At 42.1% G+C, this 288,358-nt stretch overlaps 2 protein-coding genes and 1 long non-coding RNA gene across 7 annotated transcripts; 1 reads left to right on the forward strand and 2 right to left on the reverse strand.

Moving 5' to 3' along the window:
- Nucleotides 266-126,137, reverse strand: MTR (5-methyltetrahydrofolate-homocysteine methyltransferase). 5 transcript variants are annotated; one of them, XM_018042443.1, is made up of 34 exons: nt 125,668-125,777; nt 115,188-115,364; nt 113,302-113,513; nt 102,673-102,762; nt 99,987-100,056; nt 97,901-97,993; nt 96,429-96,535; nt 94,321-94,380; nt 93,483-93,577; nt 90,041-90,141; nt 88,959-89,020; nt 87,847-87,914; nt 85,726-85,805; nt 83,003-83,115; nt 79,622-79,762; nt 78,298-78,483; nt 59,448-59,627; nt 56,861-56,977; nt 56,414-56,554; nt 44,653-44,742; nt 43,472-43,624; nt 40,296-40,403; nt 39,132-39,232; nt 31,126-31,193; nt 30,416-30,536; nt 21,646-21,727; nt 16,900-16,998; nt 15,797-15,872; nt 12,459-12,614; nt 10,657-10,853; nt 7,924-8,124; nt 7,072-7,264; nt 5,546-5,658; nt 4,960-5,094 (listed from the first exon to the last, which is right to left on the reverse strand). In XM_018042443.1, exons 3-34 carry the CDS (start codon nt 113,509-113,511, stop codon nt 5,008-5,010), a joined length of 3,759 nt encoding a protein of 1,252 aa, XP_017897932.1. In that variant the 5' UTR covers nt 113,512-113,513; nt 115,188-115,364; nt 125,668-125,777; the 3' UTR covers nt 4,960-5,007. The 5 variants fall into 5 exon arrangements, with proteins under 5 accessions (XP_017897930.1, XP_017897932.1, XP_017897933.1 ...); XM_018042441.1 differs by lacking the exon at nt 115,188-115,364 and having other exon boundaries at nt 266-5,094; nt 113,302-113,516; nt 125,668-126,137; XM_018042444.1 differs by lacking the exons at nt 115,188-115,364; nt 125,668-125,777 and adding an exon at nt 125,959-126,137.
- On the reverse strand, nt 140,084-217,650 carry ACTN2 (actinin alpha 2). The gene is made up of 21 exons (XM_018042499.1): nt 217,319-217,650; nt 188,454-188,568; nt 187,468-187,587; nt 184,194-184,280; nt 178,407-178,494; nt 176,769-176,847; nt 173,318-173,399; nt 169,173-169,258; nt 167,469-167,561; nt 165,396-165,626; nt 162,926-163,073; nt 160,889-161,039; nt 157,003-157,111; nt 154,605-154,745; nt 152,752-152,934; nt 150,114-150,248; nt 149,007-149,186; nt 147,981-148,127; nt 146,171-146,236; nt 143,636-143,794; nt 140,084-142,174 (listed from the first exon to the last, which is right to left on the reverse strand). The coding sequence occupies exons 1-21, from the start codon at nt 217,442-217,444 to the stop codon at nt 142,016-142,018; spliced, it is 2,685 nt and encodes an 894-aa protein (XP_017897988.1). The 5' UTR covers nt 217,445-217,650; the 3' UTR covers nt 140,084-142,015.
- LOC106503688 lies at nt 254,933-257,526 on the forward strand. Its single transcript, XR_001917389.1, has 3 exons — nt 254,933-255,070; nt 256,466-256,660; nt 256,955-257,526. It is a non-coding gene; the product is annotated as an uncharacterized LOC106503688 (long non-coding RNA).

Below are 288,358 nucleotides of genomic sequence, written 5' to 3' on the forward strand. Positions count from 1 at the left end.
ACACATAAAAAACATCGACAAAGTCAGCACCCCACATTTTGGCTTATTATTCCACTTTTTCCTTTATTATTTTTATAGTAACATGTAATACATACAGAACTCTGTAACATAAAGCTAGCTGTGAAGCATAACGTAATAAATAACCACAAACCCACAACCCAAAAACCTGAACATTACTAATAACCAGGTCCACCCATGTGTCCGTGCTATCTGCTCCCTTTGTTTCCCTCTCAGAGGTGATTATTAGGCTGAATTTTGGCTTATCTTTTTTTTTTTTCTCACACTTTTAGTTTTACATTTATACATGCATTGAGAAGATGCTCTTTGGTTTTGCGCTCAATAAAAATAGTCTCAATCATATCCTGGGACTTTTTTTCTCTTTAATATTTTCAGAGATTCATTCTTCTTGTCAGGTATAGCTGTGGTTCACTTATATTTTTACTACTGAATAATATTCCTTACTGTTAATACACCTAATTTACTTAAATGCTGTCCTGTAGACAGGAAGGCATTTCAGTTTTTCCAGTTGTAACTATCATGAAGACGTTACTATAAACAACTTTGTACATACCTCCTGGTACACAAATGCAGGCATTTACTGGATTCATAGCTGGAAGGTGGAGTCATAAGCTAGAGCCCAAAGTGTGCAAATGTTCAGCTTGGCGAGGTGTGGCTGTTTTCTAAAGCAGGGGCGCCTGTTTACACATCATGAAATGAGCTCACACGGATCTTCTTTAGCACCTGGTGCTGTTAGACTTCAACTTTATAAATCTTATGCATGTGACTTACAAGCTCATTGTGATAGTAATTTGTATCTCACAAGGTTTCTAGTGATTTATAAGCCCCATGTATTTTCTCTTCTGTGAAATGCCTCAAGTCTCTTTTTTTCCTTCTTTTTGATTTTTTAAAATTACTCAAAAAAGCTTCATTTTTAAAATTTAGCTTTCTGACTCTGTGCTTGATTTTCTGCTCCTCGACAAGGAAAATGCACTTGATCCTGTAACAGACATATACACCACACAGAAAACCAGGCCTGGCGGACATGTCTTTTTGTTTTAGACCACCTCATAAAGAACCTTAGGTCTCACAGCACAAACTCCTTGAAGCTGGCCTGGGCACACACCACATGTGGATTTTAGTGCTATCCCAACCTTCTTGGTATAAAGGTAAACAATTCTATCACCAGGGGTTAAGGACAGCCTAGTCTTGTTAAGGTTGTATTGTAGGGAAGCTTACAGCAGTCTATCAAATGCTGGACCATCCTGAATGCCTCTAGATACCGTCCTGGCAAGAGGAAGTCTGTTTTCCTATTATTTAAAAAATAGGAATTCTCTCTATATTCTTACTACTTCCTTCTCAGTTAACAGTATTGTAAATATCAAGTCTTGGTTTGTCTTTTTACTACACTAAATTGTTTATTAGCTTAACCTAACTGCTAGTTTGAATATATTTGACTTAATCATCTTTCATGGTTAGCGTATGTCTCAAGAGATTTGCTCCTACCCAAAGATTTTTTTTTCATGTGAACATTTAAATATTTGCTTTTTGCAATTCAGACCTTAATGTATTTGGGATTGATTGCTAGGTGAGGTGTGAGGCATGAACCGAACTTCATCTTTTCTGTAAGGATAACCGTTGTTCTAAAACTACTTATGGAGTCACCCTTCATCCCCCACTGATCTGTCATGCCATCTCATCATATCTCAAAGGTCAGTATATATGCACGGGCTACTTTCCAGGCTCCTCATTTCACTGTACTGCTCAGAATGCCTACCTCTGCACCACATACAACACAGACTCTACAATAAAACTTACTATCTTGTAAGTCTCCTCAACCTCTTCATCATAGTTAGAAGCACCCAGCTATCTTAGGCCTTTGCCATTCCACAAACATTTAAATATCTGCTCGTCACGTTCAGCAAAACCTCTGTTGGAATTCCTGCTTGAAATGGCATTGCGTCTACAGATAATTTAGGGGGAGATCTGACACCCTTACAACCTTCAGTATTCATGAAAAAGGCAGGTCTTCATTTGTTTCTACCTTGCTTCTTCACCTTTATACTTCAAGTCCCAAATCAGGCCTTAACCTAAAACACTGCCTGCCTTAACCATCTGGTTAAGGTATTGGGAAAGGTATTTCACCTTCCCAACTAAAAGTGTGTCTTTTATGGGCAAATTGGGGTGAGTCTGAGGTTTCTGTTGGAGTGGTGGTAATTCTTCATTATTGAATATATCAAGAATTTGAGAAGAGTACGATGATACTGGTTGGAGGCGCACTGGGCTTGAGGTGTCTCTTGTATATTGGATGCTCGCTATGCTATGTTCTTCAAGACAGAGGAGTCTGGATAAAGATACTGGTTTGATGAGATTGCCCACGGAAACTACATGACTAAGAAGGTAACTAGTGATGGGATCGTGAGGACCAGGATTTAAATGGGTAGAGGAAAAGAAAATTATGAAAGAAGCTAAGAAATAAGAAACATGTAAAGTTAACCAGAAGGGTGAAGTCGGGAGGAAACAGGGAAAGACGATTTCTGAAGTGGTTAACACTGCCCAAATCCAGAGAAGAAAAATCACTAGAATAGCCAATGTTAGACCTTAATGGATCTAACAATTAAGAGGTCATTTATGACAGAAGAGATGGGTTAAAAAAAAAGACACTTAACTTCAGTGAGTTAAGGAGAGAATGGGAAAAAGTGGTTGGCACAAAACAGACACTCAGATACTGTTGAAGATAAGCCTGAGAGAAACGGAGAGAAGACAGGCTATTCTCTAAATGAGCCCAGCTATGAAAAGAAGGAACAGCAGAATGTCTCAGAGGAGAAAAAGGACATTATGAGACCTGACCTCTACCATCATCCCATACACTGGCCTCAACCCCAAACACAGGTAAGCAAGCAAGCTTCCAAACAAGTGCTGCTTTAGAGGGAAAAATAGACATGGGATCCCTAATGGGAAGGATGAGAGCGAGCGAGTGGATGTGAGAGCCGTGGATGCTGACAACAAGGTGACTTTCTAGATGTGTGGGCAGAGACACAGAAAAGACTCCAGGTGCAGCATGGTCCCTTCCTGCCTTTGAGGTCACCTGACATAAATTAAAGAAGGGGTTTTCCTCAAGCTAGCTTCTATATTCTTTAATGCAAATATAGGGGCTCAAACTTTAACAAATTGGTTTTATCTTTAGATAAAAGGAATCCATCACAGGATCAGATCAACAATACAATGAAGGAAGCCGTTTTGTCACATAATGAGTTGAGAAAAGATATGGTAAACATTTAATGAAACTGGGAGACTCTTAACAACTGTGATTCAGATAAAATAAATTAAAATATTAGGAAAAGATTATTCTTTCTTATACAGAAGGATGTGCCAACACCTAGAGTAACAGCCGCTACGGAAGGGAAATAAATCCTCCAACTGAGCATCTAGGACAGATTAAATGGACCCTAAAGAAAGCATATAGTTCTCTTTTTAAAATAAAGCATATAGTTCTCTTTTTAAAATAAAGCATATAATTCTCTCTTTAAGGGCCAGTGATGCCTGAAAAGGCATGTTATTCTTCAGGAACACATGTATATGCTACGTTATGTAGGATTATCAATTGCTAAGCTTTTTCCCCCTTTTACCTCCAACATACCTGAGCGTATATTTGATGTAACTGCTTTGGGATGAGGCCAGCTTATACCACGAGGGGAGGGGGGACTGTCTTACAGAAAATGAGATCTGATGATGCCAATAACACAGAAAGTAGCTTCTCACTCTGGTCACTGTGTTCAACTGTGTTCCAGAAAGGGTACCTAGTGTACTGAACCAGTCATTCCCACGTGCACTTGCTGAATGTCTTTTCACCTCCATCAATCTCTTATTCCCTTTCCTTGAGCACCTACCCTGTGCTGAGCTCTAGACACCTCCACAGAAGCTGCTGTCTATCAAGCTCTCACTATGTGCCAGACCCATGTTACCTGCCTTACATGCGTTCTCTCATTTAACCCACATCTCATGCCCACAAGAGAGGAACTAGTATCACTATCCCCATTTTACAGATGGGAAAATTGTGTTAAGAGAACTGACGTAATTTGCCTCTGTCGTACAGCAAGCACGTGGCAAAGCTGAAACTTGAATCCAGGTGTGTCTGACTTAAATCCCACGCTCTTAACCATCTCCCTGGAATAACCATGAACAAGTCCACGGGCTGTTCCCATACCGTACACGTTTGGAGTTGGGGCAGTGCAGAAAAGGGAGAACTGAGAACAGTGAGGCTGCCCATCCATCCACTCTGCATAGGACACGCAGCTGAGCCTGCTCAATTCTGGAAAACGACCCAAGGATGTTAACTACCCTTAGCAGCCACTCCCTCTGCCTACCTCCTTCCCCCTCAGGATAAGGGAACAGGAAATTGTGAGAGAACAAAATGCTTGGAGAATGCAACTGTATTTGACTCACCAGGGCAAGCATCTCTAATAAGCCTCAGGGAGAGTGTGCCTTCGGCTAAAGGGAAGCCTTCAAGCATCTCCTTGAGGTTTCAGTAAAGGAAGTCTCCAGAGAGAGAGCAGAGTGATGCTTCTTCCCTGTCAGAGTAACTGCTCTAACCACTCAGATTTAAATGTCCCATTGCTCACAGCATCACTCTGTCAAAGGGTCACATTTTCTATTCAACTGAAGTGATCTCCTACGTCTGGGATAAAAATGAAACAAGTCTGACTTGCTTTGAAACGCAAAAGACCTCCATCTCCAGCTTGTTCTAGTCCCCAAGGGACCAGGGACACCCCTGGAGTCTGACTCGCTGCTCTTTATTCAAAGTCCCCTGGAAAACAGATGCTTGTTTTAAAAGAACTGCAGGAAGACCCTGGCCTTCTATAAGGTCCCCCCAAAGGTCCACACCCTGGAGTGGTGCAAAGGGCAACCAGATGCAGGTGGGCTCCTGGCCACTGCGCTGTTATGATTAAGGCGCTTTGGACCGTGTTTCCCTGAGGATCACCAAGTACAGACAGGTTAAAAAAAAAAGAGTTAGTCTGTATCATATCCCAAAATGGGTCCAAGCCATTTCTCAACCTCGGACACAGACATATTCTTCCTCGAAGCATAATCCTCAATCTGCAAAAGATTAAAGGCAGTTTGTTAAAACAAAATGATATGACTTTGAGAAATAAAGTTCCCCTAGCATTCACTAAGATACTCTAAGTACCTTCCATGTCTTATCTTAATATTAATAGTGATCCACTGAGTTAAACAGAGACAGATATTTATTCTCTGGGCAGAAAAACAATATGTAGTAACTATCTGGTGCTTAGAGGCCTGGCTGGGGTGTGGCCGCGGGGTGGGGGTGGGTGGGGAAGGGAGGGGAGGGTGGTCTATTTATACATGGGAGGACTAGAATTGGAGTAATGAGTTGAAACCAAAGCAAGACATCAGTGGGGGTAAATTTCTTCATCTTTTGCCTCTCATTTTATTCTCATTCACATGTAAAACAAAACAGGTTTAACAGTTCCATTTAAAACAAGATAGGCACCAAGGGATGCCGCCTACAATGAAACAGCTAACTTACCTGATCCTTGGAAATTTTCCCCACGGCAAAATACTTGGACTTCAAGTTGGAGAAGTAAAGGCCAGATACTGCTGAAGCAGGTGCCATGGCCAGCGATTCTGTTAACCTAATGCCTGAGGAGAGCAGCATGGGGAAAAATGCGCATTTATTCAGTGCTGAGACAGGCTTGCCAGTTGGTAGGCACCCAATAAAGTCTTATTTACAAGTGAGTGAGAGTGAACTTGTGCCTTTTAGGTGGACACATGACGTGGCACGAAAGCGGTGAGCAGAGTAGTGTAGCAGACTCCCACCAAGGGGATGAACAAATTTAGGACATGCAGATCTCTTGTGACCAGGGCAGGGGTGGGGAGGAGGCCTGGAAGACCAGCTCTCCCCAGCTCTCCAAGATCAGTCACAGAGGCTACACCCGGGCCTTCTAGACAAGGACCCCAACCCTGGAGTTGAGGGCACCACCTGGGCCTGCAGAGGCTCCTGTGGGGCCAAGGTCACTAAGGGATGACTGACGGCTGGGCCCCACTAAGCAAGAGCCCACGTCACGGCTACCTAGTCTACGTCACTCGTCACTCACTTTCTGGACGAGGCAACAGAGCAGTGTGAAGGTGAAGTGCCTACCCAGCTGGCTTATGGGTCCTAAATCCCACCTCCTGGCTCCTGAGCCCGTGCTTTTCCTGCCAGCCCAGACTCAACAAGCCTCACAGCTCCCCACATGCACCTACATTCTTTTATTCTCCAGCGTGGATGGGATGCATTAACAGTAGTACAGATATAAAGAGGAAGGGAGTGGAAGGGAAGAATGGGAGTTCTGTGAGACAAAAGTCCAGGGATGCTCCTGGAAGGAATGGAAGGACAGAGCGATGTGAAGTGTGTTACTAGAGGTTACAGAGGTCACTCACTAGTGGAGAGGCTGAAAACAGTAATACACGTGTATTAGGGAATGGGGTAGAAGATGTGTGAGATGGTATGAATCAGCTAAGCTCCCATCTGTTGTAGTGAAGAGAAAAAAATAAACTGATAAACTTAAATGCGGAGATGTTAACACCACCACTCAATAATATGGAGGGAAGAGGTCCCATTTCTGCAGGACCTCCATGTGCAGAAATTGAAATGTGTTTCTTTTCCTCTTATTGGAAAACATAATGCTATGGAGGTGAAGTGCTAGAACAGACTCTGAGCAGTGAGGAAAGGGCTTCCTCGGTGGCTTAGTGGTAAAGAATCTGCCTGCAATGCAGGAGCCGCAGGAGGTGCGGGTTCCATCCCTGGGCTGGGAAGATGCCCTGGAGAAGGACAGGGCAACCCATGCCAGCATTCTTGCTTGCAGAATCCCATGGACAGAGAAGCCTAGCAGGTCACAGTCCATGGGGTCACAAAGAGTTGGACACGACTTAAGCATGCGCACACTGAGGAAAGACGGGACTGGGGATTTTGCCGTAAGCCCCTCTCCATGTTTCCCCACCACCCCTTCATGCCTCTCCTTCGCTACTGTGCGTGTCACCCGAGGAAGACTCACGCCCCTCTCCAGCCCTGACCTGTGCACTGCTCCACGTCCGCCAGCCTCCACATGGTCAGTTTCTCAGTGTGGTCAGGCTGGCTGGGATAGCCTGGCGCCGGCCGGATGCCCTCGTAGCGCAGTCTCCGCAGGTCAGCCACAGCCAGCTGCTCACCACTGCAGTAACCCCACAGCTCCCTGCGTACCCGCTCGTGAAGCTCCTCAGCGAAGGCCTGGGACCAGGACATGGAACACACAGCTCAGGCAGAGGTGGGAGCCCCTCTCCTGCCTCCATCTTGCCTGCTATCCGGCTCGCCCTGCAGGCAGGGAAGATCCGCAGAGGGACAAGGGACAGCCGACAGTCCCCACTCATCTGCAGTGTCCCCAGCGGCTCTGGGGCTCAGTTTTGGTCTCTGTCTGGGCTCTGAAGGATCACAGTCCACGATCTGAGATCTGAGGCCCTTCAAACTTTCTCCTGACTCAGGTTCTGGTTTATGGTGGCCAGAAGGTGGGTGGGGGATCGTGACAGTGGCCTCGGGAAAAGGGAAGTGGCCCCCACAGACACATAGGCTGCCCCACCCCACAGAGGAAGATGAGGGATCTACGGAGGAGTTCAGCATCAGAACCAGAAATCTGTTTGGCCCCCCGCTCCCCTTCTCCCACCGCTCTTCTGGGAAACATGTATCAAGGCTCTGGGGGCCGTTCCAACTACTGTGTTGCTAAAGGCTGCTCTGTGCCCAAAGATGAGGCTTGAGAGCAACTCAAGAATTCAAGATTTGAGTGCACGTGTCGTCAGAGCCAGGAGTACACACGCACACACATGCATACACACACACACGCCCGTCCCTGGCTCGTAGCCCTGGACCCTGGCCTCCAGGCACCAAGGTTCTACCTCGGCCAGCCGGTCCCCCAGCGCCTTGACCATGATGCTGCTGTAGTCATCACACTCCTCCTCGTAGGCCTTGCTCAGCTCCTCCACCCCGAAGCAGGCAACGGCGAACAGGCCCAGGTAGTCGGGGATGCCTGAGTGCAGAGGGGCGACGAAGTCCGAGAGGCAGAGGTAGGGGTCCGAGCTGGCAGAGTCCTTCTCGGCCTTGAAATGCAAGGAGTGGGTGCAGCAGCCATTAGCATGGATGTGGCGCTAACACCCAGCAAACAGCAATCTAGCATCTTCCCATGAACACAAGCTTCAAACGGGGCTGTCTGCTGTGTTCACCCCAGTATTTAGAAGAGTGCATGATATATAGAGTGTTCAATAAACACATGTTGAATAAACAAATGGAACGAGGCTTATATGATATGACATACACACATAGTTGAGAAACCAGTTAACCTCACACACTCACAAATATCTGCTGAATGCCTACTGGAACTGGAACCTTAAATAGTCACATAAGATTTTTTTTTTCCTCCAAAAGTGTTGTCAATTAGAGATCAACATTAAATCCTGAAGTTATGTTCAAAAGAGGTCCACTTGGTGTATAAGCCTCTACTTCGCATTGACAGAAGCAGTTCAACAAACGGGCAAGGTCAGCAACTCAGGGCCACATGCTGCCAGCCATGGGTGGTGGTGGGGCAGCTGACAGCTAAGGACACTGATGGGCTAGCCTGAAATTAAACAAAGCAGGATCTGCTGCTGGGGTTCTCTCCTCAGGCCAGGCAGCCATCCTCCCTGTTTTCCATCTCCAGCTAATGACTGACTCTTCCTGCTGCTAAGCTGACAAGCAAAGTCTTACACGTTTCACAATCAACACATTTTTGCTGAGAAGGTAAATAGGGAATGGCTAATATGTACTGAGTGCTTACTAAATATCAGGCATTAGCTGGTGCTTTATATGAACTAATTAATTAAACCATCTTGATAACCCTGTGACGTAAGTGATACCATCAGTTCCATTTTACAGACAAGAAACTGAGGCAGCGAGGGCTTGAAGAACTAGTTCAAGGCCAGAGAGTCGCAGGTCAGATCCACAGCCAATGCTCCTGACCACTAGGCAGCATTGCTTAGGACAGAACGAATATTCAGTAAGCAGCCAGCCAGAATCTTCGTAGTTATTTGCTTGCCAGCTCTAGAAACAAGTACAGTTCAATCAGCACTGGGCAGAAAATGGTTGAGTGGCTACAGGCAAGAAGGCAGTTGGCAAAGGCACACGGGAACGTCACAGACTCAGGGCCAGCCCCGCAGGGAGAAGCTGCCTTCCCGCTGTACTCTGCCCGTCAACTGCTCTTTGCTGATAAAAGCCGGAGGGAGAGGCAAAGCTTCCTGGCACCATAAGGAGAGACAGGTCATAGAGCCCACAGCACTTTCAAAGACACAGCGATCAGAGCCACTCAGAAGAGAAGACCCCCCAGTGCAGTGAGTCGCCAAAGTCAGAATTTCCCAGTGTGCTGGAAAAAAAGGACCTCCTTAGAAATATCTATCCAGGTAAGTATATACGTACTGAGGTCATTACATTAAAAGCCCTAATACCGTCCATCATAGACTGTCTGGACAGGAATGGTGCTGGGTGTAAAAAGAGATCAGAGGACACAGGACTGAAGGAGGGAACTTCAGGCCAGGGAGGAGGTTTCTGAACTGAGTTACTCTGGTAAAAGGAAAGGCACTAATTCCCTAGTGAGGCGGGGCGAGAACTTAACATCAGAATCCTCTTGTGTCTTGTGGTATCTGAGCCTGAGTGCACAGTGAGGATGTGCCGGGCCTGAGTGCACACAGCAAGGCTGTACTACTTCCATTTAACTTGTTAAGGTACCTTTTAATGGATTCCCTCCGATGTTGTTACAGCTAAAATATCCGTCATTATGAATTATATGGTGGTTATGATGAAAAGCAATACTATCATTTTGAAGGACTGAGAATGGTAGTTAAGATCTTGCAAAAATAACTTTCTACCACCCTGTGTTAATGACTGGTGAATTCTGGTTCCAGTTGATTAGGACACCTTGGTTTTTTAATAGCAGTTGAAGGGACATGCTTAAAAGCTTGCATGTTTAAAGGCAGGGGCATAGACAGGGAGCCATGTGCAGAAGAGCCTGTTCTCTGACCCAGGAGGAGCCAGTGGTGTGGGGGGTGTGGACAGGCTGGGCTCCCTCCAAGCTGTGGGGCTTAGTGTACTCTCCACAGGCCTTCGTGTTCTCCTCTGGACACAGACACTGCCTTCCAACAAGCTGAGTGGAAATTAAACAAAGATGGTTCATCAAGTGCCCTACAAAGCAGCTGGCCCCCAGCAGACATGCAGTGGAAGTCTGCTCCCACCTGTTTTCTCCTTGAGAAATGGGGCCACCAGCCTTGTTCAACAACAGGCCTGAACCCAAACCCACATTCTTCAGCAAGTGAATATCCACCTGTGTGTGATCCCGAGGCAACAGCAGCATTTCTCCTCACCCATCCAAACTGACAGGAAACACCTCCCTCCTGCTGGTGCCTGAGGCCCAGCTTCCAAACCATGTTGCCCCATTCTCTCCATCACAAAGCCTCGGGCTCAGGACTGCAATGGGTCATCTGGGGTGAGGTGGGGCAGAGCCATGCTACCACAAAGCTCAGACTTAGGCCAATCTTGTTTATGATCGTTCAGTGCTTAAACCAAAAAGGAGGGCTCCGTGTCCGCCAGCAGCACGGGCTCCATACCTGCTGCCTGAGCCCGTAGAAGGTGGCTATGGGCTCCGAGGCCTGTGGCACTGCGCCTTCCGCGTACAGGTGGATATCATCCTGAAGGCTCTGTGCCGGCCAGAACCCAACCACACCCCTGGCCTGGAGCTTCTTCTGACTGATCAGTGCCTGCAGCATACTTTGGGCATCATCGTAGACCTTTTTGGCCTCTTCACCTATTAGGAAAATATAAGAATTCACTTAGAGATTCAGTAACACTCACTAAAGAAAGCTTTTTAAAACCACTACTTCTCTCCAGTTTCCCTCCTTACTCCTCTCTTTTCCTCTCAAATACTTTAAGTCAGTGTTTGCAGTCAGCACCGCCTCAGGTGCAGCAGCTGAGGGTTCAGCGGTTCTGCTAAGTACAGCTCCCAGACACAGTCAGCGCAACCAGCTAACACCACTCATATTTTTCCATTTAACAAAAGGCAGGGCGCCAGCTCTCACTCCCTGCAGTAACGTGTCAGACAGAGTGACACAAAGCAGGCCAGATCCTCCCATCACCACGTTCCCTGTGCACAGACAGCGCCCCTGACCTCACCGTGACCCCCGGGGTACAGAACAGCCTGCAGAGTGAAGTGGGGTTCGGGTGCTGCTCCCTGGCGGCACCTGGCAGGGATCCCGCAGGCCTCGCCTGGCTACGGCGGTGCCAGCAGGGCCTCAGTGCCTCACCAGGGCCTGGCCGGCCAGCTCTAACTTGGCCTCTCTATTGCTCCCTGTGATCACTCCGGAGCACTGCAGAACGAGAGCCCCTTTCTCACCATTGCACCCTGGGGAGCCTGAGAGCTGCTGTATCCCAGCATCCTAATATGCACCTCAGGGATCCCTCCAGGAAGAAGGCAAGGGGCGGTCTCTCAGGCTCCCCTCAGCCCTAAACCCACATGTCCAGCAGTCCACTCCTCATCTCGCTCTGAGCTGGCTGTTACTGAATCCTTTGAAGGGCTTAGCCTTCATGGGCTTAGATCCCATGTCTCTGAGGCAGGGCTGGAAGAGAGAAGCAGATTATCTATCGACTGGCTTGTTGCCCCCAACCCTTGCTTCCACTGGGCACAATGGACTCCTTGCCATTCAAATCAGCCCAAACGCCCGTGCCTTCCTACTCGGTCTCCTTGGCCTGGAGGGTCCTTACTTCATCACCATCTCACATTCCCAGTCCCAGTCTCAGTAACTGCCACTTAATCTTCAAAGAGCAGTTCAAACCACCTCCTCCAGGAAGCCTTTCCTGATCTTCCAGTTTGAGCTTGAGCTCATCTCCCAGTGTGGTATCCACAGAGGTCCAGGCTTCGCCCTGAAGCAGAAGCTCGGTCTGTCATACGGGAATCACCCTCCACTGCTGCCCCAGCCAGCAGGTACCAGATGGCAGCCATGATATGTCTTCTCTTGGATCCCAAATGCCCAGCAAGTAATTGATGTCAACAAAGATTCAGTACAGAATGGGTAAGAGAAGTGCCAAGTTTAGTCAATGAATAACAATCAACCCAGCAGTTTAAAAGCCATCAAAGGACTGAGCAGGTAAACAATATCCTATATCATACTGTAACAGTGAACTCTAGGAATCTGCTGGAAGTCCAGGGGTTAGGACTCCATACTATAAGGGCCCAGGTACGATGCCTGGTCAGGACCCCACAAGCTTTGAGGTGCAGCCAAAAGAAAAAACAAAAAAACAAAACACTCCATCTGGCATAATCCAAACCCACTGCTCCACTAGCTATTTTCATCTTCAAGGGCCCAAGATGATGTTTTGAATATCAGAGCAGGATGGAAGCACTTACGGAACTAACCTACAGTTTTGTCGTCAAATATCTTGGGAAAGCCTCGGTTTGGGTATTTGCCCCGGAGCTGCCAGACGTCGAAGAAAGGCTTCCAATCAATGTAGTCCACCAGCTTCTGCAGGTCGTAGTCTTCAAAGACTCGAGTCCCGAGGAACGTGGGCTTCACTGCGGGAAAGGAGTGATCCATCAACCCCAATGATGCCAGGGCAGGCCTGTGGCTCAGCACCCTTTGTGCCCAGAGCCACCTATGAGAAGCCTTCCTGGCCTCCTCCTTCCTGCTCTGTTAGCTCCCATGCCCTGTCTCCCTCCTGTCACCCAGAGGAGTTGTTTTACAAAGAGGGGAACTCGAAATTACTGTGGAAAAGGCCTAATTCTGCAGCATATCTTAGATAAAAGTCTTCCCCTGCAGCTGATTGACTACATCACCCCTGGAAACTTCCCTCAACCCCTCCCCTCACCCTCGCCCAAGAATAAAGGCAGACGGGTTCACCTTCATCTGTAGAGAGAGCTAACGCTAAAAGAGACGCACAGCAGAAGGCACACAGAAGCAGGCGCGCCCGTCAAGCTTGAAGCATGACCGATCACCTGCACTGCCTACTGACACACATGGGCTTCCCTCATGCTCAGCTGGTAAAGAATCCGCCTGCAATGCGAGAGACCCTGGTTTGATTCCTGGGTCGGGAAGAAACACTAGAGGAGGGATAGGCCACACCCTCCAATATTCTTGGTCCTCCCTTGTAGCTCAGCTGGTAAAGAATCCACCTGCAATGCAGGAGACCTGGGTTCGATCCCTGCATTGGGAAGATCCCCTGGAGAAGGGTTAGGCTACTAACTCCAGTATTCTGGCCTGGAGAATTCCATGGACTGCATAGTCCATGGGATTGCAAAGAGTTGGACACGAGTGAGCAACTTTTACTTTCACTGATACATATACACATGATCAAAGTCTAAGGGAATGCATGGAAACCAGGCATCAGGTTCAGGGTCCTGCCAGAGAGGCAGGGGCTCACAGGGATTTCCACTATGTATTGCTCTGTCTTTTAAAAATGGGCAGTAGGTTACTTCTTAAGTGACTGGTAGGGGTACATGGATATTCAATACATTCTTCTTTACACTGCCTTGTGAGTCATAAGTGAAATACTTGTGAAGACTTCAGAGACAGACGGTGCCCCTGGGCTTCCTGGACATCACTGCTGCCCCCCGTGCCGCCAAGCCTGGGGTGGGTCAGCCCAGTGTCCAAGGTGATCACTCTGCTGCCCGCTTCCCAGTCCTCACATCCTCAGTTTCCTGATCTGCAAACAGGGATCAGAGAACTTAAACTAAACCACCATGCTTTGGTGCTCAGTGACAACACAGGAAGTCTCAAGAGTGTTTTCCTCTCACTAGGTAGCATAAGTGAGAGGTCAAAGTACAGGCAAAGTATGCGCAGCTTCTTAATTTTGCCTGGAAATCTCTACCTTTTTATACCACTCATGGGAGTTTTTTCCCATGTGTTCCTGGTCATTTTTTTACTATACAGGACAATCCCTTCCTTGTAAGTATTTTATTCTGCTGATTTGTTTGGCAATTAAAAAGAAACTACAGCTGTTCTCCTGACTCAAGTGTCCTCTTGCTTGGAAAGACAGGGAAACACTCTGCTTCCGGGTGACTGAAGGGTGTTATTCTTGAATGAGCTTGTTGGTCAGAGCTGGAGGTTTGTTTGAGGTTCCTAGGTTTACCACCAAAGACCTAGAAAAGAAGAACCCTTCCTTTTCCTTTTATTGACTTCCTGAAAATATGCCAGGACTGGGCTGTCCTTGAGGGGCCCTGCAAGGGGGTTTGGAGAAGGCAATGGCGCCCTACTCCAATACTCTTGCCTGGAAAATCCCATGGATGGAGGAGCCTGGAAGGCTGCAGTCCACGGGGTCACTGAGGGTTGGACATGACTTAGCGACTTCACTTTTACTTTTCACTTTCACGCATTGGAGAAGGAAATGGCAACCCACTCCAGTGTTCTTGCCTGGAGAATCCCAGGGATGGAGCAGCCTGGTGGGCTGCCGTCTATGGGATCGCACAGAGTCAGACATGACTGAAGTGACTTAGCAGCAGTAGCAGCAGCAAGGGGGTTAAACAGCTCTTGAAAACTGCCACCACTGCCGCCTGGAACTGCGGACCTTGAGGGAACTATTTCTACTGAGATGTATTTTGGACATTTGACTTGACTAAAATAGATTTTCCCTTGTGATATTTTCCCAATTTCATAGTGAAAGCTGAAGACAAAATCATTAATTGGGCTGGTATAGTAATGCATATTTTCCAAAGGTTTATACATATTATCTTATTTTATTCTCACAACATTTCCATAAAGTAACTCCTTTCTCACATATTAGAAACTGTCACACATGGAGGTAAGATGTTCAAGGTCACTCAGGGATTTAGAGCCAGGAGCCAAGCTGGAATTAGAACCCAAGCCTCCCGATTCCCCATGTGCCTTCTTCACACTAAACGCAGCTGGACTAAACCTAGAACCCAGCTCATCTACATTTCCGGTGTAATACCCATCACTCTGCTGAGCATGTGTGGAACATGGATGAGATAAGCCATGGAAGCAGATTAGAGGTATTACCTTGGAAGTATGGATTCGATTAATATAACCCCTGTTCACCCTGTCTTGGTTTTACATTCATATCTCATGCCTCTCTGAACCTATCAAAATATCTTACACCTTATCGTGAACACCTATGCAAGGCAAGAAAGGTTAGAAACCAGAAGGGAAAGAAACCAAATTAAAGAAATCAAAAGAGGGAAGCGTCTGAGTGAGAATAAGAGTGAACAGAAACAGAAGCGCCTGCTTTGCTGCGATGTTTTAGTCTCTTCAACACGCAGGAATTTGCAGTTTCAGACATTCCGTGTCTGTACTCGGGCCGGCTGGGACCCAGGCCAAAGCGGTGACACTGCCATCCAGGCAGGTCTCTAGAATGGCTTCAAGATGAAGAAGGCCCACTCACGCACAGCACAGAGGCAAGAGTACGGTTTAGAAGACACAGCAGAGACTGAATGTTAGTAACCTTTCAAGTTATCACTCGAAATTCCATTTCTTCAAATTAAAGTGGAGATAATAACACATTCATTTTCGGGTTGTGTCAAGGACTCAGAGCAGCTGCAGTTCAATCTCAGGACAGTGTTTGGTTCTCCATAAATGGCACCTACTGACTTTCACTTTCAATCATCACTGTCGTTCATCATCACTACTGAACATAATTAAGAGTTTCCAGCTGCCTGTTTGATTCTGCTGACCTGGAAATGCAAACCTCTCTTCAGCTCAGAGCTATCACATGCGCTTTTCTCTAACCCATAGCCCAACAGACCTGGGGGAGGCTCTGACAGCCAGTCAATATGGAAACCATTTTCTCTAGCTTGCCTTAAGGTTAAGTATCTTCTCTCCTGTGAAAAAAGAAAAGTTATTCAGTCAGAGACTTAGATTTTCAGCTGCTATTATGAAAGTATGTCCAAGGAAGCTAGTAAGTATATTTTACGAGAAAACAAAAATCCATCTTCTAGAAAACTCTTCCTGTTGCATCTAAAATGGCTTCACATCAGCACCAGAACAATAGAGAGTGAAGATGCAATACACGTCCAGTGCACGTGGGTGCACGAGTGCAAGGCAGGCCTGCAGCCGCAGCGGTGAGGTGAGTAAGCGTGCGATGGGCAGACTCCTGCCCGGACTTTACCTGAGGCTGGGGCTCACTGGGGCTACCGACTGCCCTGAGGCCCAGGAGGCAGAACCAAGAAACAGCCCACTGTGGGCAGATTAAGGAGTGGGCAAGCCAACCAGTGTCTTGGTCCAGCCAACACCTCAGGAATGTATTCCTTTCTCACTGTTGGTCATCACATTTCACTTACCAGGCCATCCCCAAAATGCATCCCCTATCCACAACACAAAGCCCAGTAAGCAGGTAACCAGGAAGAAATATCCTGACAACCTCTAAAGAGTAATCATGCCCGATCTCCACAGATCCCCTGAAGCTCCTCTAGAGAAGGACAGTTCTCGAATTCTGCACAGAGAGTGTTGGATGATCAGGGAGAGAAGCTTACAATGTTCCTAATGTCTTCATTCTCTTCCATTATTTCCTTAAGAATAGGGATCTGTGGGAGTCATTTAGGCACACTGTCTCAGTTCCTGTCTTGCTGCTGCCTCTGAGCTCATGTTTTATTCATTCTCATAACTCGGGTGGCAAACAGCACCCAACACCTACTGCTTACTCAATATATGTTTGGTGGAATAAATAAAATTAATTTCAAGATAGCCAAAAATTATTGGGAACAGTAAAGAATGCTGATGTGAAGCAGAAAGTAGGACTTTTATAAAATGATCCTAAACCTTCCTCTCTTCCAACAGCAAAATAAAGATAATAACTGTAGGATTGTTCTATTACCCAACCAAGAGGGGGGACCTGTTTTTGTTACTTACCTTGAGAGACTCATAATGGTCCTGTCTAATATCTTCATATTCTTCCAGGATCTCCTCAAAGTACTCATCTTTTAGATTCTCATCTAACAGTTGCGAACACTGGAAATGCAAGATCAAAATTCAGTAACCACAGAGCAGCAAAGAAGATAAAACAGGCATAACAATGGTCAGTCCTGAGGTCCAACCTTCAGGAAGCCTTCCCACGTTAATGTCATTTCCTCTCCGTTTACCAATCATGCCAGTTTCTGCCTGGCGGTGCAGTAAAGGGTCAACTCAGTAGGCTGGGGACGTTTCAGTGCTGCGCATTCTAAAGAGAGGACAGTTCCTGTGAGATAAATACTAAGCCTTCAGTGATAAAGAGTGTCTTTGTCTACCTGGGGCCTTGGGCTATCCCAGATTGTTTCTGCTAACAATGCGATTTATGGTGGGGGACTTGGCTTGTGCTCTGTCTGACCTCTGGAGCGTTTCAAGACTGAGTAACCAAGGTCAGTCAAGTGAGCATGCCACACCCACATGACTGACTTCCAGTAAAAGCCCAAGGCACCCAGGCTCTGGTTAGCACCCCTAGTTGGCAATGTTCCATCCATGCTATCGCACATCATTAGTTGAAGTATCAAGCCCTGTCCATATGACTCCATATGAGAGACACCTGGAAGCTGGTGCCTGGCCTTTTCTCGATCTCACTCAATTTAAAACTGTATCCATTCATGGTAATAAACTGTGATTGTGAGTTTAACAGCATTTCTGAGTTCTGTGAGTCACTGAAACTGAGGGGGTTCTGGGGATCCACAACACACTGGGTAGGCACCCTCTCTTCAGGGTTTCAAAGATACTCTGTTCATCTCTCCATCACTGCACTTTTCACAGGTTTCCAGCATCTGTCTATGTGTCTACTTCCCTTACTAAGACAGGCCCTTTGAAGGTAAGACTGCACACAGAAGGTGAATCCTCACTGAATGTTTGCTGACAGAATGAGGCTGATCTTCACAGTCAACCATGAACTTCTGCTAAAACAAGAAAGGAAACTGATTGGGAAATGTGAGGCTACTCAGTAAACTATAAAACAGAATCAGCCAGGTATATTTATGACTATGATTACCAAGTTGGTAGAAGAATCGCTACCACCAAAGCTCAAAATATAATTACCAAGAAGAAAGACATGGTTGCCGCTAATCACGTCAGTTCCAAAATCACAGCTCTGCCCTATCCCTGCATCCTCCACAGGATTTTCTAACACACAAACAGGCAGGGAAGTTCAACATCGTTATTGGAAAGGGAGAGGGAGTTACGCTGGGTGACAGCTACCGTGCCCATCAGGTTTAAATGTCTAGAATTCTATGTGAATTGCCCAAGTATCTCTAATAACAATCCAATGACCTGTGAGTGAGTATAAGACCAAACTGCTTTATTAAGGAACAAAATCAGAAAAGGCCATTGTGACAAGCCTCAAACTAGGCCCCCAAATAGTATTCACATCAGTCTTACATGACCCTCGCCTCAGTGGAGTCCTCCTTTAGGAAACTCAGCAGAGCTCACGAAAACAAGGAATGCCAATCCCGAGTCTCCAAAGTACATGCAGCCAACGCTTTGAAGATTTTAAAACATTGTTACATTCTGCTAGATTTTAAACTCTGGGAAAGTAAGCCCCCCTATTTCCAGAACTTGACAGCACCCAACAGGAACTACTGGGGAGATGGAAGGTGTTGCTTCTGTTGGCTGGCCCCTTCCACACCCCCCGTGGAACCCCTGCTCCCAGAGGTATGGTGACAAGCCCCTTCCTGCCCAGGCTGACTTGCTCAATGAGAACAAGTTCATGGCCAATTATACGGGCTGTTCCATATGATCAATCACAAAATCAGAGTCAACCTGGGTTTTCACGCCTACCATCAGACACAGTACAGCTTTTCTTTTCCTCTTTTTCTTTCTCACAGCAAATTATAGCATAATAAGAGGGAATACACTGAAAATCAATTTTGGCATCTTGTTTTTTATTTAAAAAAAAAAAAAGGAAAAAAGCAAGGGGGCATCCCCCAACCTAAATCTCCAACTATTAAGCAGTTACCATACTTTGGAATCTTTCAAATAAATACATGAGACAGTAGCCAGAGCATAAGCCTGTGTTGTACTCACTGCAGTGAGATCAAAAGACTCTAAACCAACTGTCAATCTAAACAAATCAGCCTAAACAAACTCTACCAATGACTCCCCAAATGTGTCACCCGCAGTTACCCAACTGATTTATCATCAGACTTATATCTGAGTGATTTCAAAGGGTGGCTGTTCCTTTGTATATGAGAAGAACCAGCCACAGTCGGCTGGACCACACAGTGAAGAACACAGATGCCCCTGCCTCCTCCTCTGCTGGCCTCCAGCTGGGCCAATGTGCTTAAGCTCTTGAAGACAATGGAAGAGTGTCCTAGAAATGGAATCTAGAGGCCAAGTGCTTCCCAGCTAAAGTGCACCCTGACCTGTAGGGGCTGCATCAGTCCTGTGTACTCAAATGGGTTCAACAGCCTGGTCTTCAAATGGGAAATGTTCAGTCGCTTATTAGCATTTGAAAATAGCCACTAGCCTTAAAGAGAGTTGCGCTGGTTACTCAAATCATGGACCTGAAGTAAGCCCCTTAGGAAATACAATCCAAATATAAGATATAGATAGTGTTTCAAAATAAGAGTTGTAGAAATGTACTTTATTTGCACATTAGTCTATGTCAATTTCAAATTTAAAAACTGCAATTTTATGATTTCAGCCCAATTTAATTTTATCTTAATGCTGCTGCTGCTGCTGCTGCTGCTAAGTCACTTCAGTCGTGTCCGACTCTGTGCGACCCCATAGACGGCAGCCCACTAGGCTCCTCTGTCTCTGGGATTCTCTAGGCAAGAATACTGGAGTGGGATGCCATTGCCTTCTCCGTTATCCTTAATAAAGGAGACTTATTAAACATTAACAGAACAAGTTTAACTAATGCAGCACAGAATAAGGCCACCTGCGTTCCGATCCACACCTGCTACTTGAGGGATCTGTGGCCTCAAGAGTTACTAACCTCTTTGTTCCCATTTCGTCGCCTCTAAAATGGGGATAATGAAAACATCTACTTCATGAGAATTAAACAAAAAGCCCATGTAAAGCACTTAGCTCAGTGCTGGGCACACTATAAATGTTTAATAATGTTAGCAGTTACTGTACAGCTTTAATTCACAGATCTGAAAGAAACTCCTTTGGAAAATGTTTCAGGAAGTGTGGTGGCCCTCATCCAGGCTGCGGGATAGCGCCTGGGAATGTCACAAATCACCAGGCCCCTCAGCGACCTTCCTCGCCTGCAAATGTGAAGGCTGGACTAGACTGTGCTGCGTGCGCTCAGCTGCTTCAGTCATGTCCAACTGTGTGCGACTGTGAGGACTATAGCCCACCAGGCTCCTCTGTCTATGGGAGTCTCCAGGCCAGAATACTGGAGTGGGTAGCCATGCCCTTCTCCAGGGACTGAACCTAGGTTTCCTGCATTGCAGGCAGATTCTTTACCCACTGAGCTACCCGGGAATCCCTGGAATGGATTAGTGATGTTTAAATTGTGTGTGCTCGTTTGAGGAGAAACAGGAGTGGGATGAGGGAGGGGAAGGAAGGGGTCACTCTTATTTGCCCACTGAGTTTCCAGAAAAGACATTACTTGTAAACTTTTCTGTGGCAAAAACATACTTGGAAACCACTGGATCACATGGTCACTTAGATTCCCAACAGCTATTATGTCCCATTATTCAATGAATATAATGAAATACATAACAAGAGGAAATGATGGAGAAAGGCAGGAAAAACCACTAAGGTAAGTTGTTTATTATATTCACTAAATTCTGCGTTTTCAACATACATCTGTGGATGTTTTTCTGTCTTCAGGTAGGGTCAATTGGCCCATTTCAGTTTAAACGTTTTTCTATCTGGAAATGGGTTATTTAAAAAAATTTTACATTCCTATTACTCAACCATAATAAAGAACGAAATTTTCAGCCACATGGATGGACCTAGAGATTATCATACCAAGTGAAGTCAGAAAAAGACAAATATCATCTGATACCACTCACATGCAGAATCTAAAACAGGACCCAAATGAATATATTTCCAAAACAAAAACAGAATCATGAGCATAGAGGACAGACTGGCGGTTGCCAAGGGGGAGGGAATGGGGGAAGAGATGGATTGGGAGGTTGGATTACCAGATGTAAGCTTTGTATGTAGGATGGATAAACAACAAGGTCCCGCTGTATAGCACAGGGAACTATATTCCATAATGGGAAAGAATATTAAAAAAAAAAAAAAGAATGTATAAACATGTGTGACTTGATCACTTTGCTGTATGGCAGAAATTAACATAACATTGTAAATCAACTATACTTCAATTAAAAAAGAAACTGATAAATTCTACATTCCTTTAGGGAGAGTTAAGAAAGTGCCCATTCGCATTTGTCAATATCTGTAAATGACTGAAATCCCCCTCCGGGCTGGTGTCCTGGCATCACAGCACTGCCGATGCTGGCTCAGGAAGAGGTCCCTGAAAGCACAGGACACACTGACCCACCATCCTCCGGCAATGCAGATACCTGCAGTGACCCCACCACATGCCCTAGGATAGTCTGACAATTTTTTTAGGAGAATAGGACAAAAACAAACAGAAGATCTCGAGCAATACCCTTAACTCTTAGTGCTCTCTGCTTTCTCATTGCAACAGACCCACAATAGCATGAGGCCCACACTCACCACCACCACACTCTTGGATGCATCCAGGACGTGGATCACAGGCGCACTGTATCTTGGGGCGATTTTAACTGCTGTGTGGGTTCTGAAAAGAGAGGTCAGGGAGAAAAACACATCCATCAGGGCTGACAGTTGCTACACAACGCCTGTTCAGAACCATTAGAGATAATGTGTTTCTACAGTGCTTTCCAGAGAAATATTTCACAGTACTTATAAATAAATATCGAATATCCCTTGAAAAGCGAGAATGACCTTCTCCCCACCCTAACATGGGGAAGCCAAGGGGAAAAAGACCTGGATTTTTGGCCCAGGCAACAAAGAAGTCTAGGATCAAAAGAGGACAATGTCCTCAGCTCTCTGCCAATGGGATCAGACCTGTGACCTCACACTCAATAGCAGCCTGTCTGAACTAAGGGAGCAGACTGGCCTGGTGACTGCACTTTGCTGTCATAAAGGTCAAAGTGGAGTTTTTTCCTGCAGATGAACTGGGCCACCAGCCAGAGTCCCTGGAGAAGCAGACAGTGGCAAGGGACATGGGACACCACTCCCCAGCTGCTGCTCCCCGCCTCCCACCAGGAGACACCAACACTCCTCCAAGCCAAGCCCACCTTCTACTTGTCAGAAGGAAACTCGGACCTAAATAAACTCAACACACAGTAATAGAGAGAGGTCAAAGCAGCAAGATCTTATCCTGCTGCTCAACCCCCAGTTTCTTTCGCCAAACCTGAAAATGTCAGTTCTGAGGAAGAAACACTCTTTAATGCTTAAAATTACCTGATTTTACCAACAAACTGCCCTCTGATTGCTGAATGTTTGTATCAATAGCACAGGCTACTTATCTGCTATTTTAGTATAGAGCATAACGTGTTAAAATGAGAATTGAAGATATATACATCCTTCCTTACTACATGCCCTGAGGCTGGGACAGAAGTGCAGACTTAGCCACAATTCCACGCACAAGGGTGATAACCATAGTTCCCACTCCCACTAAACAGACCGTGTTTCCAGTCGTCTCTCCTCCTTCTTTCCCCCTTAAAGCAGCAGCAGCTTTCCCCAAGTCACATACTTTCACATTTTTTCCCCTCAACTAAAATATTTTCCCATTTGGAAAGATGTCCAGAATGTGCTATTTTATGGGGAAAAACCAAACTAGCAAAAACAGTGTGTTTAATAGAATTTTATTTAAAAAATAAACAAAACAAAATACTACCACCCTCACCGTGCCCCAACCAACCAACCTTCAAGTGTCTGTATAATAGAAAAAGCAAAGACAGATAGCAAAATGTCAGCACTGGTTACATGGAGATTAGAACTGGGGCTGAATCTGGGAAGGAAGAGACAAAAGTTTACTTTCTGAATTGTTTGACATGTTCTGAATTGTTTGACATTCAATAAGTGTGAATTACTGAGGCAATTTTTGAAAATCAAAAAAATAAAAATAAAAAAATTAAAGGTGTAATATCTGAGTGTGTTTTTAATAGGCTTGTAAGGAAAGACTCTAAAAACTCATTCACAATGAGACAGACAAAACCTCTAACATTTCACCTGTCCCCTTTCTCAGCATATTTCTCTACAGAAATAGAAAGCAAAGGATGAAAGCCATAAGCCACCAGAACTGGGCTGTGAGATGGAAGTTCAGGCCTAGACCAGCTAGCACAGAAGGTGCCCTCTGAACTGGGAGGCTGGCATGGCCACCAGCAGGGGGGCACCGCACCACAGCCCTGGAGCAGCCTAACGAACCCCACCGACTCCTCATGACCATCTGTGCCTACTATGTGCTTGGAGACCAAAGATTCTGAAGTTACCCTGGGTAGTCTATGAGGCGGGGAAGATTTTCAAACAGGAGGAAAAGTTATAAAGAAGGATTTGCTTCCAGCTTCAAAACAGAACACAAGTCAAGACTGTATGCTTCCTTCCTCCTCCCCAGCAACTTGAAACACACAAATATACCTATGTCCTTTTCCTCCATGAAGCTCCCCCAGGAAACAATATTTTAGGCCTGATGTGATTTCAGTGACATTTCTTTTAAAGCTAGTTGGTAAAAATTGAAATGTTTAAATCAACGTAATTGATATTTAGTAAGTATCCAAGGTTTCTCAGTGCAATTCTGGTCATTGTCTATTTAATGGTCTAGAAAAGGGCGCTGAGAAGAAATGGATGGATTTCATGATTTAAAAAAACAAAACAAATCAAAGTGCTCCTTTCCAACATAAAAATTGCCCAAGATGGATGAGCACAGGCATGAAGTTTGAGTTTGTCCAGCTATCAACAATAAATGCTGGAGAGGGTGTGGAGATAAGGGAACCCTCTTATACTGTTGGTGGGAATGCAAACTATGGAGAACAGTGTGGAGATTCCTTGAAAAACTGGAAATAAAATTGCCATACAACCCAGCAATCCCACTGCTGGGCATACACACAGAGGAAACCAGAATTGAAAGAGATAGGTGTACCCCAATGTTCACTGCAGCACTGTTTACAAGAGATAGGACATGGAAGCAACCTAGATGTCCATCAGCAGACGAATGCATAAGAAAGCTGTGGTACATATGCACAATGGAGTATTACTCAGCTATTAAAAAGAACACATTTGAATCAGTTCTAATGAGGTAGATGAAACTGGAGCTGATTATACAAAGTGAAGTAAGCCAGAAAGAAAAACACTAATACAGTATATAAACACATATATATGGAATTTAGAAAGATGGTAATGATGACCCTATGTAAGAGACAGCAAAAGAGACACAGATGTAAAGAACAGACTTTTGGACTCTGTGGGAGAAGGTGAGGGTGGGATGCTTTGAGAAAATAGCACTGAAACATGTATATTACCATATGTGAAACAGATCCCAGTCCAAGTTCAAGGCATGAAACAGGGCACTCAAAGCCGGTGCACTGGGACAACCCTGAGGGATGGGGTGGGGAGGAAGGTGGGAGGGGGGTTCAGGATGGGGGACACGTGTACACCCATGGCTGATCCAGGTCAATGTATGGCAAAAACCACCACAATATTGTAAAGTAATTAGCCTCCAATTAAAATAAATCAACTAATTTTAAAAAAAAGAGTGCTTCTGGTTTGACATTGATTCCACTTTTTCCCTAAGCTTCCATTTATGCAAACTTCTCCAGGCGGAAGAATACTTCTTTCTGAAGTCTGAAAAAATACAAAACACTGGAATCTCTCCTCTCCTTCCTACATACCCAGAGCAAAGGGGTAGAGGCTGAGGCTGAATCTCAAATGCATCTCTGCTAAATCCCTAGTCAACATCTAGGATTTAATCAGTTACCTCATAGTGACCGACTAACTATGGCAGTGTCAGCCCTAGCCCAAGGTCTCCCACCTTGCTACCAGTGTGGATTAGGCCTCATCTGTGCTAAGTGGTTAGGTGTCTAACACGGAGGTCTTCCCTGAGCCTGTGGGACTGCTGGCACAAAGTCACCACCAGCTGCAGGCTGGAGCTGATCTAAGAGGGCATAAGAAACTCTTTCACATTCTGAAAAAGAACACATACTCCAAAAATCTATTTCATGTCCTATCCTATCCCAGAATTAGTGTTTTACATAAATGCAGCATGACCAAAACTTAAAATGTGATGAGAAAAATGAAAGAAAATGGAAAATAAATTTCAGGAAAATTAAGATAGAATCAGGAGTGAGATTAGCATATAAAATTCATTCCATGAAATCCTATACAGAGGAAAATCTTATCAGTTATGTGATTCAGTACCATACTTTGGAGCAATTTTAAAAAACAAAACAAAACTCAGAAAATTACCTCCCGCTTTGAGCAATGTGACTTCCTGTTGAATTCTCCAAGTTAAATTACACAAAAGATAATTGAAAAAGACATTTTGCAGCTATTGGCTTTAAACCAGTTAAAAAATTGAGAGCTAACTGCCAGACTTTTGCCCTTGAGAAGTTCTGTAGCTAAAAGGGCCAGATTTCTATTAAAGTCATTTCTAGTTTGTGATACAAAATCATCTGTATTACAGACAGGAAACTGTTCAGTTTTCTATTCTCTTATTGCTGCAGGTTTAAAAGGGCCACTCCAAGCACATTTCTACCCACAAATGATCCCAAATCTGTATAACCCTTTCAGCTTCTCCAAGGATCCATCCTCAAGCCTCATTTCGAGTGTCTGGGGGAACAGTTCTAATTCTCTCATGCTACCTACTGCAGGCCCCTGAAGTCTGGAAAAGCCATGCTGCTATTCCCTTCAGAAATCTGCTTTCACGAGAACTTGGAAGTCCTGAGCCTCCATCTGCTCAAAAAGGAGTTAGTAAAGAACTGGGCCACTGCTAAGCCCTCCCTCGACAGGTCTGTAGGAGGTGATGATAAGGGTTCTCAGATGGCTTCTGAGACATTCAAACTCCTGAATGCGTTCTAGCAAAGCTGACTCTCCTGGAGTAGATGCCTTCTTACACAGATGCAAAAAGCACTAACCATAAAGGAAGAGATCCATAAATCAGACTTCATGAACATGAAGAACTTCTGTTACCCAAAATACCGCTAAGAAAATAAAATGTAAGCCATATTGGAAGAATCTGTTGCCATATATATATATCTTGGGTGGGGCTTCCCTGGTGGCTCAGACAGTAAAGAATCTGCCTGCAATGCAGGAGACTAGGATTTGATCCCTGGGTCAGGAAGAACCCTTAGAAAAGGGAATGGCTACCCACTCCAACATTCTTGCCTGGAGAATTCCGTGGACAGAGGAGCCTGGTGGGCTACAGTCCATGGGGTTGCAGAGAGTCAGACATCACTGAGAGACTAACACTTTCTGAGAAAGAGCTGCATCCAATGTGAATAAAGAATGCATACAAATTAGTAAGAAAAATGGTGAAATAACTCGTTTAAAAAGAAAAAATTCAAAAAGTATATCCAAACTGTCAATATCCATATGAAAATGTACTGAACATCATTAGTCAGCAGGGAAATATAAATGAAGATCTTATTAAGATACTACTGCACACATAGTAAATGGCAAACACGAAAAAGGTGTAGAATAACTAGAAACCTCATAATTGCTGGTGGGAGTATAAATTAGTACAGTCACTTTGGAAGAAGACCCTGCAATAAACATCTGACGCAGATGTTGTTGCCATATAGTCACTAAGCTGTGTCTGACTTTTGTGACCCTGTGAACTGTAGTACACTAGGCTCCTCTGTCCATGGAATGCAGACGACCATACGTGTCTTCTGTGACCCAGCAAGTCTGCTTCAGGGAAGATACACATTTATAGCAGCACTCCACGTTAACAGCCCCAAACTGGAAAAACCCCAAATGCCCACAACAGTAACAGGGATAAATAAACCAGAGGGCATTATACAATTCAATATTTTACCACAAAGTGGAAAACAAAACAAAACAAAAAAAACCCTGACTACTGTAACAATGAGTTGGGGCTTAAAGACATAATGTTGAGCGGGACACAGAAGAATATACACCGTAGATTAAGTATAAATAGTATTGATGGAATCCACTTATACAAAGCTGAAATGCAGGCAAAACTGGAGAAAGACATGGTTACCTGGAAGCACGACTACTGGCTTTTATTTTCTAAATAATTTTTCAGAAACTGTAACAGGCAAGGAAGAGAAGAGAACCAGAAAAACTCATCGAAAAACAGAATATTGGAGTTAAAGAGACCTGGGAGATCATGGGAACCTGATGTCTGTCTCCTGGGAGGAACCTTCAGTTTTCCAGATGAAGAGAACAGATATTCTATAAGAGCATGAGGACTGTTGGTCATTACTGATCTAATTGATTACTTGGTATACCAGGTTATAACTGTTAAGAGTCATTTATGGCTAATGTTGCCAATGATACATCTTGAGAGGCTCATCATGTTACTTCCGATCATTATTTAATCTGTGGCTCTTACTTGGTGAGAGATATAATACAATTAACTATTGGTAATGTTCCAACTTGGGCTTTTCTGGTGGCTCAGTGGCAAAGAACCTGCCTGCCAATGCAGGAGATACAGGAGACGCGAGTTCGATCCCTGGGTCAGGAAAAACACCTGGAGAAGAAAACGGCAGCCCACTGCAGTATTCTTGCCTGGGAAATCCCACAGACAGAGAGGCCTGGCAGGCTACAGTCCATGGGGTGACGAAAGAGCTGCACACAACTCAGAGACTAAGCAACAGCGATGCTCCAGCTTGAACAAGCAGCAGGATGTGGTTTCCTGATACTGAACTTCCAAGTGTAGTCCCCATAAAATCTTTCTTATTTGGAAACTAGCATCACATTCACACAACTCATAATGCATCTTATTACATCTGCTCATTTAAATATTTCTTTATTCCTATTTTACAACTCTGATTTTAAAAGGTCTTCATGTTGACAATAATGGGTAGATTCTCTTACCATTCTCTTTACTAAGCTAATGAATATTCCCACTATAATCATTCAATTACCCAAACTATGCTCACTGAAATCCCAGATATTGACAGATAGTCATATTCCTGGAGAACAATCTGTCACATAATCCTAGCAGGTTAAGTTCTTCATGGAAAAACAAAGCCAGTTTTCTGACGTGAGCAATAACAGCCACACTACTGAGTTCTCCAAGTATGAGAAGCAATTAGAGGAGATAGAACACTGTAACCACTCATGAAAATGTGCTATTCAGATTAAAAGTGGGAGGATGGTCAATTTTATGTGCCAATTTGGCAAGGCCATGGTACCCAGTTTTTGAGCAAACAACAATCTAGATGTTTCTGTGAGGATATTTTTCAGATGTGATTAACACTTATATCAGTAGGCTCTGAGTAAAGCAGATTGCCCTCCAGAATATGGGTAGGCCTCATCTAATCAACTGAAGACCTTAAGAGAAGGCTGTATATTGTCACCCTCTTTATTTAACTTATATGCAGAGTACATCATGCAAAATGCTGGACTGGATGAAGTACAAGGTGGAATCAACATCGCCAGGAGAAATATCGAAAACCTCAGATATGTACCCTTATGGAAGAAAGCGAAGAGGAACTAAAGAGCCTCTTGATGAAGGTGAAAGAGGAGAGTGAAAAAGCTAGCTTAAAACTCAACATTCAAAAAAACTAAGATCAGGGCATCTGGTCCCATCACTTCATGGCAAATAGACGGGGAAACAATAGAAACAGTCAAAGACTTTATTTTCTTGGGCTCCCAAATCACTGCAGACAGTGACTGTGGCCATGAAATTAAAAGATGGTTGCTCCTCGGAAGAAAAATTATGACCAACTTAGACAGCATATTAAAAAGCAGAGACATTACTTTGCCGACAAAAGTGTGCACAGTCAAAGCTATGGTTTTTCCAATAGTGATGTATGGATGTGAGAGTTGGACCATAAAGGCTGAGCACCAAAGAATCGATGCTTTCCAACTGTGGTATTGAAGGCGGCTCTTTAGAGTCCCTTGGACTGCAAGGAGATCAAAAGAGTCAATCCCAAAGGAAATCAGTCCTGAATATTCATTGGAAGGACTGAAGCTCCAGTATGTTGGTCACCTGATGCGAAGAGCCAACTCATTGGTAACGAGCCTGATGCTGGGAAAGATTGAAGGCAGGAGGAGAAGGGGACGACAGAGAATGAGATGGTTGGATGGCATCACCGACTCAATAGACATGAGTTTGCGCAAGCTCCGGGAGATGGTAATGGACAGGGAAGCCTGGTGTGCTGCAGTCCATGGGGTCACAAAGAATCAGATATGACTGAGCAAGTGAGCAACAACAACAAAGAGAAAAGACTGGGGTTCCCAGAGGAAGAAGGCCTTCTTCCTCCAGACTGCCTCTGGACTCAAGATTCAACAGCAACTCTTGCCAGGCCTCCAGCATGCCCACCTTCTCTGCAGATTTCAGTCATTCTTGCTTCCAGAATCACATGAGACGGTTCCTTAAAATCAATTTCTCTCTGTCTCCCTCCCCCCGTGCCCCATGTACAGACATACATCCTGTTTGGAGATTCCTAACTACTACAAGTGGCTTAACATACAGTTGTTTCCAGTGTGAAAGGAACTCTGAATAGCTTTGGCCCGGCCATCTACTGTCTTTCGTATCAGAAACAAACCGCATGCTTGTGCGACCACCAGGACCAATGCTCCACCTGGGCACTGCTCCCTGCCAAAGTGAGCTATATGGGCATAAGGGATGCATCATAAGAAGTCTACTACCTCTGATTAACATGCCTCTCACCAGCTAGCATTATGATCATGACCCCAGGAGATAGCTGACAAAATAAATAATGATCCTGTGACCAAACCTGAACTTTCTTTTCTTTAAATTATTTGACCCAAAGGTTCCCAAAGCTCTCCTTTTCAGAAACAACTTCCCAAAGTGCTCCTCTGATTCATTTTCTCTCAGTCAGCTTTCTATATCGACTATCACAAGGTCAGAGTTTCTTCAACAGAGCTTGTAATTACTCAGACACCTGCTTCAAGACAGAGAGTGGGCTAAAATTCAAGCAATGCCTTTGTGCTAAAACACACATCTTCACTCAGGTGCTCATTAGAAGTCTCAGGAACTGAACAGGAGGTGAGAGGATTAAGGGGAAGATGATTACAGGCCAAAGGAATCCAAAAACAGGTGTGGGGGTGGCACTGATGGAGGAGTTTCCTGCAGCAGGCCCCCAAATTATTCTGGCTCTTGTGGCACAAAGACTGGAAAGTTAGTGTATTTATAAAATAAGGAGCCAAGGTGCTATGTGTAGGAAAAACCTCAGGTTTTATCACTGTTTTTAAACACTAGCATCTGTGAAAATTTCAGTGAGGCATGAAGCTCATTAGCATGACTCACCTGGAAGTGGTAGCTCCTCCGATCAACAATGGGATCTTTATAGCTAGTCTCTCCATTTCCTTAGCGACAAAAATCATTTCATCCAGGGAAGGAGTGATGAGTCCTGACAGGCCAATTATATCTATTATTTAAAAAAAGGAAAAAAAGAACAATGAAAAGGAGGATGCGAAAAAAGAGAAAAAGTATGAAGACCCATTTTAAAAACTCTGTAATAAACACCACAAGCCAGAAGATAAATTCCCAGTTTCTATGAATAATTTTGAGACTTCTTTTCTGCCTGGGGGTTTTCAATTTATTGCTTGCTTTTGGTAGTAAATATGATTTGCAACTTCAAGTTGCAATAATCTGCTTGCCACCTTTTAGGAAAAGCCACGGAACTGTTAGTTCATGATTTCCCAGATGGGATATGTCACAGTGTCAGAAGAAATATAAGAACAAACACACACAGAGAAAAACAAAATCTAATACAAGTTGTTCTAAGAAGCCTGTCCCCATACCCCTTCCTCAGAACTATAAAGGAGTTTCACGGTTACCTATTCACCTCTTTAGTCCCCTTCATAAATGGCAATGACAGAACCCTCTAGGCAGGAGCTGTCAGTTGAGTGTCTGCAGGTCCCAGTAACCTCCATGGGCGGGGGCATCACCCTTCGCCGACAGACACTGGGAGAACACAATTTACTGAAATGCCCAGGAACCCAGTTGCATAGTACCTGCTTTGTGGTCTAGAGCAGCCTTCAGAATCTTGTCACATGGAGTCATGACTCCTAAATCAATAACTCTGGGGGACAAAAACGAGACATGAGATAATGAACGAGATCCCATTAATTATCAAAAAAGCTAAAGGAACATTTTTATTTAACCATTGAACACTGCTCTCGAGTAAACTGGAATCACACTGAAAAGCTCACCGAACACTGACAACCGACTCAGTGATGTCTGCCATTGATTAGGAACTGACCGTGGGCAGGGGCTACACTAAGCTTTTTTAAGGACCTTCGCTGCCACAATCCACAGAGCGTCTAATTCACCTGTTTAAGGTAGCCTTTGGTAGAGGACATTCTTTTCTAAGCTCTGGTAAAACATATATAATACATAGCGTGCCATTTTAACCATTTTTAAGTGTGTAGTTGAGGGTCCCTAGTTAGTCGCAATGTTGTGTAACCATCACTACTATTTAATTTCAAAACTCTTTCATTGCCCCAAACAGAAACTTTATAATCCCTCAGCAACAAGTAACCTTTACTCTGCCTTCTATCTCTACGAATTTGCCTTGTCTGGATATTTCTACAAGTGGAATCATACATCATTTGTCCTTCTGGGTCTGGCTAATTTCACTTAGCCTAACATCTTTAGGGTTCCTCCCCCACTGGAGCCTAAGTCAGAACTTCATTCCTTTTTAAGGCTGAATAATATTTCATTGTATGAATGTGCCAGATGTTTATCCATTCATCTGTCAATGGACACCTGGGATATTTCCACTATGCTAAGCCTTCTATATAAACAATCTTGTTTAACCCTCACAGGAACTGTACGTGGAAGCACGATCATGGGGGCCTGTGTCTTTTTTTCGGGGCTGGGGGGATTGTTTTCATATATTTATTTCATGTATTTATCCAAATATATACATTAGATGGACTGTTATAAATGGGATTATTGCATTAAACAATATAAATATTTTTATGTTTGATTCCTATTTTAAATTTTATTTGGAGGTAGGTTTTACCAAAGAATACTCTTTTTTAAAATTTTTGAAAACATGATTTTTACATTTTTAATAAGGAAGGGTCCAGAAAATCATGTGCCCGGAAGTTAAGCATCTTGCCCAGCCAGACAACTATCTAGTAGTGGAGCTGGGATCTGAACCAGGGTCTGGCACGAAAACTCGTCTTCTCAGCCATGGAGGCCAAGAAAGACGTTAGAGAAGTTCAATCCGTAAGTATCTACTGTACAGTATACCCTACATGGGAGCCAACAAGCAGGATAAGGAGAAGAGATCAGTTCCTGGACATGAAAAGCTGGTGAGAAGGCAATCTCCCATTAGCCAAAGGAGAGGGGGAAGGAATGAAAGGACAGCTACCACGAGAGACGAGCAAGACGCAAAGGGAGAGCAGACCGCGGTGGGCACGCGAGGAGAGTGGGACTGGGCGGAGGAAGCCTGGAGCGCGCCCTCGGACAGAGCGACTCCACGGAGCTGCGACTCAGGAAGGAGACGGCTTCCTGGATCTCAGAGAAAACGGGATTCTAGCCTTGGAAAATGTTCTATAAACTACTCCTCTATCCTAGAGTTAGAGAGCACCAAGGAGGTCCATCATTTTGACAATGTAATTTCATCATGAGCACTGGTTGTAAAGATGTTTTAAAAATTACAGTGCACATTTTCTTTTGTTTCCTCATGTCAACAATTCCTAAATAACTAAACAGACAAAATGATTATAAGTTAAAAAAAAATGCTTAAGAACCACTACCTGACATCATAGCAGCTGTTAACAGTGGGTGTTGAACACCAAGGGCAGGAAGGAACGTTGCTTCTCATTATATACCTGTTTATATTTAAGTTGGATTTCTTAGCTTGTTATCATAGTACTTAAATTTCTTGAAAAAAAACAAAAAACTAGCACAAAGAGAATCCTCAGAAAGTGGACAATTTCAAATCAATGATGACTCTCTTCAGGTCTGTTAGCACTAATCCACTAGAAAACACGCCACAGAGGTTGATGATGGGGCACTGCATGTTATAACGGGGGTGAGGTGGCCCCTTTCTTTCTCTTTAGCATACTGCACACAGTTCGGTAACTGGATTTGTTGAACTATGACTAAATACAGCCTATAACACTAAGTGAAAGAGCATATTGCTTTTACATCAAGACAAAGATGTATGGATTTCAAAGCTGACGCTTTCAACATTGTATGTTGTATTTTAAGAATTACAACTCATCACTGTGATGGCAAGAATCATCTAGCTCTCAATCCTTTTTCTTGTTTCAGGCACTCTATCTTTCAGGAACATCATGTGCCTGCTTGCTTTGCTGGAGGAAAAGTAAGAAGACCTTGTGGTCAGATAGAAATGGAGGAAGGAGAAAGCTGTAGAGAGTGAGCTCAGAGAAGGAGAAGAGGGCATCTTAATGGTGATTATTTAAAATTTCAAAATATTAAGTTTTTTTTAAAGAAATCTAAATGGAGCTCTCAGGTAGTCATCTGGATCTGTAAGCCTGCAGCCCAGGTGAGCGATCCAAGCTGGAGATAAAACCTGGGACTTGTTGGCATATTACATGGCATTAAGAAGTCCTGAGACCATGTGTAAAATATTTAGAAAAATGAATTGCCAAAAGTGGGTAGGGGTTGGAGAGAAGGGGTTGAGGGAAGAGTGGGAAGAGGAGGGGAAGGGGAGAGGAGATGACAGGGGAGGGGAATAGAAAAAAAAATTCATGAGACTGAATGAGATGATCTAAGCCTGTCTGTCCAGACCTGTTTTCATCAGATCTGACTTATCAAGATCCCCAGGTGGTCAGAAGGTGCACTGAAGTCTGAGAAGCAGTGAGGGCAGAGAAGAGGTCCCAGGGTTAAGGCCTGAAGTAGTCCCCTTTAGGGAGGTCACACAGAGAAGGAGCAATCAGCAAGAGAGATGACCAGCCGTTAGGGAGGTTAAGAAGAGGTCTGGAAACAATGAACTAGGGGCCTAGAGTATGACGAGTTCAACTTCCAACTTATTAGGCTGCTTTAACAAGTTTTGCTGGGAAACAGTCAAAGATATCACTGCTTAGAGGAGCACTTTATAATGTCTTCCATGCAGAGAAAATAGTACTTATGGCCCTGGGATACAGGAAGGAGGCTACTTGCCACCAGGGTCAACCAATCTAGGACTGGGGCTGTCCTCAGTCACACCCTGGAGAAAGAAGGGGATGTGTTTCTGGGCACATGTGAGTTAAGAAACTGCTGGAAAGTTCTGAATTAGAATACAGTGTGGTAAGTGCCAGGCAGGAGGCCTTTACAGTGTGCTGTGAGAGGCCATCATAGCTGGACAACAGTTTTAGAAGGATTCCAGGAGTGTACTATCGCCTGAATCTTGAGCAAGTATTAGCCAGGTGAAGGAAAGAAGAGGGCCATCCAGTAGAGACCAGCACAGTGAAGGTCTAGAACCATGAACAACTGGCCCTGGGGAACACTGGCTGAAGGAAAGGATCCGAAGCCTGATCAACCCCACCCCTGCCCGCCCCATCCTTCCCACCACCCCTCCCCAGTTTCCCTCCCCTTTACTACAACTCCCTGCTTCTCCTGCATACCTCTGCTCCTCCCTTGGCTCTCTCTTGATTTCCCTTCTGCACTCTGAGCTATACCCCATGTCTGTAAGCCTCTTCTTATACACATTCTTTTATTTTGCCGCATGAGAGATTAAAGAAAATAAAAATGAATGCTATGGAAATTTTAAAATTTTACAATCATCATTCTAAAGTGATTATAACAGAGCTGTAAACACAAGCATTTAATTTGGGCTTCTAATTCAGACAGAATGTAAGCTGCACCAAATGCCTTAGCAAAGGCATCCAAAACTATTTAAGGATATATAAAATTTTGAAAATAAATCTTGTAATAGATAAAGCCCATTTTACTCTCCAGAAAGAATTAAAAAGTAAAATAAAACTAATTTTTCTTAGGGTGCCTCACATCAGTTTAGTGAAGTTGAAGGTGGCAGTGTCTTCTGATCCTGCAATTCACACATACCACCACTAGATGGGAATACTGTATCAGTTTGCAGTCCCAACCAAGATTTCCAACCTGTGGTTAAGCTGCATGTCAACAGATAAATGGATAAAGATGTGATATATGCATATAATGAAACCATTAAGAAGCCATAAGAAAGAAAGAAATCTTTCCACTGAAACAATGGATGGACCCTGAAGGCATTATGCTGAGATAAGACATACAGTGAAAGAAAAATACTGTATGACAGGCTTACATGGGGAGTCTAAAAAGCTGAATGCACAGAAACAGAGTAGAAGAGGTGTTTCTAGGGGCTGTAGGGTGGGGAAAATGGGGAGATGTTGGTCAAGGGTACAAAGTTCCAGCTGGAAGATGACTAAGTTCTAGGATCTAATACACAGCACTCTGAACAGAGTTAACAACACTGCATGCTACGAGAGGTTAAGAAAGTATATTTTAAATGTTCTCACCACAAATAAGAAATGGTAATTATGTGATGGGTTAGCTAACACTATGTGGTGATCATACTGCAAATCAAATCAACGTTTTACACCTTAAGCTTACACAATGTTGTATGTCAATTCTATTTCAATTAAGCTCCCAAAGCACACACAAACAACAGTTAAAAGCATCCAAATAATTATCAAGAGAACCTGTGAGGTGCTAGGAAAGATTAGATTAGTGTGCCCTTGACTTAAATACACTCCTTTTCCTCACTTAGCTGAAAACTCTAGCATTATACAGTTTTAAAGTGTTCCCTTCTTAACCATGTATTATTTACCCATCCTAGACATTTGGGATGGAGGAGCGTGGTAGGCTGCAGTCCACGGGGTTGCAAAGAGTCGGACATGACTGAGCGACTTCACTTTCAGTTTTCACTTTCATGCACTGGAGAAGGAAATGGCAACCGACTCCAGTGTTCTTGCCTGGAGAATCCCAGGGACTGCGGAGCCTGGTGGGCTGCTGTCTATGGGGTCGCAGAGTCGGACACGACTGAAGCGACTTAGCAGCAGACATTTATATTAAGAACCACTGATTAACACGAAAATACGTCTCATTATCTGTTTCACCAGATCCATATTTTTAAAAGTACTAGATGTATGATATTTAATTTAAAATTTTATTACATCCTATTTTTTCTTATCCAATTAAACAGGGTGCATTATGTTAAATGGGAAAAGTCTACATTTGTGTTTTTACATAATAATTATTAGAGTATTCTAAACTCAAGTTTAATGTAATCAAATATCTGATCAAAATATGTTTAAATACTCTAAATTATTTCTAAAGAGGAATTAAACTGAAATATTAATATTAGACATTACAGTTAAAGTTGCTTAAAACTGGAATAAATATTGAAAGCTAAACTGCCACAATACAGAATCCTGACTTTTGGACTCAGAAGCCCTGGGGATGGCCTGCCACTTGCTAGCTGTGTAAGATGAGAAGTACAATAACTGAGGCAGGCAAAGCAGGATCAAAACCATAAAAAGAAAAAAAGAATGAAGGACAAGAAAAAAAGAAAAAGAAAGAAAGAAATCAGGAAAAGAATACAAAGGGGAAAAAAAGGAAAAATCAGTTATATAAAAGCAGCACTATATAAATTGTGAAGTGGTAATAAATGTTAGGTATTAGTAAACTCTAATACTTAAGGTGGACATATCCCCAGATCTATTCAAATTCTCAAATCTGCAAATTCTACTGCATCATCCCAATAAAAAAATGTGCTTTTTCTGTCTAGACAGAACTATCACTTTGAGTCCTTTTTACTTCTTTTTTCCCCACAAAGAACTCTTAGCATTTCATGAGATTTACTGACCCGTGACAAAGAGCCGGGAATGAAAAAGCTGTATTAGCATCTGGTACTAGATGGTTTGCTAGACTCACTCAACTAGCTGGGTGATTCACCCAGGCATTAGCCTGCAGCACAGATACACAGTCAAAGTATACATTTCGCTGCACAAGGCCTATCTCAGGGGCATCTGTCTACTACCTGACATCATAACATTAAACCCATCAGTGTCGAGAGTCCATGTACTATGAGACACAAGACCCAAAGGGGTGTTTGAGCCCAAAGAAAAAAGGTATTGCACATTCACTTATTTTTTACAAAAAGAATAAAGTGCCATCAGAAGATGTTTCTCCAGCTGCCATTATGATGTGAGTGCTCAGTCATGTCTGACTCTTTGCAACCCCATGGGCGGTAGCCCACCAGGCTCCTCTGTTGATGGAATTCTGTAAGCAAGAATACTAGAGTGGGTTGCCATTTCCTACACCAGGAGATCTTCCTGACCCAGGGACTGAAGCCAGGTCTCTGTGTCTCCTGTACTGGCAGGCAGATTCTTTACCACTATGTCACCTGGGAAGCCAGCAAAAAATAAGCGATCTTCCAGTGTACAAGCCAGAGGAGATGGGTGTGCTGGAGGAAAGCATTAGGGTTTAATAAGTCACCTTCACTGATGACATCGGGCTCCAGTAGCACCCTGGAGAAATGCCACAGTTCTCCCTGGCCTCTTAAAATGCCTTTACTGGAGGAAGAAAAATTACTGGTATGATTCTCTCAGCTACTTATCCATTTTTCATAATACAAAAGGATAAACACAGACAATGATATCTCAAGAACTGCCTTAGGGAGCTTGCTTACAAATTGCCTTTTTTCAATAGTTTTTGTCCTATTATCACCGTTGAATATGTACCTGGCTTTTTAGCCTGACGAACAGTAAAGTTCCTGAATGGAGAAAAGTCAACTAAATCATCTGGGTGTCTCTGATACAATTCATGGTATATAGCAGATGACCTATAAACATTTATTAGCTGAAATGAATCTGAACTAATTGAGATGAATGCAAATGGAAATCAACAGCATAGGATTTGAAAAGCTGAGACAACAGTAGAAATGTCAAGAGATTTGAGGAAGCCAACACCTTATCAAATATTTATTCCTCATCCAAATACTTATTCTATAGGTAAAAATCTTACTGTAACAACCGCCATTGTCTTTCTGGTATATTTATCTTTAAAAAATAATAAATGTATTCCAAGAACAATATTCCTTATTTCCAGGACTAGGAGAAAATGCTCCGTCTTTTGATAGTGATAAGGCAGGCAGACAAAAGGGCCTGTGAAGACAGTCAGAGGAAGACGGTGCCACTCTGCCAACGCTCCTTCATCGCCAGCCTTCCTTAGCTGCATTTAACTGGCCTTGAACGCAGACATGGATGAAGAGTTTGAAAGCAGGGAGGGTGCTTAGAGGGCAATGGTTATCTGACAGTGGGAACTCTCTAATCCCAACCCCAAGGGGGCCCAGCTGCAGTTGCTTCTCCTCTCTACAGTGAAAACAGCACATGGAAAGAAGTTCACGCCTCAAAAGGGCCATTGGCTGGATATGGGCCAGAGAAGACATTAGTTTTATCAGGCTTTTCATTACAAAGAATATGTTGAAATCTGAGCAAAACATGCTCTTACTGTGGGTCATGAGCTCTCACACAGAAATAAACTGGTGCTAAATAATTATTCAACTATAATGAGAGATATAAGAAAGGGATTTTACTTGTATACAGCATTCAAAAAGTAGCTTCATCAATACTAAGAGGCATGCATGGTTCTCTTGTAAGCAAAGGAAAAAGAATTTAGCCAAGGTCTTAATAAGATCTTGGCTTTAAAATCTGGCAGCTTATTGAGAGTAAAAAGGAAATACGGCCATGGGGTGGGGTCCAGTGTTTGAGCCTCTGGCCTGAAGTCAGTTCCCCAGAAGCCTCTGGGTTGTTTGACCCTGCTTGAATACTGTTTTCTATTCTTTTTGTCCTTACTGAATATACACCATTAAATAATTACTAAATTACTTCATTTGAAAAGGTATGTTCAATGCAGAAAATTCAAAAACATGTGAAGAAAAAGAAAAACCACCTCTATCATCCACAGCTCTACCCTGCCCTCCCCACCCAAAGATGCATCACCTGTTAATGCTTTTACTTTAAACAAGAAAGGGGCTCAGTAAGAAAGGTGGGTCCAAATTTACCTGAAATTATTGCAGCCAAGAACCACTCCAACTATGTTCTTGCCTATGTCGTGTACATCACCTTTAACAGTAGCCAGCACGATGGTGCCTTGGTAAGGGTCCTGGAGAGGAAGTCAAACAGCTCAGCATTGCTAGGGTCACCTGGTTCTCTGGAGCCAGACAGGTGTTGGAACAGAAAGCAATTCAATGCAACCAAGGCAACCCTCAAAGATGGACCCAGAACCCAAGCCTTGTGCTCTGTGCGAAGAAGGCTGTAAGCCGCAGCAACCCCCCAGGTGGTTCACTGAGGGGGCTTCAACCCAGATCATGTGTTCCATCATCTCAAAAACAGTTTAAGTTCAAATATAAAACAGTCCCATCACTGAAGATCATATTTGTAACCCCCAAACCTATCTGATAAATGTCTAGTAAATGTCAGCAGTAAAGGGAGAGGGAGGCTCTGGTGAACTGCCTGTGTCCCATCAGAATGGGAAGGACCACAACAGCCCAGGGCAGGAGGGCTCAGACTATCTTCTTCAACACTGTTGTTCCACCACCATCTCCTCCCTCAAAAAAGGAAAGAAAAGAAAAAGACATGCAAGGCAAGTGGGATTTTTATGAACACTATATCAGAGCCATTCACAAACACAGATAGATTTAAGAATTCAGAATCTTAGGGGCCAAAGCTGACCAAGCACAGGGAGCTAAACAGGTCAAAAGCTTCATGATTTACTGCGGTGGCACAGCCAACAGGAAGGGAGCTAAATCCAGCAGTGGTGCCAAGAACATGGCCAGCACACAGACAATATTCAGGAAGGAGGTCTTCCAAAACCAAACAGTATCTCAAGGGCATGGACTGATCTTTTTTAGCTACAGAGTCGAGCGCACTACCTGGCAAGTGGTAAGAGCTCTGTAAATAGTTGGTAGATGAATGAGAGAACTGGTTTTGTCTTGAACTCATGGCTTTGTTTAGAAAATAATGTTTTTATTAAAAATTTAATAAAGCCACGTTCTATAGAAAATCCCAGGGTATTCTGATACTTTGTAAAACAGTTGTTTCACTTCTCTGCTTCATTGTCAATGACATAGTCAAGCCCAATGGCTTAGGTCCCTACCCTCCAGCCCAGTAAGAGTATCCAGAGCCAATTCCTCACAAGGTCCACAGGCCCCAACCAAATGACTTGCCTCATCTTCTATTTTGCCAGTAAGCACTTTGGTTTCTTCTCTCTCTTTTTCCATGAAGGGAATAAGGTGACCCACGGCCTTCTTCATGACCCGAGCTGACTTTATAACCTGGGTAAAATACACAGAGTCAGGCATCTTTACCAAAACACCTGGATGGTTACACATGGTTGCCTGTGAAATTTTAGCACAAATTATGCAAATTTTGACCTCAGGTCAGCCACCCTTGAGTCCATTTTTGACAGTGGGTGGGTGAGGAATGAGTTCACCATGAGGAAAATTAATCAGTCAGGTACAGAAGAAGAAAAACAAGGCTGGAAATCAACTGCTGCAGTCTCTGTCCTCTGAAAGTCTGCATGTTATTTTTTCTCCACCTAGAAGGCCCTCTATCATTTCCTAAAGTTCTGCACATCCTCCAAGTGTCAAGCTTCTCCTCCAAAAGCCCCTTCTCAGCCTTCTCTTCTCAATCCCCAGTGTCACAATTCACTTATAATTAAGGCTTATGCAAAAGGAAAAAGAGCCTTAAAGTCTATAGAATTAGAGAAAAATTTTGTAAACATAAGTTGGATAAGGGATTAATATCTAAAATATAAAGAACTAATGCAACTTTATAACAAAACCCCAAATAATCTGATTAAGAAAATGGGCAGGAGAACTAAAAAGGTATTTTTCCAAAAAGGATATCAAAATGGCCAACAGGCACATGAAAAGATGCTCAACAACACTAAGTGTCACGGAGATAACAAGTACAAATCACACTAAAATACCACTTCACACATGATAGCTCAGGGCTTCCCTGATAGTTCAGTTGGTAAAGAATCCACCTGCAATGCAGGAGACCCCAGTTCAATTCCTGGGCCGGGAAGATCTGCTGTAGAAGGGATAGGCTACCCACTCCAGTATGCTGGCCTGGAGAATTCCATGGACTGTATAGTCCATGGGGTCACAAAGAGTCAGACATAACTGAGTGACTTTCACTTTCATATGTCAGAATGGTCACCCTCAAGAAAACAAAAACCAACAGGCGCTGGTGAGGATGTGGTGAAAAGTAGTTACACACTGCTGGTGGGAATGGAAAACAATATGGAGGTTCTTAGAAAAATTAAAAATAGGTCGACCACATGATCAAGCAATTCCACTTCTCAGTACAAACCTACAGGAAATGAAAATAGGATTTCAATAGGGTATCACAGCATTATAACAGCCAAGACATGGAACAACCCAAAAGCCCATCAACAGATGAATGGATAAAAATGATGCGGTATATATACAGAATGGAGTACCGTTCAGCCACGGTAAGAGAGGGTGCCCGGCCATGTGCAAAAACACAGATGGGTCTTGAGGACATTATACTAAGCAAGATAAATCAGAAAGAGAAAGACAAGTATTGGATGGTCTCACTTATATGCAGAACCTAAAAGAAGTCAAACTGGAAAGAAAAAACAAAACAAAACAGAGTGAAACTGTGGTTGCCATGGGATACTGATGGGAGGGTAAGACTGATGATATTTAAGGGTACAAACTTGTAACAAGTAAATAAGCCACAGGGATCTAACATACAGTATAATGAACAGACAATAATGTACTATAATGATATAGTGTGATAAATATTATTTCAATGGCAATCATATTAAAATATGTATCACAGTACACCCTAAATTTACAAACATAACATGTCAAATTTGTTAAACAGACAAAAAAGAACAGGGACTTTCATAAAATTCACGAATGTATACTAAAATTCCTAAGAAGCAGGATGAGAAAACAGGGTGTTTGTACAGTCTCAATGTTCCTCGTCTCAATGTTTCTCCCTACAAAAAAATTTACAGTGGAGAAACATAGTAGACACTCTTAACAAAATGATCAAAGTTAACCTCACCAGAAATGAGACATAGCAACATGATGGGCTTCCTGATATGAGAAGGGCACAGCATTACTCTGTGTTATTCTTGCCAAAAATCAGAAAACATCAGGAAAATTCAAACTGAGAGAAAGCCTATCATTTGCCAAACTGTACAATACTCTTCAAAAGTCAAGGTCATAAGGAAAAACTCAGGAACTGTTCAAGATAAAAGCAAAGTGGGATTGTGGAACACAAAGAGAAGAGAAGAGTAGCAGAAACACTGGTGAAATGTGAATAAGGTCATTAGTTAACATGATTATATCAATATTAATTTCCTGGTTCTGATAACTACACTATGATCAAGTGAAAAGGTTAACATTAGGGGAAGAAGTTGAGGGGGATACATGATCACTTAAACTGCATCTGCAACTTGTAAGTCTAAAGTTTACTCAAACGTAAGAAGTTAAACCAATAAGTTGACGTCATGAAAAAAAAGGCTGTGAAACTGTCCCCGACTTGGGGAGACTAATGCAGTACAACTGAATGTTCCCTAGTGTGGTGATGGTTTCACAGACACAGGCATGTTAAAGCTTATCAAACTGTATCCTTTAAACATGCACATTTTATTGCATGTGAATTATAAAACAGTAAATCTATAAGAAAAGATAAATGCTATGAAGGAAAACGGGGAATGGACAATGAATAATTAAATATAGAATAAATTTTAAAAATCAATTATACTTCGATTTTAAAAAGTTAAAGAAAAAAAAAAAAGAACAGGGATTTTTTGTTTTTTGTATGCCTCACAGACCTGAACCCAGAAGTCTCAAAAAGTACCAATGTTAATCAATGTGGTCAGTAGCTGCTGTAAATCAAAATAAGAGTAAGACTACTGGTTTTACTTGAAACATATTATTTAATGTATATCGTTATTTAAAATGGTAATGATCTTTTCAAAATATTCATCCTTAAAGATGAACACTGGCTGGTCAAATCAAATCTTAACATGATTGACTTTACACTAATCTTGGGTTTTATTTTTATTTGGGGGGTTGGGGGAGAGACTTCTGCTGGGGTAAGAGATGGTACAGAAGCCCAGAACATGAAGACTAATGCTGGGAACGTCCAGATGACCTCTAATGTCCACACACCCTAGATGGACTTTTCAGACTATGCCTAAAAGTGAATTCAGACAGAGAATGAACAGAATCACACCTCAATGCCCCTGGGCTCTCATCAAAATTAAAACCAGAGAAACAGACTCAAGTTTACTATTTATTAAAAGATAAAGGCTCTTTCCTTCAATTGTGAAACTTTTCCCCCACCATTTGCCAACCTGAGGTAGAAACATTTTTCCAGCTCCAAAAAGGTCACCAACAATTTTCATGCCATTCATCAGCGGCCCTTCAATTATATTCAGAGGTCGGGGATACTGTTCCTGGTTTAACCTGGCTTCCTCAGTATCTTCAATAATATATTTTTCAATGCCCTACAGAAAACCAAAAAATTAGGGAAAATTCACAGGATAAATTGGCTTAAGTTCAAACATCAAACAACAAATAAATAGTTACAGAGTGTGGGTTTTGGAATCAGACTGCATATGTTTAAATCCTGGCTCTTATCACTAATTTAGACAACTTATTAAGCATCAGTTTCCTCATTTAATAATCATATAATACCAACCTCACATGGTTATTTTGAGGATTAAATGTGTAAAGTGTAAAGTGCCTAGATGGCTTTATTGACATAAAGCATTTTATTGATATAAAGTGAAAAATTAGTGACAGAAGGAGTACTAATAAGTTTAAATTCATAATAAAATACACTTTTCATCCTAGTGGTTTAACAGATTACATGTAAACAAATATCTCCTGTGAAATCACTGTTTTCCCACCGACAGGGCTGGGTGCAGGGAGGACCTAGCCGTCACTGATCAAGCCCTAATCCTCCAGTGTCCCCAGTTCAAGGATCCAAAGAGGTGGATGACTAGTTCTACAACCTGAAGTAAGTGAATCTCAAAAGTTCCAAGAAATTAAAAGTTAAATTCTAGAGACAAACAAAACAAAACAAAAAACCTGAAATTTCCAGACTCACAAATGAGGAAACCGAAGCCAAGAGATTACCTATCTCTTGGACTAAAAGTCTAACTACAGCAGAAGAGCCAGAGCTCATTTGTTGATCAAGAGACAGCCCCATGGTCTGGAACAGCACTTTCCGCCTCTGGCACTACTGACAGTTCGCACTGACTAACTCTTTGTGGCGCAGGCCTCTCCTGTGCACTGCAGCATGTTTACCAGCTTCCCTGGTCACTGGATGCCAGTAAACCCCCCCACTCCAGTCAGAACAACCAAACATATCTCCAGATACTGCCTGATGTACTAGACATAGGGTAGGATGGAGGGCAAAATCACTCAGGAGTAGCCCAGGGAATCTCCTTTGTCAGCTGCTGCCAGCACCTCTCCTCCAGCCGTGCCATCAGCCACCAGGACCAGCAACCAGCCTCCGGCCCACACTCACCTTCACAAGCGCGTACTCAAGGCGTTCTTCAACAGGGCCATTCCTCCACTCATCAGTCTGGATGACTTTCTTCCCTCCTTTGCCCTGAGTCTGGAATTAAATGTGAACAGAGAGATGATACAATAGGTCACTTACTCAGCTGGTTGGCAGAAAAAAACTAAAAAACTATGTCTTATTCTTCCCTTATGTTTCAAGGCCCTGGCACAGTGCCAGCATGAATTAAATCTTTGGAAAATGCTTGAGGTGAGGAGAGAGGGAAATAGCAACCCACTCCAGTACTCTTGCCTGGAAAATCCCATGGGCGGAGGAACCTGGTAGGCTACAGTCCATGGGGTTGCAAAGAGTCAGACAAGACTGAATGACTCCACTTCACTTCAAGGAGAGAGGAAAAGATAGAAATCTTATAGGTTTTGAACTTTTATTTAAAAATTTTCTTCCTTCCAGTTTTATTGAAGTATAATTGACATACAGTGCTACAAAAATTTCAGGTGTACAGCATAAAGTGTACAAGTGAAATGATTACTACAATAAATTTAACATATCTCTATCAGTATGAAAAAGCAAAAAGATAGGATACTGAAAGATGAACTCCCCAGGTCGGTAGGTGCCCATATGCCACTGGAGATCAGTGGAGAAATAACTCCAGAAAGTGTGAAGAGACGGAGCCAAAGCAAAAACAACATCCAGTTATGGGTGTGACTGATGATGGAAGCAAGGTCCGATGCTGTAAAGAGCAATACTGCATAGGAACCTGGAACGTTAGGTCCATGAATCAAGGGAAACTGAAGTTGTCAAACAGGAGATGGCAAGAGGGAACATCAACATTTTAGGAATCAGTGAACTAAAATGGACCGGAATGGGTGAATTTAACTCAGAATACCATTATATGTACAACTGTGGGCAAGAATCCCTTAGAAGAAATGCAGTAGCCCTCAGAGTTAACAAGAGACTGAAATGCAGTACTTTGGGTGCAATCTCAAAAAACAACAGAATGATCTCTGTTCATTTCCAAGGCAAACCATTCAACATCACGGTAATCCAAGTCTATGCCCCGACTGTAACGCTGAAGAAGCTGAGGTTGAACAGTTCTATGAAGACTTACAAGAACTTCTAGAATTAACACCCAAAAAAGATGTCCTCTTCATTATAGGGGACTGGAATGCAAAAGTAGGAAGCCAAGAGATACCTGGACTAATAGGCAAATCTGGCCTTGGAGTACAAAATGAAACAGGCAAAGGCTAACAGAGTTTTGCCAAGAGAACGCACTGGTCATAGCAAACACCCTCTTCTAACAACACAAGAGAAGACTCTAACACAAGGACATCACCAGACAGTCAATACCGAAATCAGATTGATTATATTCTTTGCAGCCAAAGATGGAGAAGCTCTATTAGTCAGCAATAATGAGACCGAGAGCTGACTGTGGCTCAGATCATGAACTCCTTATGGCCAAATTCAGACTTAAATTGAAGAAAGTAGGGAAAACCACTAGACCATTCAGCTATGACCTAAATCAAATCCCTTACGATTATACAGTGGAAGTGGTGAATAGATTCAAGGGATTAGATCTGATAGAGTGCCTGAAGAACTATGGATGGAGCTTCATGACACTGTACAGGAAGCAGTGATCAAGACGATCCCAAGAAAAAGAAATACAAAAGGGCAAAATGGTTGTCTGAGGAGGCCTTACAAATAGCTGAGAAAAGAAGAGATGCAAAAGGCAAGGGGGAAAAGGAAAGATATACCCATTTGGATGCAGAGTTCCAAAGAATAGCAAGGAGAGATTTAAAAAAGCCTTCCTCAGTGATCAAGGCAAATAAATAGAGGGAAAAAAAGGAATGTGAAAGACTAGAGATCTCTTCAAGAAAACTAGAGATACCAAGGGAACATTTCATGCAAAGATGGGCTCAATAAAGGACAGAAATGGTATGGACCTAACAGAAGCAGACGATATTAAGAAGAGGTGGCAAGAATACACAGAAGAACTGTACAAAAAAGATCTTCACGACCACGATAATCATGATGGTGTGATCATTCATCTAAAGCCAGACATCCTAGAACGCGAAGTCAAGTGGGCCTTAGGTAGCATCACTACAAACAAAGCTAGTGGAGGTGATGGAATTCTAGTTGAGCTATTTCAAATCCTGAAAGATGATGCTGTGAAAGTGCTGCACTCAATATGCCAGCAAATTTGGAAAAATCAGCAGTAGCCACAGGACTGGAAAAGGACAGCTTTCATTCCAATCACAAAGAAGGCAATGCCAAAGAATACTCAAACTACCGCACAACTGCACTCATCTCATACGCGAGCAAAGTAATGCTCAAAATTCTCCAAGCCAGGCTTCAACAGTACGTGAACTGTGAACTTCCAGATGTTCACGCTGGATTTAAAAAAGGCAGAGGAACCAGAGATCAAATTGCCAAAATATGCTGGATCACCAAAAAAGCAAGAGTTCCAGAAAAACATCTACTTCTGCTTTATTGACTATGCCAAAACCTGTAACCATGTGAATCACAACAAACTGGAAAATTCTGAAAGAGATGGGAATACCAAGCCGCCTTACCTGCCTCCTGAGATTAGAACTGGATATGGAACAACAGACTGGTTCCAAATCAGGAAAGGAGTATGTCAAGGCTGTATATTGTCACCCTGCTTATTTAACTTCTATGCAGAGTACATCATGAGAAACGCTGGACTGGAAGAAGCACAAGCTGGAATCAAGATTGCGGGAGAAAAATCAATAACCTCAGATATGCAGATGCCACCACCCTTATGGCAGAAAGCGAAGAAGAACAAAGAGCTTCTTGATGAAAGTGAAAGAAGAGAGTGAAAAAGTTGGCTTAAAGCTCAACATTCAGAAAACAAAGATCAGGGCATCTGGTCCCATCACTTTATGGCAAATAGATGGGGACACAGTGGAAACAGTAACAGACTTTATTTTTTTGGGCTCCAAAGTCACTGCAGATGGTGACTGCAGCCATGAAACTAAAAAACACTTGCTCCTTGGAGGAAAAGTTATGACCAACCTAGATAGCATATTAAAAAGCAGAGACATTACTTTGCGAACAAAGGTCCATTTAGTCAAAGCTGTGGTTTTTCCAGTAGTCATGTATGGCTGTGAGAGTTGGATTATAATGAAAGCTGAGCGCTGAAGAACTGATGTTTTTGAACTGTGGTGTTAGAGAAGAGTCTTGAGAGTCCCTTGGACTGCAAGGAGATCCAACCAGTCCATCTTGAAGGAGATCTGTCCTGAATATTCATTGGAAGGACTGATGCTGAAACTCCAACGCTTTGGCCACCTGGTGTGAAGAACTGACTCATTTGAAAAGACCCCGATACTGGGAAAGATTGAAGGTGGGAGGAGAAGGGGGCAAGAGAGGATGAGATGGTTGGATGGCATCACCGACTTGATGGACAAGAGTGTGAGTAAACTCCAGGAGCTGGTGATGGACAGGGAGGCCTGGCGTGCTGTAGTCATGGGGTCACAAAGAGTTGAACACAACTGAGTGAGTGAACTGATATCCATCATCTCATATAGGTATAAAATAAAAAAGAAAAAAATTTTTTTTCTTGTGATGAGAACTCCTGACTGGAAGAAGACAGATTTTCTAAAATCTGTCATACATATTATACACGTGTCAATGATATTTATCACATTGTATATTAAATCCCTAGTAATTATACATCTTAAGAGGAATTTCCTTCCTCCAATTTTCCCTCCTGTTAGCCCCTGCCACTGGTAACTTCAAATTTGATCCCTTTACCTATGAGTTTGGTTTTTTTTTAAGCATAATCAACCTATAATTTTAGTTCCTGGTACACAGTATAGTGATTCAATATTTCTATAATTATAAAATGATCCTCACTAGGATTTGAATGTTCAGTAGAGAGACAGAGTAAGACTTCATTTTTTTTTCCTTTTCTTCTTTCCTAAAAGATAACATCTTAGAACCAAAGATTTCCAGGACAGTAAGAAAAGCTAAACCTCATATCTGATGAGCTTTTAAAGTTCTCATGTAGCACCATCACTACCCAGATATGTGAAGAGTCTGTAACAAAGGCAAGTCAGAAATCGTCTTAGAGGTGGGCACACTGTGAGGTACAAGACATACACCGTGCTCCCAAGGACTTTGCCATATCATAAGGTAGATGGAAATACACAGAGAAAGGTCAGCTCCAAGAGAAAGCCTGTGCCAAGTGCTGAATGAGAAGATGACAGAGAAGGCAATGGCAACGCACTCCAGTACTCTTGCCTGGAAAATCTCACGGATGGAGGAGCCTGGTAGGCTGCAGCCCATGGGGTCGCTAAGAGTCGGGCACAACTGAGCGACTTCACTTTCACTTTTCACTTTCATGTACTGGAGAAGGAAATGGCAACCCACTCCAGTGTTCTTGCCTGGAGAATCCCAGGGATGGGGGAGCCTGGTGGGCTGCCGTCTATGGGGTCGCACAGAGTCGGACATGACTGAAGCGACTTAGCAGCAGCAGCAGCAAGGTAGATGGAGATACACAGAGAGAGGTCAGCTCCAAGAGAAAGCCTGTGCCAGTGCTGAATGAGACAATAACACAGACAAGGCTAGGAATTTTGAGGACAGAGTGATCATCACAAACTGGAGCGCTGAAGAGAGACTTTGAAGAAGCTGACAGATCCAGCAAAGGGACAACACTGTGATGATCCTGGGATGGAAGGTGAATTACATATCTGTTTCCTCCATCTCAACTTATGTCACTCATTGCCCAAATCTGAAATCTAAGTATCACTCTTGACTCTCCATCCAGTCTTCGCGTTCAATTAGTTACTTAGCCCTAATAATTACACTGCCTCACTATTTTGCTCTAGTCTGCTTCTACTTTCATAGTTCAAGCATCTAACTGGTCTCCACAGCCCAGGATCACCCTGGTCCCCAATGCATCTTCCACACAGTAGCCAGGGGGGCCTTTCCAAAACACAAACCTGATCAAACTGCCTCCATGGGAAGATTCACTGTAAGCTCCCTATTGCTCTCCAAATGTTGTACTGATTCCTGTTCATGCTGGACAATGTCCTGAACCAGTTGTCTCCCAGCTTCATCTTCTGCCAGTCCTGAAGAACTCAGCCCATCTTGAACATCTCAATTCGTTCTGTTCTCCATCATCTCGCTCATCCTTGGCCCTTTACATCCACTCATCTGACAATCTTTTCTTTAGCACCTACCAGAATACCAGGCCACAGCTAGATGCAGACACTCCTCCTCTGGTAGAGAATACCAGTACTGTACCCAACCCCAAACGTTAGCCTGGCTAACTCCTGTTGAGCTCTGAGGTCCCCCTAACCCGTCCCTTCTGGGAGGCTGTCCCTGGTCACCTCTACCTTTGGGTTCAGTGTCCCTCCTAAGCAGTCCACAGCATCCTGCTCGTGCCTTGTCGCAGCATCTCCCCCCACACTGGACGACAGCTGCCTCTACATGCTTGTGCACATCTCACTGCGCTGAGGCTCTACACGGGCACGCCTCTCTTATTAGCTAGATCCTCTAAGTCCAGAAAGTACAAAGCAGAGAACAAAACATGGGTAAATATTAGCTGAATGATTTAAAGCTGAATGAGAACCGATTTCCCAGAGCAATGTTTGTGCAAGATAGTAGAGGCCAAGCCACAGAGCGCTAGGAATCCACGCTATGGAGTTTGGATTTAACCTTCCAGGCAACTGTGGCAAGGGTGGAGGTGGGGGAATGACACGAATTCTGAAGCTTCAGAGTAACATTCCAAGTAGTATTTTTCTGCAGAGGAAGTGAGACACACGGCTTGCGGGATCTTAGTTCCCCAACCAGGGACTGAACCTGGGCCCTTTGCACCGAAAGTGCCAAGTCCTAACCACTGGACCACCAGGGAATTCCCACCAAAGTAGTATTTTTAAGAGAACCCTAGAAAGGGGAGAATGTTTTAGTAGTTCCTGAACTACAGTGGCAGGAACAGGAAAAGAAGGAAGGGACACACATATAAGTATTCATGGACAGCATGGAAGAAGGACTGGGAGGAGCTCCAGGACTGAGGGCTGGGGTGGCAAGCAATCACACAGGGCACTCTCACATGGCAAGAGACTAATGCTGCTCTCATATGATGAAAAGCCTTAAAGAAGATAGCAATTAAAAAATGGATTTTTTTCAGCATTATTTATAATAGAAAAAGACACAGAAACAATCTATGTGTTTAGTGAATGAATGGATTAAAAAAAGTGTGATATACTATATATATAATGGAATATTATTCTGCCACAAAAAGAGGAAATCCTGCCATTTGAAACAGCATGGGTGGACCTTAAGGGCAACATGCTAAGTGAAATAAGTCAAACAGAAGGCAAATACCATATGATCTCACTTACACTTGGAATCTAAAAACAGAAACAAATGTGGTGATGGATGTTAACCAGACTTACTGTGATGAGCATTCCACAATACATACTGATATCAAGTCATTATGCTATACATCTAACACTAATATATGTTGATCATATCTCAATTTTTAGATCTAAAAATTATAAAATGCATAGATTATATACTCTGACATTTATTTAAGAGAAAATACAAAACTAGAGCAGTGTGACACCCCCCCCCAATCCCCCGCAAAAAAGAGTCCTTCTAAAGCTCACATTCTCATCACTTGATATATGTAAACATCATTTGTCCTGTCAACCACACAAGCAGGCAATTCCTGCCTGTGGGATGGAGTCTGATAAGAAAAAACAGGGCAGAGTGTTCCAAACACTCTTGGGGAGAAGGCCAGGTGTGTTCACAGAAAACAGCAGTGTGCCTCATGGAAGGGGCAGGGAGGGGGCGACGCTGTGTGACTGTGAACAGTGGGAAGTGAGGATGCAGTGTGTGGCCCGTGAGGATTTCTCACCGTGTACAGAGTTTCATTATCACACCTGATAAATGATAAACATGCTTCAGAAAATCAATATTCTAAATGGTACCATTTAAGAGCAGCTATTTCAGAAGCATGACCTGGCATACTGGGTCCATCTGCTTTCTAACTAGTTATTTGGTAGGACGCTCTCCATGATCCAAACATAAGTTGTCATGGCCTCACACACTGAGCGGCCCAGACACCAGACGCATGGAGAAAGGTCATCAAAATAGAAAGCTTCCAAGCACCGTGGCTGCTCAAGTGCTCAATTGGCTACTCCTTCATCTGCTTGTACTGCTCAAGAGCAGCTCCCCATCAGCAAGGTGCCTCATGAGGACATGTGTTTTATTTCTGATATCAAACTGGACCAGCATCAAGGGAGGAAACTGCTCGAGCGAAAACCAAAGGGGAGTGTGAGCACCCACTGGCAATAAGAAAACCAAGGCCAGATAAGGAACAGAGAGGACCTTTTTTCTAGAAAAGCATCAAGAATACTTACATCTGATAAACCTATCATCTGCTGAAGATTCTAAGCTGAAAATGTACTTACTTATGTAACCCTCCAAACATCATAGCTTGGCCCCTCACCTACCTTGCATGTGCTCAGAACACTGACATTAGCCTATTATTTCAGCAAAATCATCTAAAACTAAGCTTTTTTCTAAAATAACAAAATGTTGAGTATCTCATGTAATTTATTGAATACTGTCCCAAGAGTGGAAAACAGAATGGCGGTGTGGGTCCAGAGTGGTTGTCAGTGGTTGTTTTCCCTCGTGATGGCAGGCTAAACAGAAGCTGCGATCCGCTGCCTTTGTCCAGCACCACAAGAAAGGATAGTACTGCATATTGCCTGCCCAGGGAAAGATCAAAATTCAAAGTACAGTTTCTACTGAATGCTTACTGCCTGCACATCATCATAAGTTGGGGACATGTGAATCCTCACAATCCAAGGCCATGCAAGAGCCATCACACTGAGACTGTCCCTATTAACACTCAAACAGTACTGTCCAATGAACAAACTCCACGTGAGTTACATGGTCTCATGTTACCTGGAACTTCTTACCCAAGATAATTTAGTCACCACAGGTCAACGTGTACCGTACCGAGGGTATTATTTTTCAATAACGCCCATTAGAGTTTAGGAAGGTCAGAGATGAGACTCTTCCCACCCTTTTCAACAATAATATTGAATAATCTATCAGATGAAACTTGAGTGCAGACCTTATTATTTGACAATGAAAAGAGAGAATCATTATCTCATAAAGAAAAAAATTGCTCAACCCTTATTTGCCTCACGATATTCCTGCTTTTCATGCTGTTTGCAATCGGTGTACCCTGAGGAATGGTTAAAGAGCTGGAGACTCCTGGCAATGATGAAAGCATACTTGGTTTGGTTATTAATTCCTTAACAGCAATAGAAGTCGCCTTGAATGTAGACAGTTAACCTACTTGACAGACAGGGTCAGTGGCTTGTAATAAGTCCTGTGGTTACATAAACAGGGAGGCAATTTTTTATATGATGGATTGATGAAGTCTTGAAATTGCTATTAAGATCCCCTCTTACTCTTCAGCTGTCCCTTAGGAGCAAAACCTCTTGGCAGTTTAGCAAGATATAAAGAAACAAAAACTTGTAAACAAATACTGGAAGTAAATGTAGACCGAAAAGAATGACTGCTATAAAATACAAAACCAACAAAATCTTAAATGAGAATAGTCTCACAAATAAGGAGCCCTATCTTTCCTAAGTGAGAGCTGTCTCATCTGGACAGTGGAGAAGAAGATGAGAAAGCACATCACTTTATGGGTTAACTAAGAATGCTTGAGTAGAAGCTAGGATGCCCCTCTGGTCTTCAGTAGAACTCTGTCTTACTTGGCAATTAATGAACAATCTCCTGCTAAGTGGAAGGCAGGCTAAGAAAAAAAGCTGGATATTGTTTCATACTTGTATCCTGGTGTCCAAAGAAATGCTTCAGCACTTTGCCTATCTGAGTAGACACAATCATGGAAATAGGGAAGGAAATCTAGCCATTGTTTCTTATGTAATGAACTGAGAAGAACTTGTTTACATTTGCAACAGTCAAGATCCAGGACATTCTGTTCTGCGTCCATCTAAGAAATTACAAATGTCCTAAGGAACTGAGAGGAGGGTCATGTGCTCAGTGGCACTGAGTCTGAACTCATCTTTGTTGAGTGAACCTAAGGCTAGCATAGGCAGTTTCAAAAGTCAAAATTTTGTCATCTGTGACATGGACAAATCAAGAATGCAATCAACCCTACGCTGTCCTATCCTTTTCCAGAACATTTTAGTACTCTTCACAGGAAGAGGAAAAGTCAGCAGTTCTGCCAAAGTTAAATTCACATATTAACCCAGAGAACATTAACCCGGGTGGCAACATACACAAAGGCATTCTGCCACTTTCCTGGCATGCTCTGTGAGAAAAATGTTTTCCTTTGCCATTGCTTTCTGAAATAAATTATAAAGCAAGTTTTCTTGAAAAAAGATTTCATCTTTCCTTAAACTGAATTCTAGAAAGCAACACCCATGATAGATATTTAATATACCTCAGTTCCGTTCAGTCGCTCAGTCGTGTCCGACTCTTTGTGACCCCATGTATCGCAGCACGCCAGGCCTCCCTGCCCGTCACTAACTCCCGAGGTTTACTCAAACTAATGTCCATCAAGTCGGTCATGCTATCAAGCCATCTCATCCTCTGTCGTCCCCTTCTCCTCCTGCCCCCAATCCCTCCTAGCATCAGGGTCTTTTCCAATAAGTCAACTCTTTCCATGAGGTGGCCAAAGTACTGGAGTTTCAGCTTCAGCATCAGTCCTTCCAATGAACACCCAGGACTGATCTCCTTTAGGGTGGACTGGTTGGATCTCCTTGCAGGCCAAGGGACTCTCAAGAGTCTTCTCCAACACCACAGTTCAAAAGCATCAATTCTTCAGCACTCAGCTTTCTTCACAGTCCAACTCTCACATCCATACACGACCACTGGAAAAACCATAGCCTTGACTAGACAGACTTTTGTTGGCAAAGTAATTTCTCTGCTTTTTAATATGTTATCTAGGTTGGTCATAACTTTTCTTCCAAGGAGTAAGCGCCTTTTAATTTCATGGCTGCAATCACCATCTGCCGTGATTTTGGAGCCCCAAAAAAATAAAGTCTGACACTGTTTCCCCTGTTTCCCCATCTATTTGCCATGAAGTGATGGGACCAGATGCCATGATCTTCGTTTTCTGAATACTGAGCTTTAAGCCAACTTTTTCACTCTCTTCTTTCACTTTCATCAAGAGGCTTTTTAGTACTTCTTCACTTTCTGCCATAAGGGTAGTGTCATCTGCATATCTGAAGTTATTGATATTTCTCCTGGAATCTTGATTCCAGCTTGTGCTTCTTCCAGCCCAGTGTTTCTCATGATGTACTCTGCATATAAGTTAAATAACCAGAGTGACAATATACAGCCTTGATGTACTCCTTTTCCTATTTGGAACCAGTCTGTTGTTCCATGTCCAGTTCTAGCTGTTGCTTCCTGACATGCATATAGGTTTCTCAAGAGGCAGGTCAGGTGGTCTGGTATTCCCATCTCTTTCAGAATTTTCCAGTTTGTTGTGATCCACACGGTCAAAGGCTTTGGCATAGTCAATAAAGCAGAAGTAGATGTTTTTCTGGAACTCTCTTGCTTTTTCCATGATCCAGCAGATGTTGGCAATTTGATCTCTGGTTCCTCTGCCTTTTCTAAAACCAGCTTGAACATCTGGAAGTTCACGGTTCACGTACTGCTGAAGCCTGGCTTGGAGAAGAACTTGTTTACATTTGCAACAGTCAAGATCCAGGACATTCTGTTCTGCGTCCATCTAAGAAATTACAAATGTCCTAAGGAACTGAGAGGAGGGTCATGTCTTTCTCATCTCTTCTTCTCACTAGCATGTGAGATGAGTGCAATTGTGCGGTAGTTTGAGCATTCTTTGGCATTGCCTTGGTCTGACAGAATGTGGTCCACTGGAGAAGGGAATGGCAAACCACTTTAGTATTCTTGCCTTGAAAACTCCATGAACAGTATAATATACCTAGGACTGCCCAATACATAATAAATGGAAACAAGGAACTGATTTTTGGATTAACTATAATTATCCTTACATCTATAGATCAAAAGTGTGCAGACCTCAAGCCTTGAACTGTAGACTTGGACTAGATCCTAACATAAACAAGTATATATAAAAATGTAAAGCTATAACAATGAGTACCAGGTAACCACATGGTCACACAAGAAAATCCAAAATGTGAAGTCATAGCATGAGATAGAAAAATATCTAATAAAATGAAAAGATGCTCCCAGTACACTGCTAAACAAGCAGGTTACCAAAAAAGCATCAAGAAAAGCTAGATTTTTATAAAAATGTACATGAGTGTGTGTGTGTGTGTGTGCATACGCATGAACGTACTAATTAGCACTTTTTGTTTCAGAAAAATAAAACCAAAACCATGAATAGAAGGCTATAATAAAACCTCAACAGTGGTTAATCATGGGTAGTAGGATTATGAATAATTTCTATTTCTTCTTTTGCTTACCCTTATTTTACCAATTTTAAAAAATTAATATGTGTTACTTTGGTCTGAGAAAAATAATAAATTTTACATTTCAAAATAAACTTGCAGAAATACAAATTAAGAGTACTGAAGCAGATATTTAAGGCTGGTTTCTCCTTCCTCGCCCTAATGAAAATACCTTGTCTGGAACTCTCTGTAGAAACCTTCAGTGATCCAAAGACGTGGTGCTATCCTTCCTTCCATTCTACAATGAAGGACTAGTAACTGTACATTTAAGACAGATTCAAAGGAATAAAGGAAAAGCCATCCGTCAGAAACTCTCTCCCTACCTGGGCGTAGCGTAAGAGCTTCTCGGTGGCCTCAGGGTCTCTGTTCCAGATGAGGTCCTCACAGAGCTGGAGAAGCTCCTTGTGGATGTCATCATATACAGGAAGGCTTCCAGCATTCACTATTCCCATGTCCATACCAAACTAAGGGCAATAAAAACAAAAATAAGGATTTCCAGTGATACTCTAAACCAGGGATCAGTGACTCTTTCTGTGAAGGACCAGATAAAGAAATACCGTAGGCCACAGCCTCTGTCACAAACACTCAACTCTGCTGATATAGCATAAAAGCAGTCCTAGACAGAATACAAGTGAGAGCGCGTGGCTTTGTTCTAATAAAGCTTTATTCATAGAAAATGGCAGCAGACCAGGTTAGTCTGTGGGCCAAAGTCTGCAAACACTTGCCCTAAGTAAAGGCTGGTGTCCAAGGCAACAGGTGTCCCACTATACCTTGATTGCATGGTACAGGAAAACCCCATGCATTGCCTCTCGAATGGCTTCCATTCCTCGGAAGGAGAAGGACAAGTTGGAAAGACCACCACTTACTTTGGCTCCAGGCAGGGTTTCCTGGAAAAAATTTTAACATATGAAAAGATTTCCCTAGTTTGCCAAAAGCAGCAATCGTGTTCCTTAAGCTTTTTAAAGTAAGAATGGGAAGTAAAAAAAATATATAAAGTCCAAAGTAATTCAGAGTTTCTTGTACCTAGACATAGACTACAACTTGGATATCAGGGAGACACGAAAGCACTGCTTCATTGTTCTTCCTACTATAATCTCCCTAAGGGGAAAGAAAAACTTCCGCTTTATCTCTGTGTACTTCTACAGTGACCATGATATGGCTACAATACATGGTGAGTGTGACATAAAGTATTTGCTGAATAGGGACTTCCCTGGCGGTCCAGTGGTTAAAACTCTGAGCTTCCACTGCAGGAAGCAGGGGTTCAATCCCTGGTTGGGGAACTAAGATCCCGCATGGTGCAGCTAAATGTGTGTGTGTGTGTGTGTGTGTGTGTGTGTACACATACATCTGTTGGAGAAAACAATGACAGATAACAGAAGGAAAACCAGAGAGGACAAACAGAGAAGTTGGTTGTTCACGAGCTACTAGAAGGCTTCTATAGCCTAAAGGAACAAACTCCGTAGTTCACTATAAACCTGACTAATTTTAAAAGGACAAAAGGGAACTGAGGTCCCCACCACACCTTATGACACATGAAGCATTAGTTCGCATGTAAAACAGGAACTCTTACTTCCTGTTAGATAGGGTACAGACTAGTGCAAGCATTTTGGGATAGAGAGCTGCCTTTATCTACCACTGGACCCAACCCTTCCACTTCTGGGTATATGCTATAGGGAAGCTCATGAAGAGATACATATACGAGATGTATACACACAGTTTTGCTCGTGACTTACCCAAACTGGAAACAAACCAAGCGTATGTCAACCATAGAACAGTTAATTATGGAAAGGTAAATGAGGGAATATTACACATTAGTAAAACTGAACAAAGCACAACTGCAGCACAGGTGGATCTTCAAAGTGCGACTGGGTTAGGAGAAGGGCCTAAGAATCTCAAGATTCTGTTTATATTAACATGGAGTTCAAAAGTATGCAAAACTAACGATACTATTTCTACAGTGAACTCTTGCTATTTGCGGTACTTACGTTCCCTGAAGTCACTGCAAACACTGAACTGGGGCATGCTGAAAAGCACTGCTCCCACAGGAAGTGCAGGGTTAGGTCTGTGAAACTCTGGTCACAAAACTGTCATCACTGATCAACATATAACCCTGTTTCCTATGTTTCCATTTAGATATCTTGTTTAATATATACTGCTGATTCCCTAATGTTGAGCTCACAGCCCACAGCATGACAATTCATGTCTAAACAAAGTCCGTCTAACAAACATTTTCTCCATGAAGTGCATCACAGCCTTTGTGCCCACAGGAACACAGGGCAGCACTTCAGCACAGCGCACGGGGCCACCCAACTAGAGAAATCAGTCAGCGAAAAAAAGCTCAAAACCCTGAAAAATGTGGCACTAAACAGGCCAGAAAAGGGTGCCTGTTTACAGAATGAGGGCCGAACCCAGGGATGCAGGGCGTGCCTCTGCTGACTCATCTGGATCACAGGGGTCAGGCACTCACAGTTTTCACCACTCTGCACGTGTGCGTGCCCGTGAATGACTACAGAAGAACCATCAGTATTGATTTTGGAGTCACAAATAATTTTCTTTTTTTTAAATAATTTATTAAATTTCTGGCTGTGCTGGGTATCTGTTGCTGCTCGGGCTTTCTCTAGCTGCCCCAAGTGGAGGCTACTCTTCATTGCAATGCATGAGCTTCTCACTGTGGTGGCTTGTCTTGTCGCTGAGCACGGGCTCTCGGGGGCACGGGCTTCAAGAGCTGCAGTACATGGGCTTAGGAGTTGCAGCTCCGGGGCTCCAGACCATAGGATCAATAGCTGTGGCACACAGGCTTTGCTGCTCACCAGCATGTGGGAACTTTCTGGATCAGTGATTGAACCTGTGTCTCCTGCATTGGCAGGCAGACTCTTTACCACTGAGCCATCAGGGAAGCCCACAAATTAATTTTAGTGAGTAAGTGAATTTGCAAATAAAAAACCCAGGATAATTCAGATTGACTGTGTATAGAGAATCATTAAAATCATATAGAAGAACAGCAAGTAGTACCATAAAACTCAGAACGAGCTGTAATCAGAAAGGAAGAGACACTGGGCACTTTTCATTTCCTGTTTCAGGTCCCAAGTGGAAGCTACTATATGCCTCATAATCATTTATCAAACTCTATATCTTTTATATATCCCTCAGTGTGTATGTGTTTTACATCACAACATAAAATAACATAGAAAAAAATTTTAAAAGCTCCTAAATTTCAGAAAACCAATTTGCTACAAGAATAAGAATGTCAACATTCCTTGCCAATAAATATATATTTGTGAGCTCAAGCTATTCACTAAAGCCACGTGATAAATCTAAGCAATGTCAGATTGAAAGGAGAAAAATGTTCATACTTACTTTAATGACTTTTGTTGCATTGATAAAATTAACAGCATACAAGTTATGTTCTTCCATCCCAGTACCAATGGTGAGGATATTAGGGTCAAAGATGATGTCATTTGGATTGAAGCCCAGTTTTTTCACAAGGAGATGGTAGGCCCGGGTGCACACTCTGATTTTGGTATCTGTTTCTGTTGCCTGGGGAAGGAGTAAAAGATGTAATTTGAAATGGAAAAATGAGGTGTTATCTATGAAAATAGAAGGACCATTCACTTGTTGAAAACGCTGAAGTACCAATGCTTAGATTTCACAGAAATACAAATGCCAAACAGCCTTTAAACATTTATCAGATTATCTCAGAGGAGGAATTGGTTTAAAGTCCCTTTATGTTTTCATCCACACAACAGCTATGCTTCTGTAAAAATCAAATCACACACACACACACACACACATACACACACACACACATAGTATAACACAAGTGATAAGAATTCAAATAAATTACAAAATTAGTGACCCTCCTCTCTGGACCTGCCTGCACTGTCAGCCAGGCTTTCTTGGACCTTCCTATAGTAAGGCTATGTAGATTCAAAGATGTGCATTTATTACCCACCTCCAACCCCACCCATCACAGCATTAGCTAATATAATATATTTCCAAACAGTGACCCTAGGAAGCCAAGCTACTGACTCCAGCAAAGACCAACCCACCGATGCTTCCCACCTCCCTCAGAATCAGGTCTCGCACCTCCGATTTTAAGATTTTATTTTTACAGAAGCAGTGTAGCTATTGTGCTGATGAAAGTATCTCCCCCTCATCTACTCCACTCTCCCCACACCACTCCTTTGATGTTCCTGAGACCCACCAAGCTTGTCTTCCCTCAGGGCCACTGTGGGAAGTGGCCACCATCTCTTTCTATCCATTTCTGCCACTGCCTGGAACACACTGTGACATGGCTCTGTGAGTCACAGCACTCAGGCCTCTGCACAAATGTCCCCTTTTCAGAGAAGCCTCCCTTAATCACGATCTCTAAACCAGTTCCAGCACCGCCTTCTGCCTCCTCCACCCCTCTTCATAGCATCTCTCCTCCCAGAAATTCTTTTCCATGTTATAGAAAAACCTGAATGAACTTTTTCGTCAACCCAGTATATTTATCCAGCATGTTGTTTATTGGTTTTTACTTGTTTCTTTAGATATGAGTAATTGGACTAGAATCAGTCTTGCTGTACCCCCAGAGCCTAGAGCAGTGCCTGCCAGAGGATGTGCTCAATATTTCTGTTGAATGAATGAATGTACCTCTGACTCAGAGCATTTCTGAACTTTGTCAGGGGGACTGTCTTCAGGTCAAATCTACAATCTCAATGCAAGTCTTATTCAATGAATTACATGCTCAATGATTTCTGGTTGCAGAAAAAACAAATTTGCTCTAAAGAAAAAACGAATACTTGCTATCACTACAGAATTCCGAAAAAATAAGTAATGTACAATTCTGAGTAAATATGCAAAATGTTTTTTGAAAAATGGCCAGCACCAATGAATGAAGTGTTGAGTCTTCCAAGCTAATTACTTGGAGGCAGGATACCCTTGACTGGATGTGAGTGCTAAGAGTGGTCGAGAAGCAGTTCCTGATCACACACATCTTCGCCTCTAAGGGGAGCTCTCCAGGGGCCCACAGGGAGGAGGGGTGAGGATACTCTATGCAGTTCAAGGACGTTTAGTGAGGCCCCATCCTCCAGAGAAAGGCACAGTGTTATTGCTGTTGTTCAGTCACTCATTCATGTCTGACTCTTTGCAACCCCATGGACTGCAGCATACCAGGCCTCCCTGTCCCTCACCATCTCCTGGGGTTTGCCCAAGTTCATGTTCATTGTATCGGTGATGCCGTCCGACCATCTTATCCTCTGACGCCCTCTTCTCCTTCTGCCCTCAATCTTTCCCAGCATCAAGGACTTTTCCAAAGAGTCGTCTGTTTGCATCGGATGACCAAAATACTGGAGCTTCAGCTTTAGCATCAGTCTTTCTGGTGAATATTCAGAGTTGATCTCCCTTAAGATTGACTGATCTGATCTCCTTGCTGTCCAAGGGACTTTTAGCAGTCTTCTCCAGCACCACAGTCCGAAGGCATCAATTCTCTGGTGTTCTGCCTTCTTTACAGTCTAGCACTCACAACCGTATGTGACCACTGGGAAGATCATAGCCTTAATTATACGGGCCTTTGTTGGCAGAGTAATGTCTCTGCTTTTCAAGACACTGTCTAGGTTTGTCCCTGTATAGAACAACTGATTGGTTAAAGATTGGGAAAGGAGTATGACAGGGCTGTCTACTGTCACCCTGTTTGTTTAACCTATAGGCTTAACTTATAAGCTGAGCACATCATGGGAAATGCTGGGCTGGACAAGTTACAAGCTGGAATCAAGATAGGCAGGAGAAACATCAACAACCTCAGACATGCAGATGATACCACTCTAATGGTAGAAAGAGAAGAGGAAATAAAGAGGCTTTTGATGAGGGTAAAGGAGGAGAGTGAAAGAGTCGGCTTAAGACTAAATACTAAAAAAAACTAAGATCATGGCAACCAGTCCCATTACTGCATGGCAAATAGAAGGGGAAAAGGTGGAAGTAGTGACAGATTTCCTCTTCTTGGGCTCCAAAAACACTGGGGACAGTGACTGCCACCATGAAATCACAAGACGGCTGCTTCTTGACAGGAAAAGCATGGTGAGGGTACATAAAAAAAAACTTACTCAGCTCTAAGCTTCTGACTGCTCGCCTACCTTGGTGTTCTTTCACAACTGGTCTCATTGGTCTCTAATCTCTCCCTGTTCCTGTGGCTGCTCAGGTTAGAATTCACCTCCTGCTGGGGATATGACTTAGCAGATCACAGGTTCTAGGGAAAGGATCACAGGAGGGGGCTCTGTAGCCCCACTGGTCCAGGCTTTAGGGAAGGTGGCAGACTCATCTTTCTTAACTGAATGTCTTCAACCACTTCTTACTCCTCCCTTCAGTTAGTGATAAAGTTAAGGTTAAAATCAACATGTGGGCCCAGAAGAAAGTGTTCAGGAGCAGGTCACCTAGGGCTGTCTTTTCATCTTTGACTTCAGTTATCCATTCACCAGAGGGCCAAACAGAGGTCTAGGTTCTAGGTTAATGGCCCAGCTGAGCTCATTACCGAATAGGAACAGGGGGTTGGGGCTACCAGTGCTGGTACTATTTCATAGTAACCTAGTTGCGTTGGTAAAGTGAAGTGAAAGTCGCTCAGTCGTGTCCAACTCTTTGCGACTCCACTGACTGTACAGTCCATGGAACTCTCCAGGCCAGAATACTGGAGTGGGTAGCCTTTCCCTTCTCCAGGGGATCTTCCCAACTCAGAGATCGAACCCAGGTCTCCTGCATTGCAGGTGAATTCTTTACCAGGGAAGTAGGGTTGGTAGGTCCTGCTCATTTCTTTCATCTGAGTCATGAATCCATCACTAGGCCAGAACTGAAGCAACAATCATCAGCTCCATAAGAATGAGGCCTTTTCAAATTGTTCTCCCAACACCTAGTATACTACTTGCCACATTAACAGAAAGCAACTACCATCTGTTGAATAAACAAGCAAATCTCAAGAATGCACAGTTTCAAAGGATAGGCCTTTGCCATAGCATATCAAGCTAGATTCTCCAAGATTCCTTCTGTCCTGTTCCTCAGCCAGGGTGGTTACACAAACATGCTAATAAGCCTCAAGGCTTGAGGACTTTACAGATCCAGAAGGCTCTCAACTCTGCTGGCACATTTGAGTAACCCAGAGGGATTTCTGTTTTCTAATACTAATACATGTTCCTGAACCTCACTCGAGACCAGTTAAATCAGAACCCTGAAATAGACCTAAGTAACAGTATTTAAAGAGCCTCTTAGTGATCCTAACGTACAGCCCAGGTGAGAATCACTGATAGGTGAGGAACACCTTCTTAGGCTGAGTTAGAAGAAACCCCGGTGACAGTAATGCAAACCTAAAGGCCAAGAGGGAGGAATAAATATCTTCTCCTGATTTTACAATTCACTAGGGTTATCCTTAAGCTGTAGGAAAGCTAGATAAGAATCAGTAGTCAGAGGCTTCATTAATAAATCCACTGCTCAGCCTCAGCATGATTATCAGACACTTAGGGAGAAATAAGATGAATGAAAAATAATTTTTTATTTATTTATCAAGGCTGATACTATGAGAAGGCAAGAAAAAGGATCAAAGACACCCAGATTCTGTGAAAATGCAGCCTAACAAGAAGCAGAGAAGGAATGGGACCAACTTCAGAGGCAGCTTAAAGGTTTCAAATGACTGAACCAGCTTAACATGGGACAGGGGATACAGCAGGGGCCATTCTGCTGCCAGAGTCCAAAACGGAAGTGGTGGAAGAGGTGCACATGCCACCATCAGACAGGCACCGACAAGCCAGAAAGAAACAGGCTGAGAAAGGGACACTTCCAAGGGGAAAACACATGACAAGAGACATCTGGGCTTTACAAAATCACTGAGGGCACAGACTTTGTTCAGAAATCCCTGGAGTGGCTTCTCTACTGTAGTTAATGTGTGAACATGAGCTGAAGGCAAGTGTGAGGACACCCAGAGCCCAGGGAGAAGCAGCAGGCCTGAAGGCAGAGGTGGAGTCAGGGGATGAAGCTCAGGGGACAGCACTGAGCTGGGAGACGCAAGGTCGCCTTGGAATGTCTCCCGGTTCACTCCTCACCTGAAAGAATGGAGGCTGTGCCCCTGGCAGAACTCACATTTGAGGCAGAATGTGGACGCTAAGAACTTGGGCTTAACGGGGAAATGGACAGGATTTCAGACATGAAGTCAACATTGAGAGGCAACCTGGTGAGGAAAAGAGGGCTGCATTTTCCCATCAGATTTTGTTGCTCAAGTTCATCTGATGGTCATAACTTGGCCAGGAACAGCATAGCTGCCCCTGGGTTGGGGGATGTGAAAATGAGTTTGGCTTGGAGTTCATGGCCAAGGGTGAGAGAAGGAGGTGGAATGGACACAGGTGCTCAGCGCCACGGACGGAAGGACAGCCAGGAGGGGCCCTGGGGAAGCACAAAGGAGAGAGAATAAATCTCCACAAGTGGGATTTGGGGGCAGGGTGTGTATTAGGGGAGGGGTTACAGTGGAGGCTGCCCAGAAAAAGGGAAGTTGAATAAAGGGAAGTTTCTCCATTAGTTGAGAATTTCTGATTGCTTAGATTTGACCTTGGAGCCAACCATGAAGAGGCAGTCTGCCACGCAAGGGATTGGTGTAGACAAAATTGCAGGGAGAAGGTCCATAAGTTGCTTTTTCTGAGAACTTCACAGCCAATGGATCAGGCCAGCCAGAGACAGGCTGGTGACCAGGCAGCAGCAGAGCCAACCTGACCGCCCAGTGACACGACACTCACACAATACCAATGCTGTTGCCCCTGTGTGTGTGTGCTCAGTTGTTTCCGACATTTTTGCGACCCCAGGGACTGTAGCCCACCAGGCTCCTCTGTCCACGGGATTTCCCAGGCAATAATACTGAAGTGGGTTGTCATTTCCTTCTCCAGAGAAGGAAATTCTTAGTACACATATCAGTCCCTGGAAAGAGCAGAGGATGGGTCTGCTTTAGTGCCTTCAAACGGAAAGCTAGGAAGCAGACACAGTAGAAAGAGACAGCTCCCAGGAAGAACAAAAAAAGACCGACCTACTAACTCGAGATGTATTTAAAACAAATATCCCTGAGTATTTAGGTAAGACCTATAACCTATCTAGTTTTGCCTTCCTTTTAACAGGGCTTCCCAGGTAGTGCTTCAAGCCCTAAAAATGAACTCTTTCCTTGCTTTTCAGATCTTTCTGGAATCCCACTGTCCTAGATTTTCCCTGCCTCATCAAGTCTTTCTTCCACTTTCACCAAAACCTGTGAAAGACACTGAATCTTGCAAGGAGCTGGGTCCTCTACTGGCCCTTATATATCCTCAGTGCCCAGAGCCAGCACTTGGCAGATAGAAGAGGATTAAATATGAAAACCTTATTTGTCCTTTCTCCAGCAAACAGAAAACATCAGAGAGAAAAATGAGTTACAGAAAAGAAGTTGCCCTGGATTAAGAATTGGGTAACTCACAATCAAAACTGGGCAAAAGATCTAAAGACATACCAATGGCCAAAAGGCACACGAAAAGATGCCCAACATTGCTAACTATGAGAAATGGAAATCAAAATTTGCAAATCAAAATACCTACGATGAGGTATTACCTCACATCAGTAAGAATCAGTTCAGTTCAGTCGCTTGGTCATGTCCGACTCTTTGTGACCCCACGAAGTGCAGCATGCCAGGCCTCCCTGTCCATCACCAACTCCCGGAGTTTACCCAAACCCATGTAAATTGAGTCGGTGATGCAATCCAATCATCTCATCCTCTGTTGTCCCCTTCTCCTCCTGCCCTTAATACTTCCCAGCATCAGTCTTTTCAAATGAGTCAGGTCTTCACATCAGGTGGCCGAAGTATTGGAGTTTCAGCTTTAGCATCAGTCCTTCCAATGAACACCAAGGACTGATCTCCTTTAGGATGGACCGGTTGGATCTCCTTGCAGTCCAAGGGATTCTCAAGAGTCTTCTCCAACAGCACAGTTCAAAGCATCAGCTCTTCAGCACTCAGCTTTCTTTATAGTCCAACTCTCACATGCATACATGACTACTGGAAAAACCATAGCCTTGACTGGACGGACCTTTGTTGGCAAAGTAATGTCTCTGCTTTTTAATACGCTGTCTAGGTTGGTCATACTTTACTTCAAAAGAGTAAGCGTCTTTTAATTTATGGCTGCAATCACCATCTGCCGTGATTTTGGAGCCTCCAAAAATAAAGTCAACCACTGACTGACATCATCAGAATGGTCATCACCAAAAAGTCTACAATGCTGCAAAGGTGTGGAGAAAGGGGAACACAAACTGGTGCAGTCACTGTGGAAACAGGTATGGAGGTTCCTCGAAAAATTAAAAATAGAGCTACCACATGATTCACAATCCTACTCTTGGGCATACATCCAGAGTAAACGACAATTCAAAAAGATACTATTGGCAATTTGGACCAGATAATTCTTTGCTGTGGGGGGCAGCCCTGTGCTTTGTAGGGTTTTTAGCAGCATCCTTGCCCTCTCCTACTAGATGTCAGAAGGACATCCCCTCCCAACAACCCAGTCATGATAATAAACAAAAATTTGTCTAGACATTGCCAAGTGTCTCCTGGGGTGGCCAAATCACCCCATTTGAGAACTACTGGTTTAGAAGAACCACCAGTGACATAGCAGGTGAGGAGATCAGAAAGCAGACTCATCTGAATGGTCTTTATCATGAGTCAATGTCTCTTCACAGCTTTTCTCTAGAAACAACAGAGAGAGGCTGTTAGCTAGAAAATCCTACTCTGCAAAGCCTAATACTATAGGCTGGATAAAGCAACACTATGTCTCAACAGGAGCAAATGAATCCACTCAAATCTCTCTCACATCAGATGCATTCCGGGCAACTGGGACCCTCGGCATTGGAGGTATGCCAACTGAATGTTATGCTATTATTTCTGAAGGACAGGATGAACACCCCAGGCATGGAGGTAAGACCAAACATGGGTTTGAGGCCTATGCTCCTCATATTCCTACAACAAACTCTCACCTCTGAAGGCACACTGGACAAGTCTCCTTCCTACAAAGAATTTAAAATACAATCCATCTTATAAAGAAAGACTAAAGGAGAGAAATACTCAACCATGCTATCTTAGCCAGAGAGGGTGACCTCTCTATAGCCACTAAAAAGGAGTCTCTTGAAATGTGAAAATATACATCAGATTTTAACAAAGCTCAAAGAGTCTCAGAGCAGAAAACTTGAGAATCAACTCCTTGGCTGGGGTCAACTACCTTCGGCAAAGTAAAAGTAAAGGTGATTTTGGTTTCCTAGAACTACTGGTACATATCCTACTGGAATATTCAACTCAAAACCAGTATCAACTTATCTGAATTTAATTAAAAAGCTGATGAAATAAAAATCTAAAAATTACTACCAAAGGAAAAATATTTACGAAAGGAAAAATAAACCAAAATCACAACAAGGAAACAACACAAATACATAGGAATGCTCTTGAGATTTCCTATTAAAGAAAAACTATAAAACTTGATTGAATAGTAACTGGAAAGACATATCATGTTCCTGAATGACTCCCAGATACAGATTCCTCATTATTTTCTAGATTGGGTGCTAAGTCACTTCAGTCGTGTCTGACTCTGCTTCCCCATGGACGGTAGCCTGCTAGGCTCCCCTGTCCATGGAATTCTCCAGGCACAAATACTGAAGTGGGCTGCCATACCCTTCTCCATTTTCAAGATTAGAATTAGTTAATTTTAATCAATATCCTGATAGAGTTTTATTTCTCTCTAAATTAGAAAATTATTTTCAAACCACTTTAACATAGGAAAATGTGTTGAATATAATGAATCTTTATAGGACAATACTGATTATCTTTTCATATAATCAGCATACACATGTATAAGCAAAATACAGTCTATTCTATTATGTGCTAACTGTACTTCTAAGAAACCTACATAATCAAAAATTGTCATATAAAAATAATTATTTCAATCAGAAAAGGAGAATTCAATCTAGAAAGTGAGTAGTGATGGTTAATTTTCCCCACAGAAGTTTCTTACTATAGTTTATATATTATCACATAAGGAGTTCCCTTAACCCTGGCAGTGGTTAAGAATCCACTTGCATACGGAGGAGACACTGGTTTGATCCCTGGTCCAGGAAGATCCTACATGTTGCAGGGCAACTGAGCCTTTGTGTTACAACTACCAAAGCCCAGAGACCCTAGAGCCTGTACTCTGCAACGAGTGAAGCCTCACCAATAAGAGGGCCTCCCACTGCAACTAGAGAGTAGCCCCCACTGGTCACAACTAGAAAGCTGGTGCATAGCAATGAAGACCCAGCACAGCCTAAAACAAATAAATAAAGTTATAAAAAAATTTTAAATAAGTTGATTTAAACTACTAACATCGACCAAAAAACACAGAAATGCCTCCTTATTTGCCTTCTAATCCAGAAGTCTCAAGGCCAGTTCTCTGTCATAGCTGGCCTTGACCTTGCTTTGACCTTGAGGTTGTCATCACAATATAGATCACAAGCATAAAGCAAAGATAGCCATCACGTATTGGAACAACAGTGTGTGTGAATTCCTCTGCTTTATTTGGTTGCAACAGTGGTTTTCCATTTAAGAGAGCTTTCTACTTATAACGTGTGGTATCAGTCAAGCAAAGCAAATCTTGGTTCTTAACTGATTGTTACACTCAATAGCATTGTAAACTCAATCGACAGAAGAAATGCCTTCGCACCAAAATACCTGCATTGTTGGTTCCTGAACTTTTTAACTATATGAATTTTTTTGCTTTGCTCTTCATAATTTTTAATACCACAGTTCTTCAATGAACATGTAAGTCTATACTCATATAGAACAAAATTTTAAATTAGGAAAAGCAGTTTTGAAAAAGGCACCTTTAATTTCACCATCTCACTCTATTATTCTCCTTTACAACATTTTCCTCCAAACTTTACCAAATGGAGTTTTTATGTAGCTGTATATATGCAGTGTCTATATAACTATTGTTTTATGGTTTTATTTATGCTGCTCCACAATATTCATAATTAATATTTAAATACTCTGAATAATATTTCAACAGACTGATGTAACATAAGTTATCAGTATCTACCCAACTGGGCATTAAGGTTATTATATCTTCAATAAAAAGCTAGCGAAAAATCTCCGCATATACAGTATTCTTATGCTGCTAATGCTTTTATTGGGATAACTTCCCAGAAATGAGATCATTATCTCAAAGGGTATGAACATTTTTATGTCTTTAGGTATTACAGGGTCATTCAAAAGGACTATCCCTGGAGAAGGAAAGGACAACCCACTCCAGCATTCTTGCCTGGAATTGACAAGTCCACTGACAGAGGAGCCTGGCAGGCTGCAGTCCGCAGAGTTACACGACTGAGCGCACAGGCACGAGGGTAGAGTGAGATGGGTTTGTAGTAAAAAACTTGGTAGAACTTAAAAAAAAAAAAGGACTATCTCAATTTATGCTATAGTCTACAATGAACAAGACTTTCTCTTTACCACTGTTATACCAGCACAGATCTTGATGATTTTTCAGTATACTTTTGCTAACTTAGTAAGGACAAACCATTACCTTAATATTGCCCTAATGTGTACTTTTCTCATAACTCGCAAGCCAAAAAATTTCTTCTACATTTGCTTTTTATTTGGGGACACATTCAAATCTAAATTGGGAACGCTTGTTCTTAGCCAAGATCAAGTACTCTGCAGTGGAGATAACACAGGATTTGGAAGCCTGTATCAGTTTTCAAACCAGGCAGGCCAGGGATCCAAATGTGGCTCCGTTATGTCCCAGCCATTTGACCTTGGCTCACTGTAAAATAGGACGACAGCTACCCCACGTGGTTGCTATGAGGACTAAATGAGATAAACTCTGCTGGTGGTTTTCAGGCAGAGTATTCAAGAGAATCACCACTAAGGCTGTAAAATTACTGAAGCCAGATCTTACCCCAGGCCAAACGAGTCAGAAACTCAAGGGGCAGAACCCAGGGCTATGTATGCTTCTTAAAAGCACAGGCAGTGATTATCCTTCCCTGTGGGAACATTTCTGCTTTATACTCCAAGGAAAGCGCCACATACACAAAGCACACAACACTCCACTCTCATTCTCAGAGTTCACCTTGCCTCCTGCTTCACTGAGAAAACAGAAGCACAGACTCCCCCCGCAGTCTCAGCTCTGCCTTCTCTCCTGCACTGTGAGCACGCTAACTCCCCCTCCCTGTGCAGACTGGCTGCCAGGCCTCTCAGCCCACGAGGTCATGGGCTCAGCAAGTGCCCCCTTCCTCTTGCACATCAATTCCTCCCCTTCTCTCTACCAGGTCATGCCCACCAGCTTACAAAACCATGTGGTCACATCATCTACCTTCAAAGAGACACACACACACATCCATTCTTATTCTCACATGCATCCCTGGTTTCCACTCTATTTCTGTTCCCCTTTATGGCAAAACTCCCCTCAAACGGTTTACATCTGCTGCCCCCCATTCTCTGCAAGATCATAAACTACTCCGTTTTCAAATCCAAGGGTAAATGCTTGTCTCTTCCTCCCTGATCTATGCACAGCTCACCATGCCCTTCGGAAAGCTTGCTCTTCACTTGACTTCCAAGGGAACTCTCTCCTCTGGTTCCTCTTCTACCAGGGAGGCGTGTCCTTCCTAAGTCCTTCTGAAAGCATCCTCTCTTCTTCCTGACCATTAAGCACTGTGGCTCCAAGAGTCACTTGTTCCTAGGACCTCTTATCTACCATCGTTCCTTTGGTGAAGTCAGTCTCACTGCTTTAATTTTCATCAATGCACAAATAATTCCCAAGGAAGGGAATCTTACCTTCAAGCCAGACTTTGCCCAGGAAAACCAGACTCATCTACACAAGCACACACTTAACACACAAACATGTGTCCAAACACACACTTCTAGTCAACCCCATCTGAACAGGCTGTTCACCGTCCTTCTATCTCACCTGCCCAGGCCAAATAAAACTAAAAATTTCCCAAACTCCTCTCCTTTCATGGCTCACAACCTCCATGAAGGCAAATCCTACTGGCTCTGTTTCAAAAATATATGAAGCAGATGAGTCCTCACATATTCTATTGCTCCCACCTTGGTCCCAGTCACAGTCAACTCTCATCTGAACTACAGCAACAACCTCCAATGGTTCTGCTTGGTCCCCGCAGACCCTTCTCCACAAAGAACCAGAGTGGTTTTGAAATACAACTAAGACCAGGTTCGCTCCTCTGCTCAGAACCCTTCAGTGGCTTCTCAGATCACTCAGGGGAAAAGTCCAAGTGTTAGCAGAGGTCTCTAAGACCCTACGTGATTTGACCTGAAGGCTTTCTAACCTCTTCTCCCCTCTGCTCTGGCTCTACCGGCCTCCCTGTGGTTTTCAAACATAACCAGCAGGAATCTATCTCAAGGCTCCCTCTTCCCTACATTTTTACATGTTTCCCTTGGTTCCCTTCAGCTTTCTGCTAAGATGTCACCTTATCCATGAGGCCATCTCCAACCACTCTGCATAAAAGAGCATCTCCCACCGTGGTATGCCTGTCACCCTCATTCTCTCCATATCCCTTCATTGTATTCAACACTACCCAATCCCAGGGACGGCGGGAGCCTGGTGGGCTGCCGTCTATGGGGTCGTACAGAGTTGGACACGACTGAAGCGACTTAGCAGCAGCAGCAGCAGTGGTGTGTGCATGTTGTTTTTATGTTGTTTTTTCCCTTATTCCTTTTGCCCCCTAAGAATACAAATTGTGCACGGGAAGGGACTAGGTTTTGTTCCTTGCTAACTCCTCACAGCCTGGCACATACTAGGTGTTCAAGATACACTTGAAGGAATTAGAGAAGACATCTGCCTCCTTTAAACAGGCTGCTATATAAATTTGAAAAAGAACATTTAGGTAACAAAAAAGAGCTCCTGGAAGAACATAAAATTCAAGAGAACATAAACATAAAACATAAAACTCAAGAGAAGATAAATGTAGATGTCAAAATCTCACAAATGTCAAAGTTGAAAAACTGGAGAGAAAAGGTAAAAAAAATTAGGCAATTTTTCCAAAACATCCAGTTTCTGAATAATACACAGGCCACGAGAGGATAAACCATTCAAGGAAACTTCTTGCAACTGTGGCCATTAAGTGTCCTGACTGAAGTGCCTACTGAGGGCTTAACATGATGAATGGCTCATGATCACGAGACTTCAGAAAACCATGGACACAGCAGATCCAAGAAACATCCAGAAAAAGGGTCAATAAACAAGCTTCATAAAAAGAATCAAGGGTTAGACAAGCACTAAGCTTCTCACCAGTACCAACTGAAACTACAAGACAACGGATCAATAAGTTAAAAACATAGAGAAAATAATTTCAGGCTTGTACTCATATAATTTTCAATTAAGTATAAAAGTAGAATAAAACCATTTTCAGACACATAAGGCTTCAAAAACGTTTACTTTCGTGTCTTCTTTCACCAGAGGATGCACTTCGCTAAATTAGAGATTAAACCAAGTACGAGGAAACTGAAATCTAAACAGCTATGAGAGAGGTGAAAAGAACTGTCAGGATGATGGGGAGGGACATATCACAGTGACGGCTATGCAGTCAGGCTCCTGAGCAACCACTCCTGATTATGTCAGAAGTCTTGGAGGGAGAATTAGTCAACAAATTAAAATGACAGTCTACTTAATGTGTCTGCATACACTGCATATTGGAAATTTACACAACTAGGGGATAGTTTGAAAATACATAAAAACAAAATAAACACAAAGGTAACTTCACAAAAAACAAACAGGATTCAGGAAAGGAAAAGGAATCATAGTATACTACACGGCTCCACTTTTCCACTCAGTTCAGTCGCACAATTGTGTCCAACTCTTTGCGACCCCATGGACTGCAGCATGCCAGGCCTCCCTGACCATCACCAACTCCCGGAGTTTACTCAAACCTATGTCCATTGATTGGTGATGCCATCCAACCATCTCATCCTCTGTCGTCCCTTTCTCCTCTTGCCTTCAATCTTTTGAAGGGTCTTTTCAAATGAGCTCTTCCCATGAGGTGGCCAAAGTATTCAAGTTTCAGCTTCAACATCAGTCCTTCCAATGAACACCCAGGACTGATCTTTACAATGTCCTAGTTGGATCTCCTTGCAGTCCAAGGGACTCTCAAGAGTATTCTCCAATATCACAGTTCAAAAACATCAGTTCTTTGGTGCTCACCTTTCTTTATAGTCCAACTCTCACATCCATACATCACTACTGGAAAAACCACTGCCTTGACTAGATGGACCTTTGTTGGCAAAGTAATGTCTCTGCTTTTTAAAATGCTCTCTAGGTTGGTCATAACTTTTCTTTTGAGGAGCAAGCGTCTGTTAATTTCATGGCTGCAGTCACCATCTGCAGTGATTTTGGAGCCCCACAAAATAAAGTCTGCCCCTGTTTCCCTATCTATTTGCCATGAAGTGATGGGACCAGATGCCATGATCTTCATTTTCCAAATGTTGAGCTTTAAGCCAACTTTTTCACTCTCCTCTTTCACTTTCATCAAGAGGCTTTTTAGTTCCTCTTCACTTTCTGCCAGGTGTCATCTGCATATCTGAAGTTATTGATATTTCTCCTGGCAATCTTGATTTCAGCTTGTGTTTCTTCCAGCCCAGCGTTTCTCATGATGTACTCTGCATAGAAGTTAAATAAGCAGGGTGACAATATACAGCCTTGACATATTCCTTTTCCTATTTGGAACCAGTCTCTTGTTCCATGTCCAGTTCTAGCTGTTGCTTCCTGACCTGCATACAGATTTCTCATAAGGCAAGTCAGGTGGTCTGCTATTCCCATCTCTTTCAGAGTTTTCCAAGTTTATTGTGATCCACACGGTCAAAGGCTATGGCATAGTCAATAAAGCAGAAGTAGATGTTTTTCTGGGACTCTCCTGCTTTTTCGATGATCCAGCGGATGTTGGCCATTTGATCTCTGGTTCCTCTGCCTTTTCTAAAACCAGCTTGAACATCTGCAAGTTTACAGTTCACGTATTGCTGAAGCCTGGCTTGGAGAATATTGAGCATTACTTTACTAGCGTGTGAGATGAGTGCAATTGTGCGGTAGTTTGAGCATTCTTTGGCATTGCCTTTCTTTGGGATTGGAATGAAAGCTGACCTTTTCCAGTCCTGTGGCCATTGCTGAGTTTTCCAAATGTGCTGGCATATTGAGTGCAGCACTTTCACAGTATCATCTTTTAGGATTTGAAATAGTTCAACTGGAATTCCATCACCTCCACTAGCTTTGTTCATAGTGATGTTTCCTAAGGCCCACTTGACTTCACATTCTATGATGTCTGGCGCTAGGTGAATGATCACACCACCGTGATTATCTGGGTTGTGAAGATCTTTTTTGTATACTTCTTCTGTGTGTTCTTGCCACCTCTTCTTAATATCCTCTGCTTCTGTTAGGTCCATACAATTTCTGTCCTTTATTGAGCCCATCTTTGCATGAAATGTTCCCTTGGTATTTCTAATTTTCTTGAAGAGATCTCTAGTCTTTCCCATTCTATTGTTTTCTTCTATTTCTTTGCTTTGATCGCTGAGGAAGTATTTCTTATCTCTCCTTGCCATTCTTTGGAACTCTGCATTCAAATGCTTATATCTTCTCTTTTCTCCTTTGCTTTTTGCTTCTCTTCTTTTCACAGCTATTTGTAAGGCCTCCTCAGACAGCCATTTTGCTTTTTTGCATTTCTTTTTCTTAGGGATGGCCTTGCTCCCTGTCTCCTATACAATGTCATGAATCTCCGTCCATAGTTCATTAGGTACTCTGTCTATCAGATCTAGTCCCTTAAATCTATTTCTCACTTCCACTGTATAATTGTAAGGGGATTTGATTTAGGTCATACCTGAATGGTCTAGTGGTTTTCCCTACTTTCTTCAATTTTTCTGAATCTGGCAATAAGGAATTTATAATCTGAGCCACAGTCAGCTTCTGGTCTTGTTTTTGCTGACTGTATAGAGCTTCTCCATCTTTGGCTGCAAAGAATATAACCAACCTGATTTTCGTGTTGACCATCTGGTAATGTCCATGTGTAAGTCTTCTCTTGTGTTGTTGGAAGAGTGTGTTTGCTATGACCAGTGCGTTCTCTTGGCAGAACTCTATTAGCCTTTGCTCCGCTTCTTTCTGTACCCCAAGACCAAATTTTCCCTTTACTCCAGGTGTTTCTTGACTTCCTACTTTTGCATTCCAGTCCCCTATACTGAAAAGGACATCTTTTTTGAGTGTTAATTCTAGAATGTCTTGTAGGTCTTCATAGAACCATTCAACTTCAGCTTCTTCAGCATTAACTGGTTGGGGCACAGACTTGTATTATTGTGATATTGAATGGTTTGCCTTGGAAATGAACAGAGATCATTCTCTTTTTTGGGACTGCATCCAAGTACTGCATTTCGGACTCTTGTGGACTATGACGGCTACTCCATTTCTTTTAAGGGATTCTTGCCCACAGTAGTAGACATAATGGTCATCTGACTTAAATTCACCCATCCCAGTCCATTTTAGTTCACTGATTCCTAAAATGTTGACGTTCACTCTTGCCATCTCCTGTTTGATCACTTCCAATTTGCCTTGATTCATGGACCTCACATTCCAAGTTCCTATGCAATATTGCTCTTTACAGCATTGGAGCTTGCTATCATCACCAGTCACATCCACAACTGGGTGCTGTTTTTGCTTTGGCTCCGTCTCTTCATTCTTTCTGGAATTATTTCTCCACTGATCTCCGGTAGTATATTGGGCACCTATCAACCTGGGGAGTTCATCTTTCAGTGTCATATCTTTTTGCCTTTTCATACTGTTCATGGGGTTCTCAAGGCAGGAATACTGAAGTGGTTTGCCATTCCCTTCTCCAGTTTTGTCAGAACTCTCCACCATGACCCATCCTTCTTGGGTGGCCCTACACAGCATGGCTCATGGTTTCACTGAGTTAGACAAGGCTGTGATCCATGTGATTAGATTGGTTAGTTTTCTGTGATTGTGGTTTTCAGTCTGTCTGCCCTCTGATGGAGAAGGATAAGAGGCTTATGAAAGCTTCCTGAGGGGATAGATTGACTGAGGGGGATACTGGGTCTTGTTCTGATGGGCAGTGCCATGCTCAGTAAATCTTTAATCTAATTTTCTGTTGATGGGTGGAGCTGTGTTCCCTCCCTGCTATTTATCTGGGGCCAAATTTACCTGCTATTTACTTGGGGTGGAGGTAATGAAGATAATGGTGACCTCCCTCAAAAGATCCCATGCATGTACTGCTATAGTCCATGCCCCCAACCCTGCAGCAGGCCACCAGTGACCCACGCCTTCACTGGAGACTCCCGGACCCACCCCAGACACCCACAGGCAAGTCCAGGACAGTCTCCTGTGGGGTCACTCTTCCTTTCTCCTGAGTCCTGGTGCACAAGCTTCTGTTGTGCCCTCCAAGAGTCTATTTCCCAGTCCTGTGTAAGTTCTGGCAGCTCTAAGTACTTTTACACTACTTAATATGAGTGCCCAAAATAGTTACAACTGAAATTAACTATATTGGAAGGATGGGGGGATAAAAGCAAAGATACATGGAGAGGAGGTAGAGGATGATGAAAAAGTCAAGTCTTAACCACTAGAACAGCAATAAATAATAACTAGAACTGGAATTTGAAGATGAGGAGGTAAATGATACAAGAATCAGTTAAGTTGTAAGCAGTTATCTGGGGATCTTGAGGCTTAGGGCTTTTGTTTTTCATAAAACAATATATGTTTTATGTTTTCATAAAAAAAAGTCTCTTTATATACATAGTCAAGCCTTTGGTAAAAAAATAAAAATTGTGTCAACTGGCCTTACCACACTTAACTAGCAGCAGCAGATGACTTTTCAGAAGGAAAATTTAACAATGTATATCAAAAATGTCACATGAACACACTCTTTCACCTAGCCATTCCACTTTTACGAACTACGAAAATCACTCTACAAGGGAAAATCGAATGCATGACTTAGGATATTCATTGGCTATTTTGTGTTTCTTTTTCTAAAAATTGCTGCTCATTTTCTTTGTTCATTCTTCCACTGACCTGATAAGGGTATTTTACTCTCTGATTTATAGAAACTCTGCATATTAGAGGTATTAACCCACTGTTGTAACTCATGCTGCAAATAAAGCCATACCTTTTGTCATACAAAGTTTTACATTTTTATATAAATAGGTCTATCAGTTTTATTTCTGGCTTCCAAAATTTAGATAAATATTTTCCCATATATTCTTTGGACTTTTTTTTTTTAATTTAGACCTTTAATTGATGTACATTTTATTTTGGTATATGGTGGGAAATTGGGCTCAAGTTTTATTTTCTTCTAAAATCATAGCCAGTTATTCAACAGCATTTATTGAGTAATTCCTTTTTCAACTGATGTAGAGACTACTATATAATCAAATTTTTGTATCTAGATAGATGTAAATAGGTGTATACACACACACACATATATATATACACAGACATATATACATATATACAGAGGCAGACCTTGTTTTATTGTTCTTCATAGACACTGCATTGTTTTACAAACTGAAGGTATGTGGCAACCAAGCATTAAGCAAATCTATTGATACCACTTTTCCAAAAGCATTTGCTCACTTCATGTCTATGTCACATTTCAGTAATTCTCGCAATGTTTCAAACTTCTTTTTCATTATTCTACTTGTTGTGGTGATCTTTGACACTACTACTATAACTCCCTGGAGGTTCAGATGATAGCAGTTTTTAGCAATAAAGTATTTTTAATTAAGGTATGTACTTTTTTCCTAGACAATCGATCTCTAGGTTGGGAAGATCCCCTGGAGAAGGGAATGGCAACCCACTCCAGTATTCTTGCCTGGGAAATCCATGGACAGATGAGCCTGGTGGGCTACAGTCCATGGGGTTGCAAAGAGTCAGACACGACTAAGCGACTAACACTTTCAATGCTATTGCACACTTAACAGACTATAGTACAGTGTAAACATAATTTTTCTATGTACTAGGAAACCAAAAATTCATGTGACTGGCTTTCCTACGATATTTGCTTTATTGCAGTGGCCTGGAATGGAACCCATGGTATCTCTAAGGTATGCCAATGTGTGTGTACACATATGTGTGGTACATACAGTATACACATCTGTTTTGGGCTCAGTTCTCTTCCACTGCTTTAAGCCACTGTGTAACACAGTGAAGCCAGATCAGAAGAAATTACTCACCTGTCCTTCTTCATCAAAAGCCATAACCACCACAGCAGCTCCAAACTTCTTAATCTTTCTGGCCTTCTCCAAGAAGTCATCCTCTCCCTCCTTCAGGCTGATGCTATTAACAATGCACTTCCCCTGGCAGCACTTTAACCCAGCTTCAATCACAGCAAAATTGGAAGAGTCGATGCACAAGGGCACCTGAGTACAGAAAGGCAAGACGATCACAGAAAGACAGCAAGTCACCACAAATCCCCTTCCAAGGATTCTCATATATTCCCTCTTTCTCCTTTAGGGAAACAATATACAAATAACCGAGATAGGGTTTTAATCTTATTCTTGTTCCTAAATACCAAAATATTTGGAGTAATTCCAGTCTAACAAGAGACCTCATGTGTGGGGCCAGAAACTGGTAACTCAAAAGATCATAGCTAAATATCAGAATGAGAGCACAGAAGTCGTTTCACTGGGGTCATTTCACCCCCTCTGATTCTGATTTTAAACAGGTCATTTAGCTTCTCTTCACCTTAAATTCTCAAAATATTTACTCCCAGAGAAGCCTTGAGGCTTTTAAGTGCAGAGTTTTAAGACACAAATGAAGGATGGGTTAATGTAATTCAGTGCTTACCACAGGACTTCTCACTTAAACATTTGCTGAAGCTTAACAAAAAAATAACAGCCCTAGCTCTTAAGGCTCTAGGAAGTGTCCTTAAAAGAATAACAAAAACAAAAAAAAGTCAAAACTCACTCCTCATCACAAATTCAACTGTAAAGAAATGAACATTTTTAATTTTTTAGAACCCATCTAAAATTTTTGAAAAGCTTGACACAAAAATTAACTTTCATCTTAAAGAACAAATGTAAAAGCTGACATTAATACCTCAATTTAATCTTGTTTTATAATTTTGTCTTACCCTGATATGCCTAAAAAGGTCCATTCTTCCTGCAATAAGGAAGGACTATCTGATATCTGAGTTCCCTAGTCTGCAGTAGAAACAGAACTAACAATTGGTAGGAACAGGTAAGAATATCCTTCAGAGACATGAAAAGTTAGTTCTTAGCCTATTCAGACATCAGAGGAAATTCAATAATCCTTGTGACCAATTCCAGAAGCCCTGCAAACAGTCGCACTACTATCACATCCTTCTCTCTGAAGTCTGGTTTATATTGAAAGGCTGCCATTATGTGAGGAAACGAACAATCAGAAACCACTGGGCTTTCAACGCAGTTCAACAGAACACCAGTGTAGGAGATGACAGACCAAGGGAAAAGTGACAAAGTCAATGAGCGACAGGGCAGCACGTGTAATTCCCCTTGATGAATCGAAGTTCCATACAACCTTGGCAATGTCAGGCTCGGAAGCAATGAAGTTGCAGAATCTGGTCATTGCACTTGGACCATCCAGCATGCCATCATCCATGTTAATATCCAACACCTGGGCTCCCATTTCCACCTGCATTTTGGCAACGCTCAGTGCTTCCTGAGGAAAGAATTCAAGAGGAAGCAGTGTCAGGAGAGGGTGACTCAAGAAAAGGCTGACAAAAGTAGTCCTTCACCATCCCGGGCAGTCCCTTCTAACTCCACTAGGCTAGCTAGCCAGCCCCTCACCCTCCCACCCCCGACCCTGAGCTGCTCTCAATCATCACAGATGAACCTTTCCTAAACATCTCTTCCATCACAATTCATCACTCCTCAGAACCCACAGAGGCTCTGATTCCTCCCGTAAAGAACCTCAGTCCCTCAGCATGGTGTTCCAGGTCCTGGGGACCTGCCCCATCATCTTATCCAACTCAACATCTCCCCCTGAACCCTGGCACCCTTCACCCAGCTAAATCTGCTTCCACCTCTGTGTCACACATACTGTTCCCTCTGCTTCAAATACAATCCCCTCCCTTTCTATACTATTTAAGACCCAGCTCAAGTCCCACCTCCTTCAAGAAAAGCCATTACAGAAACCATCCAAAACTTATCTAACTCTTCAATATTCACCAAATCATGCAAAGCATTCACTGCAGGCTACTGACAGCAGTTACATGAAATATAAGTTAAATTTTTTTATGCTAAAAGAATTTTCAAATCCATTAATACCTTATTATACACTGTAAATCTCCAAGTACAAAATACAATACACAGCATTTCCCACTTATGATCATTTAAGGAATATCCTGTAGGATCAGCATTCCAGAGAACATACTTTGGGAAACACTGCTTATTCCACAATGACTGGCTGCCTCTAAACATCTGCAACAATTATAAACATTATCACATGGTATATGACATTACCATTTCCTCACGGTTTCACAAATAGGGGCTTATTCTCTGAAACAGATTTTAAGCATTTGGAAAATTGAGGAAGGTCTTATGTATCTACCATTCTTGTTTGAACAATGATAGGCAAAACAGATGTGTTCAATAAGGTTTTCTAACTGATTGGTAGAGACTTTAAGTCTTTGTTGTATGTTTCATAGTATAATAAAATAAGCAGGGATAAAATCAACAGTAGATTCTAATATTGTCCTAATTTTTTCTTAGCCAAAGAAAATCAAACAGAAATTTTTAGCAATCATGAGAAGAGGCATGAGACCCTCTGGCACAGGCCACGAGGGAATTCCATTCACAATGATCCAACATTACACAGAGAAAAAGGGTTCCAATAAGATTCAGCAAATCAAAAAATGTTTTGGTATCAGCAATACATTAAATATCATAAAGAATAAAAAGAAGCATAAGTCATAGTCCTTGTTCCTGAAGGGCTTACATCTAGTTGAGGGCATATGACAGTCATATGAGAAGCTATGGATGCTGCCATACAACGTGAGAGTCAGATGTCTTGCCTAAACACCTGGCAGGGCGAGATCTCTGAGGACTGAAGAGAGAAAGCTACCTGAGAGGGAGTGGCTTCAGCTGCCCCTGGGAAACAAACTGGAGGAAGCAGAGGGGAGACAGCAAGCAGTGACCTGTTTAGACCAGAGGTCAAAAGACACAAAACAGAGACGCCAACGCCTGACCTTTCTACATCAGAAGAGCGACAGAATAATAGCTCAGGGGTCCAACTTCCCACATAGGCTCCAAGGGATGAATGAAGTGATTTGTTTAAACATGTACAAGTTGAGTGAACAGACTGGACTGGACCTTCTCTCAGGTCAGTGCTCATTCCGTAACCAGAGAACCTTGAGGGAGCACTGAATAGGGGAACTGGAATCCAGCGAGGAGTCATTCCTCGCCACGCACTTCCTACTTCCCCGCCCCATCCCTGCTGAGACAGCAGAGCGGTGAAGGGTATGGGCTTGGAGGACTTGGGGTCTAACATTCACTTGCTGTGAAACAACAGGCGAGTGGTTTAACCTCCGCCAAGCCTCCAGCTGGACATCTGTAAAATGGGGATGAGAACACCACCTCTCTCACAGGTCTGCGAAGATGAAGTAAATAATGCCACAAAGCGCTGAGCACAGTGACAGGCATGCCGTAAGACCTGACGAGATGACAGATACCACTCCCACTTGCCTGCTTCTTCCTAAAATGCTGTCTGCTCTCAGTAGCAAATCTATCAAATCTGAGACTGAAAAGGACACCACAGAATGGTTTTAATTATCAAAACATAAAGAGAACACCGCCACTGCAGAACTCTACACCACCATGAACGGTCATAGGGATTTCACAAGAGTAGACATGAATGAAGGCCTGGAGGCAGAAGAAAGCCTCCTGGAACATTCAGATCAGGACAGAAGGCAGGTTGGTGTCTAACTGGAGAGAACTGGATGATGGCCTAGGGAGTTTGGGTTGAATCCCATATGCAAAAAAAGCCACCCCATGAAAGCTTCTAAACTTGGGGAGACCATAGCAGCAGGACGTGCTGGCTGAGCAGTAGCAGGGATGAAGGGAAGAGGACAGATGGGACCATCAGGAACCATATAACCATATAACTGAAATACCCGCAGAGCAGACCTCCATGGGACACCACAGAGCACTCATTAACACGTTCATAAAGGATGATAAATGTACACTTCACTTTCTCTGTGACTAAAACTAAGTCTACTTTGATACTGGTTGCTGGAAGATCTAAAGGTTTTTAAAATCTTAAAATGAGAGAAGGTTAATGAAAAAAATAAAATCATTAAAGCCCAGATCAGATTCCTCCATGTTTCAACTTCATATTTGCATAAGAAAAAAGAAGTCTGTCCATGATGGGCTCTCTCTGGATTAAATTCTGCTCATTCATAGAGTGATCAAGTTTAAGAACACTAGGGCAAAATTTTTCAAGGCAGGGCCTATTCTTTGTGTTTGCTTGTTTATTGTAGTTTACAGTGAATAGAATCAATAATACCATGCTGGTCAGTATCTGATGTGGTCATGAGAATATAAATAGGAATTGTCTTGGCTTTCCGTTTCTTTAAAGGATTTGTGAGAAGCTGAAATGAACAGTATCTTCAAACTTCTAAAATTTCACAATTAATAGAAACAGCTAGAACCTGGGTCTCTCCCATCTCATCCCATTTCATACCTCGAGTGCATTTTTTTGACAAATATCAACAAGAGCACCTTTGATTTTTCGAAGCCTCATCCTCCCACCGGCCCGGCCGGCTGCAAACACCCTTTACCATTCTCACACCGTCTAGCAGCTCTGCTAACAACGCTATCAAAGGCAGAGCAGCTTTGTTTGGATGCTGTCTTAGCCAAAATACATGGCGGATGACTCAAGGGACTTATTAATGATGCTCACTTCATAATTTCCTGCCATGATGAGTTTAGCAAACCTCCTGGATCCTGCAACGTTACAGCGCTCTCCAATGTTAACAAAGTTGGTGTATGGTCCAATCCTGAAGGGCTCTAGACCTTAAAAGGAGAAGTATTTTGAAAATTTTCTGAAAATACATGTAACGACAAGAGACAGAAAACAAATGTTGTCATGAGATAGAAAAGAAGTTTCTATGCCACAGCCCATCTGACTAGCTTGGCATGGCCTTTTCCCCTATGGATATTTAAACACAGGACAAGTCTCTATGTTTACCACCAGAACTCTCAAAGGAAGAAATATTTCAGGGTTGGAAATTGCAAATTTCTCTAAAGAGCTGAATCATAACCAGCTCTGAGTAACAAAGCAAAATTATCATCATATTCTTATGTAACCAAGAGTCTGGGGCAAAAACCATGAGGTTAGAATCTAAAGGAATGCTCCTCAGCTGTCCCTTCGGACATTGGCTCAAAGCCAGATGGAGTGAGCTTTCTTAATCCTACCAACAGTGTATTTAGAATTTATCTCATCTCTTTGATCCAGAGGCCAAGAACCAATAATCAGCAAGGCCAGACAGGGTCACGAGGAAGGACTCGGGCTGAACGCTGGGAGACAGCTGACCCTGGGCGAGCCACTTAGGCTTTTCACTCCTCCTTCCTTATTTGTCAAGGGACAACAACATTTCCCTGTTAAAGGCGGGTTTAGGGGCAAATATCAGATAATTACTGTGGATATGTTACACTGAGGAAAAAAGCAGCATGCAATATGAAGTACTACCAGAGGAAATGCCCTTTAACTGTTTTTGTTCTACTCTTAATATTTACAGTTTTAGGAGCAGAAGCCTTGCTAGATGGTGACAGGCAGGCTCTGGGGACAGTCAGCCCTGGGATGCAAGCCCTGTACAGCCATTTTAGTCAGCACCCCAGGGGACTTGTCTAGAGGCTTGAGCTTACCAAATGGCTTTTGTTCCCTGACTTGGAAGACTATCACTTCCCAGTTTGGGCCCGTGATTTCCTTCTCCACTGGTACCATCCTCATGGCCTCATTCCCCCATGCCAGCCTCAGAGCATCCCTAATCTTTAGTGAGAACCTGGAGTTCCCAAGGCACACAAGTAGGCTGCCAACATTTAAATGCTGGAGAGGCCCTGCTGCATTGCTCTAAAAGTATTTCACACAAAGCACTTCTGATTTATTATGAATGTGAAGCATCTGACAGAAAAACTATATTTATTCTCAAGCCTGCAATTTATAAAAGAACAATTAAAAAGAGTATGTTATTCTTCTAAAATCTGATTAAAGGTGTTTTTTTAAAACAATTTAGAAATAGCACATGAAATTCAAATCAGAAGAAAGAATTCTTTCATTCTTACATATATAAACTCTTTTTAAAAATCATAACTAAATGGTTATCTCCTATTTCAACTGTGGCAAAGGTTAACCATTTTAACTTAGTCCTTGCCTGAAGTGGTTCAGATGGTAAAGAATCTGCCTACAATATGGGAAACCCAGGTTTGATCCCTGGGTCAGGAAGATCCCCTAGAGAAGGGAGTGGCAACCCACTCTGGTACTCTTGCCTAGAGAATTCCGTGGACAGAAGAGCCTGATAGGCCACAGTCCACAAAGTCGCAAAGAGCTGGGCACGACTGAACAACTAACACTTTGGCCAAAGTAAGATCTAAGGATGAAATAAACTATTCCACCACACCTCTCTCTGATAAAAGCCCTTTTTCTGGGTAGGGGGTGTATCATAAATCAGAAATCCCTCTTCTTCTAATTTTATCCTATCTTATGGAGAATAAAAAGCAAAAAAAGGGTAGACTGAAGAGGTATATTTTTAACTCAACTTCATCTCACTCACTGGGATTAATTATATGCAGTATGTTCTGAGTGAAAAAAGTAGATATTACTTTTACTGTAACTTGTACTTCATTTCACTTTCCTTAGGAGAACATATGGAACAAAAATACATCAGTTTAGAGAAATGTTGAATTCTCAGTTAGGGGGCATAATTCCTTATGTGTGCTATCTGCAGGTTCTCTAAGAAACTGTATACACATTTTCCTTTTTGCTTAAAGATTTTTTCTAAGAATACAACATTAAAGTGTTCTGGGAAAAATATAAAATTTAAAGCCTTTTTTCTAATAGTTGGCATGATAACCTATTTTACCAACACTCTTTTGAACACGAAAGCTTATTCTGAAAAAGGGAAGCTGCCTACCCCACAGGGCTGTTGAGAACAAAACAGAATAATGCATATTACAACTCTTTGTAAAGTCCTGAACACATACGCAACATAAGAGCAGGACAATAATATTGTAGAGGCACATAATATTTTCTAGGAAGAGACTACCATCATTAAAAAACCTTGAGCCTGGGCTAGATTTTTTAGCAACTAGCAGCAAATCTGACAATTAAAATTGTTAGGCTGTGGCCCATGTACATTTTCAAAGCAGTGCACAATAACTCTGACCAAGGGCACTACCTGTGCCTTCCTTCACATTTCCCTGAAGTATCTTCCTGCTCCCATCCCTAAAAAACACAATGGGTTCTTTGCCAGAACTAATTTAAGTGCCAAGAAAAATACATACTCTTCTTTGACCTAATAAACAAGTTCCTTGGCCTAAACATCACTACCATGTAGACTAAACATACAAACTTAATCTACAAACGATTTCTGAAATTATAAAAAAAATCACATTTTTACGGCTTACCAGACAGTAGCATATGCCCTTCAAAAACACTGGCAGGTGGAACTCTAGGCTTACAGTTTTTCACAGCTTCAGCAATTTCTCTGAGTTAAAAGAGAAAACACAATATCCATTAACTCAGAACAAAATTCAATTAAGCTGATTTCCAGCTATGACATTAAATCTGTTTAACATAATTATATACCTAGTTCCAAATGTGCAGCAGCAATTGTGCTTTTTAGTTTTCTCAGTAATGCAGAAAATGAATCTATACTATTTCACATTTCTGTATCTGTCCCGTCTTGCTGTGTATGGACCAGACCAGTTTCTATGCTCACAGACATGAACCTACAAACGTGCACCTATAGATATGAGAGTTTACACAAATGCACACAGCAAATCTCCCCCACCCCTTCCCAACCCGAAGATGTCCTTAATCCACACAGTAATTTAAAAGAAAAAAAAGGCTTCACTGTTGAGAAGGAAGAGTAAAGAGGAGAGGAGATGCCTAGAGCAAAGGAAATTAAATCCTTTAGGTATTTTTTTTAAGCACACACACACACAGTAGAGAGGATTCAGAGTAAGACATCACTAAAAATCCAAAATAACCACTCCTGGAAATTTGTTTTAGTTATTCATACTCTTTGGAACCTTCCCAGCTTCAATGAAATATGTCTCTGATTAGCCTTGAAAAATCTGCCTGCTCTACTAAATTGATCAGGACCAGTATGAACCATTCACTACAGCTCCCCAAATTAATATGTGAATGACAAAATAAAAGCAGCAAATATATATATACAGAGATAGATAAACACACACACACAGCAATTTCTGAAGCAACTCTTTTTATGAAGGAGGAAAGTGAACGTGAAAGTCGCTCAGTCATGTCCGACTCTTTGTGACCCCATGGACTATACAGTGCATGGAATTCTCCAGGCCAGAATACTGGAGTGGGGAGCAGTCTTTCCCTTTTCCAGGGGATCTTCCCAACCCAGATTTCCCGCCTTGCAGGCAGATTCTTTACCAGCTGAGCCACAAGGGAAGCCCTATAAAGGAGGCGATAACCTTAAAAAAAAGAGATCCATAGATAAGCTATCCTCAACTATTAATAGCTTTCAGATAGTATTTAAAAGATGTTTAAAAAATTATAGACTCTTAATAGAATCTATCACAGAGGTCAACAAAAGCAGTACAACATTAGGCAATTCACACAGTGAACATTTTATAGGTATGAAACAGATGCAGAACAGTCAGGTGACTGGCTCAAAATATGATCATCAATCACTTTAGGGAAAAAAATAGAAACAGAAACAGTCCTCAACTTTCAATTCCAATCCTCTTTATAAGAGGATTAATCATGAAACTGCAGGGACTTAACCACACCCTTCACCATATCCTGTCTCACACTCCCTTTCTTAACCCTCAACAACGTGGGTTAAGCGAGGTGCCAGGCGAGGTGAAGACACTCTTCTTGACCTCAAGGTGCTTGCCGCTTACTGTCTTTTCTGTCCATGAAAGCATCTAGTGGAGGCAGGTATTTCTCCACATATGAGCTGTCCTTCCTTGAGCATTGGAAGTGAACATTGGAATATGAATCAGATATTTAAAGGTACAGTGTTAAGATAGCTAGGATTTGCTTATAATCATCTAAGGGGGAAAAAGAAGTTAGAGAATAGATAAAATAAGAATAGCAAAATGCTGAAAATTATGTCTTAGGCACATGAGATTTCATTTTATTATTTTTGTACTTTATAAAAATTAAAGTATCCTAGTTTGCTAGGACTGCCATAATTAAATACCACAGGCTGAGGAGTTTAAACAGCAAGGTTTCTCAATGTTTTGGAGGCTAGGAGTCTCAGGTCACAGGATCAGCAGGGCTGGCTTCCTCCCCTTGGCTTCTCACTGGCCCTCTTCTCCCTGCGCTTGCACAGGGGCCCCTCCTGTGTGTGTCTGTGCCCTCGCCAGCCACACACTGGATCAGGATCTATTCACATGACCTCATTTTACCTCAATTACCTGCTTAACCACCCTACCTCCAATTACTGTCACATTCAGAACTGGGGATTAAGGCTTTGATCTATGAATTTTGAGGGGGACACAATTCATCCCATAACAAAAAATTAAACACTTAGAAGTGATTATCACCTGATATGATCTGGTGTCGTACCACAGCATCCGCCAACTATGTTGACCAAGCCATCAACAGCAAAATCCTGCATTTAGAAAAGGAAAGTTTCAGAAAGCTTATCAGAATTCTAAGTTCACCACCATCAATTCAGCATCAATTCTAAGTTCACCACCATCCACATTTCCTGAATAACTAATTTTACATTTAAAAGAGAGCTAAACATATTTGACTCTAGATATAAAGCCTTCACAAGACTCAGATACAAGGTTAAAAGCAGGGAACAGTTCAGATGAAACGCACTGAGGCATCTGTCTATCTGATCATAATGAAAATTTGTTTTACCCATATGCTGAGCAGAATGAATGTGAACTGAATAATGCATTTTCCAATAACATCTAAGTTATTAGTATTTAAATTTAAATTCAAAAGTTGAAAAAATAAAAAATTCAATCCCTCAGTCACAACAACCACATTTCAAGTACTCCAATGACCGCAAGTGATAGAGGTTACATAATGCATAATGTGGGTCGGGAGTTTAACCACAGCTGGTCTGAAGGACAAGATAACTTGAAAGAGGAACTCAAGGAACTCAGAAGTGACAATACTGGAAAGAACATCTACATAAGGTATTGAAATCATAAGAATTAAGTCAGAAATACTTTAGGAGACAATGTCAATAAGCCAGAAGCTAAAAATCCAAGGAATGAGGAAAAGGGACCCAGGGGTTAGAAATAAGGAGGAGTTGTGGGCAATATGGTTTTGTGAACCAGGACTTCAAAGATGGAAGGTGTATGGAGAGAAGGAGAGCAGGGGAGATGACAGTGGGGAGCAAAGAGATGTCAACTCCACCTAGCAGTTTGGTGGGTGGAGAAGACCACTTGGGAGGGCTCAGAGGACGAGTTTCAGTTAGTTTGGGTTGGATCTCACTGGGAATCCACTTGTTTCCACTATGAGAAGGATGCTGACAAGAAGCCCCTTTCTCTGCCTCCATCATATTCATTCATCATAAGCTTTTATTTCTTATATACATACTGGCTTTTCTTTAGAGGTAAAGTCTACGTCTAACTATTCTAAATCAAAAAGTCCATTTCTTTATCTCTTAAAAACCAAGTGAAAATGGATTCGTGACCTTCACGTGCATGGCCATCATCTGGGGAGTTTCATCATAGTCACCGAAGGTATTGGGAAGACCTAAGAAAGCATATTTCAACCATTACTGGAAATTATTTTCACAAACAGACATAGTATTTGTAAAGGCTTTAGGTTAAAAGGCTAGAAAACTTTTTATTTATAATTAAAGCAAGATTACTTAAAAAAATAAAAATTCTTAATATTAAACATAATAAGTACAGAGACAACATATCAAAAAATCACAGCAGAAAATAAATATCCATTATTTCTTTTCCATTTCAAAGAAAAGCATCACTACTACATGGGACAGAATTCCTCTACCTCTAGCCCTCCCCTTCCTATAAAGGAAATTAATTCTAGGCACCTAGCTGCCAGGGGGTAAGGTGTAAGGGAGTATCACACATCCTTTGAACTAGCAAGCACCAGGCATGCAATTAAAAACAACCAAAACACAACCCATCCCCTTTCAAGTAAGTTTTCCCACATAAGACTTCAGCATCTAATCACCCAATTTCCTGTTTCATTTATTATCCACTTCTAGTTATCTTACTCCTAATGCTCAAAAATATACACCAGGAAATCTGGTTAACCCAGGATGGATTATCAATATTAAATGGACAGCTTAAAAATTGTCTACATTTATCTTAGGAATTTTTATATACCATAAATTTGAAGTCCTAACTTAAAAAGAGGAAAAGTAACAGGTTCTTTATTCGCTCGTTTGTTGATACAGTGGAACAAAGAGGGCTCTCACACAGGGTCTTTGTGCCCATCACTTTGGTCATGCCCACATGGCAAGCACTGTCACCAATTCCAAGACTCTGGTCAGTTAAGCAATGAGCTTCATTCCCCCAAGCTCTGTCCACTTCTGACACTTTCAGGCTAAGCCAAACTGTTCTTTCATATCTAGAGGGAAACAGTTGTCCAGACTCAAGTTTCTTCATTTAAAAAATTCCTATTAAAAGCTGACTATATCCTAAGATCTACGAAACAAACTCTTTTAATCCAGATCTGTTTCCCTGTCTACCCAGGTCTTGTGTATCTGGATTCTCCTATGTGTGACTCCCCTGAAACACATACCTGCATTGGGATAACAGAGAACATAAGCTGTTGTACATTTTCCAATTGTTTCAATAAAAGGTCTCATTTCAGCTGCACCCAGAGCACAATTTAATCCAATGCTGAAAAAACAAAAAGAAGAGATCAGAAGCACCCTCTTTTATTCTAAATATTTATACATATACAAAGTTATGATGAGGAAAGGAGTATATTTAAAACCAAGCAGATAATAAATCTCTTGATTTGAAGCACATTTAGTTCAGTCGTCAAAGCCACCTCACTGATGTTCCCTGCAGCACTAAACATTTCTGCCCATGTCTCCAACATGAGATGATCTTACAGCTTAAGGATCCAGACTATAAATAAAAAAATAAGTTCACAGTTTCATCACTGGTATGCCATGAAACAAAAATGTCTGCAAATTACCACTGCTAATAAACACTGTCTGGAAAACAATACTGAAAGAGAAAGAAAAAGGAAAATCTTGCAGGTAGATGGAATATTAATGGTATATGGAAGCCACTTTGGGAGTCTAGAAGACCAAGACTTGGCCCTTGCTCCAAATGACTTGCAATGTGACCTTGGACTTAGAATTTGTCCTCTTATAAATTAAGTGGGTTTACTTGTAACCAAGGAGCTCTGTGTTTTGCAAATCAAACTTAACTACGGACTCAAAACAGATCAAAGCAGAGCTGCTAAAACCCCTCCAAAGCCACTCTCAGGGGGGAGCAGCCAAGGCCTTCAGGAATTCAAGAATTAATTATGAAGTGACTGGGACTATGTCATCTTTTATTTTTTCATATTTTACTTTTTTCCTTTTATTATGATTTCTTAGTGCAACATGATATACTAGATTAGAACCTGGAACAGAAAAAGAACAGTGTGGAAAAACTTGAAACCTGAATAAAGTGTGGAGTTTAAATAATAGTAATATGCTTTTAGTTTTGCTGAAAGTATCACAGGTAATGCAAGTTGTCACATTAGAAAAAACTAGATTAAAAAAAAATAGCTGAAGAGCATACAGGAATTCTCTGTACTATGTGTGTCACTTTTCTGCAAATCTGAAATTATTCCACAATAAAAAGTTTATTTAACAAATTCACAACTCCCATTTGTGATAAAAACTCCTAGTTTACTAGGAACAGAAGAAAACTTCTCACATTGGATAAAGCACATCTATTTAGTGATATAGAATTAAATGTTTTTCCCACAAGATCTGGAACAAGGTAAGGATGACTTCTTTCACCTCCTGCTAAATGTCATGCTGGCAGTCCTAAGAGGGCATTAAGAGAAAATGGAAAATAAAAGGTATGCAGACTGGAAAGGAAGAAACAAATTTGTCTTTGTTCACAGGTAAGACTATCTATTACTATTCCAAAGAATCATCTAAAATGCTCTTTGAACCCAAACTGTAAAGTACAAGGTTCATATACAAAAGTTAACTGTTTACCTAGACAGTCGCAATGAGCAATTGAAATTTGAAATACAAAACATACACTGTTTACGATGGCACCAAAACAAATGAAATACTTGTGTATAACTTCAAAACTCTGATGAAAGAAATCAGGGAAGATCTAAATAAATGGAGATATAGCCTAAGTTCATGAACAGGAAGATTTATTATACTTAAGACCTCAATTTTTCCCAATTTTATATACATTCACACACATTAATTAAAATCCAGCAAGTTATTTGTGAATCATCAATGAACCGATCCTAAAGTTTACATGAAGAAGTAAACGACCCAGAATTGCTAATACAACTCTTGGGGGAGAAGAACAAAGATCAAAGAAGGACTGATACTACCTGACTTCAAGCTGCATTAAAAAGCCAAAGGAATCTCTGGTATTGATGAGAGCACAGAGCAACACAGAAGAATAGAATCTAGAACAGAATCAACTGACCTTTGACAAAGAAGCAAAAGCAATCCAATGGAGAAAGGATTATCTTTTCAAGAAATAGTGCTGGAACAACTGGACATTCGCATTTGAAAGACTTAATCCAGACACAGATCTTACATCTTTCATAAAATTAATGCAACATGGTTAACTGTAAATTGCAAAACTATTAAAGATATAAATATGTATATAAAGACTACACAAGAGATAAATCTACATGACCATGGGTTTGGCAATGAGTTTTAGATACAGCACCAAAAGCAGGTTCCATGAAAGAAAACTAAATTGATAAGCTGGACTTCACTAAAATTAAAAACTTCTGTCCAATGAAAGAGCAGACTTTAAGAGCATGAGTAGATAAGCCATAGGCTGGGAGCAAATATTTGTAAAACACATATATGGTATTCAAAGTTTTTTTTTTAATTCTTAAAACTCAACAATAAGAAAACTACCCAACTCAAAAAATAAACAAAAGATCTGAAGAGCAAACAGCTACCTCAAGGTGGTGTTGCCAAAATTAAAAGAGCATAAAGCACTTAGAACTGAGCCTGGCACACAGCAAACTCCCAATAAATGTCTACGACTCTTATTTCATGGCCAACACTATAATAAAAGTTCACAGAGCACTCTGAGAAGAACATTGCCCTGGGCTGGTAAGAGAGGGCAGGGCCCCTGGAGAGGACCCTAGGGATGGACTGAAAGGCTCACGTGTCGGGGTGAGAATGCAGGGCAGGCACAGCCTCCAGGCAGAAGTAGTACACGCACGGACAAGGCACAGGAGGAAACTGTATACTCTAGGAGCTTCCATCTCATCACCATTTTGATCAGAAAAATACAGAGAGATCTTAAAATACAATGTAAAAGCCATGTTAATTTTTTTAAATATTTATGTATTTATTTGGCTGCGATGGGTCTTAGTTGCCACACTCGGGATCTTCAATCTTTGGGATAGCACGAGAACGTTGAGTTGCAGCATGTGGTGGGATCTAGTTCCCTGACCAGGGTTTGAACCCAGGCCCGTTGCATTGGAAGTGCAGAGTCTTAGCCATTGGACCACCAGGAAAGTCCTGGCCATGTTAATTCTTTTTTTTTTTTTTTTTTTTTTTGGCCATGTTAATTCTAAAGATAAAAACCTAAGTTTTAGAATTCCTACTGTATTCCAAATTAGGCTGCTTCACCTTATTCCAAGCTAGGCTGTTTCTGGTTGCTACACAAGCAGGGAGTGAAAACACCTTGCTGTTTTTAAGTGCTGATAATAGATTTAAAGTGTTTTTACTGGGCCAAGGCAGTCTTAAACTATAAGGGGAACATTCACAAACAAAAAGGCAACTCTCTGGCTTGTCGAAGGAGCATAAGAAATCTCCCAGTAACTCAAATTGATTCATTTAGGCTGTGGTCTTCTGACGTCCGCAGGGCAGTCAGAATGTACCTCAAGGAAAGTCAATATTTCACACAAGTGATACCGTGGGAATAGGAAGAAGCAATTCATGCCCAGGTCCCAGGCTGTCGTCATCAGAAGAGATGAACCCCAAAAGGTATGGAGGCGGGAAAGAATGATCACTCACCAGAGTGGGTCTGCATGGGACACGCTGATGACAAATGCCTCCCCAGTCTGGCCAGAGAGAGTTCGCCCACTTTTATCAACAATTGTCCCTGAAATCTGAATTGAAAAAGTAAACTCAGTCAACCACACAGAGTTAAGAATACAGTCCCAAAAACAAAATAAAATTCAGAAGCTTTTAAAAAACAAAAAAACTTGAAAGAGAACTGTAGCACTCCAACTTTAAGGCAACACTGTTTAACCATGGTTGGAAACAGATGAGTGTCCAGGGGAGAGGCTGGAAAGCCAAAGCTGCCGAGAAAAGGGAAAGCCAGGGAGGCAAAAGCAGTGCCCAGAAAAGCTTTAGGTTTCACACCACCAGTCCCACGGGAGAGGACTTTCCACAGATATTTAAGGTTATCCTGGACTCTCGCTGTTCAACATCTGATTCGTCTAACAACGCTTGTGCGTTCTGATCTATTCTCAGCAAGCAGTGTGGGCCTGCCTAGTGCCTCAGTGAACTGGCAGTCTGCTGTCTCTGGCGGCGGATGCTCCATGGTCAGCTTCAAGTCTGTCCCTCCGCGGGCCCTAGAGACAGTCAGCCTTTGACTCTGGGGGACCTGCCTTTCACCAACCACCTCTAGATTCGTTGTCTTCACATTTCTGCAGATAAGACTGCTATTGGTCTGAAGTGGTGGTAGGAGGGAGGTAAACAGAGGAAGTTAAAATAGTTGGTTCCTAAAAGATGATCAATACTCTCAAAAGTTCTATCAGGAAAACTAAAACCCCACCCTCAAAATAATCATATAAAAAAAAAAACACAAAAACTTCATCATGCAAATACCAAATACTTTAGAACTTACAAAGACAGGCCGGGGAACATACTCTTTTTCAAAAAGTTTTTGGACTGCAAACAAGGCTGCCTGCCAGGGAGAAAAAGGACATCTTTGTTACTGAGAGACTATGTCAAAGGTCACAGTCTAACAGGCTGATCAGAATGTTTCTTTTACCAAGGCCTCTTCAGATGAGACACATATCACGTTCTCTGGGGAGGAGAAACAAGTCCTCCATGTGACATACAAAACCCACACCCCTTTCTCAAGGTAACACTGTACATATTCAGTTCAGCCGCTCAGTCATGTCTGACTCTTTGTGACCCCATGAACCGCAGCACGCCAGGCCTTCCTGTCCATCACCAACTCCTGGAGTTTATCCAAACCCATGATCATTGAGTCGGTGATGTCATCCAACCATCTCATCCTCTGTCTCCTCCTGCCCTCAATCTTTCCCAGCATCAGGGTCTTTTCAAATGAGTCAGCTCTTTGCATCAGGTGGCCAAAATATTGGAGTTTCAGCTTCAACATCAGTCCTTCCAATGAACACCCAGGACTGATCTCCTTTAGGGTGGACTGGTTGGATCTCCTTGCAGTCCAAGGGACTCTCAAGAGTCTTCTCCAACACCAGAGTTCAAAAGCATCAATTCTTTGGCACTCAGCTTTATAGTCCAACTCTCACATCCATACATGACTACTGGAAAAACCACAGCCTTGACTAGACAGACCTTTGTTGACAAAGTAATGTCTCTGCTTTTTAATATGCTGTCTAGGTTGGTCATAACTTTCCTTCCAAGGAGTAAGCGTCTTAATTTCATGGCTGCAGTCACCATCTGCAGTGATTTTGGAGCCCAAAAAAATAAAGTCAGCCACTGCTTCCCCATCTATTTGCCATGAAGTGATGGGACCAGATACCATGATCTTTGTTTTCTGAATGTTGAGCTTTAAGCCAACTTTTCCATGATCCTCTTTCACTTTCATCAAGAGGCTCTTTAGTTCCTCTTCACTTTCTGCCATAAGGGTGGTGTCATCTGCATGTCCGAGGTTATTGATATTTCTCCCGGCAATCTTGATTCCAGCTTGTGCTTCCACTGTACATATTACAACAAAACAAACGCTGCCTGGAAGTCCACCCACGAACTAATATTTCCCCCGAGGAAGAGCTGAAGAGCTACTCTTTTTCTTCCTTCTCTCAATCAAAACTAAAAAGAGGTAAATATGAAGCCTCTACTTTTACAGCCTCACATAAACAAGGTAGGTACATGAACCAACAGTGTATGTCACTGTAAAAAAGAATATGAGCTAGAATGGGCTGTAAAGACACGAACGCTGTGTTAATCTGTACTGTCCATGTTTTCTTAAGTTCTAAGACCAGAAACTAAGTTCTTCTAATGCCCAAAGCTCTTCCACATCAGAACCCACAGACAGAGATACTGCATACATAAAAACTAGAATAAGGTAGTATTTTTCACCTACTAGAGTGGAAAAGATCAAAAAGTTCAATAGAGAGGGTGTGGTGAAAGCAGCCAGCATTCCTGTGGACCGCTCGCTGACTGGAGGATAAATGAGTCCAATCCTGGAGGGTGAAGGTCAAAAGTAACAGTGCCCAGACTCTTTAACACAGCAATTTCACATGTAGAAACTTATACTCAGAGACACTGTCAAAAAGGTATGTATGAGGAGTTTTTTATTTTACTTTTTACTTTTTATTTTATTTTATTTATTTTTATTTTATTTTTTACTTTTTATTCCACACACTACATACCTTTGTACATATGTATGGAATACAAGCACATATGCACACTCACACGCATACTTTTCTCTGAATGGAATCTCCCTAGGGCCTCCACACCAGTAACAGCAGTTGTCCCTCGGGAAGACCGCTAGATCCCCACCGAACGGGGGCAGGGAGGATATTTCCTTTTTACTCCATACATTTACTCTGAATTTTAGAATCATGCATATATGTCTGACCTATGCATCCAGGCACATACAGTAGCTATACACGAAAATATTCAGCTTCATAATTTAAAAGTTCTTTTTATATAAAATAATAATATGTTGTATTTCCTCACTTCATGAGGGGAAGCACCCCAGCCGGCACCCCAGCTCAGCCCCCTTTTCCTCCTTTAACTCACCTTGGCATTGGCGGTATCAAAAATAGTTTCAATGAGTAAGATATCCACTCCACCATCCAGAAGCCCTTTGGCCTGCTCTTTGTATGCTTCAACAAGTTCATCAAATGCTGCAGAAAACAAACCACACCCAGGACATCAGTCATTAGTATCCTTTGAAAGCCCAGGACACACCAAATTTAGGCCTGGTTCCAGGTGAACTACCTACTGCTGGTTTATACGCATAATTTAAGGGCAACACCACATTTTGTAAGAAACATGGCAGTGATGGAAGTTAAACCAGCAAACTAAACACAGACACTCCTAAACACTCTGCACACAGGCTCACTTCCCATGTGTGAACAGAGAACAAGCCACTGACTGGGTGGGGAGGGACATGATTTCTTGAGCCTCAGCTCTTACTTTAAGATCTTTAAAACAGATCTTTCCAGGGATGGTTTTAATCAATCAATTCAGGGAAGAGTGTGAGGAATAATTAGAGAAACGTGTCACACTGACGTGGGTTCATGACTGGTCGAGTCACATTCTCTCACACCCTCTGGGGTAAAAGTCTGTGGTTCTATCGATTTTGTGTCTGTCCTCTGACACCAACTCTGTCAGAGAAGAAACCTGCCTGGTGTGCAATTTCAGTCTCAAACACAAAAGGGTACAATCACTCCTAGGTAAACTTTTTGTTAAAAATGTCTTATCTATTTCCATCTCAGAGGTTATCCCACTCCCCATTTTATCTCTCACCCAGGAAAGGAAAGATGCACATATATTCAATAGAGTAGCCTACTTCATCTTACATAGTGCATGAGAAAGGAAAGCTCTCCACTGCCACACTAAGACCGAAAGAAGCTCCCGCCACACGTCAGCCCAGAATGAGCAACTCCTAGTGGAAAAGTGTGGTATCTGGAACTGAAATCTACACATCACGCTTGCCTGAACTTGTCTTCGACACTGAATTCATTACCACACAAGGTATTATTATTCGGCTCCGACCGTTTAATTCTTTTCATTTTTTTGCAGTCTAATGCTTAAACTGACCTAGATTTCTAGCCTTCTCATAAAATTTCAATGCAAGTATGCTTACAGATGCTGGTGTATAATGTTAGTCTGTTTATAACTGCTCCCTGACAAATAAAGTGAGGTCTAGCAGGCTATTCTATAAACTGAACAAAGCCTAGTATCTATTTTTGCTCAACTGTTCAGTTTAAAGTTTCATTTTGATTGGTTTTATTCCCACAGCTGATAAAGAAGCCCAAATACAACAACGTGGATCTTTGAAAACAGACTCAAGATAAATAATACTAATCCAACGACTGGTAACAGCTCACTTTTATTTAAATGTCCACCACATCCCAGGGACTGCTAAGCCCTTAAGTCACAACAATCCCTTCACAGAAGCTGGCACTGGCCCCATACTACAGATGTACAGCTTACTGAGACACCAAGGTACTTGCCCAAGGTCAATGATGGTATATGATACTCACTGATGTTCCTGTAATCTGGTCTCTCCACAGATGGGGACACAGAAAGTGTCTTGTTAGTTGGACCCAGAGCTCCTGCCACATATCTCTTAATTCCTTTGGGAAAAGAAAAACAAGTGTGAAATCCCTAAATAGCTTGCCCTTTTTGCTGTGAGTCAACAGGCCATCAGATTTTCCCTAGAACACAGGAATACAATCGTTTGTCCATCACTCTGAAATTCAGAAAGCACAAAAGCCTCACTTTTCCCCTTAATTCAACAACAAAACTTGACCTCACCTGAACTACAAGAGGCTATTTATAGTTTTTACTCCACTTAGTAGACAATTCATAGATTTTACTGCAAATAGATATTTGATTATGAGGGCCGTCCTGGACCCCACTGGGAAAATTATGAAACAGGAAGTATGTGCACATGTGACCTCCAAGCCAATGCAAAAAAACTGAATTCTCATATCTGGCTTCAAAGGGTTTCAGTTATTAATCCTTTTCTATCAACCACAGCTATGTGAAAGTGAAAGTCATTCAGTCACGTCCAACTCTGCAATCCCATGGACTGTAGCCTGCCAGGTTTTTCTCTCCGTGGAATTCTCCAGGCAAGAATACTGGAGTGGGTTGCCATTCCCTTCTCCAGGGAATCTTCCCAGCCCAGGGATTGACCCCAGGTCTCCTGCATTGGAGGCAGATTCTTTACTGTCTGAGTCACCATGGAAGCACCACCACAGCTACGCTTGGACAAACTCTCTCTCTTCCTACCCTTAGGAAACCTTGAAGGTCATGAACATAGGTTCTGCAAAGCTTCCTCATAGCAGCATTGATCTTGAAACGCTCCCCAATGCTGTACTGCAAGGCCTTTGCAGGGGGAAAATATTAAATCACAATGAACAATTACAAAGCCTGAAGTTAAAGTACGAAGGAGCTCAAATCTTACTTTAATAACTCTTTAAGAATTCCTGAATAATCTTTCCTCTAGGCTAGAGTCCTGGTGCTCCTAAGAGCCTGACATGTTGTGTTCATTTACATATCATAACAGAAGCAGGGGGCACACTGCTTATCACTTGTGGTGATTTTAACCAAAAGGTTATGTTTTACCATTTACCAACCGATCAATAACCCAGCCTTTAGCAGGTTACAATATTCTTTATCCAACTGCCCCCCAGTCCGGCCAAGCTGGACAATAATGTTGGGATAGGAAAAATATTCTTATCTTTCCCTGCTTTGGCTGACTGAATATCCTCTGCCCTGTGATTCTACTGCAGCAATAGTCAATGCCCTTCCATATTTAACATTATCTCTCAGAAACAGAGTTCCTATAAATTGCTTCAGTCTTCATTAGTATGCTGTGTCTAACTTCCTAACAATTTTGCTTTACATCTTTCCTGTTGGCAATAATTTCACATTTCCAAATCTTAAGGGGTTCCATATATTTCTTCTATCCCTTTCCCGCCCTCAAAGCCTCCCCTCCAGCTGGTGCCCAAGTGTTCCACGGCAGCCAGCCAGCAGGTGAGTTATTCTGGGGAGCCATTTTTCATATCCCAGCAAGACTGACTCTACTGTCACCCTCTCTTCTGTGCTGCACAACAGCGCCTTCAAAGACATTAGTGGTATGAAGTGGAAAACACTCGAAAACACTCTCTTTACCTAGGTAAGGAAAACCTCAAGGATGAGGGTCGCTTAAAAGGGATAAGATCACATATCTTAATGATCACCACTATGACCACAGCAGTCAGTTGCGCCTCAATAACCTGAAGATGTTATTTTGAAGGTGGAGAAATCATCTTAGCTGTAAACATATGGGGAAGCCATGGTCCCAGCTATAAAATTAAGATATAACATCAAGTAAACACAGAGCAGGAGACAGACTCATGGAGACAGGGTCAATTCAGAGAGACGTTGAATGCTTGATTATGAAACTGCAGAGAAGTAACCTACAAACAAGTACATGATGGCATCTGCAGTGTTGCTGTAGGCCAGCTGTCACGGAAGGAAAAAGGGCAATAAGCACAGATTATTACAGCTAAGTATGTCAAAGGGAGCAGCTTTGTTTTTTTTTTTTTTTTAAGAAAGAAAAAGGAGAACAAGGTTCCTTACCTGTCTGGAGAGTTACCTCCTCGGCTGCTCTTCTGGCCACTCCCGCAGAGCACATGTTCATCCGGTAGGCCTAATACATCAATGGCAAGTGTTAGTTTGTCCTTCTTTTCTTCCATAAAATAAATAAGGAATTCATGACCTTCTAAAACTCAGTTTTATTCAGTAAGAAAATGCAGAGTGAATTAATTTGAGTCTGAATAAAATCTTAGCCAATAAGGCCTACCAGCTGCCCCAGCAATGAAGGCAACAGGAAAGGCAAGTCTTTGGGAACTGTTTTTACGTTCCTCCCCAAAACCATGAGCTAGCTGGCAATCTCTGGACATCTGGCACATCAGAATAAGCTGATGTCACAAAATATGCTGAGAATTAAAAACAAAAAACAAAAAAAAACCAGTAATGGGAAAGTCACAGGCTTCAGAGAAAGGACACCTGGGCTCTAGACCAGCTCTGTCAATACCTGCCTAGGCAGTTCCCTTAGCAACGCCCTCAGGCCCTGGCTTCTTTCACCAGACAATGGTTGGAGACAGTGGGTCTGAACTTTTTGTAGATTATTAACCTCTAGAGAATCTGGAGAAGGGCCATGAACCCTGTCATGACTAAAAGGCAAGCACACACAAAGGTCCAAAGCAGTGTCCACAAGTTCTACTGAAATACAGTCAAGCCCATTCACTCGTGTGCTATCTATTACTGCTCTCGCACTATAATGCCGGTGTTGAGCAGCTGCAACATAGACCGTATGTGCCAACAAAGCTTAAAATATTTACTGACTGGCCTTTTACAGAAAAGGTTTGCCAATCCTGCCCCAAATAACACAGAAGTAATTATGACGCAATTTCATTTTCCCTTGATAACCCTCAAAGGCAAGTGATTTCACGAAGTCCCAACACTGAGGGAAATCAGCGTCAGGGCACTCAGAACTACGTGCCTGAACACAGAGGCAGGTCTGGGAAAAATTCTACCCAGAAATAGGAATCTCAGCCTCTACCACCTATTTCCATCAGGTTTACAAAAACTGAATATGGAAGCACTGTGTTGATTAAAAAGAAACCAAATCCTTTACCCCACACCCACTAAGTTGCCTACTATGAAGTGAAGTGAAGTTGCTCAGTCGTGTCCGACTCTTTGCGACCCGTCGACTGTAGCCCACCAGGCTCCTTGTCCATGGGATTCTCCAGGCAAGAATACTGGAGTGGGGTGCCATTTCCTTCTCTAGGAGATCTTCCCAACCCAGGGATCGAACCCAGGTCTCCCGCGTTGCAGGCAGACGCTTTAACCTCTGAGCCATGATGGAAGCACAGGGAAGCCTACTATGAGGACAAAACAGAAATAAAACCAGGGCTTCCCTGGTGCTCAGTGGTGAAGAATCCGCCTGCCAATGCAGGAGACACAGGCTTGATCCTCTAAGCAGAAAGATCCCACATGCCTCAGAGCAACTAAGGCCATGTACCACAACTATTAATTCTGTGCTCTAGAGCCCAGGAGCTGCGACTCCTGAAGCCTGCACTTCTCTTGTGGTCTGCAGCAGAAGTCACTGCAATGAGAAGCCTGAGCACCACAGCTAGAGAGCAGACCTCCCCCTCACTACAACTAGAGAAAAGCCTGCACTGCAACGAAGACTCAGCACAGCCAAAAATAAATAAATAAAATCATTAAAAAAAAAAAAAAAACAGAAACAGGACAAATGCTGGCAAAGAGGGGGGGAAACTGGAACCCTTGTACGCTGTTGGCGGATATATAAAATGATGCAGGTACTGCAGAAAACAGGGTGGCAGTTTTGCAAAAAATTAAACAGAATTACTGCACAGCTCAGCAATGCTGTCTGGGTATACATTCGAAAGAAATGTGAGCACACATGCAAAACAGGTTATCTGTATACCGAGCTCAGAGTAACATTGTCCACAACAGCCAAGAGGTAGAACCAACCTAAGTATCCAATAGTGGATGAAAGAATAAACAAAATATGGTATATCCATACAATGGGATACTATTCAACTTTGAAAAAGGAAAGATATTCCAATGCATGCTACAGCATGAGTGAACCTTAAGGGACATTAAGTGAAATAAGCCAGTCACAAAAGGACAAATACTGATAATCCACTTAGATGAGGCAGCTAGGGGAGCTAAATTCACAAAGACAGAAAGCAGAATGGTGGTTTCTAGGGGCTAGGGGAAGGGAAAATTGGGAATTATTGTTTAATGGGTACAGAGTTAAATGTTTTACAAGATAAAGTGTTGCGTGGATAGATGGTGGTAATGGTGGCACAACAATGTGAATGCACGTAATGCCACTGAACTGCACGCTTAAACATGGTTAAAACGGTAAATTTTATGTTACATGTATTTTGCCACAATTTTTTAAAAAAAGGAAACCAGATCTGTCACTCAGTTTAAAAAGGCTTCACAAAACTGCACACATGGCCAATCATTATGCTTTTATTCAATTACTGCATAATAAGCATCACTTTTATTTGATTGTCACTTGTCCACAAAAGAAGCCAGCTGGAAAATGACTGGGCAGTTATGTTTACAAGCAGAAGAGATTCCAACCATTTGCTCTGTCTGACCACAAACAATAGATAACTAGACACTGGCTTGACCCTGCAGGTTTGGCTGGCTTTCTCACTAGCAACTACCAACAGTAAATGCTCAGAACTATCTTAGATACAAGGGAAAATGAAATCCTTACCAAGTGTTCCAGGCCATAGTCAGCTTGGGCAATAGCAGTGCTGCTGAAAGTATTTGTTTCAATGATATCTGCCCCAGCTAGGAGGTAATCCTATAACAAGAGAAAGTCATATCAATGCTATGAGTTACAGAATCCCTGCCTCCTAATAGTAAACTTGCCTTTTCCTCACCATCTTCACCAAATACGTCTTAACTACTTACTAAGTACAAGACACTGCAGTAGATACAGGACAGAGACACAAAAGGATATAGGGATTTCATAGAAAGGCATGTGGTATAAATAAAACAGAAGTTGAAGTCAGACAAAGTTCAAATGTGGTGTGAACTGAGTCGAGTTCCTTAAACTCTGAGCTTCAGTTTCGTCATTTGAAAGTATTATAACCCTGCTTCACCTGTGACCAGATGATAGTACAGATCACACATCAAGCTTCTGGCACATGATGGCCCTCAACAAATATTCCGTCTGCTCCTCTGCCATGTCCCAGCTTCAGCACAGTTAGGATTCTGTTGAGAAGGCCCCTCTTGCTGCAATCTCGATTCTGACCACAGCTGCTTCAGCCCACAGCTCCTGGCTGAGCCAGATCAGAACCCCTACTAAACCCCGAGGACCTTGGCGTCCTCCTGTTCTCCCTGTTTGAAATTTTTCTTCCTTGTTTCACTCTGTCTCAATCTGATAAACACTCTGGTGAATTTTCCAACACTGAGTAAACTCCTGATTTTCCAACACTGAGTAAACTCAACCCCACGTAAGCCAGTTTGTAGAAATATCTGGCAATAAATTCCAAGATTTACACACTTTTAAGTCACAAACAGCCTAAATACTCATCAATAGGGAAATGGCTAAATAAACTATAATATGTCCATTTCACTACATGTTATGTGGCAGCTAAAAAACACCACATGTGGGGAGTTCCCTGGTGGCCCAGCGGTTAAAACTCTGTTTTCACTGCAGGGGATATGGGTTTGATCCCTGGTTGGGGGACTAAGATCCTGCATTGGAATAAGCAGCCAAAAAATAGGTAAAACAACAACACTGTGTATAAATATCTACGAATATGGAAACATCTCCAGAAACACTGTTCAGTAGAAAAACAAAATATGACACCATTAAATTTAAAATATACACACATACAAATAGTATTGAGTTTTCTAGTATACACATACATATACACTTATGCATAAATGCATAACAAATGATTTCGAAAGACATACACCACTAGTATAAGTGGTTATCTCTGGGGAAAAAAATAGAAATTTGGAGCAGTGGTTAAAACGGAATTTATTCTTAACTATGGGTACTGTTTTATCACAACAAAATAAAATTTAGCTTTTCAAAAAAGGGAAAGAAAAACTGAAAACAAACTTAATGCTTAAAAATAAGGTTAAATTAAGCAAATGGTGATATATGTATAGAATAAAGTTATTAAAACCATGTCTTGGAATATTTAATACTCATGGTATTAAAAAATGCAAATTATAAAATAGTATGGAATAATAATAATTCCAATTTAATTTTAAAAACCCAAATACAGAAAACTAGTCTGAAATATAAATTAAAATATGTGAATGGCAAGTATGTCTTGGTACTGAATTTACAATCCATGGGGTCACAGAGCTGGACATGACTGAGTAACTGAGCATAAATACACATACTGATATTACAAGTGGTTTTTATTTTCTTTTATGTTTTTCTATCGAGCTAGACATTTTATTTTTGTAACAATGAACACATATTATCTCTATAACTAGACAGAGAATATTTCTAAATTCCCAGTTATTTTCTCCAATTCTGCATAGATTTAAAATTTTCCATAATATGAAGTTTATAAGGTGTTTTTTCTAGCTCTTTACCTTTTCTCTCCACCTTCTTCCCTGGAATAATATCCCACTCATGGGCTTGGGATATGATATCCCAAGACTCCAAGCCTATTCTCACCAATTAAAACACGTGTGACTGCTATATTAAAAATGGATAGGCAACAAGGACCTACTGTGTAGCACAGGGACCTCTGCTTGATCTCATGTGCAGCCAGGATGGGAGGGGAGTTTGGGGGAGAATGGATACACATACACGTATGGCTGAGTCACTCTGCTGTGCACCTGAAACTATCACAACACTGTTAGTCAGCTATGCTCCAACATAAGATTAAAAGTTTAACCAGAAAAACACGGATGGATGTGGGCAAGCTACTTAATTACTCTGCTTCTCAGTTTTCTTCTGTAAAGCTGTCAAGATTAAAGGAGGCCATGAATGACAACACAGCCAGAGGCTACCTACAGGTGTTTTAAATATCAGTTCCTGAAGGTCTCAGCCTAACAACAGCAATGGGCTAGGAAATCCATGAGGCATTCTCCTGGGCCCTTACCCCCAGTGCTGAGCCAGGACAGAGCCAATGCCACGGCCTGACTGGCCCTAGTGGTTCTTATCACAATTGCAAGACTCAGCTCAGCAATTACTATCAGGGAACCTTTGAAAAAACAAAAAGGTTCTACTACGCTCAGGCCACACAGTGAGGTTCAGTTCAGTTCACTTCAGTCGCTCAGTCGTGTCCGACTCTTTGCGACCCCATGAATCTCAGCACACCAGGCCTCCCTGTCCGTCACCAACTCCCAGAGTTCACTCAGACTCACGTCCATCGAGTCAGTGATGCCATCCAGCCATCTCATCCTCCGTTGTCCCCTTCTCCTCCTGCCCCCAATCCCTCCCAGCATCACAGTCTTTTCCAGTGAGTCAACTCTTTGCATGAGGTGGCCAAAGTACTGGAGTTTCAGCTTTAGCATCCTTCCGTCCAAAAAAATCCCAGGGTCGATCTCCTTCAGAATGGACTGGTTGGATCTCCTGGCAGTCCAAGGGACTCTCAAGAGTCTTCTCCAACACCACACTTCAAAAGCATCAATTCTTTGGCGCTCAGCCTTCTTCACAGTCCAACTCTCACATCCATACATGACCACTGGAAAAACCATAGCCTTGACTAGACGGACCTTAGTCGGCAAAGTAATGTCTCTGCTTTTCAATATGCTATCTAGGTTGGTCATAACTTTCCTTCCAAGGAGTAAGCGTCTTTTAATTTCATAGCTGCAGTCACCATCTGCAGTGATTTTGGAGCCCAAAAAAATAAAGTCTGACACTGTTTCCACTGTTTCCCCATCTATTTCCCATGAAGTGATGGGACCGGATGCCATGATCTTCGTTTTCTGAATGTTGAGCTTTAAGCCAACTTTTTCACTCTCCTCTTTCACTTTCATCAAGAGGCTTTTGAGTACCTCTTCATTTTCTGCCATAAAGGTGGTGTCATCTGCATATCTGAGGTTATTGATATTTCTCCCGGCAATCTTGATTCCAGCTTCTGTTTCTTCCAGTCCAGCACTTCTCACGATGTACTCTGCATATAAGTTAAATAAGCAGGGTGACAGTATACAGCCTTGACGCACTCCTTTTCTTATTTGGAACCAGTCTGTTGTTCCATGCCCAGTTCTAACTGTTGCTTCCTGACCTGCATACAGATTTCTCAAGAGGCAGGTCAGGCGGTCTGGTATTCCCATCTCTTTCAGAATTTTCCACAGTTTATTGTGATCCACACAGTCAAAGGCTTTGGCATAGGCAAACCATACAATATCACGGTAATCCAAGTCTATGCCCTAACCAGTAATGCTGAAGAAGCTGAAGTTGAACTGTTCTATGAAGATCTACAAGACCTTTTAGAACTAACACCCAAAAAAGATGTCCTTTTCATTATAGGGGACTGGAATGCAAAAGGAAGTCAAGAAACACCTGGAGTAACAGGCAAATTTGGCCTTGGAATGCGGAATGAAGCAGGGCAAAGGCTAATAGAGTTCTGCCAAGAGAACGCACTGGTCATAGCAAACATCCTCTTCCAACAACATAAGAGAAGACTCTATACATGAACATCACCAGATGGTCAACACCGAAATCAGACTGATTATATTCTTTGCAGCCAAAGATGGAGAAGCTCTATACAGTCAGCAAAAACAAGACCGGGAGCTGACTGTGGCTCAGATCATAAAATCCTTATGGCCAAATTCAGACTTAAATTGAAGAAAGTAGGGAAAACCACTAGACCATTCAGGTATGACCTAAATCAAATCCCTTATGATTATACAGTGGAAGTGAGGAATAGATTTAAGGGCCTAGATCTGATAGATAGAGTGCCTGATGAACTATGGAATGAGGTTCGTGACATTGTACAGGAGACAGGGATCAAGACCATCCCCATGGACAAGAAATGCAGAAAAGCAAAATGGCTGTCTGGGGAGGCCTTACAAATAGCTGTTAAAAGAAGAGAAGCGAAAAGCAAAGGAGAAAAGAAAAGATATAAGCATCTGAATGCAGAGTTTCAAAGAATAGCAAGAAGAGATAAGAAAGCCTTCCTCAGCGATCAATGCAAGGAAATAGAGGAAAAGAACAGAATGGGAAAGACTAGAGATCTCTTCAAGAAAATTAGAGATACCAAGGGAACATTTCATGCAAAGATGGGCTCAATAAAGGACAGAAATTGTATGGACCTAACAGAAGCAGAGATATTAAGAAGAGGTGGCAAGAATACACAAAAGAACTGTACAGAAAAGATCTTCACGACCAAGATAATCACGATGGTGTGATCACTCACCTAGAGCCAGACATCCTGGAATGTGAAGTCAAGTGGACCTTAGAAAGCATCACTACGAGCAAAGCTAGTGGAGGTGATGGAATTCCAGTTGAGCTCTTTTAAATCCTGAAAGATGATGCTGTGAAAGTGCTGTACTCAATATACCAGCAAATTTGGAAAACTCAGCAGTGGCCACAGGACTGGAAAAGGTCCGTTTTCATTCCAATCCCAAAGAAAGGCAATGCCAAAGAATGCTCAAACTACTGCACAATTGCACTCATCTCACATGCTAGTAAAGTAATGCTCAAAATTCTCCAAGCCAGGCTTCAGTAATACGTGAACCGTGAACTTCCTGATGTTCAAGCTGGTTTTAGAAAAGGCAGAGGAACCAGAGATCAAATTGCCAACATCCTCTGGATCGTGGAAAAAGCAATAGAGTTTCAGAAAAACATCTACTTCTGCTTTATTGACTAGGCCAAAGCCTTTGACTATGTGGATCACGCAGTGAGGTAGCTGGGGATTGGAGGGAAATAAATGAGAGGACCAGGGTTCTGCCTTCATTGGGATCAAGGTAGATGCTTAGAATATTGTGGGTTCACTCTTTACTGAAGAACTTAAAACCTAACAGTAGGAATTAGGGTTCAGGAAGGAAAAGGTAGGGTCACTCATTTAGGTTATCCAGGGCTTTCTCCAAGAGGAACTTCATGGTGGGAGAAGCCTGGTTGCTAGTCGGTTAATCAGCAGTAGCCGTTTCATACAGCTGGTAGGGTGTTTATAGACAAGGATGCCTTTGAAATGGATGCCTCCCCAACCAGAAGCTGAAAGTCAGGCACCTACATTACAATCAGAACAGCTTAGTGTCAGAGACTTGCAGCTTGTATAGAGCCTGGACATTCTGTTAAAATTAAGGATCAAGGGATCAGCTCTATGGTCAGTAATACTACTAGAAATAACTAAGTGTGAAAAGACCTAGTCTTTTTTCCTTCCTCATCCATGAACACGACATGATCTCTATATCCAGAGAACTCCAGCAAATCAATATCCCACACAAATGGGATAGCCAGATACACCTTACTATATTTACTGCCGTTTTGATTCATGTCCCTATCCCGGGAAACTTGCTGTTCTTTCTAGTTGCCTATCTAACAAAGAAGACAAAGATTCACCCTCTTGAAAAACATTTACTGACTTACTTTGCGCAAGATACTGTTCTAAGCAGTTGGAATTCAGTAGTGAAAAATAGGCATAAATTAGTATCCTCAGGAAGCTAATGGTTGGGGAAGGGTGGTGATTTCACCAACTGCATGATAAGAACTGATGTTTGTATCCATATTGGGCTTCCCTGGTGGCTCAGTGTAAAGTATTCTCCTGCAAGGCAGGGGATGCAGGAGACACAGGTTCAATCCCTGGATTGGGGAGATCCCTGGAGATAGAAATGGCAACCCATTCCAGTATTCTTGCCTGGACAATCCCATGGGGCCTGGCAGGCTACAGTCCATGGGGTCGCAAAGAGTTGGACATGACTGAGCATGCATGCATAATAATTGTAACTGTATCAAGCAATTCATACCCATGATGGCATTCCCAATATACAATGTACTGGAATTTTATAATGCAATTTGACTACATATTAGAAGGCCTAGCAGAAAAACTTGTAGAATCAACCTATTCAAGAGCCAATTTTAAATCTTCTAGTACTGACAATTTCTGTTAGAACAAAGGAAAGGTATTGCTAGTTTTTCTTCAAATGAAAACTATTCTGCGTCTTATCTAGAACAAAGTCTTGACCAGCCAAGAGAAGGTTCCTTCCAGCCTCAATGAATCATTTAATCATTCATTTGTTTAAGTGATTTCCTTAAGAAGAGTTTGAAAGGTGCCAAAAGCAAAAATAAACAAGTGGGACTACATCAAACTAAAAAGCATCTACAGAGCAAAAGAAACAAGCAATAAAATGAAAAGGCAATCTACTGAATTGGAGAAAATATCCGCAAATCATGTATCTAATATGGATATCCAAAATGAAGAATTCATACAATTCAGTAACTAACAAAAAAAAATACAAACAAACCAATTCAAAAAAAAAAAAAGTGGGCAGAATACAGGACTTCCCTGGCAGTCCAGTGGCTAAGACTCGACACTTCCACTGCAGGGGGTACAGTTCAATCCCTGGTCAGGGAACTGAGATTCCATATGCAGCACGGCGTGGCCAAAAAGGGAAAATGAGCAGGAGACCAGGATAGAGATTTTTCCAAGGAAGACATACAGATGGCCAACAGGCTCATGAAAAGACAGTCGGCATCCTTACTGCAAATCAAAAGCACAATATCAGAGCTCACCTATCAGAATGGCTTTTACCAAAAAGACAAGAAATAACAAGTGTTGGTAAAGAGATACAGAAAAGGGAACTCTGGCAGGAATGTAAAGGGAATGTACAGTTTACACAACCTCTATGGAAAATAGAATGGTAACTCCTCAAAAAATTAAAAATAGAACTACTATATGACCCAGCAATTTTTTTTCTAGGTATTATCCAAATAAAACCACTAACTCAAAAAGACAGAATATACTTGTTGATCCTGCCAGTAGCATGCTTGTTTCAAATATTAAGCCGTGCATGTCTAAGAACACAAAGTCAGTACAGTGAAACTGAATGGCTCACAGAATCGGTTATGGTTCCTTTGGTTGCTTGCTTCTCTCAGAAAGCCCAGAGATAAGCCCATGCGCCTATAGGTACCTTATCTTTGACAAAGGAGGAAAGAATATATAATGGAGAAAAGATAGTCTCTTTAATAAGTGGTGCTGGGAAAACTGGACAGCTAGGTGTAAAAGAATGAAATTAGAACACTTCCTAACAACACACAAAAATAAGCTCAAAATGGATTAAGGACTTAAATGTAAGACCAGAAACTATAAAACTCTTAGAAGAAAACACAGATAGACCACTCTTTGATACGTATCACAGCAAGATCCTCTATCACCCACCTTCTAGAGTAAAATAAGAACAAAGATAAACAAACTGGACTAATTAAACTTAAAAGCTTTTCTGCACAGCAAAGGAAACCATAAACAAGATGAAAAGACAACCCTCAGAATGGGAGAAAATAATTGCAAATAAAGCAACTGACAAAGGATTAACCTCTAAAATATACAAGCAGCTCATGCAGCTCAATATCAGAAAAACAACCCAACCAAAACAATGAGCAGAAGACGTGAACGGACATTTCTCCAAAGAAGACATACAGATGGCTAATAAGCACATGAAAAAAATGCTCAACACCATTTACTATTAGAAAAATGTATCTGAATCAGTTCTAATGAGGTGGATGAAACTGGAGCCTATTATACAGAGTGAAGCAAGCCAGAAAGAAAAACACCAATACAGTATACTAACACATATATATGGAATTTAGGAAGATGGTAATGATAACCCTGTATGAGAGACAGCAAAAGAGACACACATGTATAGAACGGACTTTTGGACTCTGTGGGAGAGGGAGAGGGTGGGATGATTTGGGAGAATGGCATTGAAACATGTATACTATCATGTAAGAAATGAATCGCCAGTCTATGTTTGATACAGGATACAGGATGCTTGGGGCTGGTGCATGGGGATGATCCAGAGATGATATGGGATGGGAGGTGGGAGGGGGGTGGGAGGTTCAGGATTGGGAACTCATGTATATCTGTGGCTGATTCATGTCAATGTATGGCAAAACCAATACAGTATTATAAAGCAAAATGAAGTAAAAATAAAAATTAAAAAAAAAAACCTGATAAAATTTTGAAAATTAGAGTTTATATAATAGGTTATGGAATGCCTACTAGTAGATTTCACTATTTGAATTTTTCAAGATTACATTAAAAGGAACCACAAAGAGATTAAAAAAAAAAAAAAGAAAAATGCAACCAAACCTACAATGAGGTATCACCTCACAATAGTCAGAATGGCCATTATAAAAATCTACAAACAACAAATGCTGGAGAGGATGTGGAGAAAAGGGAATCTCTTGCACAGTTGGTGCGAATGTAAATTGATGCAGCCACTATGGAGATTCCTTAAAAAACTAGGAATAAAACTACCTATGACCCAGCAATCCCACTACTGGACATATACCCTGAGAAAACCACAGTTCTAGAAGACACACACATCCCAGTGTCCACTGCAGCACAATTAACAACAGCCAGGACATGGAGGTCGCCCAGATGTCTAGCGACAGATGGATGGATAAAGAAGATGTGGTACACACACACAATGGAATATTATTCAGCCATAAAAAGCAATGAATGAGTCCGTTCTAGCGAGGCAGATGAACCTAGAGTCTGTCACACAGAGTGAAGTCAGTCAGAAAGAGAAAAACAAATATCGTATATTAACGCATACATATGGAATCTAAAACAGTGGTGCTGATAAATCTATTTGCTGGGCAGGAATGGAGATGGAGGCACAGGGGACAGACTTGCGGACCCGGCAGGAGGAGGGGAAGGATGAGCTGAAAGAGCAGCACTGAAACATACGCATTCCCACACGCGGCACAGCCGGGGGGAATCTGCTGCCAAGCACAGGCAGCTCAGCCCAGAACTCCGTGACAGCTGAAGGGGTGGGAGGCCGGAGGGAGGCCGAAGGAGGAGGGGACGTGAGTACACCTACGGCGGGTTCACGCTCACGCGTGGCAGAAACCAACACAACACTGTAAAGCAATTAACCTCCAGTTAGAGAAAGTTTTTTTAAAAAAGATGTACCCATGTTCACTGTAGCATTACTTACAGTTGTCAACACATGGAGACAAACCAAGTGTCTACTGACAGGCGAATGAAAACAGGAAACGTCATATGTATATGTAATGGAATATAACTGAGCTATAAAAAGGAAGAAAGGTGGTTGCCAGAAGCTGGGGAGTGGACAGTGCGGGAAAGGGATGAGGGGCTCAAAAGGTATAAGCTTCTAGTTATAAAGAAAGTCATGAGGATGTAATGCACAGCATGAAGACTATAGTTAATACCACTATAAGTTGCTAAGAAGGTAGATCTTAAAAATCTTCATCACAAGAAAAAAACTGTAACTATGTATGGTAACAGATATTACCTAGACTTCCCGTGGTGACCATTTTGTAACATATACTAATATCTAATCATTACGTTGTACACCTGTAGCTAATGTTATTTGTCAGTTATACTGCAATTTTTAAAAGAAGTCTGAAATACCTATAACAATGCCCTACTCCAAAGAGAAAATTTTCTCATTAAAGTCACTTTGTCCTTCAAATTGAATCCAGACCAAGAAAACAGATTAATTCAACTTCTTATTTCTTTTAGCCATAGTTCTACAAAATTCCTATGATAACCTATAAAACAATTTAGTTTTATGTTTATTTTTAAAAGTCTAGCAATAGCCAGTTACCTGCTTCTGATCTCTTTATGTTGGCTAGCTAGACAGAAAAATGAGATGAAAGAACATGGGAATTCAAGTCAGTGATCCTCTGTATCGCCAGTTATTTAACCTCTGAGATGCTCAGTTTTCAAATCTACAAAATGAGAATAACAATTACCTTTCAGTTTCACATCACTGGGGCTGCTGTAGTGTATTAGGTGCCCCAAAGGAAATCAGGCCTGAACATTCATTGGACGGACTGATGCTGAAGCTCCAATACTTTGGCCACCTGATGCGAAGAACTGACTCCCTGGAAAAGACCCTGATGCTGGGAAAGACTGAAGGCAGGAGGAGAAGGGGACAACAGAGGATGAGATGGTTGGATGGCATCACTGACTCTATGGACATGAGTCTAAGCAAGCTCCAGGAGTTGGTGATAGACAGGGAAGCCTGGCATGCTGCCGTCCATGGGGTCGCCAAGATGACTGAGCGGCCAAACTGAACTGAAACCTGCTTTCTGAATAAGCCACCTCTTTCCGAATAAATCACCCCTTTCTCTGTCTCCCCCAGAGTACTCAGCACAGTGTCTGCCCTCAGGACACCAAAGGACTTGCAGAATGATAGATAAAAATGTAAGAACTCAAGGAAGCTTTACCTTATGGATTTGGTAAATGACATTGGGCTGAGTTATACTTAAAATGTCATTGTTGCCTTTCAGGGCCCTGGCATGATCTTTAAATTCTTGTCCTCGGAAGTCTTCTTCACTCAGCTTGTGCCGCTGGATCATGGTCCCCATACCTCCATCAAGCACCATAATCCTCTCCCGCAGGATAGCTTCAATCTCATCTTGCAGGGTCTTCTCCATCCCTGCTTTAAAGAAAGTGAAAATGTTAGTTTCCAAAATGAAAGGAGAAAAATAGGTGTGGAGAGGGATTGCAGACTAAATTACAATAATTCACAACAGGGAGTAAATGGGGCTCATAGATATATTCTCACAATTCTGCAGACTTTGAAAAACGCCGCCCCAAAATATTTTCATTAAGTTACAACAATGCTTAATGAAACAAGAGGTTGCACACAGCACAGAATCACTGGTATAGCACTACACCAAGGTGAACGTAGGCTGTAGGTATTCCTGTTTCAAAGATGAGCACAACAGACAGCAAAGAGCCAACTGCTACAAGCCCAGCCAGCTGCTGGAGGTCTGCAGGACTCCCTCCCCATTGGTTCTGTGCATGTGCCCAGAATAAGACATAAGAAGATTTGGTTTCACAGCTGAAAGCCATCAATAATTCCGAACTGCCATTTAGACTGTTAAGTCTGACAGTCTCTTCCACTACCACCAGAACTCATGACAGGCTACTCGGCCTTGAAAAGCCCTAATGCCTACTCCTTCCAACCCTATTTTCTGGTCTCCAAGAACTACTGGAAAGCCACAAAACCATGCTGATTGGAATCATCCAAATTCCTAACTTGGAGCCTCTTCTTTGGTTCACCTTTTCTCAGCTCCCTCAACAACACATCCCATACCTGCTGTCCCAGACCTCTGCTTGCCTTTAGCACAAAATCCTTCTCATCCTTTTAACTCAGAGATGATTTCATCTAATCCTGTAAAAAGAGTCTTCTTTGGGGAGCCCCTCAAATTCACCCCCCACACACACACCACAAAATCCTCTTGCATCTAAAGGGTCCCTCTGCATCTAAAGAAGAGCATGTGCTCACTTCCACCCACACCTCCCACTCTCCCTCCCGTTTACCCCTTCCCGCCTCCAGCAATTCTACCTCAACCTACCTTCAGGCTGTGGCTTCTTCCTCCACCACGCTACTGAAATCACTCCCTAAAGTCACCATGACCTTCTAATTATCAAAAACAATGGCCTCCAATCTAAGACTCAGATTCCAAGCTGTCCACTTATTACAGCCTGCCCCTCAATCTGCTATCCAAAACCAAACTTGCCACATTCCCTGTCTGATTTCTCTATTTTTATGAATGCATCACCCTTTGCAGAAGACTGACCTGACAACCTCAGTGTTATGTGACTCCTCATTCTCCTTGATAATCAACATCTACTCAGATCTCAAGCCCTGTAGCTCTGGCATCCAAAATGCCATCCACATTGGGCCCACCTTCCATCCCCAGTGCCAACCCTTTCCTCAAGACATTACTACACATCCAGCCATCACAGGTCCTCTCTGAGCTTCAGTCTGAATCCATGAAAACTAAGAAAGAGAATGCCTACTCACCCCAACTTCACGGAATTGTCTTATGGGTTAAAGGAGATCAGATACAAAGATGCTTTGTTAAAAAAAAAAACAATCAAGTGTTATACAAAGTGTCATCTCAACCACCAGGGTGACTACACCTGGTCACCCTGTGTTCCAATCCATCCTACGCACCAGATTCATCTTCCCAAAAAGCATGTTTAAACCAGTTGCTTCCAATGCTTCAACAACGCTTCCAATGCTTCCAACCCTCAACAATTCCCTACTGCCTACCAAAGTTACTACAAGTTATTCAAAACAAAGCACAATGACACCCACCTCTCTAGTCAATATGCGCTTCTGTGCTTCCTGAGAGGGGAGCAAAGCTGGAGTAAAATGCAGCTGGCTCTAAGCTCTTTGAGCCTCTTGGAGGAAGACTGGGATTAGGCCAACTCATCTGTATCCCTAGCAACACCAAGGACAGTATCCAGCACGTAAGTGTTCAGTAAGTATTTCCTAAACCAAGACAGCAAAACAGTGAGGAAAGATGACAAGAGGTCATTTAAACCCCAAACCAGTAACATATGAATATTTGTAAACTGGCAGTGTTGCAAATTTAAAACCCAGACCTTACTGTCCAGAGTCTTACGTATTCTATAAAGAAACGGGATGGATGGTGGCTACAGAGCTATTTTGACTGAATTACTCCTTAATAGGCTTCAGAAAGGTTGTTCTAGCAACCTGTAAAGTCAATTTGTCGGTATCTGGTTTCTTTCCCAAAGGGCCTTATGTTTATTTCAGGGTTTACTATTCCTTTCCAAAACTGGCTAATTTTTTTTACTGAGCTAATAGAGGTAAGAAAACTGAAAAAGGAACAAAGTTAAGATTCAAAAATCTAAGCAGTAGTACCTCAAGTACCAAAGGAAAACAATCACTTCCTGAAAGTGTGAAGAAAAGGCAGGGCTTAATGAGACATGCATTACAGAAAGACTGGTAGGCAACCGGGCAGTGGTCTGGTCATTTCCAATCAATGTCAACAAAAGCAATTCAGGGGTGGCATTAATTTAGACACCCCATGATGTGGCTGTCCTTCAGCTAAGAAGCACGCAGAATTTGATATGATTAAGTAAGCTGCAGTCCATGGGGTCGCTATGAGTCGGACACGACTGAGCGGCTTCACTTTCACTTTTCACTTTCATGCATTGGAGAAGGAAATGGCAACCCACTCCAGTGTTCTTGCCTGGAGAATCCCAGGGACGGGGAAGCCTGGTGGCTGCAGTCCATGGGGTAGCTAAGAGTTGGACACGAGTGAGCGACTTCACTTTCACTTTTCACTTTCATGCCTTGGAGAAGGAAATGGTACCCCACTCCAGTACTCTTGTCTGGAAAATCCCATGGATGGAGGGGCCTGGTAGGCTGCAGTCCATGGGGTCTCTAAGAGTCGGACACGAGTGAGCGACTTCACTTTCACTTTTCACTTTTATGCCTTGGAGAAGGAAATGGCAACCCACTCCAGTGTTCTTGCCTGGAGAATCCCAGGGACAGGGGAGCCTGGTGGGCTGCCGTCTATGGGGTCGCACAGAGTAATGGGGACAGGACAAAAAAAGCCAAGAAATCTGGGTTATAGTCCCAGCTCTCAAAAGTAGCTATGGGGTTCTGGACAGAATCACAGGACATGTGACAATGGAACGAGATGATGCCTTTGAAGGCACATTGCAGCTGTTAACAACTGGAACTCTCATATCATAGAAGTCATGAGACATATAACCTTAGCATAATCACCCCCCAAATGTTAGCAACTCCCATTATGTCATTATTATTGCATAGCTAATGAAAAGTAGAGCTAGGATCGAAACTCTAAAGGTTCTATACTCTACAAGTCCAGTGGGTTAAGAAAAAGGATCACGGAAGCCTGAAGCTCTCAGTTCTGCTCATGTTAGGGCAGGAGGCAGGAATGGCATGTTTGCTGGTTTAGAGATGAACTTGAATGTGGCAGAGCAAACACAATAATTAGCGAAAACATTTACATGGAGATCCTTTCAGATGGGGAATAAAAAGAAAGGTGAAAAACTTTAACCTACATGCTCAACTGAATTCCTTTCTTTTCCAAAGAATGTAGCTGCAAGCCTTCCTAAAATGAGGGCATGTGTGATGAGTCACCCACCTGGTGGGAACACTGGGTGTGGATGTGGCGGAGGGGCTGGAGGAGGGAGTAGCTCATGCAGACTTCAATCAAATGTTTTTCCCCAAAACTTTAAACATTTTATTTTGTAATGCTGTATAGCCAATTAACAATGTTGTGGCAGTTTCAGAACAGCAAAGGGACTCAGCCATACAAACACATGTGAGCGTTCTCCCCCAAACCTCCCTCCCCTGGCACATAACACTGAGCAGGGTTCCACGTGCTACCCAATGGTCCCTGCTGGCTAGCCAAGACCTTCACAGGGCCTCCCCGGCAGTCCTGTGGTTAAGCCTTCGCCTTCCAGTGAAGGAGGCACAGGCTTGATGCCTGGCTGGGGAGCTGAGATCCCGCATGCCTCAGAACCGAAGATACAGAACACAAAACAGAAACAATGCTGTAACAGATTCAGTGAGGACTTTAGAAAGGGTCCACATCAAAAAGAGGTGCCCACTCTTGCCACTATTACTCAACACAGTTTTGGAAAACAGAGCCATGGCAGAGAACAAAAAGAAATAAAAGGAATCCAGAAGGAAAATAAAGAGGTAAAACCCTCACTGTTTGCAGATGACATAATATTATACGTAGAAAATCCTAAAGATGCCATCAGAACATTACTAGAATTAATCAATGAAAATAGTGAAGTCACAGGATCTAAACTTAATATACAAAAATCTCTGCATTCCTATTCACTAACAATGAAAAATCTGAAATTAAGGAAACAATCCCATTCACAAATGCAACAGAAAGAATAAAATACCTAGGAATAAACCTATCTAAAGAGGCAAAAGACCTGTATGCAGAAAACTATACGACACTAATGAAAGAAATCAAAGATGGTACAAGACAGATGGAGAGATATACCATGTTCTTGGATTGGAAGAATCCATACTGTGAAAGTAATCATACCACCCAAAACAATCTACAGATGCAATGACATCTCTATCAACTATCAATGGTATTTTTCACAGAACTAGAACAATTTCACAATTTGTATGGAAACACAAAAGACCTCAAATAGCCAAAGCAATCTTGAGAAAGAAAAAGAGAGATGGAAGAATCAACCTTCCTGACTTCACACTATGCTACAAAGCTACAGACATCCAGACAGTAACGGTACTGGCACAAGTACAGAAATATAGACCAGCAGAGTAAGATAAAAAGCCCAGAGGTAAACCCATGCACCTGTGGGCACCTTGTCTTTGACAAAGGAGGAAGAATAAAAGAATATACAATGGAGAAAAGACAGCCCCTTCAATAAGCGGTGCTGAGAAAACTGGACTGCTACATGTAAACCAATAAAACTAGCACATTTCCTAACACCATGCACAAAAATAAACTCAAAATGGATTAAAGACTTAAATAAATGTAAGCCCAGAAACTGTAAACCTCTTTGAGAAAAACACAGCCAGTATACTCCTGGACATACATCACAGCAAGCAAGATCCTCTTTGATTCACCTCTGAGAGTAATGGAAATAAAAACAAAAATAAACAAATGGGGCCTAATTAAACTTAAAAGCTTTTGCACAGCAAAGGAAACCATAAACAAGATGAAAAGACAACCGTCAGAATGGGAGAAAATTGCAAACGAAACAACTGACAAGGATTAATCTCCAAAATATATAAGCAGCTCATACAGCTCAATATAATATCAGAAAAACAAACAGCCCGGTCAAAAAATGAGCAAAAGACCTGAACAGGCATTTCTCCAAAGAAGACATACAGGTGGTCAATAAACACATGAAAAGATGCCCAACATCATTAGTTATTAGAAAAGTGTAAATCAAAACTACAATGAGGTATCACCTTACACCAGTCAGAATGGCCGTCATCAAAAAAAATCTACAAACAATAAAAATTACAGAGGATGTGGAGGAAAGGGAACCCTCCTCCACTGCTGGTGGGAATGTAAATTGATGCAGCCACTATGGAGAACAGGATGGAGATTCCTTCAAAAACTAGGAATAAAACTACCGTATGATCCAGCAATCCCACTACTGTGCATAGTCCCTGAGAAAAACCACAATTCTAAGAGCCACATGCACCCCAGTGTTCACTGCTGCACTATCTACAATAGCCAGGACATGGAATCAGCCTAGGTGTCCGTCCACAGATGAACAAAGATGTGGTACATAAATAACAATGGAATATTTCTCAGCCATAAAAAAGAATGAATTTGAGTCAGTTCTAGTGAGGCAGATGAACCTAGAACCTATTTAAACAGAGTAAAGTAAGTTAGAAAGAAAAAACAAATATCATTTTTAACACTTATATATGGACTCTAGAAAAATAGGATTGATGAACCTCTCTGCAGGAAAGGAACGAGATGCAGAATCAGAGAATGGGCTTGTGGACACAGTGGGAAAAGGAGAGAAGAGATGAATGGAGAAAGCAGCGTCAACATATACACAGGATCACCAATTCAACGGACATAAACTTGGGCAAATTGCGGGAGATGGTGAGGGACAGGGAGGCCGGGCATGCTACAGTCCATGGGGTTGCAAAGAGTTGGACACAACTTGGAGACTGAACAACAATAAAGTGTAAAACAGAAGTTGCTTTATAACACAAGGAGCCCAGCCTGGCGCTCTGTGATGACTTAGAGAGGTGGGGAGGGGGAGAGGAGGGAGGCTTTAAGAGGGAGACGATATATGTATAATTATGGCTGATTCTTGTTGTAAGGCAGAAATCAACACAACATTGCAAAACAATCTTCCTCCAATTAAAAAATAAATTAAAAAAACAAAAATGGCCACAGTGGAAAAAAGTCTTAAAAAATAAACAGATAAAGTATTCAAACCTTTGAGGGGAAAAAAAAACAACAACAGGTTTTTCTACAAAGAAATATGTCTTTTGGCATCAGCAAAATGGTCGTAGTTTATCAGGAAGGTAGCTCAGTAGGTCAAGAATCCACCTGCAATGCAGGAGACCGGGGTTTAATCCCTGGGTCAGGAAGATCCCCTGAAGAAGAAAATGGCAGCCCACTCCAGTATGCTTGCCTGAAAAATCCCATGGACAGAGAATCCTGACAGGTTACAGTCCGTGGGGTCGCAAGAATCAGACACGACTTAGCAACTAAAACCATCATCACCAACCAAAATGATCAGTGAATACCATATGATTTACATGTCTTTGTACTTCTATCTCCTCCACTGACCAAGTACACAAGAGTTTAAGGAGACAGAAATAAGAAAGGAAAGTTAACAGAACAACAAAAGAAATGCCCTACCTCCGCCCACCCTGGTATCCTTCATCAGAGTTGGTTTGGCCTTTCTCTGCTCACTGCAAATCTGACAATGGAGTGTGTCCCCACTTGTCCTATTTTCAAAAAAGGTCTAAGCATTTTTGCAAGAGGCCTCTAATGTATTCACTTTTCAAATCAGAAATATAAATTGTGTTCAATCTTTAAGATAGTTCACCATTTACCATAAAACCCCATCCTCACACAAATTCTGATAGCTTGTTAAGAGTTATCATACACATAAGAGACAAAAGGTATTTTTAAAAACTCTAAAGAAAACATATAATTTTTTAAATAAGAAGCTTGACCAACTTACTCTGTAATTTATGTGGAAGACTAAAAGCTCTGGTGCCTCAGACAGTAAAGCGTCTGTCTACAATGCGGGAGACCCGGGTTCAATCCCTGGGTTGGGAAGATCCCCTGGAGAAGGAAATGGCAATCCACTCCAGTACTATTGCCTGGAAAATCCCATGGACAGAGGAGCCTGGTAGGCTACAGTTCATGGGGTTGCAAAGAGTCGGACACGAATGAGCAACTTCACTTTCAAAAGCCCAGAAAGAATTAACTTAAAGAAAGTAGAAAGAGATTACTTAGCCTACCAAATATTATTACATACTATAAGATACTGTAAAATAAGGAAAGTAAGATATAGAATATCTTCTCACTTAGCACACGGCAAGACATTTAAAGACTTAAATAGCTCAACCTATAATGTTTTTTTTAAGTAAATTTGATTATATAAAAACAAAGGATTTCTGTCAAATGAAAGTGACCACTGACAAATGTAATAAACAGATTAACAACTGAAGGAAGATTCTGCAATGTCAGACGGACAGGTACCAGGACTTCCCTGGAGGTCCAGTGGTTAGGACTCTGCGCTTTCACTGCTGGGGCCCAGGGTTCGATCCCTGGTGAGGAAATTAAGATCCTGCAAACCACACAGCATAGCCAGAGGAAGGAAAAAAAAAAAAAAAAACCTGAAAGAGACTAAAATCTCTAATATACCAGGAGCTCCTACAAATCAATAAGAAATTAAACAGAAAAATGGGCAAAAGATGTGAACAGGCAAATCAAGGGAGGGAAAAACTGAATACTCAACAAGTATATGAAGAGATGCCCCAACAATAAGCCATCAGGGAGCCATGAATTAAAACAAGACAAAACCAATATATATGCAATGGATGGGCAGTAATTAGAAGATTGGATAGTACCAAAGAAAATCAGAACCCTTGCTTTTTGGAACATAGACAGATACAGTCATTCTGGAGAGCAACCTAGCAGGCGTCAGTAAAATTAAGCATGTGGAAAACTCAACAGTCTCACTCCTAAGTGTTATTTCCTAAACAAAGGCTCCACTGAGGCATAGAGAACACATCAGAGGATGTTAGAGAAGTCACAAGTTGGAGACAACCCTGGAAAATGGCAGTCAAATGTGCAGGATGCTCGTGTGTGGAATACTACTGACTGGTAACCAGATCTACCCCTGTATTGCTCTACTGATTGAGTAAGGAAGTCAGAAATGGCTAACTACTGGGGTTCTATTTATATAAATGAAAAATGAATACATAGACTAGCATCTACAAGGAAATGTACAAATATGATGAAATATGTGAAACAGGAGCAAGAGAATTGTGAACAGAAAATAGAGGTAAAAGGGAACACATATTAAAACAACTATGAGTGGGAATTATAACAGTTGAATACAAAACTCCTCTGCAATTGAGGTCCTTAAAAATCCAATGCTTCTTCTACCTTTTCCATGCCCTTATTTATTGTTTGGGGGATAACATAGGATTTAAGGTAAGAGAAACTAAAAAACCCTCCTCACGTGTGTTGGTATAATCATTCACTGTTCTAATCTTTAAGTGTTCCCCAATGTTTTCCAGTAGGAGATTAGCTTTCACTGGCTTCTAATTACCACCACTCCTCCAGAACCTTGTTATGACAGTAAGTCACCTTAACAATTCTTCCCCTTGACAGGGTGAGCAGACATTGAAATGTTACATAAGCAACAAAAAAATAAGAAACTGGTATTTATCTGTATTCAGTTCATTAGGTCTAGAACATTCTATACATTTTACTCCTAACTGAAGTGAAGTGAAATCGCTTAGTCATGTCCGACTCTTTGCGACCCCGTGGACTGTAGCCTGCCAGGCTCCTCTGTCCACGGGATTTTCCAGGCAAGAATACCTGAGTGGGTTGCCTAGTTAGGTTCTAAACAGCAAAGACTCTCCCTAACATCTTTGACAGCTGAACATAAAAATATAGCTTTGCAGGTCCTTCAATTATCTGACTAGTTACAACACTGTCTGAGAAGTATTTTTATGTTTCAGATATATATGTGTGTGCTCAGTTGCTCTGCTGCTGCTGCTAAGTCGCCTTAGTCATGTCTGACTCTGTGCGACCCCACAGAGGGCAGCCCACCAGGCTTAACACTGGAGTGGGTTGCCATTTCCTTCTCCAATGCATGAAAGTGAAAAGTGAAAGTGAAGTCGCTCAGTCGTGTCTGACTCTTAGCGACCCCATGGACTGCAGTCCACCAGGCTCCTCCGTCCATGGGATCTTCCAGGCAAGAGTACTGGCGTGGGGTGCCATCGCCTTCTCTGGCTCAGTTGCTCTAGTCCTGTTCAACTCTTTGCAACTTTATGGACTGTAGCCTGCCAGGCTCCTCTGTCCATAGGATTCTGCAGGCAAGAACACTGGAGTAGCTTGCCATGCCCTTCTCCAGGGGATCTTCCTGACCCAGGGATAGAACCCGAGTCTCCTGCATCTCCTGCATTGCAGGTACCATCTGGGATGATATATATAAATAACACAGTCTCAAAGAGAAAGACACAAGGAATGTTCTTGCCCAGTGAGCCTAAGAGATCACAATGTTCTTCCCAGCTTGAGAGGACCTAGTCGATGTACTTTACTTGGGTGACTTTTTTTCTACCCATTAATGTTTTATTTCCCAGTAATGATACCATGATTCACAGTAAATGCTTCAAAGAGTAAACAAACACGGTATTAACTGGTTCAAGGACCAATTAGATATTGAGGTGGGTAAGCCAGATAGTATCACCCTTAAGAACCATCCTAAATAATGATTAAGACAAGAACCATTCTAAAGACAAGATGACAGCACAAACCAATAAACCCCAAATACACATGATTTTAAGTAATAAATTACTGTCAAGAACACAGTTACTCTGTAGACAAAATGATCCCACGTAGCTCTGATTTACTTAGGACTCCCACATCCACTGCTCTAACTGGGGAAAACACAGAGCAAGGAAAATAATTCTGCATTATAAACAAATGATCCCAACACTTTTCTCAGCAGTTTCCTGACTTGACTATATTAAAGACTATCTTACTACTACCCTGTAAGTCCCTTGCAAGACACTTCATTTCTGAATCTCTAACTTCTAGTTTGCACCAACTTGCTACATTTTGTAGACATCTCTTTGCTTGCACAATATTCCACTTCTGAAATAGTATACTATCTCCCCTTTGATTTCAATGAGACCGGGAAGGATTAGAAACATGTAACTGGCTAATAGCAATTCACTGGCTCATTTACTCACTCTTTCATTGATCATTTATCAACTGAGTTCCAGATAACATCTTACAGAAAAACCTGAAGGAACATTTTGGCCAATCCAATACATAGTACTAGTGGGCTGTAGTCCATGGGGTCGCTAAGAGTCAGACACGACTGAGCGACTTCACTTTCACTTTTCACTTTCATGCATTAGAGAAGGAAATGGCAACCCACTCCAGTGTTCTTGCCTGGAGAATCCCAGGGACGGGGGAGCCTGGTGGGCTGCCATTGATGGGGTCGCACAGAGTCGGACACGACTGAGGCGACTTGGCAGCAGCAGTAAGCAACAATGAAACTAAGCAATCTTTACACGCTATAGTTAAAACTTTTCTCACAAGAAGTATTTGCCAGCCCACAACCATGGCCTGAGGTCATGGACACTCAGGCTTAAGGCCCAACCCTGAGATTCAGGAATTCCCAGTTTTATTCATTCAAGAGCTTCACTAACACTGGACATCAATAAGTAAGGGTTTTTAGGAAGTTAAAACTGATTTTCATCCCAACATACAGATTCCCCACATAAAGAGAAGCAGGAATAATTCTGATGTTTTTTCTAGGCCCACGGGTCTGGCTCAGAGCTCCTTCAGGGGCCCAAGACTTGATTTAATTTTATTGACCTGGTGTTCAGCTGTGGTGGTGAGCCTTGGGTCAGCAAGCTGAGCTAGATTCAAACACTTAACAATTTTCCTTTCATCTGCTGTAAAAAGATCACTATGTAAACTATTCTAAATCTTCAGGGGTTTTTGCTCCAGATACATTCAGATAAAAGAGAAATCACATACTTCATTTTTAAATTACATGGGAAAAGGAAGGTTAGAAGTCATCAGTAAAAAATACTGTTCAAATAAGTAAATGATACCCCTGTGGGAGATATAGGTCTCACTTTAGAGCAACAGTGATAAAATGTTTCTTAGTCACATATCCACCTGTTTCATGAATAATTCTAATGGTCCCATTTATTAGGACCTTAGAATCAAAGAGTCACTAGCTCACCTCTGAAACATTTCAGTTATGGAATTTTTGAGCTGAAGATCCTTATCTGTCACATCTACTGTATGTCCTTGTTACTGATTCTCGTTTCTTCATTTGCTACTTCATACCTCACAAGTTTTAATAGGTGTATTTGTTCACAAATTACAATCAGGGAGGGCATTAAAGACCTAGCGCTCATTTTAAAACTGAAAATATTGATATACTTAATTCTTGCATTAGTTTTCTTTTTCCACATTGTTAATGTGAGTCACCAACATCAAAATCACCTGGAATTATTACCCCTTATCCCAACCTACTGAGTACCCACTAATTTATTCTAACGAGTGGTTTTACACACACTAGAATTGACAGAACTACTCTTGTAACCTTGAAGTGGAAAATAAAAGTTCAATGCAGTTTTAAATAGCTTTCTGGGCTTCCTTATTTCTCAGCACCTGAACCTTCTTTGGCTTAGATGCTCAATAAACATATCGAATAAGCACGTTCAATCATGCAAAACTTCTATAAGGCCCGGACGCCATACAGTACATCAAACTGAAAAGTTTCGTTACCCCGGCGCTCGGAAGATGTTTCGAGGGCACGTGTCGGGGCGTGCTTTATGGATTTGATGGTTTGTCTACCTGGGGAGGAAGCCGGATGGGTCGGGGAGAGAAGGAACGCAGGCAGCGAGAAAACACTGGACCTCAGGGTTCGCAAGTTCAGAGGCGCCGCCTGCCCCCGGGGAAAGCTAACCAGGTGTCTCCGGGAGGTAACTGAATCACCCTAGACATTAGGAGGTAATAAACCACCGAAGCGCGGAGAGCGGGTCGCTGCGTTACCAGATGGCGTCAGGTCCTGGAGCGTGGGGGCCATGCTGCGGAGTCTTTCTCCTCCTCGGGCCGGGGGACGCGGCGGAAAGGACGCACCCTCCACACGTGACGGCCCAGAGCCACGCCAGCCAGCGCCGGGCCAGTAGTTCACAGAAGTTAGGGGTCCCAGGGACACTGAGGGGCCTCCCCGCAACCAGACCCGACAGCGGGGCTTCCGTCAGAGCACGAGCGCCGCGCGGCGCTGACAGGAGGGCCCCCGGTCCAGACCGCTGCTCAGACACGTGCTTTTTTCTCGGTCACCTGGCCTGTCCTCGGCAAAGGCCTGGAGGCTAAACCAGCGCTACCGGAGGCCGAGTCGACGGGAGGACGCGGGCTGGACCCGAAAAGCGGACGACGTGGCGGCCGAGGCGTGGGGCCAGGGCCCGCAGTCCCCCGAGGGTTTGGGTAACTCAGAATACTGTTATTCTGCGCGCAATCCAGCCTCGCGATGGGAGGTACCGCCCCTTCAGACCCGCGATTGGTCTATAGGAGCTCCTAGCGACTCTATTGGCTGACCGATTCAACCACTCACATGAGGCTTTGTCGCCCCCCACCCCCCTCCCCAGGATTTCTGGGAGATGTAGTTCAGGATCCCAGGTGACCCTCAGGTTTTGCGCATCTCAGTCCAGCGTCTGAAAGTGTGGCCACCAGTGGTCTCCCCAAATTTAAATCCTGGTACGAAGTCGGCGCTGACTTCAAAATGTATTAATATGATGTCAAGAGGCTGGTACTTGAAATCTGGAAGAGCAGGTACTAGTCACGCTTTACTGTTAACTGGCTTTGGGCAAGATCATCTCAGGCTACACACTACACTTTATAAAATAGGAAATGATAGGGTGGTGATAATTACTATTTTACAAGGTTGTTGTGCGGATTAGTAGTAGGATCGTGTGAAGGTGCTGGGAAACTCTGAAGTACATATATGCCTGTTAATTGTCACTTTTTGACAATAAACATTTATTAAGCACACACTATGTGTCAGACTTTAGACTACACGCTTGGAATGCCAAGAAAGACAAGCTACATCACATCCCCACATTTCTCTTAAGAGGAAGAACTCACAATCTGATTAAGAATAATAATTTAACAGAAAAAAAAAAAAAAGAATCACATGTAGTATACCAAAGAAACTCAGAACCCCAAGTGTGTTGGGGGAAGATTTCAAAGGAGAAGCTGAGTTCTAAAGAGAAAGTATGTTCCAAGTCAAGGCCATTTTTGTAGAGAGAAACTAGTGGGAAGAAACAACACTTGAGAGAATTTGAAAATAAAGGACAGCTGTATAAAATGAGATGGTTGGATGATATCATCAACTCAGTAGACATGAGTTTGAGCAAACTCCAGGAGATGGTGAAGGACAGGGGAACCTGGCGTGTTGCAGTCCATGGTGTTGCAAAGAGTTGGACATGACTTAGCGACTGAACAACAACCACCACCAATTTCATGGAAAACAATTTTTCCATGGCCCAGGGGGCAGGGGATGGTGTCAGGGTGGTTCAAGCTTATTACATTTATTGTACACATTATTTCTAACCTAATGCCATCGCTGATCTGACAGGGAGTACGGATCCTCAGTCCAGAGTTTGGGGACCCTTGGCTTAGAGGGTAGGACAAATGATAATCAAGTATATCTTTAAAGGATCTCTACAAGCTAGTGTCTGTCATCATCCTTGTTTACTGATGAGAAAACCAAACTAAAGAGAGGCTGGCTGATCAGAGGGCAAGAGTGCAATGCTGTTTACAATTCATTGATCACAACCAGTTGCAGATTTCCTTGTCTCTTCTCCACCCCCTCTGATTCACTTAACTAACCTAGAAGAAAAAGGCACAAAAAACAAAAAGCAGAGAGAAGTTAAACAAGCTGACCAAGGTCACACTTCTAAGAAGCAGTAAAGCTTGGCTTCAAATTCGGGAAAACTGGTTTCAACGTTCCCCCTGTTTATCACTAAGTCTTAATACTTCCTTTAAACAGCTGATGAAAGAGCCCCTTTCCAGAAAAATGGACACACCAAATTGCTTGGAATTTTCCATTGGTACTCAGATTCCCTGGCCTTAATTTACAGAACAAAGTGAGTTTATAAAATGTTGCCTCACTGTTAACATTAAACAAATGTTGTTGTCATTCATGAAACCCTGGAATCTCAAATATTCTATATTTTCAATGGGAGATATTCCTACATGGCGTTTGGGGACAGATAAAACTTTAAGCTGAAGATCAAAGCAGAGCAGCGGCTGTGCTTTGCTGGAGCAGCCGTGAAGAGACTCCCCACGTCCAAGGTAAGAGAAACCCAAGTGAGAGGGTAGGTATTGCAAGAGGGCATCAAAGGGCAGACACACTGAAACCATAATCACAGAAAACTAATCAATCTAATCACATGGACCACAGCCCTATCTAACCCAATGAAACAAAGCCATGCCATGTGGGGCCACCCAAGATGGGTGGGTCATAGTGGAGCGGTCTGACAGAATGTGGTCCACTGGAGAAGGGAATGGCAAACAACTTCAATATTCTTGCCTTGAGAATCCCATGAACAGTATGAAAAGGCAAAATGATAGGATACTGAAAGAGGAACTCCCCACCTCGGTAGATGCCCAATATGTTACTGCAGATCAGTGGAGAAATAACTCCAGAAAGAATGAAGGGATGGAGCCAAAGCAAAAACAATATCCAGTTGTGGGTGTGACTGGTGATAGAAGCAAGGTCCGATGGTATAAAGAGCAATATTGCCTAGGAACCTGAAATGTTAGGTCCATGAATCAAGGCAAATTGGAAGTGGTCAAACAGGAGATGGCAAGAGTGAACGTCAACATTCTAGGAAGCAGCGGATTAAAATGGACTGGAATGGGTGAATTTAAGTTGGATGACCATTATATCTGCTACTGTGGGCAGGAATCCCTTAGAAGAAATGGAGTAGCCATCATGGTCAACAAAAGAGTCCAAAATGCAGTATTTGGATGCAATCTCAAAAATGACAGAATGATCTCTGTTCATTTCCAAAGCAAACCATTCAATATCACAGTAATCCAAGTCTATGCCCCAACCAGTAATGCTGAAGAAGCTGAAGTTGAATGGTTCTATGAAGACCTACAAGACCTTTTAGAACTAACACCCAAAAAAGATGTCCTTTTCATTATAGGGGACTGGAATGCAAAAGGAAGTCAAGAAACACCTGGAGTAACAGGCAAATTTGGCCTTGGAATGCAGAATGAAGCAGGGCAAAGGCTAATAGAGTTCTGCCAAGAGAACACACTGGTCATAGCAAACACCCTCTTCCAACAACACAAGAGAAGACTCTATACATGAACATCACCAGATGGTCAACACCGAAATCAGATTGATTATATTCTTTGCAGCCAAAGATGGAGAAGCTCTATACAGTCATGAAAAAACAAGACTGGGAGCTGACTGTGGCTCAGATCATAAAATCCTTATGGCCAAATTCAGACTTAAATTGAAGAAAGTAGGGAAAACTACTAGACCATTCAGGTATGACCTAAATCAAATCCCTTATGATTATACAGTGGAAGTGAGAAATAGATTTAAGGGACTAGATCTGATAGATAGAGTGCCTGATGAACTATGGAATGAGGTTCGTGACATTGTACAGGAGACAGGGATCAAGACCATCCCCATGGAAAAGAAATGCAAAAAAGCAAAATGGCTGTCTGGGGAGGGCTTACAAATAGCTGTGAAAAGAAGAGAAGTAAAAAGCAAAGGAGAAAAGATATAAGCATCTGAATGCAGAGTTCCAAAGAATAGCAAGAAGAGATAAGAAAGCCTTCCTCAGTGATCAATGCAAAGAAATAGAGGAAAACAATAGAATGGGAAAGACTAGAGATCTCTTCAAGAAAATTAGAGATACCAAGGGAACATTTCATGCAAAGATGGGCTCAATAAAGGACAGAAATGCTATGGACCTACCAGAAGCAGAAGATATTAAGAAGAGGTGGCAAGAATACACAGAAGAACTGCACAAAAAAGATCTTCACAACTAAGATAATCACGATGGTGTGATCACTCACCTAGAGCCAGACATCCTGGAATGTGAACTCAAGTGGGCCTTAGAAAGCATCACTATGAACAAAGCTAGTGGAGGTGATGGAATTCCCGTGGAGCTGTTTCAAATCCTGAAAGATGATGCTGTGAAAGTGCTGCACTCAATATGCCAGCAAATTTGGAAAACTCAGCAGTGGTCACAGGACTGGAAAAAGTCAGTTTTCATTCCAATCCCAAAGAAAGGCAATGCCAAAGAATGATCAAACTACCGCACAATTGCACTCATCTCACATGCTAGTAAAGTAATGCTCGAAATTCTCCAAGCTAGGCTTTAGCAATACGTGAACTGTGAACTTCCTGATGTTCAAGCTGGTTTTAGAAAAGGCAGAGGAACCAGAGATCAAATTGCCAACATCCGCTGGATCATGGAAAAAGCAAGAGAGTTCCAGAAAAATATCTATTTCTGCTTTATTGACTATGCCAAAGCCTTTGACTGTGTGCATCACAATCAACTGTGGAAAATTCTGACAGACATGGGAATAACAGACCGCCTGACCTGCCTCTTGAGAAACCTATATGCAGGTCAGGAAGCAACAGTTAGAACTGGACATGGAACAACAGACTGGTTCCAAATAGGAAAAGGAGTATGTCAAGGCTGTTTATTGTCACCCTGCTTATTTAATTTATATGCAAAGTACATCATGAGAAACGCTGGGCTGGAAGAAGCACAAGCTGGAATCAAGATTGCTGGGAGAAATATCAATAACCTCAGATATGCAGGTAATACCGCCCTTATGGCAGAAAGTGAAGAAGAACTAAAGAGCCTCTTGATGAAAGTGAAAGAAGAGAGTGAAAAAGTTGGCTTAAAGCTCAACATTCAGAAAACGAAGATCATGACATCTGGTCCCATCACTTCATGGGAAATAGATGAGGAAACAGTGGAAACAGGGTCAGACTTTATTTTTGGAGGCTCCAAAATCATGGCAGATGGTGATTGCAGCCAAGAAATTAAAATACACTTACTCCTTGGAAGGAAAGTTATGACCAACCTAGATGGCATATTCAAAAGCAGAGACATTATTACTTTGCCAACAAAGGTCCATCTAGTCAAGGCTATGGTTTTTCTAGTGGTCATGTATGGATGTGAGAGTTGGACTGTGAAGAAGGCTTAGCACTGAAGAATTGATGCTTTTGAACTGCGGTGTTGGAGAAGACTCTTGAGAGTCCCTTGGACTGCAAGGAGATCCAGCCAGTCCATTCTGAAGGAGATCAGCCCTGGGTCCTTTGAAAGGAATGATGCTAAAGCCGAAACTCCAGTACTTTTGACACCTCATGCAAAGAGTTGACTCATTGGAAAAGACTCTGATGCTGGGAGGGATTGGGGGCAGGAGGAGAAGTGGACGACAGAGGATGAGATGGCTGGATGTCATCACCGACTCGATGGATCTGAGTTTGAGTGAACTCCGGGAGTTGGTGATGGACAGGGAGGCCTGGCGTGCTGCCATTCATGGGGTCGCAAAGAGTCGGACACGACTGAGCGACTGAACTGAACTGACTGAACTGAAAACTTTAATGTTTACAGGGTTAATGGGGACTTCCACAGTGGTCTCTTGATTAAAAATCCACCTGCTAATGCAGGGGACATGGGTTCGATCCCTGGTTCAGAAAGATCTCACATACCTCGGAGCAACTAAGCTAGTGCTCCACAACTACTGAAACCCATGTGCCCTAGGGCCCGTGTGACACAACTTTTGAAGCCTGTGTACCTGAAGCCTGTACTCTGCAACAAGAGAAGCCACCGTAACGAAAAGCCCACGTATCGGCAGCTAGAGAAAGCCCTCACCGCCAAGAGACCCCGTGCAGCCAAAGATAAATAAATGAATTAAGGGTTGGGGCTTTCCTGGTGGCTCAATGGTAAAGAGTCCAGGTGCCGATGCAGGAGACAAGGGTTCCATCCTTGAGTTGGGAAGATCCCCTGGCGGAAGGCATAGGAACCCAGTCCAGTATTCCTGCCTGGAGAATCCCATTTGCAGAGGAGCATCGCGGCTACAGTCCACAGAGTCACAAAAAGTGGGATGTAACTGGAGCAACTTAGCACACACACAAGATAAATTTCACTAGTGTTAACATTAAATAAAGCAAAATAATCCCTAGGTCAAGCTGACTGTAACTTGATTAATCTTGGTAAAGAAACACCTGCCTCTCAGCAACTATGGGAGGGTGGGACTGAGTACTGGTTAGGAATGGAGGCGTAGACCAAGAAACTCAGAAAGGCTCACCTGGCTGCTGAGGTCTTTAACCCTGTTCCTGAGATGAAGATGCAGCTGGTGTCTGTAATGGAGATTGCATATCTTCTGCTGTAATGACTGGACAGCACTAGTTTTCAAAGTCATTCAAGTATTATCTCAGTCTTTCTGGAAAGCTAGTCTTTCTCTGGTGACAGACAAGCATGTTGGTATTGCTGTTCCCCTTTAAAGTGTGAAAGTACTATACCTGGTATGTGATTAAGGATACCCATGTATAAGGACCATGTACTTCTAATAGTATTTGAGGTGGTTTTTACACTTGGCCAGCCAGTTGGTTATTAAGAACCTTAATATAAGCTTTATTAAAACCATCAATTTGGATGTCACACAGAAATGAACTGTAGCCTGAAAACATTAAAATTAAATAATGTATTTTTTCTTCAAGTAAATATTTAATCACCAATTATTCAATTTGTCAAAAACCATTAATGTGCAGTGGAAGGTTAGTCCTGTCATGTGTTCAATCTTGGATTTTTTTTAAAATTAGGAACTAAATGAATTTCAAAGAAACTGAAACCTATGACACTGTTCAGATTATCAAAGTGCATAATTAATATTTATAGCAGAGCTTTAGAAAATTCTATCAAATAAATACCAGTTAAGTACCCAAAGTGGATAGGCACCATGTCAGATGCTTTGGGGGAACATAAAGATGTTCAGAATAGGATTTGCTCCCCAAAGATCCTGCAAGACAAATTATGAGTGAATAAGACAAAGTGGATCATAATAAATAGGATGATAGAAATACAAGGGGAAAGCTAGTGACTAGAGAAAAGAAAGTTCATTCAAAATATGAAAACCCAAGAAAGTCATGTAAAGAGATAGATTTGGACTACAATGTAAGAAAAAATAATGGTGCTGTGGGCTGAATGTTTGTGTCCCCTCCAAATTCATATGTTGAAATCCTAGTGCTCATTGATAGTAGGGGCTTTGGGATGTGGCTAGGTCATGAAGGTGGAACTGTCAGAGGGAGTTAGGGACCCCGTAAGAGAGGCCCAGTAAGGCTCCCTTGTCCCTTCTGCTATGTGAGGATAAACAGGGAAGTTTGGGTTCTCACCCACGCTAACACTGTGATCTTGAACTTCTCAGCCTCCAGAACTATGAGAAACATAAATCTGGTGTTAATACCCTGCCTCTAGGTGCCTGCAGTATTTTGTTAGAGCAGTCCAGATGGAGTATGACAAGTGGACAGGAAGGAAAATGATATTACTTTTTAATGCTATTGTAAATGGAACTGTTTCATTGGTTCCTTTTCAGACTGTTAATTGCAAGTGTGTAAAATACAGCTGATTTTGAGGTGTTGATGTTAAATCTCCTTGCTGAATTCTTTGGCTCTGACAAATTTTTGTAGGTTTGTTAGAATTTTCTACATATAAGATCATATCATCTGTAGAAAAGAGATAATTTTACTTTCTTTCTAACCTGGATGGCTTTTCTCTTTTTAAATGTCATCTTTTCTAAGACTATTCATTTATTTGGCCCTGCCATGCGCCATGTGGGATCTTAGTTCCCCAACCAGGGATTGAACCCACACCCCCTGCATTGGAAGCAAGGAGTCTTAACCACTGAACCACCAGGAAAGTCCCTCAAATTTTTTATTTCTGATGAATGGGTCATATTCTTAGGTTTATGGTATGTTTTACATTTTTTGTTGTTGTTGAGAATTAGACCTTCTGAGTATAATGTAGTAATTCTGGAAGTCTAATTCTCCCACTCTTCAGGGATTGCTAGTTTTTGCTGGTTGAGGGCTAGAGCCATGTGAATTTTCCAGACTACCTTTGCAGCACTTGTATTGTGTGTTAAGTAAGATCACTGATCTCTCCCATCATCTCTGCAGTTGTCTTTGGCCTTACAAAGATTTCCTTAAATGTCTGGTTCCCATAAACTGAAAAATAGATCCCGTCTTTGAATCCTCTCCTTGCTGGAAAGCCACTTCAGCCCATGTAGGCTGAAATAATGCTTGACTTCTGTGTTGGCTCCTCAGTGATAAAAAGCAGCAATTAGCACTCAAAACACATGACCTCGACTTTTGGGAGATAAGCTCCTTGTTACCCACCTTGACGGTAGCAAGCTGCACCAGGAATGCTTGTCTCTTTTCACAGCTGCCTGCCACACTGTTGAAGGATGGGAGATGGTATCTGGTACGGCCTGAGATTTAGCTGCTTCAATAGACTCTCTCCAGGCTCTGCAGCTGTTCTACCAGCCCAGCTTTCCAAACTAGTTGTTTCAGACAGCTCCTGCCAATTCAGTTTTTTTTTTTTTGTTGGAGGGACAGCTATTTCAATCTTCTCCATTTTTCCTATGTTGTCTTCTTGCGTCTCATGTTAGAGAGAAGTCTGAGCCCAGATGACTTGTATTTTATTGTCTTTTTTCTGTCTGGTTATTTTCTTATCTTGAAAATTGTCTCTTTCGAATGGCAGAATATGTCTAGGTGTTAGTTTTTCTTCATTGATTTTTGCCCAGTATACTGTGTGCTCTTTTGCTTGAATGCTTAAATCCTTTTTTTCAGTTCAAGAAAATTTATTTTGTGATATATTTGATTATTGCTTCTGTTCAACCATTCTGTTACTTTAGAATAATTATAATTTTTTGGGTTTAAAAACATTTTAACTTAGATATCCATCCTCCACTTCTGATTTTTGCAAAATAATTGCTCTTTATAAAATCCATTTCTGATGCAGATTTTAATTCTGCTATTGCTTTGTTAGTTTCCTCTCATCCTTTCGTCACCTATCCTCCATTTTTTAAAAAATTGCTGTCTAAATTCTTCACCTCATTCTGATTTCTCCAAATCACTATATGCTCCTCTTCCATGTCTGTATATAGCCTAGGATTAATTTTTACGGTTCCTATATTATTATACTTCATTGAATTTAAGACACTTTGATATGTGCTAGCATTATTTTATTAAATGTTTTTTTTGGCCACACCGTGCAGCATTCTGAATATTAGTGGCTGTAAAACACAGTGGTTGTAAAATGAGTGAATGAATGTGTTGAATTAGGTACAAAATGTCCTTATCTCTCTTTATCAAAACTCATATAAAGTTGAGAAGTAAAAAGGTAAAAGTTAAAATGTTTAGTATATCTAGAATATCATAAATGTAGCTATACAGCTAGGTGAGGAAGCTGTCAAGGTTACTATTACCGTATTATTTAGGATAAGGCCAAGCTGCTGTCGGAGAAGGCAATGGCACCCCACTCCAGTACTCTTGCCTGGAAAATCCCATGGACGGAGGAGCCTGGTAGGCTGCAGTCCATGAGGTCGCTAAGAGTCGGACATGACTGAGCGACTTCACTTTCACTTTTCACTTTCATGCATTGGAGAAGGAAATGGCAACCCACTCCAGTGTTCTTGCCTGGAGAATCCCAGGGACGGGGGAGCCTGGTGGGGTCTATGGGGTCTATGGGGTCGCACAGAGTCAGACACGACTAAAGCGACTTAGCAGCAAGCTGTTGTAAGATATTCTAAATACAGTGGCTTAAAACATATACAAGTTTCTATTTCCACATGACAGTTTTGAGGGGAGCAGCCCATATCACTGGGGTGATCTCTCAAACAGACCTCAGATTCCTTCTAAGCTGTAGCTGTGCCATTCCTCGAACTTAGCAACTATGAATGATTCCTGTTACTTTTCTCCTAAAGACTCCTTATTCAGTCCATTGTATTCAGAAAAAGTTAGGGGAAGTTGTTAGTTTTAACACAGCTTTGCCAATTCCTTTTTTCTTTCAATAAAATGTTTTTATATTATCATGTGTTTTAATTATGTTTTCATCAAAACATTGGAGCCTCAGATTTAGATAACTGACAAAATGAAAAATGTCCCCCATGTAGCCTAATTACCCAAGTAAAGCTAAATGATTAAGTAAATCAGCCTTACTCTCTGTTGTTAAAAAAAAAAATCTGACTTCATTTTCAATTCAAATAAACTCAGATCGTTATTTTGAGAAATCACTTAAAAACCACTGAGAAATAAATATTGAACAGAATCTTATAAAGGCAGTTAAGTCAAGATTAAAATGCTGTTGTGCTAATAGAATTAAAATTTGTATTATGTAAATATTTCTCATTTGTGCAGTATAATATGTAACTACACTTTTTAGGTTTTTCATGAAACAAGGGGCGGGATGCTAAAAGAAGTGCTTACGTGTACTGAAGTTGTGTTTGGGAATAGTTATACAAAAATCATGTATAAATTCAGGAAATAATTCCACTGTCTTAAACATTCTGATCAAAGTTTTTCAAAGCATTTAATGAAAGAGTAGAATATAAACTATCAAAAATTAATTAGTCTGGTATCTAGCATAAATTATATGTTTTAGCTAACATGAAATAGTACATGCTGAATATTTCATAAGATGAGGTCAGTCAAAGATTGTAATGGGAATAGTTTATATGCTTGGATAAATATGTTTTAAGTGTTTTTTCATAGAATACACGTCAAATCTAAAAGAAATGATGTAAACAATTACCACAACTTTTATCTAGTGAAACTTGAAATTTTGGTTGTCTAAAGCCTCTTGATGAAAGTGAAAGAGGAGAGTGAAAAAGTTGGCTTAAAGCTCAACATTCAGAAAACGAAGATCATGGCATCCGGTCCCATCACTTCATGGGAAATAGATGGGGGAAACAGTGGAAACAGGGTCAGACTTTATTTTGGGGGCTCCAAAATCACTGCAGATGGTGACTGCAGCCATGAAATTAAAAGACACTCCTTGGAAGAAAAGTTATGACCAACCTAGATAGCAGATTCAAAAGCAGAGGCATTACTTTGCCGACTAAGGTCCGTCTAGTCAAGGCTATGGTTTTTCCTGTGGTCATGTATGGATGTGAGAGTTGGACTGTGAAGAAGGCTGAGCACCGAAGAATTGATGCTTTTGAACTGTGGTGCTGAAGACTCTTGAGAGTCCCTTGGACTGCAAGGAGATCCAACCAGTCCATTCTGAAGGAGATCAGCCCTGGGATTTCTTTGGAAGGAAAGATGCTAAGGCTGAAACTCCAGTACTTTGGCCACCTCATGCGAAGAGTTGATTCATTGGAAAAGACTCTGATGCTGGGAGGGATTGGGGGCAGGAGGAGAAGGGGATGACAGAGGGTGAGATGGCTGGATGGCATCACTGACTTGATGGACATGAATCTGAGTGAACTCCCGGAGTTGGTGATGGACAGGGAGGCCTGGCGTGCTGCGATTCATGGGGTCTCAAAGAGTCAGACACGACTGAGCGACTGAACTGAACTGAACAGAAAGCATTCTTCTTACCAGTCGGTGCTGCCTTGGTTATTCAGAGGCGCTTTTCTAATTGGCTAACTCATTCTAAGGGCTTTCCTGGTGGCTCAGTGGTAAAGAGTCTGGGTTCGATCCCTGGGTTGGGAAGATCCCCTGGAGAAGGAAATGGCTACCCACTCCAGTATGCTTGCCTGAAAAATTCCATAGACAGAGGAGACTGGTGGGTTATAGTCCATCAGGTCACCAGAGTTGGACACAATTTAGCAACTAGAGTTAAATCATTCTGAGGATTATTTTTTTAATGATTTATGGGTTCTGTTAATTTCTATTGTAAAGTGATTCAGTTAGACATATATATATACATTCTTCCTCATACTCTTTTCCATTATGATTTATCACAGGATATTGAGCACAGTTCCTGTGTTATACAGCAGACCTTGTTGCTTATCCATTCTATATAGAATAGCTTGTATCTCCTAATCCCAAACTCCCAGTCCTTCCCTCCTCCACGGCAAGCTCAAATCTGTTCTGAGAGTCTATTTGTTTCATAGGTGAGTTCTTTGTGTTGTCTTTTAGATTCCACATATAAATGATAGCATATGGTATTTGTTTTTCTCTTTCTTACTTTATTTAGGATGATAATCTCAGGTCCATCCGTGTTGCCTCAAATGGCATTATTTCATTCTTTTTTATGGCTGAGTAGCATTCTATTGTGGATGTATACTAACCTTCTTTATTCATTTGTCGATAGACATTTTGGTTATTTCGATGCCTTGATGTTGTGAATAGTGCTACAGTGAACACTGGGGTGCATGTGTCTTTTCCAGTTAGTTTTTTCTGGATATATGCTGAGGAGTAGGACAGCAGGATATTATGGCCACTCTTTTTTTTTTTTTTTTAAGGAACCTCTATACTGTTTTCCATAGTGGCTGTACCAATTGACATTCCCACTAACAGTGTAAGAGGGTCCCCTTTTCTCCACACTCTCTCCAGCATTTGTTATCTGTAGACTTTTAAATGATGGCCTTTCTGACCAGTGTAAGGTGGTACCTCATTGTAGTTTTGATTTTCACTTCTTAATAATTGACGAAGTTGGATATTTTGTCATGTGCCTGTTGGCCATCTGTACGTCTTCACTGAAGAAGCGTCTGCTTAGGTCTTCTGCCCATTTTTCAGTTGGATTGTTTCTTTGTTCTAAGTATTATTATTGAAAGTAGTTGAAAAGAATTCCTAATGTTTAAATACATGACCCCAAAAAGCCATTTATTTCTTACTGATACTCCAATTTGCCATCACTTCTGTCCATTTGTTTTATCAACACTGAAGTCTGCAGTGCTTTGGAGATTACTTTGAAAAGACTTTAAGGTCCTGGGGAATCCTTGGTTAGGGGTTCCCATTGATGGATCACAACAGTCTTCAGCTCCCAGCTTAAAAAGAATGATGACTTGTCAGCTGCTTGATGACTCAGATGGTATAGAATCTGACTGCAATGCAGGAGACCTGGGTTCCATCCGCAGGTTCGGAAGACCTCTTGGAGAAGAGAATGGCTACCCACCCCAATATTCTTGCCTGGAGAATTCCATGGACAGAGGATCCTAGCGGGCTATAGTCCACGGGGTCACAAAGAGTCAGACACGACTGAGTGACTAACACACTAAGTACTGAGTTATTAATTAATGAATCCGAAAGGGGAAAAAAAAAAACTTGTCTCCTTCTCTGCCAGTTCCATCAGAAATAAGAGGACGTCACACACGGGGCAGTTAAAGCACTACACAGGCTCCTGGGTATTTGAGAAAGTTCACGGACACAGTTGAACACACTCAGTGCCTTCTTGTCAAATGACCCAAGGCAACTGTGGGTGAGTCTTTGTCAGCTTGGTAACAATTAGCTACTTCTTAAAATACAAAGACAGGGAGGAATAAATTAGGAGATTAGTACTGACATACATGCATTACTATACATAAAGCAGGTAACTAATAACAACCTACTATATAGCATAGAGAATTCTACTCAGTACTCTGCAATGACCTGTATAGGAAAAGAGTGAATATATGTGTATGGATAACTGATTCACTTTGTTGTACACCTGAAATTAATACAACATTGTAAATCAACTATATCCAATTAAAATTTTAAACAGAAATACAAGTTTCTGACTTTGCATCATTTTGATTTGCTTCTTTTCACTTAAAGGCTGTAGAGAGCTCTTCTCCAGCTTATTGCATGAATATGTGTGAATCAGGTATGCAGCAGAAAAGAATATGAAGACAAGTGTACCCATCTGAAATTCAGCCATTGCCAATATTTGTGTATCACCAACCAGATGGTACAGGGGTTGGCTTGGCCATTCATGTGGTCCAACCATGAACCTTTCCAGTAAGAGCTTCTTGATCTGTTTTACACTTCCTGATTAGTAATGACCCTTTCCATTACCTCTAATCCAGTGGTTTTCAATTGAGGGTTAGTAGAATCATCCATGGAGCTTTCAAAAAATGCAGATGACGAGGTCTTAGCGCAGACCCTTCACAACTAGAAGCTCTGGGGTTAGGGCTGGGGGTGCCATACACTTTCAAAATACCTACTGGGGATTCTAAAATGATATCTGGGGTAAAAATGTCTTCCTAATCCATTTTGTTCCCTAGTCCATTCATCACTCACCTCTAACTGGGCCAACCTTAAATCCTCATCTCAAATTTACCCTCTACCCAACAAGCCAGTCTCTAATTCTTTAAACAAGGCAAATGCTAGACCAAGTGAGAGTTTTAAGTGATGATGGAAATTTTAAGTGAGGAAAGTTTGTGGTTAACCAAAGAAACTGGTTATCAGTTGAAATAATAATAAGAATAAAACAGGGATTCCTTTTCTTTTACAAATTAAGTTTAATCAATAATTCAGCTTCAGAAATAAAAATAACTTCTAAAATGAGAGTACAAACATGTTTATTAAGTGTTTCAGAGTTTATTTCCCTTTTTCATTTGTTAGCAGATAGTGTTGATCCATTCTCTTGCTTGAATGTTGTAAAGAAACTAAGATTCTAGGACGATGAACTACCTATACCAATCGTAAAACACCATAAATTCCCGCTAGTAGCCTCAAAGGCAGAATATCTTCCCGTTTTTCTCCCTACACAGCTGGAATATAGCACCTGCATGAAGTAGAAGAAGGAGTCACAGTTCACCTAAACACCACCCCAGAAGTGTCCGGCCCTGAACTCAAGGACTCAGATTTCAGAAATGTGTAAACTATCAGCTACTTAATAAAATGAAGCAAATTAAATGACTTACAAAGGTCGAAGGTTCTAAATGGGCCAATTGTGTAAAAATATTAAGTTATGGGACAGTCATGAATGGAAAATATCCCATTTCCAGCTACTGAAAAATCTGAAGAAAAAGACTAGCGGTTAACAGGCACATGACTGTTTTTCTAGTAACACTTCAATTGCTGTTTACAACTGTTTTTGTTTGTTTCTAATTCATCTGATCATTAAGGATTCAGATATAAAAAGAATTCCTGCTTTATTCTTTCCAAGCTGTCAACAAGATGGAAAAACAGGGGAGGAACAGCACGAGCAGAAAAATCAATGAAAGCTGACAGATATGGATGGCAGGAGCCATTGGTGCCCTCTGCAAGGGGCTTCCACATGCCCCACCCAATCACAGTGGGGACACCCACCGAGAGCTGGCAGAAACATCAAGAATTCCTGCTACACAAAATGAATCCGCCTGAAGTATGTAAAGGTTCTGCAGTTAAAGAACTTACCTCTACTGTTGGTGAGAGTTAGTCCTTTCCTATCAACGCTTCCCTCTAAACCTTCTCTTTACCAGATAGTAAAACTAAACGGCAAAAAAGGAGAAATTCTGCCTGGAGAGCTATAAAAATAGCAGCTTTTGACTTGTCCCCCATCATAACTATTGCTATTGACACCTGTTTGTTTAAAACCAGAGCACTTATATATGGTCATCTTGTAAGAATCTAACACACTAACGAGCTCTAGAAAAACCACAGAAACCTGGAATCAATAAATAATACCCCCCAAACACATTTTACCTAGTGATTCCATCTTCCTCCCTGGCAATGTAACTAACTTCCATGGTGAGGCTCCTGCTTTGCAGTATGAGTAAGGCATTGCAGTCCACTAACTGGACCATGTAGTCCTAAATAACAAAGAGCTATGATTTCTATCTAAAATGTTTTAAGCGCTGAAACTCTTTTGGGATGTCTGTTTTTATTCTCTGGAAGTTCACAATATTCAATTCAGCTAACGAGGAGGTGACAGTTACCATTTATCTTAAATACAGTTAAATCTTTGGATAAGTCAGAAAGTAAAACACGAGTATCCCAAATATATTCCCCAAGAGATAACCATAGAAACATATTATATATATGAAGAATTTTTTTTTTTAATGTCAAACATTTACTATTATTTTTCTGGTCTTGAATCTTGGGTGTCTCAGAATTTTCCCATTTTGTATGTCCCTTCTACCCTTAGGTCTTCCTAATTTCACACTACGCAAGGATTGGCTTTGTTTTATCAAAGAACCCAGCAGAACCCCTGATATTTCATTGCATTTAGCTAAAAACTCAGAAGTAAAGAAACCTACTTATTATAAAGTACACTAGGTCATCTACTAGAAAAACTTAACTTCAGCCATCTTACATTGCTGGCAATAACTGAGCGGCGAAAAAAGTGTTCTCCCTCTATAACGTAATAAAGCTTGTCAAGGTTTCCAAGAAACAAACTGTGACTTCTGCTTTTATTGCGTTCTAATCAGCGACTACAAAACCCCAGCCTCACAGATCGCTCTCCCCATAGAGTGCGGAGGAGAATGCGGTGTAATCCAGGGCTCCGGGCACGCTGCCTGGGCCTGAGTAGGCAGGCATCCTCTTGATACAGTACTGGGCCTGGTCTGGGGGCAGCTCCCGACGCAGCTCTTCCGCCAAGATGTATGGCTGGAAAACAGTACACACGTGTTTTAAAAATCAATGGCAAGATACACTGGAACTTAAACTGTTTAAATACTGACATACTTCTTGCATTTGTTTAATTGTTAAAAAAAGGATTAACTGAATCACTCTGCTATACACCTGAAATTAACATGACATTGTTAATCAACTACATTCCAAAATAAGATAAAGATAAAAAAATAAAAGACTAAAGGTAGGGAGTCTAACGGGCACAGTACCGGACAGCCAACCAAAGGTTGAGTTTTACTTGTACTTTGTCTTATGGCCAGTGGGAAATTGAATATGCTTCATAGAGGCAAAGGGAGCAGTACCATCGACACTCCTCAAACTGAGCCATAATGTTAGGGAAAATACTACGATGTAAATTTCATACAGAAAGATAAAGGGGGGTTGGTTTACACCATACCCTAATGAAAATATAGGAATACTTAATTTAAAATGATCAATGTGGTTTTTAAAAAATACATGTGATATGTGCTTGCTTTCCTATACAATTTATTAAAAAACTAGAGGCATGTTGCCACTGGTGAAAAACTCCTAAAGCAAAACTAAACTGACATTGAACAAGGGAGTCTTTTGTTTTTAATGTCAAATGTCCAGGAGAAAATAGGATAATTCTCATAAAACAAACTGATAGGTCAAGATAAATAAAGAGCAAATATATTGTAATATATAGTAGGGTTTTGGGTGTGTTAGATAAGCTTTGGTTTATTATCTCCTAAATCAGTTGGACTTTCTTCCCTCAACCCCTATCCACATGATAAAGGATTCATTTTAAAACAAACATAATTATTTTAAAGATACTTTATGTTGTCAGATAAGATTTTTTCTAAGGTATGGCCAAGCTGATGTGATTTAGAATCCTAACTTCCTTTCCCTTTCAGCTAGAACACAAGGCAAAGGGATCATATCCCAAACTGAACTTATACATACTGAAAAGTTTTAATATTGTTTTGGAAGATTTGAAAATTCTAAACTTGCAATTAAACTCCTACTTAATTTCTAGGTTACATGTAATGAAAAACTTGCCAATTTTTTTTTTTGGCTCTATTTAACTCTGCTCCAAGGGCTGGGCACAGTCAGTGTCATTGATCCTTGAGAGAAGGTTCTCAGTTTTCTAACATCTGAATTGCACTGTTTCATCTTTCAGAAATCTTATCTAGCAATCCAGAGTGTAAAGCAGGGTTGAACCAGAAAAACACACACATTCACACCTGTTGGTTCCTTCTATGAAACCAAGCACAAATGCCAGGACAGAATGTCTGTGTTCAACCTGTTGTGAGTGAGTACGCCACTGCTATGTTTAAGCGCTTTCTGCATTCAGTGCGGATGTGGTATAAAATGCAGCGGGATCAAAATCATTATTATTTGCAACACTGTTTCCATTCTTGTTGGAGGAAAGCCGTAGACTGTCAGAAAGGCAGAAGAAAATGCGTGGATGCAGACCTTGTCAGAAGCCAGGATCCGGAAGGACGCGATGACCTGCTCGGCGGTGTCGGTGTCAGCCGTCTCTCTGGTCATGAAGTCGATGAAAGACTGGAAGGTGACAGTGCCCTGCCCGTTGGGATCCACCAGGGTCATGATGCGGGCAAACTCAGCTTCACCCTGAGGCAAGAGCGCGAGGAAACACCGACTTCAACAGCGCACAGCTCCTGACTGCGCCGCTCTCCCGCTTTTCCTGTTGGCATGTGAGTTCCCTCTTGCTTGAAAACTTAAATCTATCCTGCACTTCCCTTCCATGTTTGGAACAGATTCCCCTTATGGGCGACTGAAGTTTACTGCCATTAGAGGATTCTGAAATGTAGCTACAGCATCAACCCAGAAGCTCCTGATGTCAGAATTCCTCTCTCTCTCTGACCCATGTTGCCCTGGGTTGTTGTTGTTTAGTTGCTAAGTCATGTCCGACTCTCTCTGTCCTGGGGTCACGAACTGTAGCCCACCAGGCTCCTCTGTCTATAGGCTTCTCTAGGCAAGAATATTGGAGCGGGTCGCCATATTTTCTCCAGGGGATCTTCCTGACCAAGGGATCAAACCCACGTTTCGCATCTCCTCCACTGGCAGGCAGATTCTTTACTGCTGAGCCACCAGGGAAGCCCTGTTGCCTTGGGACTTAACATAATTATGGAAGAAGAATTCAGAGACTTAGGCCTTTTCTCGGGCTATAATTGAGAATAATAATACTGCCAAAGAGAAGGCAGGTTAGAGGAGGGCTCTCACAGTGGTTATTTGAAAGGGGAGATGCATCAAAGTAGCTCATGTTTAACATTACATATAAGTCATTATTGACTGGGGGATTTTCGCAGAAATTAATGCCTGTGGGACAGTGATTTTTGCTTTGCCTGGCCAAAAATTAATACTGTTACTTCACTAACACTTTGCGAGTTATTACATTCAATAATTACACCTGCTGCTGCTGCTAAGTCACTTCAGTCGTGTCCGACTCTGTGAGACCCCATAGATGGCAGCCCACCAGGCTCCGCCATCCCTGGGATTCTCCAGGCAAGAACACTGGAGTGGGTTGCCATTTCCTTCTCCAACACATGAAAGTGAAAAGTGAAAGTGAAGTCGCTCAGTCGTGTCCGACTCTTCATGACCCCATGGACTGCAGCCTACCAGGCTCCTCAGTCCATGGGATTTTCCAGGCAAGAGTACTGGAGTGGGTTGCCGTTGCCTTCTCCACACCTACATAAAGTCTCTTCCAGCAGAGGGAGTTTCATTTTCACTTTCCATATCAGAATCAATCACTAAGATATTTTGTCTTTTTGTAGGTCTAATTTTCACATCGTCTGAATCAGAACTATATTTGGAAGAACTATCATATTATGAGACACTAAAGTATATACGTCACTTGGACAATCAGAGAAAGAATTTGCATACAATTCATTGAAAAATTCTTCACTCAAAATTTCGCTATGCATCATTTCTGAAAATTTTATGGTAATAAGCTTGTTTTTATAATATACACAAGTTGGGACCAGAAGCTAATGGGGCAAAATGTGAATGAAAACAACAATCATTAAGTTTTGCATAATGAACCCTTGATCAGTTTTAAGCTCTAACAGCTTCGCATGATGATGTAAATTATATCACTCTCACATCTCCAGTCCATAATGTTCAGGTAACAAAAGACATATTACTATGTCTTTGGTCAGTAATGTGTTAACAGGTAACAGAAGTGAGGTTAATACAGGTACTCACAACCCACAGGGAAATGTAAGATTTCTTAGCTGATTTTAAACTTTTTAGAAAATAATTAATTTATTAATCTCTTGGCTGTGCTAGGTCCTCATTGCTGCGTGGGCTTTGCTCTAGTTGCAAAGAGTGGGGGCTACTCTCTAGTTGCACGAGGGCTTCTCATTGAGGTGGCTTCTCTTGTCATGGAGCACAGCCTCTAGGACGCACAGGCTTCAGTAACTGTGGTCATGGGCTCAGCAGCAGTAGCTCCCAGGCTCCAGAGCACAGGCTCAATAGTTGCGGTGCAAGAGCTTAGTTGCTCCAAGGTACATGGGATCTTCTCAGATCAAGGATTGACCCCATGTCTCTGGCATTGGCAGGTGGATTCTTTACCACTGAGCTACCAGGAAAGCCCATGAAAAACTTTTTACCTTCTAAAATACTAGAGGAAAAAGCCCTTTAAAAATCAGCAGGAAAAGCCATTGAAGTGTCTACTTTCAATGGGCAAATTGTATGGTATGTAAATGATCTCTCACATAATGCTGTTCAAAAACCATCAGGGAAGTTTATGTTATGTTCCTTCACAAGGAAAAATCCAGCTGACCAATGACTGAATGAATATATGTTCTGACTCTGGGAAGTTATTTTCACACGGTACCAGGCAAACCTCCAATGTTACCTAGTAACCTTGGTAAATGAAACAATCCCAAGTGGGCTGCCATAGTTTAAGCCAGTTGTCTTCTAAAATACAAACCTAAATAAGCTCAGTAGAATATCATAGTAGTAAAATTTCAGCGTCTGTCTTACCAAGTCATAACCCATGGAGATCAGGCAGGCTCTGAAATCCTCATGATCCATTAGACCATTCTTCCTCTTTCAACAAAAAGAAAGAAGAAAGAAGTTGAGTGTTAGAGGCAAAATAAACAACTCGACTTGACCAGGGAACAAAATCCAGCAAGAGAAGGGACACTATGACATCTGCCCAGGAATTTTTAAAGGTCTGATTTACAGAAAGGACAGGCCCAACATAGGGACATTACACTACAAAATAATTTCTTAAAAAGGAAAAAACAGGGAAGGAGGGTAAACAGCAGTCAGAAATGGAGACCACACCTTCAAGAAAGCAGGAGGAATACTCAGTGCCACTGAAAATGACCACGTCAGAAGCTGCCCACTGCCACCTGCTGATGACCGAACATAGTCTAAGTGTTCTGAGAAAGCCTCACACTCTTAAGGCCCCAGGCAGACCTCGCTTGTAAAACTCCCCCAAAGATGACAGCATGACTAGGATTCTTGCTGCAGTTACCCTACAGCCACTCTCAGGCCCGAGTCCCTCCAAGACATAGAGTCCTTAACTTAAACTTCTGTTAATTTTTTTACTGGGGGGCGGGAAGGGAAAGCTAGTATGAAAGGAGTTCTTGTTAGGTGAATGTAAATTGTTCGCTGAGACTGGGAAGCTGGGTTTTTTGTTTCTTAATTAATTTTTATTGGACTATAGTTGCTTTGCTTAAACTTTTAAACTTGGCAGGTTCTGCATTGTCCTCCTTTGGACTTTTGTTGCAAAAGACAGTCTCGTTACCCTGGATTTAAGTAGATGTGGATTTTCCCTCTCTGAAGTGGCCCAAACAAGCGGAGCTGTCCTCCTACAAGCCCAGGTGATGTGTGCAGGAACAATGGTCAATTATTTCCCTCCATGGGAGGAAAATGACCCGACCTGAAGGAAGTCAGGTCAGTGTTATAGTATGAACAGCACAGCTGTGCTGAAGCCAAAATAACTTTAGCTTTAGCATCCATCTCTGTATATAATACTTTATTTATGCCTCAGCTCCCTGATCAGAAGTCTACTTTCTGAACTCATTAATAGGCCTGAATATAGCTGGTCTAGTCCACAGGCATTTTAAGGAACCATTTAACTAATACCTGTAAATCATACACAGGGTCCTGAGCAAAAGAATGAAATATACTTTGTTAGGGATCTTTTAACAAATGGAATGTGGCCTTAAGAGTCACTATTAACTAAATGATAAGCAAACTGGGCATTTTCTTGTGAAGAACTGGTTTTACCCAGTTATGTTTAAATCAAAATATTAGATAATATTTTAAGAGTAGCACTAAACTTTTTATAGGGTCGTCATTGTGTTGATACATTTTTCTTATAACATTTCAGGAGCTGATTTTGTTTGTTAAAAAAAATTAAGTGTTATGGCAAAAGAGTAGGCTAATTTTCATCAGGTGCTTCACCTAAATAGTTAATTAGGAAAAGTACATTAGAGCTTCGTATTTAAGTGCTTAGAAAATCACCTAAATCCTCCAACTATATTCTGTTAAGGACACACTTTCACTTGGAATAAATCTTGCTTTGCTCCCAACTACAAAGGTATTTGTTAAGTGATCCGTATAAAGGGCCCACAAACCTAGACTTTGTCTGGTGTCAGCTTGAGCAACATCAGAACTCAGCACACTTCATTTCAGTGGCTCTTTTCCTCTGGCCTTAATCTTCCTGTTTCCCAATAAATTTTAAAGAGATGGCGATTTAAAAATAACAGCATGAGTGCTATTTCAAATATGTCTTTTGATGTCCCCAGCACTGCCTTTCAAATAACTAGGAGTGAGGTACCCTGTCGAAGTGGTTGAAGGAGGCTCTGAACTCATTCATCTGCTCCTGGGTGATGCCCTTCGCATCTCTCGTCAGGATCTGGGTCTCCACTTCGTTGATGGTTCTGGCGATAGTCGTCAGCAGCAGCTCCCAGCCCACACGAATGTGCTACCAAGGAAAAACAGAAAATGATCAGCTCCAGCTTCTCCCAGCAGGTCAGTCTTGCCTGCTCACTTTCATAACAGGAGAGTCAACCCAAAGGGAGACAAGTAGAACTTCCCGATACATTTCTTTTTAATTCTACTTTTCCACTTTCTTTCAAGACTCTGTAGTGGGAAATACTCAGAAGTGAGAGCAGGGTTCTAACAGTGACAACTAGCACTCTGTAGAATAAAATGTACAGTGTACAGTCTTTCTGTCACTAGGAACACCCTTCTATTCACCAGGTAGCAGATGAGCCCTGGATTAGACCCACTGGCTCCCAGAAAGATCAAAACTGGGCCAAACTGGTAGAAATGGAACAGTCCCGTTCCTGGGAGTCTCTCCAAAGCAGTGCACTGAATTCACTGTTGTGATAATAATGAAGACAAAGTTGAGGATGATGCTGATAAATAACAACTATAGAGCACTTGATCTGAGCTGCTCAGGTGGCGCTAGTGGTAAAGAATCCGCCTGCCAGTGTAGGAGATGCAACAGACCTGGCTTCAATCTCTGGGTCAGGAAGATCCCTTGGGGAAGGAAATGGCAACCCACTCCAGTATTCTTGACTTGGAAATCCCATGGACAGGGGAGCATGGCAGGCTATAGTCCATGGGGTTGCAAAGAGTTGGACATGACTGAGCGACTGATCACCCACACACAGTGCTTGATCTAGTTCACAAAGCTGTTTCACATAAAGTGACAGTGAAGGCTTAATGATCCCTCACTTTCATACTTGTAGAACGAAACAGGAACAGATAGAGACAAATGTGGGCGGAAAACACCCTGACTAGGTGAAGTGGTCACAAGCAGGCACCGGGGCACTGCAGGCCTGTGCGGCAGCTGTACCTCCATGGTATAATTAGTGTGCTTGTTGTCAAAGACCAGGGCCTCCTGGATGAGCTGATGGTCGCCTTCCAGCTTGTCGATGTTGTTCTTGTAGTTAATGATGTTGTGTTCGTACTGCTTCAGTTGGTTCATCTGGTCCTCCAGGGCTCCCGTGATCTGGATGGAGCTCCGGGCAATCTCCTGGTGGAGGCAAGAGCAGAGGAGGAGAACAAGGTGAGCCAGCCTCTCGAGTGACTCTGTGGGCGGCATCCTTCCTGGTTCTGCTTCTGATGCCAGCTATACCAGCATTTTAGGCGGCAGCCAAAGTCCCTTATTTTTCAGATGAAGTAGGAAATAGGGCAGTACCACAGCATGAAGGAAGCCCTAGTTCTAATCTATCTAGAGAATAGGAAAAGAAAAAAATCAACCAAGGTCCATGAAGAAAAGAGGCCTTTCAGCCTCTTCCAATGAAGACGGATGCCTGAAGCTGCCTCTTTTCGAGGAGATCGGGGGATGGTCTGCAGGAATGTGGCTGCCAGAGAGATTTCAGACCCCTGGATGCTTCATCAGCAGTCAAATGAATTCTCTAGATTTTTAGACATTCTCCTCCTTAAGAAAGAAGCTAACATTTTATCACCATAAGGGGGGACTCAGAGAAAAAAAACAGTAGATCAATAAATGTCTCTTGGCTGTTCTTGGTAATAAGATGAACCCAGAGGAAATCAGTGTCATTCAAAGATTACTTTTCCTTAAAGGTTCTGAAAATGCCAAGTATCTGTGACTCTTCACGTGTCCTCCTGAGGGATGGATGGTTTAAAATCTAGGTCCTGCAGAGGCTGAAAACTGAGAAGGAGACCCATCACCATTTTTAACGACAAGATGAGAGGATGACAGCGAGAACAGCCTCGCCAGCCTTGGTGCGTGTGCACTCTCCCCCAGCACCCAGCCCTCACCCCAACGCCCGCCCCCCAAACTGATGCCCAGGCTGCAAGAGCCCAGGGGCCACCCAGGGCAAGACCCAGGTGACTTGGACAGGGCTCTCACGTCACGGAGTGGAGAGCCTTGGTTGTGCCTGCTTGGGGACCGATTTGGAGGCCGTGACATGCTCTCTCTGAAGCACCAACCCACCTCCATCTTGTTCTGGATCCAGGGCCCAATGGCATTGGCCTGTGCGGCGAACTGGCGCCGCAGACGCTCGTTGGCATGCTGGCGGGCCAGCTCCTCCTGCAATGACTGGTCCCGGATGGGCACAAGCTGCTTCACCTGCCAGGATTCAAGGACAATGGGGGTTAGAGGCCAGCGGTGGTCCAGGAGGAGTGGCCAAGACAGGTGGTGGTGGGTGGAGGGCAGGGGTGGGAGCAGAGTAGGAGGGGAGCAGAAGAGAAGGAGGGAGAGGGGGAGGAAGCGGAGTGTGCCCCCTACTTCAGGGACTAAAGGGGGAGCTCAGTCTAGCCTTGATTGCCAGCCAGTGCCACCTGCCTGCTGAAAGGCTAAGTCTGCATGAGGGACGCTGACCATTTGTCCAGCTTGGGGCTCCCGGCCTGCAGCACTAATGCAGGGGAGCGGGGGCCAGTGCAGGTTGCAGGGCTGGGTGCAGAGTGCAGAGGATTTGTGAAGTTGAATGAACCAAAACGGACATCCTTATTTTCCCCAGCTCCAGTGGAAAATGAGCATTTCCTTCGATTATGAATATGGACACCAAGTCCACTGTGACTTTATCACAACAGAAATCACATTCTTATATACATTAGTTACTGCCTACCTCTCAAAATATGATGCACACTCATCACCACTCACATTTACTAGGTCTGCCATTAGATCTGGGTTTAAAATATGGTAGTATATCCCAACTGAAAAAATACATTTTTTTGTCTTTTTTAATATTTATTTTTTATTGAAGTATAGTTGATTTATAATGTGCTAATTTTAGTTGTATAGCAAAGTGATTCAGTTATACACATATATATTTTAATAACCATTTTTCAATGTAATTTATTTGCTTTGTAATCTTTAATATTATTTATGAATTTATACATATTTTTATCAGAAAGGATCCACAGGCTTCCCTGGACTACCAAAGGGATCTAAGACACAAAAGAGTTGGGAACCCCTGCCAGGTTCGGGAGCTCAACCCTGAATAATGTTGGCCCACCGGAAGGGATCCCACCAGGCCCACATTTTTTTCCATTCCATTTGTACCCTGTGATTTATATTTTATGCTATGCCTGAGTTCTCTTTGAATCCACAGACAAAAGAGCTACTTCAGAAGCCTTTTTCTGTGTGTATTGGCAAAAAGACATTACTATTCAATGTCCCTTTTACAAAACTCCCTCTGGAAAATTTTGCTTTATAACTTAAGTGACAGGAGAAAAGTGTGTCTCACTTTAAGGGAGGGAGGCTCAAGAGGGAGGGGACATATATATACCCATGGCTGATTCATGTTGATATCTGGCAGAAAACAACAAAATTCTGTAAAGCAATTATCCTTCAATTAAAAAATAAATAAATTTTAAGAAAAGAAATGGCATATTTCCCTTTTTCTGCCCAAGGAAACTACTCAGCTCAACACGGTTTCCTTTTTACTCTGACTGTTAGAAGACCAGAGCTAATTTTAAGGTCAGAAACAAGAACTAACTGTCTCTCAGTTTAAGAAGAACTAACTGTCTCTCAGTTTAACACTCTCTTTCCCATGCCTGTTTCTTTCCCCCCTCTTTGGCATGGTTTGTAACTAAACAGTTGTTACGTGTGTTTTTATAGCAAGCCACCTCAAATTCCCCTGTTGGACTTCTTCACTGAAGACTTAGCAGCCTACTAAGATAACCGTGCTATAATTTAAACCATGAAAATAAATCTTTCTTAAGAATGAGACAAAAGGGTTCACATGATCCCACTGGACTATAATTAAATCTGTACAGTTTCCCAAAATATAAGTGGCAGTAAATTAGCAGGGAGCCCTTTGGTTCCCCATATATAGTTTCCTAAGTAATTTTCCCACATTTTAAATTCACACACACTTGGGACATGTCTATCCCATATTCTTAAAAATCTCTGATGAAGTACCAGCAGAAAATGGATTCCACCAAATTTTCAGCTGGGGTTTTAAAAATAGTTTTAGTATGATAACCTGTACTGTTTGCTAACACTGATAAGATTTTCCTTAAGGACAATCATTTCTACTTTCTTACAGATCATAGAAACTGCTAAATGTATTTAGGTATTGAAGAGTGTAACATATTTCATCTGTGAAAAACAAGACAACAGGCCCAAAATAGAGTTGTTTATGCTAAATCCCACTCCACCAGACCTAGGCTTAAATACAAATTCCACTCTCCCAGAAATGGAATCTTAAAAACCAGTCAATCAGGAATCACCTGATTAGCACTAGTGAGACCATCTGCCAGGTAGACTCCTAAAGGGAAGTAACTTTGCAATAACCAACCTTCTTTTTTTGGCCATGTAACTTCCTTTTTCCTACTCTTTTCTGCCTATAAAAGTCTTTCATTTTGTACAGCTCCTTGGAGCTCCCTTCTGTCTGCTAGATTGGATGCAGCCCAGTTCAAACTGACTTTTGCTCAAAAAAAACTTAAACTTGCTACTATGCCTCAGTTTCTCTTTTAACGCAACTATGAAATTTGGAGGGTAACTCTGATCACCAGGGAGTCACTCTAACTTCCCCAGGGGTTCACCTCTTCTCTCCACCTCAGGCTGAAAACACGCGCCTCACCCCACAGCCTCCTAGCCCACCCCTGGACCCCCAGTCACCCACCTTGTCCCACTTGGACCGGATCTCATCCACGGTGACGGTGCTGTAGGGGTTGCTTGAGCTGATCCTGATGTTGTAGCTCTGAATCACCTTCTCCACCTCGTTCTGGATGGCCAGGATGGACTGCCGCTCGCCGTCAGCCTCGGGCAGCGTGGCCTTGAACTGCTCATGCGCAGTGATCAAGCTCTAAGCCAGAGACAAGTGGAGAAAACCTGACTTACTTCAGAGTGAATTTTACAGGTTTGCTATTCCCTTCGGCAGGCAGATAAATAACTTTACAACCACAGGACTCTCCAGTGGATGACAAATTCCGAATGTCTCAGAGAAGCTATCTGGTACACAAAAGTCAAGTTCGTCGAAATGGGGGGAGAAAAAGACCTCCTGATGGCTCACTGGTGTCTACTAATCCAAAGTCTTTACAAAATAATTGTTTTCTTCTTTTAAAAATCATAACTGATTTAATCATGATGCTCAGCTAATGTTTAGGTCTTACTTGCCAGCAACATACAGAACTTAAATTAGCTGCCTTTCCTAATGACCAGGGTTTATTTGCCCTTAGCGCCTCAAAAGGAACCTACCAATTGCTGCCTTTATACCTATAGACCAACAGGAAGTACCTCCCTTTCCTGCAAAAGAAAAGGCCACAGAAACCAACTCATTCCCCTCAGGCCTTATAAAGCCTCTGCTTAACAGCCCTATCCTTGGACCCTAGTGTGTAAGATAGCAGCTCCTTATGTTCAGTTGTATGTAGATGCCATAGGGACCACCTTCCAGGGTGATGCTAATACTCAGCACAGATGCTGCAACCAATCAGCTGCCAGCACACCTTTCACTAAATGAAGAGACTCCTTCATGCATCAAGTATGGCTTCCAAGGAATATTTTGATATTTCACTTATTTCAAAAACGATTTTAGATTGCCAACCTCTGCTTAAGAGTGTATGCAAGAAACACTCACAGCTTCTTTCAGAAGACACAGGCCACGTCCAAGGAAGTGATTTCTTTCCCCTTACAACCAGGTACAAACCCTTCTAGAATGCTCCTTGACAGGAATTCCTGTTCCTTGGTTGGGTTCAAATCCCAACCTTCACTATTCCTTTTATATCTAGATTATTTTTGATGATCTATCTATTTTACAGAAAAAATAATCTAATAGTATTTTCTCTTTATATTCCATTATACATCAAATGGTCTCTAAATAAATTGGGTCCTGGATATTTGAGAGGAACTTACCTCCCTAAATCACTTTTAAGTCTTATTTGTAATTCTGATGCTCCAGAAGAGATCCAAAGCAGAACATTTCGGATTGTGGGAGGTAGAAGGTGCTGATTTGTGCTTTTTTTTATGCTTTATGGTCTGGTGAAATTCTATAGATTTTAATGAACAGTAAATACAAACATTGCAAAGTAGGAAACTTAGCAGCCAATAAACTCATAATTTGCTGTGACTAAGTCCAAGAGCATATATGTCTATTTTGTTCATATGATTTCACATTCTATTTTAAAGAACATACCATTTTAGACATATTCTCCTTTATTTGGCTGATGTTAATTTAGCTGTAGCAGAGTAGTATACACATTTTTAAGCTAAAGGTCAAAGGGTACATTGGGCTTTCTAGCACTATATATGCGTGTGTGTGTTTGGCCTCGCTGTACAGCAGGCAGAATCTTACTTTCCTGACTAGGGAGAAAACCCCTGCTTCCTGAAGTGGAAGCTCAGAGTCTTAACCACTAGACTACCAGGGATGTCCCCAGCCACATTTTTCTTAATTAAAAAATGAGACAAAACAAAAGAGAGAATTCTTTTGAAATTACGATTCATTTCTAGTAGTGAGAATACAGAGCTGTGCTCAGTTACCTGGATCTCTTCAATGCTGTGGACAATGAACATGTCTTGTAGATCCTCCATGGCGCCTTCCATCCAGTTGTTGAAAGGAGCTGCTCTCTTAGCAAACTCCAGGTGAAGTTGATCGATGGTTTCCAGCAATTTCTCAGTCCTCTGAAGATTAAATAGAAGCCAGTGTTATCATAGACTAAATCAGAAAAAGTTCTTGAGACATGTAAAGATGCACTCCAGAGCAATAAACTATTATCTGAAATTTCGTCCATCACAACTCTCTCATCATTAGCATGTGTATACAAAAAGATTAACTGATGTCCAAATGATTAGGCTGAGCCCTGCAGGTCTCTGAAGCACCTTCTGAATCAGAGATGGATTTAATTACATCCAGAGTCACAATGTTCTGAAAGTGTTTCAAATACTCTAGCACATGTTACTCTTGTATTTTCTAAATTTTTATTTATTCATGTATTTGTCTATCTGCTTTTGGCTGTGCTGGGTCTTTGTTGCTGCGAGTTTGCTTTCTCCGGTTGTGGCGAGTGGGGGCTACTCTTTGCTGTGGTTCTCAGGCGTCTCATTGCACTGGCTTCTCTTATTGCAGAGCATGCGCTCCAGAGCACAGGCTCAGTGTTAATAGCTGTGGCACAGGCTTAGTCGCTCCGTGGCACGTGGACCTTCCCAGGGACCTGGGATCAAACCCACGTCCCCTGCACTGACAGGCAGATTCTTAACCACTAGACCACCGGGAAAGTCCCCACATCCTACCTTTTGAAGACTGAGAATCCACATAGAGTATCCAGTAAGGTGCTTTCAGCTAAAGCACACTTTAGAAGTTAGAGGACCTGATTCTCTAACCATGCTGGTTCACAGAAAATTCACGGGATCGTCCTCATTTTATGATCAACACTGTGCCTTTCCCAACAGTCACCTATCTAGAGAGGACAGGAGGAACTACAGTTTCATGTTCTTAAATCCTCATTCAGAATTTAACCTCTCTGCCTTTCTGGGCGGAGAAGGCAATGGCACCCCACTCCAGTGTTCTTGCCTGGAGAATCCCAGGGACGGGGGAGCCTGGGAGCCTGGGCTGCCGTCTATAGGGTCGCACAGAGTCGGACACAACTGAAGCGACTTAGCAGCAACAGCTGCAGCAGCCTTTCTGGGCATTTGAAAGCACAAGGCTTCAAGTCACAGAGAACGATACTACGCTTGTTCCCTATGGCAGAAAAGCTGGCAAGCAGGCAGGGAGGCATCTGGAATCTAAAACTCTTCCATAGTTGGGAGTCATTTTTCCTCCTATTCAAAAAATTTGAGCTTTCTGTGTCACATGCCCGGTCCTTCCTTTCTCTCGACGGTTTTCTTTAAGTGAATATATTAACATAGGAAGCCTGATATTACACTGTTAAAAGCTTCATCAGAGCCAGGGTGAAATGACTCAGAAAACTGCTAACTGCTTCTTTCTTCATGCCGTCTGGGTCTTCCATGGTGAGAGAAGACCGCGTGTGCGCACGCTCAGTTGCTTAAGTTGTGTCTGACTCTTTGCAACACTGTGAACCATAGCCCACCAGGCTCCTCTGTCCATGGGATTCTCCTGGCAAGAACCCTGGAACGGGTTGCCATGCCCTCCTCCAGAGGATCTCCCCGACCCAGGAATCAAACTCGTGTCTCCTCTATCTCCTGCACTGCAGCCAGATTCTTCACCACTGAGCCACTGGGGAAATCTTGAGAGATGATTAGGTTCAGCTAAAAACCAACCACTTACTTCTGTTTCTCCAAGTCTTATACTTGAATAGGGCCAGATTCATCCTGATTCTGTTTCACGTCCATGTTTACTTACCTCAACGTGTGTTGCCACCTTCCTTTTGAATGTCTCAACTTCTATTCTTCCTTATTTCCTGACTCAGTCTCAGCTCAACTTACTCTTAGATAAGGATGCTGGGAAATTCACTGCCATTATTATTTCACAAAAATGAGTTTATACCATTATCTCATTACGACTGGATTTTTATATTTTTATTTCAAAAGGGCATGTTGTTGCCATATGGATAAATGACAACTAAACTACCAACTTTCCATTTTCCTTGTTCTCCTGATTTTCATGTTCTCTGTAGAAGCTCTATTCATGACACAAGCTTTTTTTTAATATATATTTATTTTATTTGGCTGTGCTCTGTCTTAGTTGTGGCACACGGGATCTTTAGTTGCGACAGGTGGGATCTAGTTCCCTGACCAGGGATCGAACCTGGGACCCCCGTATTGTGAGCACAGAGTCTTAGCCAGTGGAGCACCAGGGAAGTCCACAGACAATCTGTTTTGGTTTATACACATCACGCCACAGAAAAACAAACTGAATAACAGTGAGTTAGTAAAGGAACCTCTATAAGAAGGTGTCATGCCAACCGGTGGCCTGGAGACTCACCTCCAGGGCCTCTCTCCTCTTCTGAGTAAGCGTTCCCAGCCGGTCCCACTGGTCACAGATTTTCTGGCAGCGATCATTAACATTCACAGCATCGTGATAGTCCAGTTCACTATTAGAAGGGAAAATGAAGAAGAACTTTCCCAGATGACATGAAGAAAAGTGGACACAGGCTCAAAACAAATTGGTAGTAATTTAAAAAAAAAAAAGATGTAATGGAGAACGAGCAGAGTATTTCAGGGTTTTGTTCAGCATTGCAAACATGATTGCTATTCTCTGGCAGATCACAGGAAGAATTAGGAAAATTCTTGCTGGTCAACAGATTTCTAAACAGAGAGAAAAGCTGTCCTCTTGACACCTCAGGTTAAGTTTATTCTGCCTTCATTTTCTTGGCCGGGCCCCTGGAGTGCATTATTTTTAAGTGGTGATGTACCTGTAAATGAAGCCAAGAATCTGACCTGAGGACAGTCCCGGGGACCGTGCTGAAGCCACGGAGACGGGAACATCAGATGAGCCGTGCGGGAGGGAGAGGGGATCAGCTTGCACCCCATTGTGTCCTTGGCTCCTCTCAAAGGGCACCAGGCTGGACAGAGCACCACGTCCCAGGGGGAAGGCGGGGGGCGGAGGTGCTGGGACTCTGAGCCCAGTAGCACCAAGCCCTTCCTCTCTGACAAAGACTGACTCATCTTATGTCACTTGTGTGACAGCAGGGACAGCGTGACTTCTGCCTCAACGGTCCCCGGTCCTCACCAGCCCTGCTGTACATCCTAACGGGGTCTTTGTGAGGTGAGATTTTACCCTTTTACCTGAATCTACCATTCAAGCAAATTATTGACTAGAAAGCAAACCTAGTGTCTCTGGGGATAGAAAGTTTGAATCCTGGACAAAATTTAATCACCCTTTTAGTTAGGATGAAAGCAAGACTCAGGGAGGCTTATAGACATCTTCAGGAGATATCTCCTTTCAAAACGGTCCAAAGTGAGGCTTTTAGGAAATTCCCTCCTATCAGACCAAATCCATTTCCCTGAAGCTTATTCCTTCTTTTGACTCTAAATTAAGGCAATGGCGGTTTGTTAACCTGCTTTTTATTCTCTTAAACAAAATTAACTCGTTTTTATTGAATGTCACTGCTTCTGAATAAAGGAGATGCATGTGTTGTGATGTGAGTATGCTTTCTGTGGGTAAGAAACTCCCAGTCACCTAAAGGATCCAGTTCTTAAGAGCAGCTTTGTACACATGTACACACACACACACACACACACACACACACACACACCACTAACTGAGATGGACTGAGATTCTGCGATTATTATAACCAGAAAATCAAAACCAACCAAAACATGGCAGCAATGCACAGCCCTGAATACAAAGTGAAAAGGATATGGCTCTTCAAATGCAACTATTAAAGAGCAGAAAGATTTCAGAACTAAAAACCCAGGAACCTTCTACTGATCCACAGTGGAGGCATCGATCACAGCTTTCTGTGATTATCATCAGGGCAATTTCTAATTCATACATATCAGCTCTACACACGGAGAGGGCAATGGCACCCCACTCTAGTACTCTTGCCTGGGAAATCCCATGGATGGATGGAGGAGTCGGACACGACTGAGCGACTTCACTTTCACTTTTCCCTTTCATGCATTGGAGAAGGAAATGGCAACCCACTCCAGTGTTCTTGCCTGGAGAATCCCAGGGACGGGGGAGCCTGGTGGGCTGCCGTCTATGGGGTCGCGCAGAGTCAGACACGACTGAAGCGACTTAGCAGCAGCAGCAGCAGCAGCAACTCTACACATACCGAGTTTCAAGGACTTAGGGTGTGCATAGCTGTGCAGGGCATTTTCTTTTGTACTTTGAGGACTGCATAAAGATTCATTATTTTAGAAAAAGTAAAAAGGAAAGGGAGACTAATAAGATTAAGATGAACCCAGGTTTAGATTCTGTGGTTCCTCTCTTGAGTGAGTAAAGAAATACACACTGGGGATGCCAGGAATAATAATAATATAAAATTGTTACTTAGTTTTTATGAGCAATACTTGAAACCATCCCAAATTATTTATGGGAACTATGATATAACATTAAATTGCTCGTGTTTCTCTCCCTTTTTTTTATTTGAAATTGTTAACAAGCAGCCAGATGGCCAACATTCAAGAAGCATAAGAAATAAGACAACGGTAAAGCCAAAAGTACAGTGGAAAACTGGATATGAAGGCCACAAATATTTAAGAATATATTTGGGCAAGGCTGGATAAGAAGATACTCTTAAAAGAAGCCATCTCTGTTAATTAAGGAATTCGCTCCAGTCAAAAGAGAGGAACATGAGAGTCTTAAAACGTAACATTATCATAAGAAACATTTACTATTGGTTGTTTAAAGTTATCATTATGTGACAGGCTCTAAAAATTGTACAGATCTATCAGTGGTAATAATGAGGGATAGAGAAGTAGGGAATGGAATTCTGTATTTATGAAAGGGAGCAAGGACCTTAAAAAAAAAAGAAGAAGAAGAAGGCTTAGGAACAACAGAGAAGCCCCTCTCTGGAAGGATGGCCACAGCCAGAGGCAGCATCTGGATCAGTGGGACCTACAACACCCACTGGGGCTTAAAGTACCCCGGCCTCAACCTCATGCTAGCTCCTCCCATAAAATAAAGAGCATGCAAATGAAACAGCACTTATTTGATGACAAAGGAAAGTGCAGCCTTAATATCTCTTCCTTTGGAGGCGTCTTGGTCTTTGGTTCCTGGGGCAGGGGGTAATATGGGCCATCTCATGCACCCAGGCCTGGGTGAGGCCCCCTTTGCAAGCCATGTTCCCATCCCGAGTGCTTGTTTCTCATCCTCTTGGAAGCGGAGCTGCCTGTGTTGGGTGTGGGGGTGCTGCCTGATGGATGGACACAGGGACACTACCAAAACCAAAGGACCAGCGCAAAAGTCAGTGTCACTCTTTAAGGAAAAAAAAAAAAAATAGGACCTGGACTGTCACTCAGCCATTAAAAAGAATGAAATAATGCCATTTGCAGCAACATGGATGGACCGAGAGATTGTCATACCGAGTGAAGCAAGTCAGACAGAGAATGAGAAATATCCTATAACATCCCTTATAGACGGAATCTAAAAAGAAATGATATAAATGAACTTACTTACATAACAGAAACAGACTCACAGACTTAAAGAGTGAACTTATGGTGGCCAGGTAGGGGAAGGATGGGGGAAAGGGGCAGTTAGAAGTTTGGGATGGACATGTACTCACTGCTATATTTAAAATGGATACAACAAAGACCCACTACAGAGCATGCTGGTTCAATGTGATGTGGCAGCCTGGATGGGAGGGGAGTCTGGGGGGGAAATGGATACATGTACATGTATGGCTGAGTTTCTTTGCTGTTCACCTGAAACTACCACAACACAGTTAATTGGCTATCTGAAAGTGAAAGTCTTGTCGCTCAGTTGTGTCTGACTCTTTGCGAACCGACAGCCCTCCAGGCTCCTCTGTCCATGGAATTCTTCAGGCCAAGAATACTGGAGTGGGTAGCCATTCCCTTCTCCAGGGGATCTTCCTGACCCAGGGATCTCCTACATTGCAGGCAGATTCTTTACTGTCTGAGCCACCAGGGAAGGCCTGACACCCCAATACAAAATATACAGTTGGCGGGGGGGGGGGGGGGGGGAACCCAATACAAAATAAAAAGCTTAGGAGAAAAGAAAAGAAAAAAAAAACCAGGACAAATCCCATCACAGCATCCTTTGGCTTGGATCGACATTTAGGACAGGACAGGAAAGGCAGGCCCCCACGGCCCCCTCCCTGGGAATGCCTGGGGAAGCTCTCTGTGGGGTCCTCGCTTGGACCCAGGGCTCAATGTCAGCGGCAGCGCCCGCAGGCAGCACGTACTTGAGCTCCTGGGCGATGGCGGCAATCTGCTCCACGCGGTCCTGGTGCGCGGCCAGGTCGCTCTCGAAGGCCTCGTGCTTCCGCAGCAGAGCCCGCACTTCCGTCAGGGTTGACGACTCGTAATCCTTCTGCAGCAAGATCTGCTCTTTGCCTGCAAGGGTTGAGGCAAGGGAGTGTGAGGGCTTTGGCCTCTGTGCAAAGCCCTGGGTCATTTCAGAGAACCAAGAGAAGGGAGAAAGGAGGACAGCCCTGAAGAGGCAGAGACAATATCTCAGCTAGAATTCAGGCTGTCACTCTGCTAAAGAGGCCTTGAGCCCCTGTGTGTTCTGGAAGGGTGGAAAGCACACTGCATGCATGCTAAGTCACTTCAGTCATGTCCGACTCTTTGCGACTCTAGGGACTATAGCCTGAAGCCTTCTCTGCCCAGGGAATTCTCAGGAAAGAATACTGGAATGGGTTGCTGTGCCCTCTCCCAGGAGATCTCCCCAACCCAGAGATAGAAGCTCCATCTCTTAAGTCTCCTGCACTGCCAGGCGAGTCGTTACCATTAACACCACCTGGGAAGTCCGGAAAGCACACTGAGCACATTCTAAATGACAAGCCTGTGTCACTCCTAAAGAAGCATCTGACGTCCCTGCGTGACGCTCACTTAAGCTAGTAATTACTAGCCCATGAAAATTATCTGAGATTATTAGATAAAACACCTGTACTCTTATTTGTCTGCCCAAGGGTTCAACCATATTAGCCCAATTCTGCTTGTTTGAAAACTTTATTTTTTAATGAGATTAAATGCAGGCTGTGATTTTTTTTTCTAATAACAATAGAGAAATTTCTCTCTGAAACTGTTTCTGCACAAATATTTCTTAAGTCAGGCAACTTCTGTGGTTATAACTGGACCCACTTTTACTCCCTGGTTGATGACCTTTAAGAATGTAATTCCACAAAGCTAGACATGGAAAGCAAATGTTCACATATTGAACGATGACAACACAGCACTGACTATGTGCCAAATACCAACTGAAATACCTTATAAATATGAACTCATTAAATCTTCACAAAAACCCTGTGAAGCAGGGATGACTGTCACCCCACTTTGCAGAGGACACTGAGGCCCTGAGAGCTAAGAAGCATGCAGTTGGGAGGTGTCAGTGCTAGGATGCCAACCTGCCTGGCTGCACGTCTGTGTGACCGTCTTGCTGCGCAACATGGACAGTCAAGCAGTACGACAGCAAAAGGAACCCAAAGGATGAGGGAAACCTCCCTGTCCTTTCTCAAAGTAGATGATCATGAGGGGATGTTCTGTTCTTCTAGCTCAGCAAAGAGCGGAGAGTTGAAACGATACCACAACCACAGCGTCAAAGCCATGCAAACAGGTATACCTGGGAGGCCTGAAAGGAGCCGATGGACCTAAGTGAAGCAAGAGCATTAGGAAGACATAAAACCATACCTTGTGTTCTTTCCTTGCAAGAAGATTTTCTAAGTGGGAAATTTTGTTGCTTTTGTAGCATTTAATAAAACTTCTATCTGCAGAAGCTAGTTTCTGGGCCAGGGCTGTCTGACCCACAGTTAGGGAATAAACAGATGCTTGTGGAATCAGACAGAAGAAAGTGGGATGAGTCAGGAGGAGGCTGGGCCTTAAGGAGGAGGAGGCCTAGCTGTGTAGTTAAGTGTGGGAAGAATGTACTATGAGTCCTGTTAGGTAAAAACATCCATGTTTATGTCTACTGTTTTTGGTTTTGTTTTTGTTTTTGTTTTTGGCTGCACAGTATAGCTTGCTAGACCTCAGTTCCCTGACCTGGGATTGAACCTGGGCCACAGCGAGGAAAGCACCGAGTCCTAGCCACTAGACTGCCAGGAAATCCCCCATACCCATCTCCTGAAGTACCCTAGGACCTGGGACAGCAAACCAGGAAGGGGTGAGGACAGCTGCCCACAGGGTCACAGGCACCGGGGACAGAGGTCACTGCACACACGCATGGCTCTGTCCGCAACCCAACCCTGATTTTCCAGGAGCCCCACCGTGCCCCAAGGACTCACCGTACGCCCAGGTTTCATGCGTGGATGCCTTCTGCCGGAACTTCTCAGCCAGGTGCTCCACGCGCTCCAGCCTCCGGATCTCGTTCAGCAGCCACTCCTCGTAGCCCTTCTCCGCCTGCTCCAGCCGCTGCCAGGCGCCCGCAATGTCCTGGGATGGTTGGGGACAAGCACGGCGCATCCGTCATGTTTTGGCCCCCTGGGCTCCCCTACGATCCCCTCTGTGATGTCAGTGGTATTTTCCTTGGTGTTTTCTTGTCCTTCTTTCACCCTCTGTACTCCCCACCCACCCCAAATAACCATCCCCATGTTTTGGCTTCTAAACATCTTCATTATCTCCAGGCCTTTTTGGACTAAGATGGCCCTTCTCATCAGTGAACAGATATTAAATGCCTCTCCAGATATGGACAAAGGCTTACACACTTTAACTTTCTGGCTACTAGAAGCTGAAGCCGCAGAATGACTCAGCCCCAAAATGACTCAGAGACTGGGTTCTACTAGCCGTCAACTGGTTCCCGGGCATCACACATGCGCCAGTCACTGTGGGAACCTTTGATATAAGAGTGGACGGCACCTCTAAAGTTCCCAGGGCCCCGGTGTAGTTTTCATAATTGTGGTGCGGGGTGGAGAGAAAGACAACAAATAAGGAATTAAACAAGCAAAACTATTTCTGACAGTGATGTGCTGCTAAGGAAAAACAACTCACAGTCAAGTGGCACTGATGAGGGCATGTGAGAGTGGTTCCTTTAGGCAGGTTACTGAGCAGAGACCCCTCTGAGGAGCTGCCCTTTGAGTCGAGACCTCAGGGATGGAAAAGCCAAGTTCATGATGAAGGGAGAGATGAGCTAAAGGCCTGCAGAAGGGGTGCACTCTGGGCTTGGGAAGGACCAGGTGGTATGTCCATAGATGAGTGAGGGGCAGAGCAGCCGGAGATGAGGTCAGCAGGGTGGCGTGGGGGTCAGACCATGTCAGATCCCAGAAAAGGGATCTGGATCTTACTCCAGATATTTTAGAAAGTCACTGGAGGGTTTTGAGAAGAAAGGAGACATACTATGATTTATGTTTTTAAAAGATGGGGACTTCCCTGGTAGTCCAGGGGTTAAGACTCAATGCAGGGGATGTGGGTTTGATTCCTGTTTGGGGAACTATGCGATCCCACATGCCACAGGAAAGAAAATTTTTTTAAGATGATGTTAGCTGCTATGTAGAGAATGCATTTTAGGGGGAAAAGAACAAGAAAAGCAAGCGAGAAAGTTACTGCAGGGTCCAAAGAGAAGTACTGGTGGCTTAGCACAGGCAACACCAGCAGAGGGAGAGAGAAGGGCTCAGATTCAAGGTATGATCCCGAGCCAGCGGAACTTGCTGAGGAACCAGATGCAAGAAAGTGACAGAATGGGAGGATCTGAGATGACCCTGGGTTTGGGGCTTCAGTAACTTAGGGGTCAGTGATGCCATTTACTCAGACAGAGCTCGCTGCAGAAGGACTCCTGGATGTTAGGTTTTGAGACATCCAAGGGAACATATGACTCTGGAACTGGGGCAGAAATCAGAGCTGGAGATGTCAAATTTGGGAGACGTTGCCATTATAGCTGGTAATTAAAGCCACAAGCCTGGATGAGTTCACTTGCAGATGTCAAGACAGCGGAGAAAGTCAGGAGCCCTTGACCCAGAAACCATCCACCTGTAGCCTCAGGGGAGGAAGCAAAGCTGTGAGCAGCTGGAAGGACTGGAAGGACTCGGTGGTCAGGCAGGAGGAACTCAGCTAAGTTCAAGAGTGGAAGGAGTTTCAAGGAAGCCAAGGTCACAGCAACAGAGAACATGAAAGCAGAAGGGACCACTCGGTTGTCAACACAGATCCTGCTCGCTTTGAGCAGAACGGTCTCCATGCAGGTGGGGACGGAAGCCAGATTCCTTACTGCACGTTGAAGAGTAAACGAAGTAAAGGAACAGGAAGGAACCAAAAATAAGGACCATAAAGAATTCTCTCTGGATGTCCTGCTGCAAAGGGAGCGGAGAAATAGGACAGCTGCAGTGGGGAGATGTGGAGTCATAGGAGGTTTTCATTTTTGCTGGCAGAGTCTAGACTGCTTCCTAATGCAGATGGGAAAGATTCGGAAGAGTGGGGGAAACTGATATGCAGAGAGGGAAGTAAACGTAGGACTGAGCCCTGGAGAAGGTGAAACGCGGAGGTGGTAACAGAGGGAACAGAGGTATGTGATGGAGATGCCGGTCCACCCAGAGGCGGGGAGGAGAGGGAGGGACCATCACCACCAGGTGTCTGTGAGAGGCCTGCTCTGCGTGAGGCGCCAACAGCAGGGAGAGGCGAGAACCGCGTGATGGCGAGAGAAAACATCCAGAAGGAAGCGGCCACAGGGTCAAAATGACAGTCGGTGCCTCCTCTCAGGGGCAAATCAGAGGAGGGACTTTATGAAAAAAAAGAGCGCGGTGCCCCTGGGGCCAAGCGGCTACTCACCGACACCATCTTGCCCTCGGAGGGCATGAAGGCCGGCCGGTTGCTGATCCTCAGCTTGGTCTGCAGAGTGTTGAAGTTGATCTCCAGCTGGCACTTCTCCTGCACCTTGGGAGGCTTGTGCTTCCGGCGATAATCCCGGAAGTCCTCCAGCTTCTTCTGCATGGCCTGCATGGTCTTCTCAGGAGTCCGGTTCTCGAGCCAGGGGATCGTGCGCCGAATCCATTCCAAAAGCTGCTCCCAAAACACACACACACCAAAAAAAAAAAAAAACACCTGCTAAAAGCACCAGCAAACTGACCCCCAGTTATAAAACAGAGGCATCTAACAATTGGGAATGGGTTGACCAAAAGCTCCTGAGATTATAGAAGTCTGTAACAGCCCCATCTGTACGGAGGGCACAAAAGGAGACTTCAGTCCCCACCCAGGGCCACTCACCCCTGCCCAAGTGCACAGGTTGAAAACTTAGAGTCAGCACAAGGCATGTTTTACAAAAATGAGACATTTACAAGAAACTTGGGGACCAGACATGAGCAGACAAATGCTGGATGGAGCTTTCAAATGAAAGAAAAAAAAAAAAACTTCACATGGTGGAATAAAATCAGGAAAGGACTGGGTTTAACTTCAAATATATTTCTAGTTTCAATCAGCTCAAATCTAATGGGTCTATTTACTAGGCAAAAGCACTGTAAATCTGGAACTGACTCAATGCCAAAGTGTATTTTAATAGCTAACTTTCAAGGAAATCCACAGGATGAAGGTGAAAATGGCAATGAAGCCCAAGAATGAAGGATGCGTCTTTCTCTTGAATTACCACCAAGGCCTTACAAATGCCCTGCACGGTCTATCTGAAGAGGATGAATAAAGGACCAAGAAAGAAAATGAAGGTTATCATCACCGAGGAGCATCTGTCCTTCGGTCCTGGTCATACTTCAACCCTGAAGCTGGATCATTGGCATTAAACGATGCTGCAAATGGAATTTTCCCACAACAGGACAAAGTGAAAACAGCATCATCAGCTTGGACTAATACATACAACCACTTGGGAAAACTGATTCCAAGTGTTCCGATGCTTTACCCAGGACAGGCCAAGTATGAGCCCGAGTAGCTCACAGCAAACAGTGCTTGTTCTCCGCTACTGTCACTGCGGCTGAGTTCAATCCAGAGAGGAGGTGGCTGTGGACCTCACCCTGGTCCGCTTTGTTTTTGTTGCACGCATGCTCAGTTGTGACCAACTCTTTGCAACCCCATGGACTATATAGCCTGCTAGGCTCCTCTGTCCATGGGATTCTCCAGGCAAGAATACTAGAGTAGGTTGCCATGTCCTCCTGCAGGGGAATCTTCCCGACCCAGGCATCGAACTTGAGTCTCCTACATCCCCTGCACTGGCGCGCGGATTCTTCACCACTAAGCCGCCTGGCTTCTCTGGTCCTGCTTAGTTAATATTTATACTCTAATAAGAACAAAAAGAAGAGCAGCGTGGCAAGCGCTACTCTAACCAAGAACCTGACTGAAGAGCTGTAAAAAGGCATCCTGGAAACTCGTCCTCAAATGTCTTGGACGGAGGGCTCTACCAGCTCTGCCCCCACCAGGTTCCCTCTAGATACTTGATATTTAAATACATACACAGGGCTGAGCCTCTGTCCTCTCACTGTGGATTGTACATGTTCCTTAGCTCCTAAGTCACTGCGTGGAGCCGGGATTCTGAATTCGGAGCACATCCAATGTGATGTCAGAAGCCAATGAGGCAGGAAAAAAACAAGGAACGCAATGTCATCCAGGGGAGTCCAACCCCGGAGGTGCAGAGCTTCTTACTACACCTTGTAACATGCAAGCTACCTCCATGCCCTGCAGTGCTTAGAACAACCTGCAGCATGATCTTTGTGCCAATAATTGAGCTGCTACAAGATGAACAATTCCTGAGAGCTAGTGGAGTTTCCTACTTTATTCTCCCCGAGATGAAAAATGCAAAGAAAAAAACAAAACAAAACAGAACACTTGACAATCCGTGTTGGCCCTCTGTTTCTCACCCTCAGGGAGGGAATGGACAAGACCACGGGGACCCGTTTCCTTTACCTCACTCGCTAGCCTCTCATATTCTTCCATCAGCCTCTCATTCTCTTGATTCACAGCAAGAACCTTACATATCCTGTTAGCCGCTGTCTCAGCCTGTAAAACACAATAGGTAAACAGCGCGGCTCTGTCGACAGGGACGTGCATACACAAGGCGGAAGGCGGCAGGGCGGAGGTGGCACGTGCTGTGAATGGTGCAGGTTCTAGGTTCTGGTGGGGTAAGCCTGAGGATATGGCTCTTTCACACTATGGGTCATTGCACTCCTTTGGGACAGTTTCATACAGACGTACACAGCAAGGTGAATATACTGTAGGGAATAACAGGAAGATTAGCGTTAGTTGAAAACATGAGCTTTGTGGAACATCGAACAAGTTAGTAACAGAAATCGATGGGTCGCAGAAACAAAAATCTCTGGTCCCTGGGCGTCCACCTGAGCCCTCCCAGGGGTCCCCAACGTCCAGGATCTAATGCCTGATGATCTGAGGTGGAGCTGATGTAATAAACATAGAAATAAAGTGCATAGTAGATGTAATGCACTTGAATCATCCCGAAACCATCCCCCACCTTGGTCCATGGAAAAACTGTCTTCCCTGAAATCGGTCCCTGGTGCCAAAAAGGTTGGTGACTGCTGCTCTAACCAACCTCAAAACTACAGGGCAGGAACTCTCCAATCACATTAGATATCAAAGCAGAGAGGACTGAGTTCTGAATACACCTGTCACTGCCCTGAGCTCACAGAAGCCCTCTTCTCCCAAAATGAACGCATAGAATGTGTTAGCTGGGATCCTTTCTCGGAACAGAACCTGCTTTAAGACTTTGTTTAATCCACCTGAGTAGCTGTTGTGGTATCAATAATTTTCTATTGTCCTTCTATGGGGAGCTTGAGCTAGGAGTGGCCACCTTAAACCATGACCATGAGGCCCATCTGGCTTCTAGCCCTCCTGCCTCGTCCCAAGCCTTGCTTCTGACACCCTCACAGGGGCCAATTTTCAATTACTACCATTCGCTGGAGACGGTCTTATAGAGTTATAGAGATCACAGAAATAATACATCCCTTGTCCACCCCCATCTATAAGAACACTGCAAGTAGAGTTACGGGGAGAGGCAGGAGGCAAAAACAGGGGACCAGGGAGAAAACAGAGGGACACCTACCTGTGATGTCCCTCAGGCTGTTGGTTAAGGAGTATGCGTTTTTTTGAGGTTTTAACACTGTTATCTTTTCACTATTTCAGTTACATTAATATTCGTCTTGCAAGATGTTTGAACAGGTCACCGAACAGTGAAGGGCATCCAGGTAGAAGAGAACTATTAATGAAAATGGGCCCTGAAAAGGTGTCCACTCCTCCTGGTCAAATCCCCCTGCACCACTCAATCAAGGCAGCCCAATTTTCATGGCTCTTGCTTTTCCTAAAGCATGAGTATTTCCCACAATTGACTAGTGAAATATGAGCAATATCTTAGAAGGACAGAGAGCTAAGAACACTTCAAGAACTTGAAAGGTAATGCTGTTAAGTAAAAAAGCATTCACAGTTTGGAACTTGCCAAGTTAGGTCATTACAAAACACTCAGAAAGAGTCCCAGGTAAGGTGTAAGTGCGTGGACACACACCCAGGTATGCACGCATGTGCTCGCGCGCACACGTAAACACATAACTGAAACCAACGCACGAGGGCAGCACGGCAACCGGATAGACGAGGGTTAAATACCTGCTCCGCGCCCGCGAAAGCATGGTAGAAGCAGGAAACGTATGTCATGATAGCTCTTTCATCGGGCTTGGGAGTGTTCACAATGTCTGAGGGAGGGAAAAATAACACAGAGAACAGACATACACACAGATGAAGAGCAGAAACCAGGGTGAACAAAGGGAAGAACAAACTGTTTACACTTGACTTTCTGTGTTTCTTGGGCCCACCATCCTGACCTTTAGGAAGGCTGTACAGAACGGAACACTCGTGAACACAGTGCTTTCAACCAGCACATTTCTTTTTACGTCGTCAAAATGAGGGTTTCTCTCCCACCGTGGGTGGGTTTGTTTTTTAAGTGCAGGCAAGGTATTCCTATGGGAACCCGGGTGCTGCCTATTAGAGCTGGCTCCCACTGCCTAAGGACCTGTGGGATCCTGCCTTTTAAGCGGATCACGTCATCTGCCACTTTGGCTGTGAGCAAGGGGTGTCCCTTCGCAAGATGCAAGAGGACAAGTAGACCTCTCTGGCCCCACTGTGGCCACCACGTCCCCTGCCCTCCCTCACAAGCCTTGGCTTTCTGCTCTGTGCGCCATCCTCACTTAAACGGGGATGAAGTTCACTGAAGACAGCAGATTTTCCATCCTTCTATACATACTTACCATGCCATTGATAGAAACCACCCCGAGTAACAGAACTTCTAAAAAGAAGGGTCTACAGGACTTGAAGTTCTTACTATGACTCTCGCCACCGTGCGTAGGAGCTGCCAAGACAGCCACCAGGAAGAGAGAAAACAGAACCACAGGAACACACGCTCTTCCTTTCTCACCTTGGCCACCCCGTTTGTGGCTGAATTATTAAGCTTTCTAACTTGAGACTCAGTTCAGTCACTGACAGAATGCAGTTTAAAAAGGTGCCGTGTAATTCCCCAAGGTGAAAGCTCGCCATCGGATTTCTAGAGGATATCAATAGGATGTGGGCTTGTGGAACAGCATGGAACCTTCTAGAAAACGAACACTAATGGCATACTACTTACTGCATAGACAGTACGTTTCAAAGAAAAACTGACTGAAAAAAAAAACAAACGACTACTTCCTTGGAACCAGATGGATCTCCTTACTCCGAGGAGTTGGGGGATGGGGGAGAGAAAAACAACTAAAGAAAAAAATCAAGACACAGAAGGCGAGAGGTGAGTGGCGACTTATGTTTCACACCCTCACCTTCTGCGTACCAGCAAAAGCATGATAGTAACAGGAGACATAAGTCATTACGGCTCTCTCATCAGGTCTGGCAGCGTATACTAAATCCGTGTGGAAAAAAGAAGGTTAACTGCTTGGATGTTCCAATAGCAGCAGGCCTCTCAGAGAGGCCAAAGTCTTGAATCTTCCCCCTGGCCCACACACTTCTGATGTTCAAACTTTGGCTCAAATCAAAGAAGTCACATTTGCAGATTCCTTACTCTGTGTGCACGTCTTAAGAACCGCCAGAGAGAAGGGCACAGCCAGCTCCGAAGAGCCTTAAACAAGCAAGTAAGTGGCACCCATGCCTGGAGTGGGAACTCCAGAAGTCCACTGAGTACACACAGCTGTGCTCCCTCCCTCTGGACAGAGGGGGCGTCCCGGGGTCACCAGGGGGCCTCTGGTAGGTGCACACAGACCATGAGCACCAGCAAATCTGCATCTGGTGCTCACTGGAGGGAGGACCACAGAGAAACAACTCTCACAGCTTTTTAAAAAGTGTGGAAGGTACTTAAGATGGGGAAGAATCTCACCAGTTTTTATTATAGGTTCATGGGTGGGTAGCCCAACTAGCTACTCCATTCAGAGTTCAGAGACCATCACAAATGACAGGAAGAAAGGTCAAGAGTAGGGGGAGGGGGCTAGGGGTTGCTGGGAGGGAGGCAAGGATTTGCCGAAGCGATTAATGATCTGAGGGGAGGAAACTGGCATTTAAGACATTACAATGAAAGAGTGATACAGGGAGGTACATGTTACTACGAAGCTGTGGGGACGGTGAGTCCGGATGCAGGTGGCAAACACACAGAGGATAATTAACAATGGGGGAAGATCTGCGGGGAAGCTGGTTACACCACCGCACGCCCCACACCCAAGCCACTCAAGTTCATAACTCTTTCGCCAGAAGACTCTTACAGAAACTACTCTGCAAAGAAAATAATATCATACATAAGCATTTTTCTGAACCGTTAAAAACAAAACAAAAAAAGAAAAATAATAAGAGGCAATGATGTCACAAAGGAGCAGGAAATGAACAGAGTGCCAACATATATATCCCATGTACTCAGGATAAGCAGAAGATACACCCAGACCAGGACTCAGACTGAAGGAGAGCCAGGAGCAAGAGGATGATCAGCCTGCCAGAGTAACGGGGCAATTCCAAGCTCACCCTCCACTGTCAGAAGTCAGGGAGGCATCAGTGACGGAACAGATGGATTTACTGCCACTTGTTTTTTCCTCTCTTCAGTATCCTAGCGGTTCATTCAAGTGGCAAACTCTGCACAGGTATTTACTGTATGGAAAGTTTAAAGGACAGAGCACCCAAATGTAAACGCAGGTCAGAAGATGGATGGACAAGAAGAAAAAGGTACTTTTTCTACGCTGAGACTTCATTGTTTCATTGCCTTTCTCCCTCTAATGAGTTTGTGAAAAACCGTTAAGTAGATTCTGAAGAATGTATTCAAGTGTGTTCAACACCCAGTATCACAGGTGTTTGGTAAAATGGCCATTGACAAACGGGCAAAATTAGACTACTCACGGACAGATCACTGAATGGGTTACACTGTGGCCCTCCAAATGACAGGTGGAGTCCTGCTTCCTGGTACCTGTGAATGTGACCTTATTAGAAGTAGATCTTTGCAGATGTGATCAAGTTAAGATGAGGTCATGCTGGAGAGAGACGCACCCTTAATCCACGGTGGCCGGTATCCTTTAGGAAGAGGGAAGAGACACAGAAACAGACGCAGAGGGAAGATGGCCGTGTAAAGACAGTCAAGAGACTGGAGCAATGCTAAAAGGAGCCGAAGAACACCTGGGGCTTCTAGAAGCTGGAAGAACCGGAAGAGGTCCGCCCCCACAGACTCTGGAGGGAGAACGGCCCTGCCAACACCGTGATTTCAGAGCTACAGTTTACAGAACTAAGAGAGAAAAAATTTCTGTTGTTTCAGGTCACCTACTTAGTGGTATTTTGTTAGGGCAGCCGTGATACAGTCACCAAAAATAAGGAAGAACAGAAGACTGACAACTGACTAGAACTAAGCTCTTTGTTTCCCCCCCAACAATGCTAATTAGCAGAAGCAACACAACAGAGAATAATAAGATTAACAATGAGCACAGTAATATAAATTCCTCGAGGGCTGGGCCCTGCCTTACACATCTCATCATCCCCTGCAGCATCTCCAGGGTCTTGTATATAGTGGGTGCTCATCAAGTATCTGCTGAGTGAGAAGTGATTCATGCATAAGTGAAATGAAATAAGTGAATGATGTCCGTGTATGTGCACTTTCAATGCTGTGCCAGGGCGAAACACACAAACTCATCTCACAAAAAGGGCAGGAAAAGTACTGAAACCAGTCCCCAGCATGAGGGCTGCTAAGCTGCAACATACTGAGAGGTTCCAGCTCCAATGAAACTAAATTTAACTCGAACAAATTAAAGATGAAACGTGAAAGTCTGAGAGGCACACGGTGGTTAACTGTTCTATAGCCTACATTGTGATTCCATAACTTCTAGTGGGAACGATTTTTTTCCCTTGTGGAGTCTTAAAGCTTAAGGAGATTTATTTGTTAAATTTTTGCCTATGTAGTTAAAAAAAGAAGTAACTTTATGTTGCTTAAAAAATTAAATTAAGATAGGAAGCTTTCCATTGAAAATCACAAACCAAAGCATTCCATTTCTTTGCCAAAGTTGAACCTTTTACCAAGTCCTTTCACTATAGTCTTGCTGGCTTGGTTTTGAGTAGGATTCTAAAAAATAATTTTGAACTACCTACACATGAAATATTCTAATAATTATGAGGCCAATGACAGAAACTTCTAAGGGACCCCAGTGCTTCAGATGTAACCTAGCTATACAATTTACAAGTCCCCATGTGTGGCTGTAACATAGGGAGCCCACAGATTTTCTGTAAGTCAGTAAACACAATTTTCATCTCACCTTCTGCATCCAACATTTTGGGAATATCCAGGTGCTTCTCTGCTATTTCCATGGCCAGGTTGATATTTCCTATTGGGTCATCCTGCATGGAAAAGAATATAACCAGCTTTTTAACATGTTTTTTTTGAACAGCACTTAATGAACTTTTTTTATATGCCTCATTTTAGGGATGAAACTTTCCCATCCATACATAACTACAATAGCATAAGATTTTCTTTCTTATCTTTTCCCAAACACTTCAAACATTTAGAGAAACATCAAAAATGACATAAAAATTACTCAATCCATGCACACTTTATAAAACGTGAGCAAATAGTCTGAGAGAACAGATACTGTGTGGCTGGGAGGAAAGTTATGAGATATCTTCTCATGAATGGGGGAAAAAAGAAACCACCCTGGATATCTTAGCATTTATTTCCAACTCTTGATAACAAAAATTTAGATGATTCCAAAAGGAAGCACGAAACATACATTTTTTCCAGATCTGGAAGGTGGTCATGGAGAATATTTATTAGTACAACACTAACTTTATATTTATTTATGTTTTAAATACAAGAAAATTCTGCTTTTAGCCTGTTTAGATGAAACTTTTAGATCACTAAATATTGCTACAACATGGCTACAAAGAGCCAAAGGTTGGTTTGGAGAATATTAAATTTTAAAAATTAAATTATTAAAGAAACCATAGAAACAATATTGGAAATGAAAATTGTGAAGAAGTTTTTGTTCTTCTGACTGTGTTTGTCATCCACAGTAAAACTGGTTAGATATACATGTAACATAACAAAGTATATTTAACCAGAAGTTTTTAACTGAAATATTGAAAAATTAAAAGATGTATTTAATGTTTCTTCTTTTTATCTTCTAAAGAGATTAAGTATCATGAATCTGAAATGGGATGGGGGAGTATATAATACAGAAAAATAAAAATGAGAAGTGATGTTAGTCCAGAGATGACTATAATGAACTTTACCATCAAAGCCATTTAAACATTTCAGAAGCTGCAATGTTTTGCAATGAGAACAATCACTTTGATATAGTGAAACATTTAAAACATGCAGGCTTCAAAGATGTTCAGCGCTCAAGGAAGAAACCAAAGCAAGCCTCCTGGCCTCTCAGAGTTTACTATCATCTTAGGCAAAACGTTTTTTCAATTCCATGTTGTCTTCACAAAGCATATAATCCTTTTATTAAAAGCAGCCATATAATAAGGGGAGTCTTAGCTGCACATTTTATGCAAATTTTATAAAGCCAAATATGTGAGTAAAAGTTTCTTTTTGTTCTTAACACAGAAGAAAAATTTCAGCATTAAAAACAAAGCAATAATTCAGAGACTTTGTGAATGGTATCTCACTGAGAATGTGACTTGACATAAAACATGGCAATTAAGTGTTTTCTGGGCTCAGCTACTGGTATGTGACCCTGGGCAAATTACAAAATTCTCCTCTTCTTCATCTGTAAATCTGGGATAATAAGATTTTATTATAGGCAACTTTATAGGCACGTGACATTACATAGTTTACTGTGCGTTATGAAGACTGCAAGATTGTGCGTGTACGTGCGTGTATGCTCAGTGGCTTCAGCTGTATCTGACTCTTTGCGACTCCATGGACCATAGCCCGCCAGGATCCTCTGTCCACAGGATTCTCCTGGCAAGAATACTGGAGTGGGTTGCCATGCCCTCCTCGAGGGGATCTTCCCAACCCAGGGACTGAATCCCTGTCTCCTGCACTGGAGGAAGATTCTTTATTGCTGAGCCACCGGGGAAGCCCCTGTATATGTATAATATACATAAAATATATGTATTAATATTAAAAGTAATACCCAGCTGCATGACACATACTAATACATACATAATAAACATATATACTTATTAAGAGCCTAATCTAGAGCTTATCAAAGTATTAGCTGGTATTGTTAATTATCATTTTTTTTACTGATCATAGGTGGCCAATTACCACATGTCTATTGACCTTTTGCAATAAAAACTTCCCAGGTGGCATTAGTGGTAAAGAATCTGCCAGCCAAGGCAGGAGACACAAGAGACTCAGGTTCAAGCCCATGGTTGGGAAGGCCTCCTGGAGTAATGGAAATGGCAACCTACTCTAGTATTCTTGCTTGCAAAATTCCACGGACAGAGGAGCCTGGTAGGCAGAGGAGGCTGCCAGGCTACAGTCTATGGGGCTTCAAAGAGTCGGACACGACTGAGCGACTGAACACTAAAAACTTACCCTTATAAACGGCTAATGAAGTTAGGTCTCTCTAGTATAATTCCCTCATTTTGCAAATAAGCTAAACAGCAACTGAAAAAAATATACACTGTCTCTACGTTTCAGAATAACTCTGGGGAATTATCTTAACTCTCAGAATACACTTGGGGAAGTTGAAAAACTCTGGCTGCCCATTGCCTTCGGCAATCTTCCATTTGAGGACCACAGTTCTCACCTTCAGGACACAAGTGCATTTTTCATATTCTAGCCCATGGTCAGTGAAGACACGTCCGGGGGGAGGGTGGTGAGCATGTGACAACTGCAAGGGGGCCAAAGCCAGCACACACTTCCACCCCACCCTCCACGGGCCACACCGTGAGAGAAGCATGCAGCAAAGACCAGATTCCACACCAAACACAGCAACTTGAGGTGCACGGCCAGCCAAGCACACCAGCAGCGGGGGGAAATGTGCCTAACGCCCTGGCAGGAATGGTCATGGGGCATCTTAAGTCTTTACATGGCCTTATTACTGGGTGGATAGACTGTCCACTGCAAGATTTAGAAGGGGGCAGGATTTCTTTTTTCCATCACAGATCATACGTGCAAACTACTTTAAAGAAAGAATTCAGACTATTTGAAACTCAAGCGCAATAAAAGCTTAAGCTTAAAAGGAGAATGAAACTTTCCTAAGCTGAAAAAAATAAAACTTTCGTAAGCTGAATTTTTTGAAAAGAGAACAAAAATCCCCCAAACCTATTTTCTAAGGGTGCAACTAACACCTTACATCAATAGCAAGGTAATTATGAAGCAAGTGAGAAACAAGTTAATCAACTCTGAGTAAATAGGCCAGCAACTAAATCCTTCAGAAAAGATAAAAAATACAAGGTTTGGGGTATCTGCATCTCCTTCCCCAAACAGATACTTCACTTCCCATATTTTCAATCTGGGAAAGTAAAATCTCTAAGAAACATATATAAAGCTTTCATAGTAAGCCAAGCCAATACAACAAACATCGTAATGTGGGCCACAATGGTAACCTGGCTCTGGGTCTTTGTCCTGCCCTAAAATGATGGGTGAGCACGCTCCCGGCCACCCTTCCTGTCCTCACCCCTCGCAGGGCTGGCCGGGAGGGCATACTGGCAGCAGCCTGGGTGCTGGTGTGTGTTCAGGGCCGACGGGCTCAGTCTCAGACGACATGCTGGGGGCAGGGTGGACACAGCATGCCAGGCCCCCCAAATGACCTTGTTCAGCTTTGAGTAGTCAATGAGGTCGGGCCGGTGTCTGTGGATGAGCGCACAGAGTCCAAGGCCATCTTTCCAGCTGCACGACAGTCACAGTCGGGAGGAACAGGAACTCGGGTTAATGGAGAGGCGGCAACAGCAGCGGCAAGGGTCTGCCCTTGGTCATATGTTGGCCTGGAATTTGGGACCCGGAGCCCCAGGTACCTCCCTCGCTCCCCCACCCAGTGACGCCGTGGCCCCTTCCCAGGGAATACTCATTTCTCTCCTGGGGTCTGCCGAGGACTGCCACCCCCTTACTAGTCTCGATTCCATCTACGGCTTCAGGCTCAGCCTTGCCTGGGACTCCCTCCCTGCCGTGCTTCTCCTGTGCTGGTCAGATCTGTGCTGGGAGAGCCAGCAGGGACGGAGGGAAGATGCTCCCCCCACCAGTGCCCCTCTCCCCACTCAGGGCCTGGCGGGTCTGGCTTCCTCCTCTCTCTCTCCTCCAAGTTCCTGGAGTCGTCCCAACAGACAGACACCAGGACAGTCCACCCTGAAACGCCCAGGACACACTTTCCTCCAAGAGCACGCTCCTTAGTACACTACGAAATCCTCCACTCTCCCCTATCCTTCTTCATAGGGTTCTTTTCTATTATTGCTTTGTTTGTTTTCAGGCAATGACGCGTAAGCACTTGAAGGACTTAGCTGGGAAAGCCTGGATTTCCTCTCTGCCCAAAGACACCACTGTGCTCCCAGACACCCTCAGGCTATGAGCTCCCTGGTGACGAGCAGCAGGTTCACTGAAGACCAGGAGCGGGAGTCCTGTGCCTTGAAGGGTGGGGAAGAAGGGGACCCCAGGGGCTACACTGTTGAAGGGCTCAGGCCCATTTTGGGCCAGAGGAAGAAAAAAAGGTAAGTGGAAGGCCAGACTGGGCCTCTGACATTCACCCAACAGGTCCCAGCCTTTCCAGGTCCTCTCATCCTGATTGCTTGTTGTAGGAACAGCAAGGCTCCTCCTCACCTGTGTGCACTCAGGACACCTAATAATACTTATCTCCTTAGATGAACCTCCCCAGCTGGTCCTGGGGGCTCATCTGTATCCTTCATTTCTTTTCTCTCATCTATGAGCACTAGGGACCCATTTATATTCACAGGTATCCCTATCACATAAAGGGAGAAAACATAAACATCTTGCAAAAGGAAAGACTGAAGCAAGGGACAGAAATCATGCTCTCACATCATTTCTGGACCGCCTTCATTCAGCTCCCTATAGTTTTTCAAACAGGCCTTTTCTACTTTTCTTCAATCCCAGCCTACAAAGCTGACTGATGAAGCATCTTCTGGGCACTGCAGACAAAAGGGACAGAGTGGACCTCGTACATGGGATATGCAGACCCTAGTTCAATCTCTCCTTGTCCCTGAGAAGCCATCCCTGCCGTATCCCTGCATGATGCTCACAAACAGTACCAATCTCCCTAGCCTGAATCCCATGTTTTCCCCAGTGGGACCCTAAGCATCAATCAGTCCAGAGCCTGAATTCTACTACATACAGAAAACGCCCCACAGACAGGAAGAGACACTGAAATAAATAAACACTGTTCCCCCTGTCCACTCATATTCCAGAGGGCATATAAGGACCCCAGGGCCCTGGTTGCTCACCTGGTATGGAAGTTCTGAATGTTCACATTTCTATAAGGAGCGGTCTTCCTTTGACACCAAAGTAGCAGGCCTTCTTTGGCAGAGGTTTCTGTAATGATAGCCAAGAGAAAGAGTTCACCCTTACCCGTCACTCACCCAAGTTCTTGTCACTTGTTAATAGAGACTTCCTAGGGGGCCCATCATCAAAGACATCACCTCTGCAAGAGGAGAGGGGCTGGAACCCTCTTCCCAGGGACTGACTTCTGATGCCCCTTGAAGGGGCTTAAAAAGGATAATACAGAAGCAACAACAAGGTATGACATAATGAATACCAAACCAGACATCACGGGTACTGGTAACTTACCTTCCTGATGAAAAAAAAAATTTTTTTAATGTGTATAATTTATAACTTAACTAACCTGTTATTGCCTGGAGAAGGAAATGGCAACCAACTCCAGTATTCTTGCCTCGAGAATCCCATGGACAGAGGAGCCTGGGGGCTACAGTCCATGGGGTCGCAGAGAGTCGGACACGACTGAGCGACTAACACATACACACAACCTGTCAATGATCTCATTTAAAATGTATATTCTTAAGTAAATGGAATTCAGAGAGGCCACTGTGTCTGAAATGTATTCCCTTGTATATTCCCTCAGTGATTTAAAAATACTTAAAGGGTTTTATTGGCAAATTCCATGTTTGGCCACTGGGGTTCTGACCAAGGTGAAAAAAAAAAACAACCAACCACTGCTGGGAATTTCCTGGTATTCCAGGGGTTAAGACTACACGTCCACTGCAGGGGGCTCAGGTCCCATCTCTAGTTGGAGAACTAAGATCCCGCATGCCACACAGTGCGGCAAAACACAACAGCCGCCACCTTGCTGCAACAGCCTTGAAGACGCTGCTTAGATGTCACACAGCACAAAACTGATGCCCCAGCTGCCACTCTCTGAATCTACCCCTGCGTCCCCCTGAGGACACACTTCTTCAGGGCTACTCCAGCGCCAGGCTGAGCAAGGGAGGGGCACCAGAGTGGGGCCATTCCTGCCACAAGTGGGGCTCCTCTGAGAGCAGCTGTGGCTGAGGGACTCTCCATCAGCCCAGCTGAACCTGCCTGAGGACCACTCTGCAGAATCAGATTTTTCTTTCCCAAGTCCTTCTCTCCACAGCACAAGTGTTAGCCAGGCACTAGGCCTGAAGGCGCCCTGCCATCTACTGCTTCCCCTTATCTTATCCTCCACAGGCATTTCCTCCAACAAATCTCTAGCATTTCTGCTATGAACTGAATGTCTGTGTGTGTGTCTGTGTGTGCATGTGTGTGTGTGTGTGTGTGTGTTAGTCACTCAGTCGTGTCCGACTCCTTGCGACCCCATGGACTGTACCCACCAGGCTCCTTTGTCCATGAGATTCTCCAGGCAAGAATACTGGAGTAGGTTGCCATTTCCTTCTCCACTGAATGTCTGCTGCTAAGGCGCTTCAGTCGTCTCCGACTCTCTGCGACCCCGTAGACGGCAGCCCATCAGCCTCCCCTGTCCCTGGGATTCTCCAGGCAAGAACACTGGAGCGGGTTGCCATTTCCTTCTCCAGTGCATGAAAGTGAAAAGTGAAAGTGAAGTCGCTTAGTCGTGTCCGACCCTTAGCGACCCCATGGACCCCGGCCTACCAGGCTTCTCCGTCCATGGGATTTTCCAGGCAAGAGTACTGGAGTAGGGTGCCATTGCCTTCTCCAACTGAATGTCTGTGTCCCCCTCAAATTAATGGGTTGGAGCCCTAACCACCAATGTGATGGTACTTAGAGATGGAGCCTTTGGGAGGTGATTAGGGTTAGATGAGGTCATGAGGGCAGGGCCCTCGTGATGGGATTAGTGCCCTTATAAGATGAGCAAGCGCTCTGCTGTCTCTCTCTTTCTCTTCCCACCTGACTTTCTCCCTTCCCTCTTTTTCTCTGCCATGTGAAGACACACAGAGAAGGCAGCCATCTACAAGCCAAGAAGAGAGCCCCCACTAGAAACTAGCAATGCTGGCAACCTGATCTTGCACTTTCAGCCAAATAAATTTCTGTTAAGCCACCCAGGCTATGGTATTTTGTATGGCAACCTGAACAGGTTATGACAGCTTCTAACACCATCTTGGCCCTCGCTTCTTAGAGGACCCAGAGTTTCATACATCCAAACAGCTCCTCAAAACCTGAGCATGTGGACTCTTAAGCAAAACGGGGCCTTGGCCTTCCATTTCAGTATTAAGTTGACTTTTTCAAATCGAGATAAGTATTCTATAATTACTTCTCTAAAGTTCCCACTTCTAGTTCAGGCTTTTCTTTGACCCATAATCCAGATGAAAAAACACAACCCCCCAAATTTCGTGTGCTAGAAGAATAATTTGAATGGTTCCCGATCATGTCTCTTATTAATAGCAAATTCCTGTTAAGGAAAAAGACTGAAAGTTCTAAGACTTTACTGAAATATTAATTCATACAGATATGGATACATGGCACTCCATGGCTAGCTGTTCTGCTATAGACATAACAGCCTGCCTCTGGGGTTCTAGCCAATGGAATTAGTAAGAAAAAGTACAATAGGAGGAGATAATCCAAACTTTTAAAATAAACTTTAAGTAAAACTTAGGTTAGTGCCCACTTCAGCAGCACATATACTAAACTTGGAATGACACAGAGAAGGTTAGCATGGCCCCTGTGCACGAAAGACACGAAAATCTGTGAAGTGTTCCATATTTTAAAAGATTGTATTCTAACACACATAGACAAAATCTAGAACAGTGGTACTGAAGAATTTATTCACAGGGCAGCTATGGAAAAACAGACACAGAGAATAGACTTATGGACATGGGGAGAGGGGAGGAGAGGGTGAGCTGTATGGAAAGAGTAACATGGAAACTTACATTACCATACGTAAAATAGGGAGCCAACGGGAATTAGCTATATGGCTCAGGAAATTCAAACAGGGGCTCTGTATCAACCTAGAGGGGTGGGATGGGGAGGCAGACGGGAGGGAGGTTCAAAAGGGAGGGGATATATGTATATGCCTATGGCTGATTCATGTTGAGGTTTGACAGAAAACAACAAAATTCTGTAAAGCAAATATACTTCAATTACAAAAATTTGAAAAAACTTAGGTTAGGCAAGTAAACATATGGAGAGGAGATTAATACAATCTTATAACTGCCACTTACATTTAGATTTATGATTTTTCTTAAAGATTTTTGATGCGGACTATGTTTAAAGTCTTTATTGAATTTGTTACAATATTGCTTCTGTTTTCTTTTGGTTTGTTTGGCCCCAAGGCAGGGGGTGTTAGCTCCCCAACTAGGGATTGAAACTATACTGCCTGAGTTGGAAGGCAAAGTCTTACCTGCTAGACTACCGGGGAAGTCCCTTAACCTTAGATTTGTAAGTTGTTTTGTAAATCATTATTGTTTGGTCACTAAGTTGTGTCTGACTCTTTGCGACCCCATGGATTGTAGCCCGCCAGGCTCCTTCCGTCCACGGGATTCTCCAGGCAAGAAAAGCCATGAGTTTAACCTAATTTCTGTTTGAATATGTCTGAACACTCTTAGACCATGAATGCTGAAGCAAGTATTTTCCCTTTTGAATTGGCTACTGTAACAAAGCTGACTCTCTCTCACCCCGATTTCATTTTGAGGCATTCAATGGAAGGTTACAAGCCTGTGCCAAATAGGACACTACTGAGGTATACCTCACCCCCTGTAGGTGAAGGTTAAACCTGAAAAGGCCCCACAGAAAACCCTGATGGTGGGCATACAAAGCATGCTACAAATAGGTAGTGTCATCTGTCATCCCATCATGAACAACCACAGGACACACCAAGAAACCGCATTACTCGGGCATGTCTGCACCGCCCTCAACAGCAGATACGGCAACCTCTCATTTTCCTTCTTAGAAGAGGCCCACCATTTCTGCTGATGGACGGTGGCTTCTCAAAGAATTCCGTCTAAATGACAGTCTTTTTCTACATAATAGGTGTCATTTAAATAAATTAGACAATTTTTCTGTACACTTACAGAAATCAAGTGAGGTATTTAAGAAATGACTCCATGAAAGTTAAACAAATTAAAAAATAAATTAACAAACTATCCACTGTGTAGGACAATAAAAGTCTTCTGTTTGAAGAGATTTAAGCACTTTGCCAGTGAAATCACACTTCTGAATGTTTATTTCCTAGTCATTTGAAAATCTTTCTATCATGATGTGTTTTACAAAAAAACTATGATTTGATTATCTTATCTTGGGCACATTAATAATAATTTGGGGGAAAACCTCTAGTGGATCATACCATTCATAGTTACCATTCATTTCATTTGAAATAGAAGTAAGTTTTCAATTACTATTATCAGTAACTTAAAATGTAACCAATCAGAAAAACCTGAGGTCAAGTTCACCTCTGTAATATCTGTGGGAAAAGAATTTGCTAGTGTAGTAAACGCAATGATGTAAACAAGATTTTTCAACTTGTTCTACAAAGTGGGCTGAGCTGCTTAAATATTTAAATGTAGAAGTATATAAAATTGATTAAATGATTATAAATTATACTTTCTTAACAAAGCAGGAACTTTTTAAAAGCATCTTATTGTTTCCACAAGCATGAAAGGAATGTACTTTAATAAGAGTACATTGTATGAGGGACTTTCCTGGAGGGTCAGTGGTTAAGAATTTGCCTTGCAATGCAGGGGTTACGGGTTTGATCCCTGGTCAGGGAACTAAGATCCCCCATGCCACAGAGAAACTAAGCCCGAGAGCTTCAACTATTGAGCCCAGATGCTCCGGAGCCCATGTACCAAAACTAGAGAGTCCATGTGTCTGCAGTGAGGATCGCTAATGCACAATTAAGACACGACACCGTCAAATAAATAAATAAATATTTCTTTTAAAAAGTCCACTATGTGAAAGTTTTCAAATTCAGACTCAATAAATTCAAGCTGGCTGCTATTCCTGGGCTTGAATTATTGAGGCTTTAATATCATTCTATCTTAGTTTGATCTTTAGAGAAATTCCTAGACAGAATTATAAACAATGCTCTTGGCCCTTACCATTCAGGTGCCTGGTTATCTGTTAGGTGACAAACTTGGAGAAGGTTGAACAAGTCAGACTACCCTTAAGTATGATGTGCAGCTATGCATTTTGTGATTCAAGCGCTACATAAGCCAAGTTCTAATCTGACACTTTTGACAGTGTTGAATTCATCAAAATATTTGGGAATGCAGTGGGCATGAAAGACTAAAGAGCTGCATCTTCAGTGGCAGGGCCAAGGATTGGGATTATATTACAACAATGGAACAGCTACTGGGCTGAAAGATAGGATGACAAAAGAGATTTTGTTTTTAAAAAAAAAAAGAAGGGGAGGGAGTGAAGGATGAGAGAGAGAGGAAGTTAAAAATGAACTAAGGAATGCACAAACAGATTTCAATTGATTATCTTTTCGCACTTGGGAAAAAAAGGGTTTCAAGCTGTGAAGTCTAAAGAACTGTTATAATCATGAACCGACAAGTATAATAAGCAATATAGAAGCTCAAAAAAATACTCATTTAAAAAAGCAACTTCTGTTCTGAACATGTGCTCATCTTTTCCTAAATGATTCCACCCCCATGAATGAAACAGCATTGCTGGGGTCTCTTTTTTTTCATACAAATAGAAAACTCATGAAAACCCAACTCAGGCATCTTTCATTCAATCATGTAAGTGACTGTTCAGTTTTACAAAACTCTATTCAAACTTGACTTTATCAACTCAATTTTATTCTAAGTGTCTATCAGGTTTTTACCCAAGTCTTTTACCTTCAACTGAAATATCCTGAATAGCAAAGCGCAGGATGATGGTCCAGATCATACCCAGCGTCATCTTCACGTTGCCATCAACAATTTCTTTAGGTAAGAAAAAACAACAAAAAATGAGGTTAAAGATAATATAATCAGTACATAAAGTTTTCCTATGAGTCTTCTATAAGTTTTTATTTCGGAACTATTGGAAAATAACATATGGAAAGACCAGTTTCCGTTTTTGTAAGTGTCGTAGCATGTCTGGTTATAAATGTGGTATTCATAACCAAATGTCTCCAGTTTAAATAAATTCTAAGTTAATAATGAGCACAGATCTTGCATATGCAAAGTCACTGAAAACAACCCAGGGATTTCCCAGGCTTAAAGACTGGATGTGCTAAGGTTCTAAATAATCAAAGACAGAGAACACAGACTCATCTTTACTCTGATTGTTCTTCTCAAGCTCCCCAGTTGGCAGGCTATCAGATTCAGTTGCAAAATAAATGAATGGCAGGGTAGTCTCAGCTCCCACTAGACTCACCAGGACTCCCAATCTCCCACAGATAATGGAGATCCTTCTTATTAGTTCTTATTAAGAATCACTGGGCTGAGGAAACCATAATTCCAAAAAACACATGTATCCTAATGTTCACTGCAGTACTATTTACAACAGCCAGGACATGGAAGCAACCTAGATGTCCACTGACAGATGAATAGAGAAAAGTTGTATAGAGTTCCCTGGTGGCACAGAGGGTAAAGAGTCTGCCTACAATGCAGGAGACCCAGGTTCAATCCCTGGGTCAGGAAGAAGTCCTGGAGAAGGAAATGGCAACCCACTCCAGTATTCTTTCCTGGAGAATCCCCATGGACAGAGGAGCCTGGCACGCTACAGTCCATGGGGTCGCAAAGAGTTGGACACAACTGAGCAACTTCACATTCACACTTTTACAAGGGACTATTACTTGGTCATAAAAAGGAATGAAATTGAGTCAGCATAGTGATGTGGATGAACCTAAAGTATGTTATACAGAGTGAGGTAAGTCAGAAAGAGAAAAACAAATATCGTATATTAATGCATATATATGCAATCTACAAAAATGGTACTAATGGATCCATTTGCAGAGCAGGAACACAGATGCAGATATAGAGAAGAGACTTGTGCACACAGCAGGGGAAGAAGGAGGTAGGAAGAACTAAGAGAATGGCACTGACATATATACACTACAGGCATAAACTACGTAGCTAGTGGGAAGAAGCAGCTGGATAGCACAGGGAGCTGAGCTCGGTGCTCTGCGATGACCTAGAGGGGTGGGATGCGGAGAGCGAGAGGGAGGCTCAAGAGGGAGGGGATATATGCATATATACAGCTGATTCACACTGTTGTGGAATCAAGATTGCCGGGAGAAATCTCAATAACCTCAGAGCAGATGACACCACCCTTATGGCAGAAAGTGAAGAGGAACTAAAAAGCCTCTTGATGGAAGTGAAAGAGGAGAGTGAAAAAGTTGGCTTAAAGCTCAACATTCAGAAAACGAAGGTCATGGCATCTGGTCCCATCACTTCATGGGAAATAGATGGGGAAACAGTAGAAACAGTATCAGACTTTATTTTTGGGGGCTCCAAGATCACTGCAGATGGTGACTGCAGCCATGAAATTAAAAAAGACGCTTACTCCTTGGGAGAAAAGTTATGACCAACCTAGACAGTATATTCAAAAGCAGAGACATTACTTTGCCGACTAAGGTCCGTCTAGTCAAGGCTATGGTTTTTCCAGTAGTCATGTATGGATGCGAGAGTTGGACTGTGAAGAAAGCTGAGTGCCGAAGAATTGATGCTTTTGAACTGTGGTGTTGGAGAAGACTCTTGAGAGTCCCTTGGACTGCAAGGAGATCCAACCAGTCCCTTCTGAAGGAGATCAGCCCTGGGATTTCTTTGGAAGGAATGATGCTAAAGCTGAAACTCCAGTACTTTGGCCACCTCATGCGAAGAGTTGACTCACTGGAAAAGACCCTGATGCTGGGAGGGACTGGGGGCAGGAGGACAAGGGGACAACAGAGGATGAGATGGCTGGATGGCATCACTGACTCGATGGACGCGAGTCTGAGTGAACTCCGGGAGTTGGTGATGGACCGGGAGGCCTGGCGTGCTGTGATTCATGGGGTTGCAAAGAGTCAGACATGACTAAGAGACTGAACTGAACTGATGGCAGAAACTAACACAACATTGTAAAGCAATTACACTCCAATTTTTTAAAAAACTCACTGGGCTGTATAAACTCTTTCTCCTTCAGATGATTAGTCTGACTCTATTCGTTTTTCTGCACAAAGCATTAAGAGTTTCTTTTTATTATGTATAATATAGGAAAAGTAATTCAAATTAAAAGTATTTTTTAAGGAATGTCACATGTTCTGACTCTTTTCACTGCTGATCACCTCAGTTCCTCCAGCCATAATCTTTAAGCGATGATATTTTTCAAAGAGAAGTTTTGTCCAGTCCACAGTTGCCATATCTGTCAGCCTTGCCACAATTATTTTAGTTGGGCCTTTTTGATTGCCAATGGAATATGGACACACTTCAAAATTCCCCATCTGTAATCTCTGGGATCCAATTTTCCAAAGCAATTTACTTTAGGACCATGTTGAGGGTCAGGAGATGGATCTGTCTAGTTCTGAACCTGACACCCTCTAAAAATATATTAAGGCTTCCCAGGTGGCTCAGTGATAAAGAATCTGCCTGACAATGCAGCTGATGCAGATTCAATCCCTGGGTCGGGAAGATCCCCTGGAGAAGGAAGTGGCAACCCTAGAAAATTCCATGGACAGAGGAACCTGGTGGGCTACAGTTTATGGGGTTGCAAAGAGTCGGACATGACTGAGCACACACACACACAAATGCACGAAGTTCAAATCACATCCTAAGTTATCACATCCTAGAACAATAAGATCATTGGGAAAATGGCAATATCTTCTTAAAATCTAGACACTGTGTTCTCAAGATAAATGCCCAAAAAGAGAAGCCATCTTTGTTTCATGTCAATATTAAAAATAAGCACTAAATCAATATAGCTAATAAGTTAAAAGCTTAATATACGAGGGGATAGTATCAGCTCTATTTGACTCTATACTTTTCAAACAGCCTTAGAGCCTTCTTTATCTCCTGTTCACGTATCCAGAGCTTGGCAGAGGCTGACACAGGAGATGGCGGGATGGAACGGGGAGGGAAGAAGGCAACCAGCTGCAGGCCCACTGCCCTATGGGGAGGTTGGTGCACTTTCCCACCACACCCCATTTACCTTCTGCCCCGATGGACACCAGCTTCACGCCTTTGCTGGCTATGTAATCCAAGGCTTTGTTGACATTAGCGATTTTGTGGAATCGCATTTTTCCTCGGTCAGGTTTGGGCAGCCTTTCCCCTGTCGGGTGAAGAGAGAATCGTGTAGACACAGAGAAAAGAGCCCCTTGATGCAGAATCAAGATGACAAAATTCAGAGTACACGCCCTCCTTAAACAAAAATCATTCTCTGACTGTTCCTCGTGTGTCTGTAGTTTCTGTAAATTACAGTACTTTCAAGATGAAGTGGACCAGAGCAGAGGCTGTGCGATGAAGTCCATATGCTTTTCAGACCGGCTGGGACAGCCTTGTTTGGTCTATGAACGAATGTTTAAATAAGTAAGAGAGCAGCCGGCTGGGGCCCCCGCAGCAACTGGAGTAGCTGACCAGCTATGAGAAGAAGTCAGGGAGCTTCATTCAAATTGCAGGGCTCATCTCAGACACGGGAGTATGAGGATACCTGGATCAGGGCAGCCCTGCCTTCATCCATTCTCCAGTCCAATGTCTAAACCAGCTAGCTGACATTCAGGGCAAGGTATAACCCCTCAGAAACTCTGACTCCTGTTTGCAGAGTTAAGCCAATGTGTACACTGGCTTTTGGCATGAAAGACAACTTTTGGAATACACGCTAGCTGGACTAAACCTGGACAGGGCAGCCTGGTGAGGAGTTATATAAATGTCATTTTCTCTTCTCTCATTCTGTTTCGAGGTGGGTGGCAGAAACATTATTTTAATAAGTCCATTTTAAACAGAATTTGCTCCTCTTTTAGAAGAGAAAAATAACTCCAGACAGATTGCTCTTTGGAAAGTTTTCTTTGCCAATAATACCATGTTCTTGCCCAGCCAGGTTCAAAGGGAGCTTTTAAAAAAAAAAAAAACAGATGCATACATATCTACTGCTCAGACAAACTGGGTATAACACCTACGAAAAATAAGTTTAAGACTCACCTGAGATGACTTCCAAAAGGAGCATGAGCTTAAGGCCATTCCGGAAATCTTCCTCGATGTTCTCAATCTGAGTGCCAGCTTTCCTGAGGTGGGAGTTGCACCAGGCGGTGAAGGTCTGCAACGGAAGCAAACAGTGCTGAGCACAGCTCTGTCCACACCCAGCGCCCCGCTGTGCGGACCACACCCGGCATCGCACACCTTCCGGGCCACAGGAGGCAGGGGCATCTGGGAACTGGAGAGAAAGAATGATCTGCAGCCCAAAGGTACAGTATAAGCAGCGTTTCCTCTTTAGAGGCAAAGAAAAGGAAGTCATTGATTTGGTCTAACCAAAAAACAGGTACTACTTTTGGAATTAACATATACACACTACTATATGTAAGTGGATAACCAATAAGGATCTACTATATAGCACAGGGAACTATATTTAATATTTTGTAATAATGTATAATGGAAAAGAATCTGAAAAAGAATATATATATATAATATATATATATACACACATACACACATATATCCTCCTCAAAGCACTGCATGAAGGAACCATGCCGTGCTCAGTCACTTCAGTCGTGTCCGACTCTTTGCAACCCCATGGACTGTAGCCCACCAGGCTCCTCTGTCCACAGGATTTTCCAGGCAAGAATACTGGAGTGGGTTGCCATTTCCTCCTCCAGGGGATCTTCCCCATTTAGGGATCAAACCTGCATCTCCTCTGTCTCCTTCCCTGCAGGCAGATTCTTTACAGCTGAGCCACTGGGGAAGTCTGTATACACACACACACACACACACACACACACACATATATGCATATATATATATATACACACACACACACAAACACATCATATACATATATATACACACACACACATATATATATAACTGAATCTGTGCTGTATGCCTGTTACTTAGTAAATCAACTATACTTCAATAAAAAAATAACAAAAAAAATTTTTAAAGGTACTGTGTTTTTATACCGATGCCCTTGCCTTCTGAAAACCTCTTATTCTGTAAGAAAGACAGATTAAATGAGGATGTGCGTACAAGAAAAATCCATGTGCTTACAGAACAGATGAATAAATAATCCTTACAGAATGTTCAAAATGTCATACTTTAGAGCAGAAGGTGGGAGACACTGTGTAGTAGGAAGGGGAAGAAAAGAGGGACTCATAACCACTAATTATCTACAACTAGTTTATCCTGGATGAACAACAGTTTTAAGCTAGTAACTGAATCAATTAAACAAATTTGCAGTATAGTCAATCATTACTACTACTACTAATAATAGCGAGAGTCATTAATAATAGTGACCTCCTACTGGCATATTCCAGGCCCTGGGTTAGACCCCAGATTTCAAAGACAATTAGATAGAGCTCTGCCCTAGAAAGGTTCAGATTCCAGTCAAGTTAAGAAATAACCAGAGCAATATTATGCAGAAATATGAATGATATACTAAGGGGTATCCGAAGTCATTCTGTTTATTTTTCAAGCTTCTTTTAACTGGGCTTCCACTTGTGCACTATTTCCTGCCAAAACCAGATTAGAAATGCTTCTGGCAGCTGCTGGCTGCCAGAAGAATGCAAACTGTCCCCTTGTCACACAACAGCTGCTGGGCTCAGGAACAAAGTGCCCGGCACACTGCGCTGGAGGGAGACCCACAAATAGGGTGTGTGCTATAGACAGGAAAATAAACCTCTCAGAGACAGACATTAGAATACAAAAAGACAGTTTCCATTAAAATGATTTTCCTGGGTAACAAAAAGGATTTTCAAATTTGACCAATGGTTTTTTCTAGAAATATTGAAAGGAATTTGCAGCAGCATGTTTGGACTCAGAGACGATCATACCAGGTGAAGCAAGTCAGAAAGAGAAAGACAAATTCCACACAATATCACTTTTATGTGGAATCTAAAATAGGACACAAACTAACTTGTCCGCAAAACAGAAACAGACTCACACACACAGAGAACAGATTTGTTGTGGCCAAGGGGAACAGGGTCAGGGGTCAGGAGAGAGATGGATTGGAAGGTTCGATAGTAGATGCAAACCATTATATATAGAATCAAGAAACAAGAAGGTCCTAACTGTATATAGCACAGGGAACTATAGTCAATATCCTGTGATAAATCACAGTGGAAAAGAACATGAAAAAGAATGAATATATATATATATACAACTGAATCACTCTCCTGTACAGAAGAAATGAACACAACACTGCAAATCAACTCTACTTCAATCAAATACATTTTTAAAAAGAAATATGTGATGGCATTAAATTCTAGGGTAAAAAGAAAATGTAGGTATTTTCTTAGATTTACAATAATAAATGTTACTGTGAGAGCCTAAACTAATAATTATTTCTCCAAAACACACCTAAACTTTATTCTGGTCTAAACAGAGAGATACCCTAAGTCATATACTCTAGATCTGCACCTAACCAATATGATAGCCACTGACACACTTATTTAAATATAATTAATTAAATTAAAGGAAATTAAAATTTTAGTCCCCCAGCTATACAAGCCACCTTTCAAGTGCTCAAAAGCTACACAGGGCTAGTGGCGGCTATGTTGGATGGTGTAGACATGGAACATGAAAGTTCTACAGGACAGTGCCAGTCTAGATAATCATCGTTTCTGTTCTGAAGCTAAGATTATTAACAAGAGTCTATTACTGCCTATCTATTATTTCAAGAATCTATTATTCAAAATTCAAGGGGTACAGAAAGGTATAAAGGAGAAAGCTTCCCTCTCCACTCCTGTTCTCGGTCACCCAGTTTCCTTCCCCAGAGGGAACAACAAAGAGAATCAGTTTCTTGCGTTTCTCTTCAACAACATTCTACACATGTGCAAACACAGACACATACATCATTTTCTATATCCCTTTAACATAAATCATAATATACATGCTGTTCTGCACCTGGATTTTTAATTTATGGCTGATTCACGTCAATGTAGGCAAAAACCACTACAATATTGTAAACTAATTAGCCTCCAATTAAAATAAATTAAAAAACATAAACACTTAGCAATTGCTTTAACCAAAAAAAAAAAAAAAAAGAAAGAAAGAAAAATATAACCTAGGGATCATTCACTATCAACAAAGAGCACTCCTTTTTATGGCTGCATAGTATTCCACTATTATAAATATACCATATTTTTTGAACTAGTTCCTTGGATTAACATTTTAGGCTGCTTCCAGATAACCAAGTTCATATAGTTAAAAAACTTCCCAGGTCCCATTTTCAGCAAGCAAAACTACTTTAAAAGTAGTTTTTCAGTTTGTTTTTTCTGACAATACTGAGACTAACCATATTCCTAATCTTTTGGGAAAGACAAAAGAGAATATAGCAGGTTGTGATTTTTTTTAATGGAATTGATGGAGAAAAAAATTACAAACTCAACTCAGAAAACTCAGCTCAAAAAAAATCTTGATTGAGTTGTCTTTATCTAGATTCTACTTTAAAATGTGCAAATATTGCTGGTGTAAATTTCCTTACTTTGTTACCATGTTATTTAAGGCCCTTCATAATACAGGTATCAGAAGCACTTCTGGATAGAACCCCAAGTCTGTTCATGAAATCAGTGCAGTTCCTGACCCCCCACTGTGGAACACTGTGAATGTCTGTTGGATACCACCTTTTTATAGGCATGCATACGATGAAGGTAATTTACCATAGATAATTATTCAGCTGTGCGAAGCCAGAGAATGAATTGAATCTACAAGGTCAATTTAGTCAGTTAAGTGTAATGAAGTTTCACTTTCTTTAATGAGTATTCCGAAGGGCCAATAAAGGTGGTGACTAACTAACTTCAATGCAAAAAAGGACCCCAATGGCTTTGCGATAATAGCTTGCAAAGAGGGCAGTGCATACTGAAAAGGAATTTTAAGCTTTATTAGACTGTTTAATTTTCACTCTATTTACAGTTTTCATTACCGTGGCCCACAGAGACCGTTTCCATGCCTTCCTCATTGTCCCCTGCTTCTGTAAAAAGCTGCAAATCATGGAGGAGATAAAAATGAAAGCCATCACAGCAGCAACAAAATCCCACACATTGTACCTAAAAGGCATCTTTGTGGATTTTCTTGTTACTCGATGGCAACGTGCATCTTTAAGGTCCCTGCAAACTAAATCTTGGAGAACTGAAATGGAACCAAGGTATGTCCACGTGGTTTTGAAAGGAGGCTCCTTGGTTCAAACCAGATTACCAAGGCAGGTGTCCTTTCTTAAAAGGAATGGTGTTCCATAAACCAGACACAGTCCCTCGAGGAAAGAGGTCAATGTCCCCCAGCCTAGGATCCATCTCAGATGCTGCCTCGTCACATTAAGGCTCTCTAACCTCCTCCCTTGAGTCCAACTCAAACCTCCCTCTATCTCTCTCCTAGAAAAGAGCTTCTCTGCTCCTGTTCACCCAGTGATAAACATATATACTTTTTTTTGTTTAGTATTCATTTACTTGGCTGTCAGGTTTTAGCTGTGGCTCCAGGATCTTCTGTTGCAGCATACAAGCTCTCGAGTTGTGGTTCTTGGGCTTAATTGCTCCATAAGCATGTGGGATCTTCCCAGACCAAGGACTGGACCCGTGTCCCCTACATTGGCAGGCGGATTCTTAACCATGGGACCACCAGGGAAGTCTCTATAGATCCTTTCTGCATCTTAAAATTAAGCACGTTAAAACAATCCTTCTGAGCCACACAAAGAGAACCAAGATGGGAAAACACATAACCATCTACTCACAGATAGAAAAGGCTGATGTTCCTAGTCCTTCTCACCCTCCTAAGATATTCATGACAAAGCTAAGGGAATGATGGACCTTAGAGACGATCATACTAACTGAACTAAGTCAGAGAAAAACAAGAATCATATGACATTGCTTATATGTAGAATTTTTAAAAAAAGGAATACAAATGAATTTATATACGAAACAGAAATAGACTCACAGACATAGAAAAGAAACTTATGGTTACCCAAGGGGAAGGGGGAAGGATAAATTAGGAGTTTGGAATTCACAGATACACCTTACTATGTATAAAATAGATAACCAACAAGGACTTCCTGTATGGCTCAGGAAACTATACTCAATGTTTTGTAATAACCTATAAGGGAAAAGGATCTGAAAAAGAATAAACATACGTATAACTGAATCACTCTGCTGCACACCTGAAATTAACCCTTTAATCAATTATACTTCAATAAAAAAGAAAATAAATACACATGTATTTATTTCTTTAAAAGCTAAGGGAATGAATGTTCAGTCACCGAAAGATGGAAAGGCACGGGAGTCTTTGTCTCACTGTGTATATATTCCTTCGGCAGAGGAGTAAATAATAGCATTTCCCCCTGAAATATACAGAACCATAACCCATGAGTCACCGGCCAGGAAGGACAGTGGGTGCACACTGGTCTCCCTGCTCATATGGCACCCTCCCTGGCCATTGTACTGAAACTCTGAAAACAGAGAGCAGAGGGAAACAACTGAGGGTTAAGGCTCTGTGCCCATGACTTGTAGTATGATGTTTTCATGTGAAAAGCCTGAAGGATATGCAAATGATCAGCAGGTGCACCGCCATTATACTCCTAGAGAGCCAGAAAACGCTCTTCAACCCCTAAAAGCTGGTGGTTGAGAAAAATGTCAGGTGGAATGGCCAAAACCTGGAAGCAACCTAAATGGCCATTGACAGATGAATGGATAAAGAAGATGTCGTACATATATACCAGGGAATATTACTCAGTCATAATACAGGATGAAATAATGCCACCGGCAGCAACATGGAAGCAACCTAGAGATTGTCATACTAAGCAAAGCATGTCTGAGAAAAACAAATATCATATGACATCATTATATGTCTATCTAAATACGACACAAATGAGCTTATGTACAAAACAGGAACAGATTCACAGAAAACAAACTTACAGTCACCAAAGAAGAAAGGTTGGGGGAAGGGGTAAATTAGAGGAGTTTGGGACTAACACAAGCAAACTGCTACATATAAAACAGATGACCAAAATGACCTGCTATATAACACAGGGAACTGTACACCTGAAACACACTAGAAATCGACTGTACTCTAATATAATATAAAATTTTTTAGAAAAGGAAGAAAAATATCAGTTGCAGGAGTTTCCTAAGAATATCTGTTAGCACAAATTGCTATCTCCATCCAGAAGCCACACCTTCTTTTTTGAAGAACTTACTAGCCAAGTTCCAAGTCCATAGAAACTCTATTGCCTTTCTCAAAGTTAAATTATATGTCATGATAATCAGTACACTGTGCTTAATGACAAAAAAAGTACTTATATCCTCACTGAAATGTTGACATATGCTTGAGTTATCAAACACTATGCAGTTGTCTTTAGTTTCTTTTTAAGTTAATTAAGCCTACAGATATAACAACCTACATTGTAGATTATTCCAAAAAGAGAGGGGAAGACAACATCTTTCCATGAAAATGAGTAATATCTGTGATTAATTATATCATTAAAATAACACAAGTTTGCATCTCTACCTGGGAGATACCATCATCTGACACAAAAAAGGACCAAAAGAAAGAAAAATCAATCCTGAATCTGACACAGTTCTCTGAGTATGAGTCCATTTCCTGCCATCTGTTAATTATTAATTCTTTTAGCAATAAGGCTGTAGGACTGGGCTGGCTCCTGTAAGACTACCCTTGTTCAATTTACTATTCCATTTTCTCCAAACAAAAATCTGGCAACATAACAGATATCAATTCCCTTTATATTTTGTGAACCAGCTTTTATTTTCATAATAACTACATAAAATACTAATTTGAGGTCACATTTCCTAACATGAAGACTCACTTCAGTCATTGGGCATTTCTGAATGAAACAGAACAGGGTTTACTGAGGGCAGGGACATTTGGGCACAGTAGCATGAAGTTTGGACTAGGTAAGCCTGAATAACTTTCAGCTTTTAAATCCACTAATTATAAAACAACATTGTCACTGAGTTTGGGGTTGGCAGATGCAAACTATTATATAAAGAATGGATAAACAACAAAGTCCTACTCTATAACACAGGGAGCTGTAATATATTCAATATCTTGAGATAAACCACAACAGAAAAGAATAAACAGAAAGAAATGTATATAAATAATTGAATCTCTTCGCTATACAGCAGAAATTAACACAACACTGTAAATCAACTATACTTAAAAAGCAGCATTGTCTATCAAGTTAAAACCAGTTTAAGGCAGCATCAGAGTTTTCTACAATTTTGAGTTTGCTTAGCATTTACTGTCGTCCATGGGTAAAGACATCAAGAGGGTCAGAGTATGGATTCCTGGCCAGATCCTCTGGGCAAGACAACTGAGCCCCAGGCGAGCAGAAATAGTGGTCCCCAAGAGGGAGTGGGGGGCCCGGTCCAGCTCACTATCATGGCTTGGAACTCAGATTCTATTTCTGACTCTCAGTTCAGTTCAGTTCAGTTCAGTCGCTCAGTCGTGTCCAGCTCTTTGCGACCCCATGAATCGCAGCACGCCAGGCCTCCCTATCCATCACCATCTCCCAGAGTTCACTCAAACTCACGTCCATTGAGTCGGTGATGCCACCCAGCCATCTCATCCTCTGTCGTCCCCTTTTCCTCCTGCCCCCAATCCCTCCCAGCATCAGAGTCTTTTCCAATGAGTCAACTCTTCGCATGAGGTGGCCATGCAATTATTTGTCCTTCATGTCCTGACACTTTCCCAGCTACCAAAAAAAATGCCACGATCAACTTTATGAAATAATTCAAAAGGTTATCAGGAGAAGAAATACAAAGGCCAGCTGGGCAACACAATCTATTATCACAATAGCCTCCTGCAAAAAACTATTGAAAACTACAACTCCGTTAACTCAACTTTCTAACAACGCTCCATTTCTTTTTCTATTTACAATAATCATTATAACCGTGTTTTCTTTTCCACTTCACAAATTCCCAATTTGCCAGGATTGCTTCTAATTACTATCCTGGTCCTTTTTTAATATTTGAAAAATAAGGCAGGGGGTGGAAGTGTCTAGGAAGATGCACATATTTTGTAAAATGTCTGGTTAAGGGAGGAGAAGCGGGGCAGCTCTGGCATTTTAAGTAAGGAGGCACTGCCCTCCTCAAGGGCAGGGAGCTGGTCCTCTGAGGGGGCAGATCAATGCAACCCACGTGGCTGGTAGAGGCAGCCATGCTAGTTCACCTCAAAGTTTCCCCACCCCTCATCCAGAAAGACCCTGACCCACGCATCATGGGGGAACAGCCCTGGGTGAGTCTGCACGATGCCACAATGCCCAGAGTCACATTAGAAAAATGCTCCAGAATCACATCAGAAAAATCAGCAGAGTGACCTTAAATTGAAAGGGTCAGACACTCTACCAACTTTAAAAACATTTAAAAGGTGTTTCTCAGGATCAGGGACACGAGAGAACAATCTGGTGGTTGTCAGGGGGAGGAGATGGGAGAGGGATGGCGTGGAAGAGGGATAGAGTAGAAGGTTGGGGTTAGCAGATGCAAGCTTTTATACAGATAAAAACACCCACTGCGGTTCTCTTGCGCTCTTACACAATCTATATTTGCAAAATATTTTCCAGTCCCCTACAATTCATCATACTTCCCAACCAACTCATTGTATTAGGTTCATGGATCATTGCTTAGGGGAAGAAATAAGCCACGGGATTGGTAGAGGCAAACTATTATTCATAGGACGGATAAACAATGTTCTACTGTATAACACAGAGATCTATATGCAAAAGTCTATGAGAAACCATAAGAGAAAAGGATAAAAAAGAAGAAGACTGTATACGTGCATGTAACTGAATCACTTTCCTGTACAGCAGTAACACAATACTGTAAATCAAGTATATGTCAATTGTTAAAAAAGGACAAAATTTAATGCAATTGCAGGGGTGGGGGGGGGGAGGTGTTTCTGCTGGTGTTTAACATTAGAATAGCTCTCAGGACTCAGCAGTCACTCACAATGGTGACCAACTGTTCAGCACAATGAATGCTGACTAATCATCAATCAAGATCATAATGATCTTTAAAAAATTCCAAATCTTCAAGGTTGCCAAGCACCCAAGCACACTTTTCAATTATGCACAACATTTTAAAAAACTGAATCAAAGCAAGAAGGAAGTAAGTGGAAGAGTGTTCCTTCTAAGGATGCTGTGTGCGCTGCAATCAATTACCAGACATCTCTGAAGCCTATTTGGGGCCCTAACGTTCTCATAACTGGCATAACCAGACAGCTAACGGCATGGTGGGTAGCCCTTTTATTCTCTGCCCATAAATCTCTGCTTAGTCTCCAAGATCCTGCTGGATAACATAGCACACAACAGCTCAGGTTAGCAGTCCCTAAAAATCACCAGTTCTAAAAGCCTGAGCTTGGCTCTGTGACCAAGTCAGCGTCTGGTGTGGGCACGTCAGCTCATCTTTCCTGCGACTTTTTTTCTTTTTTTTAATTTCATTGAAGTACAACTGGCTTGCCACGTTGTGTTAATTTCTGCTGTATAGCAAAGTGACTCAGTTATACACATATATATTTTTTTCATATTCTTTTTCATTATGCTTTATTACAGGATATTGAATATAGCTCCCTGTGCTAGACAGTGGGACTTGTTGTTTATCCGTCCTATAAATAATAGTTTGCCTCTGCCAAACCTGTGGCTTATTTCTTCCCCTAAGCAATGCATCATGAACCTAATACAATAAGTTGGCTGGGAAGTATGATGAATTGTTGCTGCTGCTGCTAAGTCGCTTCAGTCGTGTCCGACTCTGTGCGACCCCATAGACGGCAGCCCACCAGGCTCGCCAGTCCCTGGGATTCTCCAGGCAAGACCACTGGAGTGGGTTGCCATTTCCTTCTCCAATGCATGAAAGTGAAAAGTGAAAGTGAAGTCGCTCAGTTGTGTCCGACTCTTAGCGACCCCATGGACTGCAGCCTACCAGACTCCTCCGTCCATGGGATTTTCCAGGCAAGAGTACTGGAGTGGGGTGCCACTGCCTCTCTGCAGTAGTCTCTGGTCCTGCCTTATTCACCCTTGTATCACCTAATGAACCCAGCACCCAGCAGGTACACCTGTATGAACCCATACAGAGCCAGGACCCATTCAAGTTTTTAATACTTCAAGCTTAAATTGTGACAATTTCAGTCATAAATAAATTGGAGCCTTAACAGTACCAACATACAGCTTTTCATCTGAGTATCAGGAATACACATAAACACAAATTTAATGACTCAAAGACAAAGTAAGAGGAAAAAAAAGAGAGGCAGTCTTTTCCCACTGATTCATTCCCAACAAATACTGCCTACAAGTAGGATTCAGGCTTTCTTTCTAGGCAACGTGAGAATAGCTAACAATCTCTAATTAAGGAGTGTCAAAGCCTACGAGCAACTCAGGTAGGGCTGTCACCATGAGAAGGCTTTAAGGACTTGGTAAGGGAGCAGGAAAAATCCTCTCAGAAATACCTGGTGGGTGACACCACCACCTGGAACATTCTAAAAATGTCTGTGAAAGTGATAAATGTCTGTGAAAGTGACACACAGAGAAGCTGGGATTTCTTTTTTTTTTCCCTGCACCACGCATTTTGTGGGAAACTTGGTTCCCTGACCCCCAGCTTGGAAGCTCAGAGTCCTAACCATTGGGCTGCCAGGGAATTCCCAAAGATGGGATTTTTGTTTTGTGTTCCAGACACTTTATCCTGGGACACAGTGGCACTCAGTAACTATTTGCTAAATAACATCTTGTTTGACTTTCTGGGACAAAGAAGACAGCTATCAGATTTTTTAAACTGAAAAAATAAAAACCACTGCAGAGCTAGAAATCTCTGTCTGGTCAAGCTCCAGGCTTTTGGAAAGTCTTATTATATCAAACTTAACTAACCCTTAAATGTTTAAAAAATAAAAAATAAAAAGGGGTCTATAATCTTGTCTCCCAAAAAATGGCTCACTACTCATGAAAATCCTCACTACTGAAGAGGATCTAAAAATAGAACCTGGCCAATGGGTGCCACTTGAAGTGGGGAGGGTAAAAACGGCTTTCCCAGCCCTTGAAAACGCAGTCCTAACCAGCCCTGGTTTTCATCATGAATTTTAGGCTTCAATCATCAGGTTTATCAAACTGACTTCCATTTAGTCCCTGGATGTTCAAAATAGGTTAAAAAAAAAAAAATGTGCTAACGATCCTCAAGGCTGCCTAATGGGACAACAATGCTTTTCAGGTTTTAAACAAAGCCAAGTCTAGCCCAGACTAATTCTGGTTTAAGGAATGATCTGTCTGATATATGGAGTCTCCTTCATAACTCCCAAAAAGAATGGGACAGATTAAAGTCATGGAATTTGGAAAGAGGAAATAGCTAAATAAGGTACTGTAGGGAGGTTCAAGAGGGAGGGCATATATGTATACCTATGGCTGATTCTTGTTGATGTTTGACAGAAAACAACAAAACTCTGTAAAACAACTAAAAATTAAAACTAAATAAATACTAAATAAAATAAAAACTAAATAAATAAAAACTAAAAAATAAATAAAAATCTAAAATAAGAAGGTACTTTATGTTAGGAAAAATCCGAGCTCCGAAGGTCAAGTGGCGCGCTGTCTACCACGCCCCTTCTACACTGTTCTGCAGCTCACCTATCTAACCAATAGATGAGCGAGAGCAAGGCAGACCGGTTCCTTTCTGCAGACAAGGAATGCCTTTTGTTCGGTTCAGGGACAATCCTCCTTGCTCCCATCGAAAAGTTATCTGCCGATATTTGGACATTAGTTTCAATACTCCTAATCTATAAATGTACAACTGTACTTCAGATTCTGTTTTGAACCAGCTGGAACACCTCTCCAGTTTTCCCATGAGTTAGTTAAATATAATCTTTAACACGTGTTTATGTTTTCTGCTTATATGAGAGTCGTGATTTTACCTTTACTTAAGAACTGTCTTATAGTTTTAGAGTCTTTCTTCTAAAAAGAGGTAAACATTCAAATGCGCTAAAATAGTCACTATTCCAACCTAAAATTTTACTGATCTGATTTTGATGAAGGCCAGTAGTAATCAATGCACAAGAATGATATCTACAGAAAACAAATACATGGTTACCAAAGAGGGATGAGGGCGGGGGAGTGATAAGTTAGGAATGTAGGGTTAGCAGATACAAACTAATATATAGAAAATAAATGACAAGGCCCTACTGTAGAGCACAGGGGACTATAGTCAATATTCTGTAACAAATCATAATGGAGAAGAATGCAAAAAGAATGTGCTAATATATATACACATATGTATGGATGTGTAACTGAATCACTTTGCTGTATACCAGAAACTAACACGATATTGTAAATCAACTATATTACAATAAAAAATAGGAAGGACGTGAACAAAAATGTTACAAAAAAAGAATGAAACACTGAACTAACTGGGGTCTATCACTCACTGACATTAACGACAGTACACTTCCCTTGTCCTGTGAAAACGACAACTGTCAGAAGTCTCAGCTTACTGCATTCCTTTTTCATTTCAATCCCAATGTGTGTCCCCGTGTTCCCTCTTATACAGATCACCATAAATAATATTGGATTTGGGTTGAATTATTTAGCACTTTTCTCTGTGTCATAAAAAAATCATACATTTCTCTAGAAGCTAAAGTATATTTCCATCTGTTAATCCCTTCCCCACTCAAGAAAATTCCCTACAAACACTTTATTACCACTTATAGGAGTCTTTATTACTCATTCCCTAATTCTTCCTTTTCAGCTGCAATTACTCATCTTTACATCTCTATAGCCCTCAAGAGAGAGGCAACCTAGCAAGGACATCAGCAGTTCTCTGAGCCACAGACCAGATACTAGTTTGCAATCCAAACTACCTTTACTTTAATTCCAAGGGATGTTTTTCAATTCTTGAGAGAACAGACTTGTGGACACAGCAGTGGAAAGAGAGGGTCGGACAAATTAAGAGAGCATCATTGACAGATATACATTACCACGTGTAAAACAGCTAGTGGGGACCTGCTGTATAGCACCGGAAGCTCAGCCTGTTGCTCAGTGGTGACCTAGATGGGTGGGAGGGAGGCTCAAAAGGGAGGGGATATAAGTACACTTACAGTTGATTCAACACTGCTGTATAGCAGAAACCAACACAACATCGTAAAGTAATTATCCAATTAGAAATACATTTTCTAAAAAGTTACAGCATTCTGTCTTCCAAAGGGCAGTTAAATGATCTTGACGAAACTCCCCATCTTAACTGTTAAATGGAAAAAAAGAAAGTTAGGATTAGCAATATGCAGTTACTTCCCAAACAATTTTAGGACTGGAAGCATATGCAAATCAAATCAAATACCCATAGAATCAAAGTTCTGGTCATTTTTGTTTTAAAGTATTAAAAAAAAAGGTATGTTCAAAGAACCACATGAAAGCCACTGATGCCTGGTCATCTGAGCTTAAAGATTTCCTGAGGCCAACAACCTGACTTAGCCTCTGGCTGGGAGTTGCGTGGGGTCACACCTGCCTCCCCCAAGCTGGCACAACCTTGGTGAAGAATTCCTTTGAGGACTTTCTGGTAAGCAAGCATTTAAGGCTCCCAACAAACAGCCTTACATATGATTGATCCTGAGCTATGCTTCCCAAAATAACTTGTTCCCTTGGAGCCTGGGTAATTATGAGCAAGACACGGCTCTGGGTCAGGGCAGACCCAACAGTTCCTTGGTTACAGGCAAGAGCAGCATTCATTGTACTTTCATGACCCTCTTCTTGAGGATGAATTCAAGCTTAAAGAAAAGCTTACTGATGTTTTCTCCCCCTCCCCATGCCCCCCTCCCAGACCATCCCGGCAACTGGGGAAGCAGCTTGTTCTACCCAGACAGCAAAATAAATATACTTTAATTCAAGTTCACCATACTGTTACTATTTTCAGGGACCCAAATAAATGGTTGCCTACACAGAAAAATTAAAAGTGCTTATTTTGAAGGAAATGGCTCTCTGGAATACGCCACATGCTTTGTGCTGGTGGTTTGAACCCTAGCACGGTTCTAAGTGGGTAACAGTCCCCAGTCAGCTCCATCCACAGGTTTGCACTACATACAAGGAAAGCTCTGGAAAGCAGAAGGGCTACGAAACAGGGAAGCTGGGCATTTCCAAAGCTCCTGCCACTGGAGGGAACCAGGCTGGCACTTCCTCCATCAAGAAGTTCTTCCCTAGGGCTCATGCTGAGGGCAAAGTGTTCAAAAGTCTTCATATTCTAAGCCATGAAAAGACAATATATATTACAGTATAAAACATAAATATATGCTTTTCAACTATGGCCTCAAGTCATCTAGCAGGCAACATGACAAAATGTTAACACTAGTTTTCTCTATGGTGTGACTATAAGAATTTTCTCCTCCATATTTTCTGTAATAAAGACATATGACTTGGGCAATTATTTGAAAATGTATCTCCAAAAAGTAGTTTAGGAAAGCCTATACAATCTGTTAGGTTAGATTCTCTGCCCTTCTCTGGTTAGCTGTAATTACGCTAACTAGCTTTACTTTCCTCAGCCTTCGTCATCCTACCTGAAAAAGGAAAGCGACTTACACTGGACATACTCTAGCAAGTCTAAATATCTGAAGTTAATCACTTGATAAAGTGCTTCTTCAAGGCTTTTTTTTGGGGGGGGGGTAAGTTTCACAGTAGAAATCCCTAGTTCAGTATCACATTTTAAAATGTGATATAAAATAGATAAGTGATAAGAATCTACTGCATAGCACAGAGAATTCTACTCAACACTCTGTAATGGCCTATATGGGAAAAGAATCTTTAAAAAAACAAGAATGGACATATGTATATGTATAACCGATTCACTTTGCTATATTCCTGAAGCTAACACAACACTGCAAATCAACTATACTCCAACAACAAAAAATGCCCCGTGGAGAAGGCACACACTGTCCAAGTCCAAGGGCCATGGAAGAGAAATCCTTTGGAGTCCTTAGTATCTAGTTACCCAGACACCAGTGACAGCAATAGACCCACGGTCACCCCCCAGGTATTTCTGACAGCAATTTCCCTGCTTCCTGACCAAGTCCTTAAAGGACTCCCACGGCGACTACTCTGCCTCTGTCTCATCACAGAAGGGACAATTTCACATTAAACATAATTTTATCCCACATTAAATATACATATTACCACTTTACTATCAGACTTTCAAGTCTCTAAAGATATGTATAATTTTTTTTAAGAAAAAGACTTAAGCTGTCATAAAAACAAACTTAGAGATCTGACCTTGGAAATAGGTCCAGATATTTTAATAATGTTTCACTCAGATTTTGGGGGCTTCTCTGGTGGCTCAGGTGGTCAAGAATCCACCTGCAATGCAGGAGACCTGGGTTTGATTCCTGGGTCAGGAAGATCCCCTGCAGAAGGGAACAGCTACCCACTCTAGTATTCTTGCCTGGAGAATTCCATGGACAGAGTAGCCTTGTGGGCTACAGTCTATGGGGTTGCAAAGAGTTGGACACGACTGAGCGACTAGCACTTTAGGATTTTTATTTACTTTTATTATTTATTTTTTACTGTGCATGGGCTTCCTCTAGTTGCTGCAAGTGGGGGCTTCTCTCTAGTTGCGATGTGTGAGCTTCTCATTGCTGTGGTGTCTCTTGTCGTGGGTCACAGGCTCCAGGGTGCATGGGCTTCAGAAGCTGCAGCCCAGAGGCTCAGTAGTTGCGGCTCCCAGGCCCCAGAGCACAAGCTCAATAGCTTTGGAGCATGGGCTTAGTTGCTTGAATCAGGGATCAGGGATTAAACCCATGTCTCCTGCATTGGCAGGCGACCTCTTTACCCTGAGCCGCTGGTAAAGAAAATCTTAATTTTCTAGACGTGCAAAATCAGCACCCTTAAAGTCTAGCACATATTTTTATCAAACTATCTGAGGTATGAGCATAAATACTACTTACAAGACTACACAGACGGTATACAAACTACCAAAATGACAACGGTGATGCGGATCTCAGAGGGAAACCTGGCCCACGGGAGGCCTCCAGTAAGGTCAGTGGGCCCGTACTGCTCAGACATAGGGCTCACTCCCACCGCTGGCTGCAAGGCTTGGTCTTCCAAAGGATTCATGAGTTAGAAGACTCAGAAATTACTGGGCTGTGATATTTAAATCTGTCGAAGTTTTAGAACTCTCATTTCACTAATATTCGCATTTTTTCAACTTCAGAAATAGGCCAGAACTTTCAGAAAAGACATTATTGTCCAATATACAAATTATTTGGGCCTCAATATTATCGTAACCTTCTCTGAAATGGCCTTGTGTATCTCCTCTGACCAGAGTGACCACAGAATTTGAAGTCTAAGCTGGACCATCTCTGAGGGTCAAAGGTGACACTATTTATAGTTACTAGAGCCACAGCTGAGGTTGTCTCGGGAAAACCTAGATGAGGGGGTCACCCGACCTCTGGGATCAATCTCCCCCTGTTCCTCATTTCCTTTCATAAAGAACTGAAAATCTGAGAGATGGGCATCATTCTATATGCCTTCAACTAGCACAGTGTTAAATGTCTATTACATCTCAATAAAGGTGGGAAACAAACAAAATGAATCTTTGCAAGGAAGGAGGTGGCCTGGAACTGCTACACGCAGATAGTCCCTATCCCTTCCAGGCCTCCCCTAGAAATTCACATACCTAAGCAGGTGAGGACCTGACCTATGTCTAAATAAAATCTCCGGAAGCAGTCTTGGCAAGACTGCCCCTAAAAATAATCTTTCCCCAAAGACATGTTACATGTCTGTTCGACTCCTTCCTCTGGCTCTCTTCTGGGGGTGGTGGAGGAAATAAAGATGCCGAGGTATCAAATTCAGCATCTTCAGACACTGTTCCCACCTCGTGTCTCAAATTCAAGCTCCCCACTCAGAGCAGTAAAAGCAATGGTCACAGGAGTCAAACCAATAAACCTGAAGGAGGCTATGGGATCAATGCATCTGATCAGTTTGCAGCAAGAGAAGAGAAATAGCCTTCCAGTACTGCCTTCTCACATGGGGCCACAAACTACGTGAACCCATCCACCACGTTTACAGGATGTTAAAAGACTTTGCCTCTGCCAATAGAGGTTTCTTGGCACAATTTTGTTCTCTTCCCCTTCCGAGCCTGAAATTCACCATTAGGGTTCTTCTTGGAACTAGGAATAAGACAATAGCATTATTGTCTTAGAAAGGTCACTGTTAAAATATTGATGATCCCCTGGACACTCCTGGTGGTCCAGTGGTTAAGAATCCACCTACCAATGGTTTGATCTCTGGTCCAAGAAGATTCCACATGCTGTGAGGCAACTAAGCCTGCGTGCTACAACTACTGAAACCTTTGTGCCTTAGAACCTGTGCTCTCTGCAACAAGAGAAGTCACTGCCATGAAAAGTCTGCACACCACAACTAGAGTGGAGCCCCCACTTCTCACAACTAGGGAAAGCCTGTGCACAGCAACCAGACCCAATGCAGCCAAAAAAGAAAAGTTAAAAAAAAATTGATGATCCTTGGAAAGGCAGGTCTTGCCTAAAAATCAGACAATCATAACATAATCATAACCCTGTGAGAAATTATCAGGGGAGCTAGGGGTTAGGAGAGGTGTCCAAGCAGAGCAGGGAAGAGGCCTGGATGGTCAAAAGCAGGTAGCAGGAAGCCTGGGTCTGGGGGAGGAGCCAGAACTTTCAAAACAGGGAAGGTAACAATTGGCTCACTTGGCAGTTTTGCTTCACAATTTTGTTTAAAGAATAAAGCATCTGTTGAACATAACTTTTTTTTCCTTTTAGGATTGCACATCCCTGGTAATTACTTCACAATGTACACATTTATCAAAACATGTGGCATAATAAATATATACAATTTTTCACTTCTCAATGACACCTCAATAAAGCTGAGGTTGGGGGAAGAGCCGGGCATCGTTTATTTGTGAAACTTGCCCGTAGGGTTCAGAGGGATTCACTATATGTTCTCTTTGCTTCTGTGTATGCTTGAAATTTTCTATAAGTTAAAAATAAATAAAAGAAAGGCAGGATATTTTCAATGTAAAGTGAAGGGAGTCCTTGGCACTGCCACTGGCCAAATGTCTATGGAGCCCGAGTCTTGGCGAGCATCCTTGTCCACTAAGACATCGTGTCTGCAGGAAGATGGCTCTAATCTACACTCTTGCCTCTGGAAGTCTCCTTTTCTCATTCCAAAAGGGAACTGACTCAATTACTTAGGCATCCTGAACTCCAGTTTCTTTTTGGAACTGTGTCAGACAGACCAGTGGTTAATTCCAAAGATGTGCCCTTAGTGGCATGTCCAATAAGCCTCCATTTGAAAGATGCAGTTGGCTTCCCTGTGGCCCCTGTGCTCCTCCTCTGGCATTTCTGTGGGACGGAGTGATTGCTAGAGCCTGACTATGGGAAAATCTTGGAAGGACAATATCTTCCATGTCTCAGATTTAGTCTTCTCATTCTCATCAGATAGTCCCCCTCAGAAATTAAAAATCCAGACACACACCCCCTTTTAAACGGGGGTTTGGGGGAGCGATGCATTGGGAATCTGGGTTTAGCAGATGCAAACTATTATATTTGGGGTTGACCAAAAAGTTCATTAGAGTTTTTGCATAAGATGCTATGAGAAAACCTGAATGAATTCTCTTATCAACCCATATTTTGGTTCAGTCCAATATATAATGGATAAACAACAAGGTCCGACTGTATAGCATAGAAAACTATATTCAATATCCTGTAAGAAACTATAATGGAAAAGAATATGAAAAAGAATATATGCATATAACTGAATCACTTTGCTATACAGCAGAAATTAACACAATATTGTAAATCAACCAAACTTCAACAAGGTAAATCTTTTAAAAATAAAAATAAAAGCACCTCCTCTGGAGTTAAGTCACCTGGATACAAAATTCAGCTCTGCCACTTGCAGATCAAAATACACAATAAAATAATTAGCACCTCTGTATTTTATAAAATTTTGATTGTGAAATATATCTTTGTAATACAGACAAAATTCTGTGTATATTTCCTAGCTACCACTTCTCCACCCTCAACCACCCGTAGGTGGGTTACTTAATCTCCCTAATGGAAAAGTAAGAATCACAATACTCATCTCTTAAGACTGCCATGACATTGGAATAAAATAATATGTATGGTTAAAACACTGCCTGGAAATTCTCTGTAAAGAGCTGCTTTGCCCTATAACAGTGAATAGCTTGGAATACCAGGAACCATGTGCCAAGTCCCCTTCCCCTCTTTTTTTAATCCACTAGCAAAAAGTCCATATTTTAAAAGATCATTTTTACTGTCTTATTGGAATATTTTTCTTTTATTGTTATACTGAAAAAACAAATATAAACAAGATTAAAAAAAAAACTTGAAACAAAACACCGGAATGAGGACCACCATTCATCTCATTTTAAAATTTTATAAACAATAAAACAGAAAAAGTTGGGACTTCCTTGGCAGTCAAGACTCCCAGAGCTCAGTCTTTCTCTCCTATAACAAAACCCACTGTGTATGCAGGTTTCTATTATGGGCACTTTGAATCACTCAAATGAGACTTGGGGATTATAAAGAACCAGCATGACCAGCAAGATATATCATATTCAGAGCCATGAAACAACTCTCAATAAATTTAAAAGGATTTAAGTCTTACAAAGTATCTCAGACCACAATAGAATTAAGTTAGAAATCAGAAACAAAAAGCCCTCCAGAAAATTCCCAGGTCACTGGAAATTCAATAACACATTTCTAGGTAACCTAAGGGTGAAAGGAAAAATCAAAGGGAATATTAGGGACTTCCCTGGCAGTCCACTGGTTAAAACTCTGAGCTTCCAATTCAGGGTGCGTGGGTTCAATCCCTAGTTGGGGAACTAAATCCCACATGCTGTATGGTGCAACCAAATAATAATAATAAACAAAAACAGAAAAGAGAAATCTACCTTGTGGTTGAATGCTACATTTGGTATGTTAAGATGAAACTAATTCTTTTCAGTCATGAAACTACTTCTCTTAATAATCCTTACAGATTTGCAACAAAGTCTTCCTCAAGAAGGCCCCGCCTTGGCCACTCCAGTTGCAGAAGGATTTTGTCACAGACTTGAGCACACACCACAAATAGTTTCTTACAGCTTTTCACTTCCTTTGGAAACCATAACTTATCTCATGAGCTAAAAGAGCTCCCATTCCACGGTGCCAAGTCCCTGGGTTTCTGTTCTAGCAACTAAACCAACTCAAATGCCAGATTCAGATGGACTGGCAAAGTTCCAACAAAACACCAAGGTGAGATTTCTCCAGGAAGGAAAGCAAAGACATTTCGACAGTTTGAGTGGTTCCAAGTCATCCAATAAATGCATGTTTTCATCCAGAAAAGCAATGCTTCCGCATTTCGGTAATTACTGCTTCCTGCAGGAGCCCTCGATGTTAGCTCACCTCAGCGTCTGCCAGGTACATCTTCCACTTCCCCCTCCTAACAGTTTCGAACTTGGCCTCTGAGCAGGTAACTCCTGCATGTAAATCTCTAGGCTTGACCTTTCTTTTCGATATTTCCATGGGCTGTCAATCCCTCAATCCAAACCTTTCAATTTTAACTGCTACAGAAACCTAACCACCCTCTTATTTTCCCAGTTGAATACCAAAGGCGCTAGAGATAAGACCAGAAACAAGCTGATTTCAGTTTTATGGTCTTGGTCAAATGCTGTACCTCGAATACAGTGGGACAGTAGCAGTGATACAGTGGTTTTATAGGGTTGAGCGATAAGAAACTGCAGTTTGGGGAGGTCAAAATGGTTAGTGTCAAAAATTTCCTATGGTTCAACCTAATATGTACAAAATATCTTAAAATTCTAATAAAAAGCAATGAGATTATCTCCTAAGTAATTATTATCTTCCCATCCTGTTCGACTATGATAAAGTAACTTAAAAGACCCCTCATGACTCTAAAAGATAGGATTTCTTGATTTGCCAATCTCAGCTATAAGTATCTATATATGATGCAGTCATATGTTCAATATCAAATGCTGCTGTCATTTCCCACCTCAATCTCATAGTCACCTACTTGTCCACTTGACCCTCGCAATTACTAAAAAAAAATAGTTTTTTTACTAAGATAGCAAGCCTTTTCATGTTGTAACAGACACTAAGAAGAATCCATTTTCATTATACAGTAATCTCTAGGAATGATGCCTAATATTTAACCCCTAGCCAAAACAAACACAACTCAAAGCATGCTAACTCTGTGGTCCTGGATTTGGCTTATACCAAGACTGTCCCAGGCAGATTCTTTTCCAGGGTCCACACACTCTGCAGAATCACATGCATCTCTTCCCTATTTTCTAATTCTGCTACTGTGAAGCCTGGCATGTCTTCCAAAAATTCTTGTTTTACCAGGTTTTACACACAGAAAAACAAATTTAAATGTATATTTCTCTGTCTAAATGAATTTGGAATTTTATTACACGGGTAGATGTTTTCAATCTGGACAAAAGAGTCATGTGAAATTAAATCTAGGTTATCAGAATTTTGTTCATTCATGGGGTGACACATTTTATTATCATTTAAATATATCTACATGTATGGTTTTATTTTATTTTAAATATATCTACATGTATGGTTTTTTTTTTTTAATCTCTAAATTGCAACTTTTAAAAAACATTAAGCAGTTTCTCTTTCTAGGATCAGTCTTGGAATAAGAACTATGTCGGAGAAATCCATCATTTGTGGAACTTGAGAAAATGCTTTGAGAAAACAGCTTTAAGGAGCATTAAACATTAGTGTGAGTTGGATTTAATACATCAGTAGCTCATGGAGTTACAAAGGTTGCAAAAAAAATTATTAATAACTGTACTAAATTCTTTTCCAAAATATGACTAATAATTTCTGTACTTCACAAATGTGAGTGCAGACTCTGAGTAGGCCCAGGGGACCAAATAAGAGCATCTGCTCACGGGAGAGACCAGGAGAGCATCTAGTGAGCCATGTTCTAGCGCAGGGGCCTGAGCAGGAAGAGCTCCCAGAACCAGGAGGAGGCCGGACTCCGATATAAGCAGAGGGACGAACTAAAAACAACATGATGACCCCAAGGACCCTTGGGGTAAGATGAGGAGCAGACGGAGGATGGCCTGGCCTCCCAAACCCCTGTGAGAGGTCTGAAAGGCCTCCCTCGAGGCAATAAAGAACCGCAGAGGGAGACTTCCCTGGGGGTCCGGTGGTTAGAATCTGCCTTGCAACGCAGGGGACATGGGATCAATCCCTGGCTGGTGAACTAAGTTCCCATGGAGCAATGAAGCCTGCAAGCCACAGCTAGAGTCATCGCGCAGCAATGAAAAATCCCAAAAAACATGTCAAAGGTCCGTGTGCCACTCCTAAGACCCAAGGCAGCCAAATAAATAAATTTTAAAAAAGAACCACGGAGCAGCTTTAAGTAGAAATACACGACCAGGCTTGTGTTTCATAAAGATCACTCCTGCAGCATCAGGGGGACGAGTCCGAGCACAAGCACGGAGTGTGGAAGGGTGACAAAGCAGAGGCCACCGCCCCCATCCAGAGACTCTGAAGGGCCTTCAAGCACATGGTGGAGGAAGGGGCAGGGTCTGGGGGACTTTAGGAGGTGGGCTCCACAGGGGCTGGGAGAGAGGAAGGGCTCGAGGCTAACTCCCAGGTTCCCCACCTGAGTGCCAGCGAGGAAGATGCTTCCAAGCCCCGTGACCAGGAACCATGTAGAAGGGGCTCTGGAAATGTTCTCCGCTTCATCTGTGAGCCAGTCCCTCCTCTGTGCTTCTCACTCCCCTGTCTCCTGAACTATGCTGCAGGCCCCTTAAGGCCTGGGATGGAGCCAACTCCATGCTCTAACCCTGGTCCCCAGCATGACTGTAATCAACAGCTGCCAAAGAACGAATGGCCACACTCCTGCTCCACTTCCATTCTGCTCTTCAGTACAGGTTGCAAGGGAACAATCTTCTACTGACAGTTTCTGCTCAAGGAAATTGTGGGTGGGGGGGTATACTGAGAGGTGTGTGTGCAATTGCTCAGACAGGTGCTTGTGTAAAACACAGACCCATCTCTTGTGTCTGAGATGTTCCTGCCTGAGAAATTCGTCTAGCACAGTAGTTAGCAAGCGATTTCCCCTCATCTTTGCTTTCTGTTCTTTCTGGAAGAACTAGTCCCGTTCCCAGGGAAACAGTGGTACAGTTCTGACTGTCCTCCAACGTATTCCGTGTCAACTCCTCTGCTCGTCATGGGAGCACCCCCGCCCACCCCGGAGCTGCGCCTTCTCTGTAGGTGTCTCCCAGCTGCAGCAAGAGACTGCAGGGCATTCTGACAGTTTTCTGAAGCTGTGTTCATTAGGTTTCCCAGCTAAGAGTTCCATTCCTCCTCCCACACTCTCAGAAAAGCTTATTTGGGGTTCAAGTTTCTTCCTCGGTGAATTAGGTTGAAGGGTGAAGGGCAGACTCCAGGACATGTCATAGTACCTAAAAGAAGGTGAAGAGAAAAAGACTGATTTCTCCACCTTACAGCTACTGCACCTGTGACTCTGCATAGCAAACCAAGGACACGTTGAGAACAACAGCCACTCTGGGGGCAGAGGTCTCTTAGGGATCCTACAAGATCCTGTCTTATAAGCCTGCCCATCATCAACTCTCTCTCGACATCAATGGATATCTGAAACTCCAGCCCTCTCTTTAGGCAACAGCCACCTGGATGCACGACTGGCCCCTCAGCACTCGGCCCCCTGCATCCCGTGAACGGTCAGCTTTCTGCCCAGACACATCTCCTAGTGGAGAAGCAGGTACTCCTGGTTAGTTTTGTTACTTGTCAATATCACTATCTTGAGTTTTAAGTCCAGGAGCTCTAATGGTGAGATCATGTCTGCTTAATTGGATTTATACAACAGCCTGCCAGGGAACCACATGGGGTTATTTAATACTTTTTATAATCCCTCCTGATCTCTCTCAAATCAATGCCTTCCTCAGAACTGCTTCTAATCCTCACCACTTGAAATGTATAGTCCCCGTAAGGAGTTCTACCTGGATCCTCCACCTCAGGCGCTTACCGACTCCCATTTATTCTGCAAACAATAAACTACTGGAAACGTGGCTCCCCCTAGCTAAAGCATTCCCAATAGCACTCTTGGAGCTCGAAGTCCACACTCACCCTGGCATCTCAGGTCGTCTATAACCTGGTTCCCCAGTTTACCAATGTAATTTTCTCTCTGAATTTGTTTTTTATCTATTTATTTTTAATTGGAGGACAATTACTTTACAATTATTGGGTTGGCTTCTGCCATACATCAACATGAATCAGCCGTAAGTATGCACATGTTCCCTCCCTCCTGAACCTCCCTCCCACCTCCCACTGCATCCCACTTCTCTAGGTTGTCACGGAGCACTGGGACTGATTCTGCATCTTTGGCTTCAGTTAAGCTCCTCTCTTCTTCACACTTCTTCAAACACATCTTGAATAGCAGAGACGTCAGCAAGCACATCCATTAACACGGAGCTGAGTGTCTCGAGGCCCGACTCCCGGTCTGGCCACTTGGTGACTTTCTCATCCTCCCCCACCCCACCCCTCTAGGTCAGATGTGACTGTACTAATGTCACTGAACTGTACACCTAAAAGTGGTTAAAATGGTAAACTTTATGCTCTGTACATTTTACTTCACACACAAAAAAGTACATCCAAATCACTAAGGAACAAATAATGTGTTTCTTCTTCCCTCGAAAGTCCAACCACAATACTGATTACTATCGACACTGCTTGATGAAATTAACAACTATTGGCTGCATAAGGATAGTAATAATATTTACATTTACAGATCATTGTGCAGTCTACAAAGCCCCTTCGATGGAAACTAGTTTGACCATTTGATTCTGAAAAACTATGAGGCAAGAAAGACAGGGAATCCCTTATTTGTATTTTCCAGATGAAGAGACACAACTCTAAAGGTTTAATGACTTAATTATGGCCAAACAGAGGGTACCAGGTGGAGTTGAGGTCCATCTAGGGCTCATGAATTTGAGACACTTCACAGGCCCTTGGTTTCATCATTCACCTTGTTGGAACGATTCTCTCCTTTTCTTCCCCAGGAAAAATTTCTGCAGGAGTGTACTCCAATGTGCAGGGTAGAAGAGCCCGCACCTGCATCCTAAGCCAACAGGTGCTCATCAGAACATGGAAAGGGGCAACTGGCAGTTTCTGAACTCTCTATTTAATCTGGACCTGTGGGCAGCTACTCCCACACAAGTGTCCTTCCACACCGCCTGACCCCACATGGCAACATTTTAGTCTGATGGCAGGACTGACAGCCGGTGCACTGAAGTGAACGGTGAGCTGGTCCATCTAAACTGTGAATACACAGAACCTGAATTTCTTTAGAAACAATGAGAAATGATCAGAATTCCGAATGTGGAATAAGTGAACAACTCTCTTATTGACAATTAACAGATAAGTGTATTGATCACCTAGCTCTTACAGATTAAGGATGGAAGAAGACTTTATTATCGAAACACACAGTCACTTCCTTAAAAGGCCTGTTTTAGTCTTGCAGGGTGGTGAAGGACAGCACTCGGTGCCCACGGAGATAGCACACATATTCAGCATTGCTGCTCTGACAAGTCACCTCCCAATTAAGCCACTGTTGAATTAAAGGCTGAATGTGCTCTTTGCTTCCAAGAGAAACTTATTTCTAAGCACCAAAGATCTAGAAGTTTTAAAAGTCCACTGAAGAGAGCCCCATTTACATGAATACAAATATTCTCAAATACCCCTGGAAACAGCAGGGGAGAACACTGAAGCACCTGTATACACTCTTGCTAAATTCAACATCTTCTAAACTGTGGCGAGAGCATGGTGCATCCTCAAAAAGCTGAAAGCGAATTATTGCCACAAGAACCAGAGATTTCACTTCTTGGTACACAATCCAAAAAAAAAAAAAAAACAAAAACTGAAAGCAAGGTCAAGAAAAGGTATTTATAAACCCATGTTCACAGCACTATTTACAATAACCAAAAGGTAGAAGCAACCCATGTGTGAATCAATGAATGGATGGGTAACCAAAATATGTGGTCCATACAGTCAGTGAATTATTATTCAGCTTTAGAAAGTAAGGAAATTCTGACACATGACAGAACATGGATGAACCTAGCAGACATGATGCTAAGTGAAATCAACCAGACACCAAAGGGTAAACAGCGCATGATTCCAGGAGGAGGTCCCTAGGGGTCTAATTCATAGAGGCAGAAAGCAGAAAGGTGGTTGCCGGGAGCTAGGGGTGGGGGCAATAGAAAATTATTGTTCAATGGGTACAGAGTTTACTGGGTTTTTGCAAGAAGGAAAGAGTTACGCAGACTGACTACACGATATGAATGTGCTTAACACCACTGACCTGTACACTTTAAAACAGTCAAGATGACAAAATTGATGTAAAAACAAAAAAAGAAACCTCTCCTCCCACGCACACAGCGGTATACTTTCACTAAGTCCCTCTGTAGTGAGGAATTCCATGCCAGAGGGCAAGGATTACCACAGTCCAGGAGGCTCTGTGAACTGTGGATATAATTAGGCCCCACATCCATTATAACACTACAGACGTCATCATGTGTTACCAGCATCTGTTGACAGATCTCATACCCGGCATATCACTGAAACGGCAAGTGTGGAGAAGGTAGCCCACAATAGAAACAATGGCATTTTATCCTTGTCCTGTTCCAGCAGTTTGGCTCATAGGACATAAATAGAGGCCACTGCTCTGGCTGCCGCGACCTCACAGCTCAGAACTATTTCACTGCCTCGAGTGGGTTCTCTACAAAAAATAGAGGATCTTCTGGATCTGTTCAGGTCCATGTCCTAATGGAAAGCTTCCTTCTGTTTTGTTTTTCCCTAATGTCACAACACAGCACTCAACCTACCTGAGAAAAAAAAATTAATTCTCACTTTTTAGCATTATTCTGTACTAGGACCAGGACATATGTCTGTTTTTCAATAACATATTTCAAGTGTTATACAGTTTTAATAATATATTCACATAGGAACCCCAAACTTTAAAAAATTACAATAAGGAAATTATATCCCCAAATAGAATGTATTAAAAATTATATATAATTATACATTATATGCAAAATAATTAAAAACTATGTATACAAATATATATATTATATACATATATGTATATATGACAAATGACATATGTCTATATGGCTTTTGGAAATTAAAATTAACTCACCCTGTACTGTCATTTAAAAAAAATCAACAGAAACTGTTGTGATTAGACTATTACTTTCAAAAATGATGGGCAGACTACCTATCATGAGAAAAAAAGAACAATCTTTGCAAGACTTAAAACTTAAAAAAAATCCATGAAAAGAATGTAGTAATCAAAACCATGGAAAACTTTTTTAAAAAGAAACACACTGTTAAAAATTAAAGCAACGATTTAACTTCTTTCTGACTGATGATGCATCCATCAGCCCAGATGACACAATAATAATAAATAGTAATAATCCTCAGGCCAGCTGTTTCCCTCACAATAAGTCATTTTAAAAACTGTAGAAGGTCTGAAATTTTATTCTCCTCTGTTGACTCAACTTCCACTTATTACTCTCATTCCACTGTTTTCAAGGAGGTAGGGACTCAGAGGGAGAATGAAACTAGCTAAACTGGAGCTTTCAAATAAATAATTTATTAAGTGATCTTAACAGAGAAATGACAACAAAAGAAAAATCTGGATTTGAAAATATTTGGTTATTTTATAAATAACCAAAAAGCCCTCTAAAATGGTTATTTGATATTCATCCAAATATGAGACCTCTCTGCTTCTGTTTGTTAGGAGTATGGGATGTGTTTCCTGCAGCCAGACACTTATTCACCAGGCACTATCAGATAATCACCCACTGTGGCAGCTACACAGAGCATTCCCATGCACACATATGGTCAACAGACGTTATCCACTTAAAAGCAGGCCCTTAGAAGGGAAACCCACTTTGCCCCACCCCAAGAAAAACAGGGGGTGAAAAAGCAGAGGGCACTTTGCTTCTGCCAGGACGCTGTCATCAGAAGGTTGGGTGAACAGGTCTGCGCTGGCATCCCTGACCCGGCCAGGCTCTGCGCCCAGTCAAACGGAGGCGGGATTTAGCCTCCTGGTGAGCAGTCGCTAGAGTTCTAGCCAAGGGGATCAAGAAGAAACCTTGAAATAGTGGAATGTTCCACTGGGCCCCCAGAGAGCGCCAACGAAGATGAGCAGGGAACTTTCAGGGCTGGCTGACTCCCTCGTCCCTGGTGCTTACCTCAACGAACCATAAATAGAGTGTGAAATAACTTTTATGGGTGAACGTCTGGTGATCATACAGCATCCCTCTCCAAGAAGCCCTAGAACATTTAATAAATGATTTCCAGTTCTTCTTTGGGGCAGCCCTGTGAAAATCGGTATGAAGCTGATATGCATTTGACCTCTTTTATTTGGGGAGGGATAGGGCGGGCGTTACTGAACACAACGGGAGCAGGAAATAACTCTCTGGTGAAGATCACAGACTCGAGGGGTCAGGAGCCGACCTGAGACTCTTTTCAGATTCTGGTCTAACGCGGGTTAAAACTGAAACGCCCGCACTGCTCTTCCCTTAACATTTTTCGTTTTGTAACTCTTGTGTGACACACGCGCGCACCCACGCACATGCGCGCGCGCACCCACGACGCCCGGTTCCGTGACCGTCCCTGGACTTTATCTCCCCTCTCTCGGGGCACCCAGGCTTCGAGGACACGGGACCACAGAACCCTCCATCAAGCGCCCTCCCGCTAGTCCACCCGGTCGGCGGCGACCCCTCGCGGGCGGCCCCCGGGTAAGGGGACACACGGACAAGCAGGTCGAGCCCGCAGACGGTGAGCACGCGCCCCTGGCTGACCTTCCTCTGCTGCTTCTCCCAGGCGGGGTCGAGGAGCAGGTCGCGGTCCCACTCCTCCTCCTGGATCATGTACTCGTCATCCTCGTAGACGTAGTTGTACTGCACACCAGGCTCGATCTGGTTCATGGCGCTCGGTGGTCCGGGCGGCGGCGCGGCGCGCGGGGTCGGACGGGCGGGCGGACGGGCGGAGCCGGCGAGGCGCGGGCGGCGGGCAGGCGGGCGCGGGGTGACCTTCGCGCGGTCCTCTCGGGGCGGTACGCTGGGCGCTGGGTCGCGGGCGAAGCACCAGCTCGGGCTCCGAGCGGCTGCCGCGCCGCTTAATACCCGCGCCGCCCGTCACGTGGCCGCCCGGCCGCGCCCCCGCCCCGCCTGGGCCTCCGCCCGCGCCCGCCAGCGTCGCCCCGAGCACGTGCTGGCTGGCGGCGGGGCCGGGCGACTCGGGTCCGCACGCCCGGTGCTACCCCAGACCTGCCGCACGGCGAGCTGAGTCCACCGGCACCAGCCCACGCCTCCCATCTACCCTGAGGCTTATGGAGCCGCAGGACTTGGCGGCGCCCAGGTGGGTTCCCCTGGTGCTTGGGTGTTCGGGGGTCAGAGGACGGACACACATGGCTTGGGTCCCTGACCACCACCCCCCAACCCTACCCCACCCCCCGGCACATCTGTCTTGTCCAGCGTATTCACGTTTGCCGTGTGTTCGCACATATTCCTAAATTCCACACACACCCCCCTAAAAAGTAAAGTTCAGAAGCTACAGACTCCCTTTTCTTCTTACTCTCCTCCCTTGCCCTTACCTGGGGAAATCAAGGCAAAGGACTTGGACCAACCGTGTTAAAAAGTCAGGAACCAAACCAAAGGCAGAAAGTGTCTGCTCTCACCTGCCAGTCATAAATTTGAAACGACTGACAATGGAGGACAAGCAGCCAGCTTCATGTTACGTGTTCATCTCCCCTTGATGTGTTGCACTTAAGCCTTTTCATCCCTACAGTCCTGGCTGGCTGCTTCCTGTCCCTTGTGCCCCTGTAGGAACCAAGATGAGGTCCCCTGAAGAGGAGGTTGCGTTAGGCCCTGGGAATCCAGAGGGCGACTAACAGGCCAGGCACTTGCCTCCTGCAGCTTATGTCCAAAGTGAATAAAAGTTGCCCACAGGCTACATAACTGTGGTTCAGGGCTACTAACCTGTTGACAGATTTCAAGCTGAAAATATGCCTGGATTTATCATTGTTCCTTAGAATTTTTTCCATCACTTAGTTTTATTGTTTTGAGCTTTCTATCAAAAGGCTTTGACAAATTCACAAATACATCATGCTAATATTTTTAAACAACATGTTTTTAAACAACACTTCTACTAAAATATGAACTCTGTGAGGCCAGGGATTTAGTCTCATTCATGGCCGTAATCCCCAGAAATTAGAAATATGGCTACCATATACCATACACTAGGTGCACAAGTATTTGTTGATGAAATAAGTATCCTTAGAAACAGTGACTGAGCTAATATGCTGGGGTTTAAATTTAAAATTTTAGTTTTGGATTAAAATCATAATCTCTCAATAAGTTTATGAGTAAATTTTAACTATTAGAAATAGGACCAACAACTACAAAAACTGTTCATATTAGGCCTTGAAAATTGTGGGGACCTCAATCCCAGGGATGGCAGAGCCTGGTGGGCTGCCGTTTATGGAGTCGCACAGAGTCGGACATGATTGAAGCGACTTGGCGGCAGCAGCAGGTTCCAGATAAGAGCTATTAAAAGACATCAGATTTACAATCCTGCCTGAAACAACTAAAATCTGAGGGGAAATACATTAAGCAAAGCATTTTAAGACACTGACCATCAGGCAACGAAGGATAATGATCCTTGAGAGGCAGAAAACAAATAGCATGTGTATTATGATTGTCCCAGATTATCACCTGGAAAAAGATTCCAAGATGTATCATAAAGGGAATAAAGGGAACGCAGGTATAACTCAGTGAACTGTGAGTTCAGAGAGACCAATGCAGCTAGAATTTGCAAGGCCAGTTGCAGAAGAGGAGATGGCTGCAAAGAGCGAGAACCCTGGAGACTTGCAGAGGGTCTCCCTTGAGTCTGATCAGTGAATGCATGGGAGAAAAACATTTGAGGTCAGGAAAGAAGCACCCAAAAAGATTAGAAAGAATGATGGTTACAATTTACAGAAGTCTAGGAATAGTTTCCATTTCCATTAACTAGAGGGGAAAACCTTATAATTTACAGAGCATCAGATGGAGTATTCAGAAGTGAGGGAGGGCTTGGGAAAGAGTCTTCAGGCTTAAACTAAATGACGCATACTGGTTGTTGTTCAGTCTCTCATTCACGTCTGACTCTTTGTGACCCCATGGACTGCAGCACACCAGGCTTCCCTGTCCCTCACCGTCTCTCGGAGTTTGCTCAAACTCATGTCCCTTGAGTCAGTGATGCCATCCAATATCTCATCCTCTTTTGTCCCCTTCTTCTCCTGCCTTCAATCTTTCCCAGCATCAGGGGTCTTTTTCAATGAGTCAGCTCTTTGCATCAGGTGGCCAAAGTATTGGAGTTTCAGCATCAGTCCTTCCAAAGAATATTCAGTTTTTTTTCCCTCAGGATTGACTGGTTTGATCTCCTTGCAGTCCAAGGGACTCTTGAGTTTTTCTCCAACACCACAGTTCAAAAGCATCAATTCTTTGGCACTCAGCCTTCTTTAGGGTCCAACTTTCACATCAGTACATGACTACTAGCAAAACCATACCTTTGACTATATGGACCTTTGTCGGTAATGTAATGTCTATGCTTTTTAATATGCTGTCTAGGTTTGTCATAGGTAGATGTATTGGTGCTACTTGAAAAAGCTCCAAAGCAAGATCTGAAAGAGTGGAACTATTTCCAAGTCACATAATTGCATCCCAGAAGAAAACTTAAAAATACACATAGGAAAACAAAATTGTTCAACGCTTACCAAGGTAAAAATTGCAGTTTCTGGCACCTATCAAATATTACCAAGTATGCAATGAAACAGGAATGCATGATCCATAATGAGAACAGTGACTTAAAACTGATCCAAAATTGACACATGATAGAGTTAGAAAAGAACACTGGAAGCAACTATTACTGAATTCCATGTACTCAGGAAGCTAGAGGAAAGATTGAACATGCTATGCAGAGACATGGAAGATTAAAAAAGAAAAAACCCAAATTGAATATCTAGAAATGAAAGTACAATCAGTTCAGTCGTTCAGTCGTGTCCGACTCTTTGCGACCCCATGAATGGCAGCACGCCAGGCCTCCCTGTCCATCACCAACTCCCGGAGTCCACCCAAACTGATGTCCATCGAGTCAGTGATGCCATCCAGCCATCTCATCCTCTGTCGTCCCCTTTTTCTCCTGCCCCCAATCCCTTCCAGCATCAAAGTCTTTTCCAATGAGTCAACCCTTCGCATGAGGTGGCCAAAGTATTGGAGTTTCAGCTTTAGCATCAGTCCTTCCAAAGAAATCCCAGGGCTGATCTCCTCTAGGATGGACTGGTTTATCTCCTTGCAGTCCAAGGGACTCTCAAGAGTCTTCTCCAACACCACAGTTCAAAAGCATCAATTCTTCAGTGCTCAGCCTTCTTCACAGTCCAACTCTCACATCCATACATGACCACAGGAAAAACCATAGCCTTGACTAGACGGACCTTAGTCGGCAAAGTAATGTCTCTGCTTTTGAATATGCTATCTAGGTTGGTCATAACTTTTCTTCCAAGGAGTAAGCGTCTTTTAATTTCATGGCTGCAGTCACCATCTGCAGTGATTTTGGAGCCCAAAAAAATAAAGTCTGACACTGTTTCCACTGTTTCCACTGTTTCCCCATCTATTTCCCATGAAGTGATGGGACCAGATGCCATGATCTTTGTTTTCTGAATGTTGAGCTTTAAGCCAACTTTTTCACTCTCCTCTTTCGAATAGCGCGTGGCATTCGCACAGGACCAGGTGGGTGCCTGCCCCAATCCCAGGACTGCAAATACATTCAGTTCACAGAGCATTGAGTCGAGGACCTAGGAGGGTCTTTATATATAAATATTTTTAATTGCCATTTTAACCATTTAAAAATGATTTTCTTTCTTATGGCTGTGCCAGGTCTCAAGCCTATTGTGCTCAGGCTTTCTCTAGGTACAGTGAGCAGGGGCTATTCTCTGGTTGGTGCACAGGTTTCTCATATGGTGGCTTCTCTTGTTGAGGAACAAGGGCTCTAGATGCATGGGCTCAGTTGTTGTGGCCCACAGGATAAGTTGCCCCAAGGCATGTGGGATCTTCCCAGACCAGGGACTGAACCCATGTCCCCTGCATTGGAAGGCGGATTCTTAACCACTGGACCACCAGGAAGTCCCTAGGGAGATCTTACTTCAGTAGTGTAGAATGAATTAGTCCTAGACAAGTAGTAACATGGACTTAATTATTTCTAGATTAAGCCTAGAATGACCACTGCTCTTCCCTAAAAAAATAAAAAATCATAAAGCAATCACAAATTTATAAAAGCAAGACTCAAAAGGGTAAAACTGTTTCCAAGTAACTGTTTCTAAGTAACTGAACTACATCACAGAGCAAAGCTCAAGATTTATAAAGACGCAAAACCATCCAACACTCAGCAAGGTGAAAGTCACAATTTCCAGCACCCAATCAAAGATTCCCACATGTGCAAAGAAGCAGGAAAACACAACCCATAGTGAAAATAGCAAGCAATTAAAACTGACTGAGGGCTGACACCGATGTTAGAGGTAGAGGTAGAGGTAGAGTCCAGAGGGTTCCCTGAGCTGAGGACATGAAGCTGAGAGTCCAGGGAGACGAAGGCAGCAAGTGTTCATAGGATAAAGTATCAGAGAGAAGGCCACACACAGAGAGAGGGCTCTGGGCATCTTCTGAGTTTCCCATCTGAGTGCATATTACCTCTAAAAACAAGGGGAGGAGGTGTTAGAAAGTGTTTTTTTTAACTGAATGAAGATGAAAACAATATATCAGAAGTTGTGGGGTGCCATTAAAGCAGTGTTTAAGAAGGAAATGGCAACCCACTCCAGTATCCTTGACTGGAAAATCTCATGGACACAGGAGCCTGGTGGGCTGCAGTCCATGGGGTCACGAAGAGTCAGACACGACTGAGCGACTAACACTTACTTAAGGGGAAATTTATAGCACTAAATGCTTATATTAGCAAAGAAGGATCTTGCATTAATAACCTCAGCTCTTACCTTAAAAACAGAAAAAAAGAACAGACTTTAAAACAGTTATAATAACTGTATTCCATATGTTTAAAAAGTTAAAAACAAAATGGAGGATACATATTTTTTAAATATCTAAATGAAACTTCTAGAAATAAAATGACTTAAATCTGAGATAAAAGTATGCTGGATGGGATTAAGAGCAGGTTAGAGATTACAAATGAAAAAAGTAGCAAATTTGAAAGTATAAAAATATAAAATTATGGGGACTTTCTTGGTGGTCCAGTGGCTAAGACTCCACATTCCCAGTGGAAGGAACTTGAGTTCAATTCCTGGCTGGGGAACTAGATCCCACATGCCACAACTCAGAGTTTGCATACCACAACTAAAGATCCCACATGCGGCAACTAAGGCCCAGCACAGTCAAATAAATAAATATTTAAAAAAATAGAAGCTATCCAAAATGAAATAGAGACAGAAAAAAATAATCCAGGAGAATGAAAAGAACTTTAGTGACTTTATTGGGGGGTAATCTACCGTGGGTCCTGAGTATGACTGCACATTCTTGCAGGTATGCTAAAATTGCAGAACCCCAGCTGCTTTATTTACCCAGGCTATTTCTCACCGTTATATTTGCAGTGAGCAGTCTTGACAGATGAGGTAGCATTCACCCTCAAACAAAGAGCAGTCTTACTTCTGCTATGAAGGTCTCAAGTCGCCAAGCTCAGTATTCCTCTCCTATAACAAAACCCGCCATGGGGACAGGCTTCCAAAAGGGGTCTTTGAGTCACCCCAGTGGGACTTAGGGATTATGGATAACTACCATGAACAGCAAGATAGATCATATCCAAGGCCATAAAACAACTTTGATATAAATTGAAAAGGATATATAAATCTTACAAAGTATGCTCTCAAATCACAATAGAATTAAATTAGAAATCAATAACAAGACCTCTAGAATATCCCCAAATATTTAGAAATTCACTAACACATTTCTTGGTAACCCAAGAATGAAAGGAAAATTCATAGGGACTTGCAGGGGACCCCAGTTCAATTCCTAGGTCAGGAAATCCCCTGGAGAAGGGTTGGGCTACCAACTCCAGTATTCATGAGCTTCCCTGATGGCTCAGATCGTAAAGAATCCACCTGCAATGTGGGAGACCTAGGTTCAGTCCCTGGGTTGGGAAGATCCCTGGAGGAGGGCATGGCAACCAGTGTTCTTGCCTGGAGATTCCCCATGAACACAGGAGCCTGGCAGGCTACAGACCATGGCGTCACAAAGAGTCAGACATGACTGAGCCATTTTCAACTTCAACAACAACTGGTGGTATAGTGGTTAAGACTCCGAGCTTCCACTTCAGGAGGCAGGGGTTCAATCCCTGGTGGGAGAACTAAGATCCTGCATTCCATGCCACTCGGCCAAAAAAAAAATTAAAAATAAAAATCTAAAAACAAGGGGGAAAAATAAAATAAAATTAAAATTAAAAAAAATAAAAACAAGGGGGGAGGTGTTAGAAAGTATTTTTTTAACTGAATGAAGATGAAAACAATATATCAGAAGTAGTGGGGTGCCATTAAAGCAGTGCTTAAGGGGAAATTTGTAACACTAAATTCTTATGTTAGCAAAGAAGGATTTTGCATTAATAGCTCAGCTCTCACCTTAAAAACAGAAAAAAAGAACAGAGTAAACAAAAAGTAAGCACAAGAAAGAAAAATAATAAAGATCAATGTAGAAATCAATAAAATAGGTAAAGCAGAAACCAGCAGACTTAAACCTGGTTCTCTGAGCAGATCAATAAAGTCGATATACTTCAAGCCACATTGTTCATCAGGGAAAAAAACATAAATTATTTATATTGGGAATGAAAGAAGTGGCATCATTACCAATTCTATATACTTTAAAAATATAATATGTGAATACTATTAACAACTGTATGCCAATAAATTCAACAGCTTAGATGAAATGGACAAATTCCTTTAATGACACGAACTACTAAACCTCACTATTAAAGAAACTCAATTTTTAGTTTAAAACACTCCCCCATACCCCCAGCACAAGCACACAAAACCTCTTAAGGCCCCCATGTTTTCAGCAGGGGATTCAATCAAACATTTAAGAAAGAAAGAATACCAATTATACATAACCAGGAGACTGAAAAGAAGAGACTGTCTCCCAACTCATTCTGTAAGACCAGTATTGGTCTGATACCAAAGGTACGTTAAGATGTTCCAAAAAAAAAAAAGAAAACTGCGGATCAGTATCTCTCATGAAAATTGATGCAATAAATTTCCACACAGTTTTATCAATTGATCCATGATGATCAAGTGGGATTTATTCCAGGAATTCAGGATTGATTTAAATATTTGAAGATCAGTTAAGTTAATTTACCCTATTCAGTTCAGTTCAGTTGCTCAGTCATGTCCGACTCTTTGCGACCCCATGAATTGCAGCACGCCAGGCCTCCCTGTCCATCACCAACTCCCGGAGTTCACTCAGATTCATGTCCATCGAGTCAGTGATGCCATCCAGCCATCTCATCCTCTCTCATCCCCTTCTCCTTCTGCCCCCAATCCCTTCCAGCATCAGAGTCTTTTCCAATGAGTCAATTCTTCACATGAGGTGGCCAAAGTACTGGAGTTTCAGCTTTAGCATCATTCCTTCCAAAGAAATCCCAGGGCTGATCTCCTTCAGAATGGACAGGTTGGATCTCCTTGCAGTCCAAGGGACTCTCAAGAGTCTTCTCCAACACCACAGTTCAAAAGCATCAATTCTTCGGCACTCAGCTTTCTTCACAGTCCAACTCTCATATCCATACATGACTGCAGGAAAAACCAGAGGCTTGACTAGATGGACCTTAGTCCGCAAAGTAATGTCTCTGCTTTTGAATATGCTATCTAGGTTGGTCATAACTTTCCTTCCAAGGAGTAAGCGTCTTTTAATTTCATGGCTGCAATCACCATCCACAGTGATTTTGGAGCCCAAAAAATAAAGTCTGACACTGTTTCCACTGTTTCCCTATCTATTTTCCATCAAGTGATGGGACCAGATGCCATGATCTTTGTTTTCTGAATGTTGAGCTTTAAGCCAACTTTTTCACTCTCTTCTTTCACTTTCATCAAGAGGCTTTTGAGTTCCTCTTCACTTTCTGCCATAAGGGTGGTGTCATCTGCATATCTGAGGTTATTGATATTTCTCCCGGCAATCTTTATTCCAGCTTGCGTTTCTTCCAGTCCAGCATTTCTCATGATGTACTCGGCATAGAAGTTAAATAAGCAGGGTGACAATATACAGCCTTGACGTACTCCTTTTCCTATTTGGAACCAGTCTGTTGTTGCTTCCTGACCTGAATACAGATTTCTCAAGAGGCAGGTCAGGTGGTCTGGTATTCCCATCTCTCTCAGAATTTTCCAGTTTATTGTGATCCACACAGTCAAAGAAAGGCAATGCCAAAGAATGCTCAAACTACCGCACAATTGCACTCATCTCACATGCTAGTAAAGTAATGCTCAAAATTTTCCAAGCCAGGCTTCAGCAATACGTGAACCGTGAACTTCCTGATGTTCAAGCTAGTTTTAGAAAAGGCAGAGGAACCAGAGATCAAATTGCCAACATCCGCTGGATCATGGAAAAAGCAAGAGAGTTCCAGAAAAACATCTATTTCTGCTTTATTGACTATGCCAAAGCCTTTGACTGTGTGGATCACAATTTACCCTATTAGACTAAAAAGAGAAACTATATGATCATCTCGATAAGTACAAAAAGGCTTTTGACAAAATCCAGCATTCATTGTTGATAAAATCCTCAGCAAATTGTAATGGAAGGGAATTTCCTGAACCTGAAAAGCAGCGTCTATTAAAACAAAAAACAAAAAACTACAGCTGATATCATTCTTAATTTTGAAAAACTGAATGCTTTCCCCCTAAAATCAAGAACAGATCAGGAACAAACCACTTCTAACTTCTATTCAACATTGTATTGGTGATTCTAACCCAGGGCAACCAGGCAAGAAAAAGAAACAGTCTTCAAGATTGGAAAAGATGTAAAACTATTTTTCACAATGATCATCTATGTAGAAAATCCAATGAGATCATCAAAAAAGTTACTAGAACGAATAAGTTAATTTATCACAGTTGCAGGATACAAGATCAATATGCAAAAAAATCAATTGTATTAAGAAATAGCCAGGTCCCAATGGCTTCACTGGCATATTCTAACAAAATTTAAAGAAGAAATAGCTCTAATCCTACACATTCTCCTCCAGATGAAAGAAGAGGCAGGAACACTTCCCAACTCATTTCATGAAGCCAGCGTTATCTTGGTACCAAAACCAGATAAAGACAGTATAAAAAAAAAAAAAGACAACTATTCCATTAAGTTTGTTCCAATCAGTCTATTCCAACTAGACCAATTTCTCTCATGAACTTAGATATAAAAGTCCTCAACAAAATATTAACAAATTGAACAGGTTATGTGTTAAAAAAAATGAAAATATCTGCAAGTCACATATCCAACAAAGAGCTTATAGCCAAAATACATATTTAAAACTCTCTTCTTGCAGCTCTAAGAGAACAATCCACCCAACAGAAAGGTGGGCAAAAGTCTTGAACAAATGATTCGCCTGAGAGGACATAATCCCAGCTCTCCTCATTTTTGTGCTTCATTTTGTTGCTCTTAGCAGAGATTGCATTTTTTATAAGTTGACCGTTTGTGGCAACCCTGCACTAAGTCTATTGGTGCCACTTTTCCCACCAGCGTTTGCTCACTTCATGTCTTTACGTCACTTTTTTTGCAATTCTCTCAATATTTCAAACTTTTTCATCATTGTATTTGTTATGGTGATCGGTGATCAGTGATCCTTGATGTTGTTGTCTTGAGGTGCCACTAACTGTGCCCAAGACAGTAAGTTTAATCAATAAACGTTGTGTGTGTCCTGACTACTCTGCCAACTAGCCATTTCCCCATCTCTCTCCCTCTCCTCGAGCTTTCTTTTTCTCTAAGACACAGCAGTATTGAAATTAGGTCAGTTAAACCTTATGGTGTTCAGGTGGAAGGAAAAGTGATACATCTTTTATTTTCAATCAATAGCTAGACATGATTAAGCTTAGTGAGGGAGGCATGTCAACAGCCTAAAAGCAAGGCCTCTTGTTTGTTTGTTTTGCTGCTCCATGCAGCATGAGGCATCTTAGTTCCCTGTCCAGGGATGAAACCCTTGTCCCTTGCATTGGAAGTGCAGAGTCTTAACCACTGGACTGCTAGTATAATCTCTAAGCTAGGCTTCTTGTTCCAAGTAGTTGGCAAAGCTGTGAAAGCAAAGGAAAAGTTTCTTGCAGGAAATGAAAAGTGCTGCTCCAGTGAACACATGAGTGATGAGAACAGGAAACAGCCTTATTGCTAATACAGGAAAAATTTTAGTGGTCTGGATAGAAGAACAAAACAGCCACAGTGTTCCCCTAAGCCAACGCCTAATCCAGAGCAGAGCCCTAACTCTTCAGTTCTATGGCTGAGAAAGGTGAGGAGGCTGCAGAAGAAAAGTTGGAAGCTAGCAGAGGCTGGTTCATGAAGCTTAAGGGAAGAAGCCATTTTCAGAGTGTTTAAGTACAGGGTGAAGCAGAAAGTGCTGATCTAGAAGCCAGTGCAAGTTATCCGGAAGATAACTTGATAACTTAGATCTTATGGAGCTAAGATCATTAATGCAGGTGGCTACACTAAACAATAGCTTTTCCATGTAGATGAAACAACCTTATATTGGAAAAAGACAGCATCTAGTACTTTTATAGTTAGAGACCAGTCAGTGCCTCACTTCAAAGGACGGACTGACTCTCTTGTTAGAGACTAATGCAGTCAGTGACTTTAAGTTGAAGCCAACACTCATTAACCATTCAAAAATCCTGAGGCCCTTAAGAATTATGCTAAATCTTCCCTGACTCTAAAAATGGAACAATGAAGCCTGGATGATAGCACATCTGTTGACAATGTGTTTGACTGTATATTTTAAGCTCATTGGCAAGACACTGCACAGGAAAAAAGAACAATTCCTTTCAAAACTTGCCTGCTCGTTGACAATGCACCTGGTCACATAAGATCTCTGCTAGAGACTGGGTGGTGGTGGTTTAGTCTCTCAGTCTTGTCTGACTCTTGCGACCCCGTGGACTGTAGCTCCTCAGGCTCCTCTGTCCATGGGATTCTCCAGGCAAGAACACTGGAGTGGGATGCCATTCCCTTCTCCAGGGGAGCTTCCCAACCCGGGGATTGAATCCACATCTACACTGTAGGCAGATTCTTTACCGCTGAGCCACCAGGGATTCCCCTGCCGGAGATTACAATGAGATTAATGTCGTTTTTGTGCCTGCTAACCCAAGATCCATTCTGTAGCCCATGGATCCAAGAATATTTTCAACTTTCGAGTTTCATTATTTAAGCTTTTTTTTAGAAGCTATAGCTACCATACATGGTGATTCCTCTGATAGATCTAGGCCCAGTGGAAAGCCTTCTGGGAAGGACTTACCAATCTAGACACCATTAAGAACAAGCATTATTCATGGGATAAAGTAAAAATATCAACAATGACAGGACTTTGGAAGACGTTGATTCCAACCTTCACAGATGACTCTGAGCAATTCAAGATTTTAGTGGAGGAAGTAAGTAGTTGAAGAGAACTGGATTTAGAAGTGAAGTCTGAAGGTGTGATTCAATTGCTGCAATCTCAATAAAACTTTAACAGATGAAGAGATCTTTTGAATGAGCAAAGAAAGTGGTTTGTGTAGATGGAGTCTACTCCTGGTGAAGATGCTATGGAAATTATTGAAATGACAACTAAGGATTTGACTATTACCTAAACTTAGTTGATAGAGCAGTGGCAGGGTTTGAGAGCACTGACTCCAATTTTGAAAAAAGTTTTACTGTGGGTAAAATGCTATCAAAGGTCATTGCAAAGAAATCATTCACGAAAGGAAGAGTCAGTTAACTTCCTTGTGTTGTTGTAAGAAATCGCCACAGCCACCCAATCTTTAGCAACCACCACCCACAAACATCGAGGCAGGACCCGCCGCCAGCAAAAGGATTGTGACTTGCTGATGGCTTAGATGCTGGTTAGCATTTTTATGAGACCAGTGCTCTAACCCCTGAGCTACAGAGCCTGCTAGCATTTTTAAACAATAAAATTTATAAAGTCTCTATCCTTCCTTCCGCAACTTCTCCCCAACTTCTCCCACCTACATGTAAAGATTAATGATGAAGGACAGATGAATGGATAAAACACACACACACACGGAATTTACTCAGCCACAAAAGAGGATGAAATAATGCTATTTGCAGCAACATGGGATGGGCCTAGAGATTATCATACTAAGGGAAGCAAGTCAGACAGAGAAAGGCAAATATCATGTGATATCACTTATATGTAGAGCCTAAAATTTGATGCAGATTAACTTGTTTATAGAACAGAGTCACAGACATAGAAAACAAACTTATGGTTACCAAAGGGGAAAGGAGGGGCAAAGCACAAATTAGGAGCTTGGGATTCACAGATGCATACTACTACATATAAAATAGATAAACAACAGCAAAGACCTCCTATATGGCACAGGGAACTATATTCAATATCTCATAATAGCCTATAAAGAAAAAGAATATATATACACACATACAAATATATATATCTTTATATATGTATGTATGTATTTATATATATGAATTACTTTGCTGTACACCAGAAACTAACCAAACATTGTAAACCAACTATAATTTTTAAAAATTAATGGTCGAAGTTAAATGAACATTACTGAGAAGATTCTGCCTTTAGGAAAAATGATCTACATGCAATAATATAGAAACATATCCAAGATGTAGTGTTACATTAAAAAAAAGAAGTTGCATGATCATTTGTATAGTTTGATCTTATTTTTCAAACTTATTAAAAAGCATTACATTCACAAATGTACATTTATTTTTTTTTTAAGTTGAAATACCCCCAAGCACTGTCAAATAGCCCTAACTGCACACACCACCCACCTGTCCTTTTTCACTCCCTTAAGAGACACTGAACATCATGGAAACTCAAGGAAATCATAAACATAATCAATAGGAAAGAGAACGTGGGTTGATGTATGAATAAATGCTGGAAATACCAAGCATTTCATGGTGTTTTAAGTCTGTTGTTAACAATAAGTAACAATAATTGGACTGAATTTTATCTCTTGTTTTTTTTAACCCACACTGCTTTCTGTGAAAAAGACCTGGGTGTCTTAACTGACAGCAAGTTCAATAGAAGCCAAGTGTAGGAGGACCGAAAAAATCAAATGCAAAGTTAAACTGGATTAATAGATGTGATGTTCAGTTCTAGATGATGCATTGTTCTCTGAGCTAGCAAGACTACAGCTGGAGTAATAAAGGCTATCATTTATTATAAATGTGACATGTACTCCAGGTAAAAAACAAATAGTACAAAACTGTAGAAAATAAATAGCTAAAGTCCCCACATGTTTCTGGCCCCTGCCCATTCACCGTGGTTTGCTGATATGAACAATTTGGAGTGTTTTCTTCTAAATACAAGTATTTTATAGACATATGTTATTTTCTTCCACAAAAGAAATCACTTTTGCAAGTTGCCTTTCATCTCCAAATCACAGGCATCAACATTTAGGGATGTTTCATAATTTCCTTAATCAGTCCCCTACACATGGACATTTGTCTATATCTGTAGGATAGGTTTATAAAAGTGGAATTTTGGGGTCAAAGGGTCCATTTACAATTTTTTTAAAAATGTATTTGCATATAGTTGCTTTATGTTACTGTGTTAGTTTCTGCTATACAGCAAAGTGAATTGTCTATATGTATACATATAACCCCTCTTTTTAGGATTTCCTTCCCGTTTAGGTTACCACAGAGCGCTAAGAAAAACCAATATTGTGTATTAAATGTGGGTTTCCCTGATGGCTCAGTGGTAAAGAATCTGCCTGCCATTGTAGGAGATGCCAGTTTGATCCCTGAGCCAGGAATATCCCCTGGAGAAGGAAATGGCAACCCGCTCCAGTATTCTTGCCTGGGAAGTCCTAGGGGAGCCTGGTGGGCTACAGAGTCGGGCACAACTTGTTGAATAAGCAACAAATATTAACACATATATGTGGAATCTAGAAAAAATGGTACCGATGAACCTATTTGCAAAGCCGAAATAGAAACATAGACGTAGAGAACAAATATATGGATGTTAAGGGGGAAAGGGGGGTGGTGGATGACTTGGGAGCCTGGGATTGATATACATACAAAGTTGATACTATGTATAAAATAGTATATATTCTGGAGGAGGTAACGGCAAACCACCCCAGTATACTTGCCGTAAGAACCTCATGAACTATATAAAAGGACAAGAATGACACTGAAAGAGGAGTCCCCCAGGTCCGAAGGTGTCCAGTGTGCTACTGGGGAAGAGCGGAGCAGAAGTACTAATAACCCCCAGAAAGAATGAAGTGGCTGCGCCAAAGCGGAAACAACACTCAGTTGTGGATGTGTCTGGTGAGGAAATCCGATGCTGCAAAGAACAGTATTGCATAGGAACCTGGAATGTTAGGTCCATGAATCAAGGTAAATTGAACGTGGTCAAGCAGGAGATGGTAAGAATAAACATCGACATCCTAAGAATCAGTGAACGGAAATGGATGGGAATGGGTGACCATTATATCTACTACTGTGGGCAGGAATCCAATAGAAGAAATGGAGTAGCCCTCATAATCAACAAGAGAGTCCGAAATACTCGGGGGCAACCTCAAAAATGACAGAATGATCTCGATTTGTTTCCAAGGCAAGCTGTTCAACATCACATCATCCAAGCCTGTGCCCCAACCACGGATGCTGAAGAAGCTGAAGTTGATCAGTTCTATGAAGACCTACAAGACCTTCTAGAACTAACACCAAAAAAGATATTCTATTCATTACTGGGAATTGGAATGCCAAAGTAGGAAGTCAAGAGATACCTGGAGTAACAGGTAAGTTTGGCCTTAGAGAACAAAATGAAGCAGGGCATAGGCTAACTGAATTCTACCAAAAGACAGCACTGGTCATAGCAAATACCTTTTTTCAACAACACAAGAGATGACTTTACACATGGACGTCACCAAATGATGTAGCTGAAGATGGAGAAGCTGTACACAGTCAGCAAAAACAGACCTGCAGCTGATTGTGACTCAGATCATCGGCTTCTCAAAGCAAAATTCAGGCTTAAACTAAAGAAAGCAGGGAAAACCACTAGGCCAGCCAGGTACAACTTAAATCAAGTCCCATATGAATATGCAGTGTAGTAACGAATAGATTCAAGGGATTAGAACTTGTAAACAATGTGCCTGAAGAACTATGGATGAAAGTCCATACTGTACAGGTGGCAGCAAATAAAACCATCCCAAAGAGAAAGAAGAGCAAGAAGGCAAAATGGTTATCTGAAGAGGCCTTACAAATAGCTAAAGGAAGAAGAGAAGCAAAAATGCAAGGGAGAAAAGCAAAGGTATATCCAACTAAATGCAGATTTCCTAAGAACAGCACAGAGAGACAGGAAGGCCTTCTTCAATGAACAGTGTATAAATATCAAAGAAAAAACCAGAAGGGGAAAGACTAGAGATCTTTTAGGGAAAATTGGAGATATCAAGGGAACATTTTGCCCAAAGGTGGGCACAGTAAAGGACAGAGATGATAGAGACTGAGTAGACACTGAAGAGGTAAAAAAGAGATGGAAAATATACAGGGAAGAACTGTACAAAAAAGATCTTAATGAACCAGATTCCTCTGATGGTGTGGTCAGCCATCCAGAGCCAGACATTCAGAGAGTGAAGTCAAGTGGGCTTTCGGAAGCACTGCTGTTAATCAAGCTAGTGGATGCGATGGAATTCCAGTAAAACTATTCAAAACCCTAAAGGATGATGCCTAGGTGTTGCATTCAATGTGTCAGCAAATCTGGAAGACCCAGCAGTGGCCACAGGACTGGAAAAGGTCAGTCATCATCCCAGTTCCCAAGAAGGGTAGTTCTAAAGAATGTGCTAACCATCAGACAGTTGCACTCATCTCCCATGCTAGTATAGTCATGCTTAAAATCTTGCATCTAGGCTGCAGCATTATGCAAACCAAAGACTTCCAGATGTCCAAGCCAGGTTTAGAAAAGGCAGAGGAACCAGAGATCAAATTGCCAACATTCACTGGATCACTGAGAAAGCTAGGGAATTCCAGAAAAACATCAACCTCTGTTTCCTTGACTATGCCAAAATCTTTCACTGTGTGGATCACAATAAACTGCGGAAAGCTCTTAAAATGGGAATGAAAGTGAAAGTCGCTCAGTCATGTCTCACTCTTTGCGACTCCATGGAATTCTCCAGGCCAGAATACTGGAGTGGGTAGCCTTTCCCTTCTCCAGGGGATCTTCCCAACCCAGGGATCAAACCCAGGTCTCCCAAGTTGCAGGCAGATTCTTTACTAGTTGAGCCACAAGGGAAGCTCAAATGGGAATGCCAGACCATCTTACCTGTCTCCTGAGAAACCTGTATGCAGGTCAAGAAACAACAGTTAGTACCTTGTATGGAACAGATTGGTTCAAGATTGAGAAAGGAGTATGATAGGGCAGTCTGCCATGACTCTGTTTGTTTAATCTATGCACTGACCACATCATAAGAAATGCCGGGCTGGATGAGTTACAAGCTGGAATTAAGATAGGCAGGAGAAACATCAAGAACTTCAGACATGCAGATGATACCACTCTAATGGCAGAAAGCAAAGAGAAGTAAAAAGCCTCTTGATGAGTGAAGGAGGAAAGTGAAAGAGATGGCTTAAAACTAAATATTCCAAAACTAAGATCATGGCATCCAGCCCCGTTCAGTTCAGTTCAGTTCAGTCGCTCAGTCGTGTCCAACTCTTTGCGACCCCATGAATTGCAGCACGCCAGGCCTCCCTCATGGCAAATAGAATGGGGAAAGGTGGAAGTAGTGACAGATTGCCTCTCTTTGGGCTCTAAAATCACTGCGGATGGTGACTGCAGCCATGAAATCAGAAGGCATTTGCTTCTTGACAGGAAAGCTATGACAAACCTAACAGTGTGTTGAAAAGTAGAGACATTATTCTGCTGACAAAGCTCTGTATAGTCAAGGCTATGTCTTCCCAGTGGTCACGTATGGTTACGAGAGCTGAACCGTAAAGGCTGTGGATCACTGCCCTCAAACTGTGGTGCTGGAGAAGACTCCTGAGATCCCCTTGGACAGCAAGGAAATCAAACCAGTCAATCTTGAGGGAAGTCAACCCTGAATAGTCATTGGAAAGACTGATGCTAAAGATGAAACTCCAGTATTTCGGGCATCTGATGCGAACAGCTGACTCATTGGAAAAGTCCCTGATGCTGGGAAAGATTGACGGCAGGAGAAGAGGGCATCAGAGGATAAGACGGCTGGATGGCATCACTGATGCAATGGACATGAACTTGGGCAAACTTCAGGAGATGGTGAGGGACAGAGAGGCCTGGCGTGCTGCAGATCATGGGGTTGCAAAGACTCGGACGTGACTAGGTGGCTGAACAACAACAACATAGAATAGATAACTAATGAGAACCTACGGTATAGCACAGGAAACTCTACTCATTTACAGTTTTTGATAGATAATCTCCAGGCAAGAGACCCTCTCCCTGTCAGAAATGCCCTTCTGAATTCACCTGAACCAAGTTCACCCCAGGAGAGCATTCTCCTATACCTGGGGGGTTGCGGTTGGAAGGCTGGAGAACATACAGTGTTAACTCTTCCTGTTCATAAATGTCCATTCGTGCCAGTTGTTTTATTTACGCAATGTCTGAGATGATCTTGTGAATCTGAGTTTAGGTTCTAGGCAGCGAGGTTTAATTTGGAGTTTTGGGAAATGGGAAGGCCTGGGTGGGTGGGATATAGGATGTTTGATGGTAAAGAACAGAACGCAGTGCTGGGAGAGAAGAAGAAGGAGTGAGAAAGGTGAGCAAAGACTTTTACATGCTTTATAGTTTTGACAGAGCTTGGACAGTGGCCGGAATCATTTCTTAAAAGCTCTCTAACGCTATTGGCAGATTTAGGTTCCATAGGGTGTCAGTGTCTGAATTTGGGATCTTTCTAATGGGATAATCTAATTATATGCCCTTCGTAAATTCTCCAGTAGCTCCCCCTGTCTTAGAGACCAAACTGGCATTGTCCAGTGCAGTGCATAAGGCCTCTTCTCAGGGTTTGCATCAGCCCACATGCACTGTGTCTGCTCTAACTTCCTGCTATCGTCACCCTGTCCAGCTCTCATTAGAGTCCCACACTTAGGGCTCTAATAGGCATCCATGTTTTTGCACGTATCTTTTCCTTCTTAAGAGTCGGACACGACTGAGCAAGTGAACTGAACTGAATTGAACTGAAACACCAGTTCCAACATAGGGACCTGGAAAACTGCTCACCTTTCACATCTCAGCTCAGCCTCCACCTCCCCTGTAGAGTCTGCCTTGTCTCACCTGCTCAGACCTGAGTCCCGCCTTCCCGTACAAACGTGCATTTGTGTGCAAACTTCTATCACAGCCACTGCGTGACTGTCCTGTTAAGCCCTCATTTGTGTGACCCTCTCCCCTTTAGTCTGTGAGCTCCTCGAAGCTGGGAGCAATTGGCCTTATTCTTGGTGTCCCCGCAGCTACCTTTGTCTTTGGTACTTAGAACCTGCTCAAAAATCATTTGCAGAATAAAGAAGTGACCTGTTTTGACTTGTTATATGGGAGTATTTCTACATTGGAGTGGCCCAGGGAAGTGGGTCATTCAAGAACAAAGGTTGAACCCACTTTTCTCCAACCACATGTTTGGCAAATTATTTTGCCTTGAGTTTCCACACGTTCTTTTGCGGAGAATCACTAAATTCAAAATTGCTTCAGACTGCAACTATAGATTAGCATACTAAGAGAAGTAAGTCAGAAAGAGAAAGACGAATACCACATGATATAACTCATGTGGAATCTAAAATATGACCCAAATGAACCTATCTACAGAACAGAAACAGACTCCCAGAGAGAACAGACTTGTGGTTGCCAGGGGGAGGGCGGTGGGGGAGAGCTGGACTGGGAATTTGGGGTTAGCAGAGGTGAACTATTATACAGAGAATGGATAAACAGCATGGTCCTATTCTATAGCACAAGGAACTATATCAATATCCTTTAATAAACTGTAATCGAAAAGAATATATTAAAAAAAGAATGTCTATATGTTTATAACTGAGTCACTTTGCTGTAAGCAGAAATTGACACAACGTTGTAAATCAACTATACTTCGACTTAAAAAAAAGTAACATTAAAAAAGAAATGCATCAGACGATATTTGACTAGCTTGGATCAGAGTCTAACCGCTGAAATGACATAGACCAAGATTATTGCCTCTGAGAAAAGCAGTATAGGGGGATTTGCCTGGTGGTCCAGTGGCTGGGACTCTTTACTCCCAATGAAGAGAACCCCGATTCAATCCCACATCAGGGAACTAGATCCCACATGCCATAACTGGGAGTTCTCAGGCCGCAACTAAATATCCCACATGCCGCAACTAAGACCCCGAGCAGCCAAATAAATAAACATTGAAGGGGAAGGAAAAGCTTAAAAAAATATAAAAGCAGTATACCACAATTGCTAAAGAGCTTGAAATCAGAAAGATCTATGTTTGAATCCTGACTGCAGCTCTTAACTAGCTGTGGGCGAATTTGCTCACTGATGTGCCAATCATTTTTTTAACAGCCTACTGCTTTCATTAGCAAAGATTCAAAATACCTATTGTTAGCTGGAATTTAATCAGGATGTATAGATCTACTGAATATACCAAAAGGCTAGCTATTTTTCTTTGACAGGAAGCCAGAAAATTTTCTCTCCTATTTCAGCCTCCTTTTTCTTTCTTTTGTATGTGTGTTTGAGTAATATGGTTTCTTTTTTCTGAATATTCATACAAATATGCTTGTTTTCTAGAAAGTTATAATCACTTTCTAGAAAGAAATATCACTAGATATTTTTTATTTCCTTTATGGAAGAGAAATCTTCAAACACATATTCAAAAGGCCAATTACAGTCTGAGTGTTTCTTTCTCAATCCCCAGTAATGGACCCTGACCCTCTAAACAAAATAAAGAGCCAAGCAGCGGAAGAAGTGTTGGAAGACCACAACTGAAGGGCTATTAAAGTTCCCTACTGGAAGATTTGGCAATGATGAAGTGGCAAGATGATGAGTTTTTGTTGTTATCTCTTTGTCCCAGAAAGGAAGCCAAGTTCCAAGTCCACCCTATAATTTAGTCTTTAAGGCAACTCAGCAGAAAATAAGACAAGTGCTTCGAGGCAAAACAATTTTCTCACTTGACAGAGACTGAGAAAATCAAGGGACTTGCTTCTTAAAGTGAAAAGAGTACATTCCCACTTGAAATTTTATTTTAAACAACACTTTGTGCTTGTGTTAATTCCCTTCAGTCTGAACTTCTACAGGAGGAGGCGACCCATCTCTTTTCCTTCTATTCTTTTCCCACAGGAGAAGTAAAAAAGAAACATGTTTTAGAGAGGGTTAGAGGTGGTGGAATCTTAGTGATCATGTCTAACCCTCTCATTTTACATGTGAGGATGCTTACTGAGGCCAAGGGATTAAGGGACCTGTCCCAGGGCTAATCATCACTGATGTCTGGAGAGGCTGTGTGTGGTGGCAGCAAAGAACTGCTCCTAGAGGGACTTCCAAGGTGGTCCAGTGGTTAAGACTCCACGCTTCCAATTTAGGGGGTGTGGGTTCGATCCCTGGTCAGGGAACTAAGATCCCACATGCCAAGAGGTGCATCCAAACAAACGTACAAACAAAAAGAACTGATATTAGAGCCAGGTTGACTCAGGCTCTGATTCTGCTCTGACCTCAGAGCAGGTTTAGTTACCTTTCTGAGCTAGATTTCTATACATGTAAAAATGAAAAACCTGAATTATAAAATCTCTCCTGTCACTTCAAGTGATAAGAGCCACTGTCTTGACCGCTTAGCCACCAAAGCCTTGGGGCTGGGGGATGGGTCACACTGGGAGAGGGAAAGGGGGGCCACTCACGGACAACAGCTAAGCGACTTTTTATTTTTATTTTTTTATAGTTTTTTATTTTTTAAATTTTAAAATCTTTAATTCTTACATGCGTTCCCAAACTTGAACCCCCCTCCCACCTCCCTCCCCATAACATCTCTCTGGGTCATCCCCATGCACCAGCCCCAAGCATGCTGTATCCTGCGTCAGACATAGACTGGCGATTCAATTCTTACATGATAGTATACATGTTAGAATGCCATTCTCCCAAATCATCCCACCCTCTCCCTCTCCCTCTGAGTCCAAAAGTCCATTATACACATCTGTGTCTTTTTTCCTGTCTTGCATACAGGGTCGTCATTGCCATCTTCCTAAATTCCATATATATATGTTAGTATACTGTATTGGTGTTTTTCTTTCTGGCTTACTTCACTCTGTATAATCGGCTCCAGTTTCATCCATCTCATCAGAACTGATTCAAATGAATTCTTTTTAACAGCTATTTATTTATTTTCTGCTCTGCTGGGTCTTCGGTGCTGCTCAGGCTTTTCTCTAATTGCAGCAAGCGGGACCTATTCTCTAGCTGCGGCAGGCGGGACCTATCCTCTAGTTGCGTTGTGTGGGCTTCTAGCTGCAGTGACATCTTTTGTTGCCGAGCACAGGCTCTAGGGTGAGTGGAGTTCAGTAGATGTGGCTCCTGGGCTTTAGAGCACAGGGTCAGTAGTGGTGCACGGGCTTAGATGCTGCACACCATGTGGGATTTTCCGGGACCACGCCTTGAACCCATGTCTCCTGCATTGGCAGGCGGATTCTTTACCACTGAGCCATCAGGGAAGACCCCAAGTGGCTTTTTAAGGTTGGAGCCAACATTACCTGGTACTTACTCCAGGACATTTTAACCACTGGCCCTCTCACCTAAGTTCTTATTTATAAAACTTATGAAACCTTTGCTGCTCAAAGTGACCTGCAGCTACACTTAGGGGCTGGCTAATAAGACAGTAGAGCTTGGGGTCAAACCCTAGACTAGACCTTGAGAATTACAATCTGCATTTTAAAAAGATACACCACTGGCTTGTAGTTTGAGAAGCACTGTGTTTAAATACTTTGTGCTGTAGTATTGATCATAAATACTCCAACTATATTAACATTACATGTATATGTATATTATTTATTTATACGTATATTATTTATAATGTATATTAACATTACATGTAATGTGTTTAAACTTAAAAAAACATAAATTAGAAGCATATATGAGTCAGACTCGACTGAGCGACTTCACTTTCATTTTTCACTTTCCTGCACTGGAGAAGGAAATGGCAACCCACTCCAGTGTTCTTGCCTGAAGAATCCCAGGGACGGGGGAGCCTGGTGGGCTGCCGTCTCTGGGGTCGCACAGAGTCGGACACGACTGAAGCGACTTAGCAGCAGCAGCAGCAGCATAAGCAAATCACTTACTGTAAGGATCACACGCATATCTCACATCATCAGGACTTGAGAATCTAGACTCAAGACCCAGCATTGTCACTTATTTTGTTGGCTAAAAAGTTCACTGGGGTTTTTCCAAACAGCTTACAGAAAAACCCGAATGAACACTTTGGCCAGCCCAATACTTGGGTGATGCTGGACAAATCATGCTCCAAGTTTCAGCTTCCCCAGCTGTGAAATGTGCATAATTCCTGCCTTCCATATATATACCAGGGGTATTATGAAGAGCAAATGAAATACTACATGCAGAAAAACTTTGTAAATGTTTATTATAATGAAGCAACTTTTAAGAAAGTGGATTATTCTGATTCTACTGACAGTAGAACAGAGTACCTTTAAGAAGTTGATAAGGGTAGATTTTGTTTATATAGAGAGATAATTATTACCTGCACAGTGAGGTTTATAAAATGATGGGAAGACTTCTTCCATCTTCTTCATTCTCTCATCTAGAAAATGTTAGAGTTTTTCTAAAGGAAGCCTGGTATTGAAAGAAGTTCAATACAATAAATAAGAGACTTGATGTGATATCTTAAAACATCTTTGTGAATACATTAATGAGCTGACATTAAAGTAAGACATATCTAGAAAGCAGAACTAAGTGAAAAGTAGGAGCTATGAGAAGTAATACAAACATCTAAAGCTAGATTTTGTCCTGAGGGCATTTGATAAAAAAAAAAAAAAGGCAAGACTTTCTGGGCATGCAGGATACAAAGCACAGAAGACTAAGGCTAGGGAATATAGGAAATACTCCACAGAGAAAGTCTAATAGCAGATTCTTCCCCCCAAAAAGCTAAACTCCAAAGGGCCAGTCAGTGACTGGTGCGCTGGAATGACTGGCAGAGGATAATAGGAATGGTCTGCTGGGAGGGTCCTGGGTGCAGGAGCCTGTGTCCCCATGGAGCTGGTGGAGGATGCGGGGGAGGTATCACCTCCCAGTGTGGAGAGGTTTGCAACCTGAAAGCTCTCCAAACCCCATGCTGTTGGGTTGTATGGAGCCGTCCTTGCTTGGGCAGGATCAAAAATCAACTGTTTCCAGCCACTCTCCCATCTCTGGAGGACGGAGGGTAAGGCTAAAAATTTCTAGCTTTTAATCATGACTTGGTCTTTCTGATGGCCAGCTTCTCTCCAGGAGCCATCCAGAGTCACTCATTATATCAAAAATGTTCTTATTGCTCTTATTACTTAGGAATGTGCAAGCATTTTAGGAGCTCTGTGCCAGAAACTGTGGGCAGAGACCAACATATATTTTTTCTATTGTTTTACAGTAATAAAGGAATATTATGAACCACTGTATGCCAACCTCCTCCCACACAGGCACAACTTAGATAAAATGGTTGGATTCCTTGAAAGACATAACTTACTAAATCTCACTCAACAAAAAATAGATGTTCTAGAATTTCCTGGCTGTCCAGTGCTTAAGACTCTAATCTTCCACTGCAAGGGGGAAGGGTTTGATCCCTGGTCAGGGAACTAAGATCCTACATGTCTAGTGGTACAGCCAAAAAAAGATGCCCTAAACAGTCTCATTGAAGATACCGAAACTTTAAAGACCTTTCCACAAAGAAACCTCCAGACCCTGATGGCTTAACTGATAAATTCTACCAATGAGTTTTATAAGGTTGCAGGAATACAAGACTGCTGTATAAAAATCTATTATATATCTATATACTATCAATGAAGAACCAGAAAATGTAATTTTAAAATAATGGCACCTATATAAACTACTTAGGGATAAATCTAACAAACAAAAGACATATAAAACCTATACACTGAAAACTACTAAAGCTTATTAAAGAAAGACCTAAATGAAAGGAGTGATTTACTGTGTTCATGGTCTAGAAAAGTCAACATTGTCAAGATGTATTTTCTACTCCAGTTGGCCTATGGGGCAAATGCAATCATGATCAAAATCATAGCAGGCTTTTTGTAAAAACTGAAAAATGGAATTCCAAAAAGCATATAGAAATGCAAAGGATCTATGGTAGCCAAAACAAACTTGAAAAAGAAGAACAAATTGAAGAGCTAACACTGCCTAATTTCAAGAATTTTTATAAACCTATGGTAAACACACAAAAAACAATTCATATTGACATCACGATAGACAAACAGATCAATGGGACAGAGTGGAAACCCCCAAAATAGACTCACACATATATGAGCAACTGGTTTTTAAAAGTTGCCAGTTTTTTTTCAGTTTTCTCATGACTTGATTTTATTTTTATTTTCTATTTTTTATTAGAGTATAATTGCTTTACAATGTTGTATTACTTATGACTGTACAACATCATGAATCAGCAATATGTATATATGCTCTCCCTCTTGAGCCTCCCAAGCTGTTAGTTTTTTTTTTTTAAAGAATTTTACTAAAATATAGTTGATTTATAATGCTGTGTTAATTTCTGCCATACAGCAAAATGACTGAGGAACTGATTTTTGACAAAGTTGCAAGGGTATTAATCAGAGAATGAATAATCTTTTCAACACAGGTGCTAGAACAATTGAATAACCATACGAAAAACTAAACTTCAATGTATACATTGCACAATACACAAAAAATAATTCAAAGTGGATCATAGACCTAAATGTAAAACCTAGAACTGTAAAACTTCCAAAAGAAAATCTTGTGGAAAGTCTGTTTACCCTTTGTTTAGACAATTATCATTATTTTAGACAGGATATGATGCCCAAAGCATTATCCACGAAGGGAAAAAAATAGATAAATCGGGGTTCCTCAAAACTAAGAGATTCTGTCTTTCAAAAGACACTGGTAATAAAATGAAAAGACAAATTGCACATGAGAGAAAATATATACAAGCCCTGTCTTGTAAGTAGGTATATACCTGCTGCTGCTGCTGCTAAGTCACTTTAGTTGTGTCCAACTCTGTGCAACCCCATAGATGGCAGCCCACCAGGCTCCCCAGTCCCTGGGATTCTCCAGGCAAGAACACTGGAGTGGGTTGCCATTTCCTTCTCCAATGCATGAAAGTGAAAGTGAAGTCGCTCAGTCATGTCTGACTCTTAGCGACCCCATGGACTGCAGCCTACCAGGCTCCTCCACCCATGGGATTTTCCAGGCAAGAGTACTGGAGTGCGTAGGTAAAATATCAAGAACATGTAAAGATGTTTCAAAACTCAATCATAAGAAAACCAGCAATCCAATTTAAAAAATGGGCAAAATATTTAAACAGGCTCTTCACTAATAAAAATATAGGGGTGGCAAATAAACACTGTAAAAGATGCCAACATCAGTTGTTAACCATGGAAATGAATATCAAAAGTATAATGAGATAACATCACATGCATGTTAGAATGGCTAGAATTAAAAAGATTTACTGTACCAAATGTTAGGCTTCCCTGGTGGCTCAGACGGCAAAGAATCTGCCCACAATGCAGAAGACCCGGGTTTGATCCCTGGGTTGGGAAGATTCCTTGGAGAAGGGAATAGCTACTCATTCCAGTGTATCCCTGCCATCTCTTCTTAATATCTTCTGCTTCTGTTAGGTCCATACCATTTCTGGTAAGAATACACAGAAGAACTATACAAGAAAGATCTTCATGACCCAGATAATCACAAAGGTGTGATCACTTACCTAGAGCCTGACATCCTGGAATTCAAAGTCAAATGGGCCTTAGGAAGCATCACTACAAACAAAGCTAGTGGAAGTGATGGAATTCCAGTGGAGCTATTTCAAATCCTGAAAGATGATGCTGTGAAAGTGCTGCACTCAATATACCAGCAAATTTGGAAAACTCAGCAGTGGCCACAGGACTGGAAAAGGTGTTTTCATTCCAATCCCAAAGAAAGGCAATGCCAAAGAACACTCAGACTACCACACAGTTGCACTCATCTCACACGCTAGTAAAAGTAATGCTCAAAATTCTCCAAGCCAGGCTTCAGCAGTACATGAACTGTGAACTTCCAGATGTTCAAACTGGATTTAGGAAAGGCAGAGGAACCAGAGATCAAATTGCCAGGATATGCTGGATCATTGAAAAAGCAAGCAAGTTCCAGAGAAACATCTACTTCTGCTTTATTGGCTATGCCAAAGCCTTTGACTTTGTGGATCACAACAACTGTGGAAAATTCTGAAAGAGATGGGAACACCAGACCACCTGACCTGCCTCTTGAGAAATCTGTATGCAGGTCAGGAAGCAACAGTTAGAACTGGACATGGAACAACAGACTGATTCGAAATTGGGAAAGCAGTATGTCAAGGCTGTATATTGTCACCCTGCTTATTTAATTTATATGCAGAGTACATCATGAGAAATGCTGGACTGGATGAAGCAGAAGCTGGAATCAAGACTGCCGGGAGAAATCTCAATAACCTCAGATATGCAGATGACACCACCCTTGTGGCAGAAAGTGAAGAAGAGCTAAAGAGCCTTTTGATGAAAGTGAAAGAGGAGAGTGAAAAACCTGGCTTAAAACTCAACATTCAGAACAGTAAAATCATGGCATCTGGTCCCATCACTTCATGGCAAATAGATGGGGAGATAGTGGTAACAGTGATAGACTATTTTGGGGGGCTCCAAAATCACTGCAGATGGTGATTGCAGCCATGAAATTAAAAGACGCTTACTCCTTGGAAGAAAAGTTATGACCAACCTAGACAGCTTATTAAAAAGCAGAGACATTACTTTGACAACAAAGGTCCATCTAGTCAAAGCTATAGTTTTTCCAGTGGTCATGTATGGATGTGAGAGTTGTGCTATAAAGAAAGGTGAGCACTGAAGAACTGATGCTTTTGAACTGTGGTGTTGGAGAAGACTCTTGAGAATCCCTTGGACTGCAAGGAGATCCAACCAGTCCATCCTAAAGGAAATCAACCATGAATATTCATTGGAAGCACTGATGTTGAAGCTGAAGCTCCAATGCTTTGTCCACCTGATGCGAAGAACTGATTCATTTGGAAAGACCCTGATGCTGGGAAAGATTTAAGGTAGGAGGAGAAGGGAACAACAGAGGATGAAATGGTTCAATGGCATCCCTGACTCAATGGACATGAGTTTAAGTAAACTCTGGGAGTTGGCGATGGACAGGGAGGCCTGGTGTGCTGCAATTCATGGGGTGACAAAGAGTTGGACATGACTGAACAGAACCCACTCCAGTATTCTGGCCTGTAGAATCCCATGAACAGAGGAGCCTGGTGGGCTACAGTCTACGGGATCTCAAAAAGTCGGACCTGACAGAGTGACTAATGTTTTCATACTAAGTGTTAGCCAGGATGTGGAAGAAATGTAACTCTCAGACATTGCTGATGAAAAATGATTTGACAGTTTCTTTAAAAGTTAGGTATATGCCTACCATATCTTCCAACCAGTCCACTCCTAGATATATACCTAGAGATAAGAAAACATGTGTACATACTCAGACTTATTCATGAGTGTTCATATTTGTAATAGCCAAAAACTGAAAATAAACTAAATGTCCAGCAACAGGTGAGTAGATTAAAGAATTGTGGTGTATCCATTCTGTGGTAGGCTGCAAAACTGCCCCCAAAGACATCCAGATATAATACCCAAAACTTCTGAATGCATTGGGAAGTGTCTTTTTTTTTTTTAAGGATTTTCTAATGAAAAGGTAATCCTGGATTTTTCAGATGAACCTTAAATACCATAATAGTGACCTGGTTAGAGACCTGAAGAGACGAGGAGGAGGCCCTCTGCCCACAGAGGCAGAGATTATGATGCAGCAATAAGTAAAGGATTCCACACTTTTGCCAGGAACTGGAAAGGGGGAGAAGTAATTTCTCCCCTATAGCCCCTGGAAAAAGAGTAGTCTTCTGAAATTTCGGACTTTCAGCCTCCAGAACTGTGGAGAGAATACATTTCTGTTGTTTCAAGCCTTTGGTTTGTGGAAACTTGTTCCAGAAGCCCCAGGAAATGAGTATACATTCAAGAGAAAAGTTTTTAGTAATAAAAAGAAATGAACACTTCATCCGCATAAGAATGTGGCTAAATTGGAAAATAATTATGCCGAGGGAAAGAAGCCAAACCAAAAACAAGAGCGCATATGGCACGATTCCACTTGCCGCAAACTATGGAGACAGAAAGCAGAAGGGTGTTTGCCTAGGGTGGTAAGGGGCAGACGTGAGATATGACAAAGGGCACGAGAAAACTGTGGGGGGGTGGTAGATATCTTCAGCATCTTGACTGTGGTGATGGTTTCACAGGTATATACTTATGACAGCTTTATTAAATTAGACATTTTAAATATATGCACATTATTATGTGTTCATGATGCTCTGTTATATTTTAAAAAAAGCAAAGCAAAGCAAAACATAGGGGGCCATCAATCACTAGTGCCCATAGTGTCCTGGTAGAAGTAAACCCAGATGCTGTCTGGAGGACCAGACAACTTCAGTGGGGTTAATAAAATCTTATCGATCAGCTTCAAAAGAATGTGAAGTCTGGGGGCTTCCCTGGTGGTCCAGTGGTTAAGACTCTGCCTTCCAAAGCAGGGGGACCAAGTTTCATCTCTGGTCAGGAAACTAAGGTCCCACATGCCTCAAGGTGCAGCCAAAATTTAAAAAACAAAAGAAAATGTGCAGTCATGGTATAAGCTCCCAAAACACAGAAGGAAGTAAGGCAGAAAAAAGGCCTTGCAGGAAAAAAATTAAGTATCAAAAAGAGACTAACATTTCAGATATTGGAATGACCAGAATCGGAACATAAAATATGCGTATTATGTTTAAAGAAATAAACGAAAATTTAAAATGTGAAAAATATAGAGGACTATAAAGTAATGTTTAGTATTTTAAAATAATACAATAAACTAAAAGTTAAAAATATAAACCCATAATATTAAAAAATAAGCCTATAATAATGGAAAATTAAAACCAAAAGAGCTTTCCTGGTGGCTCAGTGGTAAAGAATCTGCCTGCGCTAAGCAGGAGTTGTGTGTTGAACCCCTGAGTCAGGAAGATCCCCTAGAGAAGGAAATGGCAAGTCACTCCAGTGTTCTTGCCTGGGAGATCCCATGGACAGAGGAGCCTGGCGGGCTACAGTCCAGTCCATGGGGTTGCAAAACAGTTGGGCACGACTTGGTGACTCAACAACAACAACCACTGAAACACAATTTTCTTTTCCTTTTATGACCCAGAACTCACTTGATCTTACGAAACTCCAGCATCACAAGGGAGATCCGTGTCAGAGCACTCAGGACAACCTGCATAAACACAGAGAAAAGTGTTTTGGGAAAATCCCACACAGAAGTGAGGATTTTGTCATCTACCATGTTTTCCATCAATAAAGTCTTAGAAAATTTGAATATGGAAGCATCATGTTACCTAAACGGAAGGCAAACCTGCCGCCGCACACACAGAAGATGAGGTGCTGGTGAGGAGGCGCAGGAACTTGGAACACTGGTGTGCTGTTGGTGGGAAGGTGAAGTGGTGCGGTCACGATGGAAAACCGCATGGAGGCTCCTCAAAAGAGCTAGATATAGAATTGCTGTATGATCCAGCAACATAGACTTCTCTTTGATCTAGTAGATACCCCCAAAACTGAAAGTAGGGGTTCAAAGAGATCCTTGTACACTCATGTTTATAGCAGCACTGTTCACACTAGCCAAGAGGTGGAAGCAACTCAGATGTCTATGGACAGATGGACGGATAAGCAAAATGTGAAAAAAAGTCACTCGCTTTTTCATTATAACACCCCCAGGCATCTTTTTTGCTTTTTCCCCCCTAAACCTGTACCTTCCCCCATACACTTAAAATATGAGAGAGAATCTGTAAATCTCTTTAGATACCATATGTGTATCTGTGCTTTTACACATAAAAAAAGTAAGATTAGATGTCACTTAAACAAGAAAAATGTATAGCCCCCCTCGTAACAAGAAATCCAGAGGTAGATGATTCAGGCTTGGTTAATCCTTTATTCTACTGTAAGCTTATATGATCTTTTAACTAATCGTCTTTTTTTTTTTCAAAGCTTTTGTTTTTTAAATTTACGGAAAAATTAAACTGAAAGTACAGAGGGTTCCCATTTACTTCCTCACCTATTTCCCCTATTACTTCTAGTTGCCCCTATTACTAACATCTTGCAATTGGTGTACATATGTTACAATTGATGCACCAACATTAATTCATTACTAGTAACTAAAGTGGGGCCTCCCTCATATCTCAGTTGGTAAAGTATCTGCCTGCAGTGAAGGAGACCTGGGTTCAATTCCTGGGTCGGGAAGGTCCCCGGGAGAAGGAAATGGTAACTAAAGCGGGCTTCCCTGGTAGCTCAGATGGTAAAGAATCTGACAGCAATGCAGAAGACCTGGGTTCAGTCCCTGGGTTGGGAAGATCCCCTAGAAAAGGAAATGGCAACCCACTCCCGTATTCTTGCCTAGAGAATCCGACAGAGGAGCCTGCCAGGCTGCACACAGTCCATGGGATTGCAAAGAGTCGGACACAACTGAGTGAATAACAAGCGCACACATACAGAGTAACTAAAGCACATCATTTACATTAGGGTTCCTACCTGGTATTGTAGAGTCTTTAGATCTTGAAATATGTGTATAATGACTTGTGTCCTTTATTAGAGAATCATAGCGAATACATTCACCGACCTAAAAATGGCCTGTGCTTCACACCTGTATTACTTCCTCCCCCCAAATCCCAAGCAACCAGCTTTTTACTGTCTCAATATTTTCGCCTTTTCCAGAATGTCATACATAGTCATATAGTATGTAGCTTTTTTCGGATTGGCTTCTTAATAGCAAACATTTACACTTAATCCATGTCTTTTTTTTTATATAGCTTTTTTAAAAAATGTATTTGTTTACTTTTCATTTAAATGGCTGCACCAGATCTCATGGCATGAGGGACCATTATTAGTGGCATGTGGGATCTTACGCTGCGGCAAGCAGGATTGTTTTTAGTGGTGCCACGTGAACTCTAGGTTGCAGCCTGTGGGATCTCGTTCCCCAACCAGAGATCAAACCAGGGGCCCCTGCACTGGGAGCTTGGAGTCTTAGCCACTCGACCATCAGAGAAGTCCCTCTCTGTGTCTTTTTATGCCTAATAGCTCATTTCTTTTTATCATTGAATAATATTCCACTGTCTGAATGCACTATAATTTGTTTATTCATTCATGTACTTGGTTGCTTCCAAGTTTTGGCAATTATGAACAAAACTGCTATAAACACTCATATGCAGGTTCTCATATGGACTTAAGTTTTCAAATTACTTGGGTAAACTCTATTTCTGGATCATATGTTTACTTTTGTAAGAAACTCCAGCTGTCTTCCAAAGTAGCTGTGTGGCATTGCATTCCCACCAGCAATGAGTGAGAATCCTTAGTGCTCCATATCCTCACCAGTGTTTGGGTTGTCAGTGTTTTGGATATCAGCCTTTCTAACAGGTATGTAATAGGATCTCATTATTGTTTTAATTTGCAGTTCCCAATGGGGACTCAAAGAGTCGGACACAACTGAGCGGCTGAACTGAACTGAACGGAACTGAAGGACATATGATGTAGAACGTATCTTCATATGCTTATTTGCCATCTGTACTTTCTTTCTTAAGGTGTCAGTTCAGATCTTCCTGTTGAGTTTTGAGTTCTTTGTATATTTTGGATAACTATCCTTTATCAGGACTCCCTGGTGACTCAGACGGTAAAGCGTCTGCCTACAATGCGGGAGACCTGGGTTCAATCCCTGGGTCAGGAGGATCTCCTAGAGAAGGCAATGGCACCCCACTCCAGTACTCTTGCCTGGAAAATCCCATAGACAGAGGAGCCTGGTGGGCTATAGTCCATGGTGTCGCAAAAAGTCGGACACGACTGAGTGACTTCACTTTCTTTTTCCATCCTTTATCAGAGATGTCTTTTGCAAGTATTTTCTCCCAGTATGTAGCTTGTCATTTCATTCTCTTAATAGTAACTTTCACAGAACAGGAGTTTTTTTTTTTTTAATGTTCAACTTATTACTTTAAAAAATTATTTTTACTGAACTATAGTTGGTTTGAAATATGTTGGTTTCAGATGTTGCTGTTGTTTAGTCACCAAGGCATGTCCAACTCTTTTGTGACCTCATGGACTATACTATACACATATTCTTTTTCAGATTCTTTTCCCTTATAAGTTATTACAAAATATTGAGCATAGTTCCCTGTGCTCAATATAGTAAGTCCTTGTTGGTTATCTATTTTATATATATTAGTGTGTATATGTTAATCCCAAACTCCTAATTTATCCCTCCCCCACTTCACCTTTGCTAACCATAAGTCTGCTTTCTATATCAACTTATCATTTCTTTCTTTCAAGGATAATACTTTTGGTGTTGTATTTAAAAGCTCATCACCAAATCCAAGCTCACCTGGATTTTCTCTGTGTTATCTTCTAGGATTTATACATTTAGGTCTATGATACATTTCATTTTCTTTCTTGATTAATAATATTCACAGTTTCCCATTTCAATTACTGCTTTGGTGACTATTTCCCATTTGCACTATAAATTGCACTCTGAAAATTTCTTTCCTCTTACTTTCTATTCCATTATGTTTTCCTGCTTCCTTTCCATGGCATTTCTTCTATAATAATCCTGTATGGTTTGGACTCTTGCAATAACTTCTGTAATCAGGAGCATATTATGCAATTAGTGAGTTGTCAAAGATCTCTCATTTACAAATGGGAAATAATTCAAACCTTAAAGGAAACTAACTTCATACATATCTAACTCAATATGTATCACCCAACCCAAGTGAAAGGGCATAGCTGAAAAGCTGTGAAGATTCATAAAGGATCCCTCGAATGGAACGTTCAAAGAAAGCATAGTGTTCTAAAGGAGCTTGAGTTGGGATCATGCAATTCATGAAGCTGCACTAGCCCTTTGCAGCCTAACATACGTGGTGACAGGTGGAGAAACTACAAATAGCCTTGGCCTAAGAATGGAAAAAATGATAAGCCGAGGCCAAGACTTTCAAAGTAACTGAATGATAGGAATGCAAGGAGCAGACATGAGGATACAGAAGAGGGTATTACAGGCCTCCTAAAGAACCTTAGACTAGGAGAGAAAACTCCTAACTCACTTCTGTGCCGGTGGCGAGATCCATGAGTCCACACAGCATGAACCACGAACACCAGCTTCTTCAAAACAACCCAGGCTTCCATCAGTCCTTGTCAAGACACCAAACTGAGCCACCCTGAGCTGCACACTTCCTGGGGACTTTGGGCTCCATTGGTTGGTGTTGGGTTTGGCTGCTGGTGGAGAGTGGCTAGCTGGTTAGCTCACCTGTATCTCATTACCTGTAGGCCGAGTAGAGATCCCTGGGCAGGGCATTTAGGAATTCTGGGTTTGAATTCCAGCTCTGCTTGTGGACTCACTGAACAATTTTGGCATTTTGATTTCCTCATCTTTAAAACTGGGATATGAGCTGGCTTGGCTGGGAAGATGACCATGAGTGATGAACCATAGACCATTTGGTGCTCTAAAAATTGTTCAGCAGATGAGTAGAGAGTTAACCATGAACTCTAGGCCTCACTCTGCTTCACCCCACCCTTAATTTTCTTGTATATAAGATAGGCCTCATGATCCCTGAGATTACTTCTATTCCAAAATTCATCACTTTGGGACTTCTCTGGATGTCCAGTGATTAAGACTCTGTGCTTCCAATGCAGAGGGCATGAATTTGACCCCTAGTCAGGGAACTAATATCCCACAGAATACAATCCAAAAATAAAATTAAAACTGAATTTAAAAAAAGGAAGATAACAATTTAAAAAAACCATTTTAAAAAAAGGAAGATAACCCTCCAAATCCATTATTTTATTTATTTTTACATGGTATTTCATTTTATTATTTTTTTTATTTTTTATTAAAGTATAGTTGATACACAATATTATGTAAGTTGTAGTGTATAACATAGTGATTTATAATTTTTAAAAGTTATGTTCCATTTATAATTATTATAAAATATTGGCCATATTCCCTGTGTTGTACAATATACCCTCATAGCTTATTTATTTTATGTATAATAGTTTGTGCCTCTTGATCCCTCACCCCTGTCTTTGACCCTCCCCACTTTCTTCTCCTGACGGATAACCACTAGTTTGTTCTCAATATCTGTGAGTTTCTTTTCTGCTATATTCACTAGTTTGTTGCATTTTCTGGAGTCCACATATAAGTGATACCATACAACATTTGTCCTTCTCCATCATTTTAAGCACCAAAATCCATCATGTGGCAGTGGTTCTCAAACATCACCTGGAAGGCTGGTTAAAACACAGACAGGAGCCCAAGATGGGAATGTCCCACATGTTCCCCTAGGTCTCTGTGGCTGTTTTCTAGGGACCTTGCCCCCAAGAACACTAGTTTGTGGCTGTTGAGAAAACTAGTCAAAGGAAAGTCGCCGAGTAAAGCTCTTCCTGGGCACACAACCCGTGCAGTACCCCAGGCTCTCCCCCTCCCCTCAGAAGGTTCTTGTGCTTGGCTTCATGCTCTGCTGTCTCCACTGGAAAGTCTTCAGTTTTCAACAAGAGGCCTTGCATTTTCATTTTGCATTGGGCTCCATAAATTACGTAGCTGGTCCTGTTCAAAGTTTTGGTTTTACAAATAAATTTTGGGTCGTGAACATGTGTCATTTGGAAAAGGCATCTTAAAAACCACTAAGAACCTTTCAGCTATTTCTACACCCCAAGAAACAGGCTTACTGAGAAACTGTTCTTTTAGTTACACGTGTTTTGCCAATCTGCTCATCCACTCAGCAGAGGCTGGTATGCAGAACTGGGCAAGCACTTGTTAAAATAGGGCAGGGTGAGGTCCATTTCATCCTCCCACTTCTTTTGCTCCTTCCTGTCCTCTGTACACCAGGTCGTCTGGGTTTTCCTCGCTGCCCTAGGCAGGAAAGGCTTTAATAGGTTGTAGCAGGAAAGTCAGGGCTTCCCTGGTGGCTCAGATGGTAAAGAATCTGCCTGCAATATAGGAGACCGGGTTCGATCCCTGAGTCGGGAAGATCCTCTGGAGAAGGGAATGGCTACCCACCCAGGTATTCTTGCCTGGAGAATTCCATAGACAGAGGAGCCTGGCGGGCTATATGGTCCATGGGGTTGCAAGGAGTCGGACATGACTGAGCAACTAAGCACACACACACAGCAGGAGTGTCAGTGTTTCAGAGATGAATACTTCTGATCTTTTTTGAATAACACAGATTTGAACTGCCTGGGTCACTCATAAGGAAAACAGGAAACCTATCAAAGCATGAGTTTTAATTTATTTGCTATCTGTTTACTCATTTTGTCTTTGATCAACCCAAGTTCTTAAAGAAAAGTATGGAAAAAAATAATTTGAAGTTGAGAAAATCCTATCCATCAGATCATCATTTTCTGAAATCTGAGAAACAGTTACCATTCTTTGAATTTAGCAGCAGAATGCTTAAGTTCAGCATTGGAGTAAGAGGGTTTTTGCAGCAGCATAGACTGCGATCCACCTCAGAATGTGGGCCCAACAGGATATTTGTGGGCACGTAAGACATTTTCCAGAAGAGTTGGCAGAGTTAGTCCCTCAGGAACTCTTTGCGACCCCATGGACTGTAGCCCCGCCCTCCCCTGCCCGGGACATGCTCCTCTGTCCACAGAGTTCTCCGGATAAGAATGCTGGAGTGGGTAGCCATTCTGTTCTCCAGGGCATTTCCCCAACCCGGGGATCAAACCTGGGTCTCCTGCATCGCAAGGAGGTTCTTTATCACTTGAGCCATCAGGGAAGCCCATTTTCCAGGAGACCAAAAATAGCAGCCAGAATCAAAATTCAGTCAAACTTATTCATAAAAGGATTAGCATTTGTATCAGTATGCCAGTGCCTAGGATAAGATTATCTTCCAAACCAACAAGATACTACTTAGGTTCCAGCAAAGAGTTGGCTTTTATTCTGCCAAGGTTAATTGAACCAACATACCCCTCACCTCTGAAACTTTATGCTTTTCAGAAGGTATCTAAGCACGCTGAACACTAATGTAACATTGCTTGTACCAAAAATATACATATTCCAGGAGGGGAAATCTGGCTACAAGAGTCAATTCTGAATCCTCCCATCCTGTAACAGTTTTGTAAGTCTGAACTGAGTGCATTTCTCACACTAAGGCTTCCAGGGCTCAACCAGGTACCCAACTTGAAGGCAGCCCTCTACATTAGGAGGGTAAAATGGCCTTCACCACTGCCAACGCAGGAGACACGAGAGAGGCGGATTCAGTCCCTGGGTCAGGAAGAACCCCTGGAGGAGGAAATGGCAGCTCACTCCAGTAGTCTTGCCTGGAAAATCCCATGGACAGAGGAGCCTGGCAGGCTGCAGTCCATAGGGTTGCAAAGAGCTGGACACAACTGAGCCACTGAGGACACACGCATGACACACTGCCAAACAGATAATTCTCACAAATTGTGCCTATTGCCGAAAGGGCCACACTAAATTCAGATCAAGGCAATATCTGCTATTTTCAGAGGAACTGAAACAAGAATCTAAGTTCTCAAATCACATTGCTTGGGAGGATCACATCTTAATTGACTGCTTAGGGACTAAATAAAATTTTAATTCCTTATTCCCTTTGATACCAATGATAACTGACATCCAAAAACACATCTTCCTTGTACCACTCATTATAATAATGTAAAATATCAGAGATCTACATTGCTGTCTCATTGTGTCACCTACTGATTTTATACCATGCTTACATTCAGACCCATGGGGTTAGGTCAGGCTACTTGAAGAATACTGTGCCAACCAACTTCTGCCTTTGTCTTCATCGGCTAAGCCAAGAGAAGAACAGCAGTGTTTTGCACACAGCTTTTCAAGAAATGGTTCACTGCTGGACTTACAATGAAGATTACAACTCTTCATTTTCATGTGAAAGAGCTGCTAATGAATGTTCTTGTTTTGTTTTCAGAAAAAAAATATCCAAAAAACCTGGCAGTGACATGGAGAAAGGAAAGGAAAGGGAAAAAGAAGCTAGATAAAACGCAGCATGAAGGATGCTTCTGAGCCGTGATCACCATCCACAGTCACTTATTCCTAGGGTGACCAGAAAGTTGGCCTTCCAAACTGGAATACATCTGAAAGTAGAGGTAAGTAGCCTTGTAGATTAGGAATTGGCCTTTTTTTCCCTCCAAGTCTGAAATGTACAATAGTAGTTGAGCTGTTCAGGAAATGCATGTTGATTGGTTGATCCCAAGATTGGAACCTAAGCGATTAAAGCTTATGAAGCACGTTCTATGGGCCAACACGATGAGGAATGCTCTCGTTATGTCACCTCATTTCATCCAGGGATGAAAAGCAGATTAGAAAGAGGAAACGTTCAGGTTGCATAGTCACACATTCATATATATTTCAGTAGTGCACTTTTTTATAATTGTATAATTCCATTTTTACTAATTCTAAAAATACAGGAATACTATAGTTAATTTTATACATGTAATTATACATATTATAATTAAATATTTTCTAATTAAATGTAGAAGCCAAATGATCTAGGAAATTATATTTATAATTACATACTGATTGTGAATGTATATATATATAGCATATTACCATATATTACTAGTTATACTTAAAGTATTATTTTACTGTGCTAGATGCAATCATTTCTGCTTCTGCTTGTTGCTTCCTCTTTCCCTTTCCTTCTTCTTACTCTTTTTCTTCTCTTCCTCCTCCTTGCCTTCCTCCTTCTCCTTCATCGCTATCTTTAACCACAACAAAATAAATATTCAAGTTCCATTTTTCCTGTTCCTTATGATAATCATTATGGATAAAAGAATATTCCCTTAGGCTTGAGAATTAGCTTTTATTCTGTCTTTTCTATTGTTAACCTAAAAGAAACCCCTCAAACTTCTTTCTTTGTCCAGTTATTTTTCTTCTTTCTATAATATTTCCTTTTTCCAATACCAAGTTACATGGAAACATCAATTCTATCTAGTGCCTAGGTAAATCTCAGCTTTGAATTTGAGGAGGAACTGAAGAACCCTGAAAGCTGGTACTTGTGTGATGTGAGATTCAGGAAAACTTTGCCATCTCTTTCTGTACCACCAATTTCTTTTTATTAAAGGATAATTGCTTTACAATGTTGTGTTAGTTCCTGCTGTACAGTAATTTTGAATCAGTCATATGTATATATATATCCCCTCCCTCTTGACCTTCCCTCCCAACCCCCTCCAGCCCACCCCTCTAGGTCATCACAGAGCATACAGCCGAACCCCCTGTGCTGTATAGCAGCTTCCCACTAGCTATCCATTGTATTTATGTCAATGTTACCCTCTCAATTCATTTCACCCTCTCCATTCATTCTATCCTCTCCCCTCCACTGTGTCTACAAGTCTATTCTCTATGTCTGCATCTTGTATCACCAAATTTTTATGTGGTTGGGCTGTGGAGGTCATAAGGCTAGCATCCTGTGTTAGATTCCCAGGTAAGCCAAGCAGAGTCATTACTTCTGTGCTTTGAATCCCAACCCACCTTCTCTCCAGCACACATAGATGGGAGAAGAAGCAAGATTGAAAGCGGAATGGATTAGCCAACTGATGAAGGGAGGTAAAAGCGCCCCAGAGGCAGCTCTCTTCTCTGAAGCCTCACTGGAATTGCTCAGGTTTGGCCTCGGAGGAAGTCCACATAAGTGAACTAGGTCTACCCTCTTCCCCTCCTTGGTTATGATGCTGGAGGAGGTGAGTCTTCGCACTTTGGGTCTCTGGGTAGCACTACATGGGAAGGGCATCATTCCAGGGTGCTGGGGCTTGGCAGGTGTGGGGTAAGGGGAGGCTGGCCCTTGAACCCTTTCCGGGGCTCTCCCCACGTGATATCTCTGGAGCCTCAGCAGCTCTGCTCTTGCCAGAGATGGAAGATAGCACCCTCATCTTCTGCCCAGCAGCTGAGCTGTCAGCAACTTTCAAAACACACACACACACATACTCCTGCCAGAGTCCACACTTTATTTTTGTGTTTTTGTTTGTTTGTTTTAGGCACAAAGTAATCTGTAAGTACATGCAAGAGAGAAAAAATGAATAACCATTCAGCAACTAGGATCTGCAGCACTGCCTGCCACAGAGCATCTTAGGTGACTGTATCCTTTGCCATGCTTTGGATGCTAAGAGCAGAAAGTTTTACCAACAGCTTAAATGAGTCTGAGGTGATGAAAAGAATAATGAGGCTGCATGTCCAGAGGCCATGTGTGTGGTGCCTCACAATTGCAACACAGACGCCTCAGCCCAGGCATTCCAGTCAAGAGGGAGGGCACAGGTCATGCCAGCATGTCCTTGTCTCCCACCTGGACTTTTTGGGAGAAAGCAGATTTCTGAGAAACAGCTCTCACCTATTTCTTGGTCTCATTGGTGAGAACTCAGATGCATGGCCTTGCTGGCTGCAAGGTAGGCCAGGAAAACAAATATCTGTTTCCTGTTTGTTTTCCTCAGTTTCTCTGTGGAACCATAAAGAGCTTTTGATTTATGTGGCTTATATCTCTCAGTATTTACCATGTGCGGTGTGCTTAATCACTTCAGTCATGTCTAACTCTTTGTGACCCCACAGACTGTAACCCGCCAGGCTCCTCTGTCCACTGGATTCTCCAGGCAAGAATACTAAAGTGGGTTGCCATTTCCTACTCCAGCGCATCTTCCCGACCCAGGGATTGAACCTGTATCTCTTGAATCTCCTGTATTGGCAGACAAGTTCTTTACCACTAGCGCCACCCAGGAAGCCCAGTATAAGCCCAAGAATACTGGCTAGCCTAGCCCTTCTCCAGTGAATCTTCCTGACCCAAGAATCCAACCAGGGTCTCCTGCATTGCAGGTGGATTCTCTACCAGCTGAGCTACCAGGGAAGCCCAATATTAACCATAGCAGATACTAAAACTGAGAATTATTTTTAGTTAAAAATTTTTTACTTGGGAACAATTTTGTATTTTCAAAAAAGTTGTAAAGAGAGTTCCAATATGCCCAGTTTCCCCTGTTGTTAACATCTTAGTACAATTTCATGGAACATTTGTCAAAGCTAAGAAAATGACATTGGTATATTACTATCAAGTAAATATCTATATTTAATTTTATTAAAAAAAACTACCAAACCATTTTCCAAAGTAACTGTACTGTCATGCATTCCAACCACCAATAATGAAAATTCCTGCATTATTTGAGTAGAAGAACATGATGAAAACCAGTTATGTTGAAACATCAGTATTTTAACTACTTTTGAAATTACAAAAAATTAAGTAAAAGGAAGTGTCTTAAAATTGCTAAGCCATTCATTACAAATGACAAAACAGAAATTCTGTGGTATGTACTTACACTGGAATATTATACAGCCTTAGAAAGGCATGAAATTCTGACGCAGCATAGATGAATCTTGGAAATATTAAGTGATGGGAGCCAGCCACAAGAGGACAAATACTGTATGATTCCACTTGTATGAGGTACCTGGTGTAGTCAAATTCATAGAAACAAAGTAGAATAGTGGTTCCCAGGGCCTGGGAGAAAGGGCTAATGAGGCATTAATGTTTAGTACAGTTTAGTTTGGGATGATGAAAAAGTTCTGAATATGGATAGTGGTGATGGTTGTACAATAATATGAATGTACTTAATGCCACTGAGCTGTACATTTAAAACAGTTAAAATGTTAAATTGTGATGTATATTTGATCACAATAATAATTTTAAAAAGAAAAAAACAAATTTTAAGAATATTTATTACTTCATTTAAAAATAACAATAACAAACCCATAATATTGGTTTCACACAAAGAATATATTTTTATGAAACATAACTGTATTTTCAAAAAATATAGTGAATGCAGTAGCATTGTTTAGCATTTTTTTTGCACATCTTTATTATGTCTCTTTTTGTTTAGGTTGACTTTTGTCATTTTAAAGATTTTTTTGATGTGGATGATTATCAGAGTCTTTATTGAATTTGTTATAATAGTGCTTCTATCTTGTGTTTTGCTCTTTTGGCCATGAGGCATGTGGGGATCAAACCGGTAACCCCTTGCATTGGAAGACAAAGTCTCAACCACTGAACTGCCGGGGAGGTCCCTATATGGTATGTTCATAGAAGATAGCTAGATTCTCCTATCAGCTCCAGCAATCTGTTCCATTATCACATGTCATATAACATTGGGAGAATTTGACTATACACTTGTGAGAGGATGGGAGTAGCAAAACCAAGTTCTTTGTGTTGGAAAAATAGTTCCAATCTCACAGATCCCCTGAAAGGGTCTCAGGACTGCTTTGAGAACCAGAGTGGCATAGACATGGTCATTAGTTTGGAAGTCATCAAGGGGTGTCTGCCAAGGTCTCATGTTCCCATTTGGGGCTTTATCTTTTATTTGCATAAGTAAATAGCCAATATAAGTGTTAACCTCAGAAGGAACAGTCGTCCCCACAATTATGTAAAATTCCTCGTGCCTTACCAAGCAGAAAACAACCAGCAGCTTTGAAAATGCAGGCTCATTTTTGTTTCCCTAATATGCCTTTGGGTTTCAAAAGTCATAAGATCTTTCCCATCACAGCTCAGAAAAATAATGCCTGTGTTTCCCCTCTTTCCAGGCATCTCTGCAAGAAGGACACTTCCCTCGAAAGCTCAGGGCATGAGTATAGGATATGGAGCGGGAAAACGCATCTGAGTCAGGGCAGTGGAAGGATGTATCTGCCTCCACCGTCAGTCTTTTGCTTCAGACTGTGCAACCATCCCTGTTCTACAGGGCTTATGGAAGACGTGATTGATGACATGCAAATTTACACTTGAGATCTCCTGCTGAAGATCTTCCCCTCCAAGGATCAAACCTAACTACTCAGCCAACTGTTGTCAACGTTTGATTAAATGCACTCCGTTCTCTGTATGCTCTGTGTGAAAAAGTTCACATGGAAGTATTGGCAGGGGAGGCTTGTGTCATCTTCCCTAAGTGCTTCAGAGGTTAACTCTGAGATGTCAGGAGCACTGTGGGCAAACTGCAGAAGCCAGAGAGGGCCTCTGTCAGCATCCGAGATCTGTGCCAGTGGTTTTCTGAAGAGGCCCTGGGGTTTGCAGGTAGAGCACCGAATCACCTGGGAGCTTTCTCAGACTACACTCGCCAGTTGCTTCCCCCAAACCCCGAGAGATGGATCTCGCCTCACCACCAGCCTGTTTAAAATCGCTGATCTGGGTTGTTAGGAAAGAGCTTCATTAAACTTAAATTTAGCATGTGAGGCTGTGGATAACCCCATCTCTGTTTCGGAGAAACAACTGTTTACTATTCTAACACTCTGGAAACCTGGCAAGCCGCTATGGGAGGGCTGGCAACCCTGAGCTCCCGAGGCTTCTGTGCAGCTGCTCTGTAAGGGACCCCTGCCCCAAGGGCTCCCACCTGCCCAGCTTGGTGTTCAAATTAGGAGGGGGTACATGACCAAGAACTTTGCAGGACCCAGAAGGGCAGCCGGAACCTATTTTTGATGATCCTGAGGATTATTAAGAAAGGAAATTCCACAAAGTCCTTGTAACTCTCAGAAAGGATTTTGTTCCACTGCTTGCTTGCTTTGTCTTCCAATTCTATTTCTGGATTTCCCTCTTTACGTTTCTAGGTCTGGAACTGAATAGCAATGAAGTAAAAGTGATCATCCTAAAGAGATATTCCTGGGTGAAAAAATGGGTTACTGAGAATCCCTGCCCCCACCTATGTGATGGTGGTCTTGGTGGACTTGTGGGAGGATTTGAAGGACAATTGGAGCCCTGGGAATTCGGAGGGGGATTTTTACTCTATTGTCACTTACTCTAGGGGAAAGGCGATGTGGGTTACAGCTACCCAGGTAGTGGGGCTGAATTAATTGCTGCACACTGAGAAACTGCCTTGCTCACACTTTCTTTCTGTATTTATTTTATTGAAGTATAGTTGATTTACAATGTTGAATCACTTAGCAAAATGATTCAGATATATATATTACATATATATATGAAACATAACCATATACTTCCATTGTATTTTATTATAAGGTATTGAATATAGTTCCCTGTGTTATACAGTAGGACCTTGTTTATCTGTTTTATATATAGTAGCGTGTATCTGCTAATTCCAAACTCCTAATTGTCCCTACCCTCCTTCCCCTTTGCTAACCCTAAGTTTGTACTCTGTGTCTCACACTTTCCTCTAGAAACATCTGTTGCAGGAAAAGCCTTCTGGTTAGATCCTCATCTTCTAAATCACACACACGGTACGTGACCCTGGGTGTTGGGAGTGGGGACGCTGGACCGTAGAGTCGAAACAGCCCCAGGATCCACAAGTGACGTGATAGACAAGCCGCGTGATCTCGGCAGCTAAAATGAGACTCCAGACGCCGGAGGGAATGGAAAGTGATGACGCCAGACACCCGAACAGCATCGTAACCTCAGAGGATGTTCACAGCCAGGACTCTGTAAGCTGAATGGACTGGAACTAAGTGCTTAAGACAGCCTTGTGGACAGAGAATGTAATGACGTTGCCTTTTATTTCCTGTTTGAAGTGTCCTGTCGAGCGAGGCTACTCATTATGGAGAAGATAAAGCAAAGCTTTAATTCATCACTATTTGATGTTGGAAATGCATCCTGGAAGAGGATAGAGTTTACACACTTGAAGGCTATGTTTAGCCAGACTTGTCCAAAGCCATCTTTTCTGCAGTTATCTTTATTTTTGCCCAGCAGACCATAAAGCAGGCAGTGAATACCTAATTAGTCCTTACAATGGACTATTCTCCCCAGAATTCTGGAAGCCAGGGCAAGATTTCAGAACCTTCTTTTTAAAAGATGTTAGTTGCTGTTATAACAAAAATAACAGCAGTGAACTAACAGTGAAAAATACACATTTATATATAGAATATATATATATATACACTCCTTGTATAATTTAGTGAATGATACCTTTTATTTTTGAGATTTTTGCTCTTTTCTCATCTTTTTAAAACCATTTTAAAGATGGAAATATGGTTAATTTACAGTGTTATGTTAGTTTTAGGTACACAGCAAAGTGATTCAGTTTATATATGTATATAGCATGCCTGCTCAGTTGCTTCCGTCATGTCCAACTCTTTGCAATCCCATGGACTGTAAGCCTACCAAACTCCTCTGTCTATGGGATTCTCCAGGCAAGAATACTGGAATGGGTTGCCATGCCCTCCTCCAGGGGATCTTCCCGACCCAAGGAGCAAACCTGTGTCTCCTGACTCTCTTGCATTGGCAGGAGGATTCTTTACCACTGGGCCACCTGGGAAGCCCTCAGAGTTCTTATACTTTGATTTTGAAATATACATACGTGTTATAGTTACCTAAATACTGTTCATTTATAGGCTTTCAATAATTAAACTGACTCCATTTAAATTTAAACAGTTACTTCTAATAGTAATAGAATGAAGTCTAAGTGGAGAAGGCAAGTTTTGCAACCTGAAATCTTTTTATATATTGTTATAGAAAAACAGTGCATAGAATTGGAACCATTCTAGGAGTTTGGGGAAAGGCTTAAAAGCAAATTCGAAATATGTCCTTTAACCTTCTTAATTAAAAACCAAAACAAAACGAGCAATCTGACCATCAGATGACTAGCATGCTTTTCTTTTAATCTACACCCTCTTGGTCTTACCCTAGGGGAGCCATTCTTTCCACTGAAGGCCAATGCAAATCCTGTAGGAGTCCATCAAGGAGTTCTTGGCACGAACCTCAGAAGCCACCGCTGTAGAACCACTGAGCCAAGCCCTGTGACTTCCCTTCTGCTCGGAGTCTCTGGGCCTGGGCAGCCCCTCCCTGACTTCAGGACATTGATCTACACAGGCCGCTTGCACCTGCCCCTCCCCAACACCCCAACTGGGCAATTCCAGAGATTCCCTGTCCCTCCGCTTCATAACAGTTGAGGTACCCACATGCTCCTGAGAACACACACACACTTTGCCTGCCTCTGCTGGGTTCCTTTGCCACTGCAGAATCATTGCCGCATCACACCATGTCTGAGTTTAGCCAATACTGTCTTCCACATGACAACCCCTCCTCGCCCCCTCCTCTCTCGTTTCCACAGTGAGTATCTGTTGAAAATAGGAGCTTTGCTGGAGAAAAGATAGAGAGGGGGCAGCATAGAGATAGAGAGTCCCTTTCCACCTTAGCCTCCGCGCCAGGCACCCTCCCCAACACTAGTCCCTGGTATCGACAACGCAGAGACTCACCTTGTCACCTATGTCCTGCTTCTGCACCTCTTCCCCTCCCTACCACCTTGCTCCCTCCACATGTCTGTGATGAGAAGAGTGAGAGGAAGATGGGAAAAGATAGACCCAAAGAGGCTGGGGCCCAATGCTGTCCCTCATTGCCCCTGACCCACTCGCTGTGTCATACCACTACTCACCACCCAGAGGGACCTCTACCCTCCAGCCCTGCCCAGTCCACCCCCAGCCCCTCTCTGTTCCCACATCTCCTGCCCAAGTCCCTTCCTCTTTAGGATCTCCAATCCTTACTCCCCACTTCTTCCCAGCCTCCAAGGCTCAGTAACTTCTGACCTCGGCCATGGGATCCTTGCTAGTAGTGTAGACCCAGGAGGTTCTTAATCATTTCTAGGACTACAAGTGGTAGTAAGGTAAGTTCTTGACATCCAGAGTTAGGTCTCTGTCAGAGTAGGATTTGCTCTCATCTCCCCAATACCTGCGGAACAAAGTACAGATTATGGTCCACAGGCTTTTTATAACCTAGCCCTGCCCCTCTCTCCAGCCCTACCTGCCGCCCACCCTCTTTCCTATACCCTCCCCATATCAAGCCAACATAACACCTACCTTTTCCTTCACGTGTGCTTAGTCGCTCAGTTGTGTTTAACTCTTTGCGATCCCATGGACTGTAGCCCACCAGGCTCCTCTGTCAATGGGGATTCTCAAGGCATGAATGCTGGAGTGGGTTGCCATGCCCTCCTCCAGGGGATCTTCCCAACCTAGGTATCAAACCCACATCTACCACGTTGCAGGCGGATTCTTTACCATCTGAGCCACCAGGGAAGCCCAAGAATATTGGAGCGGGTAGCCTATCCCTTCTCCTGGGGGATCTTCCCAATCCAGGAATTGAACTGAGATCTCACATTGCAGGCGGATTCTTTACCAGCTGAGCTACCCGGGAAGCCTATTATCCTTCATACTTCTTTCTTTTATTTTTCCTTTTGGCTGGGCTGGGTCTTCGTTGCCATGGACAGGCTCTTTGTTTCTGAGCGTGGGTTCAGTAGCTGCAGTGTGGGAGCTTAGCTGCTTCACAGCATGTGGGATCTTAGTTCCCCCACCAGGGGTCAAATCCACGATCCCTGCATTGGAAGGTGGATTCTTAACCACTGGACCTCCAGGGAAGTCCCCACACTCTTTCTTTTGTATGAAATGTTGCCTTTCAGCTCCTAACCATTTGCTATTCCTTCTTCAAGGAACAACTGAAATGTCCTGTCTGTAGTTCTTTATGACCTGCTTCGCCAGGCAGAATTCATGGTTCCCTAACCTGGATTTGCATCCCTCTCCTCATGCACACTTCTATTAGAGTGTTTATCACATTGTGTTCAAGGTTTTGTCTATGTTCTGCCCTCCTCCAGGCACCGTAAGCAGCCAGGGGGAACGTTTGGGAGGTCAAGGAACATATCTGATCTATCTTCAAGTCCCAGGGAACTAGTGTGTGATAAACTAATGTGTGTTTGATGAGTGGAGTCAAATAGACGATACACCTTTGACTTATCATGTAAGATGATAACGTTATATGCAAGATGATAACCTTGACCTTGGACTTCCAGCCTCTGGAACTGTCAGAAGAGAAATTTCTGTTGTTTAAGCCCCCAGTCTGTGGTATTTTGTGAAGAAAGACCAAGCTGACTAGCACAGAGAGTGATGCCAGAGGAAGTCAGAACAGCAGGCGGAGGAGCAGATCTTTCAGGACCTTGTACACTGGGCTAAGGAATATGAAAACGTCTCACTGTGTGCTGCCTAATGCCAGGTATTTCAGTTGTCACTTTATGCATGAAAACCACCTGAACCCTTCGTGTCTTGAAGCAAACACCACCGTTTATCTGCTCCTGATTTTGCAATCTGGGCAGAGCTCCATGGGGATGACTTGACTCTGTTCCATGAGGTATTGGCTGAGGTCCCACATGCAGCTGTGCTCAGCTTGGGGCTCCCCTGAGGATAGACCACAAACATGGTTTCCTTAACTGCATGTTAGGGACTGCACACTGCGAACAATGAAGCTGAATGGCTGGGGGCTGCCTGGGCCTTCTGCTCTCCCTCTGGTTTCTCATCATTTAGTGGTATATCTTGAACTCCTTTTTAGGCAACTGGATCCCATGAGGGGGAAAGGAGAAGCCACAGTACCTTCTAAGTGCTGGGACTGGAAGTCCCAGAATGTCACTTCTGCCGCTTCTGCCAATATTCAAAGAGGCTGGAGATGCTGAAAATACAAAATAGTTTTATTTTGCAGCCCAACAAGCTGGGAAATATCTCCTCTAACTTTTGCTTGAAAAGAAGACAGGTTTTTTTTGTTTGCTTGTTTGTTTTGCTTTTTTTGGCTGTGCTGTCTGGCATATAGGATCTTAGTTTTTGACAAATCCAACCTGCATCCCCTGCAGTGGAATCATGGAGACTTAACCACTGGACAACAAGGGAAGTGTCTTCTTCTTTTTTTAATGGTTAAGATAGTCAGTTTTATGTTATATGTTTTTTACCACAATAAAAAAGTGGTACAGCTTCTGCTTTGTTCTCTTGGAATCCTTAGCTGTGTTGTGAGGAAGCCCAGACCAGCCCTAGCAGAGACATCACATGGAGAGGTATCCCCTCTCCACCACATGGAGAGGTGTCCCCTCTGCAATGAGGTGTCCCCTCAGTGGGCCCCACTGAGGTCCCAGCCACCAACCAGCATCAACCACCAGGGTGTGAGTTAAGGCAATAGCAAGTCACCCCTGCTTTCCAGGCTTCCCAGCCCCAACATGCTGGAGCAGAGATGAGTCAACCCCCTCATTAACTATAGTCACCATGCTGTACATTACATCCCTAGGACTTATTTATTTTATAACTGGAAATTTGTGCCTCTTGACACCCTTCACCCATTTCTCCCATCCTCCCACCTTCCTACCCCATCTCTGGCAACCCTCAGTCTAGCTATGAGTTCAGTTGTTTGTTTGTTTTAGATTCCACACCTAAGCAAGATCATATAGTATTTGTCTTTGTCTGACTTATTTCACTAAGCACATGCCTTCAAAATTCATCCACATTGTTGCAAACAGCAAATTTCCCTTATCTTTTTATGGCTGAATAATTTTCCATAATATTATTATGAGTAATAATATAAAGTATGAAGTATACTTTATACCATAAAATACACCATGTTTTTCTTTATCCACTCATCCATTAATGGACGCCTAGGTTATTTCCTTATTTTGGCCATAGTAAATAATACTCTGTTCTTGGGGATTCTCGAGGCAAGAATACTGAGTGGGTTGCCATGCCTTCCTCCAGGTATCTTCTCAACCCAGGGATCAAACCCAGGTCTCCTGCATTGCAGGCGGATTCTTTACCATCTGAGCTACCAGGGAAGCCCAAATAATGCTGCAATGAACACTGGAGCGCCTATATCTTTCTGAGTTAAGATTTTTGTTTTCTTTGGATTAATATCCATAATAGGATTTTCTGGGTCATTCGGTAGTTCTATTTAAATTTTTGAGGCTCCTATACTGTTTGTAGCTGCACCAATTTGCATTCCAATCAATGGTGCACAAGTGTTCCATTCTCTCCACAGCCTCACCAACACTTATTTCTGGTCTTGCTAAATAATAGCCATTCTAACAGGTGTTAGGTAATATCTTATTGTGGTCTTGATTTTCATTTTCTCGATGATTAATGATGCTGAGCATCTTTTTATATATCTGTTGGCCATCTGTATGTCTTCTTTGGAAAAATGTTTATCTTGCTCATTTTTAATTGAACTGTTTAGTTTTTTGCTACTAAGTATATGAATGCTTTATGTATCTTGGATTTTCACTTTTATCAGATATCTGACTTGCAAGTATTTTTTCCCATTTGGTAGGTTGCTTTTTCATTTTGTTAATAGTTTCCTTTGCTGTGCAGAAGCTTTTTAGTTTGATGACATCTCACTTATTTATTTTTCTCTTTGTTTTTGATGTCAAATCCAAAAAATCATCACCAACACTGATGACATGGAGCTACTGATTATGTTTTCTTCTAGGAATTTTATGATCTATGGTCTTATGTCTAGGTCTTTAAACCAGGTTTAAAGAGTTACTTTCTTGTGTATGGTATGAGAGAGTGGTCCAGTTTCATTCTTTGGTATGTGGCTGTCCAGTTTTCCAAATACCATTTCTTGAAGAGACTTCCCTTTCCCTATTGTATATTCTTGTCTCTCTTATTTTTTATTAATTTATTTATTTTAATTGCAGGCTAATTGCTTTACAATATTGTGGTGGTTTTCGACATACATCGACATGAGTCAGCCATGATTGTACATGTGTCCCACCTTCTTGTCTCTTTTGTCGTAAATGAATTGATAATGTATGTGTAGATTCATTTCTGGGCTGTCATTTCTGTCCCACTGATTTATGTGTCTGTTTTTATGGCAATACCATTCGATTTCCAGCCTTCCCAGTGTTAGCCATTCTAGTGGATGTATAATAAAGTCTCACTGTGGCTTTAGTTTGACTGTTACAATTGATGCTAAGAACACATCCATATGTTTAATAGACATTTAGAGATTGTCTTTTTTGAAATAACTGCTAAAGACTTTTGCCCATGTTTCTGTTGGGTCATCTACCTTTCCTTTTTGATTTGAAGTTGTTCCTTAAATAATCTGGATATGATCCATTTGTCAGATATGCATATGGTAAATATTTTCTCTCTGTTCTTTGGCTTGCCTTTGATCTTCATGGTGTTTTTTGATAAACTCGTCTTCAAAGTATCATTACTCCTAGACGGCCATTTCGGAGAAGGCGATGGCACCCCACTCCAGTACTCTCGCCTGGAAAATCCCATGGACGGAGGAGCCTGGTAGGCTGCAGTCCATGGGGTCGCTAAGAGTCGGACACAACTGAGCGACCTCACTTTCACTTTTCACTTTCATGCATTGGAGAAGGAAATGGCAACCCACTCCAGTGTTCTTGCCTGGAGGATCCCAGGGACGGAGGAGCCTAGTGGGCTGCCATCTATGGGGTCGTACAAAGTCGGACACGACTGAAGTGACTTAGCAGCAGCAGACAGCCATTTGCTAAACTCTGCTTCCCAATGGGGTCACCCCGTTTCTTCGGATTCTCTCTAATGTAGCTGTTGCCTGTGCCCTGGCCTTCAGGACAGTGTCTCTTGCTGGCTGCATGAAACATCCTCAGAGTTCAGTGCACCTGCTGCTGTCCTTTTGGGGTCTGCCCCATCCCAGTGGGATATCTGGTTCCCAGTTCTGGCATTATCCAGTCTTCTCAGACTCCCTGCAATTAACTAGCTGTGCCCATAGTGTTCTGAAAATAAGTTCAGGATGTGCAAACAATTGGCTTGTAAATGAACTTTGGAACCCATGACTCTGTCCATTGGGAAGTCCTAGATATTCTATTTACTTCGCCTTAGTCACTTAAGAACAAGTACTTCTAGTCAAAAGGACCTGAAATATTAAAACCATAGTCGTGGATCACCAAGACATCTCTGCAACTTAGTACTAGCCTAAAAGTCTATGGGAGAAATGGTACTATGAGAAAAAGAATCTTTTAAACCAAGTTGAGAAATTCAACAAGTAATGATCAGTCACTGTTCTAAATACTACAGAAGTAACAAAAGGAAAAAAAAAACATGCACCAATCCATGCATCCCCAACCAGCACTTATATTTTAGCTGGAGAGACAGCAAACAGGATAAATAAACAAAACATCTAGCATATTAAATAAAAAGTGCTAAGGGAAAAGAGATAGGTGCATCATGAGAGAGGTCGTGGGGTGATAATTTTAGATGGAATTTGCAGGTAAGAGCTCACCGAAAGAGTGATATTTGAAGGACTTCCTTGGTGATCCAGTGGTTAAAGCTTTGCCTTCCAATCAACGGGTGCAGGTTTGATTCCTGGTTGGAGAGCTAAGATCCTGCATACCTCAGGTCCAAAAAACCAAGGAACAAAAAGAACAATATTGTAACAAATGCTATGTGTGCGTGTGTTAGCTGCTAAGTCCTGTCGGAATCTTTGCAACCCCATGGACTGTAGCTCGCCAGGCTCTTCTGTCCATGGAATTCTCCAGGCAAGAATACTGGAGTGGGTTGCCATTCCTTTCTCTAGAGGATGTTCTCAACCCAGGGATCGAACCCGAGTCTCCTGCATTGCAGGTAGATTCTTGACCAATTTCCAACTAACAAATTCAATAAAATTTTAAAAAGATCCACATTAAAAAATCTTTATATAAAAACAAAAAGTGATATTTAAGCAAAGACCTGAGGAAAGAGAGAGAGCCATGGAGATATTTGGGGAAAGAAACTTTAAGGCAGAGGAAACAGCAAGTTAAAGGCCCTGAGGTGGAAATATGTCTCCTGTGTTAGAGGAACAGCAAGCATCAACAATGCAAATGTGGCTGGATTTGAGAGAGAAAAACAGAAATAGGTGAAGAGGCCAAGGAGATATTAGGGGACTGGGGCCTGACACAGGGCAGTGATCTACAATATGACATAGTATGTCAGTCACTTAGTTGTATCCAACTATTTGTGACCCTGTGGACTGTAGCTTGTCAGGCTCCTCAGTCCGTGGGATTCTCCAGGCAAAAATAGTGGAGTGGGTAACCATTCCCTTCTCCAGGGGATCTTCCTGATCCAGACATCGAACCTGGGTTTCCCACATTGCAGGCAGATTTTGTACCATCTGATCCACTGGGGAAGTCCTACAATATGACATAGGACTATACTGACTTGGGATGGTGATACTCAGAGGCCAAATTCACCTTGTGTTGTAGATAAGGTGGTAATTTCTGCAGCCTTGAGAAGAAAAGGAAAATGAGACATGGGGAAGGGAGGGGCTAGAGACGTCACTATTGAGTCAGAGGTTTGGCTCTCAGTAAATGAGGAACACTGCAAATCTGAGTCCACAGAGGCAAGAAGATTCAAGGAGAGGCCCGTCCTGGAAGGGATCAACAAACCCCAGACACAGAGGTTCAGCAGTGCCTGGCTGGCTTCTTGCAGATAATTAATAAATGAGAAAAAGAGCTGAGGTCACTTTAAGAGATCTTACTGGTTCACAGCTCATTATTCAAGGATTATCTCTGCAGTGTCTGCCTGCTATGAGTCATTCTCTACTACCTCAAATTTTAAGATTTTTAAACAATTTGTGAAGACTTAATAATTTTTATCAGCAAGAAAATTAGTCCATCTGAGCTACCCTATCAGTTCTAGAAGTGACTTCTTTTATTATTTTTTTAAATCCAAGATGTTGGTGATCATTTTCAGCAACATGTTGTGTTAGTTCTGACTCATATTCCTCTGTTTGGCTACTTCCACATCTTTGGAAATAGGTACATTTTTCTTTGTTTTTTTCTTTTTTCCAAGGAAGAAGTTCCTTCTTTGCCCATGGCTCATTTTTCCTTTCCTTCTCAGGGTTGCAGCATGCTTTCCTTAACAATTCCCAAGTTACAGCCATTCTCCTGGTCTGATATTGGATTGCCCAAGTTGATGGCTCCCTCCATGTAATAAAAGCTGAAGCTGTCTCTCCTCCTATGACTTGACAGTACAGAACCAGGTGGGTGAAGAGTCTCATCGAGGACTACAGACAAAATCTTTCTGTGTCCAGCTTCTTCTTACTTTCCTAGCCTAGAGACCAGTGATGACTCAGGGCATTATCAAGCTTTGCATTAGTAATCATTGCTAGGTGCCAGCATTACTGCAAAACCATCATTATCTCACATTTTCTGTGGCTCAGGGGTCCAGGCACAGTTCAGCATCTCACAGACCTGAAATTAAAGCATCAGCAGGGGCTGTGGGTGCATCTAAGGCTCAAGTGGGGAAGGATCTGCATCCCAGTTCATGTGGTTGTTGGCAGCCTTTAGTTCTTTATGGGCTGTTGGACTGAGGGCCTCCGTTTCCTTCTGGCTGTCAGCTGGAAGCGGCCCTAAGTTCCTTGCTAGGTAGGTATTCCCAACAGTCCCTTGTTTTCTCGGAGCCAACAAGGAGGAGAGTCTCCTGGCGAGATTAATGCTACAGTTGTATACATGTAATCACATATCTTGTCACCTTTGCCATATTCCATTGGTTGGAAGCAAGTCACCAGTCACCAGTCCCATCTTCACTCAAAAGGAAATGTAAAGGCGTGAAGACCAGTAAAGGGGCTATGGGGGAACCACTTCAGGATCTGCCAGCAGTTTCTTTCTTTTTTTTCTTTCTTTTTTTGTCACACGGGGCAGCATCTTAAGCTCCCCAACCAGAGATGGAACCTGTGCTCCCTGTGGAGTCTTAACCACTGGACCACCAGAGAAGGCCCAGCCACAAGTTCCTTCTTGCCCTCTTGGGGCCAAGAAGACCAGACACACTCACACATTCAAAGCCAGCCTACCATAGGAAGGAGGATAGGTTTTTAGCAGGACATGCTCTACCCAGGAGTCTCTCCTTTATGGTCTTCATGCAAGAGTTTCTTGATATTATTAGACTCCATGCTCTTCCCTGGTACCTAGAGAGCATCTCAACCACACACACAACAAAGGGTCTACTTCTGGCTGCTGCTGCTGCAGCTACCTAGTCCAGGTGAGGCACAGACAGTAAAATTACAATTTAGCCTCACTCAGGTGGCACAGACTCAGAATCCTCTCTGGAGTATATTTTGTTTGTGTTCAGTCGCTTCACAGTTGTGTCTGACTCTTTTGAAGCCCCATGGACTGTAACCCCTCAGGCTCCTCTGTCTGTGGGATTTCCCAGGCAAGATACTAGAGTGGGTTGCCATTCCCTTCTCCAGGGGATTTTCTTCATCCAGGGATCAACCCACGTCTCCTGCACCTCCTCTGTTGCAGGTGGATTCTTTACCACTGAGCCATCAGGGAAGCCCATATTTTTTAATAACATGGAATATTTTCCAGAGCTTAAATGTTTGGGAAATATTTAAATAAATTATGACCCCCATAAAGTATAGTACCCTCAAATTTTGGAGCTATTAACAGAGATTTTAGCATGGAAAAATATTCCTGGAGTAGGGAAGCAGTTTGAAAAAAATAGTAGTGATTTCAAACATGATTTCTTTAAAGTATATGCGTTTATGTGTGTATATTAAAAGTGGTTATTTTTAGGTGATAAGGAAAATTGGTGATTTTCTATTTCTTCTTTTAACTTAGCTATATCGAAAAATACAGTGAAATATATTCTTTTGTATTAAAAGTCCTAGTTTTAGAACTTTTTGCTTATTTTCATTTGAGAGTATGATCTATTTGAGATTGATGTATCTTTGTATGTCTAACCCCTTAGTATAACTCCCTTTGATATATTAAGCTCTTAGTAAGTGGGTTTTTTTTTTGACAAACAGATCAGTTTCAGAAGATTTAAAACTGATATCAAGATATTCTGTGGAGATATGCAAGCAATATTAATTTCTATGCATTATTACCAAAAAAAAAACCACACACACACACACACACACAACCTCCCTAATCTCCAAAACTTGCACTCTACTTCTTCTAAGGAACCAACTTCACTGCACCTTCCCCAACGCCATCAACTATTAGAGGAGGTAACAGTGGCAAATGGCATGGCCCCTGGTTAAGGATGCTTTAGGCAGGTGAAATTCACAGATAATCTAGTATTCCTTGTTTTAAGCTATAGTTTCAACTGTATTTCTTGATATGACTTCTGAAACTGACTAACAAGAAGAAAAATGGAAGGAATTGGCATTACATTTCCTATTTTGGACCACAACTTTAGCAGTTGGTAATGAATATCCAATTGATTTTGAACTTTAGAATGAATGAGGAAGAAAAATAAGGAACCAAGTAAATAACCCCAGTACTATTGAGAACTTACTGTAAATAATTCCTTGCTATTTTTTACTTCACCCAAAACAACTGTTACTCACCAGGAGTGAGTGGGCTAGAGAATTTTCCCCCAAGAATACTAAATGCTAACATATCACGATATGTTTATAAGCTGCTATTTCAGCAGTGCATTTTAATGCTTACACCATTTTTAAGGAATATTCAGTTCAGTCGCTCAGTCGTGTCCAGTTCTTTGCTATCCCATGAACTGCAGCATGCCAGGCTTCCCTGTCCATCACCAACTTCCGGAGTTCACTCAAACTCATGTCCATCGAGTCAGTGATGCCATCCAGCCATCTCATCCTCTGTTGTCCCCTTCTCCCACCTTCAATCTTTCCCAGCATCAGGGTCTTTTCAAATGAATCAGTTCTTCACATCAGGTGGCCAAAGTATTGGGAGTTTCAGCTTCAGCATCAGTGCCTCCAGTCAATAGTCATGGTTGATTTCCTTTAGGATGGACTGGTTGGATCTCCTTGCAATCCAAGCAACTCTCAATAGTCTTCTCCAACACCACAGTTCAAAAGTATCAATTCCTCAGCACTCAGCTTTCTTTATAGTCCAACTCTCACATCCATACATGACTACTAGAAAAACCATAGCCTTGACTAGACGGACCTTTGTTGGCAAAGTAATGTCTCTGCTTTAACGAATATGGATGAGTATACTTTGGATCCTATTTTACAGAAGTGAATATTGAAGCATGGAAAGAGGCTAAAATTTTTTTACAAAATGAAAAAGTCAGCGGCCTGTCAAATAACAGCTGTTAATATTTTTACTTTGAAAGTCAGTGGTCCATCAAATAATAGATATTAATATCACTTATCAATCTATCTTTAGTATGACTATGACCTTTTTATTTACTACTCAATGTTTTCTTTTTTTAATGTATGAAATATTTTTTTAGTTTTATTGAAGTGTGGTTGATTCACAGTGTTAATTTCTGCTCTTCAGCAAAGTGATTGTTATACACACATATATATTCATATAGCGGAGAAGGCAATGGCGCCCCACTCCAGTACTCTTGCCTGGAAAATCCTATGGATGGAGGAGCCTGGTAGGCTGCAGTCTATGGGGTCGCTAAGAGTCGGACATGACTGAGCAACTTCACTTTCACCTTTCACTTTCATGTACTGGAGAAGGAAATGGCAACCCACTCCAGTGTTCTTGCCTGGAGAATCCCAGGGACGGGGGAGCCTGGTGGGCTGCCATCTACAGGGTCGCACAGAGTCGGACACGACTGACTTAGCAGCATATTCATATAGAACCATGTTCTGTTATGGTTTATCCCAGCATATTGAATATAGTTCCTTGTGCTCTATAGTAAGACCTTGCTGTTTATCCATCCTATACATAACAGTTTGCTAATCCCAAACTCCCAATCCTTCCCCCCACCCCCGCTTGATAACCACAAGTCTGTTCTCTTTATGTCTTTGAGTCTGTCTCTGTAGTTTATTTGTGTTGTATTTTTGATTCCACATATAACTGATATCATATAGCATTTGTCTTTCTCTTTCTGATGAACTTCACTTAGTGTGATAAGTGATCTAAGTGATGGATCACTTAGATCCGTCCATCCATGCTACTCAACATTTGTTGATTCCTAGGAAAATAAAACAACAAATAACTAATTAGATCATTGGTCTTTTCTTTTTCCTTCTAACAACTCTTGTTGCTGCTGCTAAGTTGCTTCAGTCGTGTCCGACTCTATGCAACCCCATAGACGGCAGCCCATCAGGTTCTTCCGTCCCTGGGATTCTCCAGGCAAGAACACTGGAGTGGGTTGCCATTTCCTTCTCCAATGCATGAAAGTTTAAAGTGAAAAGGAAGTCGTTCAGTCGTGTCCGACTCTTAGCGACCCCATGGGCTGCAGCCCACCAGGCTCCTCCGTCCGTGGGAGTTTCCAGGAAAGAGTACTGGAGTGCGTTGCCAGTGCCTTTTATGATAATTAGCTCAGTTTCCCCGTTTTAGTCTACTCTTTGACTGCATGTTAGGACCCACCACGGGGCTTTCAGGTACAAACTCTTGTGGCCTCGGCTGAGTAACAGAGCTGTCCACCAACATCATGATCCCAGCAAGAGTGAGCTGCATCTTGGATTTCCCCCTATTATTGTAGTCACTACATCAGTCCTATCTAGGTTCAAACAGCTGTACTTTCTTCATTTATCATCCTAAAAAAAGAGAAAAAAGCCTGCTACGTACTTGAGATTGTGTTAAGGCATGGCTGAAGGATGGGGTGAGGAAAGGAAAACCCAGTTACAGCTGCTGCTTTTCTGTGCCCAGAAGAAAGTTTCCTTTCCCGGTCACTCTATAACACACCTTCCCTTCAACCATCAAGTCCCTGCTTGCAAGTCCCTGGCTTTGTACATCCTAGTTTGAAATCTGTGCTCCACCCAGGCAAATCAAGTCAGTCTACTTACTTCTTTTCCCTCTCTTCTTGTCTTTTAGTTTCCTTTTCTCTCTTCACTGAAGGCTAATTTTTCTTTGAAAAGGTCAAATTTCAATTACGCCTTGTCACCAGTCTTGCTGCCCCATGGATGGTAGCCCTCCAGGCTCCTCTGCCCATGGGATTCCCCAGGCAAGAATTCTGGAGTGGGTTGCCATTTCCTTCTCTAGGGGATCTTACCGACTCAGGGATTGAACTGGTGTCTCCTGCTTAGCAAATCGGCAAGAATACACACAAATTAAAATGAGATTATGTCACTCTCTTCCAAGTGCCTAAAGTTGACTATTGTTCTCAGAAAATAACATTTAGAAAGTATTGTTTCAAGTTAAATTGGCTTCTAGGTCTTTTTTTCTGATGTCGAAAATAAACATTCTTTCAACAAAATGAGAAACTGCAAGGAATTCAGAGAAGAAAACAAAAATCAGAGTTTCCTCATCCAGAGTTAATATTAATATTGGTATACATTTTTTCAAGATCTTATTTTTTGCATATATGATTAGATATAAAATATACACGATTACTGAGTAGGGATAATTTGAGATACACATTTTGGTATCTCTCTTTATTTAGCATAGTGACATTTCCAACATAATTAAGTATTCAATTAAACATGCAATTACCCTCGAATTACTTTTAGATGCTTCCTTTCATTTATCAATTGAGAAAAAGATCAACGCAATAATTACGGGCTTCCCTAGTGGTTCAGACGGTAAAGAAATCTGCCTGCAATACGGGAGACCTGAGTTTGATCCCTCCTCGGTTGGGAAGATCCCCTGGTGAAGGGAATAGTTACCCACTTCAGTATTCTTCGGGGTTCCCTGGTGGCTCAGATGGTAAAGAATTTGCCTGCAGTGTGGAAGATCCTGATTGAATTACTTTCAGATGTCTCATTTATCAATTGAGTAAAAGATCAACCATATATTATGGCCACTCCTAAAGTCTGGAAATTCTAACTCCACACTGGAAATTTTTTAATCTCTAAAAGTAAACTTAAAAAACTAGACATATGGAAAAATCTATTATTGCTGTCGATTTTAAACAAAGATTTCATATATTTTATGTTATGAAGAGCAGTGGTGCCATCCATCATGAATACCAAAATGCAGCTAAAAATAACAACTATGGTTGAGTAAGACAGCAAAAGATATTCTAAGAACAGATGAGGAAACATGATAGCAAATTCCTCTGTAGTTGCGAATAGACTTATGAGCTCTGTTGGAAAGTCTGGGTCTTCTGTTCAACTATGAAATAATATCCAACTTAATTTCAGTCTTGTCTTTGTAGGCTAGTAGTTAGGGAAATGGTCAGAACTGGTCAATAAATAAAATATAGTAGTTGTAAATGAATATTTCCATGATGATTATAATAGTACTAGAGAAAAAGAGTTTTGAGAAGGATATATTGTTAAGAGAAATTTATTTGCCTTGATAAAAGAAGGAAATTATACACTTTACCTATTTTCTTTTTTTAACTTTTTCTTAAAAAAGTTTTTTTAATTTAAAATTTTATTTATTTACTTATTTTTAGGCCACACCACATGGTGCAGAATCCTAGTCCCCCAACTAGTGATCAAACCCATGCCCCCTGCTTTGGAAGCACAGGGTCTTAACCATTGGACAACCAGGGAAGCCCTATTTTTAACCTACTTTCTTAAGAAATATGCAACCTGACTAGATCTTCAGAAAGCTAGTGTGTGTGTGTGCTGTTAGTCATTCAGTCATATCAGACTCTTTTGTGACCCCATGGACTGTAGCCCTCCAGGCTCCTCTGTCCATGGGATTCTCCAGGCAAGAATACTGGAGTGGGTAGCCATTGCCTTCTCCAGGGGATCTTTCCGACACAAGGATCGAACCCAGGTCTCCTGTGTTGCAGGCAGATACTTTACAGTCTGAGCCACCAGGGAAACCCTGCAGGAAGCTAGATGTTCAGGTAAAGTATCTCAGGGCCTTGTTTGGGAGAAAAAGCATCTGGTTGGGATTAGAAAACCTGGGTTCTCATCCTGTCATTTTCTCTAACTAAGTGATTTGAACAAATTACTTCACTTATCTGAGACTCAGATTTTTCTTCCCAAAAAAGAAAAGATAAAAGTAATGCATGCTCGTTAAAAAAAAAAACAACTGTAAGCAATATTTAAGTATATAAAGTAAAAATGTACTTTGCCTCACTCTCTGAGTCCACTCCATGGTGTAATGTAATCACTGTTAAAAATCTGGTGTCCATCATTCAAATATACTTCTCTATAACAAGGTAAAACAAACTCCATATATTATCTTATAATTTGCTTTTTCCACTTAATACTATATGGTGGACATTCTATCCAACTGCAGTCTTATATTTAATGGTACAGAGATACCCTAGTCCATGAAACAATTTCCACTACTGATGGACGTTTACATTGCCCCCAATTTTTCACCATCTAAAAATTATGAAACACATTGGAACATATATTCAATGTGTATGTATTAGGTTTCTTCAGGATAGCTTTTTTATTTTTTTCTGCTTTTTGGCCATGCTGCATTGCATGCAGAATCTTCGTTCCCTCACCAGGCATGGAACCTGTGGCCTTTGCACTGGGAGTGCACTGTCTTAACCACTGGACCACCAGGGAAGTCCCAGGATTGCTTTCTTAAAATGAGCAAATTTTTTAAATTTGTGTAGGTGGTGCCAAACTGCCCTCCCCCAAATTACCATTTGATATTTTCCTTAATCAGAAAATGGTACATGTGGGGGCTTTCCCTGGCTCTTCAGCGGTTAAGACTGTGCTTCCAATGCAGGGGGTGTGGGTTTGATCCCTTGTGAGAGAACTAAAGATCTCACATGCTGCATGGTGTGCAAAATAAAATTTTTTTTAATAAATAAAAGACTACGTGTGGAGTTACATGGAAAACAAAATTGCCTTCCCTAAAGACGTAAATGTCGGGCATCATAATGGACTTTTCTGGGCTGTTTCTGGTCTATCTGCAAAACTATAATGTATAGTCCTGAGATTTCTGCTGAGGATTCCAGAGGAGGTGGGAGATCTAGTTAGAGATATGGAATCTGACAATATTCCCTGATTCGAAGGAAGACAAATATTGCTATAGTCAGCAATTTTAACTAAAAACAAACAAAAAAAATCACCAAAAAAAAGTCACAAAAGCACTAGAAATACATAATCCTTCATTCAGTGCTACATGTTGTAACAATCCAAGGACAAAAGCTCAATATTTGACATGGACTCTGTAACTATTGGTAATTCTACTGATGAAACTATATCAGTTAATGTCTTTCTGGCTAAATTTAGATATGTAGATATCATGCTAATGCTAATAAAATCGTCAGCTAGCCTCAGGAGGGGAAAAAAAGATTATGACGGAGCAATGGAAAATCTACCCAGGGCAAGGTTAGTTTGACTGATGTGCCCTTCCGACTCTGGCACTCACTTATCCCATTGAGTTACTGTTTCTTTTAAGTGGCAGTTTGGAAGCCAGCTCCTAAATGTAAGGCATTTGTGAGTCTCCACCGAGCTCCAGACATAGGCAGAGGCTTATGTCTTAGTTACCATTGGTTTTTGTGTGACACCTTCCTTTCTGGTAGCTTCTCATTTCATAAAATCCTTGCACAGTTTCAAAACTTTTACCTTTTAAATTTTCAGTCAATCATACTATAAAATGAAGGAAATAATTTCTTTTTTCTTTAAAAAAAAAACCTTTTATTTTATATTGGAGCATAGGCTCAGACAGTAAAGAATCTGCCTGTAATGCACGAGACCCAGGCTTGATCCCTGGGTTGGGAAGATCCCCTGGAGAAGGGCCTGGCAACTCACTCCAGTATTCTTGACTGGAGAATCCAATGGGCAGAGGAGCCTCGTGGGCTACGGTCCATGGGGTCAGAAAGAGTCAGACATGACAGACTAACACTTTGACTTTTCGTGGCCGATTAACAATGTTTTGATAGTTTCAGGTGGACAGCAAAGGGACTCAGCCACACAGATACACGTATCCAACACCCCCCCCCAAATTCCCTAAAATGCAGGAAATAATTTCTAAATGGCATTTGTGAAGAAATTTATTAAAACGGTAACATAACCCCAAGGAGGAACTATCATAATCATCACCTCCTACTGGTCTCTGCCAGCAGCCTTTGCTCCTTTAACCCGATTTACAGCTTTCCTGCCTGAAAGAGATTTGGCTTAGAGCAGCTTCCATATCCAATCTTGGTCTCCCAAGCCCACTTCCTTTCTTGCCGTTTTTGTTGAGTGTACTCCGTGTTCCTATCAGCCTGGCAGTTCCCCAAACTCTCTGTTCTGTGTCTCAGTGACTTTTCATAGGTAGATCCGCTGCTCAAAATAACTAATCCCCAGGCATGTCACCCCTCGTTTGTTTCTTTTCAGTGTTTCAAGATGCAGCTCACACGTCACCTTCCCTGGGAAGATGAACTCCCTGGGGAGAGCTGACCCCTTTCGTGCCCTCAATCTCTGGTCTCATGTCTGTTACACAGATGGCAGACGTTATTTTCAACGGCTGCCTCTGTACTAGACTCTGCTAACACCTCTTTCTGGGAAAACGTGGGCCTTGTGTACTGGTCACCTTCCCATCATTTATCAAAGCGTCAAGCACACTGCAGAGATGTAGTTGACGTTCACTGAATTAACTTGAACTGACACTCCAGGAAAACCTGGAATGTACTTGGAGGCTCGTTTTATTAGTGATCATGGTATGAATTCTGAGAATTGTGTATAAACTACAGTTGCAAATCACGCAACCTCTGAATGAATCATATCTCTAGCACAGCCATCCCAGGCTCCTTATTATTGGGAGAAAGATGTTTACTATTTCAATCCGTTATTTTTATAGTCTTCTTTGATGTACTTATACAATAGCCATGGTTCCCTAAAGATTCTGCGATCTTTTGAAATGCTTGACAGAACATGCCATGAAAACAAAAGGCTAACAACGTGTGAAATAAAATAGAACTCCCTTTGGTACTATTAATCCGATTAACTTTTAAAGGCATACGACCGTCCTTCCAACCTTTAAAACGTTCAGAGAACTTTGATGTGACTGATTTTGAAGCTCCAATGTAATGGATTCCCCATTTACCTATCTGAGAGTCCAAAATAATAACTGTCTATGTATGGATACATTGCCCTGTAATCTAAGACCTTGAATTCTTTAATGTCTGTAATTCCACTGGTAGCTTAAAATTTGTATAAGTATGATTTTTACAGAGAGGTCCTCTGAGATACAGACTGAAAAATTTTTTGTCTTTATATGTATAGCAAACAGAGTGAATTCATTTCATTATTCTTTCTGTTACAGAAATCTGATTCCCGGAACTGAGTATCTTCTTCAAAGTATGCTCTTTTGTTCTAAGGCTAAAGAAAAGCCTTGGAAAAATAACATAATTCAAAAGGTACCAGCGTCCAGTTATAAGTATGAAGGATGCACTGTATAACATGGTAACTATAGTGACCACTGCTGTGCGATGGATAGGAAAGCTATTAGAGGATAAATCCTGAGAGTTCTCATCACAAGGAGAAAGCTTTTTTCTCTTCCTTTTACTGAACCTACTCAGGAAGATGGATTTTAGCTGAACTTATTGTGGTAATCATTTCACAATATATGTAAGTGAAACCATCACATTTTATGCCTTATACAGTGATGTAGGCCAATTATTTCTCAATCAAACTGGGACTAAAAAGCATATCCCAAAATGTCCCTTTTTATTTAAATACTTGTTAACAGATTTTCTTTAATCAATTATGTGGAGCTATTTATGAAGAAAACTTAACTATATTAAAGTTCAAATATTAGAAGCTGACTTCAAATGAAAAATAACATTATGTAAAAATGGTTGGTATGCATAGGTAATTCAGGAAAAGACCTTTGATTATTTTTTTTTCATTTTTCAATTGATCTTTGATTATTTTTGTTTTAAACTGTAAAATTATACGCTTATATTTAAAATCTATACTTGTATATTAACTGTACATTTAATTATATGTAACTTTACCTTTTAGAATCCACCATTCCACATAATAAAGTGACAACAGTCTGTTTACAACTGTGGCTTGTTGGACAGCTACAGACTTAACAGAAATGAAATTAGGAAGTTAATGGATATAAACATATTTTGCATTCCTGCTGCATATTTCCAAATTGCATCTGAAAGGGTGATACTGATTTATAGTATCACTCGTAATGCATCAAAATATAAATTAAAATCTGCTTTTTCCAGGAATAAACATTACTTTGTAGAAAATTTAGTAGATATATGGTACATTAATTTAGTAGGTATATGGTACAGTAATCTAATCTACATTCCTACAGAGTTGAACATTTTCCTGTAAATTTAATAACTGGACTTTGTACCTGTGAATCATTTGTTTATATTTTTGGCTGTTTATCTATTGAACTCAGTGTTTTTATCATTATTCTTATGAACTATGTGTTATAAGCATACATATATACATATTTATCCTTTTATTTTCTGTATTTGTTGTTTTTTCACTCTGTTGCTTGTCTTTTCAAGCTCATTTAGTTTGTTTACCCATTACTTTAAAAAGCAGAAGATACTTAAATTTGCCATTTATATGTAGTTATACCTGCTGAACTTTTCCTCAATAATTGTTTTCTGAAAAGTCTAGAAAGTCTTCTCTCACATCATTCTCCTTATTGATAAATATGCAGCTCCATTGTTTTCTGGGAAGTCTAGAAAGTCTTCTCTCACATCATTCTCCTTATTGATAAATATGCAGCTCCATTGTTTTCTGGGGTTTCTACTACTTGTTTTAATATAGATTTTCAGCATTTGATTAGGATGAGACTTGGTATTGTTTTCATCTTGCTCCTTGTGTGGGTGCTTATTGAGCTTCCTGGATCTATGGATCATCACTCTTCATAAATTCGGAAAATGTCCAGTGATTGCCTCTTCAAATATTTTTCCTGCCTGCCCCATTTCTTTGGGGACTCAAATTACAAATTACAAACACATTAGCCCACTTGAAATTGTTCCATAGTTTACTGATGGTTTGTTCATGAAACAAACACAGAAAACCTCTTTTCTCTGGATGCTTCATTCTGATTACTTTCTACTGCTATGCTTTCAAGTTCTTTTCCTCTGTGATACCGTGTGTGCTCAGCTGCTCAGTCGTGTCTGATCCTTTGCGACCCCGTGGACTGTAGCCCGCCAGGCTCCTCTGTCCATGGGATTTCCCAGGCAAGAGTACTGGAGTGGGTTGCCATTTCCTCCTCCAGGGGATCTTCCCGACCCAGGGATCGAACCCGCATCTCCTGCTCCTGCATTGGCAGATGAATCCTCTACTGCGGTGTCACCTAGGAAACCCTCTGTGGTATTTACTTTGTCATTATTCCCATGTAATGGATTTTTCATCTCACACATTGTAGTTTCTTTCTCACTGGGGAAATGACTGAGATGACAGCCTCATGATTGGATAGAATTTCACTCCTGGGCATGTGTGAATACAAGGATTGTCCCCTCTGATTCTTTCAGGCTGTCCGTTCCTCAGCTTGAGGTAAGTTCCCTCACCAGCAAGTGCCGACCATTACTCGAGGGGGCCCTCTGCAGGTCTCCAGAGCCTTCTCTCAGATTCTCTCTTCATGGTCTTCTACAAAGTTCAGCGGCCTTGTCCTCCCTGGACTCTTAGGTCCATTTCTTCGGCTCAGAGAGTCCATCCTGCTCTGCCAGGAGACTCACCCAAGGTGGTAAACTGGGGCAACCATGAGGCTCACCTTGCTCATTTCATTTCTTTCTAGGATCATTGACAACTTACTTGCCTAATGTACAGTGTCTTGAAAAGCATTTCGTGTATTTGCCCACGTTTTGGTTGTTTCCAGTGGGAGTGTAAAAACGGTACCTGTTATTCCATTCTGTTCAGAACTGTAATTTCTTTAGGTATCTGGAGTCCCTTCTTGTATATGGATTGAAGTGATTATACATTTTTTTTTTTTTTGCTTCATTCACAGTATTTACCCCAACACCAATTAGTGCAAATTTTCTTCCCTGATTGTTTTTGATACTTACATTGTACTATTTTAAATGCTTACTAAAATTGGGGTTTATTTCTTGATTATCTAGCTCTTTGGGTGGTGGTGGCAGCGGCGGCGGTGGCTGAGTCACTAAGTCCTGTGCAACTGTTTCGTGACCCCATGGACTATAGCCAGGCTCCTCTGTCCATGGGATTTCCCAGGCAAGAATACTGGAGTGGGTTGCCATACCCTCCTCCAAGGGATCTTCCCAACCCAGGGATCAAACCCGCGTCTCCTGCATGTCTTGTATCGCAGGCAGGTTCTTTACCACTGAGCCACCTGGGAAACTCAGCTGTTTGGGTACTGAGGACCTATTTGTCTAATTTTGCCCCAGAGCTATACTCTTTTACTGGCAGCTGCTTTGTCATATATTTTTAATATATGATAATGCTAATCTTTCCTATTATACTTTTCCATTAAGTGTTCCTCTGAGAATTTTTAAGATGTACTCTTTTATACTTATTCTTTTATATCAATTTAAGAAACATTTTGTCAAATTAAAAAACCATTCTGGGATTTTTTTCTTAAGACTGAATTAAATATGTATATTAACTTGGAGATGGCACACAGACATTTTACATAATATTTGTCTTCCTATCCAGGAGCATAATATAGCTATCAATCTTCTCCATTCATTCAAACCTTTCACTTTAATTTTCTATTAAAATGATCACAAGATCTTTTATAGTTGTATAGCCATCACAAGATGGCCTTTATAGTTTCTTCTCAGAGACCTTATACATTTTTCTCCAGGTACTTTTATGTGTGTGTTTTGCGATTGGAAATTGGTCTTTATTTTCTCAGTTTGTTTTCGTGAAATTACATGCATTCTAGACATCACATGTATGTTTGTATGTGTATATATACTTGCACTGATTTAATGTCCTATATTCTATACTATATCCAATTGTTTTCAGAACTGAATCCTTGACTTTTCTAGTATATAATCATATCACTAGGAAATATGTTTTTTTGTCACTTTATTTACACTTAAATAACTCCAGAAAACTAGCCTGACTTACTTGGTCGTGAAGCTAGCTACAGCATAGTTGCATGACAAGAATATTAGTCTGGGTCCCAAATGGAATTGAAAATAAATTGAATCTTCATAGAAGTCTTTTAAAAATACCAAAGGAAGAATTCTAATGTAATACAAATCAAATAAATTGTTTTTTTTTTCTATTTACCTCTAATCTGTCTAATATCATGTCATACAGAGAACTGGTCTTCTCTTCAATTTATCCCCCAAACTGCTCTCTCTGCCCCAAGTTCTTTTTCAGATTCGACTCACATAGAGCCAAGTCCTTCCCCCCACCCCCACTCCCATCCAAAGATTTCTGATAACTATTTATTTCACTTTGCTGGCTTTCCTGGTTCTCTACTTCACCATTACTCTAATTAACAAAAAATCTTTCCAGTGGCAAATATTCAATGGAATTTAATTTAGGATGGGGTGGGAGTGAGGGGACTCAGGCTACCCACACCTATCATTTAGGGTACTTGTTAAACAGATGATTGTGAATGCTTCTCATTAGCTAAGAAAATATAAGCATTTAAAAGTCCCATCGCTTTCCAAATAACATTTAAAAACATTATTTTTATTAAAAAAATCTTAATTTATGTGGAAGATTTAATGAACCAATTTTTATCATTGTACATATAAATCAAACCTTAAGTTTGGAAACCGTAGCTCCTTTCAGGTACCTGGAGATACAGCTGAATGCACTCTCGGGGTCAGAAAAATGCTCTGGTGCCATCTGCTGGTTATTAAAGATATAGCAGGTATTCGCTCTAGTTTGATTTCCAATTTTTTTTTTTTCTTTTCAACTTTCTACCAGTGCCTTTCAAAATAACCAGAAAAAAATAGTTGTAATTTTGGGTGGCAAGATCACAAGTGCTCAGCTTCATAATAATGTATATGACTTTGTACAGGGCACAACATGAAGAAACAAATTCTTAACTTCTCAGTTCTCACTGAACCAGTCATCTATTTGTTGGCACTTGGCTAACATATAGATTTCACATGTTGCATTTACAGTGTTAATTACGTACATCTTATTTTGTTTCTCATCAGTAGATACATTTTCAAGGAGACAGTATGCCATCAGTTGTAATAGTGAGAATAATCTTATTCTAAAGTATTCCTGTAACAATGCTACTCTTACTTGCATTCTGATACACACTTCTTGAACAGGAAGGAGATAGAACTAGAGCTTACAAGCATTTACATTCATTCATTCATTTGTTCAGTTAATAAATATTTCCTGTCAACCATATTGACTGTGCCAAAGCCTTTGGCGGTGTGGATCACAATAAACTGTGGAAAATTCTGGAAGAGATGGGAATACCAGACCACCTGATCTGCCTCTTGAGAAATCTGTATGCAGGTCAGGAAGCAACGGTTAGAACTGGACATGGAACAACAGACTGGTTCCAAATAGGAAAAGGAGTACATCAAGGCTGTATATTGTCACCCTGCTTATTTAACTAATATGCAGAGTACATCATGAGAAACGCTGGGCTGGAGGAAGCACAAGCTGGAATCAAGATTGCCGGGAGAAATATCAATAACCTCAGATATGCAGATGACACCACCCTTATGGCAGAAAGTGAAGAAGAGCTAAAGAGCCTCTTGATGAAAGTGAAAGAGAAGAGTGAAAAAGTTGGCTTAAAGCACAACATTCAGAAAACTAAGATCATGGCATCTGGTCCCATCACTTCAAGGCAAATAGATGGGGAAACAGTGTCAGACTTTATTTTCTTGGGCTTCAACATCACTGCAGATGGTGACTGCAGCCATGAAATTAAAAGACGCTTACTCCTTGGAAGGAAAGTTATGACCAACCTAGATAGCATATTCAAAAGCAGAGACATTATTTTGTCAACTAAGGTCTGTCTAGTCAAGTCAAGGCTATGGTTTTTCCTGTGGTCATGTATGGATGTGAGAGTTGGACTGTGAAGAAGGCTGAGTGCCGAAGAATTAATGCTTTTGAACTGTGGTGTTGGAGAAGACTCTTGAGAGTCCCTTGGATTGCAAGGAGATTCAACCAGTCCATTCTAAAGGAGATCAGTCCTGGGTGTTCTTTGGAAGGACTGATGCTAAAGCTGAAACTCCAATACTTTGGCCATCTGATGTGAAGAGCTGACTCATTTGGAAAAACCCTGATGCTGGGAAAGATTGAGGGCAGGAGGAGAAGGGGACGACAGAGGATGAATGGTTGGATGGCATCATCGACTCAATGGACATGGGTTTGGGTGGACTCCGGGAGTTGGTGATGGACAGAGAGGCCTGGTGTGTTGGACATGACTGAGCGACTGAACTGAACTGAACTGATATGCCAGGCACTTTACTTTGGAGCAGTGATTCAGCTACAACCTTGAGAAAGTCCTGTCTTCAACAGCATCCTTGTACCAGCCTAAGGTATCTACATCAGTTCAGTTCAGTTCAGTCACTCAGTCATGTCCGACTTTTCGTGACCCCATGAACTGCAGCACGCCAGTCTTCCCTGTCCATCACCAACTCCCAGAGCTTACTCAAACTCAAACTTACTCAAACTCAGTGATGCCATCCAACCGTCTCCTCCTCTGTCGTCCCCTTCTACCTTCAGTCTTTCCCAGCATCAGGGTCTTTTCCAATGAGTCAGTTCTTCTCATCAGGTGACCAAACTATTGGAGTTTCAGCTTCAGCATCAGTCCCTGCAATGAATATTCAAGACTGATTTCCTTTAGGATGGACTGGTTGGATCTCCTTGCAGTCCAAGGGACTCTCAAGAGTCTTCTCCAACACCACAGATCAAAAGCATCAATTCTTTAGCACCCAGCTTTCTTTATAGTTCAACTCTCACATCCATACATGACCACTGGAAAAACCATAGCTGTGACTAGACAGACCTTTGTTGACAAAGTAATGTCTCTGCTTTTCAATATGCTGTCTAGGTTGGTCACAGCTTTTCTTCCAAGGAGCAAGCATCTTTTTACCAAGTGTCTTATAATTTCATGGCTGTAGTCACCATCTGCAGTGATTTTGGAGCGCAGAAAAATAAAGTCTGTCACTGTTTCCATTGTTTCCCATCTATTTGCCATGAAGTGATGGGACCAGATGCCATGATCTTAGTTTTTTGAATGTCGAATTTTAAGCCAGGTTTTTCACTCTCCTCTTTCACTTTCATCAAGAGGCTCTTTAGTTCCTCTTTGCTTTCTGCCATAAGGGTGGTGTCATCTGCATATATGAGGTTATTGATATTTCTTCTGGAGATCTTAATTCCAGCTTGTGCTTCATCCAGCCTGGGATTTCGCATGATGTACTCTGCCTAGAAGTTAAATAAGCAGCGTGACAATATACAGTCTTGACATACCAGTCCTTTGTTCCATGTCCGCTTCTATCTGTTGCTTCTTGACCTGCATACAGATTTCTCAGGAGGTAGATAAAGTGGTCTGGTGTTCCCATTTCTTGAAAAATTTTCTGCAGTTTGCTGTGATCCACAGTCAAAGGCTTTGGTGTAGTCAATAAAGTAGAAGTAGCTGTTTTTCTGGAATTCTCTTGCTTTTTCTATGATCTAACATGTGTTGGCAATTTGATCTCTGGTTCTTCTACCTCTTCTAAATCCAAACTGAACATCTGGAGGTTCTCAGTTCACATACTGTTGAAGCCTGCCTTGGAGAATTTTGAGCATTACTTTGCTAACATGTGAGATGAGTACAATTGTGGAATAGTTTGAACATTCATTGGCATTGCCTTTCTTTGGGATTGGAACGAAAACTGTCCTTTTCCAGTCCTGTGGCCAGTGCTGAGTTTTCCAAATTTGCTGGCATATTGAGTCCAGCACTTTCACAGCATCATCTTTTGGGATTTGAAATAATTCAGCTTGAATTCCATCACCTCCACTAGTTTTATTCGCAGTGATGCTTCCTAAGGCCCATTTTGCACTCCAGGAT

The sequence above is a fragment of the Capra hircus genome, chromosome 28 (assembly GCF_001704415.2).
Source record: "Capra hircus breed San Clemente chromosome 28, ASM170441v1, whole genome shotgun sequence".
Taxonomy (NCBI): Eukaryota; Metazoa; Chordata; class Mammalia; order Artiodactyla; family Bovidae; genus Capra; species Capra hircus.

Excerpts from the sequence above, each read along its gene's own strand:
- MTR (XM_018042441.1), bottom strand. The coding sequence starts at position 125,701 with ATGGCCCCCACGCTCCAGGACCTGACGCCATCTG. Across the intron at positions 15,873-16,899 it reads ACCATTATGAGTCTCTCAAG|GAGAGAAGATACTTAACCTT; the intron begins GTAAGTAACAAA and ends CTTTTTTCACAG. Across the intron at positions 7,265-7,923 it reads TGGGGGACCGGCTGGCCGAG|GCCTTCGCTGAGGAGCTTCA; the intron begins GTAGAACCTTGG and ends TCCTGGTCCCAG.
- ACTN2 (XM_018042499.1), bottom strand. The coding sequence starts at position 217,444 with ATGAACCAGATCGAGCCTGGTGTGCAGTACAACTACGTCTACGAGGAT. Across the intron at positions 173,400-176,768 it reads ACTACTCAAAGCTGAACAAG|GATGACCCAATAGGAAATAT; the intron begins GTCATTTGGGGG and ends TTTTCCATGCAG. Across the intron at positions 161,040-162,925 it reads GCATGAAACCTGGGCGTACG|GCAAAGAGCAGATCTTGCTG; the intron begins GTGAGTCCTTGG and ends CAACCCTTGCAG.